This window comes from Phasianus colchicus, chromosome 3 (assembly GCF_987193195.1).
Source record: "Phasianus colchicus chromosome 3, bPhaCol1.hap1.1, whole genome shotgun sequence".
NCBI classification, from domain to species: Eukaryota; Metazoa; Chordata; class Aves; order Galliformes; family Phasianidae; genus Phasianus; species Phasianus colchicus.
In genome coordinates, this window is record NC_143438.1 from 23,207,216 (window position 1) to 23,469,839 (window position 262,624).

The following is a 262,624-nucleotide window of genomic DNA, read 5'->3' on the forward strand; positions in this document are numbered from 1 at the left end:
GATGGCAGTAGATTTGGCAAACTGAACAGCCTGCATCTGTACATACACCTGTAGCTTTTGAAAGCTTTTTTTCCCCTTGTTTGTCTTGTTTTTGAATTAACTGAAACATTTCAAAAAAGCTGCTTAGGGCTAAAGGCTGAGAACAGCAAATGGACTCCAGCTATTTGCTGTACTTTGTATTTTCCTTCCCAGAGACTAGAACAGGAATTGGGTCTGGTCAGTCCCAGACATGTGCACAGACTGGGAGAACTCATTGAGTGCAGCTCTGCAGAGATGGATTTGGGTGTTCTTGAGGATGAAAAACTGGACATGAGTCAGCAGTGCATGCTTGCTGCCTGAGGGGCCAACAGTATCCTGGGCTGCATTGAAAGATGGTGGCCAGCAGGGAGAGGGAGGTGATTGTCCCTCTCTCCTCTGCCCTTACAAATCCCATCTGGAGTACTGCATCCAGGCTTGGGGCTCTCTACACAAAAAAGGAAACAGAGCTATTGTGGTGTGTCCAGAGGAGGCCACAAAGATGATCAAAAGGCTGCAGCACCTCTTCTATGAAGACAGGCTGAGGGATTTGGACTTGTTCAACTTGGAGAAGAAAATGCTCATTGCAGCATTCCAGTACTTGAAGGGAGCTGATAAGGAGGAGGGAGACTGATTTTTTACATAGTCTAATTGTGATAGAACAGAAGGGAATGGCTTTAAACAGGAATTACTATTTGCACCCCTTCTTTTGTTTTAAAACAAGTTTGTACATCCCCATATCCAGAACAGCTGGGAAAGACCACTTCAAGTGTTCAGTAGTTAACAAAGACCGTATTTTCCTTCTCTGCTACAGAGGGGTGTAGGAAGTTGATAATTACACACAGAGGAGAGAACCTGAAGAAATGTATGTGGACATTTTGGATGACCAGCTCCAACAGAGCCTGCCAGAACATTACAAAGAGAGCTCTGCTATTGCATCCTCTTGCAGAACGTTTAGAACAGCAATTCCTACCAAAGACAATGCGTTTCAGTGCCACAATTATCCAGAATAAAATCACATGTTTTTCAATTCCAGTGGCTGGAGAAACAAGGGATCAAGGGTGTCCAACCTTTTGGCTTGCCTGTGCCACACAGAGTGAAGAGGAATTATCTTGGGCTGCATATAAAACATATAATACTATGTACATAACGAAATTTTATACATATTCATTTATTAACAAATAAAAAAAGAGCAACAAAAAAAGAAAAAAAACATCTAGTTGGATATTTGTGAATATGTGAATTGTCACCTCTGCAATCCATACTTGAGTGATGCATAATCAACTCATGGAAAATATTGCTAAAAATGACATAATAATGTTAAAAGTTTACAATCTTATATAGCCACATCACTGACTGCCCAGAGCCACATGCGGCCCATGGGCCATGGATTGAACAGGCCTGGTTTAGCGGCAGGCTTGGAGCGCTAGGTTAACATTTGGACTTGATGTACTTTGAGGCCTTTCCAACCCCAAAGCGATGACCAAACAACAGCCTATGACATCACTGGGTGATGGATTGTGACTGGATGGCCCTCACTGCTTATACCACGGTTCTGGCAGAGCCTGGCTCAGTCTGGCTTGTTCCTGGATCCTGCTGAGTGACTTTGCGAGGCTTGGAGGTCAAGCAAGGCTTTAGCTGTGCTGTGCTGGGCCGTGCCTGCGGCTGCTTGCAGCAGCTCCCAGAGTTCATCCCCACAGCACCTCTTATGTTTCCCTGGCCCTGCCCTGCACAGGCAGCTGGGGCCCAGGGAGACACACCCGGGGCAGCGGAGGTGAGTGGTGCAGGGACACATCCCTTGGGGGGCCATGTGGAGCACAGTGCTGTGTGGGTGGGGAGCAGGAGACGGCCCCCTTTGCAGGGCAGAAGAGCTTCCTACTGAGGGACTGGGGCATGAGTTTGGCACACTCAGAGACAGTGAGTGACTGTGACCTCCCTTCCTCTTGCAGTGCACAACACCACCGCTGCAGCACTGGTGAAGGAGAGCCGCTGTCATCCTCCACTCTCCTCACCCATAGCAGCAAGACGACCATGGCCACAACAGAGGCATGGACGTGTCCCATCTGCCGCGATGCACGACGAGACATCGCGTCTGTGATCCCATGCAGCCATCAGTTTTGTGTGGGCTGCATCCAGCGGTGGGCGAGGCTGAGAGACAGCTGCCCGCTCTGCAGGACGGCCATGAGGACCATGAAGGTCTCTGTGTGGGGAGGTGAGCATTATGTAGAGTGCGTCATCTCCCCGCCCGCAGTGCCGGTACCTGCTGACTTCCAGCCCAGCACCGCCACCCGCCCCAACGGCACTGTGGCACGTGCTCCATCCCCTCTGCCACAGCCATCCCAGCAGACGGCCTCAGAGTCAGAGGTGAGGGCGAGGCTGGGCGGCCTCCTGCCACAGGAGTGGGCGGCACTGTTCAGGGAGCGACGCAGCATCCTCAACCCCGTGCTGCCCTCCCTGCACCAGAAGCTCTCTGCCATCCATGGGATCCACTGGTGGCAGGTCCTGTCAGCAGAGAGCCTCTTCCTGTGCTGCCTGTGTTGGCTGGGGCCAGACAGGGCCGTCATGCTCCAGTGCACAGAGCCCAGCTTGGGACCCATGGCTGCACCGCTCACTGACTGGCTCGTGCAGACCATCATCAGTCGCTGTGGCCGGGAAGCCCGGAGGCTGCACGGCCTCGAGGATGAGGAGGACAGCCACGCAGCCACCTCCCCACAGAGGACCCTCACACCCAGCACCACGCCCTCCGGCAGCTCTGCGGGTCCGGATGTAGAGGAGCTCCCTGGCACGTCCAGTGAGCTCCTTCATGGGAGCACAGACGAGCTCCCCGCTGCACCCAGCTCTGGGGAGCAAGAGCAGCCCCAGGAAGAGTCAGGGCAGGAGGCAGCAGGGCCCAGTGCCCAGAGCGGCAGCCACAGCTGCTTCGCTCCTGGCCAGAGCAGGAAGCGCTGCTCTGTGAGGCCCCGGCGCCCCAAGAAGAGGAGGGCCGGCAGTGCCCAGGGTGCTCCACAGCCCTGCAAAAGGCTGCGCCCCTGGCGCCGCTAGCAGGGCTTCGGGAACTCTAGTTCTTCAACTTGGGTCAGCTATTGTTTTTTTTTCCCTTGGTTGTGTTAATTTCTCACTCATCAGTCCGTTTCAGATGAGAACTGATCCACTGACCCCCTCAGCAGCAAGATTCTAATGCTCTCTGACAATATCATGCCATACATTACATGCAAAGAATATCCCATTATATTTTCTAGCATCTACCAATCAGGTTTGCACAGGTACTGAAATCTTAGCAGGAAGCCAAATGCCTTTGCATTTGTTTTGTTCTGGAGGATGTTATGTCCTGTCTTGCCGTGAACATGCCTATGGATCTGGAGAAAGAAACAGCCATTCAACCACTGTCCTATTCATTAACTCATCAATTATCCCACTTGAGAAAGACGACAGCTTTACAGTAAGTGACATCTATAGTCACATGAAAGAAAACCTGGCTCTCTAACCCTACCCCTCATGAACACAGGCGGATATGTCACAGGCCTCTGTCCATTAGTAAGGCAATGCTGGCTACTTCCCTGACTGGAAATAATGTCTGGACAGCTTTTCTGCTTACTGTTTTTGCAGAATGGCTTTTGAGATAAACTGTGCTCCTCACATGTGCACAACCTGCACTCCCTATTCCTGTTTGAAAAGTACTGACAAATGGACTGACTTCAAAGCCTGGCGACTTCTTTTCTTCCTAAACTACTGACAATCAGTGATTGACAAGTTATTATTAAATAAAAAAAAAATTAGACATCCTTCTCTTGAACCTTTCTACTTTTCCCCTTGCAGGTATTGCATTGAGTGGTGTTCCCTTTGCTTTACAATGTTCTTGCACCAGAAAACACACCAGCTGCTCTCACCAAAGTTTTTGGTTTCCACTCTTTTCTATCATCCTTCATTGCTGTTTTGTTTCATGCAGGACCATCAATGAGAACTGTGCCCAAGTGGCATTTTCCATCCCAAACTAAACAGTTCAGCAATATATAAAGACACACATTGTCTCTTCAGAGCAAAATCCAATTTGAAGCACGGACTTTCTTCAGCTGGAAGCTGAAGCAAGCTTTAGTGCAACCCCCCACTTCGTTAAAAGATGTTAGCTTTCCTAAGTAATGGATTACAAATTGATGTCAGAAACAGTGCAAACTCATTAAGAAATGAGTAGAAGTTCCAAAATCTTGGAACCTCTCTCTGCTACTAGAAACACCTACAAGTGCATTATTTCTCTTTATACCATCTGGGTAACCTCTCCCGTTTAGTGTATTTTCAGTCAAGAAAGAAGGCAATTAGAGAACTGAAGATACAAACTCTTGAATAGAATGTGTTGTCATCTATTTTCCCAATGTGGAAAAAGCTGCCAGTGGCTCACCTGCTGCAGTACATCTTTCCTGAATGTTCTCTGTCTCAACATAAAATGTCTCTCTTAATTTTCTGTCTTGAAAGTAAATTGTGAGGCATAAAGGAACAGTTTCATCACTGACAGATTGCATCAGAAAAAATAATGTAAGAAAGTCATGTACATAATGCCGTGACAAGAAAAAAAAACAATCTGCATTGTTACTTGTCTTTCAGTGTCATTTCAAATTGAAAACTTGTTCAGTAACAGAAAAGTGCTAAATACACAAAATGAAAAACACTTTGGCTTCATCCCTTATAGGATGTGAACAGAGAATTCAAGTTTTTGTGGTTGAAAGCAATCTTTCCTCTGAGGCATTCTAGATTCATTATGAAGATGTGGGAAATCTGCTCCCCAGTTCAATATTAAATCAAAATATAATCCTTCAGTCTTTAACTGGCAACATCTGGAAGAAAACTCTGGTGATCAAAATTTACTAGCTAATAAAGACTGTAATGAATTCCCACAGTTAGAGAGTTACGCGTGTTTTATATAAAAACAATCAGGACACTACAAAGCACTCAGCACTTCGAGCAAAGACAAATATTATTTTGTAAAGCATGAAATAAAGATATATCATTGCAAATTAAAATGACTTTTATGACAGTAAAACAATGGTTCTTTTTTCTTAAATACAGAGCCGAATTAAAATATGACCAAACCTAACTTGAAAGTCCTTAAAGCAAGAGATCAGACAAATATGTCAAATATGTTTAATTTTTTTTTCAAAATAACTGATGGCAAAATAAAATATTTACATCACGTCATACTGTGTAAACATGTAACGTCACTGTACAAAGAAATATACATGCAAAATAAAGCAAAAATTTAACTAAAACAATAAAGGAAAATAATACACAAACATTATGATATGAGGTTGGTACGAATACACATCCAGTTTTGAAGTCAGTTGATTTCTTTTAAAAAGTTTCTGTACAACTTTACAAAAAACAAAAAAAGGAATAAATAGTATACAGTGGAAGCCGCAAAGCTCAAAACTAACCCAAGCTAGGTTATGGCTTAAGACCCATACATCTAACTATGGTGGCATGTCGGCTTGGTTTCTTTAAACGTGGCATCTCACACAAACATAGATGACAACACACCCATATGAACTCAGTGATGCACAGAAAACCATCTCTGCCTTTTTAAATAGTTTACGTCAATATTACTTCAACCTTAAAAACAGTTAATAAGACAATTACATTACGTGCCAGATTCTCATCATCTGACCACTACTTTTTGAATGTATTCTTCACCAAAGAGCACAAAATTCATTTGTTCATTTCACAGAAAGAAGTAAGCACAGTTCTGAAAATTCTAAAAAGTAGTAAGCATTGAGATTGATTTTGGGAAAGTCATACTTTGGCATTTTGAATATAATAATAAATTTTAAAAAGTGTCACCTTATTTCTTAACCAGTTTGAGATTTGGGATACGAATCTCTCTCTCTCTTTCTCTCTCTCTCTCTCTTTTAAACAACCCTTAAAACTGACTAGCTTTGACTAAATTCTATGCTAACCCTCATCTTAAACTAATAAAGATGGTGTGGTACAACACACCCTCCCCTGCCCACCCAGAACCCCCAGACACACAAACAAAACCATAAAGCTCGCCGTACTAAGTATGTGCTTTTTCTATATATTTATTACAGTTACAACAGAGGTCCTCATAAATAGTTGCATAAAATGTTAAAGCCACGACATTGCACATGATATGAAATAAAACAAAAATCCCAAATGAGTGCATTTACAGTATTTCATCCTGCTGTATACTGCTTGACAATCGGGTCGGCAAGCTGGGCACCAACCGGACGTCCGTTTCTAATGGGCCAGCGTTACCGACCCAAACTGAAGACCCGCACAGTGGTATACCACCATTTAGGAGGGAGGGGAAAAAGGATAAGGAGGGAAAAAAATTACAGACTGAAGGCAGGTAACAGTCTATATACAAGTAAGGCCTACATTTTATCAGAGCAAAACGATTCATTCTATTTGTATGCAAAAACTTTGAGGTTGGATGCACTTAAAAGCAGAGTCTGATCTCAGTGCACTGCTACGTGAGATACATACAGGCGAGGCAACTGGAAAGCTCTAGGACCAAGTGAAAACCAGATGTTAGAAATGGAAGCCTTATCAATGGGCAGCCATTTTGGCGAGTCTTCTCCAGGCATGATTTCATTTTTAACACCAGTGCTTTGAACATAGGCATTTCTTCCTTGAATAAATCTTGAAAACGGTAGTTAAGTTCACTTGCAAAATTCAACTCTTGTTTATTAAAAAAACTATTTTTTTTTTTTGCAGAAACCTGAATAAAATACTGTTACTGTATCACTCGCGACTGCTTTTTGCAGAGTACAGTGCTATCGTCCTCCACCCCAGTGAAGTCTGCATTGCCAGGCCCACGCGTGACCTCGCGTGGTCCCCATGGAATGCACTTGCACACGAACATTCGCTAGCAGCTGGTTGGCTCGGGGTTTGCTTTCCTCAAAATTCAAGTCAACAGCTGATTGGCAGGAGGAGTCTTATCTCCAGTCTGATTGATTGGCAGGAGGAGTCTATCTCCAGTCTGATTGGCAGGTGAAAGAGAATGAGAGAGAACTTCAAGCAAGATCAAACTCTTGGCAAGAGCCTGCTCTGTAAGAAGTTTTTAATGCTACGGATAGGTCGAACATCATTCTGGTGTTTTCGCCGCTCAATGAACGAAGTCAGTCTGGATATGTCAATGCTGTCAGCGCCTTTGCTATTCCCCAGCTGCAGCCATTGCTCCTGGAGGGTCAGTGCAGCTGAGGGACGCTTAGCTGGGTCATCCTGAAGCAGGAAACATACAAAATCTTTGGCCTTCTGGCTAACTCCTTTGAAGTAGTCATCTGGGAAACTAAAGTCTAAGCGGCAAATATTCAGGCAAGTTTCCTCTACGCTTTCATCCAGGAAAGGAGAGACGCCACTAAGAAGGACATATGTGAGCACTCCAATGCTCCAAACATCTGAAGTGAGGGAAACAGGATTTCCGAGAATAATTTCAGGAGCTGCAAACTCTGGGTTTCCAAGTAACTGGTGGATATAATATGTGGTATTGAGCTGGACTGCATCTCCAAAGTCAGCCAGTTTTATTGTTGGCTTAGAGGAACTCTGGTCCACCAAAATATTTTCAGGCTAGAAAACATAAAGGCAAAAGAAAAAAATGTATTTTTTCAAGTTGTTCTAGCACACATCTAGTGCTCCAAAAATTACAGTTTCCCAACCTGTGCTGCCTGCACAGGAACGTAATAAACAGCTACAGATGATCATTACTGCTGAAGGCTCCTGAGCAAGCTCCAACTGGCAAGCACTTCCATGCCAACCATAGTGTGCAATTAATGTGTTTTAGCTGCTGGCAGTATAATTTTTGCAAGAAGTATAGCTCTGGCACATAAGACTGCATATGCTCACAATAACAGCTTTGCAAAATTTCACAGAAACCTGTGTTTGGGAATTTAATCTTAATGAAAAGCAATTATAAATGGAGAGTGAATAAAACAACTACTCTATTTGCTTTATGACAGAGAGAACCAAAAGCCTTGGATTTGCACTTCTGCTGCAAGTTTCTCAGGGAAAAGAACAACCACCCCAAACCCAAACACTGGCAGCAATTATTTCCAGCACAAAGGACCACATATGACCACAAAGCTTCAAGGGCAATGCAGAGGGAATTCAAACCTTCTGTTCTGATGTGAACTGAAGCACTTAGGGATGGATCTCCCACCATATACCCCTTCATAAAGTCTCAAAGGGATTCACAGTTCTGTACTCTCAGCTGCCAGTTTTCTGTAAGGAGATTTTCATGCATGGAATGGCACACACTGTTGGCAATTCCACTGACTTCTCACCTTTAGGTCCAAATGTGCTATTCTGCAGTTGTGAAGATACTGCACAGCTTCCAGAATCTCTCCCAGGTAGAGTCTGATCTTCCCTTCAGTGAGGTTTCCCCATCGCACAACGTAGTCTAGAAGGCGACCTTGGTCAGCCCTATTTGGAATTACAAGGGTTAAATTTTAATAATAAATAAATAATAAAACTGAATACAAGAATTGATAAAACCCCACCGAACAATGTGTTGAAAGGTATATAAAAAAAAAAAATTAAAAAATCAAGCCAAGTGTTTCTTAACAACTATAACTGCATGAAGTAATCATCAGTATTTCCACTGTTTGGCTAGTGTTGCTTGATCAACTATTTTTCTGCCTACAAGTGGTTCTACATCATTTTCAGCTGACTTGCACCTAAAATAAGTAGAAATAATTTTGGAATGGGAGCAGAAGGTGAAAGCAAAGAAGAAAAGACAGTATGTTAGCCAGACAGAAAGATCAGATGTGTACTACCACAGACTAGGGCATTACTACAACCTTCAAAATTTAGAAGACACGGCATAAGATGGGAAGAGAAGAGCTGTTACCAAGCAACCAGATCACAGCATTCCTAATTCACTTCTGTAACTGTTTGATATAAAATCATGCCTGGAACTCCCGACTAAGACAGTCACCTACATATCAGTTTAGCAACTATTTCCTTCCAAGTTTAACCTGGCATTTTAGTAACAGCATTAGAGAATTAGATTATTTTGCTTAGATGTTGTCAAACCTCCCAGAAATCTTCAAGTTTCTCATTCATAAGGCACAGTAAATGCCATGGAAAGTCAGGTGTATAGATTGCATTTTACACACATTTCTAATACTAGTATGTAGTTGGTGGCGGTCTCAAAGGTATCAATAAGGCCAATGAGCTGGGGATGCTGGAGATTCTGCATGACTCCAAGTTCATGGGTAACCTGGTCTCGCTTCATCAACTTCTTATTCACAAACTTAGTGGCTACTGCTCGCTTGGTTCCCTTCTGGTCACATTTCTTAACGACAGAAAATCTGCCCCTGGAATACAATGTTGAAAAGAAAGAATTAACCAAAAGTTGCCATAAAGAAAAATGTACTTATATCTTGAGAGAGATTTTGAAATAGCAGTTTAATACCTAGTAAGATATCCCTGTAGTATAGTTTCTAGCTATAAAAAGAGTTTAAAATGCATGCATCTTCTACAAAATGTGTCTATAGAAATAAGTAGCTCTAGATACAGATCTGTTTTATTGCATTTGCTGAGACTCACACCAGAGTGCTATCAAACTTTCACAGGTCCATACATTAAGGCAGAAAAATATATATTCTTCATGAGCTGCTTCATATTTTGCTTGTGTTCAGACCTTATCTGGCTTTGAATTTCATTCTCCAAGTAAAAAGTTTTGGAGTACTTCACTGTGGAAGACTCTGTAGCCTTCCAAAACACCTGAAGAACACTCATCCTTTTAATCTATGATACCACATCAGTTTAAGTATATTCTGTTTATGCAGTGCCACCTAGTGCTGGTAATATTCTGACCTCCCCATTTCTATATAATCCAACATAATTCTTGACTTTTAGGCTCATATGGTACATATTTTACCAAAAAAATTTCATTTTTTAAATGAAGTTAATATTTTGACATCTTTGAATGTCAGCATACAGAACACACCTGCCAAGCTCAGCCACTTCACTGTAAAGGGAATCAAAGTTGTCTTTCCAGATTACCATGATTCCATCACTTCCAGGACCTACAGAGAATTTAAAGAGAGAAAGGGTAATACAGACACTTACTATAGTCAGATTTTCCTCAGAACTAAATTTTTTGTTGTTACTGAATTGAGTAACAGGTGTTTAAGTATAACCAGATTTGAAAAGAAAGCAGAGATGGGCCTACCTAAAACTCGTAGACTGGCAGAAGATGAAACCGAACCCATATCGTTTGCAGCTATACATGTATAGATACCATCGTCTTCTGCAGTGACGCCAATGATTTTCAGTGAAGCCTCTCCTAAGTCACTGGGAAATACAATGGCATCCATAAACTTTATATTCAATTTACAGACCTTGAACTATGGAAATTAGAGAAAGAGTGATCACGTTAATACTTCTTATTGTTCAGGCTCTATGCTCTCTCTTGACAAATGTTAATTCTGTCACTGCTATTTCAGAAACGTCTACCAGAATCTGAGAAATTTGTGTGTACGAAATATATTGGAATGTCCTTCAAACCCTTAAAGAATATCCTCACTGACACTCTGTCTCAGGATGTCCCAGGCTCCTTTGTGTTTGAAAAATAAAATTCTTCCTGTTTCTTCCTGCTCCCTTTATTTCTTGCAAATTATTAGAAGCCATACTGAGGCAACTATCCATCATTACTCTCTGTTTCCACCTCTGACTTCTAGCATATAGAAGCTGGCCTAGGAGTCTGACCAACGGATTTGTCTTGGGACCTTCAATATCATCAGTGACGGGCTTGAGAGCACCCTCAGCAAGTTTGCTTGAAACCAAGCTGAGTGATGTGGTTGACGTATTTGAAAGAAGGGATGCCATCTAGAGAGACCTTGACAAACTCAAAAGGTGGGCCCATGTGAATCCAATGAAGTTCAACATAGCAAAATGCAAGGTTTTGCACTTGGGCTGGCGTAATCCCAGATATGCATACAGACTGGGAGAAGAATTCCTTCAGAGTAGCCCTGCAGAGAAGGACCTGGGATTCCTGTTGGATGAAAATCTGAACATGAGCCATCAGTGTGCTGGGACAGTGAGGCGATTGTTTCTCCCTACCCTGCTTTTGTGAGGCCCTATCTGGAGTACTGCATCCAGGTCTGGGGCCCCCAATACGGGAAAGATATGGAGCTGCTGGAGAGCATACAGAGGAGAGCCACAGAGATGATCAGAGGGCTGATCATCTTTGGAGCAACTCTCCTATGAAGACATGCTGAGGGAGATGGGCTTGCTCAGCCTGGAGAAGAGAAGAGAAGGCTGCAAGGAGACCTCATTGCAGCCTTGCCAGTATTTAAGTGGGGATTATAAAAACAAGAGGGGAATCAACTTTTTACAAGGGCAGTGATAGGACAAGGGGGAATGGTTTTAAGCTCAAGGAGGGAAGGTTTAGGTTGGATGTCAGGGGGAAGTTCTTTACAGGGGGAGTGGTGAAGTGCTGGAACAGGCTGCCCAGAAAGGTTCTGGATGCTCTGTCCCTGAAGGAGTTCAAGACCAGGTTGGATGGGGCCCTGGGGAACCAACCAACTTGTCAAAACAAATAAGCCACTGAGGTCACTGACAATGATTTTGCCTCTTAAGACAAGGAAATGTACTACACAAATTACTGTACCTGTACGAAATGCTGTGATGACCGTCATTGCTCAGTGTGTTATGATCAGGACCTTTCCAAGTAACTGAAGCCTTGGGACGACCACAGACTTTACACCTAAGCACGATGGTCTCTCCTGTCTCACATGTTACCTCACTCAATGGTATTATAAACTCTGGGGGAACTGGAAAAAAAGAATATTAATAGCATTAAGTCAATTAAAATTCATGAATTTGCACTTCTACTCCTTTCACCTCTTTTCTATTAGACAATCTCACATAGTACTTAAAATTTCCAGTTTATCTATCCCTCTACCCTTGGACCATGTCTATGGCTACACCACTTGCTGGGGTCAAGGTCTGTCTGACCTTGCAAGGTTCCTGTAAAATTAATAATTTTTCCTCTCCAAGAACTTAAACATGATGCTACCATAATGCCAGATAACCCTGAAATCTACAGTGATGACCCAAACACTCTGGGTCAAGTAAACTAAGTAAAGCCAGCAGTGAAAATATGTAAGGATGTGCTCAGCTAGGCAATCTGTATAGCCAGCTGTGTTTGCAGAAGGGAAGACAAAACATCTCATTTACTGAGGTACTACACTGTTTTCCCCTTTTGCTTACAGGTTAAACTCAAGAAGCTGACTCTTATTCCAGTGTCACTGTCTTTTTCCTGATTGGTCTCTGACCTGGAGAGACTGAGTGTTTGCTAGGGAACAAAGCACAAAATGAAGTGATAGGTCTCCAGCTCCTGACCTCCTTATTTTGCAAATTCATCAGTGCTCAACTTCCATATGTCTCAGTGCAGATGCAGTAAAGAATGTAAATCTTTCTGAACAGATGCATTAGCGAGTGTAAATCTTGCTGAACAATGTCATATGATTCTTGTATTTTATGTTGTTTTGGATATATGAACATATAAAGAATAAGATGACATTTCATTAATCACCTCCAAAATGAGCTTGCATACATTTTCACTGAAAATACTCAGTCTCTGATGTAATCCATGTCAAGTAAATTTAAAGTAAACGATGTTTTAATCACATTACATTTACTGTGACTTTTAAAGATTAAAACAACTTACCATCATAAATGTAATTGGGGTTGAGAAGCTGGAAAGGAGAAATTAAACAATTAATGTCCTTGCAAATGTGTAATAAAAAAATTGTAGAAAATAAAGCACAGCGATGGGCAATGGTTATCTGTACCCACAAATGTCCAATAAACAGAAGAATGCCAGAGTTCCTGTACCACTCTACTTTTTCTGCAGTATCCATATGCAGTGTCACACCTGTAGATTCAGATACCTTATAATCTTGTGGTAATATTTATAAAGACCATCCATTAAAACCATTGTTGCTTCTAACTTCTTCATGTGAAGTTCTAACAGAAGCTAGAAATAAAAGCAAGTTTTAAAGTAATTCTAACATGAATCCTCTTGAAAACTACTACATCTTTATAACATTTACCTTTACAGAAACCTTGTTGGCAAGTCCTTCTCGGGATTTGCGGTAACCATTTTCTAGCTTGCCTTCCCTTTTGCCGTCTTTATCTTTTTTCTCAGATTTCTTCCTTAAACGGAGTGCTGTGTGCCAAGACGTTGACTTCCTGAATGTAGAACAGTATGATTTGAAAAATATTATTAATTTTTTTTAACTCTCAACAATGTGTTATAATCTTTAGATTGAAATGGCATTGGAAAAGTAGGTCTGAGCATTATTTCATTGTACTGAAGCACACTAAAATGAAACACATTAAGTATTCCATAAGAAATATTGATTTTGTTTAAAACTGTAAGCTTCTAAGATTGGTCTGTAGTTATTCTGTGAAATCTTTGCTGCAATTGCTGTAAACATTCAGTATGAAAATACAAATTGTCAATCAAACTGAACTACCAGCATAAAATCTATCTCAAATACAACCTATAAGGGCTTTATATAAACCTGTTAAGAATGAGGATATTAATTCTCCTATTTGAGAGCTGAGGGAGATCTTAGCACAATCAATGATGGTAGATAGACTTGCAAATCAAAGCTGAGATTGGTGATTGCTGAAATTGTACCTCATTTGGCACAAACATAATGACAGTTTGCTAAACAAAGACACCTAGCCCAGCAACTCATCCTATTGAATAAGCCAGTAACTACTGTTTCTCTTAAATAAGGCATTATTTAATGTTTTCCCAAAAGACTGTACTGCTACAGCTTTTAAAAAATACATGCTTCTTTCTTACCACCTTGCTTTTATTATTTTATTTTAAGATGCTTGCAAAGAGACCTGCTCAAACTACTTGATACTGATTTCTCAAAGATCACATCAAACTTTAGCTTGAAAGGTTTAAAGCCTTCACTGAATTGAAGTTTTTCTTCCTCACCCTCTTCTAAACAAACACAGGCACTCACTTGATGGTTCCATCTGGGTTGTCCATGATGACTGCACTGGTATGCCCCAAGACATAGCCGGGAATCCAGCCCTCAGCTGCGGGGCACTGATCAGTGGCGGCTCTGAACACCAAAAACATGTTCTGTTGGTTGCTGGCTAGAATCTGCACAACCTCTCCTTGGTAGACATTTATCTCATCCTCCTTCACTGCCGTGTAATCGTGTGTCACCAGCATGGTGGAGATATTGCTACTGCTGCTACTTTCACTCTGCAAGTGTCAACCAAAAAGGAGGCAAAAAAAAAAAAAAAAAAAAAAAAAGTTTAAAGTTCATGAGGAAGGCAGTCTATTCTAGGCCTGCTACTTTTCAACCATGACCTACATAATTCACATAGTTTAAGATGCAGTTAAACAGAAGAGCTAAGGTTTTTCTCTTTTAGAGATGCTTGCATATATTTATTTTGTGCAAAATAGTTTGGTCTTTAAATATCCTTATTAGAACTGCTGCAGAAACTTATTCCTTTTCCTTTTATTCAAGATTACTTCATTTTAACAAAAGATTTCAACTAGTCTTTCTTTTAAGCTCTGACACTGAAGCTAATCAGGTAGCAAAGCTACGGTACAACATGTATAAAAATTTCCCACCAGGTCTTGTAGATGCACTTTTAAAATCAGAACAGATCAAGACTTCATCTCATAAACACTGGAAACTCCAATAATGAGGAATACATATAATCTTTCCTAGTGCCATTTGTCAGACGTCAGACACCAGCCTTCTGCACGCAAAACATGACAAAGTCCCAAAGAACAAAACATGCTTTTCAACAGTGTCTGTCTTAAAAATTCAAGGCTACTCCCTAGTTTCAAACTTTATGATCACATTCATTCCTTTTAAGTGCACAGAAGGAGGTAAATTACTGAAATACTAAGCTATTTATCTCTTGGAGAAAAATAGGCTCATCGATCTCTAAGAATAAAGCTGGAAATCTCACTTTTGAATGATTATTTTGATAGCTGTGTGTTAGCTGCTTCTCACACACTTTCGACTGGTGTTCATTAATGCTGTCTGTTTCCTCACAGATCTCTTGAAAGAAGCTACTTATTGCTGACAATGTGCACATTAAAGACACACTATTTTTTAAATGAAAAAGCCTTCTCCTGGCCATGGAATCCACTGGAAATTAGTATGTTTTAAAGTAAATCTCTTTATGCCCATATATATGCATTTCTTACATGAGGTCTGACAAACAGGAGTGTAAAATCTATTATCACACTATGCAAGCTATTCCCTGAAAGAAAATTATTTCTTGAAACACATTATAAATGAAGTGGATGGCCCATTAATGATATGGCACAGGGTGTGAAGTGCGTGCACCTGTCCTTTGTCTCTGCGTTCTTACTTCAGACTGTCTTAGTTTCTATCAGTGAGGGCTCAATATTGCCTAGTGGTAGCTGAGTTGAAGAAAGAAAGTCGGACCCAGCTGTAGCTGAATGCTACTGTGGTTTATATTGCATAACCATGCGTTAGCACCACATACATGCAGGCAGTGAGTGGAAAGCTTGGTACTCAGGATTAAAACAGTGTCACCTTTTTTTCTCTGAACTGTCAAGTATTTGTCTCCTTGTGCTAAGGAGAACCACTGAGGGTCAGCTGACAGCACGGTGCACTGGGAGCCCCTTAAGCCTCATTCTCATCCTATCTGTTAATGGCCTTGAACAAGTAACTCCATCTCTTGGCACCTGTGATTCTTTAGAAGTTGGCTGAATAACGTACTGAGAAACCAAGAAGTTTGGAATAAAATTCTTATTACTCATTCCTAGCATGTTCAGCACATTCACGTTTGGGTTTGCAGTTTCTGTATCATTTCCCCTGCTAGGATTATGAAACAAATGCTACCTGAGAGCTAAGTCTCATCCTGAATTGTACTTCTACTAGAGGATATTCATATTTAATTCCAGATGCTACACTTCCAGAGGGAAGAAACCAGTCTGCCTGTTTTAGAGAACTGTCAACATGGCCTCTGTAATACAAAAGACCCTTCCACACTTCTGGCAAATGAAGAGCAGCAGAACATAAAAAACCCAGAAGTGCTATTTTTAGTTGCTGCTTAAATTAATATTCATAAATTCTCCTAGCTAAATTAAAAACAACTCCATTCAGAGAAAGTTACTTTTATTAATTCCTTCTGTTAGACTTAGAAGGGAGTGGAAGGGAATACTGAATTACCAAGCCCAAGTCCAAATTTTGTCCTGTACTCTACTCCTGAAAATACAATTTTTTAGCATGCAGACTTATTTAAGTGCAGGATTGGCCTTCATGCAATGTGACATCTCTTTTTAATAGTTATGTCTTGAAGGGCTATTTTAAAGTCTGAAAGTTTCTTATTTTCAGGAAGGACAGATAAATCTGTTAAATAAATATCTGATAACTACAGAGTGACAAACTTCCTAACTTGTTCATGTGTTTATATCAGAATTTATTCTCATCACAGAAAGGTGGCTTTTCCTTTGCCTTGCAAAGAAGCAATTATTCTTGCACAGAAAATATTTTTCTACTGCAAGTTGTGGCCCTCACTGACCTCAATTACTGAATTACTGAAGTTAGGCAATCACACTATAAAAAATTGCTTCCATATTTCTGAAAAGATTAGCGATTACAACATAACTGTTTTTCCTTCTAATGGGTAACCTTTCTGTATCTAAGTAACCCTATGAAGTAACCTTAACCATACGCGCATGTAAATATACACACTCAAATAAGTATATCAAAATAAACCTTCATGACCCATCTTCTCTAGCCTGCTGAATACAATGTGAAATCCTGCTAAAATATGGTCTACAAGTGGAGTTATAAATGAATAATTATGACCCAGCTAAAAGAAATGGAGTAGTGAAGCAGAAGGCATGCATTCAGACATTGTTTCGCAGTGACAAAAAACAAAGGCATTTTTGGGAATAGTATCAAAATTCATATGTTCTAAAAAACTTAATGCCATCTTTTTTCTCTTTTTAAAAATGTAATGACATCAAGGCTATGCAAGTTGCAATAACTGTGAAACATGTTGATACCACAGCTAATATATTACCATCATACTTTGCTAGACTGAAGATAAACACAAGACTGAGCTATATCAAATGAAAAGATGAAATATCAGGATCAAAATATGATACATGCAAAGCATAATTTTTTCTTCTGAAGCTATTATAAAGGTAAGTGTAAGAACTAAGAAGAAAGCTCTCTGTGTTAAAACAGTTCTCTAAAGAAACGCATGCATTTAAAAAAAAGAATGCCAAGTTAGGCGATTTGCGAAATTGCTACTGCATACAATTTGTGAGAGTGGAAAAACAAACATTGAACACAATACTTAGTGAGAAAAGAATCAAACGTGACTTTTAACAAAAGGCACCATAGCCTGCCCTACCATGTCCACGGCAAGTGCCTGGACACTTTTGCTTATATTTGTACATGCCCTGTGATTGCTGAGTCTCATTTCCTGGTAGACATTACTATGAAGTCTGCGGATTCTGTTGATACCCCCCAGCTTTCTGCACAAACACACCAAGTACATACTAAAAGGTTGAATGTCCAGATGCACTAAAACAGTTCTTCTTACAAAGCAGAAAAGTGGAGCCGCTATTTGTTTTGATTGTAGCAGAAGAACAGTTGATTACTTTAGCTAGGCTTTGTTTGCCTGTTTTGAGTGGACCGTAGGAATCTTCCTTGACTGGACAAAAGATTTAAAAAGAGAATACTGTATATCAACTAACGCTGAAAGGAGGAGTGTGGGGGGGGAATAAACACAAAATAAAATCAAGCAGCCCAGGGACTGTTTGGTAGACTTCTCAACGAAGTTAAAACTCAATGGACGGCTGGTGGTGGATTTGTGCGTGACAGGGAAAAAAGCCCCAAGACAATCTGCCAAAATCTCAAAAGTCAGATGTAAATGCTGGCTGCAATGCATACCCCAAGGTGCTCTGGTTGCCACGCTTCAGCAAGTTAATTATGTGCCTTCAAATTAGAGAAGAAAAAGCAAGGACAGCAAGTTAGTAAGGTTCAGCCTAGTGATCTATGTTTTCAGCAGAGGCAGAAACTGTATCTAATGTTAGCAGCCGTTTGTGTGTCTGTATACATATCACCATCTACGTTTTTATGTATACACACACAAAGAAGTAGATACTTTTATTTTTTAATGTGCAGAAGACACCGGAGCAGTTGATTATTTCAGAGCAGTAGAGCGCTGGAGAGCCAGAAGTTAGTACGGAGAGTGATGGCAACGCACAGGAAAGGAGCATGGGAAGGTTTTAGAAGAGCTCGCAGGACAGAGGTGCTCCGCTCTTACCCCATTACTCTGGGTGGAGTGAACTGACTGCTCGCTGGTCGAGGAGCATGTGCTCATGCGGTCTGTGTCCTTGCTGTGTGAAGAGTGGCGGTGGACCTGCCGCTGGAGGGAGTCATTGTCCCCAGGGAAAGTGAAGGAGCCAGGGCGGCTGGCAGGGGATGCTGGGATGGAGCTCCAAAAGGAGCCCTTCTGCAGGGGGCTGCTGGGTGGAAAGGTTTCTTTGCCAAAAGGAGAAGGGAAAGTCGTGGAGAGAGGAGAGTTCATTGGTGAGATTGCTCCTGGCCTTGGCTTCCCCAGCGTCAGTGATCCTATGCTGTTTCTTGAGCGACTTTCCTCTGAGCTTCCACGTGAGTCTTTCTGGGCTCCGTCAGCTGAGCCAGAAATGTTTCCCGCTGTCTTCCTGGGACTCTCAATAACTTTCATCTTGGGAATCTGCTCAGCTTCTCTCTGAGGACCATCCGGTTCTGCACTGGGAGGGTGCCTGTCTGGCTGGCTCAGGCCAGTTTCTAAGGAGGTGTTGTAGTGTGGCAGGGAGAGATTGTGAATGGACATACCTGACATCTTGTCTGCCTCTGCTTGGGCCGAGGCTGCAGAGGAGACCAGGACTGGGGAATGGTGTCTGACAGGCTGGGGGATCCGGGATGGCCGGCTACGGCTGGAGCTGGGCATTCCACTACAGCTGCTGGGGCCGCTGCTGTTACCACTGCTGCTGCCGCTGCCACCTCCACCACTGCTGTGGTTCCTCTGGTACTCGATTGGAGACGTCAAGGCTGCAGTGGGGAAGGGAATGGAGGTGATCAGGGAAAGGAGATCAGGAAAGGAAGCAGAAATAGTTTAAACAGACATGTTTTGTGACAAAAGGAGAATATGTGTCTCAAATAAGAAATTCCCTTATCAGTGCCAGTCATGCTAGAGACCTCAGGTCACTTTTATATATTACACCTTCATGACTTGTTATATATCACCTGCTTTCTGTTAAAGACAGAAAAGTTAAATTCAGGCAGAAATGTCTTCCTCCAGATTGCACTGTTGGTCAGTAGTCAAGATAGGCAAAAAGAGATGCGACTCCAAATTCTCAGTGTACTGTTCTGTCCATTATAACTCTAGATCAGGGCAACAAGGTATGGATACAGAAATATAACAAGAACCTTCCAGTATCACAGAGGATATCATCATGGTCTCCTGCAGAACCTGAATGCTGTTGCCACAGTAAAGTGGGACAACAATGGCCAACAAAATAACAAATGGAAAAGAGATTCTGAACAGATACTTAAAACTGCACTGGTATTTAGCCTTTAAAGGCTTGCATTTGTTCAAAAGGGAACACAGACTCTTCGCATCAATGGATGGTGTCTCTCTTAATTCAATTCTTGGTGAAATCAAATTCACTCTTATAAGAATCTATCGCTCTTATCAGAAATGCTAGCATCTGTTCTGAAGCAAAAATGCAGCACAAATCACAGCTGTTCTGTATTGGTGCAGGAAAAAGGAAACTTGCAGAGCATTTCAAAGCCAAGAAACAATCAATGAGAGAGAATTCATCAATTATAAACTTTTGATGAGAGCTGATCATTTACCATTTAAAAAGTTGCGCTGGTTTTCCAAAATTTGGTTAATTTCATGGATCCACAGCTGGCGGACTCCTGGACTGGCAGAATGCAAAACAAAGGTCTCCGTGGCATCACCCGTTCTTGATGTTAGTGCAAATTTACATGGATCACTGTCCACATTTTCCTCCAGGGAAAGGCAACTCACCTTCACACAAAAGGAGAAACACACTGCTTTATGTATTTTCTGAGAAACACACTGCTCAAATCTTTTACATGGTAGCTCAGAGTCAAATCTCCAAACGTGATTAAGATAAACACGTTATTAAGATAACATCCATTTACTCAGTAAAATAATACTATGTCAAATTACAGTAAACTAAGGATTAACATAGGTTATTTTTGGTACAACCAAAACATCAACAATGAACAGTCTCGTTCTACAGCAGTCTTTGCTCTAGAGAGTGCAGTAACTGCTCACTGACAGATGTACTGCACTAATTCTCTATAAGTATAACTTAATGCTCTCCATCAATCCTCACTCTACCCTTGAGTTATTTAAAATGCTGAGTCCACTTTAGAGCTCTACCAATGGCCCATACCAAAGCCTTCTTCTGCAGAAACAGTAATGTTGTGAAACAGGCTGCCCCGCCAGCACAGAACACGATATGCAGCTGGTATGCAGAGCAGCAAGGCAAATAAGAGGAAGCAGGATCCACCCAAAATGCTTCATGAGGAATGCTGGCGAGCACCGCTAGCAACAGCTTTTGTCTCTAAGAATAGTTGAAGCAAGAATGAATGCCTTTTTTTGGGGGGGCTGGGGGGGAAGGGAAAGGATTTTCTTGTAGGGAGAGCTGACACAACCAAGAAGGTGGAACTACTACGTGCAAAAGTTACCTACCCATTTGGACTGACTGCAGCTGAAATGGATCAGAAGAGATACTTACCGAGTTTTCCTTATTTGCAATGATTTCATTTTGCAGTGCACACACAACACAAAGTAGAAGACTGAACTGTGGATGTCTGTCCAGTTTTGAACAAGAGCAATTGCTTTGAGATGCTTCACATGGGAAGCATCAAAGAGCTGGAATCTCAAGATTTCCATTTATCATCAGAGTTAGCACAAATCCAGTAGGAAGTAATTTCAGGAGATGACTGACACCTTCCTGTGCTTTAAGACTTCGCACCTAGATGACACTGGGATTCCACTCTGAATAAGAAACTGTTACCTTTGTGTCCCCCTGCACAAATGCTGCTACCACTCACACACAACAGTTACCTTGATACTGTTTTTAAACAAGAATCCGGGCATGGAGAAACCTTTCTTTTTATCTAGCGGCTCACTGAAAATGACAATCTGCTCAAACAGGAAGACTCGTCTCTCCTTGCAGCGTGGCAGAAGACCTGCGTCCTGGTCTGTAACCAAGAATGTGTCCTGGAGTAGCAGCTTACCCTGGGCTACAATTTTACCCTAAAAACAGAAGCAAGTGGAAACATTTAGCACAACTCTTCATTTTTTCTCCAATCAATCTTAGCAGTTGCCCATGCCAAAATTGCTTTGAATATCTCCCAGTCTCTTAGAGCATTCATTAATACACAAGAAATTCCTATGTCTTTTCTCCGAAAACAATGAAAATACACACCCACCCTGTCTTTTATTTTCATTTTGCAGTTGAAGGCTCATTAACAGTACTGGTTAACACTTAAGGGCAACAAGGCTTGTGAAGGGCTTGGAGAATATGCCCTAAGAGGAGCAACTGAAGCTGGGGCTGTTTAGTCTGGGGAAGAGGAAGCTGAGGGGAGACCTTATTGCTCTCTTCAAATAGGTGATTGCAGCGAGAGCAGGGCTGGTCTCTTCTCACTGGTGACAGGATGAGGGGAAATGGCCTCAAGTTGCACCAGGGTAAGTTTAGGTTGGATATCAGGAAACACTTCCTTACCAAAAGGGTTGTTAAGCACTGGAATAGGCTCCCCAAGGAGGTGGTTGAGTCACCATCCCTGAATGTGTTTAAAAACTGTTTGGATGTGGTGCTCAGGGACTTGATTTAGCAGAGGGTTGTTAGAGTTAGGGTAGTATGGTTAGGCTCTGGTTGGACTTGATGATCTTTAAGGTCTTTTCCAACCTGAGCAATTCTATGATTAAACGATTCTATGATTGAAACTACAAGACTTTCAACTCTCTGTTCTCAAAAAGCTTCTTCTCTACCACCTCTCATTTATTCTTCTAATGTTTTCTGGAGTGCTGAAAAGGGAAAGAATTAAGTTCATACCTATATTACAAAGCAGAAAGGACTTCACAGGAAGAGTATGTGACAATGATCGGGCTAATGCATATTGCATCAACAGTCAATTTTCATCTTTTCCAGCCTAGCTTAGTGACTATCCGCCTTCTCCCCATCAATGCTCTCCACAATGTTAGTGTTTAATTTCTAGAGCACCTGACAAAAACTCAGTGAAAAATGCCAACCAACTTACATCAAATCCTTGCAGACGGCCAACATTCATCATGTCATTACACCGTTTTGGTACTATACACATGACCTCTACAGCTCTCTGTTCAAGACAGATAAAAAGACGGAGCTTAATTTTCCAAATATATGTTAAGAGGATAAAATTTTGTTTCATTTGCTATAGTTACTTTAGAACAGAAAGTAATGTGAAAAGTAAACACTTATTATAAGCACGTCCTCAAGAAGATCAGAAAAGGAAAATAACGTCAAAACAAGTTCAGAATAAAGAGCATTGAAATCACTGAGAGAAAACATTTCAAGTACCTCTAGTTCTGTTGTATCAAGGTTAGCTTTTTTAGAATATTTGAGGAAATCCTGAAAAAGGAAAAAACAATAATATAAGTTTTGTGCTTATTAAATCACACAGAGAAATCTCCGAAGATCTTTATTTGCTATATTCTCTGTCAAAGACCGAGAGACTGCAGAACATGCATACAATTTTTTTTTCTTTTTAAAGCTTCTTCCTGTGGTGCTTTCCTCTACATACTTTTAAAGATTTATTAGTTCTTCTGTTTCAGATTATACAAGACATATATTAAGACAACAGTTCCAGGGTTGCTTTTCAGTAAACATTTAAGTGTAATTGCACGTATAGACAAAGAAGTTGGGATTAATCTTATCTAGAGATGAAGACAGCTGGGATATCCCCCTCCCCTTTGTATGACATGAGTGCTAATTCTAATTCTAAACATTTTCCACATCACTGACTTGAGTTCAGTTGAACTTTAACTGTTTAAACAAAAAAACCAACACAACATTCAATTGTCCAATCTATCTACTTCAATTTTTAAAGCTACCCAAATATGGTCAGAAAATAATCACATGATACGCTTACAGATCTGGGTTCTGTTATGTAAGAGAGAAGAAGAGCATAAGCAATTATTTAAAAAGGGAATACATAATTTACCATGTATTACATTATTCAACTCAGAGCTGCTTTACCTTTAGTAATAGCTGGTATTTCATAATTCTCTGCACAGGTTTTATTAACAAGTCCGTGAGCTGAAGTCTGTGGCCCAGGCGTTGCTTTAGATCCTGAGGGTTATAAAACAAAGATTTTTTTTGCTTCAGATATTGCTTAGTTCAGTTAGAAACATAGCAGCATACATTACTATTAATGGCTATCAGAGTAGAAACTGGCAAAGACAGTGCAGAATTTGATCTTCAATTAGCAAAAGATGGAGTCCTTTCCCTGTATCAGTTTTGCTTTAGAACTATTCTCTCCTCCTAGCATCTTCTGTCTTTTTGGAAAAGAATGTACACTGAAACATAATTCTTAACTCACAGACTGTACATTTTCTAAATGATGTTGGTCATCTAACATCAGAATTTCATTTATATACACTGCTAACCATCCTGGTTAAGGCTAGTAAAGATAGTATTATTGATTAATTAATATTTAAAGTTCAAGTATAAGGTTAATACATTGTTAGAAACCTGTATCATACTTGAGATATCAGAACAGAAATGGCAAGAAATTACAATTCAAAACAATAACATGCCCTGTCCTTTTTTAACCAACAGATCTGATAATGCTTATGGTTTGTTTGTGAACACACCTTCTCTCAAGAACTTACCTCAAAAAATGTGTCAATGTATTCTGAGACAATGTGCTCAGACTTTGGTTTGTTCTGGCAGTAAACTATGTACATGTGCAACCTTCTCTCCTAGAAAAACAAGGATGCAGAATGATATATTATCATCAGGAAAAAAGCATGCCAGACTGAAATAGAGTACATTTCACAAAATTACACATCTGAAAACCATTTATTTGGGGATACCATGATGATTTCAGAAATCAAACACAAGTCAAAACATTGTCACAGTTACATATACACTCTTGAACATCAGATGCATAGAGACAATAGCTTAGAAAGTCCCCTAATAAACAGAACTACAAAAACAGTTACATTTTTTATTTAGCAAGAAAAATGAAGAAAGCCTCTGAAATATTACAATTTAATTTAAATGCTTTTTATTTGAATTATCTAGTTATTAATATAGTATAACAATGTCCTCCTCCTATTTAGCTGTACAGAGTAATTAGGAGAAACCTGTCTATCTTCTGTGTAGCATTAGCTGTCCTATTCAAGTTTGAGTGCAGTAGCAGGTGATGTAGCCTGGGAGCAGTGGTGCTAGTATTTCTGAACTCTGAGTCTGTATTTTGTGTGTGCATGTGTTTTTAAACTGAGGCAACAAAGAAAAAAAAGGAGCATAGCTTTGATACTAAGATTCATTCTTGATTACCACCTTGATGGTTAAGAAACACAGACATATGATACATGTCTATAATCAGTTCCAAATTCTTCCTAATCATTTTGCCAGGACTGCTTTTCTGGTCAGAGAATTCAAGAGCAACGACCAGTATTGAGGAAAAAAAAAAAAAAAAAAGTAAAATGAAGCTTGAAATTGATACAAAGCATAGATTAAAATGATTAATATAATTTTTCACATTCTACACATTCTAGCTGGTAGAGTTGTCCTAGAAGATGTTATAATAGCATCACAACATGCCTTTCCATCTGCAGTGATAAGGGTGCCTTTCAAAGACAATTCAGTTCAAATAAATATACCAGGAGAAAGTAAAACAACAATGAGAAGAATTACTCCCTTGAGGTATCATCACATTACACCAGTATCAAGGTTCTCCCGTCTCCCTTCACTTTTTTTTTTTTTTAATAATCTCTTGGAAAACAAACAGCTCGCTCCTCATCATTAGTCAAGGAATTAAGCCTGACTTCCAGTTACTGTTCAATGAATGCTTGGCTCTCTGTTTTTTTGCTATCCTGGTACTGACTTCAAACACAAGATCACTGGGAAAATCTGAATTTTCTAAATTCTATTTCTATTTCTATTTCTAAACTAAACATGCTTAAGCCTAGTCTGTCCTTTGTCTTGTGCAAACAATCATGTTTAGCAGGCATGTTTCCTTTCATCTACCTTATGTGATTTGGAGCACTCTGAGATCTCATCTCAAATAGATACTCAATTGTTTTTTGACATAATAATATGCCCCAAAAAAGATGACAGGAGAGTGACTGACTACTGGTACATAATCTTTGATATTATCTAGTTTCTAGACAGCTAGTTTATCTTATTTCCTTCTGAAGTGTTACCATATCCAGCTGCATCACACAGGCACTCCTTTTAGTAAACAGATGAAAAGGGGGGGAAATTATAAAGAATTATAAAGGGTACAGTGTTGGACTAAAATTAAACACTGTGAACATCTGGCACTCAACTATTTCTTCCCCAGGTGAAAAGGGAGGAGTTCCAAACACTAGTGTGATTTTCAAAAAGGGAACAAATACAGAACTAGAACGCACAGAAACCTCTATGAAAAATAAGCTGCTTTACTATTCCTATTTCCTGTCTTCCAAGGTACTGCACCGATATCTAGGATTTGGTATCCAGGATTAGAAGACAGGTGTGTATCGTCATATGAAATGACAGTTCCCTCAACAGAACTGGAACTGAATTGACAAACGGAGCCCATACTCATATCTCTTCACAGAAGGATACTGCCAACAAAAAAAACAAGGTTATTTACTTAGTCCACTTACAAGTTCTTACAATCCCTCCTCCTCTTACAATGAGGAATATTTTATAGCACTTTCTTAACTTTGTTATATCATAGATATATTCTTAAAAAACATGTTTGTTGGTAGCAATACTAGAGCTTGGCGATAGAAGACATTTGCACTTACATGCTTAACAAACAGGGACCCCAGCTTTTCTGGATCTTCAAGGCACTTCTCCAACTCTCCTAAAAAGAAGCTGAACATAAACAGAGTTAAGCATTTTTTTCTGATAGCATATATTATGGCAACAGGTGATTACAAGATACATTTTGCATCCTGTCAACTGTGTTAGACATTAACATATTTCCAAAATGACAGTATTAACAGTGTAATATTTTAATACATCTTCCAAATGGACATACATGCCGACATGGGAAAATACTCGTATTCAATAAATTTTCATTCATGTATTGATTGAAATTTTTCTCCTACCTAGTTTAAAGTGGTTGAACTGTTCATACTGCCATGCTAATCTCTAAAAAATTCATTAACGATTATATTCTTAAACAGAGAAATCAAACAAACATATCAGTTCTGCACAACGCTATCCATACTAGAGATTCTTATCCGAAGCAGCTGTGATATATAAACAAATCTTCATACCAACATTTTTGAGCTGAATCTACTAAATAAATAAGTGAAAGCACATGACTAAGTGTATTTACCCTGTTTCTAAATATTTGAGGGAAAAAATATTTTAAGTCAATCTAGTATTTTTAGGTAGATTTGTTCACTAGCAGGCTTTCAAGTGAGATATACTTACTCTCTGTGCCAGTCGTAAATCTGGTGAATATTTCCAAACACAATCTTGTCTTTGCCTTTCATATCATCGGGAACACCATCTTCCTTCATAAGTGCCATGTAACCCTGCAACAATACAAAGAAGCTCACTGCGAATATCCCAACTTAAAAAAACTGAGGGTAACCTTGTAATCTCCCTTTCCTCAGAAGCCTTTCAAGCTGACCAGGGTAACAACTTGCTTGGGACAGAAAGCCAAAGAAATCATAAAACTTTTTTTTTATACATAACTTCACTTGAAGTATGGTTATAAAATATTGTACTAAAAAAAATTATATTCATGAATGATATATTAATGAATGATATTTCATAGGAATATTATCAAAAGGCCACCCTTTGCCTCAGAGATTAATATTTGTAGTTTCCCCATAGTGTGGAAGAGATGGATGTTTCTTTGGTGGAAGATTTAGAGCTAAAACCAAATTTTGGCCACACAAGAAGAAAATTTAATGCCTTTCTTCTCCTTCTTCTGTTAAGAGTTGAACATAGGTAGGCCGGAATTCACTGTTATGTACATTATCTCTGGTTTTCCATATGTGTTTCATTGGTAGCTCAACGTTATGCATCTCCCTTAAGTCTCATCTCTTTTACAGAATTCTAAGAGAAGCTTAGAGAAGGAGCAAGTCTTCCAAATTCAGGATAGCTCCTCTACCTGCTTAGCCTACAATGCTTTTTTGAATTTAGCAATGTTAAATTGACAAATAAGTTGAGTTGCACAGTTGGTTGATACCATATTAAAAAAAAATAAACTAATGAAAAACAACATACCTCAACTACGTAGCCCAGATCTCGTACGTAATCACGCTCTGTCTCAACTAATTCCTGCAAGACATAGCTACAGGGGAAAGGAAATGGTGAACACAAATGTCATTAAAAATGCTTCTAAAAAAGGATTAATGACATATAGCCTATTAGATATTTGCACAGCTGATAAGCATAGCTGAAAACGAAGCATTAATGCACATAGTTTTTAAGCAAAATGCTTCTTTCATTTTGGAACTGGAACATGCTAGCTTCTGTTTATCAAAAGTTAGATGTTTTCCTACATGTGTCATTTAAATTAAACATTTAACTACTGTTTAAAATAAAATGCTTGTATATCTCTGATCTAGACATTCTTAAGCATAATAACAAGCATGTTTTTCTTCTACCATGGTAACACTTTACTACTACAAAAGAAATAAAGAATCCCTGAGGAATGGCATGGTGGTACAGAAGAAGGGGAATGATCATTTTTTGAAGCCTAAAAGACCTCTGAATATTTAAAGATTTGCATATTTTTGCTTAACTGAGATTTATGTGTAACAAAAGTCAAACAAAAGTGTGACTGAAATTAAGTCACAGGAAATTTATACTGTGACTAGTGTTGGAGGAAATAATTTTTTCTTTACATATTGTAATTGCATGCTTGACACCTAACACAAGTCCTCTTCTTTCCAGATTAACAGCTTCTGCTGTCAGTTCAAAATGAACATTCTTTAAACAGGCCTTCTATCTTCAAAACATTATTAAGAACAGAGTGAAAATGAGGTCTTACTGTCGTCTTTTTAAGGAGCTGGATTTCCTTTCTTCCATCTCATCTATAGGTGATGATGAGGAGAGAAGAGAGTTATCTGAAGGGTTGAAGGATGGACTGCTGCTGTCACCTTGATCTACTAACAAGGAACTTGGACGGTCTTCCAAGGCCTAAAAATGTGTTCAAGACAATTATTTATTTCCCTTTTATTCTCCAGATGTTTTTACATACAGCTGTATATGAGAACCTATGGAATACCAATTACTGCAACTGTATCTTGGCAAAAAAGGTCTCAAGTTTTGAGGAAACCTATCAAAAACTTTGTTTTCCAGGACAGAAAATCTAACTTCATAAAAGCATAACACATTTAAATATATCAGTCTCTCCTTCACAGGAGAAGAACGCAGTTCAATTGGTTTGAGCAAGACAGGCTAAAAGTCAGAATATCCTGCTGAGGATGTAAGTACTTCTGTAGTAGTACACATGTGTACTTATTGACAGAGGTTAAATTATATTTATCATTGCTTAGTTCTCTCATATGTAAGGTATTTTCAAAAATAAATGGAACAACTTTAAAGAGAATTCTTTGGAAGTTATATTTTTAATCACAACATAAGTGGCATTTTTTGTCAAACATTTTATCTTATTAACTGGCCAACATACTGACTTGCTTTTGAGCTTGACAGCTCAAATCCTAGGAAATGATCTCTCTCTTCTGCCAGATAAATGGTTTCCAACGCACAGACTGCTCAGTCTTATAGTTTGTTTAGAAGATGGAGAAGCCATAGGAGAAATAATATGAACAAATTTCTTGAAATATTTATTGGACTTCTTTAATCTAAACCCATAATCTTGGATCAAGCTATTGTTATATATCACGTTTTCTTGCGTGTGATACAGTCTTTAACGCAAGACAGATTTACTTCACTAGGGTGGGGTTTAGCCATAATCTTTTTTTTTTTCTTCCTACAAAAATTAAAAACCCAATAATAACATGACAGGCCCAAAAAGTTGGAAAAACTGACCCTTGGCTACATGTGTGAAATGAGAACATCTCCAGCAGGGACTATATGCAAGGATCATTAATCTACATCCACTGCTAGGCTGTATGGAAGAGATGTGAACTATTAAATTTTCCATTTACAAAAGGCTGCTTTGAATTTTCCCACAGATGACTTCTTATTCACCCTTGCAGTGCAACAGAAGAAAAAACTGAAGTTAACATTCTTAAGCATGCAGAAATTATTTATGCAATAACGTAAGTGAAGTTTAAGTCTTTCTGAATGAGGAAATGGAAAATGGAAAAGCCAATTTATCATTCTGAAATTCAAAGCTGCTTAAATTTAGGAAGAATCTGGGAAATATCAACTGGTAACATGGGTTTGCCAAGCTGTGGCTCTCTGCAGAGTCTTCATAGTGGCACTTCTACTAAGTCCAAAGAGGTCTTCTGTGTGTTGCAAAAGCCAGACTTAAAATTATTAAGAGAATAGATTGGAAAGGACTATCTAGTCCAATGACCCAGCTCAAACAGAGTCAGCTAGAACGTGTTTTCCAGGACCACGTCTAGTTGAGTTCTGAACATAAAAACTTGAGAAATTACCTATACAATCTACTCTTTGCCAGTGAGAATCTTCAGCAACACAGAAACTTGGAAACAAAAACTTTAAAAATCTGACAAAATTATGCCTACTTAATTTGTTAGCAAATGGAGCCAGTAACATTCAAACCAATCCTCTCTTGCTCTTTATAGGTATTATTTGTATAAGTATTATCACATTGCCTAAAGAACAGCTAGATAGCACAAACTGTTTGACAAGTATCTGTTTTAGTCAGCAAGATTTACTTTTAGGATTTAGATTTAGAGATTCTTCTAATGCAGCTCTATAAGGCAAATTAGGGTAATTTGGTCTTAGCATTTGTTTTTCTATTCGGACATTTTCTTTTTTACTGGTAGGATACACATTTTCTTTGTTCACCTCTCCTTCACATTTATTGTATTTCACCACTCTACGGTGCCATTCACCTATTTTCTAAGTGATTCCACAGAAGAGGATGTATAAAGTGACCCATACTCCAACCCCAAAAGTGACTTTTGAAACAGACACGACATTTCACGCATTGAAGTTGTATGCTGAGGATGAACATGGAGCTTTTCTCTAGATAACATGTTAGCACTTGCTGTCTGCCAGTCAGTCTCACCATTTTGCTTTTGACGAGCTCTTCAATTGCACTGACTAGTTCTGCAGCACTGGGCGTCTCAGAGCTGGTAGGCCGCACCAATAATCGAGAAGAGGTCTGTGCAATGACATAAAGCAAGGAAAATCTAGTGTCAGCTTGGCATTTGCTCAAGAACAAAGGTACTCAATAATTGTCAGCATAACACTAATATCATCCCAAGTTAGCAATGGGAAATGGAAATTTTAAGTAAAGCCCACAAAAGCTAAATGTTGAAAGAACATTGTGCCTTCCATTATAATTACTGAAATAAAAACTCCTGTTCCTACATGCAATAGAAGTTAAGGAAATATCCTTCATCTTGCTGAATATAATAATGCCTGACAAACAGCTATAAAAATCACCTGAGCTGACCTAATGAACAACAGACAGTTTGTTAACATATTTTATTGCTGGTTAAACAAATCTACAACTGCAGAAAATTAACAAGAACCGAGAGGGCTTGAAATACAAGCTGTAACACCAGTTAAACTAAGAAAAAATACACCAGTAACTCAGGGGCATCTACTTTTCTAAAGGAGCTGGAGTACATTGCTCAGATTCAGAGGGGAAATTGAGCTCACCATTCCTTGTGCCATCCATTTTCCCCAATCGTATGTGTAGAGTACAGAAGATCTCTGGCCTCAAGCTATAAAATGCCAGTTTATAGATACAACTGAAGGCAAAAGGTGTTCACAGTAAAGGATTTTGGGGAGGGCCATTAAATTCAGTCTCAGTAATTTGCAAACAGAGTTGTTTGCACATTACATTTATCATTAAATAACTGGAAAATGGAAACAGTGCAATATGAACCTTACTTCATATTATGAACAGCACAGTGAACATTGTGTAACACAGGGTAAGCTGTTCTGCAAATGTTTCCAACAAATTGGACAAAGAACTGGCACATATAACAGCTTAACACAGGAGGTTCTTCTCAAATCAACTAGGGTGTGACAAGGCTTCCATAGGTCAATATAAAAAGCAATATACATATTTTAGGTAGTTTGCCTTGTATTCGCCTTATTTGGAAAGGAAAATAGGGGCTGGGTAAGCAAAGGAAATACAGACAACTTTAAATGGAAAGATATGGGAACTGAGCCAAAGCAGAGACAGAACACAAGTCAACATAATGCTGCATCAATTTACAAAAAAGAGAAAACAAAAAGCAAAAATAATTAGTTTCATATTAGCATAACTGATCTTGAAACTTAATACTGCTTATCCAAAAATTAAATGCAAACAACCTGTAAACTGCCATCAAATGTAAATCCATGAAGTGTGCAATGATTCTATTGAACAGAATACATACTATGCAGATGAGCTCTTATGGGAGAAAATGGCTGCATTATTTAGTGATATTAGACATATCAGCATTGCCTAGCACACAATATTTGCATGCATACCAAAAACTTGGCAAGCCCAGAGCTAGCATGTCTTTCAGGCAATTGTATACTCTTGACATCTAACTACCAATCAGTTTTTTACCAGCTGTGCTGGTATGCAGCTTTTGGATACGGAGCTTAGCTCAGCCTCACAAAATACTGCCAGTATTGTCATCAGTCTCTGGTCAAAGTCTGTTCTATCTGTTGCTCTGTTGGGAGTATATCATAGAATCATAGAATGGCTTGGGTTGGAAATGACCTCAAGAATCATGAATCTCCAACCCCCTGCCGCAGGCAGGGCCACCAATCTCCCCATTTAATACTAGACCAGGCTGCCCAGGGCCCCATCCAACCCAGCCTTAAACACCTCCATGGATGGGGCACCCATAGTCTCTCTGGGCAGCCTGTTCCAGCACCTCATCACTCTTCATTGTAAAGAACTCCCCCTGATATCCAACTTAACTCTTCCCTCCTTCAACTTAAAACCATTTCCTCTTGTCCTGCCATTATCAACCCTTGTAAAGAGTTGCCTCCCCTCCTGTTTGTAGGCTTCCTTTCGGTACTGAAAGGCTGCAGTGAGGTCACCCTGCAGCCTTCTCTTCTTCAGGCTGAACAAGCCCAGTTCCCTCAGCCTGTCTTCACAGGGGAGGTGCTCCAGCCCTCTGATCATCTTTGTGGACCCTCTCCAACAGTTCCCTGTCTTTCTTGTACTGGGGACCCCAGACATATGATGTGACTGTTGGTTAAACTTCAGCACTGGTTGTTTCCCAGCTCATGTAGTTAATTTATCTGAAAAAGAAGGAGCTGATGGACTGCACAGATGAAGTCTGCCAGTTGACCTTCTTCTTGATGATGTACTCTGGGAGCAGAAAGAAAGGTACAGGGAGCAAAGGAGCACATGCAAGTGTGAGATACTGCTGGAGACCACAGTAGGCTGAGCAGGGAGTTTCCAGCATGAGTAACGACCAGGAGCCACAGAGAGGAAGAAATGCTTGAAGTGAGGTGCAGACCAAAGCCAAGCCTCTGAGGTCATGAAAAGGAGGAAACATTCCTTGGGATCCAGAGGAAACCACCTAATGTGGCAGAAATGTGAAAGACTCTACCCAGAAGGCAGACAACAGGGGACTTGTTGCAAGCCTTTTATCAATCAGAGGCTCTGTCAGTAGATTCCTCTGAGTTCTGCTGGATAAAACTTCACTCTGGCTTCTCACTTCTGTGTACTAAAAGCATTTGCTTTAGGTACTGGAAATATGGTTGTAAGTCTTGGTGTGTGGAATTCAGGGTGGCACACAAGCTCCAAGACTACCACACAATGGGACTTCTTTGTCTCTTGCTGTGCAGTTTAAGTTACTTCAAAAATTGTCCCAATGTCTTTACAGTGCATGTAACCTTTAAAAAAGTTTACTGGTGACTAAATGCTACTCAAAGCTGCTTGACTTTGCAAGAGAAATGCAAAAGTGAAAGGACACTATCTTTCAAGTATATCCCTTCACGAAACAGTTCTTGTACTGTAAAAAAAAGAACAAATAATAAGCAAAAGCCACTTTTACCTGAACAACATTTTATAAGGCTTTCTTATCAGTTTTTTTTTTTTTTTTTTTTTTTTTTGGTATCACTGAAGGGACATACAAATAAGGCAGCTTATCAGCAGGAACTTTAATGTATTTTCACCAACATTATTTTTATACTATTTATAAACCGCAAAGTGAGATTATTTTCTAGCCCTAAAATATTATTTTGGGTCTGAAGATCAGCAAGATTTTAAAATGTCTGTTTTTGCCTTGTTTGTTCCAGGTCAAAATATTAACATCCCCCTGCCCCAACTCATTTATTACACTTTTCAAACTCAGAAAAGAGGTGGGAAATACATACAAATAAAACACAGAAGCCAGACAGTTTTATCCTACAAATGACAGCTTCAGGGATCCCCATTGAAAGACAGTGGGATAAAAGAAAATAAAAGATTAACAAGATCAGCCAAAGTTGCACCACTCAAAACAGTGATAATTCACCCACAATATTCATTAAGAGTGAATAAAACAGCTAAAAATTTTAAGCATCAAAGTGGTGAGACGATTGTAATGTGAATATTACTGCGCAAGTCCAGATAGTTTGCATTCTAAAACCCTCTATGTCCTGGTTTGACAGCTGTCCTCTAAAGATTTGATCAGTGTTAAAAATTGAAATAAACCCTCCCAATGTATGAACATCATGCCATTTAAGAAAAGGAGATTATATGCACGTAAGATTTCCTTTGTGCAATTACTACTGATACCCAGAAATTCCAACTGTTGACGCAAAATTATTTTGGCATATATTTTCTTTTTTCTTTTTTTTTAACAAACAAAAGCAAAATAACCCTGAGCTCTACTATTACCCTAACTTTTTAGTTATTAACTTTTTAGCACATCTGTAGAGGTATACATTAAAAATAATAAAAATAATTAAAAAAATTATACAGCTATTAAGAAAACATTAAAGTCAACGTGAACAGCTCTTTCTGCTAAGGTATGTTGATTTTTCCTTTTTCCCCAAGATATGAGGCTATTCAAAGTAATAGGGCTTGGTAAACAATCTATGATCTAAAAAGGTTTCTAATGTACAACTATTAATTTCTCCAGATAAACTCTATATGCACATAATATTTAAAATTGAGTACCCAAAAGGTACGATTATAAAGCAATTATTTTTTAACCACAAACATGGCAACTGTTAAATAGATGTAAGTAGGCCTACAAAGCCACCATGTTTCCCATTTCTGGATACAAAGGTCTAAAAGAAAAATTTCTGTTCTTACGTGTTTAAAACAAATATATTTTATTTACACACTTTCCCCAGTAAACCCTTTTAATGATGGCACAGTGATTATTTCTATCATAAAGGCATACAGTATACATTACAAGACTTCAGGAAACAGAAGAAAGATTTGGGCAGACAGAGGTTGTTTCAACATGCAAAGCCTTCCCTGTTTCCTCTTCCTACCTTGTCATCCTGTGAATCAGGCTGGAGAAGACTGTGTTGCTGAATTGCCATGGGAGGAGGAAGTGGTACAGCATCCGCTCCCTCTTCACCTTCTTCCTCTCCACAGCTCTGCATGCCTGAAGAGGATGACTTTGAGAGAGTGCCACTGCTCAGCCCCTCATTACGACCCCTCTGTAAATAAAATTAAGACATTCAAGCTCTGTTACCTCCTCAGCAGTATGAAACTTGTTAAACACAAGTTAGTCTTAAGGCTGTTCTGTAGATTCACCTGTTTCCCAACAAGTCAATATGACACTACACACACACAGTTTAAAAAAAAAAAAAAGACAATCCTACACACACAGGAAAAAAAAAATCAGATGCTGTAGATCATGTTTTCATTGGCTGGAAACTGGAAAAAGCAGACGGATTAATATACTGAGAAACAGACAGCTTGAAATTTATTACAGGAAGGTGCTGTCAAAGTAATGCTTCACAAATTCAGTTCTGCAAAGTATGAGTCCCATTCTTCTAACTTACTAATTCAAGGACTTTGTACAGGAAGCACTGAGCTTCATATCAAGATGTCTGAAGACTATAAGAATTGCTTATAACAAAGTATTCTGTCAATCATCTTTTCTCATATCCACCTCCACCTTAAAGTAGTGCAAGCAGAATGCTTGTATGATGTTTACAGTTGTGATCAAAGACAGTCCCTCAAACTACATAAGAAACTATGAATTAGCCAAAGTTTAGTGCAGCTGAGTTCACAAGATAATTTAAGCATGTTTAAAGGAACAAATGTAGATGACGACTGTCCATTCCTCACTTTAAGGAGGAAACCTGGCTATCGGTTTTCTCTCATTCAAAGAACTGCAGAATAATAGATACTCTCGAAATAATGCTACAGCTGCATTAGACAGCCTCTTTCTACAGCATGACCTTCAAGGACAGATGCCAATATTCTTTTCCAAGCTACAATCATCACTTCACCATGCTACAGGTCTCTAGTCTTTTTTTCTCCCTCACTGTGTAACTCACAATGTTCCAAGTCTGAAGCCAAATACATCAGAAGCAAGAAAAATAATTAATCAGGCAGTATATGCAGTAGTTCACTATATCCTTTCCTTCAATGAAAATTGCCATGTTTATTATTTGGGTGACGGTAACAACACTTTGATTGGAGGGGCCATCCTCTGCTCTAAGGCACATGTATAGCTTTAAGCAGGTCTCACTCCGTAGATCTATCAGAGACACAGAAACACATTGCAGACAGCTGCCTGGAACACATACCTCTTCAATAGTCTCATCTTGTGGGGTTGCTGCACTGTCATCAGAGTCCTTCTGAGAACCTGCATCAGCACTTTTGCGCACCTCTCTACTCTTCTTGTGCTTGTGGGCCAGTTTTTTGACGTGCCCATCTGCTTTTCCACTGCTGAGACGCCTCACAGGACTGGTAAGCCATTTTCTCAAAGTGTTGCCAGGACGCTTGGGACCCGGGGAGCTCTGTGCCCCAATCATATGGGGTTGAAGCGATGTTACTGAAGCAGGAGGACTGGCATCATTGCTGGAGACTGAAAGGGAGTCTGAAAAAGAGGAGAGCATGTTAAAAGTGAGATATTGGTAAGTGAGAAACAAAGCGAACAGTAGTAATAGCCACTTGTTTAAACTCTCCACCAGTTTGACTTGGGAAAAAAAGAAAATGGTATTACTATCTTCTGCCAGTCAAAGACTAATGGTAACATAGCATTAACCATAAAATCATGTGTATGAAAACTAGTAAACTATTCCTGACAGCTGCTAACATCACTTGAAACTCCACAAGCATAAGCCCTGCTGGAAACCTGCATCAACCTCCCAAAGCTTACCTGCAACTTACTATGTTCAATAAAAGACATTCTATTGGGGAAGTTTTACAGGAACTGAGGACTATCTGAAATACTCAGATTGGATGTATGAAAGAATTGAACAAATTACTTCAAAACTTGGCCTTTAAAGACACCATAGCTATCTGTTTTCATGCTATTCGAGACCATACGCAGTTTCTTTACAGCAGTCAAGCTTTCAATAAGTAGTTGTGAGTGGCTCAATTGTTATAGCATTGCTGATGCACATCTGACAGTAGCACACTACTTTGAGCATGGACATAAAAAACAGAAAACACTACCTCGATGAAATAAGCAAATTTTTGAAAATCCCAAATTTTATTACACTATTTGTTTAAGTATTTTCTGCCCTCCTACCCTGGAAAATGTGAGAAGAAGAATAAAGAAATCAAGAGAACCATTAAATATCTATGTTATATTATATACCTATGTTATGTTATATCATAAATATCATATGTTTATTTTGTTTAAATAATCTTGGAGTCTTAAAAAAAAAAAAAAAAAAGGTAGAGAATAGCTATGTTGAAAAGCTTATTTGTTCAAATCTAAGGATCAGCAGTTTTTCTTAGCATGACAATGCCTGAAGTTCTATAGTCAAAGGATACACTTTTCTTAAACCACAGCTATATGGCATATGAGGTCAGTATTAGTTTCCCACTGAGGCTCCTGTCACTTGAACCATAGAGTATATGTATGGTAAGCATCCACCGGGTTAGCTGTTGTGTGACTACATTTATTCTTCCCATGAAGCATATCGTTTCTTCTCCCAACAGTTCTCTTTTTCCTAAAAACATACTTCCTTTTTTAAAGATGCAATTTTGTAATATCAGTCCTATGACTACTATCTACCATCAACATATTAACAAGACTCAGCTAGACTGTCAAGTATGGTTTCTTTTCCTCTGTGTGCACTTTTGTGGATAGATAGTTTATATAAGGATGACATAAATAATGTTTTGTTGAATGTTTCTACTGCTAGGAATTAAATGCAGTGTTTGCATTCCTTCTTGAAGTTTGACACAGATGTTCAGGTCACCTCTTCTGGCAGCTTTTCCTTAAGAATCATACTGTCAGTCTTACCAGAAGTAGTCTGAATTTTGTAGGATAATATGGTCACTGTTGTAGCAATACACTTTACTGGAAACACAAATGCCTTGGATCTACACACTAGTATGTGAACCTGCTCTGTTTCCACAGAGTATTATGGGCAAATTCTAGCTTAAAAAGCCACAACTAACACGCTGAATGAGACACAGAATGTGAATATAACAACATCTTTTTCCATTATTGTTCATGGTGTTTCAAAGAAGATTATCTTAAAAACTGTAGAATGCCGGGGAAAAAAATAAAAGAAGAAACATTACCATGGAATCCAAAATTTTCATCAGGCTAATTTTCTTTTTTCTTTGTTCCAATATGACCAAATCTGCTTCCATTAGTTGGCAAGTGACTGTTAAAATACATCAACTGTGATGCCAAGATCTGCACTAAGCTATTCTGTATTAACACATCCAGAACAATAACTGATGTTAGACACCACTTTTGTTTTCCCATAAAGTAGAAAATAAAGCATAATTTCAGTCCATCAAAGTGGCTATTAACACTTTCAACCCAGGAATCAGTATGTGCCTGCAGAATTACCTTCTAGCTGCAGCTGTAAGTGTGCTGCACAAGGGTAAGCAAACTTCCTATGGTGCCATCAGTGTGGTTTCAAGGTCTCAAGTAATGCATACTACCAAAAAGCAGATGCAGAGTTCTGCTAGCCAGTTCTGTCTCTAAATATCTTGAGATATCAGTGCTACAGAATTACCACATGCTTTTTGTGTGTGCGTGTGTGTGAAGCAGGAAACATAAGGAAAAAATTAATTACCTCTAACAGTTTTTGACTTGCAGTCTGAAGATCCCTGAAGGCCTGTGAGTTACTGCTTAAGGGTCCTCAGCACATATGTTCAAAAAGCAGGCCTACTGGCCATCAGCATCCACAGCATGACAGATTTTTCCTTTTTTAAATAAATTGGTCTGCTTATTAAAAAAATTCCAAACAAAACTCCCAACCATCTGCAAGCCCTCCACAGGAATCCAAACAATCCCCTAGTAAACCTCTGTAAGAACTTAGTTTGACTGCTCTTTCACCAAATGTAACTTTACCATCACAGTATCATGTGTCTTTTAACTTTCATCAGATTCCTCATTTCAGAAATCATAGCAAATTCCAACTGATGGGTATTCAATACCCTTCTGCCGTTCTGCTAATGGAACACAGAAGAGCAGAGAACAGGAGTGTTCTTGTAAACAAGTTTCTGAAAGCATAAACTAAATGTTTTGCTTTTAAGACTCTTGAAAATGTTATAACCACTAAACCGATTTTTTTCTTTCGCTTGTAGAGATTTTTCAAGTCCCTCAAATGATCCACACAAGTTCTATCCTCAAATAGAGCACATTCATTTATGTATTAACAAAAGAAAAAGTCAATTAGGCTTTAACATTAAAGTTCATCATGCACCAACTGTTTTGTGTTTTTGTGTCATTTTACATTTCCTTCCTTTACAATTACTCCCTGCTAAGAAAAAGGCAGCGTGGTGGTGCAGTAACTGATGGTGGAAGATTTATTTTTTCCATTAACATGCCTATCTCTAGGCATCTAACAGGCCTGCAGTTAATAAAACCTTCTAAAAAGCTGTGTTCCCTTCCCAGATTTTTGCACATCTTTTTGACGGTCAGCACGTACCAACTATTCCATTTCTTGTAAAACCAAACTGTATGATGCAGTGCCCCTAAAACTGTGGGAAAGTAGTATTTTTATCTGATTGCACTTTTCCTGTACCACTCCTGCTCTAAAGTCAGCCAACAGATTGTGGGCAGGAAGAAGGAAGAGAAAAGGAAGAAATGCATACACTCCACTCTAGTGGGGAGGATCTAAGAGACAAAACAATGCTAGCCAGACATGTTTCACAGCACATACTTTGGCCATATCCTCCCACACAGCATTAGTTTTCATTTGGCGTGCAGCATGCAACTGCTTCTCCTCTTCTGCAAGGTTTTATATGAAGTACTTACTAAAGCATTATTAGGGCTTCAGGGAATCATAAAAGTGGACAAAGTATAAGTAGTACACCAAAATGATAGCATTGTTCCATTTTCTAAAGCGTGAAAGCGCTGAGGAAAAGGAAAAGGCTTAATATGAACAAAAATACTGCCTTGCCATGAAAGCATCAGCTTAAATATCAAATTATATCTAAAAAGTGTTGGGGAAAAAAAAGAAAGTTAGCATCACCTGTGTTAACCCAAATGGCGTGTCAACTCATTAGTCTCTTCAGAGACCAGATCTGATTTCCCTCCCCCCACCTTAAACCTGCAGAAAACATCCCTGTAGTCCCACAGATCAGTGTTAATACTCAGTAAAAATAAAACATTACGAAATTTTTCCTGGGAGACCTCTTAACATCCATTTTCCCATCCCAGCCCAGCTCACAGGAGTCCAGACTCTGTAAATCTTACTCCTATGTGTTTCCTCAGTTGAATGGTATTTCTAGCCAAGGGCTACAATACTAGGACACAGTCGTTAATTAAAAAAAAAAAAAAAGAAACAAAACTAACAACAAACAAACAAAAACACCAACAAATGCTTGTTCAAGTTCATACATTTAGGTAGATATGTTCTTAGATCCAAATGTTAGGAAATCTCAGTATCCATATAGGAGGTTTTCAAGATCACTGAAAGAAAGACTTCAGCCTTTACTATGAGAAAAGCTGCTCCGGTGTCTTATTTCCCCCTGGTCAACCACTATCTATCTATATAATCAGGGATACACTCTTTGATTGATAACTATGCTTGGGAATGTTTACACTAGAATTGGCTTTGCTTCCTTTATGACTACATAACGAATTGTTTTTCTAGGGTTGCTCAAGAATATTTTATCACTAAAACATGCTAAGAGGAAAAAGGAGTATTCAAAATTAAACCAAGAACAACATGGACTTTTAAAAACAAAACAGATGGAATAAATTTGGGGTATGTAACCCCAACTGCGTTTCAAGTACACTAAACTTTCTAGTTAGTGTCACATTCCCTTATAGAAAAAGATAAATGCAACAGATGGCCATCTTGGGAAAGAAAAAAAAAAATCCAATACACAGAAAACAATCACACACAGCAATACCAATCCAGCAATAAACTATCAAACTTAATAAGGCCATTTGCTCAAGTAAAAACAGCTTCACAATTATTAAAAAACAAAACACAACAACCTAAAAAGCCCCTAAGAGATGGGCTTCATTTTATAATGCATAGGCAAACTATGAAAAGAGAGCATTTAACTTCTATTTCTCTCAAAGTAAAATCACATATGTTGCTCTGTTGGTAAGGTCAGAGAGTTCACTTAGAGTCCATAAATTTATTTGTAAGTAAAAGAAAAAGGGCAGGCAGCGTGAGTTCTTACCCCCTTCAAATCAGAAGATAAAGTTACCTCCAATGAACAGACAAATTTTTGAAACTTTAAGGGAAATGGGAATTCTCGTTCTAGTCCCAGCTTTCTTAACACAAGAAACATGCACATCTGCGATTAATGAAGTAGGTATTTTTTCTAAAAAATAAATCAGCCATATTGAGCTAGTTGATGACTTGAAAGACTCTGCTTCACATTAACTATTTCCATATTGCCATTTTTAGAGTTTTAGTTTTTACAAAGAGAGTAACGGGCTACAAAACCCTGACTTCCTTACCTAGGGAATCAAATCTGCTCTGTTCTGCGCTAAAATCAAATGCAATACTGTAAGTACAAACAATTTGCCTTCTCTGAACTATTGGGATGCATCAAGAAGTAAAACAATAATAATAATAATGGAGCAAAGCAACCTCGGTGCCCCTGAGTGGAATGTCACATTGCCACTGCAGCCCTGCCTCTCCCTACAGCCATATGGATCAGTGAGCCAACAATGGAAGGCTATCACATAGGGCAACTAGCCAGCTCTTCAGTAAGTCCTGATGCAGGTACATTACAAGTACTTGGGAAAGTGTCATCAGTTCTAAAGGACAATCTGAGATATCAACTGGAAGTGGCTACAGTTCAGTGATATCCCAAGCCCATATATAATAATGTCCCAATCTCAGTAGAGTCAATTTTTGCTTCTAATGACAAAAAACCATAAAGCTGCAGCTCAGTAAACAATTATTTTTTGTTATCAGATGAGATGGGGAGAGCTTAGGAAAGAAAAAAAAGACTTAATTTACTCATGGATACACACATACACAGTTTCTGTCTGAGAACCACTTCTGAAATGAGGCAGTCAACCTGCCACGTATAAGTCCATTCCTGTACTTGGCAGGAATTTTTATTCTCTCCTAATGCATATCCTCCTCTTCAGACTACCCTTTCAGCAATTTAACATTTTTGTAAACGAACAGTGCCATATACTTCAAAAGACATTAGATACATTTCAGCTTTAACAAGTCACCATAAAAGTAGTTGCCATTTAAAGAAAATACAGCTTTAGCTTCATTAGGCTTGCAAGCATGGAATTTCCCTCATGCTCTTTTGGAAGCATGAGCTTCACTTACAATACAGAGATTATTTTCAGTGCTTTTTAAAAGTGAAACTAGTTTATTTAAAAAATCATAAATAAAAAGCAGAAAACTAGTATCCAAATACATAAAAGAAAATCCTTCAATGTCATTTGTATTTGGAATGGAACAAACATGTTCACAATTCACCTCTGGTCAGCGAATTCTTTCTGCCATTATTTCACATTTCAGCGTAGTGCATAACTTATTCTGTAAAATTTTTACCATGTGTGGCTAGATGAAGATAGCTCAATACCTTGGTATAGCTTCCCAGCTACCTGCATGACTGTTTGAATTTAAATGCATTACACTAAATATCAGATTGATTGCAATCATAAGCCAGATACTAGTCAGCTTTTTAAGGAAGATCCATAGCTGTCCACAAAGCAGGTCTGCAATTAAAAACACACACAAACCCTACTCCCCCCCTTGAGACAGTCTTTGTTGCATCTTAATAACTTCCAAAGGCCTTCCTGAAATTGAGAGAAGTCATCCAACAAACATATTTGCAATATCACTTGAGGAAAAAATGAAGAAAATCTCTGGGTAACTGCAAAAGGAATATACTGTGCATTAGAGCTAGAAAATCAGTGGCAGATGCCTGAAGGGTTTAATATGATTTTATGTTGTTACTGTTCTGTCATCTGATATTCCTCTCCCCCCCCCCCCCCCAAATATCCTCTCCTACCTTTCTACTCTGTTCAGAAAAATCAAGGTTTTAATTTTTAACATTTAACAATCTCACATTCACTACAGACTGCACACAGAGAGAACTGAAAATGCATCACTGCTGGCTGTGAGCTAAACACCAACAAAATGTATACTGTAAAAAATCTTCCTCTTACAACTGCTGGATTGTTTTGCATCCACACTTTTTTTTTTTTTTTTTTAAAGCAGGAAGAAGGCGATATTATGCCAGAAAAAAACTTTCTTGAGTGAACAGCAGTAGTTCTGTTTGTGCTGCCTGGAATTCAGACCTCAAGGATAAAAAAAAAAAAAAAAACAACTCTGAACCTATATCTTGTATATTCCTGCAAGGCAGCACTACAGAAGGGGAGAGAAGACTTTGTGAGGTATTTGCAATAAGCTGTTATTCTTTCCTACTTTAGATGGTTTTTTTTTTGTGTGTGTGTGTCATGAAGTAAGCACTAGAAGTTACTTTAGGTTCACAGTTTGTGAAAACCATAAGCATGTAATAAATTAATCAAAGCTTCCCTGTTAAAATATAAGTTACATACAATGCTTTGACCTAAACTCTATTCTTCTGGCCACCTGACTGGTTACATTTAAAGACAGCTACATCCATAGGCCTGGTAAAACACGTCAGTTATAGATTTATGTCTGTGTTTTGTCAGTTAAGTTCTCAATCCTATGCCAGTCCAAAAACGTCCATTATGTGCAAAAAGCAAGTCAATCTCCAGTCTATCTCTACAAGTCAAAGTGCCCTGATCATTTCAATATAATTATGCCTCCCCTAGATTGGGGTGTGTTTCTACTAATTAAAATTGCACAGGGTTTGCACATTTTTACATATGAGCTGATGAACAGAAGCCCATGCTCTAATTTCCAAAGTTCTGTTTTTTTTTTCAAGCACAATCTTCAGTGAGTTTCTTTGGGTCAGTTTGGGCCATCAGTTGGTTGTCTGGTTCTTGTACCTCACTTGTGCTTCCTGAAGATGACATCATTTCACATCACTATGAAGGAGTCCTTAACACACTTCCTCTGCAGAGCCAGAATGGACAAGATATTAATTGGTACATTTAATAGTTACACACACACTCCCTCATAGGGGCTGACATAAACCCTGTAATTAAAAATATTAAGGTACCACCCTTCTTTCATTGAATAGCTGTGAAAGGTCTCAGGAGTAATCTCCAGCTTACTTCAGGATGATCAAATTGGAAGATGAGACAAAGGCACAGCCTGCCCACTCCCTCCTCCAGCAGAATGGATGCTGCAGGAACGGTGACTGCCAGGGGATGCTCTGGTACAGGCCCAGGGCTACAGCCTACAACTCAGCTTGGCATGGAGAAGCTGTACACAACCCTCACCTCCAGCCTGCACCCCACTTCTGTCACTGCCTATTAGTTTCAGACACCAGCACAAGAGGCTGGCAGAGGGTACAGCACAGCTCCTGAAGCACTGGGAGCAGGCAGCACTGGCTTCCTTCCCACTGCTCCCAGCCTTTGACAAAACCAAACAGCTAGCTGGGAGTGGGGGAGAAGTGAGCTCTGAGCCAATGAAAGGAAAAGAATGATGTAAGAAGCTCTGGTCCTGGGCCCTGTAGGCAGTGCTGGTGCCTAAGACACTAAGCAGAAAGTTTGCCCGGCTGCTGACAAGCCATTCATCTCCTGCATGCTGCATGCAACCTCCTTGTGAAGGACCATGCAGTCTGACATTAGTGGCGGAGATGCGGCTCTGCTCTTAGTGGAGAGTTTTATGTTGCTACAAATTGAAGCCAAAGTTTACATAAGATCTGTGATGAACAGTTTCCATTTTTAATTAGGGCAACTGTGCAATTCCTTTTTACTCATTTGTTACTGACTTGCAGTACAATCTGCTCCTTTGATTTTTGCTGCAAAGTAATGTTACCCTCTGAAATGGATAGAGACAGCTGCCAGTCCAAGACATACCGCTAGGAAGTAGCAAAGAAACTTATCTGATATGGTGTGTACAAAAGGAAGATATGAACAGATAGAAAAAGGTCATAGCAATATAAATAACAGCAAACTAAAAGGAAAGAAAAAAAAAAAGATGCATCATGAAGTCCTTAGCTCTACTGAAAAGTAGAGGAAAGTGGGAGAGAAGCAAGCCTGCAGAAATTGCTTTAAGAAGAACCAGCCTCAGATGTTATTTAAAGCAACACATCACACTTCCCTGTGGAAAGCTCAACAATGCAAAGCATCCAAATAGAAGGAATTTATCCTCTGCAGACTTTAAAACAACCTCCACTACTCCAGCAAAAAGGCTGTACATCAGCAAAACAATGTCATTGCAAGCAAGTTCAAGCAAGGAAGTAGGGGATGAACAGCTCAGTTGGTGTCATTTTGAAACTGAGTGTGCATGCATAGGTAGAGAGGAAATTTGGTTCCACCAGCCCAGAATAAGCAATAGAAAACAAGCTTCACAATTCTGAAGACAAAAAACTACATATAAAATCAGTATACATTGCTGCAGAGCCAACATCTTTATTTTTTCTTTTGCTCAGAAAATTTAAACAAAATTGAGCAAGAATATCCTCTGCCAGATATTTACAAATGAATGGCTTCTAGGAAAAAATGAAAGCAGACGTATTTTATTCCCTTACTCTTCAAAATGTCTTTAAAAATGTGATAAAACCTCAAACTATTCCCTATTAAAATTGAGAAAATATATGGTAAGAGTCAACGAATAGATACTTCAAAACAAAGTGTAGATATCAATCATAATTGCTAATGATATTTTCAAGGCTATTAATAAGCTCATAAATATTAAGTAAAAAGACAATACACAGTGATAGTATTAAGTTAGGAGAACAATACAGAAGAAATAAATTCTTTTAAAATCAAATTTTGTTTAAAGAAAAAACAACAACAAGTGATCAGACAATTCATACTAAAAAAAAAGCTTGTTTCCTCTGCTCTTCACCTATTGCAGTTCCCTGTTAGTCTAATTACACATAATAATCCAGCACCAACTTTAGTAGTCATCTTTTTTTTTCCCTCCATCCTCTTGATTCAAAGCAGAAGAGTTCATTAGAACAACCAGCGATTGTTTGGAGCCACAGCTTTAGCAACAGCTGTGCAAACACATCAATCTCAAGTTAGGAACTCTGCCATACGCTTAATAATAATATACTCATATCATTTAGCTTTGGGGCCATTACAATAACTGTGGTCATTTTCTTGCTAAATGCTTTGCTGCTGTAGCCTTCAAAAACAAATTAAGAAGGTAATTAAAAAAATTGGGAGGGAAAATGGAATAGCTGAGACAGTGACAAAACGTGTCCCCCAGAACTACTAGACATAAAAGATGCTCCCATATCCAACTCATTTAGAACAGGGACATAAATTAATTTTACTAACACTGCTACGTATTGTAAAACCTTGACCTTTTTAATGCACAGACTACTTGAAATATTCATGAGCCATTTCAGTCCCCTACAGTCACACTGCTGCTATCACCCTGCACAACTAGATGGCTGTAGGTGCTGACAGAGTTTCCTCCGGGCTCAGTCCCTGCTCAATAACGCCATTATCAAGAACAGACTTAGATGACAGTGATTGGAAACTGAACTGTTTTCAGACTTTTTATCTACAGATGAAAATGTAACCTGAGCAAAGCAGCAAGAGAACATATGATTTTAATAAAGGTTTGTCACACTGGAAATGTATTTTTCTTTTAAAGAGACTCTCAGTCAAGGTTGAGTATCTTATAGCTATTAAAACCATACTGGAAATCGCTGCACAGATACCTTTTCAGGGTGAAGCATCTTAAGATATTAGGTAAGGAGAAGATACTGTTCCACAACTTCATTAAACTTGATTTAAAAATAAGCTGAACAAGTTAAATGGGCAAAGATAATTCCTTGGTATAAATGGTTTTTTTTTGTGGTTTTTTTTGTGTGTGTTTTTTTTTTTTTTTTTTTTTTTTTAAAGCAAGTGAACTATAAATTAACAGAAGATGTGACATTTTATCTTAAGTGTAATTAAAATGTATGGAATCATGCAGTACACTGAATACTAAAAACAGAATCCATCATTGCCACTTTCATTAATTTGATTAGAGCCTCTTCAGGAATAACATATGCACTGCTGAGTTTTCTCTGGCATGATCAAGCCCACGCTGTGTACAAAAAAAAAAAAAGTTACATTTTGCCATGCAAGTTTTCTGCTGTGTTTATTTCCTTCGCAATTATTTCCAATAAAAGCTCAGAAGAAAGATGTTTTGAACTCTGTGCCATCTAAATCTCAATTCCTAGAATCATTCCTCAGCTCCCACCCATCCAGTATTACCTAACTGGTCACAGAGGAGAATGATGCAATACGATCATGGAAGAACTATCCAAAACTGGTTTGTGTGTAGAAATCAAAAAGAGAGAAAAATAAGAGAAATAAACCCACATCATTAGAAAGGCAATCAAGCAGAATTTTTATTCTTCTTTTTAATTAACTACAAAGCCTTGGTGGGGGGGAGGGAGGGAGAGGGAAGGAGGGGACTGAGGAGATCAGTGCCAATAATAGCTTCTACACAACAATAACTGTTGTTAAAAGTAAATCACCTTTTTAAGTTATAAACTCAGCTGCAAGTCTAGTTTTAAGGATAAAAATAAGGTGTTTGAAGGAAACAAGATAAAGAATTTAATTAGTTTTCTTCATTTGCTCCACAGAAAAAACACATTTTCTTTTAATGAGATCCCCAGCATTTAATACAATGCATCTCAACAGTTGACCTCTATGAAGGTCTCTTCTAGCTACCTCATCAAAAGGGAAAAATTCTACTTTTTTAACCATTTATTAAAAAAAAATGGACTGAAGGTGCACAATCTCATCCTTAAAAGCAATAGAAAGAAGAAAAAAAGTGGTCTAAAAACATTCTTTCCTGTCCTCTATGAAGAAAACAAATCCTCACAGGGAAAGGCCTGTTACATAACTGATATAGTCTTTTCAAAGTAGGATGGAGTATACGGATACCACCTAAGCTCTGCTCTCATTCTCACTTCCACTAAAGGACAGAGTTGGATCAAGCCTTGATGGACAAATTCAGTGGATTGTTACAGCTGGTTGTAACCACATTCAAAGGAATATTATGAACACATTGTTCCTTACTTGTCTAGCATTGAGCACCTAGAGGAAACTTTGATTATGCAGAGTGATAGCTCGTTCTTATACTGCTGCCACACTGAAGTAATTTGTTTAAAATAGAGACAAATTAAGTTGAAATGTGACTCGAGGCATTTCTGCTTTGCTCAGAATAAGTCTACACAATACATACTTCTGACTACGATACAGAAACTATATGCACCAAATGTTTATTTATAGATGCTCTCAGGAAGAACAGATTTGACAAGGATGTGAAGAGACAGCTGCAATTTTCCTAGTGTGGAATTAACTTCTACCTTTCTTTTCAAAATGCATCAATATACTTTCTGGGGTCTGTCTTTTTCTGTATTTGGAATGTCTTCTTCACATTAACTCCTCTGCTTTCCCATCAGCTTTTTGTAGTTAAACCTGAAAGTTCTTTACTACTTAAGATTTTGAGTATTCTTCATTACTGATATGCTGGAATATAGTTATCTTAGTAAAATCAAAAGATGTTCAGATATAAACAACATATTTTTCATATTAAATGGAGCTACAGTTTGTTTTATACCAAGTTTGCATGGCAAACCTAACAGCATCTCCTTCAGAACAGCGAATGTTTCCCCTTCTCATCTTTAAAAATAGGAGCTGAGTATCTGCTTTGAAAATGAAATGGGATAAGAAACCCATTTTAAATTGCTATATTTTAATGGAATAGTTACAAGATAGCAGAGCAAAAAAAGTATGTATTTAAGTAGAGGGAACAGACTTCAGAGGCAGACGGCTGCCTGGGGCTAACTCCATATTCACATCTGATCCACAATGCTGCTCAGTCTTAGCTCATTTCACAAAGCATGTAACCCACCTGACAGTTACATGAATCAAAGTATGGCAAATTTGACCAAAGAGATACATCTAAGCCACAGGGGACAGAAATGTGTAGTAGTTCAGATCAGAATATGATGTTGCTCAGATGAAAATATGAAGGTCATTTCAGGGCAACAAAACCAAGTTCTTGTGGATGGACACCAGTCCTCCTGCATACGCTTCTACTTACTTTTAAGAGGTGAGATGTGGGTGTGGAGGGTAGTGAGAGAATGGTACAGTGTTTTCTGCCAGATCAACTCTAGAAAGCAACTGGGTCACATGTACAAGCTCAAGGTATACACGTTGGCAGCATCTGACAAGTACTTCAGTTTTTACTAATCAAGAAACAGCACCTTCAGATAAACCTCCTGCAAGTCCTGCAGCCTGAGAGTTCAAAAAAGCCCCGTTTCAAGAATGGCGAGGCAGGACATACAGGTCAAGAAAGCAGCACCTCTTCTGACACGTGAGTTCAGCTTCAGGAGGATTTCTGTTGCATGCTCTCTTGGTGGAGATGGAAAAGCACACACAGCACATACTTAACAGCTTCCATCTGTATTCTAAAAGAATAGGTTTTCAAAGTGCAGAGGTGGATCTATGCCAAGAATTACACCAACCTATTAGTAATGCTGGACTCTCCCACTGCATCCTCTGAGTCCAGTCCTCAGAGACCTCTTATCCTCTCTTGGACAACGTTTGCTAACAATTACTCTATAGTAAAAGCATCCTCCTGTTTTATGGATGAATGATTTCTGAAGTTTGATATACCATAAAATATTACGAAAGAGAAAAAGGAAAACTAGTTTGATTCATACAGATTCTTTCAAACCATCTACTGTGAATTTAATAAATATGCTTCTTCAAAGCCCAGTGAGAACTCCCCCTATTCCTGTAACCACTTTTCCTCCTCCAAACCAGCCCCCACATGGTTAATAACTTCAGGATAAATTCTGTTTCTGTAGATTTATTCCCTGGATTTCATCCATGAGATTGGCTTCTCAAATTTCCCAAGTGAAATATAGACTCGCATGACCCACTTAGGGACTGAAACACATACATCCTATTGTTTCCTCTAGCTCATAAGGTAACTGAAAAAAGATGTCATGATTTCTAACAGCCAGTTCCAGACAAACACTCTATCTGAGCCAAATAACCATAAACAACTTTGATATTTATCCACGCTTGTCTCAAATGCAGAGCATTTTTGAGTTACAGGAATGGGTGGAATTACCATGAGAATTGTGCTTTCTCCAACTGATGTCAGATAAAGGCAAAGATACAATACTTATTTATTGATGACAGTAATTTCTTGCCAGTTCATTACTTAAGGCCTTCTTTTCTTCCTCCCTCAATCTGATTGCACTATTTCCTCCCCAGACTTCAGGAAAAATCAGGGGAAAAAAAATATTGAATCCTTCAGTTAAACAAATATACAAAGTTATCAGTTGCACAAGTATTTTAACATACTGATTAAAAATAAACCAATTTATTGCATTCCTTAATTATTTTTTAAGCAAAATAGAAATATTCTATTAATGAAATAATGCAATAGAGTACATTGTGAATATTCAGTCTAAAACCAGATGGTCAGTTTTAATTTTGCAGTGGCCAGAAATAACCAAAGATAAATTTTACTCTTTCCAGTTCAAGCAATAACATAACCACAGTTATATGGAGGCATACAATTAAGTTTGTTCCCCTATTATGAAAGGCTATTGAGCCTTCTTGCAACATGACTTGTATACATGGACATCTGTTTTTAGGAAACAGAAGACAATGAAAAATGTTTTTGAAATCGTGTATGCTTATCCAAGAAGTCTTTGTACATATCTATGATCTTAATTAATGGAAAGGGACTGACTACACCCAATACTCTACAATGCATGTTTTCTACAAAATCTTTGGAATTAAAAGATAGATAGATTTGAGCCTGACTACTCACTGTAGCAACAAGAACTTAAAAAATGAAGCAAAAAAATGAAGACAGAAAAATGAAAAACAACAGTAAAGGGGAAAACACTCTTGCCATTAACAGACTTCCAGCTGAGGCACATGCAGCTCTGGGTAAGCTATTGCTGCAAAGTATTTTTGCTGCCAAATACTCTTGTGTATCAGTTATGATTTGTAATCGACTCCTTTCATCCCCCACCTCCAAGACACTCTGTACTTGTTTACATTTGAAAACTGGAATAATCACTGTTTTAGAAAGCTATTATACAGCTCTGGGGACTATAGAGCAGTTATCTCTATTACTGGGATCAAAGATGATAGCCTGATAACATTAAGTCCCTACAGCTGGTACCCTGATGCCCCATTGTCTTTTGAGGAAGTACTGAGACTTATACACAGCCCTATCCCTTTAGATAAATGAGATTACTTTCCATTATACCCTTAATTCCACGCTTGCAACCTTACTACTATTTTCCCTCTTCTTTTGGTCCATCTGTAAAAGCAGTTTCACTACTAATAAATGACATATATTGTAACTGGCCTTTTGCTGCTTGTTTTACTTACATGCTCACAGCACACAGCAACAGATACATACGATTTGAACTTAGTTGCAAACAACCTGCAAGTGAAAGCATGCATCCTAACAAATACACAGCTCCAGACACTGATGTTGTCCTGCAGACATTTCAGCTGTTATGCATCAGAATCAAACTTGTTCCGCGGTGATAGTCAAAGTGGCAAGGACAAATAACATTTCTTGCTAATAACACAGTGGAGAAGGAGAAGCAGACCTAGCAACAAATGCTTTTAACGTGCACACTCCTCATCTCACCTGAGCTTCTGCAGACAAGGCAGAAACAGCATTGCTTTCCTCCACAATACTCATTTTAGCAGCAATGATGTCTCTAAACAAGTTACATACAGACTAGTTTATTCCCAACCACCCTTTCCTTTCAAGCTCTATTCCCCAAAATATTGCTTCTTAACAGTAATGTAGTAGAAGTAACTGGCAAATATTAAACATGAGTTTTCAATTCAGTAGCAAAATTCTAAGAAAATTTTAAAAACAGTTACTACCAGTAGCAATATCTTTCAGAGCAAGAGTTACCACTTCTCATTTCCGCAGTTCAGCTATAAATAATAAAGCAGTACATGCATTTTGCATTCTTTTTCTGAAGGAGCTTACTGTACAGCACTGCGGCAGTTTATACAGCAGACCCATTCCATAGCTGCTGCCTTTCCCATCCAGGTTCTGTTATACTCTGCACTTATTGTCTGGGGTCAAGAGGGAGGAGAGAATAGAGGCAGACAGAGAAGGAGAAAACATTCGACTAGACTCCTATGATTGGAAAACATCCCCTGGACAAGCAGCAAACCCTCACACCCCAGCCCCTTATCCCTGTTGTACACGTTTGTACCTAAATCCAGGATCCAGTATTTACAGCCACTCGGCTGCCCGTTGCTGCAGCAGGTAGGATTTAGTGAATGAAGTGATCCCAGAGTGTCAGTCTGTTGAATCCTGTTTGGCATGGCGAGGAGTCAGCTGTTCCGATAGCCCAGCTTACAAACACCTACTTGCTTGCACCCCAGGGATTTGCTGCAGCTTCTGCGGGAGGTGATCACACAGATAACATTGCAGGCGATGCCAGCAGGCTGAAGAGGCTGCTATTATCTTTGCAGCCTGTTGTAGCCTACTGCCCTGCAGTCAGAGCAGCTCCTCTCTTCTAGGATGCTCTCCTCTGACTCACTGAGCTCAGTTCCAGTCTTTAAATTCACATGTGGGAATAGCCAGATGCAGCAGATTACACTCTACCGTAACTACCCTAACTGAGGCTCAAGTTAATCTTAAAGAAGCAGCAAAGCAGATATTTCCCCCCCCAGTCTTCAGAAAAGATATAGCCTGGCACCTCTGTAAAGCTTACAAACAAACAAAGCCACCTTTAGCACCTCTTATTTTCCAGTGCATAGATAGGTTTTTAATGCTTTAGCTAAAGCAATGAGAAATTCAAACAAGACAGACATTTTCCGGTCAGAGAAAGCATGCAACACTTTGTATGTAATTTCCATTTTTCTTGACAAAGTACCAAACAACAAATTGCCATTACCTTCATCTTTTCTTGAACCTAGTTTGTGGGGGAAAAAAACCTCCACACAAGTTCAAATACAAAAAAGGAAACACTTTTTGGTCAGTTCATTTAAAATTTTGCCATGGATTAAAGCACATTTCAGATCTATTCAGTACTAAGCTCTTCTTCTGCAAGATACATTTCTAGTTTATCATCTTGTCTTCCTATTCAGTAAACTGAAACAGCAGCAGGTTTTTGGTTGTAGGTTTTTTTTTTTTTCCCTAACCTAATTTTTTACTTAGTATATCACACAAACATTTGTCCATGTTCTTTTTAAAATTCTTTTAATGAATCACTTTACAAATCCAACAAAGATGTTTGGTATCTTCTTCTGAACATCATCTAATTTTAGAGGACATGCAAGAAGTTAACACTGCTAGATAGAGAAACAGCTCTGAGGCCAAAGCAAGGATTCAAATTTCTGTAAAAACAAGTAATGAAATGCTTTCATCACACTGTCAGGAAAAAAAAAAAGAGCCTTAAGAAGAGATTAAATAAACAGCACTGCAAAATACACAAACGTGTTTTGGGAAAGAAGAAAATAAAGCAGCAAGGAAGTTGCCAATTATAATTGCGCAGACAACTGCACGTAATGCCAGAACAGGTAGGAATTTTATGTGGGGCTGAGAGCATCAGGGGACCCAAAGCCAAAGAAGGCTTGCCATCAGCGCTTTACACAAGCTGGATACACATATGTTAACCTGATTTCAATACTGAGCCATGGGCACACTCCAATTAAGACTAAAATTTTACTTTTTTTTTTTGTATTTCTAAAAGAAAATCATCTTAAACTCTGAATAATTTCTCCTTCATAGCTTCCTGCACTGAAATCATCAATTCTGACACCTCAACATTATTCTTCTGACCCAAGATGTATTTCAAATGACACTGAATTCCTGAGGGGGTGGAGGGGAAAAAGAAAAATCTTTTTTTTCCCAAGAAAAGTGTTTGAGTTATTTTTATAGTGTGCCACCTACAGTGAAACTTCCACTAAGGCTAGTTTATTCTTCATGAAAGCACAGAACATCTGAAAGGGATTCTGGTTTCTAGTTGTTGAGTAAGAAAAATAATAAATGAAACAATCCTTTTCCTCTGCTTCCCAACGGTTCTCACACACATCAAACAGGCTGAAGAACATCCAGCCACTCTTATTTTAGTTAAATCCACAAATCTTTAACTAACATTTAGAAAAATATAATGAAGTTATCCACATAGCTTTAAAATAGTGATTTTCATTTGTAAGAAAGCTCCCAACTAAAACTCAGCAAAATTTCAATAAACAGCTTTTTTCTTTTTTTTGGTGTAAATCTACATAAGATGACCTTATAGCAGCAATAAAATGCAGGAAGATATTTCAAATGCTGTGGGAACCACAGCACTTGCAGCTTGCTATTGCAGAAAGTCCTTCCTTTACTTTTTGCATCAAACACTATCATTTTCAAGTTTTCCTTTGGCCCTCTCTCTTCTCAGAAAACAAATTTAAAACCTAAAATGTGGTGGTGGAGAGAGAATGAATGCATGTACTACCACCAAATGCATATTTCATAGGTTACTTAACTAAAAAGAGGTTGATCAAGGATACGCAGTTGACATCAATATACACAACTGCAGATAAAAGCTTCACAGAAGCTTTGGAGTGGAGACACGAACATGCTGTAAGGTTAATGTGGATATTTGTAAAGAACTGATTAGAAAGCATCTCAATGTGCATACTGAAACAATAGCTGCAGCTTTCCTATGGGCCAAGTCAAACCTAGGACCTGTAATTTGCTGAAATATAAGCAAAAGAGATGCAACATCACAAAACCTCCAGTCTCAGGTACTATTATTTAGTATCATTACCTATCTTCTTAGATTAGCCCAAAATACCCCAAAATGTACCATAAATATCAATTTCCATCTCAGGCAGTGACCTGCATCAACACATTTAATATTAAGCTCAGACAAGAAGACTATCAATATTTTTTTATGGTTTACTTCAGGCTCTACTACAATGCTCTGTTTGTCTTTTAGCTCAATCAGCTTTTCTGTATTCCAGTGCCTTAATCTGCCTTAGCTCTACTGGTCTACATTAAGAGCTTGTTCTAAGATTTCTCACATAAGGCGTTTTTTGTAGGAACCCATCTCCAGCAATAATGAACCAGTCAGGTAAAACACCTCTAGGCAAAAACAAGGCTTGGGCACAGAATAGCTCTGATTGCATGACACACTTTGCATGGGGGCACTGAGATGTCCTCACCTCCATCCTCTGCTTTAATGTTTCTAGAATTTTGCCTGATAGAAGGACAAACTTTGAATAGATTCACAAAGAAAAACTACTTAACAATGCCACTTGATAGCATCAAAAAATGTACAAATTAAAGGGAAATGTTAACTATTTCTTTATTCACCTTAGCTCTGTAAAGCTGAAATGCATTTTCTTGGCTACATGTTTTATACTATTTCCTTTAAAAAAGAAGTAAACAGTTAACAACTCTGTACATAACTGATGAAAGGCCTGTCAGATCCTAATCCTAGCAGTTTAAGGCTTATCTCAACATATATTTCAAGAAGATTTTTTAAAATTTCAGTTAAAACAGTCCTCTCACTTTCAAGACAGCATAATGAAAGAGATTATACACCAAACAATAAACAAAGAAATGAAAATGCCCAACAGTTGCTAGAAGAGCGCTGTATATTCTCAGTAGATTGAGTAGAACATACAACACATGATGTATGTAAGCAAAGCATCACATCCCTGTTTATAATGACAGTGAAGGAATAGGATCAACTTTCTGCAGCTACTCTTGGGACTCACTGGTAGCCAACATGAGATGGGCAAAAATAATTTAAGGTATTTACTTTTTGTCTGCTCATCCCAGAAGAGAAAGAACAGCTTATCAGTCTCTGCCACTGATGGTCAACAAATCAGCTTGCTACAACTTCAGCATCCCACAAGTACCAGCTGTGATCTGCAGGGTCTGAAACCACCATTTGCCATGGTATGAGCCTCCTTGTGGAAGTGTTATGCCACCTGTGAGTGCTATGAGCCTCGTGTATAAGAATGGAAACATTCACCTCTCATGTTTAAGACGACAACTAGAGTTAAATTGACTGCATCTCTCTGAAGCATTTACATGGTAATAGAATCAATATACTAAAAAAGGATAAACAGCATTCCAGTCTAATCCTTTGAAGTTCATACCACATTTTGCCCCATCCACAGGAAAGCAAGCAGAACAAGAAAACGAAGTTAATAAGGTGCAGAATTTTCATTTTGAAACAATTATTTCAGTTGCTTCAGAGCTTAAAAAAGAAGTCAAAAGAGCCAATAAAAAAAAAAAAAAAAGAAGGAAAACAGCTTCACAATTCAGTGTTGTTCTCAAGCAAAACTACATCTGTCTTCCTCTGGAATCTTCTCTATCATAATCAAGACATTCCACTTACAAAAAACAACTCCTATATTTTGTAATCTGCACTATTTGAAAAGATCTTGTTCATATTAAAAGCACACAAGATATTTGAAATTAATAGAAACATGAATTCTTTTTTCAGTTCTGCCAACATCTAAATTTCACATTTTCAAAACCATTTCTCAAAGAGATCTATAAAGCAAATTATTTCATCATTTAGAAGAGCATCATTCTTAAAATTTTGAGTCATGCTTCCGCATACAGTTGAGAGAAGACTCAGACATCTCCAAAACTGTGAAGGATCACCCAGACCTAGAAAACCAAAGGCACAAATTCATAACTACTAAAACTCTTGCATTAAATTAACACTGCATAAACCAGTAGGAATTTTATTTACAAGATGAATTTCCCATTTGAAAAATAAACAGGTAGAGTTTGCACACAAATCCTATCTTTGGCGAGTTAATATCTCTACCTCACCCCAGAATGCTCTAACACAAGCAAAAATGTATCAATAAACAAATCTGAGGTCAAGCTTTCAAAAGATGAGTTCCCACACCATGATTAAAATTCTGAAAGGCTGCTAACTTTGCCTTTCCCTCAGCATACAATGTGCCCACAGTTTAAATGCTTGGAGCACAGCTGTGCCACTAGGATCTTGTTTCTTCAGCTCCACACACAAAGATCATCCTGTTCCCAAACCCAGTCTTGTTCCTCCTCAGTCTCACAGATAACAGTGCTGATCTGCACGGAGCGGAATCGTCTCACAGCGGCTCTCTGCACTTGCATTCAGCACGTTGTTTCCTGTTCTTTCCTACCAGAGCTGCCAGCTGCCAAAAACACTCTAAACTGAATCAGAAATTGTACTCTACAATGAATTATGTGAACATCCCTAATGTGAGACTTCCAAGAAGTCTTTTCAACCTAATGAGGTGCTTCAATTAAAATAAATAAACAAGTAAGCAATAATAATTTTTTAAAAAAGGGGGGGGGGAGGGGGAGAGGGGGCATGCTTTTAAGTTAGAACTACCTCCTTAGTTGGTTAACCTCAGGAAAGTATTTTGTGATTCATGGCAAAGAGATTTTCTCAGCTGAGTTGCAAATATTCCTCCTTTCTACATCTTGGATAAGGCATTTGTCAAGAGCAACTGTTATCAAGACACTGAAGTACTCAGGTTTTAATTAAAACTATTGGGAAATGAACCATTTACCCAACTATTCAGTTCTCTAAGCCAGGATCTAAACAAGTCCTTCCTGTCTCCAGCTCAGCAGAACATGCCCTAGCTGTTGCTCATGTCTGCAGTAAGAAAGAATATAAAAAAGCACTTGACATTAGAAAACTCTCCTTACTCATTAGGGTGTTATTTTCTTGATTTTAAGTCTGTTCTGTGCTGTAGCCAAGGAATTGGAGTACATATACCACTTGCTTTTCAAAGAAATGGTGAGACATTCAATGTCCCCAGCCTTCTGTTTATCTGGAAAGCCTTTGGGAAAATTCTGACTCCTCAACACAGTCACTACTGCACAACGCCAAATCAGCTTGAAGGATCCCAGCCACTGTCAGCAAAACCACAACAAACCAGATTCAGATAATTCAAACAAAATCTTCTGGATGAGTCCAAGGAATGCAGCTCCACATACATGCACTATTTAGCAGTGGGTGGGAGGGGAGAAGAAATATGCCACTGCCTTGCAGAGAACAGTTTTCTGCAGAAAATAGAATAAGTGTTGTAAGTGAGAAATACTTGCTGTCCTAATGAGAAACACGGAAGAAACACTAGGTTTTAAACATTAATGTTATTATCCAAGTTGCCCTTAATCATCCTTTTCACTGTTCTGTTTATTTCCTTTTTCTGAAGTAGTCTCCTCTGCCACTCTTTCAAGACCCTTTCTCTTTCCTCCCCACTTCAAAAAATAAAAGGAATCAGCTGGTTGGCAAGAAAAAAAATATCTAGTCAAAACAAGGTTCACTTTTCCAAACCAGTTGTAACTGCACATACAGGAACTGGATGCTTCTTAACATAAATCTCTGCTGATTATCTTAACTGGAAATACATAAAGACAAAAGGAAAGGATTAGAATATATTTATCCAAAGTCTTCAAAATATTGAAATACATTCCTGATTTAAAATTCATTTCTTTTAAGTCACTTCAAAGGAAAGTGAATATTTCTAGAAAGCAGGCCAGGTCATTCAAAAAAATAAGTGGTACTTCTGCTGAAGTTACATACATATGCATGTGGAGGAATTGCTTCTGCCATCTATCTGGGCTGGTCAATGTTACTGACCAAAATACATTTCTTATGTATTGTACAAATACATTGTCATTATTCACACAGAGTTTTCATCAAGACCTTTCTGCTTTTTATTTCTGCTGAGCACCACATAAGAGAAGATATGTCCCTGTAGTAATTCTGCTTAAGTCATGGAGCACTCATAGTTACGGCAGATGGATCCCAGCTACAACCCAACACCTTGCTGTTCCTGGAAGCAGGGAAGGCACATGGGAGCTGAATGCACCTGAAGGATTTTGAACATTAGCCTTTAACACAGAAAACTTGCAAACTTTCACAAATTCTTTTATTATGTATTAAAAAAATACTCCAGAAAAATGAAGCAACTGCCCCAGTACCTCCTGTTAGTACATCTAATAGAAGAACAAAATCAGAAACGGGCATTTTTTTCCCTCACTCTGTGAAGCTTATACATGCCGAATTCTTGACAATTACAATCAGAGATTTGTTACTAAATGTATTTAAGCATATTTAGATGCTAGGTTTACCACAATGAGAATAAGGGAGCAAAAAGCCCACAGCACAGGGGTTCATTATTCTTCAATGCTTAACAGATGTTAAAAACAGAAACACTACAGGAAATATACTGCCAAACAATTCCCCAAATGTGTGATTGTTGCTATGTTGTAATTAACATTTTTTCTAGCTACTCTGAATTTTAGATGTAGAACAATTCAGTTCTGGAAAAGTAAAACCATTTTGTTTGCAATATCAACTACATGTTTACATCCATTAAAAAAAAAAAAAAAAGGTTTGAATCAAAATATGAACACAGTTCACAAAACTGAAAATTTCTTCAACTTACACAATCACCATTCACCGGAGTTGTGAAATGTAGTTAAGAAACGGCTAGTTTGTTTCCATTCTTCAGATATTTCAGAAAGCAATCACAGGCAATTGAGACAATAATGCTTCTTTAGCACAGCAATTAGAATTTAGGTGTAAGAAAATGTTGTTAATTGCCAGAGTTTCTGTATGTTTTCCTTTCTGAGTTAGTTCCTCCTGAACAATGCATGTCTGCATCGTAAAAGTTTTATGCTGGTTTTATATTTTAACTGAGTTATAAAAAAAGATCAAAACAGACTCTATATCCTTATACATATTCCTATTACTGACAAAAATATGAGCTTAATATTCGTAAGAACTTAAACTTTATAAAAGGTATTACTGTCCTTTAAAAGCTCACAAAATTGTATGATCTCCTGCAATTTTGTTTCATAAAAATAATAAAATGCTTCTTCCTACAAGATGAAATTGTAAAAAAATCAATAAAATAATACTTCTCAAATAAAAATCAATACAGAAATGTAAAAGCATCTCATCATGGCTACAGCTTCAATAACAAATAAGGCTGCATTATTCCACAAACAGTAAAAGATGATAAAGTACTACTCAGTTTACTCTAGTTCTGAGGATTGTTAATCTCAGCAGTCTTACAAAGATGATGTGAGGGAACACAGGATACCACAGTTTCATACCACTTTATGAAAGCATCCAGTATACAAAAAGAACACAGCATCATCCTGCAGGGCACAGCCTCTTCTTTAGATGTTAATCTGTACTGGTACCCACATCTTTCAATCAGCTGTTGATCAGACTGATTCTGGTACAACTGCATTTAGTTCTACCATATTTTTTAGGATGAAAGGATAAACACATCTAAGCCTGTCCTACTAAATCAACCAGCAATTAGAGTGCACGTATTTTGTTATCTGAGACAATGAGAAAAATCAGCACAAAACATGCCATAATGAACCAACCCAGTCAGGCCATGATGAATATCCTCCTCAAAATATTAGCAACCAACATAAAAACAAAAAAATCTAAGACACCAATCAAACATTTCTGTCTAATACGTTTAATACTGTTGAATCAATTCACTTAACCCGTTTATTATTTTTTAAAACTTTTCCTTAACATACTTTTCTGCTAGTGAGCCCAGCTTTTATTTCCTCACTCTTCACTAAAAATTCCCCCCATTTAAGATTTTTAAGCCTTCCTATTATTCATCAGGAGAACTGACTACTTTCTAAGAGCTCTGAGGTCCCATCATAACACAGTCCAATGTAACATGGCTGCTGCTGAGAGTGAAAATAATCTCAAGAGGGAGCCAAGGGAATTAAAAAACAAAACCAGAAAACAATAACAATGAAAAACCACTCAAGGAGAAAAGTTTTTCTTTGACTTTCCCTATTGATTTTGCTGCACCTTAGACAGTTCTGCTCGATTACTCTTTCAGCAAGAAAAGGAGCTGCATGGAATATGTTGTATTTTAGCATGGACGTTTTTCAATCAGTTGCTAGAGAGAGCCATATCCAATAGTTTCCTGGAAGTGCAGGAACTTGAATTTAGACTCTATAATTCCATGTCCCTTAAGTGTTTCTGTAGAAAGTAAAATATGACCAATCAGCTTTACTAGTTCTTTCCAGATGGCTGCCTTAGAAGCTTTCCATCAGCATATTTGCAGGTTCTGACATGCAACTAGACTCCCCTACTCTGTTGTCTAAGCAATCTCCACATCACTGATCCCTTAAAGCTTACATTAAGGAATGAACATATGCCTAACAAGGCTATCATTACACTCAACAAAAATAACGAATGCTTTTCATGAGGAGAAATATTTTTTAAGATTTCAATTTCTTACATAGAATTGATATATATATTCTGGGACAAAACCTGAAGCATTTTTAAGATTTCCACAGACAATAAGGGTAGTCCAAGACTTGAAAATACACTTTGAACATAAAAAGTCCATACTAGCATTTCTGAATTTTAAACGTAGCATCATGGGATGACCTAGGTTGAAACAGACCTCCCAAATTCATCTAGTCCAACCTTCTGATTAAAAGGATGCAACTATGAGACCAGACCAGATTAATCATGGCTTTGTCCAGTCTGTCCTTAAGAACTTGATGTTCTTTTAAAACCTTCTTTTAACTGGGACTTTATTTCTGCTACATCACTAAAAAATTGAAACACAGCTGCATTAAAAGTGATGCAGAATTTCTGGTTTGGCACACGTAACAGAGACCAGTAATTTACTACTTGATTGCAGGAGAAGCAAAATGAAGTCAACAAGGTATATACTTTCAGAATGACCTCACAAAACAAGAAATGGATGAAGTCACTGGCCTAACAAATCCTACCGTTTTTACCTGTATGCAGTGATGACAAAAGGTGATTATGTGAAAAGTATGCAAGAACATCCACTTAAACCTGTTCCTCAACCATTTCCTCTTCTCTGCTAAACACAAACACTCTTCCCAATACCAAGGTTAAGAATATCTGTCACAGTAGTGAAAGTAGCAGCACACTAGAGTCAGGAAAGGAACAGGAGACCTCATGGGCAGCCATATTACATAGTTTACAGAATCACAGAATGGTTTGGGTTGGAAGGGACCCTAGAGATCATCTAGTTCCAACCCCTCTGCAATAGGAAAGGACACTTCCCTTTCAGACCAGGCTGCTCAAAGCCCCATCCATCCTGACCTTGAATGCTTCCTGGGAGGGGGCATCCACAACCTCTCTGGGCAATCTGTTCCAGTGTCTCACCACCCTCACAGTAAAGAATTTCTTCCTAATACCTTGTCTAAATCTACCCTCCTCTAGTTTAAAGCCATTCTCTCTTGTTCTGTCATTACATGCCCTTACAAGAAGTCCCTCCCCAGCTTTCTTGTAGGGCCCCTTCAGGTACTGGAAGGCTGCTACAAAGTCTCCCCAGAGCATTTTCCAGGCTGAAGAGCCCCTTCAGAGGGTTCAGAGTTCTGTGGAAGAAGAAAAACTGGGTGAAATTACCCAGATGGTCCTTGGAAATGAAAAACCACCCCAGGTGCATAAAAACATACACTGATGGCGGCCCATTGGGAACAAGGCAACCAGCACACAGCTGTGATGCTCCCCCACCCTCACGCCTAAGAGCTCTCTCCAGCCCCATGGCTCCATCAGGCTGCTCACTGCAGGAAGGGGAATCTGTGGTTCCTCTCCGTAGGCCAGCACCAGATGTTACAAAACAAAACATGGGTAAAAAGACAGCTCAACAAGTAACTTCTCATACCAAAGCAACTTCTTTCAGAATTTGCTGCACCTAGGACAGTTACAGTAAATAAATGCTCCAGAATGCTTTCCTTAAATGACAACATTCTATCAACATTCGTAGCACACAATTTCAGCATGATCTGCCTGAAAACCATACTCCAGAGAAGAAACTGGTGTCAGAGAAAGGCTAATTTGCAAGCAAAATAACCCCCTTGGGAAACCTACAGCCATCAGAATTGCTGGTTTATATCCACCTACTACCTCCCAAAGATCAGCTGTACAAATCCAGCTGTTCTGAAGCAGACACTTTTTACACACAGATTTCCTTTCCAACTGCAATTTATAAGAGATTTGGCAGCTCTCTGTAACCAACTGTACATTCAAGATATTACTATAATGTTTCTTCATTTTCTCAGATAGAGCGAACTCCTCAACAGTGCAAAGAGATTTCACCATGTACAAAAATGCCAGAGAAAAATTAATCATGTACTTATGTTTATAATTAGAGTTAGCATGGAAAATACAGAGGTATCTATCACATCTTCCTGGACTTGGTTTTGCTATAAGGCCACTGCATAAGTTAGAAGCAGAAATCAGAGCACATATAAACTTGATGTATAGAAAACACAAAATCAAAACGTGAGATTCAGTGAATCTTCAAAACCCATGGCAAAACCATGCTTAGGAGTGAACAACCCCAGGGAAATAATTCACATCAACTTTAACGTTTATTCAAGGCTGAGTTAGAATTTGGCCGTCGCTAAACTCTGACCATCTGATACAGTAAGGCTATAAAGCAATGATTATGATCTAACAGACCACAGCCAATTGCTGACATTTTATTCAAGTTTACTTATGCTCAAAACATGTTTTTAGCTGGAAACTGTTAGGTGAGAAAGTCAGGATAGAGAATTCTTGTTTTACTTTCATACTGTAGCTCTTTTATTTATCTGGCCCAGAGCACAAGAACACACTTAAAAAAAACAACGTATATATACATGGACACATAGACATGGACACACTATTCAAGTCATCTTTATAGCACTTAGATTCGTAATGCTTCTTGGAAAAAATATTTGTGATTACATGGAAATGTATGATTTATTAAGCTTTCAAAGCAGCTGATAATTGTGAAATTGAACTTCAGCTAATAAAATGCCTGCGCTTCTGTTCAAGCTCAAATTTGCTTGGTAACTAAGTTGAACTGACACTGCTGCATGGCATTTACAATCTTTTACTAATTTACACCAGCAGAGTGTGAAATCCAACTGACTGCTCAGCTCTGTACCCTCTGAGCTGCTCATAAGGCTTTCCATCAAATGATTATCTGGATGGGCAGCCCACAATATGGAAATATTATCAGGAGGTAATTGATTCATCAAGAAACAGAATTCTTAAATTAACATTTAGTGTCTGGTACACCACACCACATTCCCCAGTATCACTTTCTGCATGTGATCACATCTGGTTATGCAGCCGAAGCTGATCCCTTGCTGTTTTGTGTCTTGGAAACTACAGCCAGCACCTTTTGCCCTGTGGCCCCAGTGCAACAAAGCAAAGCAAGCAACATACCTAGTCATTGTTATGAGCTGCTTTCCCTGTGGGCCTGGGTTGTAACTTTTTCATTTCCTGCAGCTGCAGAGGTTGTCAGACAGTCTCACAGGCAGTGCTTTGGCTCTGAGCCATGGGTGGGGAGATCTCTGTCCTTACTCATAGTCCACATTTTACTTGCTCGTAGTCTTAAAACAGCAAATCTTCCCCTTCTGCAGCCTTCCTCTGCTTTTAAGCAAACGTTTGCTGTTTATATATTTTTTCCTTCTTTACTTTCACAGCAAACAGTGAAAATATCCACTCAAGAGCTTTGTCATCTCAAACTCAGCTCTTTAATCAAATTTGTCAACCATCTTGTTAGATGGTGTCAGTTATTTGATGCTCCTTACTGTACCATAAATCATTCGAGAGATACTCAAGTTGTGGGAAAAAAAGAAACAAAACAGAACAAAAGAACTGCTGAACAGACATTTTTCTGTTTATGGCACCGGTAAAAACTGCATCCTCAGTGTAAAATCAAAAGCCAGCATTTGGTATTGCAGTATAACAGGTAAAAAAAATTACAAACAATTTTCAATATGTGCCAATTTTTTTTCTGAACTTACAAGCTATTTTGCTATACTGAATTCTGTCCCTTGCCTTTTAAACAGCACAAAGCTTTGGGTAAATGTCCTGCAAGCAAAGGAAAGAAAACTGCATATATAAAAAAGAACGTTCAACAGAATGAAAAGAAACCTTGGTAAAGAAGAAAAGCTCCAAATAAAGCAATGGGAACATTCTTTCTCACCCATAACCAAGAACATGTGGGGAATCATTGAAAATAAAAATGTTGCCGTATGCATTACTTGTGAAAAACATGTTCTTCTAAAGCTAGTAATTTATTTTTTGTAGAGTGCACCAACTGTTACCCAGCCTCTTCACTACCCACTTGTTTGTCTTTTTCCCCATTATAAAAGGGATTTTTTTTTAAATGTACTTATCTGCAAAAATGCATATTAAATTGATTAAATGACCTAAAAACTTATAAAAATAGACCTGATATCCAGCAGAGCAAGCAAGAGGTCTGGAATCTGCAATTAACATTATCTACCTAATGGATGTCTTTTTTTCTATGTAATCCTTTTCTGTATGCTTAACAAAACATTTGTTTGCCGAATTATTATACAATTCTGAAGACTGAAGATCTTGAAGATACAAAATTGTTTCTTTTTTTTTTTTTTTTTTTTTTTTTTACCCCTTGATACTAAGTAGATATTTTAAACAATACATCTTCCTAGAATCATAGGATGGCCTGGGTTGAAAAGGACCACAACGATCACCTCGTTTCAACCCCCCCGCTAAGTTGCTATGTGCAGGGTTGCCAACCAGCAGACCAGGCTGCCCAGAGCCACATCCAGCCTGGCCTTGAATGCCTCCAGGGATGGGGCATCCATAACCTCCTTGGGCAACCTGTTCCAGTGTGTCACCACCCTCTGTGTAGAAAAACTTCCTCCTAATATCTAACCTAAGCCTCCCCTGTCTCAATTTAAAACCATTCCCCCTTGTCCTATCACTATCCGCCCTCGTAAACAGCCGTTCCCCCTCCAGTTTACACGCTCCCTTCAAGAACTGGAAGGTGACAATGAGGTCTCCCCAGAGCCTTCTCTTCTCCAAGCTAAGCAAGCCCAGTTTCCTCAACCTTTCTTCATAAGAGAGGTGCTCCAGACCTCTGATTGTTTTAGTGGCCCTCCTCTGGACCCTCTTTAAGAGCTCCTCGTCTTTCCTCTACTGGGGGTGCCAGGCCTGCATGCAATAGAAGACAAGTAACAACTACAAAATTATGTAGGCAAGTGAAGAGATTTGCTTTCTGGGTTGTCATCTCTTGTCTTTTAGCATCAGAATAAAACAATATTGTCACCTTTTGTGACTGACAAGCTTTGGACAGACACAGAATGACCAAGATCAGCTGTCAGAACAAGGCACTTCATGGAACACACTTTCTGCTTTCATAATCTTTCTTATCACCCTGTTTTGGATGATCACGATTTCAGGCAGTTAAGACATTAAATATCACCTAATGCATTCTTATTCAGCGATGAATTATGATTTTCCTGTAAATTAGAAAAGGCGTGCTGTTTCAAAACTTCAAAGCTCACTTCACCTCTGAGATGCCTCTCTAGCTCTAGTTGTCAATCAGACAGGACTGTTAAACACTGTTGAAAAGATCAGAATTGTAGGATCTCTAGAATCTGAACTATGGGTTGCCAGGAAAACTTTGAAAGCTGTTTCATGGGAACAACTAAAATGAGCAGATATTACTAAAGACCTACAGAGTCCAAATGATACTGAAAAGACTTCAAAAACTCTTCAATTAATCCATTTCTATAAGCTAAGGAGTCAACATTCAAGCAGCTATCCCTGCCACTTCTCTGATGGTGGGTCATCTCTTCTTCTTTAGGACTGCGTAAAACCTGTCTCTCTCTAAGTCTTGTAAGCAGCTTGTGATGCGAGACGTGCACAAATGCCAGACTCATGTCTGCTGCACGTGTCTTAACCCATGAAGCGTACAGAATTAATCGTACCTGATGCTCACACAGTTCATGTGACACATTGCATATATTTGCAGACCTTAAAAACTCCACAGGGCAATATCCTAGCTTGTTAAATCATTCAAATAATCTGGAAGTTGTATTACATTGTAGATAAAAATACATAAATAAAAGGATTTTTATTAAAAAGCCTGAGTTGCAAAAATCACTAGAAATTAAGAAATCTAACAGTGGTGAACCCAAGTGCACAAAGGCCTACCTTTATTTATCTAAGTCATTCACATGTTCTTTCTTATAAGAGTGTTTTGTTTTTTGGTGCTGTTGTTTTAGGGTTCTTTTGTTGATGTGGTTTTTAAGAATTCATACCTCAATCAATGCCCACAATGAACAATACTTACAAACTGAGATCATCATCTACTTTTTCCCCTCGCTATTCTGATTAGCATATCCCCCAGTGCCTTGTTTGCAGATCTTTAATCAAATCCAGTACTTGAGAAATAATAACTTCTGGTTGGAATTGTCAGAGAAATGTTTCTCTATGCTGTGGAAAAAAATAACAACAAAGCACCCCACCAACTTTCCCTAATTTTTTGTAACCCCTCTGTAGCGAACACTACCACAGCTTCTTTCAAGTAATAGAAAGTTGAGTTACAGATTGAAGACAAAAGCATCCTGTAGTTTCAAGTGCACAATCTAAAGCTTATTTTCTCTCTTTTTTTAGCTTCCAGATTACTTGGCATTATATAATAGGTCGCATATTCAATACAGTTCACGCTGACTTCAGTCACATGCACAGGAAACTTTACGAATCAGACACACAAGTCCTGAAGCTTGACACCCACTAAAGTGGGAATAAACAAGTAGCAGCTGCTTCTTATCAGCTGGGGTTCAGATGATGTGCAATAACATCACAAGGGAAGTCTATAGAAGAGGCAAGAACAGAAGAAACTTCTGAGTCTGCATTCAATCCTGCAAGTCATATTAATTCTAGCCCTCGCCTTCTCTTTTCTTCAGTTTCCATGATCAACATAATTAATTAATGCTTTTTTTTTAAAGCAATATGTCAAACACAAACTCTATTAATTTTACAATGCTCTGCTCCTTCTTCTCTGCAAACAAATGCTGAAGGAAAAATATCAATACAGATTATGTCCACTGGTTTGATTAATAAATGTAACCTCTCTCCCTCAGGAGTCTGACAGGCCCGGTGCTCTTCACGTAACATAAATTGTTCAGTACAATCTACTTCGTAATAAAATTCTCTGCTTTCAAAGGCCAAGTACCCAAGCTGCAAAGGGAATTGGAATTATCAATTTTGTATTTAGATAAAATACATCTGTTAAGATTTGCATGATTTCAACCCCTCAATCAAGGAAGAAATGCTTCAGTGAAACTTAACTGCATTTTTATTATCAAAAAACCCTGCAAAATTTATCTTCCCAAATGGTCAGAGGATAGAAGTAGTCAAAAATGTTTTGCAATTAAATCCTTTGAATGTTTTTAATCACACTGTATTCAGAAAGTTCCTCCTGTGCATGCTCCTGACATAAATAATATAAACTCTCCCTATTTTAGTCAAGCATGTTAATACAGGGTCAATATTAAATGAGAAAATGTGTGATGTTCTAGCTGAGATGGATGGAAAATTTCGAAAAAAAAAAGAGCATATTTATAAAAAACTCTCCAAAGACAATTTTGTTCTGGGAAAAAAAGTCTTCCCCATCACCGTTTTCTCATTAAATTTGTTTCTAGTAATAAGAAGCTTTTTGAAAGGCATCTTTTCCTCCAGCATGTGCTTAAAGACCTAATGAACTAGTTATTATTTATTTTAATTCGTATTGCTTTCTGCTAAAAGACTTCAAACAGCTTCAAGTGAAGCAAGCAAACATCTTTTCTAATAACTAACTATTCTGGGAGCCTGGAAAATTTGTTGAGCCAAAGGACAAACTGCAGTACAGCAAAACCTTAAAAACTATCAAAAAAAAGTTATCAGATTTTTATTACACCCTTCAGGGGCTCATTCTTTCATTCAAAACAAAAGCAAAGTAAGATTTCAGAATCCAGCTGCACTGGATAATAAAAATAATAAATTAATTTTGTCTCTGCTAGCCCGGAAAACTCAGTTAAGTAAAACACAGCAGTTCTAACAGCTCATTCCAATGCCAGGGCACATGGATGTGCGTATTTAGCTCTTCTGTAACTGAGCCTAATTTTATCATGACTTCTTAATGCAGGGTTTCTCAGGAAATACTGATATTACATGCAGGAGGTTTTCATCACACTTTCAACACATGATAGGTATAGATTTCCTTATCATTGAAGCTTGATCTAATATGATATGCAACTTTGTTTACCAAAACATAATTTACCTAAATCTCTTCCATCTTCTGCCACGTTTCCACTTAACAAAGACAAATGCTATTTATTACAGAATCAATAGCATGGCTGTAGGATCCTAAAAACACTATGCTTTCTCTAAATAAAAATTAGAAACCAAGGCAGAATAAGAACAATGAAGTGCCCATTTATCAAGTACTCGCTATTACCCAAAACTCGTGCTGTTGACAGCTAGACTTCGCTTCCATCATTTCTTACCTTTGTGGTTAAAGATCCCCTCCATCTCCATACTACTGCGAGAGTGAGCAATGCAGAGGGACCCACAGGGCACCAGGCCTTCTGCAGCTGGGGACCGATCTGTAGTTCGAACCAGACACCAGTCGGGTTTGTCATGGGGTCGCTCCAGGACCTCCACAGTCTGCCCACGGCGGATTGTCAGCTCATTACTGTTGCAGGCGGTGAAATCATGGATTACCACTGTCAGCTCGCACCCACCAGACAACTGTGAGGGAAAACAAGAGCAAGAAGCCAGATGAACGCTCGTTATCAAACCAATCGTCACGCACCATTACCTATTTAGGATTCCTGGCAGGGTTCGTATTTTGGATGAGATAGCAAGCTTCTGGGGCTTTCCACATCAAGAACGGCTCACTTCAAAATCAAGCAGTTATGATGCTTCTAGTACAGATTTTTAACTCTGCTTGTATCTGCTTATGTTCCAAACACACTGGTTGTGACAGGGTTGGGTGGAGAATTTAAGCAGTTTTTCTTGCTAGACTGCTCCTTACCATCAAAGTTGAAGAAGCAGCCACTTAAAAATGTCTTATGGCTGATAACTCACAGCAAAAAGCCAGATATTAGTAAATGCAATCGCTGTGAGATTTATCATCTTGCAAACCCAAGGCAGAAAGAGGTCTGTTTCAAATGAACTTACTAACCCATTCCCATGCCATTTACAGTTCTTTCTCAGGTCACAAAATAACATGGTATCCTCCATACATGAATGCAAAGATCAGCACAAACTTCTTCACATAATATTCCCAAATACCTAACTACGTGACACAACTTCCGCCTTCTTGCTGATTCCCCAATTAAACCACACAAACTTGATTTAAAAGCATTCAAGGGTTTCCCCCCTACTTCCAAAACACTTCATTAGAACTTTTTCCCTAAGGTTATGTTTCCTCTTTGTTTCATCTGCTTTGATCAGAAATGAAAATTATTATATAAACTTTGCAAAGTTCCCAAGATTGCTCAGTGCCAGAACACTCATCCAACTTAACTAAACAGCCTGGGAATGCCTTCTCCTTCCACGTAGCAACAGTGTTCCAGGCTACTTCAGACTTTAGTGTCTGAATACTTCGATAGCCCAGGGTGCTTCAGTGCCACATTCCCATTACAACCCAGCTGGTATGTCTTTCTGCAGATTCAGTAGTTCAGATCAAGCTAGTCAACTCCTCCAGCTCACGGAGGTAATCCTGAAATGCTTAACTTGGACAAGGGAGGACAAACACTCTCTGAGAGTTACAGTCACAGCTAATATAGAAGCATGTGCTCTACCCACAAACTGAATGATTCCTGCCATTTTATTGTTGCCTTAAGTTGTTGACACTTAGGTTCTTAAATGCCTGCTGGCTACATCTCGCAAGCTTTAGGAGAAGAAGATAAGTCTACATTGTTATTTATTAGTTTTCATTACTGAAGTTTTCATTGCCTTGCACCAAAACATCAGACAGAATCTTTGCTAGGATAACACTATTTCCTATCAAGAAAGAATTTTAAAGCAGAGGACAAAACCAGAAAAAGTCCAATAAAACTAAAAGGCTAACTCCAGCCTCCTCCCTAGTGGATCCTACAACAACAGCATATAACTCCTAGCAGACAGTCTAACTCCAGAGGTTTCCCATGGTCCATGATTACTAACCTTAATGGCTATCCTTACTTGCACCCACACACCCAGAAAAAAGTTTTCTTTGGGGGAATGCAGAGGCTAACAAGGACAAAAACAAACAAACAAACAAACACATCCTTATACAACCACTGTTTAGAGATGGTAAATCAAGTTCCACCCATTTTGATCCAGGCTAAAAGTTAATCACATTGTTATTACTACATCTCTTCAGATAGTCCCAACACCCAAATTATGACTGCTATATTTTCAAAGCATGCTACCTTCTCCTTCATTAAAAACTTCCTTTTTCCCTTCTCTCTCATTCTCCGTATTGTGTGAGTTTTTAGTCCATGCAAAACTATGCCAAAGGGGAAAAAGTAAGAGCTTTCCCTTGTTTTCTGGTATTGATTTATGTTACAGCCTTCTTCAGACAAACTAAGAAACAATTGAAACCATCTGGATGGCTGATGGGGACTAAGAAAAAGCTGACAGAATATGACTTCAGAGATCAAATTTTTCCCAGGGAATTTCATATGTGTCCCCCCACCAGTGCAATCATCAAGACAGTAACAAGTAGACACTCTTCAGAAATTCCACCTAGACATTGTGTTTTCTCCTAAATATCTACAAGAACATAGCTTTGGTTCTCTGCTTCCTTGTCTGACCCTTTCACTTCCCTGCAAATAGAAATATACTTTGTCTGCAGTGCAAAGGTCACGTGCTTTTGGCATTAGTACAGATATTATTTCTTCTCCTTCTCTGAATTGGGAGGGAAAAAGCAAAAAACAAAAACAAACAAACAAAAAAACAACAACAACAAAGATCTGCTCATTAGCTACATTTTTTAGTTTTAAGCTAAAGAAAAAAGATTGCTTAAAAAAAAAAAAAAATTGATAGTAGCTATATCAGAAACTACTAAGTTACTCCAAAAAAGTCTCTAAGACTGTGCAGGAATTAGATGTCCTGGCTGATCAGTACTCCACTTAAAACTCCTCATTCCATCACACTTGATAAGCAGTATACAAGACATTTCCAAAATCCTAGTGTTAGTTCATCCCTGTTTTCAAAGACTTTAACATTGTTCAATGCAATTTAACACCGGACTTCTTGCTGCTGCCTAGAACACCTATACAATGGGGTGTTCTACTCAGACTATGTTTAAAGTTATTACCGTGAAGAACAAACCTAAAAAAGGTGTGTATCAACTTTACCCTCTCTTGGGAGAGTGACCATTCTTCACCTCCCCAGCTGTAATGGCCAGGAAACAGTGCTTCTCCCTTCATTTCTTTGTTCATTTTCTTTCCATAACATGCTTTCTGAAAGCAGTTTCCTCCTCTGACTGATTAAATGCAGTTGGACAGCAAGGAGTGTCTGGGATTATGTACATTGCTCAACAGCTGTTGTTGGACAGCTTTGGCAAGGCTCTCTACGTTAGCTGGAGGGAAGAGAAAGAGGCACAGCAGAACTAGGAGACTGATTTGCACTGAAGAGAAAGGAGTTGCAAACCACCTAAATAAAAATTTAGGCTGCAGAACTAGGAGACTGATTTGCACTGAAGAGAAAGGAGTTGCAAACCACCTAAATAAAAATTTAGGCTGCACAAGGGCTCTATCCGTCATTCTCAAGAAACTCTTTATGTAAACTGAATTAATCATGCATGATAAAAATAAATGAGGCTATGTCTGAAACATGGAAACTGGAGAGACAGAGTCTAGATGAGAAACAAAAGCCAGACAGAAATAGAACAGCAGATTAAAAAAGGCGTAAGGTTTAATTAAACAGCTTATCATAGGACACAGTGTCTTGCTGTTGCTGAAATTAATGTTAACCATCTATGTTCATCTCAGTGGGGCTTTTTAATCACTGTTGATTGTAGAGAGGAAAAAAAAAAAAGGCATAACCCCATGACTTATATACACAGACTCTTAGTGCAGGTTTGCAGAAGTCAGAGACACCACATCATCACTACTGACTGACTTCTGTCAAATACAATTTATATATTGCCTCACTTAAGGACTGCTTATTAAGTTTACTACCGCATGGTACTTTTACAGGAAGGAGAAGTGGGAAGAAAGAGAGCAGCTAATAAGCTTTCTTAATTATTTCAAGTGTGAAAAATCTATAACTTCTTTTTAAAATAGAACTTGGGTGTCTTTTCTCCCTCATTGCACTTCTTTCTCAGGGAATTTCTCTTTGACCAGACCCAAACTTGGTCTCTGATGCTGAGGAGAGGTGTACGCTCAGAACCAAGTTTTTTTTGTTTTGCTTTTTAAACTTAAGTAAAAAACTAGTTTGTTTTTATTTTTCTCCTGGCAGGAGATTTTTCTGCATTTTCAGCTGGTAGAACTCGTCTCCTACTGTTTCAGTTATTTTTCTATGCCCAAGTTTTAAGAAGCATGTAAATGAAATACAAATTCACATAGAAAGCAGTAGAAAGTGTTATCAAGCAGGCACAAAAGACAATTCATTAAAAATAAAATACTGCTCCACTGACCACACAGAGCAGCTGGCATGATTCCTGCTACTTAAGATAACATCATATGATGGCTCTACTTAGAAAAGCCTATCATTTTCTCAGCTATCAAAATAGTCTGTATTATTTAACGTTTCTGCCAGCTCAGTTAACCAAGCACAAAGAGATCTATCAGACCTACACTGCCTCCTTCAGCTTCCTCAGTTCATTTCTTATTCACTGGATCAAGTTCAAAAGAAGATGCTAAAACCAAATCAAGATCTGAAGCTAGGTAACAGGTGAAAGGTGGAACAAAAGGCCAAGTGTCATCTCTTTTATTTATTAGCCACCTAAAATGGTGTCTACAGAGCTAAGGAACATGAATGGGAAGAACGCTGTAAACAGTGAAGGGCAAAATACCTACTGAGAAGGGAACAGTAAGAGCATTCATTTGGAAAACCAAGGTACATTGATGGAGTAGGAATCTCCCTTTCAAAAAGCTTACATTTTAGCTTGGGTTGTGTTGTACCTTCTAATACTTCAGGATAGGTTGGTGCTACTGGTGTATTTAACTTGATTTGCAACATGGAGATACATCACAATATTAAAATGTAGGTGGAAAGGGATCGTAGAACATCTAGTCCACTCCTTTTAGCTCCTCCAGAGCACGAGCAGTTGCAGCTGAATGAATTATGATTAACATTTATCCAAAGTTTTTGCATTATTTCCAATTATGGACATTCTCTAGCCTTCAAAACTAGGCTGCTCTAGAGCTTCACACTTCAATAGACACACACAAAAAAGCCACTGCAATTAAAATGAAGTCCTTTAACCTCATCTCATCCACTGAAAATATGTGTAAAAGACTGCTCTGTAATTCTGCTTTTCATGCAATTCAGAACCAAGCTCTTCCTTCTACCTTTTTACTTTATACTTATCAGCCCCAATTCTCTATCTCACCATGTAAGTTACGTTTGGTAGATCTCTAATCAGACTTTCAGCTTTCCTGGAACTTCTCCATCAGCTCAGTAATTTAAGAAAATTCTGTATTCAAAACTGGATGCAGCGCCTAATATAACCTTTACAGGTGCTCAGTAAAGAATGAGAACTTTCCGCCCATCACTATAGGACTGTTTCCTCTCTTCATATTTGTATCAGACTGAAAATTATACACAGTTTGAAAGCCTTTCACCTTTTCAAAATCTGTTCAATAATCTCACAATTCACATTAATAGTTAATCAATTTCACCTGTTCACTGTAGCTCAAATGAGTCCCTATTAAACTGCATGGTATTTTGCCAGTTCATTTCTCCCTTTACAAAGATGATTCTGATTGCTAATTTCATCTTTCAATATAGTTTTCATATGACATGAAGCTGGGATGGATGTTAACTTTATAAGTGGTCTATTGGATCATAGAGTCAACAACCAAAACTTACAATTCAATTCAACGAACAAACAAACAAACAGGGTGGAGAAGAAAAAAGCTAATTGGAGATATTTTCTGCTGTCAAAGCATTTCCAATTAAATCACAAAATGGGAAGTAAAGAAAAAAGTTGATCTGCACAATATTCAACCACTCCCAAGGCTAAGTAATTTTATTTTTTTCTAAGCAAACGTCTGAAGAGGAAAGAAAATATATTTTGTTTTGTATATAAGATTTCACTCTTTATATTCTTCCAATCAAATTTTTTTTTTTTTTAAATAGAGTAACTAGTTTGTATATATGATTGGATAAAACAGAAAGGTTTTACCTGGTTAGTGATAAGTATCAGGTGTTTGATATTGTGTTTTCTTTTGCACAATAGCGGACATTGGAACAGAAGAATGTTCAGCAACAGCTTAAATGATTCAGTGCTAAATATTTTTATGACTTGCCTAATGCTATACTAGCTGATATTTTAAATGCTTCTAAGTGTGGAAAACCAGCTCAGCTTGAGATCTGCTCCAACTAACAAACCACATCAACAGTACCTAACAATCACTAAAACTGTTTTGTTTAATCTCTGCAAGGCTTTCCAACATAATTTAAGCTTTTGGACTGAAAAAACTACAGCAAATTTTAACTCCCAAAGAGACTACAGATAATGAATTCTCAATGTATGAAGTGAAAGGCTACCTGAAGTTCAGCCCACATATCCCACTTATTTTGTGGTCTTCTGCTTCTTGTTGTTCCTTAACATTTTTAAAAATTCTCTTAATGTGTTTAACAACAAAAAAAACCCCTTACACTAGAAAAACTAATCAAAGCTATTCTAATTCACACACTTAAAAAGAATGCACAGACAGTAAATTTCTTCCTTGGACACATATAAAACATAGCACAAGTGATAGATAGCCCAGAGCCAGTATGACTTGGTCTGTTCTTGTCAAAGAAAAGTCTAACAAGAATTTTACACACTACTGTGAAAACTCAAATATACTTTAAAAACAAAACTAATCATACTAACCAACTTTAAAACTTAATTTGTCAGGAAAATATTTAAAAACGTTCTCCATTCTTTCTTCCTTCTATTCCTCTTCCTTTTAACTTATAAATCCTGTTGAACAGGTTGTTGGTAAGTCTCTTCCTCGTGCCAGACTGGAAGATAATTCTCAAGGCATTTCACTTTGCCACCTTTCTTAGTTATTCTTGTATTGTGCCTGAGATACGGCTGTGAAGGGCCATAGGAGACAATCCACGCTATTTCCCTCTAAATAGTACAAAATAAACAATTGAGGAGTGGCAATGGTTGTGAATGATAGGGATGGACTCCACCACCTCAGTTGGAATTGAAGCACAATCCAGCCAAATCTTTCACACAGCTTGACCTCTTAGTCAGCGGTTGAGGAAATAAGAGACAGCACATCTTGGCTTTGAGTGTGATAGATCAGCTCAAATCTACACTAGTCAGGGACTGTTCAAAGGAGTAAACTAAACAAATCTAAAAACACATTAAACTGTTTCTCAATGGATAGTGTTATTGTAAATCACTAAATAGATAAGCAAGAACACAAGGATTAAAACAGCAAGAGTCACTGAAAGACTTTTGTTGCTCACAGGAACAATTTTTCCAACAGATGTCCACAGAAGAAACAACCACCAAAACTACAGAATGACTTCAGTACAAACATACCAGGTCAGTACAGAAGATATTTTTGACAAATACAAGAGGAACTCTAAGCACTTATGACGTCTTTTTTTTTCTGTCATTTTCTTTACAAGCAAATATTAAAACACAGAATTTAAGTGACTTGCAAAAATATGGGAAACAAACACTCTTTCAGATGACTGTGGGAACTGTGAAAATATTTCTCTGTATCTGTGTAGTATAAAGGACTTATTAGAATCATTTTACTGATGAGGTAATAGGCCAAGTATCTGAAAATGTGTTTTCAAGCAATTTACTAAGCAGTTTCTATCTTTTTGTTCACTCCCCTATTCAATTAGCTATCTCTATTTCCATGCAAGGTCTTAACATTTCTCATTTGCCAGAAATCTTTCAATTCCAAAGTAATAAGCACACATTTCATATATGAATTTTTACTCTTCTGATGCCTATCTTTCTTCTATCCATGAGAAGCTCTATCTGTGCTATCATTATGAGACAACCCATCCAGAATCTACAGACAAAGATGGAGTAAAGGAAACACTAGTACTGTTATCATATGACTCTTGGACTGGTGGGTTACTCCTCTTTAATATATTGATTTTCATCAGCAGAAAGTGAAAATTCTCTAATGCGTGAACACTGGATGATATTTTTGCTTCACAAAAGTAACCACATGAAAATCACCAGCCTCAAGTTCATCAAAAGACAGATGGTAGGCTTTCAGAGAGTCACAGAATCATAAAGCTTGGAAAAGACCTCCAAGATCTAGTCCAACTGTCCACCTACCACCAGTATTTCCCCACTAAACCACATCCCTGAATAGCACATCTAAACTTGAGGAGTTGTTCAAGAAACAGCCTCAACCACGTCCCTGGGCAGCCTGTTCCAGCATCTGACCACTCTTTCAGGGAAGAAATCTTTCCTGATACCAATCTGAATCTCTCCTTGTCTAACCTGAGGCCATTCCCTCTAGTCCTACCGTTCAGAAAGGTTAAGACAGATATTGTGAAAAATTCTATGCACAGCATTAAATTTTATGTAAAAATATAACTTTATGTCAAAATATAACTTTATGTCAATGCTGGCATCTTCTGACAACTGGCAGAAGAAAGAGAACAAAACAGTTTCAGTTTTGAATTTCTTTTATGACTTACTGGATGCAGACAACCATTTGTGCACACCCACGACGTTCAGAACATTTTCTTTATTGTATACAGCTATTTGTAAAAGATGGAATGCTTCCATACTGCTATTACTGATTTCAGATGCTAATTCGCAGTAAGGAATGAATCATTAGCTGTCACAACAGAGCAGCATCTGAGAAGCTTACCTTATCGCTGTCAAGCGTGTTCTGTGAAGTTCGTGAAGCAATTGAAATAGTATCAGGTTGGCTGCTACCATCTCCCTGACTGTCCAGGTCCTCGCCATCTCTGCAAATAATTCAGTTTTCATTACAACACTAGCACTGCGTTTTTAATCCTACTCTATACAAGGGGTACCTCAATATTGTGGCAAGAGATACAAGCTAGACAAAATAACTGATGCAAAGATGAAGCATTCAACACTGAATTCTTTTTTCTACATGCATTCTATTGTTCAGGGACAACATCGTACTGAATTTAATACAACCAACCAGTCAGGACTATGGCACGCAGTCATAAGAAACAAATCCAAAGGTAGCAAGCAGACTGCTCAGCCACACATTTTAAACTCTGTCAGAGGATACCAAGGATGTGAGTATGAGAAATACACACAGAATTGTAAAAATCTGAAATGTACAGTTATCCTGTACTGCTGTTTCAAATCCCTTCTGTAATGGCTAACCTACACTATTCAGGAACTGTTCAGAACAGAAATCTCAACACATTTAGCAATGGAAACTAGAAATCAATTATATGACAAAACTGGCCACAATGACTCTTGGTTTTGTCCAATTTACTGAAAGATATTAGAAATTCAACACTACAGAGGAAATAGTGCTGTTGAAATGGCATACTCAGATATCTCTCACTATTTAAATATTAATCACCTTCTTCCTTTCTGTTTTGTTGTTGGTGCTGTTTTCGGGATGTGGATTGGCTCTTTCAATGCTCCTTTCAGATGAATGGTCCTTTCTTGTATCACTTCCCGGATGTGTTTAATCCAGTCCTGTTTATTCTCTATACTGGACGCCTTTGATATGTAAAAGAAACAAAAACATCAGAACGGACTATTGTAGCTGAGAAAAATCCACATATATATTCAATGAATGAATACCAAATGAAAGGCTTAAAGAGAGATTATGTGAATCATTTTTGAAAAATAGAAATTCAAGATAGTTGTCATTATTTTGAACTATCAGTACTACTTTATGCTTGTCATCATTGCTAAGATTGTTAGAAACTATTTTACTTAAGATTCAGATTCTTTTATAACTTAATCCAAAAAGGCTGAAGCCTTTATGCACCATGTGATAGACAAGGTGAATTGACTTACTTCAGGAATTCCAGTAATACCATCCTGAGTTCTCTGGGGCTTTTTTGTTTATTTGTTGGTTATTGTTTTATTTTTTTAAAATTCATGCCATGTAGTAGGCCTAACTTAATATAATAACCTGCTATCACTTGAAAGATCAATTAATTTACATTGTGACACATACACTTCCACAACACTATTTATGCAGCATTCTTCCCACTTTTGAAATGTTCAAGGAAGCAGAAAGTTTATTTAGGGATTGCATTTCAATAACTTTCTGCAATATACTCTCTGTATTTTGGAGATAACACTAGAAAAGATTTGATATCCAGCTGCCCAATATGTAACATGATTACTGAATGCAATTTCATTACCCTACAACTGAAGCATTATTAAATATAAGCATTGGTGCAGATCTAAATAAACAATTATATGTAAGCTCTTACTTCTTTTAATTGTTATCTTTTGAAAGAATTGGCTTCTAGTATACTGTAAACATTCAATAAATGGGGAAATGAAAATATGATTGTAAAAGGTGCAAAAAAAATTGAAGGAGCAATGAATAGCTAGGAAAAAGATCTTCTATAAACAAAAGTATTTAGGAAAAGAAACCAAATACAGTGGTTAATCTTTTATCTAGTATTTTCATGACATTTACTTATATTATTCATGTGCTGCACTCTACCTTCAAACATGAACAAAAAATCAAGAAAACCACTGAAAAACTTGACATACCATAAAGATTATCTAAGTACTCTGTACTCAAAGTAGAGAAGAGAAGAGAACAGGAACAATTTAAGGTGACTGTATGTAGAGCATCTTTGAAAACAAAATCCGTTTTACCATTCTATTGTGGAAGATCACTTCAGATAGCAAAGCACATTCTGTGAAATTATACTGTATTATTCAGTGATGTTAAATCCTATCTTCCTGCACTCATCGAGTGCTTGTATACAGAAGCTAATGTGAGCTTCTCTTTAGTCTGGAATTCACTAGGAAAATGTATAAATTTGAGTGGTCATTTTAAAGTGACATAAAATATATCTAAAAACAAACAGGTTTATTTGTAGGTGCATTAATTGGTAAATGGGAGGATAAACTTTTTACTCATCTCAACAGAACTAAGAGATAAAACTGAAAAGTTTCAGTTGATACAGTCCTCAAAATATGTCAAATTAGCCATTAAAAATGAAACAGTAGGCTCCAGGTTATGCAACAGCCAAACGAAAAATGGTGTTAGTGATTATCCTAACTAGGCAAGGAATTCTACTAATGTCTCTAACTTCCCCAGATTCAGGATTTAAAGGTATTGCACAAACTCCCATTCACAGGCAAAAACCTTTATAAAAAGTTGCAGACTACATAAACACATTAAAATCTTTCATACTATTTCTATTTCTCCATAAAAACACGGGCCATAAAACAAACCATCACCAACGAGCAGCAGCTTCTTGAGAGTAAAAGATATCATCTGCCCTGTCCTAGTGGATTTGAGCTCCAAAATTCAAGGCTGTGGATCAAAATATTTATTTCTCTTTGCAAAAACAAGTTTGTTTAATTCTTCATTATGCCAACACAGATTCCTCTCTGCTGTCAAGTCTCGTTAGTTAGATGTACATCACAGCCAATTCTATACAAAGGAAGATTATCTGTCAGCAACTGTCCCTCTCAAAGTAGCAGAAATCATCACTTGTTGCCTTCCTAAAAAGCAAGGACAACTACAAGACTGAGTATATCTATATATATTCACTAAGCACATATGCTAAAATTACCTTGAGAACAATTTTGTTGTCTGACGTTGGTGTTCTTCCAACCCACAGAGCAAACTTGCAGGGATCTCCTTCAACATGTTCTGTGACACCCAATTCAGAAGTCTGGAATTAAAAAAAAAAATATGAGGACTCCATGGTAATTTCTTTTGTTAGGAGACACAAAGGTATGCTAATATTCTTAATAGTTGAGCTCTGCTATTTAAAGAGAGTTTTAGAAGCTTCAGTCTAACTTCTGAGCTTCAGAGAGAATTCTTTATTCTGCGGGAGGTGGTGAGGCCTCTTCAAAAGCAATGACTGCAAGCTAAGCACTTTTCCAGTAAAGTAGCTATATACCATAGTACTTATATTCTTAAATACTGAATTGCTTGTTTTACTTTTCTGACTTGACCAAAAAAAGAAGTCTTATAACTCTAAATAAAATAAATAGAAATGCTTGGTTAAAGTTAAATGTTGGTACTTCTCTTTGCTAATTTTTATCCAGGACATTCATTAACTATTGATTTTTATGTTTTTCTTTTTCATAGCATTTCATTCTCTCTGAAATAGATGAAAAAAATAAAAAATGTAGTTCCCCTGGGGACAACTACACTAACAACCAGTTTCTGGGAATGTTTGGATGCCAGAACTTTACAGTCAGTTATCATTCAAAATGTTGTTGCTTTCCAACTGGAATAACAATCGTGAATTTGTTTCTAGTTAAACAATCCATACAGGCTCTGCTCATAAATAAATAAATGGACAGATAGATAGATCTATACAGCTCAAACTACAAGAATCCTCAGTCCAAAAGATAGTTGCTAAACATTCTTACATCATTAGCAGCTGCATTTTTCCCTCATGTGCATCATCACTAGCAAGTACACAGATCAATTACAGGAGATATTAGATACACAGTAACTGAGCAAGGGTAGTTATTGTTTCATTTGGATGTCAACTTGTTTTTTGTTGCTGCTTTTGTTTGTTTTGCTGTTTACTTGTTTCAGTCTAGAAAACAGATGGCTTCAGGGAGACCTGAGAGCGGCCTTTCAGTATCTAAAGGGGGGCTGTAAGAAAGAAGGAGACAGACTCTATAGACTGTTGTGACATGACAAGGGAAAATGGTTTCAAACTAAAAGAGGGGAGATTTGCATTGGATATAAGAAAAGAGTTCTGTGTGAGTTTTTTGTTTTGTTATGTTTTTTCTTTACAATAAGGGTGGTGAGGCGCTGGAATAGGTTGCACAGAGCGATGTCCCACACTTGGAGACATTCAAGTCAGGCTACACCAAGTTCTGAACTACCTGATCTAGCTTTAAATGTCTCTGTTCATTGCAGGGAAGTTAGACTACATGTCCTTTAAGTGTCCCTTCCAATACAAATGATTCTAAATTCTATTTGTTTAAGAACTAGTAAACTTAGAAGCTTTGTAGACTTGTGAATGTTATTAATTCGGGGACAACAGAGAGCCCATGCAGTAGAGGTCTATACAAGAACAAGTGGGAAAGATTGTTCATTGTTCCTTTCAGTGCTTGTGGACATTGAAACTTGTCAAAAGGAGTAAAGTTTGAATGCAGTGTACAGGTTCTCTTGCATTTAATGCATAATTGAGCAAAACATCTCTGCCAAAGGGCACTGGAAACACTACAAGTCTGTATGAAGTCCATAGACAAAGTCATGAAAGAGAAACCCATTTGTCGTTAATGAGTGCACAGAAACCACATCCAGGTCAGGAAGTTCCTAAACTGCCAATTATTGGTGACTGGGAGAGAATTCTGGCAAATTATCAATTGCTTGCCTTTATTCCATAGACCTCCAAAGGTGCTTGCTATTGGCCGCTCTACCTTTCCAGAAGAGTTCATTAGCACATAGTTCAACTAACAGAAATCATGGCATTGAATGTTCTGTACAGGGGAAACCACGACAGTAATCACAACCAAAATACAAGAGTAAGTCTCAGTTTCTTAAAACTACCTTCCAGAAGTGGGAGATAATATAATTTGCAAGAAGGATCTTTGGCTAAAAATAATAGGCATGCTTTTTACATCCGTATGAATGCCTTTTCTACAGATTAAACTAAAAGAATTGCTATAGTAAGTTATCTGCACCACAGGATATTTTACCAATTAGGATAAAAAAGAAAAAAGATAAGTCTGTATTTTAAAAATGAGGTACAACATCAGTTTTCAATATTTCCAGCAACTTCTCTAGACTCTAGAAAATTATTTGTTCTTTCCAAATGAACTGGCATCACAACCTTGTGGGACTGACTTTGCAGCTCTGCCTCCTCTCCCATACAATGCCTTGGCAGCTGATGCTACCTGGAAGTTTCTTTTGTATTTCAAGTTCTTCAGGGAACCAAAGAGAGGCATGATAACAAAAGCTGCTGCAGCTTTGTTACCTACTAACTACCTTGTATCAAGAAGGACAACAGGTGTTTGAAATGAAATAACAGAACATACAAAGCATGATAGAGAAAAAAGAGGTTTTTGAACCTGTGTGCTTTACCAGTGTGGACATGGAAGTGGGAAAGGGAAAAGAAAGAGGGAGAAGCAGTTGAAGCAGACAGAAAAGGCTCGGTATTTATATCACCTAAGCTTGGTCACATAACCCAACAGATCATTAGAAGAACAAAGTCCTTTAGAGTGAGAGGTTAAGTAATTGTTCTTAATAGTCTATCATAAAAACTAGTCTTGTCTCCAATCAATGCAGAGCAAATTGATGGAGACTGTTGCTTGAGAAATTCACTTGACTGTTGCTAAATTTACAGAGTGAGAATACTGCTCTCACCCAGTGTCATCCAGTAAAATATGTGGATTACATTTGTAAAGGATACACATAATGAATGCAAGAGAGGATTTTTTTTTCATATTTTTAAAGGGAATGCACAAATTCTCATCTTTACATTCATTAGACCATAAGAGCTATCACTTATTCTGTAAAAGAAAAAAAAAATTACCATAAAGATAACTACCTGGGGTCTGCTGATGGGTCTCACCTGTCTCGAAGGGGGAAACGGATCCTTGCCCAAGAGCTGGCAGGACTTGTAGAGAGGGCTTTAAACTAGATATGAAGGGGGTAGGGGATAAAACCAGGCCTGCTAGAGATGAGCCTGGGGGAGCGGCAATGGGATTAGGGATGAGGCGAGGGGCTCAGCTGAAGTGCATCTACACCAATGCACGCAGCATGGGCAACAAACAAGAAGAGTTGGAAGCCATGGTGCGGCAGGCAAACTATGACCTAGTCGCCATTACGGAAACATGGTGGGACTGCTCCCATGACTGGAGTGCTGCAATGGATGGCTACAAGCTCTTCAGGAAGGATAGGCAAGAAAGAAGGGGTGGTGGTGTGGCTCTGTATGTTAGGGAGTGTTTTGATGTTACTGAGCTTGTGGCTGGGGATGATAAGGTTGAATCCCTATGGGTAAAGATCAGGGGAAGGGCTGACAAGGCAGATGTATTGGTGGGTGTCTGCTATAGACCGCCGAACCAGGATGAGGAGACAGATGAGGTGTTCTATGAGCAGCTGGCAGAAGCTGCGAGGTCGCCAGCCCTTGTCCTCATGGGGGACTTCAACTTCCCTGACATATGCTGGGAATTCAACGCAGCGCAGAAGAAGCAGTCTAGGAGGTTTCTGGAGTGTATAGAGGATAACTTTCTGATGCAGCTGGTGAGAGAGCCTACGAGAGGAGCTGCCCCGCTAGACCTGCTGTTCACAAACAGAGAAGGTCTGGTGGAAGATGTGGAGGTTGGGGGCTGTCTTGGACAGAGTGACCATGAGATGGTAGAGTTCTCAATTCTTGGTGGAGCCAGGAGGAAGAACAGCAAAACTGTTACCTTGGACTTCCGGAGGGCGGACTTTGAACTGTTTAGAAGACTAGTAGGGGGAGTCCCCTGGGATTCAGTCTTAGAGGGTAAAGGGGTCCAAGACAACTGGTTGCTCTTCAAGAAGGTAGTCTTACAGGCGCAGGAGCGGGCTGTCCCCCTGAGCTGCAAAATGAGCCGGCGGGGAAGGAGACCGGCGTGGATGAATAAGCAACTATTCTTGAAGCTCCGGGAGAAAAAGAGAATCTACCTCCTGTGGAAGAAGGGACGGGCAACTCAGAAAGAATACAGAGAAGTTGTTAAGATATGCAGGGAGAAAATCAGAAAGGCGAAAGCCCAGCTCGAGCTCGACCTGGCCACTGGAATAAAAAGAAACAAGAAATCCTTTTACAAATATATCAACAGTAAGAGGAGGACTAAGGAGAATCTCCATTCTTTACTGGATGAAGCCGGGAATGTGACTACTGAGGATAAAGAAAAGGCAGAGGTCCTGAATGCCTTCTTTACGTCTGTCTTTAAAGGTCAGACCAGTTATCCTCAGGATATTCCACTTTTCGACCAGGTGGTCTCGGCTGGAGACCAGACTAAACCACCCATGATTCAGAAGGAAACGGTCAGAGACCTTCTACTCCAACTGGACTGTCACAAGTCCATGGGGCCGGATGAGATTCACCCGAGAGTGCTGAGGGAACTGGCGGAGGTGATAGCCGAGCCGCTTTCCATCATCTATCAGCGCTCCTTGTTGACTGGTGAGGTACCAGAAGACTGGAGGCTTGCCAATGTGACTCCCATCTACAAGAAGGGCTGTAAGGAGGACCCGGGGAACTACAGGCCTGTTAGCCTGACCTCGGTGCCAGGGAAGGTTATGGAGCAGATTGTCTTGAGGGAGATCACGCGGCAAGTGCGGGACAACTGGAGCATCAGGTCTAGCCAGCATGGGTTCACGAAGGGTAGGTCCTGCTTGACCAACCTGATCTCCTTCTATGATCTAGTGACCCGCCTGGTGGATGAGGGAAAGGCTGTTGATGTAGTCTACCTAGACTTCAGCAAGGCCTTTGACACTGTCTCCCACAGTATTCTCCTGCAGAAGCTGGCAGCCCGTGGCTTGGACAGGTACACTCTTGGCTGGGTAAGGAACTGGCTGGAGGGTCGAGCCCAGAGAGTGGTGGTCAATGGAGCTAAATCCAGCTGGCGACCGGTCACGAGTGGTGTTCCCCAGGGGTCGGTGCTGGGGCCTGTCCTTTTCAATATTTTTATTGATGACCTGGATGAGGGCATTGAGTGCACCCTCAGTAAGTTTGCAGATGACACCAAGTTGGCTGGAAGTGTCGATCTGCCTGGGGGTAGCGAGGCCCTACAGAGAGATCTGGACAGGCTGGAGAGCTGGGCTGAAGCCAATGGGATGAGGTTTAATAAGACCAAATGCCGGGTTCTACACTTTGGCCACAGCAACCCCAAGCAACGCTACAGGCTTGGGGTGGAATGGCTTGAAGACTGTGTAGAGGAAATGGACCTGGGGGTGTTGGTTGACGCTCGGCTAAACATGAGCCAGCAGTGTGCCCGGGTGGCCAAGAAGGCCAATGGCATTCTGGCTTGTATCAGAAGCAGTGTGACCAGCAGGAGTAGGGAAGTAATTGTTCCCCTGTACTCAGCTCTGGTGAGGCCGCACCTTGAGTATTGTGTCCAGTTCTGGGCCCCTCACTGCAAGAAAGACATTGAGGCCCTGGAGCGTGTTCAAAGAAGGGCAACAAAGCTGGTGAGGGGTCTGGAGCACAGGCCTTATGAGGAGCGGCTGAGGGAGCTGGGATTGTTCAGTCTGGAGAAGAGGAGGCTCAGGGGAGACCTTATTGCTCTCTATAACTACCTGAAGGGAGGTTGTAACGAGCTGGGGGTCGGCCTCTTCTCTCGTGTAACTGGTGATAGGACTAGAGGGAATGGTTTCAAGCTTCGCCAGGGAAGATTCAGGCTGGATATTAGGAAATACTACTTCTCTGAAAGGGTGGTCAGGCACTGGAATGGGCTGCCCAGGGAGGTGGTGGAGTCACCGACCCTGGAGGTGTTCAAAGAACGTTTGGATGTTGTGTTGAGGGATATGGTTTAATGAGAACCATTGGTGACAGGTGGATGGTTGGACTGGATGATCTTATAGGTCTTTTCCAACCTTAGTGATTCTGTGATTCTGTGATTCTACCTCAGTAGACTACCTAGAATTAACTTCCATAACAAAGAGTTCTTGCCTTTACAGACCAGCATGTGTAGAATATCCACTGGAATAAAAGTAGTGCTATTACTGTAACATGACTAGTAAATTAGTAAGATAAAAGCTTTCTGTAAATTCCTTCCACCCTTCTGCTTTCTATAGCACACCAATATTAATATAAAGCCTTCAGCAGGTGCTTTTGGCTTACTCTTTTGTCCTGAAGAGCATGAGAAAACAGAAAAGTTTGAATATTCAGTTTACACAGTGTACGACAATTGTTCCAGTTTGTCAAGCAAGTTTAAATGATCTGAACATAATCATAATCATCTTGCCAGTTTTCTAAATATGGTTACTTGGTCTCCCATACTTACAAACAGTTTACTCTTGTAAATGTACTTGCTCCTTCCACTTGAGTCCTTTACTTCTTTACTAAAAACCAAGGACATCTCAAAAAGGAAAAGGTGCCTCTCTCTTCCCTTTCGAATTAGAGTTTTGGGGTCCCACACTTGGAAGGATTCTTGAAGGATGAGCTCTCCCTGAGATTCTATATTTTCATCAAAGCCTAAAAACCCAGGGAGAAGAAAGTATCAGTGTGAAAAGTTGATAATATAAGAAGTTTAAAAAGCACAGCTTCTGTTCATTAAGCAATTAATCTATTTTTTCCAAATACAGATTGCAAAAGATAGAATTCCTGGGAAGGAATGCTAAAAAAAAAAAAAAGCTTCAACATTGTAATAAACTAAATGAAACTGTAGCTCAAGCCTATGCCTAAATTTAGAAATCTAATCGTTAAGAATTTTATCAACTATTTCACTGACAAATGGAAACCCTGTTGGCTTCTTGAAACTTCCTCTGCAAAGAAAATTATTTTTCTTGTGAGGTTTTTGCTACTGTAAGAAGTGAGCAGCTCGCAAAGACACAACAGATAACGTTCTGACAACAATGGCTCCCAAATGCCAACTCTTTTGCTGATACAGCTTCCGTATTGTGCACGCAACAAGCATGCAAACATATTCCAATAGGGAATGAAAAAAGATGGCAGCCTGGAGCTGTTGCCACGTGGATCTGCCATCTGCCTGCCACTGATCCACTCTGCAATAAAGAAATAGGAGCTGGATTATTTATCTTTACACGTAACAAAGATGAAGATTGAGAATACCAATGAATTCTAGCAACAGTGTTCTCCAGGTTAAAACGGAGTTTTAGGATAACAGAAGTTAGTCTTCCATACTCTTCTGTGAAGTATAAAACTGCATTTTGAAAAGATACTGTTTGCCAATAGTCTCAACAGAAAAACACCATCCTTCTCAACAGTTCTTACAGTTCTAAAGAGGGAAAAGTATGGAGAGCATCAGATGTAAGTTGCTTCAGCATGTTCATTCAAAAACCTCCAGAGACACAAAGAGGAAATGTGCTCACTCACTGTATTTGTTTAACATGGAATGACTCAACTACACACGCATGATTTGTTATAAAACCAACTTATGTAAAAGATTAGGATATTCTCCAGAGTCACATTCCCTGCGTTAGAAGATCATTACCAATGCTGGTCAGCATTTCTACTAACATCATCTGCACAAAGCATGTTGTTTAAAATCAGGGAAGAGAGATGACCTAGGGCATTCACATGACTGAAAATCATCTGCCAAACCAAGGTGCACTTTATACTAACTTGCATGGTACTGCAAATTCTATGACAAGCTCTTAGAAGGCATAGAGTAGGAAAAGCAATTTTGACTGAAAGCACAGTAAGTTTTTATTCTGCAACAGCAGGCTAAAGTTGCTCTGCTTTTAACTTTAAAGAAATCTACTTTGCAAAAAAATACCCAGCTTTATTATTATATGTATGATGGCACCGTCATACATGATAATGTGCCAACAGCAAAATGGATTTTGGCAGAAAGTTGTTCTCAGCACACAGAAGCAATTACTTCCAATATCAACTGTCTGCCATGAACATGATTATGCTGTACTGGCTAAGACTCGTACTAAATTGGCTTACACTGACTTTTTACTGCCAGAAAATACATTTCACTTCAACCAGAAGTCTGTAAGAAACAGGCAGCAACCAGATGTGAAAAGTACAAATTTCTTGGAGGCCATTATTTGATACATAAATCAGAAAAATCAACTCTAATACACTTATGTTCCTCTTATAAAGAAGTTAAGGACACTGCTTGGAAAATTTAGCCAAAGTTATTATATCTGACCATTAACTTAGTAGGCTAGTAGAAAACTTTTGTTAGTCTACATATTTTTCAATTCTGCAGTGGCAGAGATGTTGAGTAGGATGAAAGAACATTTTAAAAAAACTAACAAACTCCATCCATTGTCCAACAATTTATTTTCTTCAGTAAGTCTGCATTTTATTTACCTCCAAATAAAAGGTATATAAAATACAAACACAGAGACGAAAAGTCTTCATGTTCTTCAGATTTCCTCAGTGTACAGTAATATAAGAAGTTATTAAATATGACTGAGTTAGAAGATTTGAATCCTACCTTCCAACATACTGAGGTGCATGGCATCATTGGCTCGCTTTGGCACGCTAAGCATCACCTCCAGGCCATCCTTAATCTCACCTTTACCTTCTTCACAGCATGTGAGCAACTCCTGTAAAAGATAAGCAGACATGAGCATCCTCTCTCTATGTTAATATGACAGACAATTAAATGCTACTTCTAACAATCAAAGAAACATTCTTGGCATGTAAAATCTATTTTAAACTTATTCCTCCAATGACGTGATAGCATATTTTGTACTTATCAGTATCTGTTCTTCATAGAACAGCCTGAACTTCTGCCTAAACACCTCTAATTTAAATAATCTGATTAATAATAAATCTTTAGAAAACGCATTAAGGACTTTTTATTCTTGTAAGCACAGACGCAGCTATTGGATGTAGCACTACGTCAAGAACCAGAACAATGCAGGTCTTAACTCATGAAGCTGGTGGAAAATGGGACAGAATAAAAGTTTCTGTATGTAACCTTCACTCCACTGCACCAAATACCTGATCTGTACTACTGCTGATTAAAGGATTTACTTTGTTTCATTCCCAGTATTCAAAGATGTACTCTACTCTGTCTTCAAACAGCTAAAAGCCTCTTAGAGACAAAAAAAAAAATTTCTGTACAAACAACCATTAAATGATGGACAGAAGTTAGAGAAGGGAATGTGTTGAAATGTTACAATGGAATTTAAGGCGATGCAGTTCAGTGCTCATTCATGATACAAGAGCTAATATTCAAATTTCCTCACATTCTTCGAGTTTTTGAATTGGTATCAAGATAAAATGTAGCTTGCATGACTAAAAGAACGTATTATGTTTCTTCTGCTATTGTTAATTCACTCAAGTTTAAATTCCTTTTTAATGAGAAAGCCAAGTGATTCCTACCATTATCATAATTGCCTATTTCCATTTAACTACCAATACCATCCATCATTGCAGCAAAACAGAACAATGCTGCACTTAAATTTTGGGTGACAAAATAGCAGAGAAGTGCTCTTTGAGAGGCAGAAGATTGGTAGCTTCAATATTATGTGGACATATAAACAGAACTTCTGAAACTAGAAATGTTCTGCCATCATTCAGGATTTGAGCTCTTCATCCTTTCATGTTTCACACCTCTTATCTTGTAGAAGAAAAGAAAATCCAACATTCATCAGATTTATATCCATTTTACTATGCAGAAAAGCCATCTGGCTCTGAAAAGACTGGTGAAATCAGTCTATCCTATCCCTTCAATACTGCATCGCCTAAGACATATCTAGGTTCAGCAACTGTTGAAATCGGTCCCCAAAACTTCTAAAACATGACAGTCTATCTCAGTAAGTTCTAACTTAATCAAGCTGCATTTTTTTTTTTTTTTGCAAGGTGAGAACAGACAATAATTTCAACTAAAACAGTCGATTCATTTCCAACATCACTAGGAACATTAGAAGTAACAAATGTTGTGCGAGTATTTGATAGACATACATACCAGTATTTTACAGTAGTTTGTATCATAAACACAGCTAATGGTTTGTAGAAAATTTGTTGCAGAAACCATTAAAAAAATACACCTGTTTATGCAGCTATTAATTACTTGTTTGCTCCAGAAATGCTAAAGATATTTTCTAGGTATACATTAATAGAGAGTTATCTTTTTGATTTACAGAAATCTGGACTAGAAGTTTCTTATTTATGCTTTCTTTCATTTTCAGTGATTTTTAAAAGTACGTCTGCTCAGGATGCTGTAGTCTCTGATTGAAGAGTAAAAAAGCCTTTCTGATTTCAGGAGCTTTGCTTGCTTATGAGCAGCAGAATCTCAGAAAGAAGTTTGAATTAGTACTGACCTTTAACAGAAGCTGATACTTTGTTATCCTCTGGACAGGTTTGATAAGGTAAGAAGAGATAGAGTTGGCCAGTCCATGTCGCTGTTGTATCTCCTACATAAAAAGCAAACATTGGAGGACTTGTGAGTACCAACAAGCAGATTCAAGCCTGTTTTGATGGCTACGTGGTAGACATCAGCCAACATTTCTATTTTAGAAAGAAGTAAATAAATAAACAAGAAGATGACAATGCATTCCAGCCACAGCAAGTGATTTGACTGTGCATTTGCCTGCTCACTTTGTACAAACATATCCAAGAGTATACCTGTAAAATGTTTCAACAAACCTAAATTCAAATAGCAGTGATGAGGGACATCGAACAAGTGGCAACAATTTTATTAAGTAAGATCTATAATTCTTGTTACTTTACCTTCAAGAGAGAAAGGAAAAAAAAAATATCTCAGTGTTCCAGGGAAAAGCAAGGACTATTTCATAAAAGCTGAGGAATAAGTTTCTTGGCATCATCTGCTAAATCAACTGATAGTTATGGAGTGTATTTCCCCAAGAGCTGTTACAGAGACACAAGGGGGAGCAAGAAGTAACATTTTCTAACCAAAGGAAAGAGGTTACACAGGTGACTGAAAAGAAAGCGGAGCCACTTAAAAACAAACAAACAAGTCCTCCCAAGGCTAAAGGAGGAAAATATAATCATGATAATTACAGGAAGGAATTACAGATTTCAAATACCAATCATGGTTGAATTTCAAGGCCAGCATTTGCCATTTATTACAGTACTGTATGTATTTTAACCACACAATTTCGAACAGCAGGTTGATGCACCGTAGCTATCTGCTTTTAAAACAAGATTACAACATCAGAAATTCCCAAGATGGGAATTTCAATGCAACTCCTTGAATTTACCTGTATACAGCCAGGCCTCCACTTTTCTACTCTACCTAAAGTAGATTAGGAAATTAGAGCCCTGGATACAGTAATAAAATACAGGGATCAAAGGACATTGCATCAAAAATGGTAGCAAGAATAAACTTCTAATACAAATTAATCAGAGCCCTTTATTGATTCTTAAAGTAGCATTTACTAAGTTTTTCCTTTGAAATTTTTTTATCATATCTGCCTGTTTTCCTGTAGCCCATCTGCTCTTGTACAATGACTGAAAACTAAACAGAGGCTTCACAGAAGGACTTCACCTTTAGAATCTTTATTGCCTAGTCTAAACTAGTCTATCTAGTGATAGACTTTTTAGAAATTAACAGAAAGAGCTTCAGTGATATTATTACTCAAATGCTCCCCTCTCTGCTTTTATAAACAATCCTAAAAAAATGTTGTTGTCACTACTAGTAGCTCAGCACAGGAAAGGTGGAAACAAAAAGGAGTAAAGAGCAACATAACTGAATCACCTACAGAAGTGTGTTCAACCATACCAACATGTCCTTCAAGGCAGCCAAAATTCTCTAAAAACTCTAACAGATGCTACATTTTGGTCTTCTCCTAAGTGGAATGTTATGTGTAGACCAAATAACTTCAGGGATTGAAGGAGCAATGCTTGGTTTAGCAGCTACGAACAGTGCAAGTCAATTGAATTACCACTGCAATCAATTACAAGTTAAAGCTGCCCCAAGAAATTTAACAAAGACTGTCATTTTTATTTTGTACAATGCAACCTAAGCAAATTAAAATGCTAAGATTTACAGAATGTGCTTGAGAGAACTGGAGATTTATGTTTTGGCTGTTGCTGTCCAAACCTGCTGCACTTCTGAACTGTTGTGATATAACAGTGACTTCTAACACTGATTTGACAGATTTAAGAGACCATTTGAGGAATATAAATTAATGGAGTAAGAGATATGATCGATTTTCTGAAGCTGACAGTAAATTGCATTATTAGTAACAGGAAACTTGCATATTCTTAAGAAATAAGGCACTTGACATAAATATAGGTACATTATTCAAAATAGCAAGACATATTTTTAAGATGGACATAAAGTACTTACATCAAAGTATGCTCCTGCATGTTCTAATATTAGCTGGGTAGAATCTGGCTTATTTTTGCAGTAAGTAACATACATTTGGAACTTGTCTGCCTGCAGGTCAAAATGAAAATTTATACAGGTTATCTGAGAGCAAAACTTCTGTCTCAAAAATGTTTTTGGCAGTTGTCAAAGAACGTATCTTCTGTCTCAAGAAACTAAGTGACATAGAATTATTTTTCAAGTCTGGCAGCACAATAAAATGTATCAGAAAAATGAGACTAAAAGCAACAGTAACATATGTGAAAGTAGATAATACATAGCAAATAAAAAGATACTGAACTAAACAAAAACCCATATGCAAGTTTTTAAACATGCAACACACGTAAACTTTCAAAGCAGCAAAGCACTGGCATTGGAGAACCATACCTTAATTTTTCAGTTAAAGATACACAGAATTTTACTCAAATTTCAAATAGTTACTTTTACAGAGACTGAAAATACAAAGGTATTTGAGATCTTTTATCCACCCATCCCTTCTTCCTATCTCCTTTATTATTTCTAAATGCAAGTCTGAGTACATTACCCATGTCACAAAACAGTGTCCAACATCTTCTGGTAACTGTTCATATTTTTCTAGCTCCTTGAGGAATATACTATGGGTAGAAAAAAAAAAAAAAACAGTGTAAGGCACATGAAATATTTTCATTAGAGCAGCTGATATTGATCTATTGTCTGTGAATGAAGACACAAAACTTACTCTAATTCATACTAACAGTATGAGCTAACATAGGAAGAAAGGAATCGGTGACAATGTGTAATATAAGAACTAATATAAAGCAATTTAATACAAGTTCTGATGCAAAGATCAGAAATTGCTTCAGCACATACTTGCATTACACAAAATTGAACATTGATCCCCATCTAGAAGGTTTCCTACTTTTTGAGTTTCAGGAAAAGCTTAGTCTTCATGCCAAAAGAAATAAAAGGTTGAATTATTCTTGAGCGCTCACATTAACTAAAGATATTGATGTTTGTGCAATATCTGTATTCTGTTGAGTCTAGTGATTTCCATCTCTTCATGACAACTGAAAAACCTACAGCAGTATTTTAATGCATCCAAATAATTTCTTAAAAGCTCAAAAATGTCTGAGATTGAAAAAGAGAGTTTCTGATGGTGTATGCCAAGTTGCAAAAAGGAATAACTGAAACAATTTAACAATGTGAGGAGAAATCTTTTATATTTTTGATGGCAAAGAGTCCATTATTCATATGCACAATATTTTCATTAGGAAATCCCTTAGGTCATCATGTGGATTTACTAGTAAAATGTAAATGAGAGATAAGCCACTCACTTATTGTGGAACTCATAGATTTCCTGCATGTTTCCGAAGATAATATGCTCTTTGTTTACAATACCAGGTGGGATCTCTTCAACTCCACTTGTCATTTCCCATAGATATGTCTGCCCAGAACAAAAAAGATGCATGAAAGGTCATTAGAACGCTGAGCAGAAGCACTCAGGTATCCGTAAGCATGCATTCACAGAGAGAAATTGGTAAAGATCATGCAGCAGCATCAACACCAGTTGTGACACTGTCTGTTGTGTCACACAGACCTTGTGATTTTGACAGGAAAACTTAAGTTCTAAAACTGACAGTTTAATACAGTCTTGAAACTCCATCATTTAAAATGCACAGTGCTCTTGACAACGTCTAGTGCTTCAGGATATTAATTATTAAGGTCACGTCTCCAGTCTAGAAGTTCATTTTGTGTGTAATAGCTAACACTGAACATTACTAGCTTGAACATAACAATTATTGGGCACCTTTCCAAGGAATCTCCCTGAATTTCTATTCAAAAAAGTCAGTGAGTAGCAGAACATGTGATACACATAATAAGAGAATTAACACAAGCTCTCCTCTCTTGCAAGCAAAGCACATAAATTAAACCACTCCCTTTTCCCTCCCTCTCCAAAAAAAAAAAAAAAAAAAAGAGAGAAACAGTATTGATGAAAGCAAAACATATAGAATGAATTCTGAAGTGGCTGATATCAAGCTGTAATTTTAGTTTTCTTCATAATAGCTGAAAAAATAGTTAATTGAATCTTATGACAACAAACTAAGCATTTATTTTTAAAAATCAGAAAGAAGTAGAAAGCAACAGATTGAATCTTGTCTTCAAAGATCATTGAAAAAGAAAACTTACATCCATGCATTCTCGGAGGTCTCTTACGTAAGCCTTTTCTGTCTGAATCAGCTCAGCCATAATAAACCTTAGGTGACAACAGAAAGACTAATCAAATCTCAATCTGTATAATCATTTTGAATACATAATAACCAGAATACACATTTCTCGTCAGCTTTTGCTTTTTCCACTAAGAAAGTCTGAGATCTGAAATGCTATGAGAAAAAAGACATGAAGGAAACATGAGAGATAGCACTCTTGCATTAGTAACCAGTGCAAAAAGAAATGAGGAAAGAGATGGAAATTTTTTTCAAATGCTTATCCTCTTTCTTCCCCTTACACATTTATTTCACATTATTTCTAAAAAAGAAAAAAAGCAGGTTAACACAAGCCTAGGATGGCTTTGAAAGTCTGAGATTCAGACATGCTAGAATTTCCTGTAAGAATGAGCATGTGAATGAAAGGCAGGGGAGCTACTGAATAGTATTACACTCTTTTACTTTTTATCCAATTTCTAAGCTTCCAGACAAGCCATGACAGTTGCTTCATTATCAGGATTGATTTATGCACTCTCCGTTATTAAAAATAAATAAATTCATTACTCTTTCCTGCGGGCAGATTTTCGTTTTTCTTCATTAAGCTCATGAGCAGCATCACGCAGTTTCACTTCTGACCCAGGGACACTGGCTGGGATTATATCCAGCTGCAAGCTTTTGCTCTTCATGAAAGAAAGGAAGAATTGATTAAGGAAGGAGACAGGAGAAAGCTACAGATACATCAAAAGGAAGCAAATATATATATATTTTTTGTATGTGTCAATCATCACACTCCAATTTCACTTACCGATTTATTGGAATCAGAGGAAATACCCAGAGCTTTCTCTAAAGAGGTCCTGTATTTCTCCATGCGCAGGGAAAAGTCTCTGTACCTTTTATCCACTGCCGTGACACATTTTTTAATCTCTGTTGCATGAGCATGCCCTTTTTCACAAAAGCCATCAGCCAGCTGTATCAACAACTTCACCCTCTCTTTGGTTTGCTATGAAAACAGGAAAATATCAAACAGTTACTAACTCTACCTGTCATTTTGCTTAACCTGCTACTAGGTACAGGTGGAGAAGTCATGGAAGGAGCAAGCTTCTACTTCTTGTTCCTTTAAATAGATACCTTTTTCTTTAAAGAAATGTCACAGAATCTCTTTGAATCTCTTTGGTGGTGCTCAGTGAAAGGACAAGGGGCAATGGGCACAAACCAGAAGACAGGATGTTCCATATGAACACAAGGAAAAACTTTACTGCAAGGATGGCAGAGTACTGTAACAGCCTGCCCAGAGAAAGGTTGTGTTGTGAAGTCTCCTCTGGAGATACTCAAAACCCACTTGGATGCTTTCCTGTGTAACCTTCCTAAAACAACTCTTGCTTTAGCAGGGGTTGAACAATATGGTCTCCAAAGGTCCCTTCTAACCTCTATGACTCTTTAATATAGGTTTCTTGGGTTTCATGTGACTAGAAGTAAAAACATGCTCCATATCTAATCCAGAGACTAAACTCTCCTGGGCAAGCTTTTCAGAACATAGTCATTTTCCTTGCACTAATACAAACGAATTTTGATCCCATCAGAGGTATTTTGTTCATTACACCAAAGCACTAACATTGGTCCTGACCCACAAAGTCTCAGGAGTCTTCCTCCCTTTATACATGGACTTAACTGAGGTGCTGTGACAGATACGATTTTTGTTATGTACTTCACACTTTAATGGATTAAGAATATATTCTTTAATAAGCCTCCAGAGACACAGAAGATTGTAACTCTCTGCAATAACTCAAAAACATACAGTAGAATTGCAGACTTTAATAAGAAGACTAATCTAAGGAGTAATTATTTTTTATACTTTTCTATTATTTTTTAATTAAATATCAGATGAATAATTTGTCTTCTTGTATTTTCTATCCTAAATGATCATGGAGCAATTCACGAACATGAGGGTATAAAAATAAAAATCAAAGACCTTCAAGGTTTCTGGATGTTTTTTTGTTGTGTTTTGGTTTTTTTCAACCATTTTTAAAATCAATTCTTTCATGAGAAATTAATTGCACATCAGGCTGATGAAACTGAAGCAACACAGTGATTATCTTCTGATTCTCTTTTGTTCTATTATTTTCTAAGTAGAAATACAGAAATAAAGCCAACACAAGAAAACAAAGCTTACCAGACATCCTTGTTGTCTTGCTTGTTTGTTTTTTTAATAGTATGTAATTTTATTTATCTCACCTTTGCTGTGATCTGAAATTCCTCATGTTCTTTTAACAGCTCTTGAGTATGCTGGATACTGGAACCAGTGGAAGTATGTGTGGATAAGTAAAACTCCCCATTGTCATGAATCCATTCCAGAGCCTAAAATAAATATCAAGAACAAAATAAGAGAAAGAGTGAAGGCAACATACTTTTGTCAATAAATATCAACTGTAATAAGCTTTTCATGAACAGAAGTTGGTGACAGTTACACTATTCCACTTCTGGCATTTGTGGTTTCATTAATATACTCCCAAAGTGAGCAAAAAACACATTTTAGTTGCAACACAGGCCTGCTGAACTTAAACTTAAATATGCATTTTCCAACCTTAAAAATTATTACATTAGACTGACAAATGTATATGCTAAACTCCCCCTGCACTTCAGATTTAATAATCACTTCACACTTAAGTTGATATATATTCCAGTCTCATAAAGTATGGTATGTAGTTACATGTACACACAGAAATTAAACATAAAACAAAGGAGGAATGGTGACATTTATCAGTTAAATTAATGTATGGATATTGGTAAAAGTCAATAGTATTTTGTTATTGAAACTGAATTACTAAACAACCACATACTAAAATTATTTCCCTTCCATGTCCTAGCACCTTACTTTCTTACCATTATAAATCACGCTGCCTCATGTTATGATCCATGTTCTGCCCACATTAATATGCACTGTCCTTTAAAACATACTGACTGTGATGAACTTTACTGTCCTTCTTCTAGGAAAAAAATAGAGTCCTCGCAAACTGCTGCTTAACACAAAAAATTAAATCTGTGACTGAAGACTCGCATTGCCAAGTTGTTTACAGCTCTTAATACAGCCAGCTAGAGCAGCGTGCAGAGGCACATGAACTTAATAGCTTCTTGGTTCTGACAAGGCCAGTATTAAATGTTCAAAGAGTTCAACGCAGTTTGGTTAGAATACTGAATGTGAATGTCTGAATTTTAAAGACTGTAAAGGCATACAACAATGCCATTTACTTAGTTGCATACTAGTGTGGATGCAAGCCTGATGAGACAGTCATGTGCCCCTGATGGAAACAAACCAAGAACTCTTGGACTAGAGTAAAGAAGAGAGGCACATCAAGTGGTCGTCTGTATGACGTTTCCTGTCATTCTTATATCAAACTTTGACAGTGAAGAATGATATGGACAAGGAGCATGAGTATTGTTGATATCATAAATAACAATTATTTTGATACTTCTTGTTTTCAACTTTTTTAATCCCCCCCCCCCCTCTTTTTTTTTCATGGCTTTATTACACAGTGCTGGTATAAGTGACAAACAAAACTTGCCTTCAGCAAATGTCACCCTTTCACTACTTCTTGGCAGCTCTACAGAGTCACAACATGACCGAAATTTAACTCGATGTTGATTCCTACAGTTTAGACCAGCTCACTTCATTCAAAGATCAGAACTGTATGCTGGAAACACACATCACCATACAGAAACTAGTGAAACTTAGAGCCTAGGTGAGTCCTTAATTCTGGAATGGTTTGTCATTCTATCACTGTTCTTGCAAACTACTATGTTATCTTTTTCTACAGCATGGCATAGCGTTCTGAAAGTACAAAGAATGGGTTCTTCCTAATTCCCAACAAAAATTTATATGAAGATAACAGTAATTTCATTTTCTGGTTAATCAGTGTAGTCTCCCAATAAAGTTGTCAGTGACTAAATGGGAGGGAGTTGTATAATGGGATATACAATGAAAATGCTGACAGATCTTTATCTCTAGTGTTTGACCATTAGTCGGCGACCTCTGTACAAAAGCAAGTAGGTCACATGCTTGGCAGAAGCTGAAGTTAAGGTTATTAGAAAGTGGTGAAGGGGGCCAGAGGGGGGATGCTGTTGCTTTTGTTTTAAAGATATATTCATATTTAACTCTATTCTGGGATTTAACTTGCACTATTTTCTTCATGGAATCACAAAAGACAGATTTCAGAAATATTTCAAGAGATCAAAACAGACCCCCAGTCATTAAGTCTCTGTCTACTGGTTGTCAGAAAGAAATAAAAGATTAGATTTTTGAGGGCTGTAAAGTACATCTAACCATGTTTCACTATGGATGTGATGTTGTTTTCTGAAAACAGGAGCTTTCTTCTTTGTCTTGCATCCAGTTTAAAACAAAACAAAACAAAACAAAAAAGTATCTGTAGATCATTCCAGTTACTAATTCCATCTTGGAACCCCATGCTTAATTTTAGGGTTAGTATTATGATTAGTAAAGGAGATTATTTCAGCTGTAGTTATTTAATTACTTAATGGCTATTTCCAGACTGCTAAACTTTAAAAAAACAAACAAACAAAAAAAAAAACAACAAAAAAACCAACAACGTAAGAATGAACTACAACCTAAGAAACCATGAAAACAAGTAGACAGAAACTGCAAAACCTTTCTCAGCCATTCAGTTATATTGTTCATTGAATTATCCAACTTCTCTGCTTTCTTGAACTGCCAATCAGTTTAATGAGATCCTCTCCCAGTGCAGCATGTGAGAAAAATGTTGCCATTATGACTCTGGTCCCATTAAGTGTGTGTGTGAAAATTAACAAGTGTAACAACTTTTCAAACACAAACTTGCAGAAATGAGACTAGCCAACAGGAGACATAGCCGGGAGAAGCAATTAGATATTCTGTATTGAAAGACAATAATTCCTCTTACTTTTTAACTTAATTATTGATCTTTCAGATATTTGAAGTTCTGAAGTCAGCAACAAGTTTCTAACAGTGGAACAAGCCAGTCAATGTCAAACCTTGATTATACTGAAGAGAATTTTTAAATAAAGCTCTCACCTGTTTGGCACTTCTTTCAAACACCACGTACTGTTGGCATTGATCAAGACGTCTTTTACGCATGGTCCAATAATGTAGCACACGGTTCTCCCGCTGGAAGAGTTCATTCAGGATATCTGAAGGAATAAAAACAGTTTCACCAGAGGTTGTGACAACCAGCTTTGAAATAACATATCAAAATCAGTGGTAGAAAGTAGTTTACGCTGTACAATGTGTAATGCACTGTTTCTGATACTCTGTTTTGCTCTTTGTCATGATGCTTTCCTTTGTCAACACACTTACAGAAATGTTGGTTAAAGAAACTAGAGATGTAATTAAAACCTTAATAATGCCTTTTCTTCTTTCAGATGCTTTTCATGCAGAGACTGCTACTTATACAGGACTTCAAAATGTATTATGATAAAGATAGTTCTTGAAGGATTTTCTCAGAGCAAGCATAAACAAGTAGTGACAACCTGCCTGAGGTTCCAAATTAACCATAGAAAAGAAACAATTTTTCTTAACATACCAGTTTCTTACGAAGTATTTAATACATACGGGTAAATATGTAACCATAAGGCACTACAACAACAAACACGACATAATCACATCACAATAAAAATACATAAAATCACTAGATTTGTAATTCCTCTTGAAAAGAAAAACAAAAAAACCTCAATAACAGTGTAATTGAGTATGCTGACTTGCTCAAATATTAGCATTCATTGGGCCTTGGTAGAATCTCCATGTAATCAAATAATTGTATCCACTCTTTGCTATTCCATTCCTGTGTGTCAGAAACCATGCAGCTTTGAGGAATTAATTACTGTTATCCTGCAATTCCCTGTATCTGACTTACAAGGTCTTTGATGGCAAAGGGTTTTTGCTTACAATATGCTTAAGATTTTATCTGCATTCTGCTTCTTTCATGATTATTGTTTTTCATTTCAAACAAAGCAGTTTCTTGTGAAGCTCACTTTACTCACTGCTTCTTTCAGAACAGCAGCCCTAGTGGATTTGGTAGCTACTGCAAACTCAGATAGCAAGCTGGAATACAGGGAATGGGTAAACGTAAGATCTCTGCCAGGTGATTCTGTCAGAAGTACAAAAAACCCAAGGGAAAGTCTCTAACATTTGAAAGAAACAGAAAAGACTTAAAAAAACAAAAACAAAAACAAAACAAAAAACGGAAAAAAGAAAAGAAAGGAAAAAAAAAGAGAGACAAAAAAGAAAAAAAAGAAAAAGGAAAAAAAGAAAAGAAATAGGCTCATTCTTCACAATGCTTTACTTGTTTTTCTACTGACATCCACAATTGAATATTTTCCAGAACTGAATGAAGAGTCTCATGTGCCAGGTATCACACAATCTCTGTATCTCTCTGCCCCAAGGTTCTAGTCCACCATACCTTACTTGCAAACAAATCAGAGACCAACTGTTTGACAGTTAAGCTCAGAGAAAGGGAGCCTAAGGGGAAAGGGAGCCTATGGGTAACCTGGGACCAGTTACAATTACCTCCCACTGCCTCCCCAAAGATTATGAAACCTGACTGCACTGCTGCCAATACCTCCCCTCTTGGAAATACCATGGTCCCATTTGACACAGAGCACCGAGATCACCCAGAGTTTGCCTCTGGTTGGAATCTGGTACCTGCAGCCAATGTCTTCTTCTTGCTGGGCAGGCAACCCTCAAACATGCCTCAACTGATCTGTCCCTTTGCCAAATCATGCGCTGATCTGCAATGAGCAACACTGCCTCACCTGTTTTCTCTGTTTCACTTCTGCCTTAGGCCACATCTGAAATGCTTGCACAAAATATATGCCAGATTTCTGGGGGACTGTCATTATATAACATAATATCCCCAACTCGACGCCATACAAAAAGAAACATCTTGATAATGACGCAAGTGAAGTAGTTCTGACACTCAGCAAGAAAGGTGAATTTAACTAATTGGAACAGCATTTGCTCTGTCAGGACATGATACAGATGGCAAGCCAGTGAGAGACATTTGGCTGAGTCCCACTAGTGTTACTACCATTAATTTCTTGGACTGACAAGGAACAGAAAAAATATTCTATAAAATACTCATAGGAAGTTACAGAACATAGACGTTTAATATCAGATTTAGATGAGCAGCTCTATTTCAAGGCTTCTGAAGTACTGTTGTTATTTTCTACAATTCCAACATTTGTTACAAAACTAAATTAGTTCCTAAGTTTTCAGCTTATTCTTCAGGTTCTTACCAGCTGAAATCTCTCAGAGCCTGTCTCTACACATCCTGCACTCTCTATCTAAAAAATATGATCATCTCTAGACAAAAATTCCCTCATCAACCATGAATGTTCAGCTGCAGCCTATGAAGCAGAGGTAAGAAAGAAGCATATAAAATTAGCAGCAGCAGTAAAGATGAAGATGATCCGTTCCTGAGCTTCCAGCAATTGTCACAGAATTCACCTGCCATAACAAAGTTTCAGGCTATAACTGCTTCCTAAAAATTGGCTTTGGCAGGGTGTCTGATACAGAATCTGAATAGCTATAACTACATGTCAAGAAAATTATTTACACTGGTATGAAGGGACAGAATGACAACTTTCAGAGTTCAGTATCCATTGTGATTAGTTTCCTATGAAGAATGCGTTTAGATAAACTTTGTTTAGATTAAAAGATTTCTTTTCTAAGATATCTTAGTCTGCATCTGGGAATAAAGATCAAGTGTGCCACTGAAAAAGATATGTGATGTTTTGTAACCTTTTTCTTTTTCTGCTCAGCAGTTTTGCAGAAATTCAAAGGTTACTCCACTTTATTAACTGTTCTTTCTAACGCCTGAATGTACTGACCACAGTCTATACGCTATTTCAAGAATACATCTGAGTACAAGAGCATGCAATGATCCTGCAGAACAGATGTGCGATATATTTTTCCAAGATGAAACAAATGTTTAATTCTTTTTAACTCCATCTGTTTAGAAAATAGATTAAAAAAGACTTTTTTGTTTACTTACTTACCTGGCTGAACAGGAACAGCAGAGTGAACTTTCAAATCACTTGATCAGCTACCACTATACCATTAAGATCCAAAACAAAGAAGTTTTAACTCAACTCCTAGAAGTTTTAGTTCTCAGAATTTTATTACATGGTTTTTTGGGGGTAAAAAAGAGTGGAAGAACACATAACTTATTTTTTTCTTACTTGGGGACTTTTTTTTGCTTTTCTATTTTTCTAAAAGTTCATTGCAGACATTTTAAACACATATCATTCATCTAGGATTGTAAATGTGTACAGAACATACAAAACACTGTCATTCTGAAATATATTTTTAAGGACGTTAGCAAAGACTTTCCTACCTTTTTCTCATTTGAACACATTTATCTCTAACAGAATGACTATTTCTGCACAAACCGCTTTTGGAACTGAATCCTATAGAAGTTTGTCTACAAATCCTAAGATTTTTTTCTTACTCTCAAAAAACACTGTAGCTACAACTTACTGCTTCCTTTTTGCTTCAGTTTTGTTTATTACTACCAGAAGAACTAAGTGACACGTCTGCAACAATTTTCTGTTTTTTAATATAGTCTGCATCTCTGTAGAGGTTTTGTCTTACAGAGTTCTCTAAATGGTGGTATCTTGGGGATGGGGTAATCCTTTGCCTTATCTGCACATGGTGAAAGCTTCAACTCTCATAATCCGATTATTTCCTTAGAATTATCCAATATACTATTATCTCTCTAAAAGGAAAAATGCAACAGTGGGGGATTTTCAATTTGAGCACCATTAGATACATGGATAAGCTTAACACAAACTGTTTTCCTGTTTTAGGAAAAAGAAGAAGTGACTACGTAGAATTTCTAGTAGTATAACAAAACAATTTAGCATGGAAGTGACATCTGGAAATCACCTACTCCAATCTCATCTTCAAAGCAATTAAAAATTTGCAAAGACAAAGATTCCACTACCTCTCCAGACTACCTGTTCTACTCAGTGCTTTCTCACTATTGTTGTAACATTTTTTCCTTACAGACATTCCAATATTTCCTTTCTGCAACTGTTTCTTCTGAGTTTGGCTCCATCTTCTGCACAACTCCCCTTTGGGTAGCTGCAAACAGCAATTAGACAACTAGATTTCTCTGTTTCTGAGTCTATGATATGGCCTGAGCATTCAGCCATTGTTTCAAAATGCATCAAGCAGAACATGACTAGCAAATAAGTGATTAAAATGTAGCATTTATTTCTGAGTATCCCTCTCCAATCTCTGTTCTCCCTACCTCATCCATCATTTATGCATACCCTATTAATTTCTGCACTTTCGCCATTTTCATCCTTGAAGATTTCTCAACTCCTTTCCCCACAACACAAGTTACACCTCAATGTTACACTACACTGAATTACCCCTAACAAAAGCCAGGCTCCACGTAATGGTTCTTTCCTTCATCACCACTGCTACTACTTGCCTGCACAAGAAATTTGAACATGATGCTAATAGGACAAATTGCAAGAAGATTACATGTAAGAAGGGATAAATTCAGAGCAAATTAATGTGAGTATAAGACAATTTGATGACTGGCAACTCCTTGCAAGTGTGAGAACAATTTTAGTTACTTCATGCAAAGCCTGACAGAACCATTTCTACTTGTGCAGGCATCAGTCCTCTCCCATCAAACACACCACAGTGATCAGACTCCTTGGAGAGGAAAAAAAAGAAACCCCTTACTTTTGACTTGCTGTTCAGGTGCTTTGATGTGCGTCACCATCCCCGGCATGTTTACGCTATTCCTGTGCAGGTATTTCAGGAAGACATCAGCATTCCTCCGGGCCAGCGTGCAAGCCTAGAGAGTCAGCAGTATTACTTTCTTTGAAGATGCACATGTAGAAAACCAGAAAGATATGAAGGACCTTCCTCTCTCCCTTTTTGTGCATATCTCACTCTCTACACTTTTAAAAAGTGCTGCTTATTAAGTTCTCCTACAAGTAAGTCAAGCTAACCAGTAAAACCATTTCCCCAACAAACAGCAGTTAATCCTTACTTACAAACAAAATAAACAATTTTTATCTGAAGAACCTAAAAGCAATTACCTCTAGAGCTTTCAGCATGACTCAGATGTCACAGAGAAGTTTGTTTTGTGTATCTGCCACTTGAAATGATTTATTGCATAAACAGAGTGCACGTGCTTCTGACATTACCTGGATATGCTTAACTTCCACCAATGTTTTAGACAATAAACAATAGCTCTGCTGAAGTGAAACCAAAAGTGCTCAGTTATGAAGACATGCCCTTTAAAGGCCTTGAGAACTTTCAGTCCTCACTCAGCTCAGCTGCCTTCTTCATTTTAATATACACCAAGTACTACATGTGGCCTGACTGTCTTATTTCTAAAAAGCAGAACATGAAACACAGTTTTAAAAGGTTAGATAAAGATTGCCTAGTCATCCAGTAATGAAGATATTAAGTCACTTCTTAAATTATTTTAACACAATACTGGAAAAATCACATGCCAGCAGCTAAAAGATATATTTGGCAGCATACTCGGAGGCTAAGTTAGTGTATTTTTTAATGTTATCATCCATTCATTGGAACAAAAAGACTTTCGATAAAACTAAGTTATATACTGTGAAATCTTTCAAGATGACACTGGGAAAAAGACTGGTTATAGGCTTAGTTATGCTGCTTTGCAAGCATCCATTAGTCTTTTACTCACCATGATTAGTAGCCCCTTCACTAGGATGTTAGATAGACTGAAAACCTTTCACTTATCTGTAGGCTATTAGAAAAGCCAACTATTCCCAGATGCCTGTCTAACAATTCTCTCCTTCTGTACTAGTAGCCCAAGTACATCTAAGAGTTGCAGAGGCAGCTGTAACATTATATAACTGTGACTTCTTTTCTAACGTATAAATAAGAATAAATACTTAAAGTTTTTAAGCTTTTTTTTTTTTTTTTTGGAATAACAGTTGCTCAAAGCAGCGATTCCCAATTCCACTTCAGTCACAGTGGGAGACCTGACATCTAATGAAGTTCAGCAGGAAATACTTTTATAAAACTGGCTACAATTTTATGAACTTGGCTATGTTCTCCTAATCACTATCAGAAACAGTTATCATGCCACTTCTGACATCTTTGCAGCTCCGGACACATACCTAGCTTTTAACTGGGCACTGCACTGTTGCTTACCACACACATTTCAGCACCACAATTGTGAGTTTTTTAAGACACAGAAGACAATGAAAAATGAAAAAAACAAACCTTTAGGAATGCCTCCTTCTGTTCCAAGTGTTTGCTTATCATGGGGGTAACATGATCTGTTTCAGAGTTGGGACCCAGCTTGTCTGCTCCCCCACACCAGTCTTCTTCCCGCTTATACTCTTGCTCCAGGCTTTCCAATACACTGCACACCTATCAGGCAGAAGGAGTTCAACTCGCACATAATTCAGCACAACAAAAATTTCTAATTCATTCCCAATACAAGAAAAAAGAATCTGAAAACCAATCTACGCTATACACATTACTTAGATTCAAACATGTTTTGACTGGGACTTAAAGGGAGGCAACAAACTTAGGCTTTACTTTTACAAGCATTGGCCTTCTTAAGTGCATTTGCTGAAGAGGCTCTTTCTAATGAAGCTCATCTTCCCCTATCTCTGTAACTGTGCAGTTCAGGATGAGCATCAGACACGATTACAGAGGAAGCAGCCCTACCAACCTCCTCACTAACTGATCTGCTGACTAATCAAATTAAATTGATTCTTCTCTAACTTTCATACAAAAGACTGCAATAATCATCTGAAGTACTTCCTTTAAACCTCTGTGCAACTTGCTTATGGTTTAAGCAAAATATCTTGATACAAATAGAAACTCAATTAAACACCCGTATGGTGTATTCCTAGAGGTATTCTTCCTGTACAAATTCCTGTACACCTGGAGGTGTTCAAGACCAGACTGGATGGGGCCCTGGGCAGCCTGGTCTAGTATTGAATGTGGAGGCCCTGCATGTGGCAAGGGGGTTGGAGATTCATGATCCTTGAGGCCCCTTCCAACCCTGGCCATTCTGTGATTCTAGAAATGTTTTACAAGCCTTTTTTTAATTAAGAACCTGAAGAATGTTAAAGGGGAGAGAGATAGGTGAGGTTGACAGAGATTTGAATCTTCACTAATAACCACTGCACTTTGCACCTGGTTATGTACCTTCTTCAAATTTTGCTAACTCAAGCGAACATACCCTGACCAAATACACTGTAGTCCATTAATAGTTAGCACAACTTGTGTACTGTTTATTTAGAAACACATGGTCCGTGTTTCTAAGGCAGCTGGGAAAATAATTTGCTTTTTTGCATTTTTTGTGATAAATAAGTAAATAAAAGTGAATATAACCAAATCTAGTTAACAAGTCTTCTAGATAGTGCTGCTTTATGCCACAGTGAAGAATTAACCAAAGCTGACAGATCAAATAGCATTTCTGTACCTGTTCAGAAGTTTTATAGAAGGCAACAGAGGCATTCACAAGCTTGAGACGGTCTTCCATCTTGAGCATCAGCTGTTGCCAATGGGAAGCAACCTTCTCTGCACACTCCCTGATCATATCCATGTCATAGTGATTAGCCTGCAGCATTGCCTCTGCTTTCTGCTGAACCTGAAGGGCACTTTGATGTGTTTTCTGAAAAGAGGTGGAATTCAGGAGTTCAGTAGGGCAGTTGAGTTCATTTTCATGAAGACTGCAAAGGCTCACATTTCCACTCTGTCAGTGACACTTCTATACACATACACTCATAAACTAAACAGAACTGTTTAATATTAGTCATTGTACAGCTTCACTATGCCAACAGAAAGAAAATAAATCCTATGGAGATTAATCAGCAAATCAACAGTGATTAGCAGCCTATAATGAAAACTACTGCATAGTATTTAGTCACACACCTCATATTTATGTCACAGTAAATTTCTTTATAATCATGAATTCCAAGTTGATTTTCTTTTCCTTCAATATGAGGATGAGGAAAAAAAAGACGGAAACGATTTATCTTATTTTGACTTGATTGCTATTTCTATTCTCAGAGCTTTAAGGCAGTCTACTGTGCATTAGTATTAAACAAACAAAGGTGCAAGCATGTAAGGCTTCATTATGAGCAAAGTTTTTATTTTAGTTCTCTGTGTAAACATATACTTGCCTAAATTCTTCAGCATTAAACTATACTAAGTATGATTATATCTGAATCCAGAGCGACCCAAAAACCACATAATTTAGCCTTTCTCATCACCTACCCTTAAATTGGCAAAAACCTAAAGGTCACATGATTTTTATACTTAAAAGTTACCAAAGCTCTCAAAATGAGGGTACACGTAGCTCAAACTGTAAAAAACAGAGGGTGAAACACAGAACTTCATAAAAATTGCAGAAAATGAAACAATTACTACAAGACTACAAGAATAGTTTTACAAACAACCAGAACATTACATTTTCAGCTAAACTTCTTTAAAAAGAACATTATATCCAATCAGTGTCACCACAAGTCCTTCAACAGCACATATAAATTACTAAAACCATGTTCCAATGAATCTTAAGAGCTCTGCATAATTTTTGTTCAGATGACCAGTCCAACATATTTGGTTTGAAATCAAGGCAGGAGGAAGGACACATGGCCATACAATTTTCAGTAAAATCTGAACAAAAATGGAAACATTAAAAGACCATATCAGAATACACACACATTTTGATTTTTTAAAATCAGAATACATAACACTGATGTGCAACTTCGTTTATTCTCAACATTAATAATTAGCATTATATTATTGCAATAAAAAGGGGAAACATCCCTTACATCTCCTTAGTGCAATGATATGCAACATAGGAATTCTTGGTGATGGTCACCAAAACAGTGCTTTTACCTCTATTGCATGTTGAAACTGCTCGTGTTCCCTCTGTAACTGTTCTGCCTCTTGCAAAGAGCTAGCAGTGATAAGGCCAGCGTTTAACATTGATTCCCCATTGCGGATCCAGCCCAAGACCTGTAACAAAGGAAAAGATCTTGAAATACGCACTTCTGCTGCCAGTTAGCAAGAAAAGCATCACTGACAAAAACATTTATGGACAAACATGGTTCTGAAATTGTTGACTAAATCATTTATTAATTATATTCTCACAATCAGTTATACATTCAATGCAACACGATGACATTCATAATAAAACGCCTGTTTCACTTAGCTGACAACTTGTGTCTTTCAGTCAACTATAACACATTTGTGATTTCAGTTTTTACCGAAGCAAGGTTGTGTTTTCTGCATGGCCTCTGGAAAACCGGATTGAATTACAAACAATACATGCTGAAGAGCCAGTGTCAGTAACAAAAATCGAGGGCATGCAGCTTAGTGAAAAGAAAGAAAATAATTCCGAATACTATTGAGAAAAATGTGGCTGTTGTGTGTTTTCTTACTGCTTAAAGACATTTGCTTTTCAGCATATGCCTTCCTGACTCATCTATTAAATACAGAAGAATTCCATTGTGGAGAGAAACCTCAGAAAACCATCTAGTGCATTCCTTGTTGGCAGCAGGGATGTGTAACCTTAAGGCCCCTCTGTGCCTTTTCATTATTTGGAATTTCAGTAACAGGCATCTCACACTTTCACCAGACGTTTTTATCACAAATCTTCTTCCTAATGTCTAACTTTCAAACCTCTCCTGCTTAAATTTTAGCTCACCTGGTTTATCCTGTCCACAAAAAAACAATAATACAATTACATTTTATCGCCTTCAGCATCATTTTTTTTTCACTCCGTCTCCTTTCTCTCAAGAAAGTTATCCTACTCTTTTCTCCACACACCACTCCTCATTGAGCCCAGAGTCTTCAACCACTCCCGTATGAGCTTAGCTTCCTAACTTTTCTCACTAATCTTTTATGAGGTCTCTCCAGCTGATAACCATCACTCCAGTCAAAAACTTTCAATTACTGAGTAAAGCTGGGCATAATTCAGGTTATTCACTGTTGTCTGTGAACACTTCTGCAAAATTGTTGCCCTGTGCTATGTTTGTTCAGCTGATTATTCCTGCCAGTACACCATGCTCTGTATTTGTCTCTAATAAAATGCATATCCACTGTGCAGAACAATTCTGCATCAAGTGCATCAAGACCATCTTATGCTGCAATTTGATGTCCTCTAATAAATTCAAGTATCTTTTCCAGTTTCATTTGCCTTTATCTTCAAAAGCAAAAGCACAATCTCTGCTCCAACACCAGATTTTCTATCTACAAACATAAGCTTCTGGCCTTCTGCAAGGAAAGGCTTCCAGATCACAGCACAGGGCAGGCAAAGAAGGCCATGAAGAATACTGGGAGTCTAGTTAAGACACCGAGGAGTTGCTAGCACTCAAGGAAACAAGCCAAGGCAGGCATTAGGAGCAAGGAAAGGGGAAAATTCCTAGGAACTATATAGGTCCAACAGGCTGTAGTCAGAAACTAATCTCAGGGGAACAGACTTGTCTGGAAGAACGTAAAGGGCAGATTTTTAAAATCACTTCTTAATTTCTACTTTTTCTTATAAAAGCATTTCTAAGCTAAATTTCTATATTAAAAATTAATTCTTCCAGGTATAGTATGATAAAACGCACAGCTTTTGTGTTAAAATACATTTAGCCTTCTCTAGAGAATTTACAAAAAAGTAGAATGTTTAAACAGCACTAATTCAAAGATCTTCTTGACTTGGCATACTATCACACACAGCAGATAGCTAGCACAGAACCTGCTATTTCAAACACACTGATTAACACTCCTGCTTGCTGCAGATTAGGATGGAAATGCAGGTGGGATTTGCATGAAGAAAGTTATTGCCAGTACTTTCTCCTTTCCCTTCCTCTTCCCCTCTGCTTTGACTTAAAGGGCTAACATAAGCTCCAGTAAGCAGCGAGCCTGTTTTCTTTCCCAAGGCTGCTATCTTCTACTGTTTATTGGCATACTCCCATCACCTCACTGTTGGAGTGGACCACACAGTCCACGCATCTTTTCCTCTCCTACTTTTCAGCAGGTTAGGAAAGCATCAATAGAACAACAGCAAAATTGTGGAAATGAAACCCAGAATTTGGAACACTTGAAAGAGTGACTATATTAGTAAATGCTTGATTTAAGTTTAGTTTCTTAAAGTGATTTTTATTCTAACTGAACACGATTACACAACTGTTTCAGCATGCAGTCCAACTGAAGTTTCCATATCCATATGGCACTATATGGAGTGCCAGCATACTCATCCTGAACAGTATTCTTGGAGACTCAAACACTGTGGACTGTGTATGCACCAGTATATAACGTCTGAATGCGTGAATACAAGGCATCCTAAAGTATTCCTGAGGATTCAAGCTTGGACTATACTGCTCTAAACGTATAAACACACAGGTGTATCCAAGAACATACACTATAATCATAACAAAGAATCTGAGCCATGTAGATGCTGCATGTTAAGGCACTCGAAGCATTCATTCTACAAAGTGAGTATATGGGAGTATTTGCAGTAATAAATAATCCAGTAGCTATGTATCTCAGGCGATCAAACGTTTGGCTGGTAAATGCAAGTGATGCTCAGGCTGAGTAAGATGCTCTCAACTATTTCTCTGTTTTATTTTATGTCCCTATCCTGTATAAAGTGATCACATTTTCCTTTCCACATTGCTTCTTCTACATACAGCTGTCCTTCATTACTTTGGTGAGCATCCTTTCCTCCTCCTGTCTTTTAAGGTTTTTCTACACTGTAATTTTTTGTCTGTTTTTACCATTTCTGCACTTATCACATATCAGGTTGACAAGAAAATCCTTTGTAGGATTTCTTTAAATTTGTTTGTCTTCTGGCCATATTTTTCTTCCTTCTAGTCTTGAGGCTTGATGCGCAAAAAATTCGATGCCACAAAGCAGAACTGGTACTGTAGTTGAGGGAGAAGTATCACATCATGTTTTTATCTGCTTTTTTTGTGCTCACAGTAAACCTATGCATATTAGACAAGAATTAACTTGCCACAGAAATCAATCTGAACTGTAACATAACTACACTTAAAGTTCCTCTACTGAGTACTGAAAAGACTGCTTGCAAGTATGCAACCAAAAAACGAAGCCAGAAAGACAGTTTTCTGGTTTTACTACAATAATTTGAGGGATGAACTCTGTACAAAAATTCCTATAATATTCCAATCCAATAATCTGACATGACTACAAAGCTATATTTATGTAAAGTGTGATAATACAATAGCAGTAGTATCAGTTTTGGCAACAAAAAAACCCAAACCAAACCAAAATCAAAAGAAAAATCAAATGAAAACCTTGTCATAATAAACCTTTGTCTTTGATAAAAAGATAGTATCCCATCTACATAATAATAAGCTGAAATTAGCTTCAAATACATGACTTATATCCACATACAAATAGGGATTATTAATGCAAATTGAAAAAAATCACTTCAACATTAACACTGGATGAAATTTCTCTAGGTTCTCAAATCAAGGTCGTTCCTTCCTTTCTCCAAATGCAAGATTTTATATTTGTTATTTTTCATTTCTACTTATGGGACTACACTTCCAAGAGGTTTGAAAACACCTTTGCTCCCCCAGCTCAGGGCACAATGACTTCGTACCTGCTTGACCTCCGCCTGCAGATGGCGCAGCTGCACGCACTGCTCCAAGTGCTTGCGGTGCTGCTCAGCCGCTACATCCAGCTCCTGCTGCTTCTCATGGAGAAACTCCAGCAGATCCTGAACACGAGTTGCCATGTCTACGTCCCTGTCACAAAGCAGCTCAACACCTGTAAGCAGACAATCGTTTATAATAGAGTTAAGGCTTTCCAAGACATACAAGGCCATTTTCACTGTTGTAAACCTACTTTTCCAGTTTCCTCTCAAACCGTAACTTTGAGCATTTGCTTAAACAAGCATAGGTTTTTTTTGCACAGTTTTGAAAACACCAAATTATTATTACTACTTTTTAAATTTATTTTAAGAAGCCTGAGATTTAGCCTAGGTAACTGAATACAGGTAAAAAATATCAGTTGAAGGACTGTAACAAATCAGAAAGGAAGATTTGCTGAAAATTGTAACTTGGTGAAATTGCTCTGCTTAACTATAAAATTAACTCCTTTTAATTTATTCTAATTTTAACGACTTCCTGCATGGACTCTGTTTTTTAGAAAAGTAAAGATTTTCAGGTGTTGCCAACTCCTACTTAACAACTGCACAGCATAATGACAACATAAATTCACCAGTGCTATCAAATGATTTGAGTACAAAGAAAAAAAACAATATCTGCATCTGTTCAGTTTACATTTAACCAGCACATCTACCACTATTAGACATTCCATGGAAAGTCAACTAGGTAGTTCTTATAAAACCTTATGAAGGAGCCATCTTACCAGATGCCTGCACTTCGTTGACATACTGCAGCAAATCCTGTCCTTGGTGGATGACATCAAAGGTCAAATTATTCATGGTCAGAGCTTTGTCTGCATGATGCTGGAGCCTTTGTTCTGCGATTGTAAGATCTTCAGTGTCAAAGTCATTCATCTGTTGTGAGAGCTCATCATTCCAAGACTCGAGGTCTGAAATTATCTGAGAGAAAAGGAGGAAGACAATATTCACTAGTCCATTATGTAACGCATGTTTATTTCCAATGTTGCATTTAAGATGGCAGTTGGGAACGCGTCACTTGTTGATTCAATTCACTGATCGGATTTGATACAGTTCAGACATGGCTCGTTTCCATACAGGTTTTCAGTTTTGGCAAACAATCCAAAAGAATGTATTTGATAAACACAACAGCTCTCCTTCAACCAATCTGTGCCTTCTCAAAGTCCCCAACACCGTGGGTATCCCAGCACTGTTTGAAGTATCTGCTCATCAACACATCACTTGTGAAACAGATTTAAAATGTTATCTCCACTTCTAAATGAAACTGTTGACTTAAAATATCCTTTCTGTTCTTCAGACTAAACCAAGCAATAATTCATACATCAAGTGCCAGCTTAGACTCTGTGAGCACCATCAACTTCTAACAAACAATTGAGAAGCACTGCCTGACACAAAAGGCAGGATACTTAGTGAATGGAGCAAGAACGAAAAGTAATATATCACAGTCAAATTTGCAAGGATAAATCATTCAGCTACACTAATTCTGGAATTTACTCTCCACCATAAAAGAGTCCACAAAAGAGGATTAAGGTTTGTTGTTTTTTCTTATTGTTGTTGTGAATCTTCTTTACATATGTATCACAACAGGAAAGCCTTCCTTGCTCATCCACACAAGTGTGTTTACCAAAACCTGGCTGAAAACATAGAATACTCTTTTTAATTGAGATACAGAACAGTTTTTAGGTATAGCAGATAACGCTTAACAATTTCTGTTGATTAGAATGGGTGGAATGAGTTCTTATGGCACAGGTTTGATGCACCCATTACATACCTCAAACAAGCCTGTCTAGTTACCATTAAGCCTTTGATCAAATATATTTTTCCAAAGTCTTCAACAGAATTTTGCCACAAGTTACTGCAGATCAGTGGGAAAGCAAAACTGTAGATATCAGCAAGAAAGACCATCTTAGTTCTTGAATTCTACAGTTTCAGGAGTAGGACAAATCAACATGAGCAGTGTTAATTGATGGGGAAGGGAAATACCCACTCCTATAGCAAGACACAGAAAAAAAAAAAAAAAAAAAAGTCTGGTGCCAAATTGGCATTAGTGGACAAATTGCTATCTGCATAAATATCTGTTGTAAGCAGGAGTCTGTCACTACACTTTCCAAGCAGTTCATGACAGTTGTGTAGTTTAAATGTCTCAGTAACTTCAGCAGAAACCCTGGAAAAATAAACCTTGTAGAAAAATCCAGAATTTAAAAGAAAACAAAGTCAAATAAACTCTACAAAGTTTCTGCAGCCAGCTACAATCTTTCTTGATGGCTTGTTTCCATTCCACTTAAATGGCACTACAAAAAAATGCACCCAACAATTAGGATAGTTACTTACAAACTCTAACCCCAGTCAGCCTGCTCTACCCAAGCACAAACAGGCAGAAAAGCTCACATTTCAGAGGTAACAGTGAAAACACAAAAGCTGAAGGACAATGGATAAAAGAAGATATACAAGACAAAGCCTTTAGCTACTGCTTAAAGCTTCTTTCATCTCTCCTTTGTATACTTAAAACAACACACACAATTTACTTAGAAGTTATGAGTAGCTTCCTCTCCACATGCACACAGGTTTCCCCTCTCACAAAGTCCTACACAACTCCCTCATTTGTTTCCCTTTTACTTGATCCACATCCAACCTGTCTCATCATCACCTCCCTCCGATCTTCATCTGCTTTTGACTGACTTGAAATATTTCACAAACTTCCAGTCTTGTTAACAGTCCAGCCTTACTTCCAGGTAATCTCCTTTTCTGCTCTCATGCACGTAGGCCTCTCCTTCCAGCTAATCTTCAGGAGTTCCAAAATCCTCCTTGTAGCACACATACCAGAAAATGCCTTTTCAAAATTAACAATGCTGAGCAATGAAAAACTACATCAATTACCCTTTGCAATACGAGAGGGTAAAGAGTAGTGAGATGTTTTTTTTTTTTTTGTAAAAACATGTTGCCATAGTTTTCTTGTCTGTAAAATTGATTAATATAATACTTTTTCTAACACTGATAAAGCTCAATGAGTGTGATGCAGTTTCTATGCTCCATTACAGAGCAGAATACCCCAAGCTTCATAACAAGGTTCCAACTGGTAGCAGTGCTACTCTTCACTGGGGACCTCATAGTCACCATGAAGATCAACAAGAGCACACTTTCCAGCAGCTCTCCATTTAAGATAATGCTATGTTCATGGTTCACTAAAAGCGGTGGAAACCATCTAAAAGTTGCTTCCTCAAACTATCCTCTGCATTATGAAAATCCTCAGAAATCAGATTTACCATCTCATTTTCATCTAGGTCAGCTAAAAATATTCATAAATTACCTTCAAGAAATGTAGTTAGACTTGGTGAAACAGAAAACTGTGTGTTGAAGAAGATTGCAAAACTCCAGTGTCTTTCAGACGCTGACTTCCTAAACATAACTGAAAAACGGATTTGATCTAATGGGGTTCATTTGTGTCACTGTTTTAAAAATAAATCCAATCTACCACCCCTCAGGTCCAAGCCCAGCAACTTGCCTACCTTAACTATTAATTTGGGTGAAAATACAGCAATCAACATTGTAAACTGACATACCACAGGAGATTGCTGTGATTAAGCTTCAGTTTTTTATATTAATAAAATGTTTTATTTTAAGTAGATTAGAGCCATCAGATCCCCTCACACTATCCTCGGATTCATCTGATAAAAATGACAGTTTTAAGAGATCAACACTGCGTGCAACTTCAGCTAAGAGATTTCATTGATACTGTATGCAAAGAACAACAATAACAAAGAACAATAGCAAAAATGGTAACTTGTTCCCATATTATTTTGTGGGATTAAGATCATGGCCTATACTTCATTTGAAGTAGTTTAAAAGACCCTGTACAAGAACATGACATTCCCCATCCCCTTTAAAAGACGAGGAAACCTATGATTCAAATAAATGTCAGCATGGTCCCGCATCCATTCAGAAGATAAGGAGTCATAGTGCACATCACAGCTGGGGTTCCTAACAAAAGCAGAAGACCTTGTATTCTTTCACCAATGATTAGGTGGCTCAAGATTTTAGCCATTAGGAACGCACTGTGCAAATCTGAAACTTACTGAGTGCCAAGTTAAGGACAAAAATAAAATGTTAAGCCCCGCCTGCATTCTTCAAGGTTCTCCTGTAAGTTCTGCTTTACAAGTGACATTTTGTTTTTCAGTAGGAGCCTGCTCTGAAATTTTTATCAAGATATTTAGCATTAATTAAACAGAAAAAAAGTGAATGACTAATAGACAACTAGAGAAACAATCATAAATTAATACTGCTCTCAGGAAATGGACAACCCACAAAAACACAGAGCAACTACTTACCACAGAATTTGTTCAAGGAGTTCCTAGTGCAGAGTCTGAGATGTCTGACAAGCATTTTTACTTGCTAAGACTTAGGAAGCATGGGCAGGAAATAAGGCAGAGTATAACATAGAAGAGATGCAGACTCTTTTGTACTGAATGGGAAAACAATAAAGAACCACAGGTCTCTTCTCAAAAGAGTCTAACTGCATTCCTTGTAGCAACTAAATGCTAACTAGGACCTAGAAAATATTATGCGCTGAGGAGAAAGAAAAAGGGTGAACTGAAAGGAAGAAGAGTTAAGTCTCTGTGATCCAGCACTCTGCATCCTTGCCTTTTCAGCTGGATGACTTCACAAACATCTTGTAAGTACCGTCCAAAAATAGAGCAGAGATAAAACTGTGAGTTGGAAAGTGTGCAACATGCTTTCTGTGAAGTCCTGACATATGTACAGAGGTATTTAAGAGATGGACAAGTGAAAAATGCACACAGAAGAGAAACAAACATGTTTTAGACTGCATTCATTGCCACCAGAGCTACTCCGTGGCTGACTAGGCCCAAACACAGACTTCTTATGCTACAAATACTTCTTCACTCTTAACACCAGACTCTCTACATACATTATTTTGCTCCTTCCTGCCTGTAATCAATACAGGCATTCAAAACAGAGTCCTTCAAGGACCTCATGACCAACAGCAAGGATAGAGAAGGTTAAGTCCATGTGCTAAGAGCAGGAGCAAAATGGAGATGTTGCTGTAGTTACACCAGTATCAGAAAAGCAGGAGAACCCGGGAAGTTACAGGATAAAAGACAATAACTAAAAGAAAGAATATTTCCCTACTGAAGGAAAGAAAAGGGACAAAAAGAGGATGAGTAACCTTGGCAGCAAATTTCACCACTGTCCCCAGGAGCACAGCTGCATAGTATGAACCTGTAGTGTCTAAGGGAGCCCTTTGTTCCATTTTAGCTTGCGTCATTCTGCAAACAGTAAGACAAGCTAGAAACACCACTTGCCTTCCAGAAAAACTCAGAAATCCTCTTAGGATGCACCCGAGTGAGTTGTCACAACAGCCAAGAGTTAACTGACTGGGCAGAGGAGGTCAAAACAATGTCTGAAAGCTCATAGGTGGTATCTGGCTCCTTCTCATTATTGTATTACTTCAGGTGAACTTCTGCTTTCACACAATTGACCTGGAACTAGTCCTTGCATTCCTTCCCGGAAGTTTTCAAACAGATGTTTGCCTTCAGGGAGAGGAAAAAGAGAAACATGCTTTGCTGAGGAAGCAGAGACAGCAAAGCAATCAACATTGTGCTGAAGATGCTTGGCAGCCAGGATTATCACAACCTAGTTTCTTCCTGGGAGGGCTCCTTGGCAATCCTAAGTGACATTTTTTTGTTTCCAAGCCATATAAACAAAACACGCTAACTCTTTTAATGCAGTAAGTGGTGGTTAGCTTTATACTGCATAGGCCAAAATGTGAAGCATGCCAAGTGTCAGGTTTAGAAAAAGCAAGACCTGTGAAGTTAAGATATACAGCTTTCCACTGTAGAATCTCATGGACATCACCAAACAATATAGACAGAAGTACTACTATCTACATGATGCCTGTCTGCACTGAAGAACTAGGACACATCTGCAATGCAAGGCTTCAGCATCTAGCTTTCTGCATTGTAGGTATTATGTAATTCTGGCTTAGGCAACCTACAACACAGAGCCATCTCCTTAATTATCAACTTCACCAAAACTCTGAACATAGCTCTTTCTTCAATTTTCTTAGTATGCCTTGCACCCCACATAGGAATTGTCACTTCCTCAATATAGGTATTCTGAGAGTATCATACCAACCCCATCAAACACTGAATCAAAGAATCACACAACAGAATCACAAGCGGGGTTAGATTGGAAGGGACCCTGAAGACGGTCAATCTCCAACCCCGTGCTGTGGGCTGCCACCCACAGCACCAGGCTGCCCAGGGACCCATCCAACCTGGCCCTGAACACCACCAGGGATGGGGCATCCACAGTTTCTCTGGGCAGCCTGTGTCAGTGCCTCACCACCCACTGGAGATCACTTTTGCATTGGTTGTAAAAATGCTGATGATCTTATAAAAGGGAATGGCTTTAGCGTCCCTCCACACACATCAGTCAGCCAATTAATTACTACAATCACAGTTCTGCCAAGCCTTTCCCTTCCATACTCAAGACAGCAACTCCCAATCTAAGTAGTGAAGTCTCTGCAGACTAGTTTCACCTCCGCAATGTGAATACTAAAATAGAGAAGCTTCTTAGTCTTCCTTTACACTGAAGTTATTATTGCTGTGGAGTGTACAGTCTCACTTCCTCCAAGGACACAAATCAAGGAACTGTGTCTGTCTGTGCCTGGCCTGCACCTGACAATTTGTTCAACTAAACTAGATTCCAGTGAAGGTATTTAATTCCGATTTTAAGGAACAAACAAACAAAAAAAACCTTAAAAGCTATCACTTCTGATAATTGTCTCTTTGCCCTTACACCATCTGCATGTAATCACCAGTCGTAGCTTTTACTTACATACAAGGGAAGAGGTAAATTTAGTAGCTCCTATAACATTATAATTCCTGGTTTCCAGAATGTGAAGGTAGGCCATCATATAGCCAAACAAGATCACATTCCAGAGGATAACCATTAACCTTTAGAAGTACCAACTCAATTTCAGTCACTGTGTACAGCATTCGTGGTCAACTTAGCTGAATTATAAAGTAATTATATAACATAAGCTCCATGTGGATTTTGACGTTTGTTTCCATGCATACCCATGCATGCAAACAGAACCTTTCCAGTTCATATAGCTGCAACTCTCCTCCAAAATCTGTACAATCCAAAAACTGCCTGAAGTTTTGCAGGGGTGCGGCACCAGTTTTTTGATATTTTCAGAGATGGAAAAGATTCTTATTTGAGAGGTGGAGAGAAGGTGAGAATAAGGGAGATTTCATACAACATCTCCAAAGAATTCTGAATACCACTTACAGTTGTCAACTGAAAAACATGCTGCTGATTTCAAAAAGAAAGAGTGATATTACTACAAAGCAACAGTTTAGAGTTTTTGTATTTTTTGTATCTTTTGTATGTCTTATAAGCCATATTAAGTGTAGTCATATTAGTTGCAGCAAGGCACCTTGGTATTCAAACCACATTTGGCAGATGACGCTCATGGTACGTTACAATTTTACAATTTTACACAAGACACAACAGTTGCTTAAATGTGCACTGGGAGGCAATCAGAGCTGGAATTAATATCAAAGAGCCCAGCTCCAATTTCTTCTGAGACTTTCACATACAAGCCAGAAGTCTTAGTTCACTAAGAAAAAAGGTTTATCATTCACTTGTATCACGTGCCAAAGCAACTACAGAATCATCTCAGCACAAATTCCTCAGCAACAAAAGAACTGCTGTACAGCTTCAAGAGCAGACACTTACATCTATTGCATCTCTTTCAAATATGCGGAGCTGCAGAAACAGCTCAAGCTTGATCTTGCGTTCTTGAAACAGCTCCTCCATCTGAGATTGGGCCTCATCCAGCTGCTGCAGGACTGTCTCTATGTGGTTGATTGAGCTGTTATGGGGAGTCTTGTTACTAGAAATGGCCGAATCCCTGTTGAAAGCAGAGATGGGAGAGGGGAGGGAAGACAGTTATTAAAAAGAGAAAACTGCACAGTTTGGAATGATACATGTGACCATGAAATATAGGGCTTTTTAAAGAAAAAGTTAGTGCTGATCATATTACAAGCACGTTAAGCCTTTATATTTTGTTAATAGGAGTCCAAATTATGTTTTAATACTTGAAAAAGCAACAGAAAATACGACTACTTTCATTTTTTGACCACTTCAACATTTAAGGACATTCTGCTTACAGGAAGAGTGAAGTTTAAAAGAAAAAATCTCTTTCTCTGTGAAAAGGAAGTGGCATATGATAACTATTTACTCCACTGGATCTTCCTGGCAGTGAAAAATCAATATGAGATATTAAAAAATAATTAACAAATATTTCACCGTAGTAGAAAAACTTCTACAAATTCAGGTATATTAATATCAAATCCTATAGCAAATGGGAGATGTACCAGTGCAGATGTGTCCCAAGTTTATTTAGATTACTGCTTAACGAATAGACTGCAAACTGATGGTCATCACTACAAAAATGTGATATATTAGACTGCAAAACAATTTCAAGGGTCTCTTTATGAGAAGTCCTCTGCTCAGAACTCAAAAAACTAGAGCCCTGCATCTCCCAGACTACAAAGGCATACAATTGCTCCTATTACAAAGGTAGCTTATGTAAACAAAGTCTCCCTCTTATGAAGGTAGTGTTTATAAGCTGAGCTTCCTGCAAACAGAGTTACAGACTATCAGAACAGAATGAAACATAATAGCAGTCTTAATATTTACAAATTTTATTTATAGGTCAGAGCGTGTAGTCATTATCTCTGCTCTCAAAATAGAAACTAAGCCTTGCAGAATACCAGACGTATGCCAGAAGAGATTTAAATTAAAACTTGCTTTACCTTAGTTGCTGTATGAGATCTTCACCTTCTTTTATGACATTGACTGTAACCTGCAGAGTGGTCTGCTGTTGCTGACCAAAACGTTTAATCAGGTCTTGGACGGCCTCCACAGACTCTGCATAGACATCATCAAGCAGTTCTTTCTGCAACTCCTCAAGCCATGTCCAAAGCTAAAGAAGGAAAAAAAAAAAAAAAAAAAAGAAAAAGAAGCAAAATAAGCACCAGGATCAGGCAGTCACTGTTGCAAATCAATTTGCTTGGACAGGAGAAAATGGAGGAGAAGAAACAGTATTTGTTTCTTTTCATAGAAAAATCCCATCTTCACTTTAATAAAAATGAGCCTTTGCTTCAAATAAGGTTTTCATGTCCTGGAAATACCAGGAAAGCTTTATCCGTGTTGCTAAGTCACCCTTTCTTTCTCATTTTCCTTCTACAGTACTGAGTGTATCCGACTGAGCAGCAGAGAGCTCATAGCGAGAATCCCATCTGCAGCTCTGCGAGAAAGTCACCGGGAGGGAAATGCTATGGTAACACTCCCTGAGAGAAGGAAGGAAGGAAGGAAGGAAGGGAGATGTATTGTAGCCACCATCAAATTTACACTGCCAGGCTGACACACGCACACAGATAACATGACACTTTTCAATGGCCTTCAGAAAAAGGAAAAAGCATTTCAGAAAACAATACAGAGAGAAATCTGCCGTGAGAAGTTATTTTTCTATCATGATCTCTACAGCTATGGTGCTTACCCCGTTGTTTTCAATTTCATGCTATTACAACAAAAAAAAACATTGCAAGTAATTACACCAAATTTTTGGCTTTGTTTTCCCCACTTAACATACCCTCATATCCCTGTTCAGAACTGCTCATCCACTGCAGTTTATGGAAAAATCTCTAGATATAGGCAAGCAATGTATCAGTACCAAACACCTGAATTCCACTGTGTTCTTTCCACAGTTTTACAAAAAAAACTGTTGCATCCTAAGCTCTGTGTGGAAATTATTCACCAACAAACCATCAGACACCTATAGTGCAAGTGATAATAACACAGTGCTCAAAGAGGGCACACGCCTGCCCCCCACAACACCCCCGTGTGCACTCACAGCACAATGCGACAGCTACTCTCACAGGAAGCTGCCAAATCAGGCCTCTCCTCCCCATTTTATCATCACATCTCAAGCCCTGACTTCCAAGAACAAGGATTGAAATCTCCTTTTTATCTTGAAAATAGAATTCTGTTCTGACTGACAGATCTTTTGTCTTCATTTGAATTTGTCTTTAAACAATTTAGAGATATAAACAGGCTTCGTTAATCTTGAAACTAATTAGAAGTTAACAATTAAAATGCAGCCAATAAGCAATCCACATGGCTTAACTTCAAAGAGAGTAAGACAAATGCTTTATTTCTTTGCTTAACATTCTCTAGGAAATACTCATTTCATGCTTTTGTATAATGTTTGGATCATAAAGGCAGCTACCAGTGGTGTTACAATAAAATACAAAATTCAGTGAAGAACTCTAAGCTTTGATTAATAAGTTCCGTTGCAACTTTATTTTCAAATCAAATGCTAGGTTTTTGTTGGTGGTGGTTTTGGTATTTTCTTTATTCATTTTGCTTGCTTCTTTTTAATATCTTAAAGCCTTACTCTTCAGTTAGGTTTTTAGTGTAGCTCTGGTTATATTTTCAAACATCAGGAAAATTTCATGATTTTTAACCAAATTCTTCTCTACAAATGTACTAAAAAGAAACACCCCAAACCCTCCAAAAACCCAGAACTCTGATCTTCTGACTACTTATATCCTTCACAGAGAGTGCCTCTCACACATCTGAATGCAATTTCATAGTCATAAACACCATGAACTCAAGTCACCGCAGTTCTTCTTAGTAAAAGAAGCAAAGATGAAAGGAACTTAACAAGTGTGTAAAAAGCACGAGACAACACTCATTCCAGCACAACTCACTGCAACATCCAAAAAAAAATTTTCAAATGCATACTTAGAAATGCAAATTTCACTTCAAGACAAATGAAACTTAAGATCGAGAAGCCTGACAGTACAACTTGCAAACTGTACTCAGATTTCTATGGCCAGAAGACATGTTTTTATTTTTCTCTTAGTTTCTAAAATGTGTGAACCATGGAAACAGGACACTGTGTTAGAGATCTTCCAAAGGAGATGCTGTGTGCATACAGTTCTTGCAACTGTGTAAATACACACTTCAGAGAGTGTAACACTTGTTGTTGACTATGGACCTAAGGCATTTGGTGCTAGCTAGAAGAGCTTACCCCATGCTTACTGCACTGTCTATAAAAGGCCAAATTTACAGAGATGTTTATGAAAGACAGATTAGAACTGAAGTCATTTTGGGTTTCCTGAACTGTATCAAGTTTGCTCCTTACAAGTACCTGTGCTGCAGCTCGAAGTAGGTCCAAGAATGTCTTTTCTGCTGAGTGTTGGGTCTCATCTGTACAGGGGAAAACTTACCTCTGTGATTCTTATTCTTCACAAAGGCGTCAGTCACCTCTGTGACTAGAGGGAGAAGACCTGGCAGGATCAGTTTACACTGGTGATGTGCTTTGCTTGGGAATATTTCCCTTAAAGCTCACCCTGGATACTGGAGACCAAACCAGCACAGAACAAGCAAACTTTTCATTCTACATAGCCAATTGAAAGCATGACCACCTACCTGTGTGGTCATGGGTGCTAGCACAACAAATGTCATGCTGGCTGGCTTGGAGCCTGTTACCAGGAACAGAGGAACAGTTTCTCAGTGCAGAAGCTGCACAGCACAACTGTAAACATGGTATCCTGGCCCCACAAAGCCAAGGAGCTCAGAAATACACTGCGTTTGCCTATTTAATTAGCCAGATCACCCGCTGCTTGTGCAGAAAAGGCAATTTATAAATGCACAGAAAGAGTGTGATAGTAATTAGCATGCATTACTTGTCTAGCTGTGATTCATACACTGTTGAAAGAGGAACAATTTAAGCCATTTCTGAAGTGAACAGTTTTCTGAAACTGAACAGTTTTGTGACAATTTTATAGCAAAAGTTATTCTTTCTAATACATTACCAGGTAAGCTTTTAACACTTTTCCATAAGCAAGTTTCTGACAAATAGTTTCCCTTGAAAATGATCTTGATCTGATGCAGTTCATCCACAAAAGTTAGAATAAAACCAGCACAGATGAACAGAACTGTCAGGTTATCAAAGCTGGATATAAATTCCTGCCATTTATTAAGATGACTTTAGTTCACAATGAGTGGCAAGTCAGCTGGCTTGTATACAGCTTTAAAACCAAAATGAGCACTAGGAATACTGCAAATTACATAAACTACCTTGTTTTCAGATACAAACCTAAGGGTGGAGCCAGAATGAGCTTGCACAGTAAACCCCAAAGAAGCCAAACAGTTTACTGAGAGAATAACAAAGACTGGAGCTTAACCATGCATGTTTAGCAGAGCAGAACAACAGATTTTATACTGCAATGATTTTCTGAGGTAATGAATTATTCCATCCAGTAGTGAAAGCAACAATAATCTGACAGAAGAAAAACTCCTCATCATTAAAAAACCACTGACTTTCTCTCAGTGTGAATTTTTTTGCAATCTCTGATCGCACTTTTCTGTTTAATTTAAAAATAAAACTAAAAAAAAAAAGCAGAAAGATCCCCAAACCACTAAGTCCTGTGACCTTTCTAAGAACTTTATCCAGTGGCAAAACAGCTTTAATGTACAGGGAGAAAACTACGTAAATGACTAAATCCAGCCATAGAATGAGTTTCTTCTGCTCTCTTTATCTGCTCTTCAGATCTTATCAGAATTAAAATTGGAGAGGGAAATCAAATTCTGAATCCCTGACAAGCAAATGTTTCACCCAGCACTTTTTTTCTTGATCTATACATAGCACAGACTAAGAAACATCTGCTTGAATGAGCCTGCATCCTGTGCTACCTCTTTCCTAAGTTCTTGGGAGCATGCCATTAGTCACTGAGATCGTATTACTTTAATTGTCTGCAACATCCTGGAAGTTTCAGCATTTCCATCATGGGCCTCCATCTCTTTAAATCCCATCCCTGCAATCTCCTGAAGGACTGGTGCTAAATAAGACCAAACAGTATTTTGCTGAATATAATCAGAGAGCAATTATTCGTAAGTGAATATCTTCCCGAGTTCAGAGTTGATTTATGAAGTCTCTGTCACTTTTGTTTTTACATAAGATAATTTTTCTTTATTTTTCATTCTATAATAGCTTTTGACTATTATAGTAGGCTAAGACAAAGTAAAGGTCACAGTTTCTGCATTTCAAAGCTCAGTTCCTCATTTTGCCCATGCCCCTCAGCACAGTGTTGCAGTCTGTGCATCACCTCAGACGGACTTCTTTAAGAAGCTGTTACCCATACAGGGCCAAATGTAATTAATAAGCATGTTGGAGCATAGAAGAGTTTTGAGATCTGTATGCTTTGCCTTTCAGTACATGCACTGGACAAAAACTGCATCTTCTTAAGAATAAATAAGCTGAGATGTTAAAACCTCAGGAGTTGATCTTCCATGAACTTTAAGAGACATTTAAGACATTAAATGTACTCATATATTTGAAAATTAGATTTAATCATAAGTTCCAATCTATTCTACAATTACAATCCATTTCCCACTCAGATCAAGTTCATCCTTGAAGCAACTTCAAGTTTCTTACATCTTTTTAAAATTACATTGACTATCAGTATCCTGTCACCACTTGCCCCATTCCTTATCTGAAGAAGAAAAAAAAAAGCCCACATCACAGCTTTAGAAGTCTATTTCTGCTTCACATTTCCAAAGCATTTAGTGTTATTTCAGTAACACCTGGACTGCAACCCATCAACTTGGTCCATTTTAAAGCCAAAGTAGCTACCAGTGTTGACAAACTCAGGAGAGGAAGTTTGTGCTGTTTAACTGGAACACAGTCCTATCAAGTCAGAAAAACAACACACATCAATGTACTGCTGCTGAATGCTCCTCTTAAGAGTGAGAAGCATTTCTCCCCCAACTCTCAAATTCAGAAAAACCAGCACATCAACGTAGTGAGCAGAGACTTCACAGACATTGCCAGATCAGCTAAAAAGCTGGTCTGCTGCCTGGAAAGGGCATGCTCCAGTTCTCGGCACAGAAGACAGCAGCTTTATTATGACATCCAAATTTAAGCCACAGATCACCAGCTCAGCAGAATCAAACACTCAGGAGCAGCTGGCAACCAGAACAGCAGATCTGTCACCTCAAGGTTCACTCTGGGATAAAATTAATGAAAAGCTGTGCTTATCTACACTGGATAATGCAGTAAGGGCATATTTCTGGCACTGAGTCATGAGACAAAGCAAGACCATACCAACAAGCTTCTCTGAATCAAATGCACTCCACAGTTAGATGTGAGTGAACCAGCCGTGTTACAGCCAGAGCAAGGCCTCCTCATCCTTCCCATGTACTGGCACCTTTCTTCGGCAGCTTGCACAGGCTTCTGTATCATTAGTTTTGTTCAGGAACTGTGGGTTTCTGTATTTGAAATCTCTGCCAATTCCACTTCCCTTGTCTTCGTTTCAGCCTCAGTATATTCTGTTGTAAAATTTAGTTTGAGTAAGATGAAAGAGATGTATTCTAGTAACACCCTTAACCATATTGTGTGTACACAGAAAGTGCTCTGAGCTATTTTACAATCAACTAGTCAGAATATACACAAAAAGCCAACAGACCATTCTCTTCCATGAACATTCAGCCCTGGTCTGTATTCCCACACTTCACTCCAGTTAGGAAAATATCTGTTGCTCTACTTTGGCACTACTACAAACACCTGGTTTGGCCATGATTTCAGTCTTCTCACTCATAAATGTTGTGGGAGTTGAGAGAGAGTGAGAAAGAATGTAAGAATTTGAATTCACACCAAAATTCTGCTCATCTCTACTCGATGGCAGATTTCAAAACAAAGACTACTGTGGCTTTTGCTCCTATGATTTGCAGACAAGCTTTTATGATAACTATTTACTTAGGAAATGTATTTTTTGCCTATGTGATTTTTCATGCACAACATCTCATTTGAGCTTGTCAACAGCACTGGGTGATCAGTTGTATTTTATCCACCCCCAAGCTAGGAATCAGCCTGAACACAGTATGTTCAATACAATGACTCTCATAGGAATATTTATGATCTCCCACACCTTAAATACACCTTAACTACATCACTTCACTTGCTGAAATGTTTTGCAAAGACTGAAATTTCTCATTGTTTGACTGGGAACTAAAATATCAACATTCACAAGTGTACAAAGCTAGAATCAAAATTTATGTATAGGAAACAACAGATTTGCTTGGATCACCAATAAGCAAAATGAGTAACGGCAATAACATCACCTAACACTACTTCAGGCTTCCTTGAATCCATCCTTTTTCGATCTCAGTGAGAAATATGATCTATTGAGGTTGGTTCATGAGGAATCTGAGAGCTTGTACGCTGCTTTTTGATGTTTCTAAGACACGGGAAGGTCTACCACCTTGTAAGAACCTGGCCACAGAAAGCCAGCATTTCCGAAGTGCATCATAACAGGCTGCTGCATATGCACTATACAGCTGTTCTGGGCAAAGGTAGAGCAAAAGTCTGTTATTTCTGGAATGTGTCAAACAGATCTTGCCACTGCTGTGGTAAGCAGAAACTGCAGAAATTGATTTAATGAATGTGAACAGAGTAAAAAAACTGAGCGGACACAGTAGCAGTGGTAAGTTGCAGTCGAATTCGACATAAAATGTCAAGGTTACACAAAGCTACAGGGGGAAAGGAATATCGGTATTCCCTAACACAGATAAGGAACATACATTCAGTGTAAAGTATTTCCAGTAAAAAGAATAAAATACAACAAAACATCCTACTTCAACAATCAAGAGACTGGATGTCTTTCAGTGCCAGACTTCAAAGCCTCAAAGTAATCCAAGACCCTGACAACCAGCTTCCTTTGGTTTTGCATCTCTTTCCAAGCAGTCACACACAAGAAGGGTTTTTTTTTCCTTCGTGTCCATTTCTCAGTTCAGATAAACACAAAGACAACACTCACAAGACACCCATTTTTTTTTTTTTAAAAAACAACTTATCATCTCTCTTCAGTTCAACAAATAGCGTATCATCCTACTACTTGAATACCTCTCTTCATCAGTTCAACACACGCATTAATTTCTTAACTCAATCACACAGCATACATTCCTGCAGGTATGCACTAATTTATGCTGCAATCTCCCATATCCTGCAAGAGAAATGTTATTCTCCTGCCAACAAAGCATGGATACCTTTCAGGTTTAGGCCATTTTTATCTTCCATCTGCTTTATGATGCCTTCTCAGCACTCCACACACGTGTTTGGTAACAAACAACATGCTCTTGAAAACAAAACAGAATACAGAAGGCACAGGGCATCTTTGAGCTTTGTTTCTTTGCACCTTAAGCAAATGACTGGCCTACTAAATATGAACCACCTGCCTCACTCTTTCATCTGTATTTTTACGTAGAATGCAAATAAATAAACAAGATAGTCTTGCTTACATAATAAATGCTGTTTTTAATTTTTCCTGCTTCGTTAAGTATAGTAGTCAGCCACATGACCAAAAAAAAAAAAAAAAAAAAAAAGCCACCAAAACAAACCCAAGGTTTAGACATCAGCTATAATGCCTTTCCTCATATTCCAGGCTGAAAAGAGGCTGCCATAGCAACAGCTGTGTGCTGTGCTTACAGGGTCACAGTAATATCCATTCTACAAAAGAAATAAATCAAGATACAGATGATCTTTTTCCAATAAAATATTATTATCTAGGGGAATAGTGGCAACATTCCAGCACATCTGGATAGCCACCCAGAGTTACTCAACACTGACTCACAGAACAACTTTTTTTTTTTTTTTTTTAAAAAAAAAAAGGGGGCCCTTCCTTGCAACTCCTTTTATGGTCTCTGTCCTTCATCACTACAATCAATGGTGTCCATTAAAATAGCATTCCAGCTGTTCTCTCTAATGCTTAGAAAAACAAGTAATGAAAGCATCTACAGAAATGGTGAGCATGTCTCAGCAGCTGACTGCTCCCCTGCTTTACGACAGGTAATGGAGCAGCACCAAGTGCTTGAGAAAAATGAAGCAGAAATGTTCACCTGTAAGAATAGTTCAAGATACAAAATTTATCCTTTGTTTAAACACGCAGAGCGGTGGGAGAGCTCTGGCAAGGAAGCACCTAACAGAAAACTGATGAGGGAGCTATGTCCTCATGTCTAGAGCTAACAAGGAATTCAATTCCGACCTGCTTCAAAGACCAATTGCTTTGTGCATTTGTTTCAAGAGCAAAGTTGATGATTCACATACAAAAAATTCTCACCTTGATCCTCCAAAAGGTTTTGCTGAAGAAACTGCTTTAGGACAATATACTTCCTCACTAAACAGACTATTTCTCTATTTAGGATGAAGGGGGTAAAGACATATGCTCTAATATGCTGTGCTCCACAAGCCTTTCAAAATTTTCACCTAATCTAAGCAGTAAAAGGATTTAACATAAAAACGAAATAGAAAGCAAACAATCTACAATTATCAAGATTTGTCACAGTCTATAACCAAAATCTCCTACTGAAATCTTTATCTTTGCTCTAGCTTATTCTAACCTTTCCCATGAGATTGTAAAAACATATGATCGTGTCCTGAATCATATGAGCAAAACAGATTTGGCTGAAAATGAAGCATCTTAGCCTATTTTTTCCTCCCCCCTCATGTATAAGCTCCCCAGTCCAGCTCACTGTTGAAATACAATAACATTTACACCAATTATTAGGAAAAGTAATGGGTTGTGGGTTTTTTTGTTTTTTTGTTTTTAAGCAACAGGTCAGATACTGCATGCTAACGTAACAACTCATTACATAGTACCTAGCATCACAAGAAATACAACTTCTAAAGGAGGCTAAAACATGAGGCAAACTATGGTCAATATCAGAGATACTCTTTAGGTTATGAAGAACTGTCAAGTTCTTCAAGAACTGCATTTTACACAAGAGTAAAATGCAATGTTTAAAACAGAAAAAAATCTCTCTAAACAGCAGGGTTGATTTAAGTAGTCTGATGTTTTATCCACACACAGCAGTCTTCTGAACTGTGTCAGTCTAACCACGTGTCTGACAATTCAGTTGCTGCATGAAAAACAAAAGTGCACAGCACATCTGACTCTTCAGTGTTATCCTTCAGTTGTATCAGTTCCCTATTCTAACCATTTCCCCTTCTCCATGACAGAATAAGTAAGTGTATTTGCACAAGAAGGCAGAAACTGCTTGTAGGAAAAAAAAATAAATTAAAAAAGTCCTAGTAAGAAAAATAATACAGAAATACATCTACAAAACCTCCAACAGCCCTGTTCCTTGTCCCCAGTCTACAACAAATTACAAAACTCATTGTACAACAGAGGGTCATTATTCTGCATGCCGAAGTTTTAACAATGAAGGTAACATTGGACAGTAATGCTTTTAAGGCTTAAAGTCACGACATGACTTATCAGTGGCTTTACCTCCTTGACATGTGTGTGAAAGGAAACGGACATGTCCAGCAGGATCTTGCGCTGCTCCACACGTCTGACAAAATCCTGTATCCTGTCTTCGAGCTGATGGGCTGCTTGATATATTTCCTCTGGATCACACTCTCCGGTCTGAGCAAGCTGTTCAGCTGCTTCTAGAAGTTTATCTGCGTTGGTGTATGTGTTCTGCAGATAAACAAGTTAGTTTCATAGAGTTAAATAAAAGAAAACTCAGCTATTATGTTTTAAAAGCCATTTCATGAGTGAAAATCAAAAGGATAAAAAGGCCCCTGGAATGTACTTTTCTTATTCTTTTTAAAAGTAGCAGAATATAATCTTACTGAACATGTTATTGTATTTCTAGGTTCATTCTCATTTAACTGTTAATAAATTCATTTTTTAGCTCCTTTTTATGTCTATTTAAATATCTCCTTCATCCAGAACATAGAAGTCTATTCTTCAGAATTATTATTTTATATTCGCAGCTAGAATAAATGTCTAATAACTTGTGAACTGGCCTGTCTCAGTACTGGAAAAAAATCACAACAGTCATGGCCAGAAGACTTTTCAAATGTGCATCATCAGTGTTGAGAAAGTCCTAGATGCTGATAGAGACACCTAGCATCAAATTGATACATCCAAGCAGAAGGCAGAAAGTGACCAGCCACAGAAACTCCCTCTTTTAATATACATTCCCTTTCAGAAAAGAGATATCCAAAATTCATGTGTCTAGTGGATCACCATTTGTGAAAGCGGCAACAAAGTTGTCCCAGTATGTCACAGGAATAAAAAAAGCTGATCGCAGCAGAAAACAGAATGCAAGACATTTGCTATCTGATGTGCTGAGCATGTTATGGTCCAGAAAAGAGGAGGATGTTTAACAACTTTTAAAGCTTAGAAATTGCACCCTGCGTGTTTACAGTTCTCATTAATTCAAAACAGGACTGATTCTAAACGTGCTACAATTTGAGCGTCCTCTTCTTTGAGGCTAACTTGGGCACTAGAATGGTTCTCTATGTGACAGAACAGAGGGCTTAAACTCTGGTGAAAACAAGTTCAAATCTACAGTACAAAAGCTTTGCTGATATCACTGTGTTAAGTCTCCTGACAAGGTTGTACCACAGACTAAGAAAAAAATTCCTTGACAATGTAAGCTGCACCTTTCTCCTTTCCCTATCTCAGTTGTCAGGTAAAAACACTGCATGCCAGGATAAATTAAGCCTATGAAAATGTGCTTTTCTTTGCCATTGTCACAGCTCTTATTAATAACATAAACCCCAGAAAAGATAAATCCAAATCTGGACCTTAAACTCAACTAAATGGGTTCTCCTCTGGGGAGAACTTATGTAAGGAAGCTAAGGCAGCTACACGACCCAGTGTTGCTTTCAGACACTTGAGGGGGGTTCTCCATTTATTATTTAAGTAAGGAATTTAGTCCATGCTGCTTCTTGATTCTGACTAAGTGCATCTTAGTCTTTCCTCAACCTTCAGCTTTTTAATTGCATTTAGAGGCAGAGAACTCCTCCCAGTTTCCCCAGGAAAGCCAGCAGAGACGAACACAAACCCGCCCTTTTCAGCAGGGAGAGCATTACTCAGTGCTGAACATCTCAGCTCAGGCTCGCTGGCCCAGAATACACTCTGAACTGAGATCCATGTTTTGTGTTTCCCAGTCACTGATCACAGTTCAGGAGAAAAGCCGAAGATCCTCCAGGCACTCCTCAAACAACAAATACTTCATCAGCCCCGAGAACCGCACCCAGCTACAGATGGCTGAAGCAAAAGCTTCCCATTTTAATGAAAACTTTATCTCGTTTATGAAGCATTGTTTATGAATTCCAAAAGTACCTTCCGCATAACAGGCCCAGGCACAGCAAGCTTCTTTTTCTGTAAACTAGATGGTGATCTACCTGAGCTTCAAATTTAACACAACCTACATTGTGCTTCGCAGCAGGCTGCAAGTCTCAAACCTCAGCAGCAGACACATGCCTTATCACTAAAATTTGTCATTCCAGTAGAGCTAGAATACAACTCAAATTCTTATCTTGGCAGATTAGTAACTACCCTTCAGAATGGAAATCATAGCAAATACAGGAACTCTACTAACTCCTGCTGTTCCCATTTCTTTGCCTACTTCTAACCAATGCTTGGAGGAAAAAACAGCAATGAGAAAATTCTGGAAGTGTTGGTAGCAAAGGGCAGTCACCAGTTGGAAGGTTAGGTAAAAGGGGCACGAGTTTTCCTTCAAACCTGCTTATGCCTCTTTCCTAAACTGATAAAGGAGCCTTCATGGTGACAACTTCAACATAGAGTTTTGAAATCAATTAACACTTCCTCAGAATTTCTCCAACGGTATACAATTCCTGAATCCTAGAGAAAAATAATCAGCCCAGTAAGCCCTTTAGTTCATCTATCTGTGCCCCAAGGCATAACTGACTGCACTCAAGCCTTTAATAAGCATTCTGCTCCAAGAGATTGGGAGAATTTCTAGAATGGAGACACCATCACTTTCCCAAATAATGCATCCTATTGTTTTCCTAGTCTTCTTGAGAAGCCTTCTCTGCATATTCTTCAGCAAAAACAGGCCTTGTATTTTTAGAAAGCATAGAAAGTGACACAATACAGAAAAGTCCAAAGTTAAAATTAAGAGATTAGTGCAGAAATCAGTGTGAATCAGTAGAGGTTAGTGCACTGCGGAGGGGAGGAAGAGAGATGAATGCATATATGGACAGAGAAAGATTAATAGAGGTATACAAAGCATCTAAGGCAGAGACAATTAAAACTGATTACTCATTAAATTCAGCTCATAATATCAAATTTAAGCATCAGAAAACATATTTGCAGTGAAAAAAACAAACAAACAAAAACCAGAAGTCCTTTTCATCTAAGGAGCAATTAAACTGCTGAACTCATTGGCATGGGAACTGGTGTATATTCCAAAAATATAAATGGGTTCAAAAGGTAGTTAGCCTACTCAAGAGAAGTCCATCAATGTCTAAACAATGGTTCTGATGCATCTTACAGCTTCAGACATCAGACAAACCCAAACAACTGGGAGGATAAAGGTGACTTTTTTACACAGACTTTCTTTTTTTTTCTGCATATGGCGATGGCCATGAGACACAAACATTTAGTTTGATATCTTACAGTCATTCTTGGGTACAGGAAAGTAAGAATTGGTTCAAGTACAGAAGCTTTTGGAGTTAGCCTTCAATCAGTAACATTTTAACACTTCTATTGGCTCCCTGCATTTTATAAAATTTTGCTATGCTGCTGACAGTTCACTGCTTCCTCTCAACTTCTGATTGGAGATGACTGAAAACCCCAGATATCAAGAGTCCTATTTAAAACAAAACAAAACAAACAAGCTAAAAGAAAAAAGAATAACAACAAAAACACACACAAAAAACCAAAATCACAAAACTTGGGCCAACTAGAAATGAAGGCAGAGAATAAATTATCTGAAAGTTATGAAAAGAAATTTCAAATTGCTTGCTCTCTTACACTTGAACATAACCTTCCTTAAAATACCAATAACAGGAATGTGTTCTGCAGCTTGCTTATATCCAGATTTAAAGCAAAGAGAAACAATTCAGAGGGTGTGCCTCTCTTGGCAGTCACTATAAATTCAAGAAGTTAAAGATGAAAAAAATTAAAAATGATTGCTTATTAGATCATTTTGTCCGTTATTCTGTCAGGAGAGGATGGTTCCCCATAGCATACTTAAGGTCTTTGACAAGTCCAGTTTTCAGTGTTGCCAAAAATAGAAAATCCACTCATCCCCTCAAGAGATCATTTCAGATTCTAGTAGCATTCAGCTTTAGAAAATTTTTACAAAGTATTTGTTGTAAAAACATTCTAGCTTAAATATAATGAAAATTAATGTTATTTTTTTTACAACAGTTTATATCCCACCAATAGTTCTACATACTTCATACCCTTTGGTCAACTCAAACATTATCTTTGCTCAAATAACACAGTATTAAGTATGAGATCATTCACGTTTTCTAAAGTGTCTTACACAAATAAATTCTTGCTTCTCTGACTCAGGAAAGTAAGTACATCCACATGGAAAACATTACAGATTTTATTTGAAATGAAGTAATAGATCTGATATGGAAAATCCAGCATATGAATATCTAAAACTAGCAAAGCATATTATTTTGCGAAAGTTTATAGGAAATTAATATTGAGAAGATTTCTGAAGCTATTTCAGCTTCTCAGACATTAGAGTGCTGTAAGATCATGGTTACAGTATGATTTTATTCAGAGGTTTATCAGCTGTTTAACAGGAAAACTGTACACATGCCTCTGATGCTTCCACTATACCAGGAGTCACTGCTAAGCTCCTGCAAGTCACTTCAAATTTTCTAGTAATTTACCCTCTGTTTTGAGTGAAGGATTATATAAATTCTACCTTAAAGAAATCTTTCTTGATGAATATTAGGCATGTTTATTATTATTAATCAATAATTTTGAATGGACAATGAATGTTACTAATGGGAAAGATTCAAGTCTTCCAATTCTCGTGGGTTTTGTTCACCTCATGTCTCTTTTCAACGCTACTATCCAAACCAATTTCCTCTTGTTCTTCTCTGTGAGTTCTTTATTCTCTCTTTTTCATTCAGCTTGACATTTTAGAAGTGCTACAGAAAAGTGTGTTTTGAGGTTCAATCATCATTTCTATCTAAGGCAAAAACTAGAGTCTTCCTCTGGAAAAAAGAACTGGTATGAGAGATTCAGAACAGGAAGGCATTTACAAACTCATCTGCATTTAAAGGAAAAACATAAAGCCAGTTCGCTGGCTTCTTAGAAGCCTTTAATTCTTTTTAAAAATTGTTTTGAAAGCATTTTTTTTCAAACAAACAAACAAATAAATAGAAGCGGCTCTGTTGGGCTTCAATGCTCCCATTCTGTAAGACTGTAGAAAGTTTGTCTTTTTCTTACTTGAATCAGGAACACAGAAGAGAAATAAATAAAAGCTTGTGACACACAAAATAGGCCATTATTAGAAGTGATTTCTTTTTTCACTTTTTTTTTTTTTGGTTGTTGTTAGTGGAGCTCTCTATGCCTAGCCCTTTAGTTTCAAGCAGAAAGTTTTCATATATTTCCATGACAAATGCACAGTCCTGCATGTGACTGCTTTTCACCTGTGCAACTTCTTCGAAGTCTTCATGGCGTTTCTGTAATGCTCTAGCCCGATGCAGGGATTTTCCCACTCCAGTATGTTTGCTAAGAAAGGCTTCTCCATGGTTTTCAATCCAATCCAACACCTGCAGTGAAAAAGAAAAACACAAGAGATAATGGGTACAGTGAGTAACACCTTGTTCTAATACAAGTTCAACTGCTGTGATAAAAAAACAACTATCCAAGAAACTAAGCATATAAGGTATGTATTAATGGATTAAAATGCATTATTGCTATTGAAGCCTGTTAGTTACATCCTCTTATTAGCAACAACATGAACTTAGATCAAGACAATAACTAATTCAAGCCAGCTAAATTCTATGAATAAAAATATATTTATTTTGAAGCCTACTAAAGACAGCATAATTTCTATGCATTTATCAGTATGACAGCAAATTTGATTCAAGTGGCTGGACCCCTGGTGATGGTCTCTCCATGATTTGTGCCTTCAGCACACATTCTTCTGTCACAAAACCCAATGTTTGCACATTCTCAAATAACACTTCTGAATAACAGTCAGGTTTTATATTAGAAGAAGAGAATTTTCCCTTACTTCATGTTGTGAAGCCAAAAAGAAAGATTTGTTAGAAAAATATTATTTTTAAAACACAATATAATTGAAATCCTTATGAAAAGAATGACATCTGCATTCAGAACCTACGAAGAATTGTCCCCCAGTTCCATAGAAGTATCTTCCGAAAGCATCAAATAGACATCATTGTGTACCGTAAACTTTATAGCTGAAAATATGAGGAACTAAAGGAATTTTAAGGATGTTAAAGCTTCTATCACAATGACTGGCTTGATATATTTATAAATAGTAAGTTGTACATGCAATTAGTTCCTGCCAGTTAACACAAAGAATTACTGCACATATACCAATTTTCTGATGAGTGAACAAACAAAACCATCTGGTCTCTCTCCAAAGTAATACATCTTAACAGTATTTTAATTCCTTCATTATCTAGCATGCATATGGTATTTAATTTTTTCAATTTTTGTTCAATACTCCAAGATTCAAGAATGTTATTCCAAATTAAAAAACAACTCCACATGAGTATTTTTTTTTCCTAAGTCAGCTTATCATTTTTACACAGTATTTATGAAGAGGTGTGGAATGCTTTACTTAACATTTATCTCCAGCATTCTTTTTAACATATCATAGCATCTCAGAATAGTTGAGGTTGGCAAAGACCTCTGAAGGCCATCTGCTCCAATCATGCTCAAGCAGGGACACCCAGAACTACTTGCCAAGCACCATGTCTAGGCAGCTTTTGAATACCTCCTGTGTTCCAGTTTGTGCCCATTTCCTCTTGTGCCACTAGGTATCACTGAAGAGTTTGGCTCCATATTCTTTCCACTCCCCCTTCAGGTATTTGTACATAAAGATCAGATCCTCCCCAGATCTGCTCTTCTATATGCCTTATAGTACCAGGTCTTCCATCCTCTCTTCATAGGAGAGATGCTTCAGTTCTTTTCCTATTTCCATGGCCCTCTGTTGTACTCTCTTCATTGTGTCCAAATCTCTCTCATAGTAGAGAGCACAGATCTGGATCAGCACTCATGGTGAGACCTCAGTGCTGAGTAGAAAGGATCATCTCTCTCCACCTGTGCCATACTTTGCCTAAAGCATTTCTAGATACCATTAGTTATCCTTGCGGCAATGCCATTGTCGGTTCATGGTCAACTTCGTGTCCACCTGGACACTCAAGTCCTTTTCACACAACATGCTTCCAAGCTGGGCAGCTCCAGCATATACTGGTGTCTGGGCTCGTTCCTCCCCAGGTACAGGACTCTGCACTTCTTGCTGAACTCAGGAGTTTCCAATCAGCCCAATAGGAAGCCAAAGAAATTTAAAAATGCAGTATTTTGCTTCATTTTGAAACAGACCTGGCTAGAAACCCATACCTTCTCCCTCTCCATATCTGCTGGTGTCCTTGACTCTAATACAAGAAATTGGGTGGGGTTCCTCTCTCCCTTCTTCTTCCCACTGTACTTGTCCTGTACTGAAAGCATTTGACATTTAATGCAATGATGATTTTTCTTGCCTCCATATAATTAGACTTAAGAACTATTCCTGCAGCATCCTGGCTGTATTTGATAGATACATAACCATAGAATATCCTGAGTTGGAAGGGACCCTAATCCCATACACTATTCCCATACAAGATATCCAGGCCTCCCTTAGTACACAAAAGGGAATAATGCAGTGTGATTTTCTCATTTATCTTGACTGTTAGAATCTTTTTTGGTTTGCAAATCCACTTCCATATGACATCTTCTAAACAATACACAATCCCATAATGCTACATAATGTTGCCATCTCCAATCACCAGCACTTCACTAAATCTCTATGGTATGTACACGCTTGTTTTTCCTATTAACTATTGCCAAATGAATGGTTATTACTTTTTAGGTCAATATACATTTTCATTTGTTTCTTTCAAGGGTAACAATTGATGGGAGAAGGCAGAACGAGGAGATAAATCTGGATTCAGTTACATGCAAATTTTGTACTATCAATGCTTTTAACTAGTTTCAGTAGACCATTCTGTTTTTCTCACTATAAAAAGAGCTGAAGACTCTGGAGACTGCTGGCAACTATAAGCTAACAAAATCAACAGCAAAATCTGTCCCAGAAAACAGAGTAAGACGCTAAAAGCAGCACAGCAAGAAGGAACTCAGTAACTTCTCAAGAAGTTGTCATAGAAATCCAGTACACAGAGCATGACTTGAAACAGTCAACTCGAGAAGCACTGCTGTCTCTAAGCCAAACCACGTATTACAGCTTAGCCTTCTTACCCCAATACTTAACAAAACTGAGGTAACCCTTTATTTGAAAATTTCACAGCATGTAAAAGCAGAGTCAAAGTTAGAATTTTCACTTGCACATCAGTAAGAACTTTTACACAATACTTCAGCCAAAGGATAACATGACTAATTTACATCGATACTAGCCATTTGTATCTTAATGCATTTCCCCAGCTCCTCCTGGAAGAGTTGTTGAAGAGTTATCACACACATACCAACCCACTAAGGACTTTTCTAACACTAACACTGACAGTACATGGAATTCACTCTTATAGTGCAGTAATGCATAGTAATTTCGGAGACTCAACTCATTTCATCAAAAGGGTGAATAATATTTTTCTCCACTACAACAAGTTGCTTTAATAAGATGCAATTAAGCTGTAACTGCAGTCTCAGCAGAACCATTCTTATGCCCAATATAGGATCTAAAAAAATGCTTATCCTTAAAACACTGATACAGAATATACTGTAGACATAATTCCTATGGAAAGATGGCTTCATCTTCACAGAATCATCATTCATGGCTGCAAAATATGTTTTGTGTATGCTGTTTATATAAATAAACAATAGACAGCTGATATTTTGCAGATTCAACATGCTCCTTTTCACCATTTTTCCCCTACGTTATTATCCAGACCATTCCCCCCACTCCCTTTAGCTACTATGAACACTTACATTTTTCTGATTTACTTGTGCTACTTTCCAGACATTACGCTCAGAAGGGTGGAAATCTTTGAATTTCTAATCTTCCAGCAGTTAAACATAGAAATACTCTCTCTCCAAGAGAAGCATTTCACACTGGCACTGCCTCAAAACAGCACAGTAGAATCAGGCAGTGAAACAAGTAGTATTTTGATGCTGAGCAACTAGAAAGCATTCTCGATCCACCCTTCATTAGTCAAAACTAAAACAGTGACTGTTGCAACAAAAACTCGGGAGTCCTTGAGGTAGGCAGATCAAGGAAGGAGAAGCAGCAAATTTATCCAGAACAAATAAAGAAGCCATCCAAGGTTAGTGGACACCTAATAAACAGATGTTTTTTAATCAACTTCTACAAGGATGTTTTACTAATTTCTAATCTGCAAACTACTGATGCAGTTCTTCAGGCTCTAAAGCTTTCATTGTATGAGCATCAGCAAAATCGTTCTACCAAAATTGTTAATGTTCAATTTTGACTTTTTGTGGCTTAGTAATATAAAATTTCATATTTTATAACAGGACTGCTTTATTATTTTTCCTATCAGAATTGTAAGAGCCAGTTCCTTTCCTCTTCTTAGGTGGAAAGCTAATATCCATTTTGCTCTTGGTAAGCTTATGTCAAATCTTAAGCATAACATTATACTTTTATTAGCATGCTCTGTACTTAACAGTTATTTAGAACTACTGAATGCAGTCAGATCACTGATAGTTTTAAAATTTTCTGCATTAAGAAAATATCTCATTTTTTGAAGTTTATATACATTAACTAGAAACTAGACTTTCTGGCATGAATCTGCTACATAGGATGAAATTCAGAACTCTCTTCAATTTAAGACTTCATAGGTTTTCTCATTCCCACTTTCAGATCTGATGTAACTTATATCTTACCTACTACTTTTACATTTTTACCTACTCTTTTTATAATTTCAAGGCTACTTTCACTACTGTTTGTTCCAATAAATTATGAGACAATTCTTGGTGTATGTAGTTAACTAGAACAACAATGTTTCTGCTGATTTTGAAAGCTTCACTAGAAACTCCATCCGATACAGAACAGGAAAAAAAAAAATCAACAAAAAAACAGCAACTGTTTTTGAAGGTAGAGGTGGAGTAACAATGTGTTAAACAGCCAATTCCTTCCTCCAATCAGATCTGACTCAATTACTATTTTCATAAACTGACTTATTTCATTAATAATAATTAAGCCAGGAGTAGGAAGAGGAAGAAAGCACAAGCTCACGTTGAAGGACAGTTATAAACTCACTGAAAATATAAGTTGTTTGCTTGTCACCATGTCCTTTTCAACTATGGGCAGCTGAAGAGTTACATATAGTTCATTCTAACATGGAAGAAAATTACAGTTCACTGGCAATAATGAACAAGGATTTTCACACTAATTGCTAGACAATCTTAAATGAATTTATTAAGGTTTGAAAAAAAGCTAACAAGCTTGAAATAGTGCAAATGAAAATCAAGATATTTGAGAAAGTTCCTTTGAAGCTCTATACAAACCATACCAGAACTGTCTTGGATATAAATATTAGCAGAACCTCAAAACTAAGTAATTTCATGCACTGAATAGTGCCAGCAAACATTAAGCATAAAAGCTAACATTTCTCAGATAAATTAGATTATCTGGTTTAGGTTTGTTTTCTTTTTCTATTGCAAGAAAAAAAGAACCTTTGTTGTACAAGATCACTTTTTTATTTTCCCCTAGGATTTTCAAAGCTGATTGAGCTACAAATTACCAAGTAAGGAAAAGCCATTACATGCTTGCCATTTCCTTTAAGGCCTCTGCCACTGTTTGATGAATTTATCTGGCATGGATGCTGAATTATCATTGTCTTACAGCATGAAATGAGAAGCTGCATTTCAAAAGGGAACATTAACCACAATTCACATTGTGATCAACTAAAAGGCAGTGTCTAAAATGCATCAGTATCTAAAGCTAATTTAAAGTAACATAACAAAAAGTTAAACCATCACATGCAACTCTTCAGAAGCCTCCAAAGTTGGTGGCTAGTGGCCATTACACAAATAAAACAAAGGACAATCCAGTCTCTCACAGCTGACTGGCCTCAGACAGAAAAGGAACATTCAGCTCCCTGCTGAAGAAGCAGGTCGTGATTCTAAAATGACTTGAGAGATGTCACTGCAAAAAGAAACAAGCAGTTTCAGAGCTAATTCCACTCAGTCATGAATTGGGAAGTAAAGGAAAATGAGAATTTAACATTTTATGACTCCCAAGATAACAAATCAAAGAGTAGAATCAGCACAGTAAGACTCACTGTAGCATTTAATGATCACCTTCCCCTGGGAAATAAACTGCCTGCAGTCTGACCTATAGGCCTGAGACCTGAATTATGCATCTGGCAAACAACCTCAGGAGATCATTTGGCCTAGCTTGCCTAAGTAGGTCCTCCCTGGACTGAATTCAGACTAGAGGAACAAGTTTCAGGACCCAATCCTCACTTTTGGGACTAGGCTACAGCTGAGAGGACCTATTTAACCATATGAGAAACAAACCATCATTTTAATTGTTGACAATTTCTTATGAAGACTATGTATAGGTGATTCATTTGTGGATTCTGTCTCGTCAGTTTTGACAATCGTCCCTCATTGACTATTCATACAAGTACCTAACACAAGACCTTCATGACCAGCTACTACTAATGTTATAAACTTGGTGAGGAGCTGCTAGGATTTACACAGTGGCATAATATTGTTCTTGGTGTCGTTCTCTCTGCCTTTCCTGATTATTCATTGAATGTTAATGAATGAACATTCATTTGGCTTTTTCTTTTTCTTTTTTTTTTTTTTAATCAGCTGACATTTTTCACACATTTCCATATCCTTTGTCACAGCTGACTGCTGACAGTTTTGAAAACAGTTTGCCTCTTGAATATTTGCCTTTTTTTCCTTTTTTTTTTTTTTTTTTTTTTCTATTTTAACTGATTTTACTTTTAGCTCTTAGGCATTTTTTAAACTTTTTACTTTAACTTACAGGAAAAGATAGGCATTTTGTACAGAACTTTGTGATAACAAGATTGCTCACCCTTGCCCCTACAAGACTTAGACTTTTTTGTCAGTTATTTCAAACAATGAAAACCAGGTTACTTCACTCCCAACTGTCCACATCTAACATCTTCTTGCAACAAGTACGTGTACGAAATTTGACTTGAAGTGCAACAAATGTGGAAGACACAATACTATTTTAACAGAATGTGTGACTGGTTATCTAAAATCCACATTCAGAAATTCCTGAGCTGTAAAAATCTGTACACTGAAACTAAAGAACATCATCAGAAAGTACTGGTCTTTCTTACTTTTTATGAAATAGATATATAAAATAAATTACTAGTATCTCTATCAGCTGCAGACTAAAGTGAGCATTATACATTTAATAACTATCCATTTACAAAGGAGTTTTGTACAGTTTTACATTTTTAGGCTGAAACGAAGTCCAAAAGACATACTAATGTCTGTACTTAAGCTTCTATGAATGTCATCATCGTAATAAAAATATGGCAGCTGATAACTACTAACTCAGTAGTGATCCTTGAGGTTTAACCCAGCAGCTACCTTAAGCACCATGCAGCCATTTGCTCACTCCCTCCTGAAGTGGAATGAGAGAGAGAACAGGAAACAAAAGAGAACTCATGGGCTGAGATAAAAACAGTTTACTAAGACAGAAAAGGAAAACAGAAAGCGTGATGATAACGATATATGTATAGCCACAACACAATCACTCTCCACCTACCCGCTGACACACAGCACCGATACAACCAGCCCATGCCTACCAGCACCGCGAGCTCTCACCTCCATTGACTGATGCCCACAACCCCTGAGAAGCAGCCACCCCGGGTGGACTCCCTACAGTGCTATGGCCTTCCGCATGCTGTCACGTGGTATGGAATAACACTTGGCCCAATTCATGTGCCTGTCTTGGCTCCGCCTCGCTAACTGCTCCTGCACTATGAAGGCGGCAGCTAGTCCCAGTCCAGTCCCAGGCACACACCCATCATTCAGCAACAATCAAACATCCCTGTGTTAGTAACCCTGTTTCGGCTGAAAGTGGGACAGTGACATTGTCAGAAAGGAATCTTAACTGTATTTTTTTTCTACCTCTTTAGTATAATATGCACAAAACAACACAAGTATCAATGAGGATATGAAACTACAACTTTGTAAAAGGATAATGCTGCTCATTTTTTGCATGTTAATACTACTACTCTCTTTTCTGATACAAAGTCCAGAATTTTAACTAGAATGTGAGTATCAGTGAATATCGGCTTCTAGCACAAGCTGAGAACAGCTACAGTCTAGAATAAAAACCTGTCATCCTACCTGAATTCAAGCAGCAAGAGAACATAATTAAAAAAAACCTAAAGTTAAATAAAAGCTAACTTCTAAATACAGTTTCTACTCATGACATCTCTCCTAACATACTGAACTTGAAATTAGTCAATCAATTATATAACCACAGAATTGTATGAGGTGGAAGAGACCTTTAAAAGCCATCTAGTCCAATTCCCCAGCAATGAACAGAAACATCTACAGCGAGATCAGGCTGCTCAGAGCCCCGTTCAGCCTGACCTTGAGTGCCTCCAGGGATGAGGCACCCCACTAAGCGGTCTGTTGCAGTGCTTCACTACCCTTACTACAAAAAAAAGTATTATTTATATTCAATGTAAATCATAATCTTTTAGTATGAAAGCATTTCCCCTTGCTCTATCATGACAAATCCTGGTAAAGAGTCTGTTCCCTTCTTCCTGATTAAATCCCCTTCAGATATTTAAGAGTTGCTATCAGGTCTCCCCAGAGCCTTCTCTCCTTCAGGCTGAACCGCCCCAGCTCTCTCAGCCTCCCTCATAGGGAAGCTGTTTCATCGCCTGGATCCTTTCTTTGGCTCTTCTTTAGATGTGCTCCAGCAGGTCTGCATCTCCCCTGTACTGGGTTCCACATCTGGATGCAATACTTCAGGTGAGGTCTCACCAGCAGAGAGCAGAGGAACTTGATCACCTCCCTTGATCAGCTGATTCCATGGTACTATTCAATTGTTGAATAAGAGAACACGGGGTCTAGTAATCAAAACCCAGCTGGCACTGAAACCAGCATCAAAACAAAATCCAATAGAACAGAAAGGCATTCAGACAACACGAAATAAAACCTACCTGTTGAACATCCTGTTGAAAAACACACAGCTGAAGCCGCTGGTGCAAGCGAACCTTTCGATGCTGCCAAATATTTTCCAGTTGGCGCTGGTGGTGGAGTACTTCATGGATGACATCCAGAACGTGATGAACTGCTTTTGAGTAGTTGGCAGAAGCAGTGAGGGAATCGGAACTTCCAGGAGTCAAAGGTCTCTGAAGTTTGTCAAGCAATGACTTTCCGTCTTGGCTCACCTGGACACCAGAAAGAACAAAGAATTACTTGTCTTGCCAAAATCTTGTTCAGTCTGCTTTTTCAATCCCTCTGCTTCCTATTTTAGATTTCTTTAAGAACTTGGGGAGCAGTACTGAAAATTTTTATTATCTGAGGCATGATCATGTGCAGCTGTTATTAAAAAAAAAAAAAGACAACAACAACAAAAAACCACACAACTACTTTTTTATATCCTTACTCTACCGAAGACAATTTAAAGCAGCAGCACTTTTCTAAATAACAGCCTGTCTTTCTCTAAGTATGCTTTTCCTTAACAGTATTTTTTTTTTAAATTAAAATCTAACTTAGAAGCTCTTCTAAGTTTCACTTCTCTCTCTTGTCAGTTAAGCCCCTAAAATTATAAAATAGTCCAGAACTGGACCAGAACAGTGTTTTCATTTCTCTCTTCATTTGCTGTGAGGGGGAACAAGGAAGTTACTTATTACAGGTTAATATTAATCTAATAAGTGCATTTAGACCAACAGATGTGAACACGGGACATGCTTTGATCAGACCTGATTTACAACTTTTATATTATTACTGGTACTGGCAAGCCAAAGATAAACCAGTGTTATGACAAACTTATACCTGATTTGCTTTAAACCCTTCCAAGAAGCGCAAATACATTCATTACCAAAATGTGTTCAACGCTGATAAGAAAGAGCAGTCATTTATAATTGTCTTCTCTGATTCAAACCACAGCAAAAATATTTATTTTGCATGCTAATTAAAAAGCCATAGTCCTACCACATCCAGTCACAGATATTTAACTTTTGCCACAGCTGTTGAAAGCACTTCTCATTAATGTTAGCTATTCTGTCACTTTCAGCATGAAGCACAGAGAGCTAGCACAATTTGGTATCACTCAGCCACTAGCAAAGAACTGGTGGCACACCAGTCATCTATAATCGTAAGCATATATAATATCCTTTTTAGTAATACACAGTATTTATTTTCAATAAAATTATGTCCAAGTCTAGTCTTAAATGTATTTATTAAAATTAGCCTACTACTCTGCAATGAAATCATGTACTCAAGACATTGCAATCTATAACGAATAACAAAATGTGATAATTGCCACTGCTCTACTCTTATCACTGTCCATTTATAATAATATGAAAGGACCTCCATGCTGCAACAGAAATTAAGTCCTACACATAATAAGTAAGACTTCTATAATATCTTCACATAAAAAGATAACTCCATCAGCCTTTGAAAGGGAATGCATGTTTAATTAAGGGAAAATAAAACATTATAACCAGACAAGGAACATGACTTGTACATATATGTATGTGCATGGGAACTGCTGAATCACAGCCTGAACCTCTGACTGACCACCTGAGGTGAGCAATGAGTCAGCCCTGGGAGCACAGGTGAAGACAATACAGCCTGGCTCCACCTCTCCTAGACCCATTTAAGAGCTGACGACCACTAGGAAAGGATCATTTTTGGAGATTGCTCCTCTTGGAGTCTTCTCAGTGAGCCCAGGACAAGGGTAGGCTTTCCATCCTTTCTTCTTTAGCATGATAACCTGCTTAGCCTAACTTTCTTGTATATTTCTTAATTATAACATCTATATGTTCACTGATTATACGGTATGACTACTATTTCTGCATAAAATCTGGTTTCTAAAGAATAAGCTATTCCTTTACTAGATGGGGAAAAGCATAAATAAATTTTCAAGGTGTTTGTGAGAGCAAACCTATAATCTTCCCATCTAATTATTTTGATTATGCATCACCAGGAAGCAAGCAGTATTAACCATGGTAATTCTCAGTAGTTATTTACAGTTAATGGCAGACTCCAGTTCATTCATGTCCCTGTTAAAAAGTACACCAAAGAGAAAAGAAAAAAAAAAACAGCAAAAAAACCCAACAGGGAACTCCAGTGTTTCAACTTCTGAGCTGTGTAATTATTATTCCAGATAGCCCTAACCTTTATTCCTGGGTGCATTCTCATGAAGTATACACCCTAGATAGCCTTTCACATTCAGCTACTACAAACACATTTTATCTCTCCATTGTTTAAAAAAAGGTATCCTCTCAATGAAACAAGTTTTCAGTGAAAAAAAACAAATCTTCCCACAAAGCATGGTCTTAAGAATGAGTTAAGACATATAAATAAGATCACAAGTCTTATCAGATGATATGAGGAATAGAGATATCAGCATGAGTTTTGCACAACAACTCATGAACTCTGGACCTCTGACTAACAGTAATAAAGTTTATGCATGCCCCAAGATGGCAGGTATCCAAAAAATCCAGTTTTGATATACTATCAATACAGACTAATCATCAGCACTAACCTTACATTCCTGTACTGTAAATGAAATGTGACCATAATTACAATTCAGTTGCCCACCACAGAATTAGTTCATCGAAAAGCAGTTTAATTTTTTATGTAATATATAAATCACAGACATTGCTTCATTGCCACATAAGTACTTTTTAAAATATGAAAGTTGTAGTCCATTATTTAATCAAACATATTTTCATGTAAAGTTTCATGCTGTATTTAATTCAGAGTAATGTTAATCTATTTAATGCCAAAATAGTTTAATTCTGTGATGCTAACAACTTTGGAGAAAAAGTTAAAAAAACAAAACAAAACCTTCCACCCCAAAAAAACCCAAACCTGTGATCATGTAATATCCATGCAATTTCTCAGTTCAGTTAACTGAAGTAGTTCAGTTAACTGAAGTACATGAGAGAATTCAGAATTTGAAAGTTGGATACTTAGGTCACTACTTTTTAAGCCACCTTCAGAATAAGCATTTTATCTTACTCTGTATTTGCAAATATTAAGAATACTAAGAAGCACTGTCAAAAACATTTTATTGTGCTGTGAATCCAAGATTAGAGCAGCAACACAGGATGTGCTAATCTTATGAATGCTGAATACACAGACTTGCTGGTTCATATAAGTGCCTTCAAAACTGGTAGAACTAAGTATACAACTTCTGGGTTGTCAAATGACATCCTTAAGTTAAGGATCTCTTTTTTTGTTAGACAGTTTCAGAGACTGATTTTTCAAAACATATTTTAAGCAATTCATACCAGCTGAATACTTTCTTAAAGAACACCTAGTTAGTTTCTCAGTATTTTAACAAGAGCATCATACTGCTATAAAATGTGGTAATGTGTGAATGTAAACTATACATCCTTAATATCCTACATGGATTGTTTATACCACATATGCACTCATTTTTAAATTTCTTTGAGAGGATTAAGAAGACTTAAAACTCAAGTTTAAATATGAATAATAGTAGCAACATCCAGTACACTAAACCTAGGAAAAGAAAATGTCATTTGAGTTTTTAACTAAAACACTGCAAGAAGTGATGGCAGTTTACAAGCCAATCTTAATATCACATTGTATCATCTAGTCAGCAACTTGAGAAAACAAACAAGATATATACCTCAGAGTAAGCCAAGGTAATATGCTCATATATCCCCTGATGATGATGGATAGCATCTTCTAAATCTTGTAGTTCTGAGGGAAGCTCCACCTCACCACAGGCTTTACACCATGAATCCACATTGCTCATGTACTGCAACAGAAAAAAGGCATTCTACTTAATTTGGAGTTCCTTCAACAGGTAAATATACTTTGGAAATACATAAAAGAATGAGCATTTTTGTGACAGCCACTGAGAGGTTTTAACAGTGAAAACTGTTAAATGTATTTTTTTTCTGAACTGGCCAAAATGAACATATTAGAGCACAAATATTCAAGTCTAACTACACTCATGCTTTTAGCTACACGAAACTCTTTCAGCCCTTCACAGACAGACAGGCTTAATTAGATTCTGGCAGCCTTCCTGACCAATTAAACTGCTGGCAACACTGACAGTTCAAGTTTACTCTTGCTCCTTTTCTCAAATTTGCAGCTAAGAAAAAGTTTATTTCACTACACATCTACTATTTCAGATGCATGAAAGGCAACAAAAATCTTGTCTACGTAAAGAGGTAAAACTTTCAAGTCTAGACCCTCAGTTCTTTCCTGTCAGCTTCCTGTGTAGACAGATATTCACAGCACATCAATTAAGCCATCATCTCACCTATTTTAAATCTTTGTAGAAAAACAGATAATTTTGCATGCACACTCACATACATGGAATTAATAGTGAATTTATCACTAAAACACTTCCTAGCTGTCTTGTTGGAAAGTGACTTTCAAGGAGGCAAAGCAGTGTTAGAACACAAGAAATTCACACCTTCATCCCCACAGTACTAAGTTCTCCACACATAAGCATTAAATTCATTTGTCAAGCTACTACAGTAGCAAGCATGTAACGGATTTACAACTCAAGCAGGGGTCTCTTAGGACTAACACTGTACTTGAGCACACAGCTATGTCAGCATAGCTGTTCATGTCAAGTTTTTCAGGGGGAATTGAGGATACTGCAACAGAATCTCTTCTGCAGACAATTTATCTCTGAAGCTTAAGTTATCTTGACAGAAGAGAACCTGTCATCATAGCTGCGTGCATATCTGAAGTTCTGTCGACTTATTTTTGACAGCTAGGGGGCATGAATTTTATACCCTTGTAATGCTAGGAAAGTAAAGAGGAAAAAAATAATCTGCTTTTACAGAACTTTTCATAGCTGTTATATTTAGTATAGCCAAGCATACATGGTATCATGTAAAATAAATCTATCTTCTCTTTGTGTGAAGTTCAAAAATCCCAAAAGTTTCAAGAAGCCAAACCATTTCTCTCATCACATATTTTTTAATTCCTGGATCACATGTAGCCTTTTGAGGAAAAAGTAACCTGGTACTACATTATTGTTTGACAGCTGGAAGACAGAGTGATAAAATCTTACTTCTTACATAATTGCTTAATTCTCATTTCTTTGAGGGACAGTTCTAAAAATCACTAGCATTGAGTACTAAATGTCAAAAGAAGCTCTGTGTGGGACCACGGAGCTGAGTCTTTTGTTTCAGACAGCATGCACTGACAGGTGGGCACAGTCTTCACTTGTGTCTGAGGAGGCAACAACACATACCTGTTACTTGCAAGAGTAAATACGCGTTTGAAAAGGATGTGTTACTTCTCTTACTATTTGTATTTCAGCCATTTTGTGTTTCGTAAGGGGTTATCCCTGTCATTCCAGACTCACTCTCCACTGTTAACACAACTGCTAATACATCATGGCCAGGTAGCCTACAAAGCAACTATATAAATCCATCACAGTTAATCATCAAGTGAAAACTGTAGAAGGAGCAATTAGGGAGACTAAGTAAATTACTCCCTGCAGATGCTGCAATATTTTCTGTTTCCCCTTTTATATATGTGCTTTGTGCTGAAGAAGGTAACACCAACTCCTACCGCAGCTGGCCAGCATGCACACGAAAAGTCTACTCTCTAGACTTCTAATTAAGATCAATTATTTTTTATGCAAAAGGACACCACTTCAGTTAGAGTACAACCACCTCTTCATCTTTCTCCCAGTTACCTATCTTCCTCCCACTTGTAGGGCCAACAGTGCATAAACACTAAGCTAAATAACCCATGAATTAGAAAAGCATCAACACTGCTTAACTATCAGAATGTTTCTATCAAATATTTCAAGCCAGTTTCTTTTACAACAGAAAATCATTTCCTCTTTTTTTTTTTTAAAGTGAACTCTCTTTAAAATCTGCGAATATTTATTATAGTGACACTAGTTCGTATACTTTACCTTAAGCTTTCTAAGATTAAACCAATGTCATCACTACCAAGAGGCACTGTGTATTTGCACCTTATTATGTTCATTTTTCTAATCTTTGGAAAATTAAGCAGAATTTCTGTATAGTAGGAAATAGAAAAAAAAAAATTATTGAAGTAATAAGGTGTGCTGCCTCTTGATTTCTGTAGTTATCAGCTCCCAACTGGTCTGTTCAATTTTCCTACAGTTATATCAGACATGACACTTTTTCTTAGAGCCAACTTAGGATGGCAAATGGAAAGAAAATTATTTATGGCAGCTGTGCAGCATAGCAGAGCTTTAGTCAGCCATATCCATCTAAGAACCTCTGCTCTCCAAATTCACCAGAGATGTACATAGCAGTCTATAATATCAATGGATGACTCAACAGCAGACACACTGCAACTTCTTCAGAGCTGAATTCCCTTGAGGGGAATAACATGCTTTCACCATCAAGACTATTAACTTGGGGATATTTATTCCTATTTCTCCTACGTATACCTCCTCTCTTGCAGTTGCACACAGATAATGACTTAATTAAAATAATTGGTATAGGCCTACAGCTAAATTTTTTATTTAACTTAGGAGAAATCTCTTACACGATACTAAGTAAACATTTCCCACCACCATTTCAGATTCAGAAGACAGTTAATTACCTTCTTAACTTTCAGACCAGTTCAGATAGTTTTCTATAAACAATTACTAAGAGTTAAATACTGACAACTCAAGGACTGATTTGTGAATACTTCTCTCAGTGAGGTGGAGGGGTAGGGCAAACAGTACCAGTGAATGATTTCTGGATGTAGAAAAGGCATTATATTAACTCCATTTAAAACTAAATGCTTTTCTTTCTTTCTTCCAACTCAAAAGCTCCATACAGCTTAGCTCTTATGTCTCTTCTGTTTTAATTCATATATGTAATTCGGCTAAGATCGATCTTGTCTTGGTATGGGTAAGACAGTATGGAGAGAAAATAAAGGCAGTAAGCTATCCTATAGAGAACAAATTTTCATTTAAACATCAGCTGAAATAGGCAGAAATTAATGCTCTGGCATTCTTGCTTTTTAATCACTCTATTTACTTTCAATCTGGATTAAGTACAACAGCACAATTCACCATTCAAACATGGAAACTTCTTCTGACTCCCTCCATATTCACTAACCTGTTCAGCTTTCTGATGGAAGATGGAGGACATATCCAGTAACGTGCTACGTTCATCCAAGGCTGCAGCAAATGCTTTCCATTCTTGCTCCAACTGACTAGCAATCTGTTTTATTTGCTGTGAAGCGTAATGGCCAGACTCAACCAGACGATTTGCTACTGACATGATGCGATTTATGTTTACATACACATTCTGTGGAGAAGAAGAAGAGAAAGATTAACTGAAGTTTGTAGGTCTATAGCTAAACTTTTATAAAAACCATTTTTTATGACAGTCATGCTCAGTAGACTGGTTTTGCGTGACATATTTGTGCATGCCTGACTTTGAAATTTTGGGCGTATAATGTAGCAGCCTGTTGGTATTATTGGCAATGGACAGGGACAACTTGAAACAACAAGAGAGCTCAATGATCAGTTTAAACAGTTATGCTACGAATCCATTATTACAATAAAGAGGAAGAGCTGACCACAGAAATTCAGGCCAAAAACACCCATAGCACAGACAGTAAAGGAAAAAAAAGTATAATTAGGGCAATCAAATGCCTACTATTATATGAATAAGTGAAATACCACTCTACAAATCTTCACAAAGATTTCATACCGACTTCTGAAAACATTCCTACTTTTTAAGTATACAGAACTGTGTTCTAAGGTGTTCAATAGTTTAGATTTAATTTTCATGCCATTGTATTGGCTCAGAGCCTAATACTAAAAGCTAGACAAAAAAAAAAAAAAAGTCAGAGACGAGTAAAGATTCTCTAGCATACTGGAGCTACATAATGATGGCTCTCAGTCACTGCAATTTTCTTTCCATTTAACTCACATATGTATTTTAGCCTACAGCATCTAAAAGCTGCTCTTGATTCTGTATGAACAAACTGTTATTCAAAGGAATCAAACAAGTGTTTCCGATTCCTTCAAGAAACAAGAATAATTTAACTAGCAAGCTATATGTACACAGTTCTGAGTTGAGACTTCTTCTACCCAGGCTGATGCTCTGATTTCTGGAATAAAGTTCTCAGAATCACAGGATTGCTGAAGCTGGAGATCTGCTCTGAATGTTCAATGTGATGGATATAACTCAATGACAGAGGTGATACTCGAAAATTAATCAGCTCTCCTGGAACTCTCTTCTCTCCAGGACTGCATCCTAAAGGCTTCTTCCAAGCATACTGTGGAAATGGACAAGTCTACTCCCCCTCAAGTAAAAGTTGAGATCCTACTTAATGCCTTCCTCCCATTTATCAAGATTGTGAGCTCCATCATCTCATAGTTACTGGAATGAGTACAGTCTCTGACCTTCATATTCCCAGCCAGTTCTTCCTTGTTTGTGGGAATCATGTCCAGCAGACAAACTTCCTCCATTACCTCCTCAATCAATTATGTCAGAAGCCTCCTGAATAACTTGTGCACTGCAGTGCTCGCCCTCTAGGAGGTATTCAAGTAGACTAGGTCTCCCATGAAGATAAAGTCCAGTGAAAGGGAAGCATCTTCCACATTCTGAAAACCCAGTAAACGTTCCAATAGGTGTAGAAGCAAATACCCTAGTGCAAATACTAGCTGTGTAATCATTTGTTGACCTGCAGGATCTGTCTGCTTCTTCTCAAGTCCCACCTTCTCACCATCAGGACTGAGAACACCACCTGCCCTTCCCCAAGACCTTGGCCAAGGCTCCTGGAGCCAAGTAGTGATGTTTGATACTTTCCAGATCATCTTAGCAGTATCAATGGTATGCTCAACATGGAAGAATGGCAGGGTAATAGCTGAGTGCTGGACAAACTTTGGCAGTGTTTCTCCAGCATCCCAAATCCAAGGCCCCCAGTAAGCAGTAAACATCCATAGACAAGGAATCAGATCACCTCATCTGCAAACCTGTCCCCTTCAGAAGGGAGATTCCCAATATCACTTCCTGTTTCCTTTTTCTGATTCTGTGTGGCTCACACTCAGTAAACACAGATGCTTCAATTTGACATAGCTCCTGGCTCCTCAACAGTTATGAGGTCAGTGAACCTATTCTACAGCTGTGAATCTTGAGGTGGAGCAGAAACCATACTCTTTGTGCCAGAAGCCATTATCATCCAACCTTTAACATCATGGGAATCCTCACTTCCTGAACAGGCAGGCAGAGACTCTGCCTGACCCTCCCTTCAGTACAATTAGTAGCTTCATATCTTCAAGCTGGAAAAGATCCGGTCAATCTCTTTCTCATTATCTCTGATGCTGTGCAAGTCTGCTGACCTCCTCCTGCAGCTCTTTTACTTGGCAACAAAGCTCCTTAATAACTGCAAGCTTCCTTTGGGCAAGGAAACCACCTCCGGCTTCTCCAGTACTGGGAAGAGGCCTCTGGCACACCCCGCATCCTCAATGGAGAGCTGCATTTTCTTTCTGTCTTCTCCTTCATTATTTGCGCAGCACTTTCTGAAATTCCAGTACCTAAGAAACGCTGCAGAGCACCCAGGTACCTGTCAGCAGCAGCGGTAGCAGCAACACAGCCTTGCCCCTGGTCAAGGGCTGAGGGACACAGCATAATGAGCCAAGAAAAACAGAACGATGCATACAAGAATCACTTGCAACAGCCCCACTAAAGGCCACAATTATAACAAGAGACAGAAGAACAAAATCTGAAATTGCTAGGAAACTGGTTGTGCCAAAGTCTGTCTATTCTCCTACCAGCAAGAGAAGTTGGGGGGAACGCTGGCATGTGGGCATCCAACACAGCTTTGCCCCAGGTGAAACCACTACTCAGCAGCACTGAGCTGCTGTGGAGGCCTTTGACAAGCTGGCCGGAGTGAGTGCTGCAGTTTCCCCAGGCCTCACAGCACTGGCTCGTCTGAGTGGTAACTGGTACAGATCTGTATTAGTTATATGTGCATCGATTCAAGGGAGGACATAAAACTTTCCTGACAACTCATACCTCAGTTGCTTCACTTAAATTGAGCACAACGGTGCTAAGTTGCCTATTTTTCTCTCCTGCACAGTATCTTCTCTTTTTTGTTACCTCACATGCCTATGCCTTCCTCTTAAGCACATCTGAACAACTGTAAGAGAACAGACCTGTTATTTCAAAGAAATTTTTAAAACAATGGAGACTGCTTACACTCAAGTGTACAAAGCATAAATGCCAGAATGCTGAATGAATCCAGAAAACCAGTATGTGGTCAGTGGCAAAAAAATATGTGTGTTGAAATAAAAAAATAAAAAAGGCTACATTAGACTGCCACTTGAACCACCTACAGACCATAATATAAGAATTTTTGAAATTCTGAAATGTTGGTTAGACATGAAGGATAGAGCACCAGTAGCTAAGCAAATCAAAACTGAGCTGGAGTTAAAATGCATTAAGCTTCCCCTGGCAGTCTGGCTTCATAAACATGGAATGCCCACTGTAGTAGTATGAACATGAATAAATGTAGTGACAGTTGAACATTTTCCAAGCCATTCATACCACATTTCTTTTCTCAAAAAGACCTATAATAATCTCATCTAATTTTTTCCACTATCATAACCCTTATTTCCTGATACATCTACTAAAAGTTTAAATTTCAGTATTTTAGAATGCAATGATCCAAAAAAGACAGATTTAGTTAAGGAGATAAAGAATATCAAACACAAATTCACTACAATTAGGCCATGTTTAACTGATCAACAAATTTTCTTCCATATTCTGAAGGGATGAGCTGTCCTTACTATAATGACATATTGCATATTTTGTGCAGTGCTTATTTTCTGCAAGCACTGTTTCAAGCAAGCTGTGCTCACTCCCTTGGTTCCAGGAATAGACTTCTTATTCATTGTATGGATTTACATCCCAGTTTCAGTTAAAGAAATAACAGTGATTAGGTAATAATAATTAAATATTTTCTTAGGCACCTCACTTACATCATTTGAATCTGCATGAAGCAAATGCAGTTTCTAGGTATGCTCCAGCTGTTTAAAAGCTGAAATGCGGAAGTAATATTCATTTCTTACATCACGTTACACATAACTGTTGTAACAAAAGAAAGAACTCAACTTACTGCACTGCAGTATGTACAGAAAATATATTACTGTTTTTTGTAAAATTTCTTTCTTTCACAATACCCTCTAGTCAGAAGCTGAAAAGACACCTTACAATACCCAGAAAGTTCCTCATGGCAAAGTTATTCCCTGCAGAGAGTGTACATATAAAAACAAGAACAACAACAACAAAGATTGCTCAGCTTAGCAAGGCAACACGATTAGTGGCTTAACACAAGCAGCAGTGCACTGTGACATTCCCTGGTGTGTGCCTGAAAAGAGAGTACACGGGGGAAAACGGAAGCAACAACCTGCCAGCTTGACTGAACTTTTATCATACTTAATACAAAATATACAGCAGATGCCCTGAAGGCTCTGTTTTATTTCCTGATTTTCCCACACCCATTTACAAAATGTTTACTCTAAAATTCCAAGCAGAAATTTTCTGATACACAGATTATTTGGCACTTGATGTTAAAAACAACCACCTCAGTGGCATGATTCATAAAATACTGAATGGCACCTCTATAATATATTGCAGTTTGTTATAAACTAATTGCCTGTGATGAAAATATTTTAACAGTATTCTAGCAATAGAATTTCCAATTTGTCTGCCACTTCACCAAAGTGGCAACTAAGTTAAGGTACAGTATTAATGTATGAAGTAACAGCTGCTTTAATGATCTAAATGATTTAAAGCCCACTTATATTATCTCTCTTGCAGCAATAGTAAAGGGGGCTGCAGAACCACCAAAGATGTCACCTGGTCTCTTCCCCTGAGCAGGAATAAAATCAGCAATGTACAAAACACAATTACGGAAGGAGTTAAACTACACTTCAACTAGACAGATTCTCAAAATATTCTCAGTTAACTAACTATTGCTATCAGTACTGTAATAAGTTAAATATAATTTTACCCTACTCAATTTTCTCCACATTTTTCTTCTCACTCTCCTACACTCTTCATGGTAGACCTGGGAAAACTTAGTGCAAGACTCTTTAGGCCCAACACCATCACCACCATGTTTTCCTCCCTTCCTGTTCATTTACTTTCATTGTAAATGCCCATGCCTTCATCCCACCATTAAAGTTTTGACATTTTCACTTCAACATTCCTCATCATGACATTAAGAATGGTGACATAAACTGAGTCTAGTTCCCTAGAAGGACCAATTAAAAAAAAAAAATAATAATTTCTTTATAAATCTACGTTCAGCATCCACAATTATTATCAAAAGTGAAGTAAGGACTGCCCCCTTGCAGTAACACCACTGTTTTTCCAGTTCATGATCTGAACATGACATGAACATACTACTTACTGCATTAACTTCTCTCCAGTTGACTGCTTTTTACATTTTTTTAATTTATTTCTTCCTTAAATTCTGCAGATGTAGCTTATTCTTTGTTGATTTGAGAGTGCCTCTCAGAAGCTGGAAATAGTCTGAACTCAGCTTGCCTTTTCAGTTCCTTCTCAGATTGGTGGCCTTGAAGCTTTTGTCCAAGCATTAATTGCTCTAACACCAGAAAGAATACCTTATGGATGTGAACTCAAAACATCCTACCAGTCTGATCAATATCCATAATTGTGCATTCCTTGAATGGAGAACTTCAAGAACACCAGAAATCTATGGTTTGCTTCAATTAAAATTATTCAGAACTACTAAAAAGGTCACTGAATACATAATATCTGCTCTCCTGCCCCATTCCCATTTTGAAAGTTTTACCTTTTCTATTAGGGACGTTAGATTGGTTGGACAAGTGATAGATTTTATTGTTAAAGTTTTATCTATGTATTTTTACTGAAAGCCCTGCATGAGCAATCTGTTACTTAAAAGAGAAAAAATAAGACAGAAGAGCTAGCTTACACTATTTACCATTCTGAATAAAGTCTGCATTTCAGGGTGATCTGAGAAATGCACAATTCACAACTTATGGATTTGGTCTTGTTTCCTGAAGTCTCAGAGAACTCACTCAGGTGAATATAGAATTCATACTGAGCTTGAGTCTATCTCAAATGACAAATCTGCGTAGTTATAAAATGTATTTGAAATAGAAAAAGAACTCAGAGTGAAAAATGTCCACAGTACAACGTAGAAGAAAGAGTCACACTAACTGTCAGCTAAGCCAATTTTACCTCACCTGACCTTCTTAATGTTTTCCTTTGTACCAGTCCCTGTGTCTGGATTTGAGCAAGCCAAGCCAAGTACGTCATCCCTGCAACTTTAACTCTGTAATTCCAGTGAGATTCAAGTACTCTGTTCATACTTCTATTTTAGGTTCCCTAAACTCCCACCAATGTTCATCTTTCTTTTTTAGTGAAATAAATCAATTGCTATCTTGATAAAAAATGGTCTAGTATATGCCAACAGCTTGTTCTGCAAACAGTATGAATCAACTTAGAAACATGCTTACAATTGACACAGTAACAAGATTTCTCGGACTACAGCTAATAAACACAAATTCTACTGATGGCCCCAGTGAGCATCCTGAAACAAGAAGTAGTCATAACACACCCTTTAACAGTAGGCAGTCAACTTCCTCTATGGAAAGCTTCTTTTTTGACTAAACTGCTTTCCAATCATTCTGATTCTCACCTACATAGTAAGGGGTATAGTTGAGCTTAATGAAAGCAATGCCATTTGATCTTGCAAGAAAAGTAGAAGAAAATATTGAAATAGATAACATCATTCTACTGCTCACGCATATTTCATGGCTGCTTTAGTCTCTGTTAAATCCCAGAGGACTTGAAGAAAATAGCAGAAAAAAAAAGAGTGGACAGACACAGTAGCAGCCCCTCTGACTCTTCCATGCAAGACTAATGGTACAATCATGGCTTCTTATTTTTGCAGTTTAAAAACCAGAGAGATTTATATATATATATATTTACAACTCCTGTGATGCCTTATTTGCAAGTTTTTACCTTAAAAGGTCTAAAAACTTGTTTTGAGAAGTGAAGCATTCATCATCAAAGAGGAACGTGAAGCTAAAACAGAGTATTGCTTAGTTCTCATAAATCTCAGGACTTGACAACAGCAGTTTTTTGTTGCTGAGAGCAGGCCTTTTAAATGACAGTGAAAAACCACTCTCATCTTTAGAGGAAAGGATCTCTGAGATACTGCTCTTCCCCACAGTCAGGGAAGATGAAGATTACTTGCCCTGGAAAGAAATGGTCTTGCCACTAATCAGTGCTTGATTTCACTAATGGCAGACTATATTGAACATTTCAGAAAGCATTCCTAGCCACATCAACATATGTGTGTTAACAAATGGTAACAAAGCACATTTCCACCTTTGATGTATATCACTCCACCTATCCAGATTTTCTCTAGGACAGTTTCAATGAGAATCAGACTATGTATTAAGCTTAAGACTTCCATAAACTTACTTTTAGTACCTTGAAGGGCAACCACATCAGTCTATCACATACTTAATACATAAGATGCCTGCTGCTGAAAGTGCAGTTCTATTTCCTGCCCCAGTGTACTCATCTTTTTTGTTTTACCATATTTGGCTTATACTTTCAACCACTTTCTGCTGTAGTACTGATTCTAAAAATGGCAGAAAGCCATTATAGGGAAAAAGGAAATATTCAGTAAATCCTCTTTGCCCTTGATGTAACAAACTCTTGTTGATGACAGGAACTAAGTAGTTTTCACGATGGCTTACAACCAGGTGGTTCATTTCGAACTGGAAGATCAGATTAAATTTTTGGCATCTCACCCGAGCTCAGTAGAAGCAGCTGCAGGATCTGCCCTCCTGTGCCCTCTGGAAAGCCAAGCTTCCACTCGGGGAGGAAGGGAAGATGGGAGGGCCAGCTATTGATGGAGGATAGCACCTGCTGCGAAGGGACCATGTGCCCTGTGGCAATCACAGTGTGTTGAGAAAAGCAGCTGCAACATCAGTTATCAGGGTTAAGCTGTGACTAAGTGTAAGAGGTTGTATTTAGCTGCTTGGGCAGCATTTATGCTTTGAACAGGCCTCCCCTGCCTAAAGTGAGCCTAAAGACACTGCCTGAAAAGCGAGACCTATTAAGGTCTAATTAGGGTCATAAGGAAAAGCCTTCAAAATCTCCTGGATATAAGTGTTATGATACTTAGTTGTCACACCTCCTTCCTCTATGCCACATAAATTTGCATTTCTGTAGGTGGGTTAAAAGTTAAATACCATCTCTGGCGGTACAATATTCATGTAAGAAATCTTAAAACAACTCTGAAAAAAACAGCAACTTGATAAGCACTTGGTCAGGGAGAAGCTGAAGGACTTGGAGGAGTTAAAATTGCCTGACATTTTTTCTAGTAATAAACAAATGAAAAATAAGGCTTGCTGAATTTTAATCAATTTTGCTTGTTTTTCCTTGGTGCATTTAGTATAGTTCATCCCCCTACTATACATGTACAGTTTTTGTCGTTTAACCAAATAGAATTCCAAAAACCTGAAAGCTGGTCAAATCAAATCAGAACTAGAGACTCATAGTTTTCCCATTCTATGGGAAAGGACCATTTCATAGAAGCTACACTACAGAAATGCATTGAAAAAAAGCACACTTTTTTTTTTTTTTCTCCCATAGGTTTTGAGTTGTTTTATTTGCCCCAGATTTAAGCTGTTCATCACATGCTTCAAGAAATCACTGGGCAAAGTAAGAAAAACTCCTGTGTAACTAACATGCTTGATTACAGGCAAAACAGAGAGCAGCATAAAAAGGCAAAGAGTGGGAGGGATTATGCTACATCCACTGCTGAAGTGTATCCTGGCAGGGGATTAAAAAAAAAAAAAGAAAAGAAAAGAAAAGGAGAAGAAAAAAAGCCTCTGAGTTTTGAAGGGTCAACAGTAATTAATAGTTGGACAGACTGAGTAACTTTAACCTTTAGAGTACAAGACCAAGAACTTCATGGGAAGCTATCCAAAATTTAAAAGTTCCAAAAGTTATCTCATGTCAATGACACCTATGGTCCTTCTCTGAGTTTACTTCTGCTGTACTTCATGTGCAGAGCAATGAGCAACAAGCATCTGTTACTCCATGCAGGAGTAATTCTCTGTGCCCACTGAGAGGACTGCGCCTTCCAGACCTAAAGGTCAAAGTTACCTCCATCTATGATATTACATTACATAACTTTATTACAGTGTTCCACAATGTTTGTTTTATTCTTTTCAAAATTTCAGTGTTTTTTTTTTTTTTTTTAAACATTCACAAACATACTTGAGTTGCAGAAGAAAATGTACTCCCATCTGGCAATTCCAGACACAAGAGTTGCCTTACTGTCCCTTCTATAATTTCAGCAAGACAAATTACCTGGTGTACTTTGCCTTGCTTTCTTTCCACATTTACTAGTCTGTCCTACAAGAACACCCTCTTGCAAGAGTTGATTGTTTTAACAACACTTTAATTCAATTCCCATCCTTAAACTGCCAAAGATGTTAACTTCTAACAAGCGTGGTAGTGTTCTTCTTCCAGTCCCTGAAAGCCAGGAACTGGATTTAGGCCCAGACTCCCGAAGTTACTTATACACCTCCAGCCCTGCTTGTGAAAAAGTACCAAAGTACGCTTGAGAATTTAGTCCCCGTTTCCAAACAGGGCTTTCATAAAACTGATAATAAGCAGCTTTCACTCACAGCCAATTACAAATTTAATTCTTAATTGTAGCCTAATGATGATTCATCTCAAGATCATATTTGACAAGAAAAATGTTTGTTTTAGCTCCATTCCACTACATCAGAAATGAGAAGCATGTGTTCCAATCAAAAAGGGAAACTATTACACTGGGGTCAGTTATTGATCACTTCTCAGAACTTCTTGTACCTAAGATACAATCAATTTAGAAGATACTGAGAAGTTTTTTTCTTTTGGTGGTGGTGGTGGTAGTTTCTGTTTGTTTGTTTGTTTATAAATCATATTACATACAATTCCCAGAGATGTAACACTGTACTCAAGCACATATCCCAGGTTCTCTAAGTTTGGATTCACATACTTCAGAAATTCCAAGGTTGCACCAAATATTGCCAGTGGTCCAAACAATTTAATTGCTCGATCACAGTACCTCTGTACTTAGCTATCCTTTATTTTCTTCTTGTATCATATGATTTCACTGCTCAAATACAGCTTTATACTAGTTGTAACAAAAGAGATGACTTGTGTGTATGATTTCTGAGTTCTGCCTCTACGAAGAGCAAATACATGTGTCAGTGCTGTCAAGTAAGGTCTGTTCTTACCATACAGTTCATAGCAAAGTGATTGTGCTGTGTCTGAAGTTCCATAGCATGGGGATGACTGGTTCCTATTTCCGTGTAGCTGTTCAGAAACAGACCTTTGTTGTGTGTGATCCAGTCAAACATCTACAAGAAAATATTACAGAAAAAAAAATTACAAATTTGTTATGGAACAAATTAAATTATATTCAAGTAACATGAGAAATCTGTGAACAAAGACAACAGAAAGAATCAAAGGCCATTAAAATTCATACTGATACTCTTTCTCCTGTAAGGTGCTGTATATTTTAAACAAATGAATGCTGAAATCTGACTTCTTGGACCAACAGCTGAGGCTGCTGAACCTTTCATTTAGGTGTTTATCTCAAATTACAATAAAATCAATTTAATTAGTAGCAAGTCATAGTAAACAAAGACACTTGGAGCACAGCCCTGTGTTGCTAAACGTATACAGGTCTTTAGTGTCAGCATTTTGTTATGTCAGCAGTTTAGTAATTTAGAATGAAAATGGCAACTCATGGAAATCAATTATAAATTTGTTCCTGCTGATCAAGTCCATTAGCAAGTTTGATATTTTTAGTTCATAACTTTATGACAGATTGGAGAATAAATTTTGTACTGCATAGAAAATTAAAAAAAAAAATAGAAAATAAAAATAAAAAAAACAAACTTGAGCAGTGTTACAGATTAATTTTCTTCCAGAAAAAAAAATCTACAATAAACTTGAAATATGTCTATGTGAAAAGCATGTTAACATTCAAACAAAATTCAAGAAAGATCTTATCTAGCAATGGCCATCACTGGAAGTTCACAGGTATGTTAGCAGGAGCACTGAAAGACAGAGTTTTCACAGACATAGCAGCACAGTAAAAGGTGAGGTTTAACACATACAGGTCTTAAAATCCTTGCTATATTTCAGCTCATAAGACCTCCCTACCTACTCTCTGCGTTAGCTGAAAAAGATTGTTCTGAAAGAAATGGCAGCAATGAGTAGTAAGTACTCATTTGAACATCTGTTAAAGTATTCAGAACAGTGTGCAGAGTAATACTATCAATTATCAAAGGCTACGAGTACATTGAGACATGAGCCTTAGCCAAGAACTGGGCTAGGATACCACAAAAACCATCTTTTGAATCCTACTCTACTGGCTGATGTGGGAATAAAGTCCCAAGTACTCTAGCTGTTGTCAACTTCCTTTTCAGGTGCCTAACATTCCCCTCTATTTTGAAAGATGAATGCGTGAATCTAATATAGCATATATAATCACATGGCAGGACAGAGATCAATTTCCCAGGCTCAAGTATATGACAAAGAGCTTCTTAAAGCCCAAGTTAGGTATGCAATTTTTTGATGAGTATGTATAGAACATTTCTTTCAAAACCATTTGACCATCATCAAAATATATTTTGTTCATGCCATAAATAAATCACTGAACAGTTGCTAAAAAGTACTTGGGTCCTAAAAGAACAATAATACAGCACTGACTTATTCTTTTCTAACTTTGTGACTCTAAATTTACTTCACTGGATTTTTTCACTAGTCCTTACACATGCCCCTACTATTTTCAGCTACATCCATTCAGTAAACGCTTGCTTTATATGGTTCAGAAGTTTCTTTTTTAAACACAGTAGAAAACATTTGAAGTCCTGTTATGAAAGTCCCCGAGCAGAAATGATCAGGGAACAGGAAAGTACAGGGGAAGAAAACAGAGGAAGACAGAGGCAGAAGTACTGTATCTGCTTGCTCTGTGTTCACTCTTCCCTGGGCATCTGCTAATGACCACAACTGGAGAGAAGAACACTAGTTTAACACAGATCTTTGGTCTCACCTAGCTCTGGCATTCTTATGTCAAATATTTTAAAAAATATGACAAAGACCATACTTACCACTTGACTGCATAGCCTACTATTTCATCTCCCATAGAAAACCACCCCATCTTTCCTCAAAGCTATTTGTTCCACAGTAGCAAGTTAATAAGCGATTACAAAACCATTCCTTATGAAAACAGATCTTATTTGATCTCATCCTAACAGTGCACTGCCTGCTATAGTGGTTCTTAAAATTCCATGACAATCAAGGGCTTTATTATTCAATAGGTCTGGTTAACCCAAAACACTCTGAAATAGTCAGTCCTTTGTTAACAACATATGCATTGTCAAAAAAGATATATCGGTTTTTAGCTTGGGACCTTAAATCTGGCATCAATGAAGCGGTTTCCCAGTCAACCTCTTCAGACTTTGTTGACTGCCTGTCATTCAAATTCCAAGGGTCACTCAAAAAGAGACTGATGTAATCCTTAATCATCTGCATTTATGAAGTATGAAGCATTCATCTTTATTTGATACCTGCAAAAGCATCTGTCTGGAGCAAAAATGTACCAAAGCAAAAGCTTTAAAGTCATCACCACTTAAATTTACCTTCAGTAAAAGTTACCTGTGTTCTTCACAGCTTACAATTATACTCCATCCCCTCTACTATAGGAGACTAAGATTCACTATCAATAAAAGAAATCCCACCTTATTTCTTATTAAAGGACTAGTGCATAACACAAAGACAATAAGACAAAAATTAATATTTGTAATTATCCTTGTTACTCAAGTCAGTCTATCACTGTTCCTTTTAATGACAATGCCCACTTATCTCCCCTCCCCAACCTCTTACCTTTTCAGCATCCTGCTCAAACAGCCTGAGCTGAAAACATTGGTCCAATTTCAATTTCCGCACATGCCACATCTGATGCAGATGCTGCCGTGTTGAGTGCAGCCTGTCCAGCATGGTGGATACTTTGGGTAAAAGGTTCTGTAAGTCTGCATTCCCTGACCCAGAGTTCTTTTTGGGAAAGCTATCGCTGCTCTGTATTCGCTGGAGCAACTTTTGTCCTTCCACATCAAGGTCCTCAATAGGGGCCTTAATGACTTTCTTTTTTAGTTGTGAATGTTCCTCTATCATATTGCGAGCACCTTCCAAGTCCTGAGGCATTTCCTTTTTTGACAATATATCTTGCAGTTCCTCCAGTCTGGACAGCATATGGGTTGCATTGCTAATATAGTCCTCAAAGGCAACTCTGATTTCTATCCATTCCTCATGGTTGTACTCCAAACAGCCATCAAATTCTGGGGTTAGCTGAGAAGGATCAACTACTTTGGTAAGGCCTTCCAGAGACACCATATTTGTCTAAAAGAAAATAAAGATGAAAATTAAAAAATGCTGTTACTGAAACAAATTTGAATTTACCTTTCAAGTTTTTGGTTCTCTCTGTTTATAAGTTGATCGTTTTGCTTATGAAGTCCATGTGACTTCTTTTATAGACTTCTTCTCCAATGTCAATTCTGATCAGCCTGCCGTCTTGCTGGTATTGCCACCCAGTGAGAGAAATGTTGTTTCTTTATCTCACCACACTGAAGAAACCACCCTTCTGACTACTATTCTGATTAACTTTTGACTTGCATATTGTAAATCAGCAGCAGGATAATGGCAAGATTTATTTACATGGGTTTCTTCTATACATGATAGAACCATTACTATAATGCAGACAAAATATAGATGAAACCTAATGATTTCCTTTCAGGGATAAAACTCAAAGTCCATTTTTTTCATGCTCAGAGAAAGTACATATGATGATATGCACATCTAGTTTAAGTATGTAAAAGAAACTATATTCCCTCTAGAACAAGTGGCCTCATCTACCTCTCTTCTCATCCATATCATTTATCTGAGAATGCTCAAGATGTCAATCAGTAGTGAGTACACTTAAATCGTGAAACAAATTTAAATCCATATAGCATAGGGGAAATTACCTCAAACTCAAACTTAGAGCTGCCAAAGTTAGTCCTCTGTTTCTGCCAGAAATTGTCTGGCTTGATTATCAGTGCAACATGAATACAACACGGGAAGGATTCCTGTAAAATCTTCAGCAGAGGCTTTATAGAGTCCCATTTTGACCCACGCATATCTACAATGACAGTGAATCCTCTTTTACATACTTCCTCACTGCAGAAGAAAGAAGAAAAGGTTATCAAGCAAGTGTTACAAATTCAAACACAGACAGCACTTTTACAGCAACACACTCCCTAATTAAAGTGTGCTAACCTAATGAACAATCACACCCCTAGGGCCTCGCTCTTGACTATCTCATACATACAGCAACTCTCCTCAAGGCAGTGCAGAACTTCTCTGGAAGCCTGCTGTCACTCCACTGCCAAACTCCTGCTGGGAGATATTTTAAACTTGTTGGTGATTTGACAATCTGCCTTTACCTCCTCTTTCATTTTCCTTGTTTATATATGCATGATTCTTCTTCCAGTCTTGCGTCTTTTTTACCCAACACATATACTGAAGTCACCATTTACAGAAGCACCAATATGTAATTCATTTATAAATGACTCTGTAGAACATGCACTTTACTGATAATAAGGTTTGTGTTTTCCTAATCATTGAGGGGAATCTCTAAAAGACAGAAGTTGGTAAGCTGTTCTTACCTACCACTTCTGCAATGTTTGGTAAACCGTTTCGGATATCCCAGATTATCTGAGAGTTAAAAATTGTTAGACTGCAGATGAAAACCCTTACTAACAATCACTTTTGTAACAAGATCAGCTTCTGGATATATAATGAATAAAAAAGTATTTTACCATTGTGAAAAAAACCATATCAACATCTTTATACAAAATTTGAGCTCATTTTTGCTATCCAAAAGTTGGCAGACCTTATACTCAAATTTCCTGGCAACTCCTCTGAGAACAACAGATTTCATTTCTTTTGTGCACATAGTACACTTTGTACTGCTGATCAACAGCAAGAATCACCACTAACACCAGAAATTTTGATTTTGTTCCAGGATATACATACTACAGAGACAGGTTGACATGAAAGGAGAAGGTATTTCAAAATGGAGTCTTAACCCACAGACTATCAAAAGGGACCAAATGTCCACTGTGTGAGTACATGAGTCACCTCCAGGGATGTGACTAACATAAAGGCAATTCTGGAATTTGTGTGGTGAGACTTTTAGAGTATCTGGGAAGTAAGAACACTTCATTGGCATGCTTTATTCAGTTTCATTGGTCACACTATGAGATAGATGAATTATGCCTGACGCTGGAGAGCTGAAGTACTGCTGAAAGGAGTAGCAATATAACTTCCTTAGAAGAGGAGTTGTTTTAATGTTGACTTTGAAAAAACAGCTTATAAAGGACTTTACCATGATAACTGTTGGCTCTCCCAGCTGCCCCAAAATAGAAATGATAACTGAAGAATACATGCAGATTGTAACTTCAAATTTTTCTGACCACACTGTATATATTTTTTAAAAGCATCACAAAATTAAAAGGACAAATACAAATATTGTTTTGTAGTTGAGACACACCCACCTACTGAAAGGCTTCACATTATTTGAGTGCTGCTCAGCCCATCCCTATCCTACCATGCAAACTATCCATTCATGAGGAAGAGTGCTTGCCACTGATTCATGAGGCATGCACCTAGTCATCTACAAGGCTGCACAAAGCAGCCCCTCACCATGTGATGCAGATGGGCCCCCCAGACTCAATCACATAGCCCTTGTCATTTCACAAAAGATGAATTTATTTCAGCTAGGGATCACAAAAATTGTTTCCGCAGGTCTTGGTCAGACAAAATTATCTCTTTGGTAAACCTGACCTACACTCATACTTTGTTCAGTCAGTGCAGATGATTTAAATTTAGCAACATTTAAAAATCAGATAAATTTTAAATTAATGTAAATTTAAAATGGAATACTACCTAGATGTTTTGATCTGTTGCCAAAAACTTTCAACTATGTACAGTAACTGTACTGCAGAAATTAACTGACAGACAAACTGTGTGGGGCTATTTGCACCAATTACGACTTCTCAGTTAAGGAGTTGTAAGACCAGTCCCTAACTCATGACTTGTATAAAAATAAATCAAACTTTTAATAAAGCTGTTTTCATTATCAAATCTTTGCCATGCTTGCAGAGAGATAAAATCCTGAACCAAGCTTCTACTTTAAATCTATTTTGTTGCTAAATTAGCACACACCATTCACGAGAACACAGCTGTATTTTGCTAGATTGTCTCTAGAAAACTCTCTGGGGCCTATTTTGATGCATATTTGTCTACTAACTTCTCTAGTAACTTGAAGCTCTAGAGTGTCAGAATATACATCAAACATTCAAATGTGAAGTCCAGTGATTTCAGAGGTTAAAATCTCAAGACTTCTTCCTCTTTTCCTTCCTATATCTCTCCAAATCTCTTGATTAAAAAACAAACAAACAAACAAACAAAAAAAACAACCTCTACGCTTAAAAGTAAAATAAAAGCCAGAATAATTGAATTACCAAAAATTACTCCTTAGGAAGGCCACAGCCATGTTTAACTAGACTTTTAGAATGTTTTTTTCTTGGGGGAGTTGTCTTTCTTTGCTTAATGACAGTACTTACGCCAATCTGAAACTGACATCTGATACATCAGATGCAAAGAAAAATGACTACAAATTAGCAACTCACAGGAATATTATTTTATTGTACAAGAAATTTTATTGTTATGTAAGAAGTTGTACTGAGGTATGCTGCACCAGGGAGTTTTTTTCTATCTATAATGACAACTGCTAGGTCACGTGCAAACATATTCAAGCATTTCAGAGTTGCTTCACTCTGTACCAGACACTGGCAGAATCTCAGATAAACACAAAATCACGGTCTTAGGCTCACTTTTCTCCTGAGTTGTACCACTCAGAACAAAGCCCTGTCTGAACAATGTATATATAATGAAAAATATAAATATATATACGTTGAACAATGAGTGAATATATATATGTATATATAAATATGTACATAGACACATATATACACGCACTAGATTTGGTGATCTCTTTAAATAATGCATTGTAATCAATTGCTCAATTTTTTTTAATAATACACTAACATCAATACTTTCAAAGACATCTCTGCAGTTTTATCTGAGACCCGTACAAGAAATTCTACATATATTTCTCCTGGGTATTCCTATGTTGTATTAGGATATAATAACTTATCTGACATGAATAACAGACAGAAGCATTGTGATAACCTCAGTCCACACAAGATATTCTAGCTTGTGAGTGTACTGAAGTACATTACATTTGTCTTTCTGCAGAGCCTCAGAATCTATCAAGTGACCAGCACTTACCTTGGAATACAAGCTAGGTATGAAATTAGTCTCCTAAGATCTTCTTGCCGTATTCTATCATGATTACTACGTGCTGGAAACGTTAGAATGGGGCCTCCACGCTTATCTCTGCCACCTGAAAAATAAAACACATTAAAAAAACTCAGTGTAACATCATTCTGGCTTGCAAATGTAGTATTCATAATGCTTTCAGAAAACCTAATTTCTACTAATACTACTGAATGCATACCCACTTTAAAGAGATTTCATGTTAAATGCCAACATGGTCATTTAGATTCCATGTTGGAAATATCAGTGAGGAAACTGTCCCAATTCCTACAATGAGGAAGTATCTGTCAAAAATAAATTAAAAAAAAAAAAAAATTGAAACAAAGAATAACTGTAGTATTACATGTACATATTACAGAAGTATTTAAGTTTGATGGGTAGTCAGATACCTCTAGCAGTGATGCTTTATTATATACTTAACTTTTGAATCAGCAGTTATACAGATTAAATTTAATTGTAGAGTCAGCAAACATTTAGAGAATACTCAATGTTAATTTCTTTAACTAGAACTAAGTTTAGGTGTAGAATATACTAGATGAGTATATGGGTACTATTGAAGTATTTTGTTTGTATTTCTACCCTATTCTGATATGAAGATTCTGAATTGTTATTTAATAGTTTTTTATTTTGTTAACAATGTAAAACCAGGAAATTCTAAGTCCATTCAACACAAGAAGCCGGAAAATCTGACTTTGAGAGAAATGTATCCATCTTATTTGTTATGCTGCACACATTTACTGTAGTCAAAATGAAAATGCAATTTTACATCAAATGCCTTGCTTGTGAAAACAAAATGTTACCATTACTCAGTGTTACATTTAAGTCAGTAGCCACTCTCCGTGACACTCACACAACAGCATAAACCCATTTCTACAAACTAAATTTCACATACACATTCTCAACCACAGATGTGAGTGGGCTGTTTTCTCCTGTCCCAAAGAAACAGAGAAACACCATAAACACCATCCTGTGCTCCAAGTGTTTTCTCACTTGATCAACTCCTCACTGTAAAAGCAGGTTTGTTAACAGAATCTAAAGAGTTCCTTAAAAAGGCAGGCCAAGAGCAAATGAATAGAAACAGTCACTCAGACATCCACCAGTATCCTCCCCAGTACCGCTTCTGCATGCTTGCTGCAGACCCAAAGCCCAGGATTCATGAGTCACTAACTGAAACTCAGAAAAGGAAAAGCTGCTTCAGATTTCTGTCAAGCTGCAGTGGCAGAAACCTAAACATAAAAGGAAATTCAGCTTCTTGACTTCTATGACCGTCTTAAATAGGATAAGAGAGCAAAAACAACTAAACACTTCTACTGGAGAGGGTTAAGTTTGGCCTTGATGGGATTTTGTCTCGGAGGATGCTGAGGATTTTTGCATAGCAAGAGATGGGATGAAGATAGGCCAGAAGCCATAACAGAAAGGAAGTACAAAGAATCAGACTAGCAGCTCCAGAATGGCCAGCAGGCCTCAAAGCTACTGAACGTAGCTGAAAGGCTGCTGCAGCCCTAAACGGATCCCTCAGCTACACATCTACAAAATTTAGGTTTCAATTAGGAAACATTACTAATCTAAATGTAAAAATGCACTAAGAAAGTACTTGATTGCTCAAGGTAGAAATTTTTCTTTTGAAAGCAGAAGCTAACAGTGAAGAGGATACACTGAATTGTCTTTTTAAACAAATTCCTTGTTACATACAGACCTCTCAGAAAGCCTTCACGCTTTTCCTACAGATTGACTACTTTATCATGTTATTTTCCATCATGGAAGAGGAAAGAAATATAAACTCTTTTTAGGTTATTTTGGACACTGTCTCGCTTGGCTCCTAGCTCCAGGTACACCACAAAGGAAAATCATTCTTAAACTATGGTGTATAAACTCCTGTTAAATCACATCCTGAAATTTTCATTTGTTGGAGACAAAATTCATCACACAAATTTCAGGTCTAGATGACTAATGAAGAAATGAATACAATCTTGATATTTTGCAAAATTAGTTCCACTATCGAGTCTTAAACCAGATACTAAGATTGTTAAGTATTAAGCAAAAAAGTTCACAGGGCTTTGGAATACAACTTTTTTTTTTAATCTGCTAAAGCTTTTATCAGCTTTATGCCTAGAGAGCCAAACTTAGGCCTTTTCCAATAAATTACTCTCATTTCCTTTCTTCCTGATGCTCCTGTGTCATACACAAACTGGAACGTTAAAAGTAACAATGCATTAGGCACCAGGTGGGAATTTCCTGTCTCACAATAGTCTTTGTTCAAGTCAATACTCTTTTTGTCTTGGTTTTACAAAAACATATTAAGCTACTGCTTTCATCAGTCAGACTTCCATTTCTACCCTTTTTCTTTTATACAAAACCTCCATGGTATTGAGATATTCCCTCTGTTTATGCCAAGATTTGTCATACAAGTAGCTGATCAACTCACATGAGTCAGCTAACATGAATCACCTTGTCCAGTTTTACATCACTAACAGCAGCCTTGTCAATGGTCTCCAAATGGCACTAAAACCAATCATGTTGAGCAATATAGTTTTTTGTGGGTTTTTTTGTTTGGTTGGTTGGTTTTTTTTTTTAGAAAATGCCTTTTCACCTAGTCTCAAAATACTCAGGCAAAGCTAAGCATCAGGTTTTTATGGAGAGGGAGGTGACCATCTCTTATCCCTGCTCACTGATGGCAGAATGGGAATAGCATAGAGCTGCAATGGGGAGGCTCAAGACTGGACATGAGAAAAAATTTCTTTACTGTGAGCACACAGCCCACAGACTTTAAAAAGTACAGATGAATAAGTGCACTACAGCTCTCATTTGTCCATTCTACAGCATTTAGTTCGTATTTCTTTAAAACAAAACAAAAAAGTCTGCTACCCTGCTCTGTGCCACAGATAACAGAGACAAGGTAGTTGAATTCTCTTCTATTTAAATATATATTCAGATATACTAGACTATAAAAAACCCACTCATCTTTTTCATTTACAACAACACATTATTAACAGTTCACTAAAAGAGACTAGATTGTGACAATGGAGGAAAAACCCAAGAGTGAATCACATCATGGTTTGTGGCAGGGAAAAAGCAAAGACTGAAACAGCCTTTTCAAAAACAATCAGATTGTGCAAAAAAAAAAAATTATGTTGAGCAGACATGTAAAATGTGTACACATGCAAACAAATTGAAATGAAAGACAGAAACAAAGCAATATATAACTACAGCCTAATTCAGCCTAAAACAGATTGAAGAAGCACCTACTGGAGACAAAAAGGGAAGCTCATGTAGAGTTTAATTGCAATGCAGTACAGTCAGAGTGAAAGTAGTACCTCAGTAGAAGGTGTTTGATATCAAGTGCCTTAAATCTTAGTGTATTAAGATTTCTGATTGGATCAGAACATTACTTCAAGAATGGCTAGGAAACAGCTATCATTGAAACAGTCTGCTGCTCAAATGAGGAGTATTGTTTAGGTATAAAGATTGCAGTGAAATCCAAAAGCTCTTTCCTACTCTACAAACCTTAACTACTTACTGTACCTACAAATACTAATACCAAGCACAAAAGCAGAAGTTGTGCTTCTGAATGAAACAAAGCACGCACACTGAAAGCCTCTGTAAGCCAGTTGTCTAGTGGTCTCACATATCTGTATATTCCCAGATATAAGGCTTGACAGATCTTGTTCCAAAATGCTTAAGCCCCAGTGATGGTGTTAGTTTGGTTTGGTTTTTGGGGGAGCGTTGTTTGTTGAAATTGCTTGTATTACTGATATATCTCATTTCATTTCAGACCCACTTGCAATGGAAATGTGAAACACTGTGAAAGTATGGATTTTGGCAGATCATCTCCAGCCAAGCTCATTGCCCACAGCTGTTTGGTCTGCTCTTCTGTCACAAGTTAACTACCCTCACACAGGCACAGTGGCAACCATTTCTGCCTGCCTGCTCCTCGTCTCCTTTAGTTCATAATCTATCATCTCCATTTAAATTCATCTTCAGCTTACATTTAGCCCTCTTTACTTCCACAGAATTAGTGCCTTTTGAGAAGGCCAAATGGTCAAAAGCACACATTACAGAAAGCCTATCATCTTTCATCTCCCTCCTAAGGGGTCTAAACTAAGCTCTGGATAATCTGGAAATGTAGAAGTCTTGGAATGGAAACAGATTAGTTTTTTCATGAAGTGCCATAAAGCAAGGTCAAAACAAAAGAGCAATGAGTGATCAAAATTCTGTATTTAATTCCATTTACTTTTTTCCTTTCCTCTGAAAATATAGTTTTAAGCAAGACTTCACCAGCTTTACAATTCATAAGGAAAAGCATCAGGACATTCTAGATTATCAGGCAAATTGGTCTGTTATGTCAGTCATTTTACAAAACATTGTTTTTGTTTTAGAATGATACTTAGAAGCATAGAAAGGATGTAAACTCCAGACTGCACCTACAAGCATCATGATCCAGAGTAAATCTCTAGCAACTTCAGGGATTATTTTTTTATGCTTTAACAAATATAAATCTTATTTCTGCACTTCTAAATAAATAATGCCCTTTCCCATCCTCCTCCTCACAAAGAAAGAAAAAAAAAAAACACAACAAAAGAAACAAAAATAACCACCAACTGTCAAATATGAGGCTGTCCTCCAAATCATGTGCTACTACGATTATGGCAAAGAGAATGATGCTGACTCATCCCAACAGGTTTGGAAGTACTTACTTCAGAAAGTTCACAAGAATAAGCGCCTCGAACAGTCTTCTTTCCAACAAGTAAAGTTATTGAGTTATAGAGTGTGTTACACAGTGTCAAATCCTCTGCTACTTCTTGTTAGGTAAACAACTAACGTTCAAAGTGTATCCAAGAGATAGATTAAGTTAGATGCTAACTCATTTCACCATGAAGATATGCGTGCTTCGAAGGATACACTCTGAAATTTCACCTCTGCAACAAGGATATTTCTCCTATGCCTTGGACTGAACCTGTAACAATGCCAACTCTGTAAAACTATCTAGCAGAAGAATTGGAAATAGTACAAGGAATATGATTACAGCACAGGAAATTGTTTTAAGTAACACTACTGGATATGCAGAGGGTTGCAGGACAAGAAGTTTGCTCTCCATTTAACAAAACACATACCTTTATTATTATAGATCCTTTCCCATCAATGTTAATGTTACGGTTGGCCTCCTACATTTCTATGATTTTTACAATGGTAGTTGTAGTGTTTACAGTACTATTTTATATGCAACTGATATGACAGTTATGCACTATACAACAAAAGAAAATAACTGTACCTGAAAGGTATGCAACTTTTTCCTTTAAAATTGGCAAAACTTCCATAGCCTTCATTTCATCATTTTTGCGAAACCCTGAAAGACATCAATACAAGGTAATTAGTCAGAAATTCAAAGAGTAGCCATTACATTTAATGAAAGTACTGTATAACATTTACCTCTGAAAAACAATGTTAAAATGATAAGATTTAAGGTAATCTCATAATAAAAGGCTGCACAAATAAACATTTAACATTTATCAATAAACAAGTCATTGCTTTGACTAACTTAACACAAACATCATGGCATGCTAGTAAAAGACAGAACACTGCCATTAGCCATTTCCATCAGTAAGTTATAAGTATCAGTTGGCTCCTGTTATTTTAAATATTCCAACTTCAGCTTGAGCATGGGCGTAATATCAAGCTAATAAGAGTAGACACCTTTACAGCAAGCACCAACCATTTTCCATCCTCAAAAAAAAAAAAAAAAAAAAAAGCCTAATTCAACACCACTGTTTAGATTTTATTTTCCTTACATCACTTCCACAAGCAGAATCAGAGATCAAGCTGCACTCTTTCTGCTGTCTTACAAGAACAGTATCTTGTAACAGAAGGTACATTTTGCCTTGTTAATTTTACACACACACAGTTTTAAGTGATCCCTAGGGGGAGTGATTACAGACAATTTTGCAAAGCCATAGATTACCAACTAGCCCTCCTCCTCCATTACATTTCTGCGGCCAGAGTCTAAACTTTTCCTTTACACATCATCTTTGAAGACGGTATCTATTCTGGGATAAGATAAGCTTCTTAATTATTGATAGTTTCTGGCAGTTACTACAGGAGCAAGCTCAAGCATGTACACGCCAGACTCTTCTAAAAACTGTTCTTCCTTTCTAGAAAGGGTAGCAGAACCTGACAGTGACGCTCAGCAACTATCACCTCTCTTTAAAGGAGAGTGAAGCAGCATGATAGGTTTCCTGTGGAAGACTGCAGACTGGCAACCACCAGGCATTTTTTTCAAATGCATTACAGAAACGTCGGTCAGAAATATCACATATACAGGCCACAGTAGCATCCCCTCATTTCACTGCAAGTATTCAGCTGGGATACTGTCTCACCACCCACTGACAGCAAACAGAAAAATACTGAACAAATCTCACTGGCTAGTTCCCTGTTTGATTCCCTGTGAAAGCCACAACACAACTAAACCCAGACCCAGCAGCTCTCAGAGCAGCTGACCAGCAGCGCAGGGCTCCCTCAGGCAGCAGCAGCACCAGGCCCACCATGGCTGAGGAGTGCAGGGATCTGCCTCCTGCCAGCCCCAAGGCTCCCAAGGGCTGCACGTGGCCCAGAATGGACCTCTTGCCTTACTTACAGAGTACTGGTTACAGGTTAGCAGTTGTTCAACAGAAACTGCCTACTGTTTTATTCCTACTGTGTCTGAGTTCAGCAGGAACTAAAGCTATAACCAAAAGTTTAAGACAACCTTGGGCTTAAATAACTCAATCTAAAGAGACAGCAAATATCTTTTTCCATCCTGAAATACTTGGGCCTCAGCTGACTGCTAGGGCATGCAGGCACGCTTCCAGAGCTGCATGCTTGCTGTGCTGTGCTTTCAGCTGCCCACTGTAAGCTTAATGCTGATTTAGCCTGCACGGTTTTCTGATGAACTGTGGCAATTTCTTTTCTTTACAGCAAATTCAGAGGTAGAAAACACTTTCTCCTCACCCACAAAGCATGCAGCAACTAGTGCTGTGTTTGCTGCCCGTTTTAGCTCAGAATTATCCTGCCTGCTCCTTCCAACCCACAGCCTGCCTGCAGCACCTCGGAGTGCGCGCAGCCTGCTTTGCCTGGGGCACGTCAATTTCTGTGGGCACGAAGGGGTGGCTCTGGGTGAGCAGCCTTATCACTGCAGCAGTGCCTGGCTCCAAGTCTGTGCGTCCTTGCAGCTCCTCGGATTACCGCTCGTGCTGCTCCAAACAGATTATTTTTATTCCAGTTCTGCAGCATTAAAGCTCAAAAGAAAAGATTGTGGGGATTACAATTGATGATGGAACACAAGGAGCAAGGAGGATGAATGAGGCATTAAAGTACCGTGTTTTGAGTTCCCAGGACTCACCGCTACGGGAGGTGACGTCATCCAACACGGGAGATGACGTCATCCTCCCCATTCCCTGCGGCGGACAAAGGCTGCAGCAGTATGCACGCTGCTGTGCTTACAGGCAGAGTGTGAATGCATTTACTGTTCCCTTCACCACTCAGTAAATCCACTATTTTTATTCTTTTTTTTCCCCCAAAATGTGGATTGTAATAGTAAATCCTATCCTTGCATCTTTCACAGACACTTCTGTTCTCCAAATAGTAATACCCCCCTTTCAGCACCCACTGAAGGAACACTCGGTTAGGGCTCCACGCTCTGAATAGGCAGCGCCTGCCCTGCTGCTGCCCCACACATCGTACAGACTCTCCTCTAACTGCCTACTGGGAGGAGCGAGCTCAAATCATGCTAATTAATATGCAATGTGAGTAGATGGAGGAGCACATGAACAAGCAGCCCACTTCCATTTAGGAGATGCTTCTCCCCAGGAAGTGTTCAGAATCACAAATTCCCAGAGCTCCACGAGCACAGCCTCCCACTGGAGCAGTGCCACCACCCAGCACTTACTGAAGCATTGCATCACACAGCAGAGGTCCCCAAGCACTAGGGTACACCGAACAACTCAGATGTGCAGTAACAACAGCTCAATGCCCTGCTCAGTGATTCACACATCTGAGAGAAACGCTGCCCCAGCATATGGCAGAGGGCTCCTTCAAATACATTACTTCCGTTAATCATCTTGCACTGCAGGATTTGGTAATAGTCACACAAGTAAAAGCTACAGATGAAATAGTGGCACATGCATCTTTAAAGCTAATAGATCAACTTCAGAACAGAGATACAAAACACAATTACAGTTTCCCCAAAGTTGTGTTACTGCCGCTGGAATACTGAAGTCTCTGGCACTTTCAGGTGCCTTCACTGATGCTCTGTTGAGGCAAACTGAAATCACACAAACTCACTATGCAAGGACATAACCCAGTTTCACAAGAATTATCTTACTAAGACAGCAAAAAGAATTAGGAAATTGAGGCTAAGAGCAGCATCTCTTTGCAAAGAGGCTGAACAACTGCTCATCCATTGCTGCCTGTCTCACAAAACTGACTCAAAACTTGTTTGAAACATGGCAGAAAAAGCTTTCTGAAAAGACAGACAAGCTAAAAAGGAACACTCATCTTGAACTTGTACATTTACAAACACAACTACTTTTCACCTCGAAACGTAAAATCCAGATCTTTTTACAGCTACAAACGAAAAAGAAGCCAGAGACTCTTCATAGAACACACTGATCTTTCAGCTCTCTTCTGACTCCAGAGGAATTACTCTGTGTCATCTGACACATCATAGGATACACCAACAGCAAAAGTGCCCCCTCCATAGGCTGAGCCCTACAGCACCGCCCTTCTCACCCCTGCCTCTTTGTGACAGAAATCAAACCCTAAATCACAGAAACCTCATTCAGGAGTTAGATCCAGCACATCATTCCATTCGTTCCAACTCACAGTCCTGTTCCAATAGGCATCTCTTCAAAATCCATGAGCTATGCCAGCTTGCATGGGAAGGAAGCACCAAAGCCTTAGGGACACAGATGGTGGGCATGCAGACCTACTGCACTAACACCACAACTCCAGTGACCAGGGGACCTGGTGATAATAAGACTGATCTATGTTAGTTCTAAGTGAAGAGAACTATTTGCTAGAAAGAAAAATAAAACAACTTCCACAGAAAAAAAAGAGACCACTTCCTAACCAAGAAGTATCTTCCTACACCTAGGTAAGGTGCAGAGACACTGAGTTGTTCTGCACAGCTTCTTGCATTCGCTGCCCCTCTTTGTTAATGAACTTTTTCTTGGATTAGAGACAACAACAAATGTTGGCTCCACGCATTGCTACATTTCTTCTGTTTCACGGCATAAAGAATATTAACTACAAGATTCTGAAATCTGAGCTATTCCTCCCTGCAATTGTCAAGTCATCACAGCTACTTTTCAAAAGAAATTGCTTTCAAGCTCATTAAGAAAAAATGCAAATAAAACAAAAGACAGAATAAAGAAGCTGCAAATGTACTAAAATTAAATCATTATTAGACTGACGCGTTCAGGTTTCATTGTTTGCCTTTTTTCTTCCCTCATACCTCAAGTGATGACATTAATCTTAACACTCCAAAGCCTATCAGTTTATTCAGCTCTGAGTATCAGTTAACAACTGTATAAGATAAACGTCAGCTACAGGTTTGTTTATGCATTACCTCCAACGTTTTCCAAGTGTGCAGAAAGAAAGAGAGTACACAGCAGGTTCCTACTCTCTTATTTTGCTACGTAGAGATTTTTAAAATAGGGCAGTGGGCCAGTTTCTAAAGATTGCTATAGCCTATGGAAAATATAAAATCTGAATAGATTCACAGGCAGTACAGTGAAACCCTTCACATCTTTACGCTGAAGTTACTATATATGAAATGGCACTGAGCAAGTCAGTAGAACCATTCAATTCTTTCTTTTTGTCAGTAAGATCTAGAAAAACGCTTGCAGAGCTGCACCAGTTCCTGGGAATACAGCTGGACCCAGAGCGCTGAGGGACGCGTGAGAAAGAACTTTCAGAAAGCAGAAAATGGCAAAAACAGTGCTAGTGAAAGGGATACAAAAGGTAACTAATGCTAATGCATGTATGGCATTACTGACAGCTTTTTCTGATTTAAACTTGGAATTTTAAGTGCCAAATGCAATTTCATGAGTGGCTTAACTATTTTGTACTCAAGCACAGCATTCATAGAGCAGTCAGAGCTGTCAGTTCACCAACTGCACTGTTATCACTTCCTGATATAGACACTGCCTGTGTTCATTTCTGTTCAGCAATCTCACACCATCTCTTCCATTGCAACAAAACAACAAAATTTAGGGAAGTTATAGCAAAGAATGCAGCTCTGTTCTCCACCCTTCACGAGCTCCCAGATGAGCAGTTATAACAGGTACTATGGTAACTCAGCACTAAATTTTAAGAACGGCTGTAATTGCATCTTTAAGATCATATATTTCCTTTTGGGAAATAAATGAGGAACTCCATCAGTTTTGTTTTGTTTTGTTTTGTTTCCTAATGACATACAGTACTTCGAGCAACATTACTAACCTTGGCATTCACCTTTTGCTCATTCAGATATTCTCTTGGACTAGACTGTAATGGCATTTACAACAAGGATACCAAGAAGCCTGTCCTTAATTTGATGCAGTTCCAACTGTGTGACATGAGCATCCTTTGGACTTCTTCAGCCCTGATCAAGCTGAAGACTGAGCCTATCAGAATACCCTCAAACTTTTGGTATAATCCTAACAGCTCACAGAAACATTTCTCCTTTTTCTATGTTGCTCTGCAACCTCTGCGCCCTCCATACATGCTGCACAGGAGCGCACCATGTTGGTACAGTGCTGGTATATAGTGATGCCATGCTGCCAGCCAGGGCCTCACAGAAGCACACAGCTTAGAAACTGCCTTCAAGGAAGGAAATCTGACTTCGTAGACTGTAGTGCACTGCTTATACACTTATACTGCTGTGTACAGTTTTTGGCTAAAAGTAATCTCTCTTATTATTTGTAACTGATCAGTGCTTTGTCATCCATAACACCAAGACACCTCTCCTGGCTGTGAATTATTACTGAGAGAGTAATGGTTACAAAATTGCCATAATTGAACAGAGAGGTGGCAGATATCCTAAGGACACCCAAGGTTAGACTGGACAGGGCTCTGACCGAGCTGTAGGTGTTCTTGTTCACTGCAGTGGAGTTGGACTAGCCAGCCTTTAACAGTCCCTACCAACTCAAACGATTCTATGACTCTATATGGAAGTGGTGGAGTCACCGTCCCCGGAGGTGTTCAAGAAACATGGAGACGTGGCACAGAGGGACGTGATTTAATACGCACGGTGGGGGTGGGTTGGCAGTTGGACTAGACAACCTTAAAGGTCTTTTCCAGCCTTAACAATTCTGTGATTCTACAAAAACACATTTTTCAATCAAAACTAAACTGAGACCCAAAACCTGACCTGTTTTCCTTCTTTAAAGCAAAGGGACTTGTGCATTCAAATACTTCTGTATTACCTGCAGGCATTCATCCTGCTCCTGCTGTCCCACCAGTGTGGCTGGGAGCTCACCTGTTGTGGTGGGAGCACCATTCAGTGCTGCCATGCCCCAGCAGCACACTCTGTAGTGTTCCTGGTGCTTCTGCTGACAGCCACTACTGACACACAGCTTCACAGACCCACACCATCACAGTGCCCAGTCTCCTAGTCTAACTTACTGCTTTAACAGCAGTATTACCAACATTTTAGTTTGAAACGCAGCTCAAGTGAAAGGTGGTAGCTCCTACATTCTGCTCAGCAACAGCTGGAGCACAGCACGTTAGTTCATGTCCTTTGGCTCTTGTTCCAAACCACCATCTGGAGAAACTTTTTTTCCCCACTGCAATTGATGGAGGCTACAGCAAGGGCAGCACAAACCAGCAGGCTAAGAATCATCCTGAGAACCGACAGGAGGAACTGTTTCCATCAAGCCTAAGATCAGTCAAAGTCAGAGCCAGTCTGCGTCGTCTTCAGAATAAGAAATAACTTTTTATAGCAAAAAAAACCCACTGCTTTTATGCTTCCAACTTATCACGTGTAGGATTCATAGGTTTTAAGGCATTTGGAGGCTTCATTCACTTTTTCTTTTCTGCGCCCTTTTGCCTGTGAAAACGTGCGGATACTTAACGACAGCCATCGACTTGCAGAGGTTTGTTTGTAAAAACGGGAGTAAGTTACGTTCCTATTGGAGACGTTAGCGCTCACAGGACGGTTGGCGTGCTCGTGTTTGTTCGTTCCCGCACAGACGTTTCGCATTTCGTCGCCGCGCCGCGCAGCAGCCGGGAGCCGCTCAGCCCCGCATGGCGCCGCGGCCGCGCGGAGCTGCCACGTGACGCCGCAAAGCCGCTCCATCAGCGGCGGCGCAGCGCTGCGACAGCGCCGGGCGGGGGGATGCCCGCGCTGCAGCCCCGCCCCGGCCGCCCGCAGGTGGGCCCGGCCGACCCGGAACAAAGGGCCTCCGGAGCGAGGAGGAAGGCGGCCGCCGCTCCGGGCAGGAGCCTGCAGGGTCGGGAGCCGAAGGGTGACGGATGGGCCGTTGCTTCTTTCCATAACGTAACGTTCACGTGCGCATTGAAAGAAACCATATGCTTTATCCGGGAACTGCGGTTACATTAAGGAGGAATGCTGTAACCTCCCGTCTCCCAGAGCGCGGGCAGCGCAAGCGGTGACGGGCGCACGTTCCCAGCCGCCCATCCCAGCCACACCGGCAGCAGACGGCAGCGCACCGGCTCCGCTTCATTGCGGCAGAGGCTGCTCATCTCGCACCCGCTGCCTACTCCTCTGCAAAATAACAGAATGGTTTGGGTTGGAAGGGACCTTTAAAATCATCTAGTTCCAATCCACTACTATAGACAGGGACCCCTCCCTGTAGACCAGGTTGCTCAAAGCTCCATCCAGCCTGGCCTTGAGTGCTTCCGGGGACGGGGCATCCACAGCCCCTCTGAGCAGCCTGTTCCAGTGTCTCACCCCCCTCACAGTAAAGCATGTCTTCCTGGTATCTAGTCTGAATCTACCCTCTTCCAGTTTAAAGCCATTTTCCCTCATGCTATCACTAGGATGTAATACCTTTAATTAAAATCACAAAAGCCTACCTAACCTAATATGGATTAAAATGTTTTCTGGGGGGACTTTTACAATAAAGGTTCCCTCCTCACAAGACTCTACAAACATGATTCCCTGGATAAGTTCTGTGAGCCAACAGAAGGAGCTAGTACTTTGACTGCACTAAGAGGCAGCACTGCACGTTGGCACGCATAGGAACACGTTACTTCAGAAGCCTGCATGACTTCAGCAGCCAACAATGCATTTTAAAAGCAGAAGGTAAAGTTTTAACAATGTCTGTTTCCTCATGTGTTCAGTTTCTGACGCAATCAAATACACACATTCTCTCTGAAAATGTTCAACTCTAAAACCAGTTAGCAGTTCTAAGCCACCTAGAATGCATGGTTGGGAAAACTAACCTTTATAGGACAGGTCAGCAACACAATGGGAAATCCAACTTCTCCAGCTGCTTTTTTTCTTTTTTCTTTAGTGTTTTTATTTCTGACACCGTCTCATCATGTTAAAATGGGATTTTCTGATGCATTATAATTTTTTTTTTTAACACATTATTAAATGAGAAGCACTGTTCTAAAGTGCTTTTGGTATAGAGCCACTTTTGTTGCAGACAAGTCATGCAGCAGCATTCTTCTTCACTTCTGAGCTCTGGTACTCTGACATGAGAATTTGGCAACTTGAATGGAATATTCTACCATTACTTCAAAACCAAAAACAAAATCTGAGAAATCAAGGCTTACCTCACCTTTTGAGCCTTTTTAGCCATTGACTACTTGAACACTGCACAGCATCCAGCCCTAGTCACTTGGCTTTTTCAAAGCATTTGAACAGACAGGGGGTGGAACACAGAAAATGGCACTGAGTCCAACACTGTGTCATTGAGCACTCAGTTAAAAGACTGCAACTTCTCTATAAAAAACTTCCCTGAAAGCTTCAATAGCCGATACATCAAAGCCACCTCCCTTCATGCTTTCCTAACCAAGTGAACAGGGCCAGCAGCTCCTAGCTTATTTGATTACCAAGGGCACTGCTACTCAGTCCCAACACGCATCTCAAGCAAGGCCAATATTAGAAGATTAAACTGCCTACCAAAGCAGCCTGTAGTTGGCAGATGTGAGTTAATCCCATCCTTACACAAGGCCTGCTTTTGACCTCTTTGGGTAACTGAGTGCCATTAAAACTACTTTTCAAATGAATGTTCTTATACCCAGATTTGTTAAGCTGTCATTCTTCAAGCTCTTGGCTCAAAGTGTTACTACTATTGATATGAGTTCCCCAAACTAATCAGTTGTTAAGGTCTTTACAATCTTTCCAGTTTAAATTAATACTGACATTATGTCAGTATTTGCAAATTTCATTTCTCAAAATGACTTCCAATTAAATGAGAAAGTCAAGTTTATTGTGTTTGTTTTTTTTTTAATTGAAATAACTGATGATTCTGAGCAATAGCTCTTCATCTGCACTTGTTTTGCAGTATCTAAAATTGAATCAGTTAGATAAAAAGCACAATAAGAGTTGCTACAGAGCTTCTAGGTGGTAGAACTTACCAGTCTGCTTCCATTTTACCATGTCAGCCCAGTCTGCAGTGTCTACCAGCTGATTCAAAGAACTTAAAGACTTTATTATATCACACCCTTTAAATGCTTCTATCAAACATACTAATGCAAGATGATATAGGTAGGGTAGGTAGAAAGTAATTACTGGCAGCTAGTGAACTAACCACAGGGATGTAGTGGAAAGCTACTTGCAGCTTTCCAAAAAGGAACACTTCACTAAGACATTAAGCCTTAATCAAAGTGCTAGCTCAGAAGTCCACAACAAAGCTAGACTATTTTAACTTTTTGCTATAGAGCTCTGTGCAGTTACTGACAGCTCATGAAATGACTGTGGTGATTATGTGTGTGTGTGTGTGTGTGCACGCAAGTACTGACACACAGCAAAAGTGAAGGAATGGGTTCTGACAAGTTCGATGCAGCCACACTATCGAAGATGTGATTTGGTAAATAGTTCCTGTTGGTGGTGATGCCTGCTTAGGACAGAATTGCATGATATTTACCAGAAGTAGGCTAGGGATTCTTTCTTTAACCATCAAGCAGACTTCCAAATACACACGGCCGGATACATGGATGAGCTAACAAATGTATGGAGGAAGAAAACAACCTTCTGTTTAAGTCAAAAGTAAACCAACTTATCCATATTAAGTCACAGATGTAACCAATTTTGCACATTTTGTCTATTTAAAAACAAGGAACAGTAATTATTTGAAATATTAAACTCTGTCTTCATTAAGAGAAGGCTTATTGATTATTATTGGTCTACAACAAAGTATTGAATCCACATAGGTATTCACATCTCGAATATGAAGATACAAGGACATTAATGAACATTTCTTACTAGCACATCACTCCACCAAAGAGGATAAGGGCGTGAATCATAAAAAAAAAAAAAAACTACTTGGAGAGATACTTTAAAAAGGCAAAACAAAAAGACTTTGTGATGGCAGCCATGAAAATCTCCCAGACACACTGAATTTGCAGACACGACCAAATTAAGAACAAAAAAAAAATTCTGTAGCATGTTTACAGATTTTTAGAACTCCATCAGTCATGGAGGACCTTGAAGTTATCTGAAACCATATCTATATTTAATGAAATAAATGCAAGTTAGTGTTTAAACAAACACTTAGGCTTTGTCTTTAAGTACAAGTCTTGCCAATTCTTCTAAAAAAGAGTCAAAAACAAATTAAAAAAATATTTTAACTTCAGGGAAACAAGTTCAAGAATTTCAGTTGTGGGATAGTCTTGAAAACAGAAACTGTGTTTAGTAAAAAAAAAAAAAAAAAAAAAAAAACCAACATTTAACTTGCTGAATTACTTAAAGCGATTGACTATAGTTAACAGAAATCAACATACCATACACTAAAATAAATGTATAATCCTGATTAAAATAAACCCCTCATTCTATATATGCCTTGTATTTCTGCATATTTAACAAGTATTGTAGATTTGGAGGATATTACTAAAGAGTAAGAGCCAGCTCTTGTAGAGCCAGAGTAGGGAGCAGAGCTGATTCTAGAACTCCAGCCTACCAAAGAAGCAGAAGCTCACGGAATTAAACCAACCATACCTACACATTTCATTTCAAGGATACTGAACCTTAGAAGCTCAACTGTGAGTTTCAATTTTAACATACTATGGCAACTTCAACAAAAATTAACCATTCCTCATGCGTTGACTTGAGTCTTGAACTAGGAAAGATCTTTACAGATCCTTCTCATTTCCAAACAGAAATAAAGACATTTTTGAAGAGAAGGGTCACTGAAAACCTACAATAAAAATTTACCTAAAGTAGAAGACAGCATTTGTTTGAATGCCACCGGAGTTTATGGATCAAATCACAAAAGATGGAATTGCTGCATTATAGTAGTCAGCTACAATGCCATCCTCTGAATTTCCACTTTCCAGAATAGTAATTTTAGAGCAAGGAAATAACTGTGTTGTTACTGGCTCAATGATTATTCCTTAATGAATTGTTGCCAGATGAACAGCGCTGTACAGTAACATCCTTATCTCCAGAATCTTCTTCATTTACTTAGAAGTGCTATTTACCCTGAATACACCATAGACATTCCTTCTTCATAATGAGCTCAGTATCTGCATTTATGCTCCCTTCAGCAGATGACTAATATATTACAAGCGTGCTATTTTGATTGACACCTAATACCATAGCTGCCATTGTCACTTACATCATGCTAAAACATGAAGTGTTACCCACATCTATTTGGAGAGTAAAAGAATACAGAATTGCTTTGACACATTGTCAAGAAGCTCTGTCAAGCTTCACCCACCATAACTGTGTTTTCTGTTTCTCCATCTTACAAGGTCATTAACTAACACAGAAGTAGAAAAGATTCTACCATATCATAGCTACACATTCATTTTGATTTTGAATATTGTGCAGTAACATGCTATTACAAGACAAAGTACAAGGAACGTTCAATCAACTTACCATTCAGAAGTATCAGTACAGCACTTTTTTGGTTTGCATCCCATTTATAAGAGCACATTGTTCATACAGGGTTAATATGCCTGTGGCCAACAGAATAGATAAACTAAATGATATTTACAAACAGCAGCAAATTAAATCCTTACTCCTTTGTTAGGGGAAAAAAAAAAATTGATTTCAAAAATTCAGATTTGACTTCAAGACCAAAGTGAATTTGATATAATTTCCATAAGGGATAGATTTCTATCTCATCCCAGAAGCACTATTTCTAAGTCAAAACATTTTTCACCCAGTCATGTTTGAGCAATCAGATAAAAAAATGTGCAACGCATGTCCAAAATCCAAGCCATCTTTGTCGGTGTGTATCTTCTGCTTGTACAGTTTGCTTGACTGTCAGTTTGTTTAACAGTTGCTCCGCCTGGATTTACTACCAAATAGGCTTTGACAATGATTGCTATTTAATCCTATGTAATACCCAGATGCAACTGTTCCCAGATCAGAGGACAGTTTAAAAACACAGTCTCCCTGGCTGCATACAAGTCTGTAGTCATGTACCAGAAATCTTGTAGCTGTAAAACTCAACAATAAAACGGACATCTGCACTGCAAACAGAACTATTCACCCCTTTTATGTCTATAATTGATGAAAAGCAAATAATTACAAATGAGATTTATAATTCTTTGCTTAAAATTTTGGTTTATTAATCTGAAATGGATCATGTTTATACTAGGTAATGGCATTTTAATAAAGCAAAAAAAAAAGTTACTACCTAAGAGTTTGAACTTAAATTATGGTTCACACAGTGTCCCACAAATGGCAAAACCTGAAATACCCTCAATGCAATGTAATTTAAACTCAGGAGTTAACCTTCTCTCTGTCCACTCATCTATGAAAAGCCTACCATTTCAGCTACAGAAGTTATTACATAAAAAAGCTATGGCATGCACAAGAATTAAATAGCCAGGAGATGCCACAGAAATGCATAATGAAATCTAGAATTATTTCCCTCAACTGTTTAATCTCTGTTTACATTACGCTGAAACAGAATCCTTCAGTTATCCCTGAAACATCCACATCCCAGTTTCTGGAATGCTTATCTTCCTTAAGAAGATATTTCCACGATCTACACAAAAGTCTACATACAGACTGCCTTAGAAAATTAAAAGCTGAAGCAATATATTTAAAGTTTGTCTTAATCACTGTAACACTAGAAATTTCTTTCCAAAACAAAACCGAAAAACCCTAACACCTGCTCAATATTGTCAAATCAATATTATACAGATATAGACAAGTAACCTGAACAGTTATTAACTGCCTGATAAATGTATAATTTCAACATAACACATACCTAAGTATTAGATAACAATCTAAAACAACAATTAAATTAAAAACAAACATTAAGAATTTGTAGAGTGAGTAATAACTCCTGCCTACAGCATCAGCTGATAAACCTTAAGATAAATCAGAGTGGAAAAGAACAAAATAAAGTTTGATATTAAAGATATTGGATGATCCATTATATCACCATCTGGAAGAAAAAAGAAAACAAGAAGCTCATTTGAGTTGACAAAGGCAAGATACTAAAAACAATATAAGAATTTTTGTTTAATTGTCACTGTTTGAGACTGCATGTCACAGTAACACAGGGCATGCCATGTGCTAGCCAAAGAAATTCAGGCCACAGCTGGAGCGTTTCCAGACAAAGGTACTCAGCATCTCTGTTCTGTGACAGTTCTGGTGAAATACTACATCTTATCAGACAATAGCTTAAGCATTATTCACAGCCTGTGGTGGTAATACTTTAAGAAGAACTGAGCTCAAACTTGGCCCCCTCACTACCTAAATTATCCACTTTACACTAAAGATAAAGGAACGTGTTTATCTGCTTTAAATCAGACATGGCCACTTCTTAAACTATGCTTAAAGAACTCAGAGATACTTAAGAAGAAGACCCAGTAGTAAAACAGTCCTAACTCATTTCAACCTGCAATATTAGTTGCTGGTGCTCTGCAAGATAGAAGCATTTGGGAAGACAAAAATTCCAGCTACCTTGTCAGAACAACTCTTCCACAGACTTGTTTAATGACTTGCATAGCACAAGTAGGCACACCCAGTAACCCACATATTTTCCAGATTTTTGTGCATTTGCATGCAAAGTAGCATGATTTTCTTTAAAAAGAAAATAGCAGATTAGCTCATAAGAAAGTGATAAGACTAAGTTGTTTTTTTTGTTTGTTTGTTTTTAAGGAAATCATGAACAGGATACCAGAGTGCATCCTTGACACGTGTGCCAGAAATGCATGCTCCCACCTAATGAACTATGCGAGTGGAAAAACACTTGTTCTATGCCAAAACATGAGCATCAGTCTGCAGTAATGACAGCTTTCCTGAGAGACCCAAAACACAGTCCATCTCAGTTGAGGGCCAGCATGATTTCTCATCCATCTGCTATACAAAAATAGAATGACTAAAATCCCCTGTTCTTCAGGAAACGAGAGTACAAAGGAAATCACAAGGATGCTCTTCTGGCCATTTCCAGACAACGTGCCTGTAGCATGACTCAGGCACTTGAAAGAGTGTTTTACCAGGAAATACTATTCCATACATTGGCAATTATTTCAGTAGGAATGTGCCAACTATGTAAGCAATGCAACTTCCAACAGAATGTCAGGGCTCACTACAGAACATGAATGCAGCTGTGACAGACCAGTAAGTATCTATGTATCACTATGTTAGCCTTGCAAACAAATGTGGGTAAGCGTAACAAAAATGATCCCCCAAAAGAATTAAACAAGGAGGGTCCAAACACACAGCCTAACTTCCAGCTAAGCACAGGCTAGGTAAGCCATAATTTCAGGCCCATGTCAGCTGACTGCAGCTGCCCTGAAAGCTCCCTGCACTGCCAGGCTGAGCTGCCAGCTGCCCCCCTCTCCTCTGCTCAGCCCCACACTGCCTACACAGGATTCCAGCAGCTCTTCAACAACAAAGCTGTTGAAAAAAGTCAAGCTATAAACTGGATGCTGCCCTCATTTTCTGTATCCTTTTACATAATCTCATCCCCGCACTCATTTTGTATCTTTTCTTGAAGTACCTTAGAAGGATTAAGCTCACAGACCTAAAAGTACAGCTCTGTTTTTTCCTAATTAAAATTCTAAATCATTCTTTTTAGCTCACACGAGCACTTGAGAATGCAGATGTGGGGGTGAGAGGCAGACTTTTCACTAGTCAGATGCAATTCTCCTTCTTCAAGGCTTTGTAATATTAAATCTTAATTGATTTTAACTCACACTACATCCTTGCTCAAAAAAATTGTATCAGTTCATCGCTGCCTAATCTGAAAATCAGTTAGAACTCACAGTACCACACATCTCATGCTTCACCTGAGGAAAATTCCTCACTCTTAACATTCAGGCTGTTGATTCAGCTTTCTCTGCAGAGGCCTACATCTGCTAGTACAGCTGAAGTTCAGCAGAAGCGTGCTGCTGCCCGCACGTGGATACCCAGGACTCCTCCATCACAACAGTTTATGGCAGCTTTAGCACTCTGCCTTGAGCGTTCATGTTTACACACCAGGCTTTTGTTGCACAGAAAGGTGTATAGGGTAACACTGACTTGTAAACAATTGAAGTGGACGTTCTTAAGACGTTTGCTTTTAACACGACAAGATAAGTACTCCTGTAGATTCCATAACTACTCTGGTCAACCTGTGCCAGTAACTCAGTCACCTGCATAGTCAGGAACTGTTTCCTGATGTTCAGATAGAGCCTCTGTGTTTCACTTCATGCCCCTTGCCTTTTGGACTGCCACTGGGCACAACTGAAAAGAGTCAACTATAACCAGTATACTTTAAAGTCATAAAATAGTAGCGGATATTCAGATTCTCTCTCTACCCTTTATGTGATAGAAAGCCTATAACATGAAATAAGTAATACAAAAATTCCCAGGGAAGTACTACAAGGGCACCTGAAACATTTTAAGACCTTAAGAGACAAAGCAGCTTCTGATGGCTATGTAACTAAGATGGATGCTGGCTCCAAATACAGAACAGCTCAGAGTGGAAGGAAACTTAGTACAACCTCCAGCATGATCAAGCTGAGGTCAAATCAGGTGGCTCAGAATTTAATCCAGTTTAGTCTTGAAACCTCCAAGGGTGAAATTCTGCAGCCTCTCTGGGCAACTTTTTCCCACGCTTAATTATCCTCACAGTGAAAGCCTCCCAAGTTTCAGTTTATAATGCTGTCTCTTGTTCCTCCCATCATGCACTGGCTCCACCACCTCTGTTTCCTTCCTATAGGTATCAGAAAGCTACTGTTAGATCCCCTGAATCTTTCTTGCGCCCAAATGCAAGAGGCCTAATTACCTTGGCATCTCCTCGCACCAACACTGGTGACATTCCAGCTGGATCTGATCAAGTTTACCAACTTGAACTGTCCCAAATCTGGATACAGTATTCCAGATGCTGAATACAGGGTAAAACAGTCATTTCAGTCTACTTCAGGATGCTGTTACTCTTCATTGCTGCCAGAGCACACAGTTAGCTCATGCTTAGCCCACCATTTACTGGAACAACCATGACCTTTGACCTTCTAAGTAGAGCTGCCATCTACTGCTCAGTCCCCAGACTCTATCAATCCACAGAAGCTGATTCATCCTACATGCCAGACCTTGTATTTGCCCTTGTTGGATTGCTTGAGGTCAGCACATTCCTCTGCCCCATCTAGGTCCCTCTCAATTGTAGCCTGCCTTCAGTCACGGACTATAGCCCCAGTCATGGACTATAGCCCCACTTTTTAGAAGGGCATGTAGTGACAGGACAAGGGAAAATGGTTTTAAACTGGAAGAGGGTAGATTTAGACTAAATAATAGGAAGAAATTATTTACTGTGAGGGCAGTGAGTCATTGCAACAGGTTGCCCAGTGAGGCTGTGGTGGCTCCCTCCCTGGAAGCATTCAAGGCCAGGCTGGATGGGGCTTTGAGCAGCTCCGTCTAGGGGGAGGTGTCCCTGCCTATAGCAGGGACGTTGGAACTAGATGATCTTAAATCATTTAAGATCACCCAAATCACACTACAATTCTCTGATCTCAAGTCTGGGGGCGCCCACAAACTTAATGAGGGTACAGTCTTATCCTCTTCCAGGACACCACAAAGATAATAGATCATACAGGGTTCAGAATAAAGACAGAGAGTGAATCAGCCACCACCACCGTTTGAGCTTGATAATATAGGCAGTCTTTCTCCCAACAGACAGTCCAGCCATCTAGTTCAAAATCTCCCAACTTGAATACAAGGCTGATAACATGAGAAGAGCATGTCAAAAGGTTTGCTAAAACTTTAAACAGAGGACATCCACTGCTTTCTACCTTATCAAAAGACTGGTCAGATTGGACATGATTTGTTAAATTGACACTGGCTATATCCAAGCAGCAGCATCACCTTCATGTACCTACAACTGCACTTGGTCCATGACTTTCCTATGGACCAATGTGAAACTGACCAACGTGTAGTTCCCTAAATAATGATTCTCACCCTTCTCTAGATGGGTAGAGCATTTGTCTTTCACCAGTCATTGAGAAACTCAAGAAACTCATACCATCTCCATGATCTTCCAAAGAGTACAAGTCGTCAATCCTAGTGCCATTTATCCCATCTCATTCCATGTATTCTGGGTCAAGATTTCAAGTGTTCCTGGACTTAAACCTCTTCCACTACTGGTTGTTGTTCTCCCTAAAAGTAAGAAAATCTTGTACGTCTCCTGATGGATTAGAAGTCATTGAGTACCTCGGCCTTATCTACATCAGCGGTCATTAAATCATCTGCCTCATTCACAAGCAGGTACACTTTTTCTTCTATATTTTTATACTGATAATGTATTGGGAGTAACTCTTCTTGTTGCTTTCAATGTCCATCTTGTTTCAACTCTCGCTGAACTTCTGCTTCCCTTTCAATTACCACTTGGTGTTGTTTCCTGCAGATGCACTGATATCATGACCTATCTTGGACTTCACCTAATTCAATGCCTCAAGAGATTTCCCCTTGAACTGGTTTCTCCTAAAGTCTAATTTATCATCTAACCTGGCAAGGAAGATGCATAGAGGACAGTCATCTCAATAGTGCACCGACACATTTCTTGTTATCATTTAGTTTTCACAATCTGTTTCAAAAATCCATTCTACAGATCAACTTTCTGCAGTTATTGCTGAGTGTCAGAAAAATACATTTCCTAGAGCTATCTCATATTCTTATTTGGTCAGTAAAGTACAACTATAATGCAGTTTGTCCTTAAAATGGTGAAAAATTACAGGAAATGGTGGGATAACAAGTATCACTGTATTTACAGCATGATGGAAAAACTCTATCCCAATTCTGCTTGAATAACCTTTGATTGGACCATTTTAAATCAAGTTTCAATCTCTTTTATGTAAATAAAAATCAAATGAACACATTAACAAAGTCACTATTAGTATAGCAAACCAGCATCCAAAGTTCTGAGTTATTTTCTTCCTCAAGTAATAATCTTAGAAATCATGCTATTAACCTTCCTATTACAAATCCAGAATAATGCAGCAAGTTAAGGAAAAGATGTCAACAAAATCGTAGGCCTGCAATTTAATCACTGAAAAAAGAGTGAGAGGAAGCACTAAATTGAAAATATAGAGAAAAGATTCAAATATTATTTTATTGACCACTACAATCGTAGCAATATTTTTAATAACTGATCTTGAGTTTAAAATAAGTGATTGACCTATCATGCATAAGACTGTAATGAAACATTGTAAATTGTCATAAGATTATTCACTTCTGCTGAAGCAAACCCAACAATTTAGCCATTTGCATCCACCTCCCGTCAGTAATCTTCTGGCAAAGGTTCAATGAGCAAACAGCAGCACTCTGTAATTTCAAACATTCTGACAAGAAAACTGGAAACTGTGGTGAGTGAAATGTTTTGGTTTTTTTTCCTTCCTGTATATTTAAGTCTAACAAGCCAAAAATCCAATAGATACAATCATAGTCTGTTGGAGGAACTGCAGGGAATTTTTATACAAATAAGGCATTCTATTTGAGAAGGGAAGGAACACAATAAATGTAATGAATATTTAGGTCAGAAATGCTACACTTGTAAATGTTGGTCCACAATAAATCATCTTTGCAGGAATAATCTACTTTCCTAGACTGGAAGAAAAGCTAAAGTCACATGCAAGATGTGGAGGTGACCTGAGACAGCCAGCATGGCTTCACTACGAAAAGTTTGTACTTGACTAATCTGGTGGCCTAATATGATGGAGCAATGGTAAGAGTGGACAAAAGAAGTGCAACTGATATCTACTTGAACTTGTGGAAGGCCTGGTCTCATACCACATCCTTATCTCTAAATTAAAGAGACATGGATTTCACAGCTGGACTGTTAGGTGAATAAAGAATTGGATGGTTGTAGCCAGAAGATTGTTGTCAATGGCTCTACATCCATATGGAGATCAGTCATGAGTGGTGTTCACCAGGGGTTTCTTTTGAGGCCAATGCTCTTCAACATCTTTATCAATGACATAGAATCTGGAAACGAGTGTACCCTCAGCAAGTTTGCTGATGACACCAAGCTGAGTGGTGTGGTAGATAAGAAAGGACAGACATCATCCAGAGACCTGGACACACTCAAAAAGTGGGCAAAGACGACCCTAGTGAGGTTTAACTAGAACAAGTGCAAGGCAATCCCAGATATGTGTACAGAATGAGAGGAGAACTTGAGAGCAACTCTGAAAAGAAGGCCTTACGGGTCTTGACAGATGAAAGGCTGGACATGAGCCACCAGCGTACTCTTGCAGACTGATGCAGTCTGGAAGGCTGCATCAAAAGAAGGCTGGCCACCAGCTTCTCTCTCTCTCTCTCTACTCTGCCTTTACGAGGGTGGATAGTGATGGGACAAGGGGGAATGGTCTTAAACTCAGACAAGGGAGGTTTAGGTTAGATATCAGAAGGAATTTTTTCACACAGAAGGTGGTGACACACTGGAACAGGTTGCCCAAGGAGGTTATGGATGCCCCATCCCTGAAGGCATTCAAGGCCAGGCTGGATGTGGCTCTGGGCAGCCTGGTCTGCTGGTTGGTGACCCTGCACATAGCAGGAGGGTTGAAACTAGATGATCACTGTGGTCCTTTTCAACCCAGGCCATTCTATGATTCTATGATCTCGACACTGATTAAGCAGAAGGCTTAAACTCTCAGTGTCAGGCCAGAGAAGAAAATCTTTCTCTTGAAACATGATAATGCCAGGCCCCATACCAGTTTGAAGTCTGTGGAACACAGTGCCAATCCTGGTTGGATTGCCCTACCACACCCACTGTATAGTCTGGATTGGCACCTTCCGACTTTCATCTCTGTGAGCTGATGAACGATGGATTTCATGGGCAACATTTTCTGAACAACGATGCCAACACAGTAGCTGCAAAACCATATGTCATCTCCACTAATACAGATTTTTACATGGGCATCATGCAGTCTCTTGTTCGTTACTGGGAAAAATATGTAGGTAATGGTAGTGACTGCTGAAAAATAGTATTTTCTACCTGAGAATTTGCTGTATCACACTGTTACTGTGTTCTTTGTAGCTGTTGTAATTTCCACGGAAAGAAATAGGAGGCATTACTTTTGGAGCAACTCACGTAGATTTAAATGTCTTTCACACTGCAATGTGTCCTGAATTGTTACCTTCTTCTGTAGCATCAGTTTAAACCTTAACATTATACCCACCTTTATACAAGTTCTCCAGACTGGACTATACAACAGTGGCTACTCCTTTCTATTTCAACTTCAGATTTTTTTTTTTTTTAAATACTTGACAGGTCCTATAACTGCTGCTTTTTATTGCTCCACTGAAGATACAGCCACACAAGGACCTGAGCAATTAGGCTAGCTACCTAGATTCATCCTTTATCTACTCAAGACAGGTTGAAATGCTGTAAGTGAAATAAGGTTTAGCCTTCTAAACAATATATTGACAATTAAGTGACCAAAGTGACACTTAAGTACTCAAACAATTAGGCTGAGACTTGGTTTTCTTTGGAAGGCTTCCTTATTATTGTTGGTCTGCCTGTCTGAAGACACAAGCTTCTGTTACCAGTTTAAAAAAGTCATGGCATTTGTTTCTGTGACTTCTGTCAAATTCTCTGAACCCGTTTAGATCATTACTGCATTAAATAAAATTGATTTACTCTTTTAAGATAATCTAAGCTCCCTTCACAATAACAGCCTCAAGCTTAAGGTTAGATAAGCTTCCAAATACACTAAAATTCTGAAGATTTTTATTTAGGAGACAGATAACACACGTTTAGCAATAAAGAATAGGAAAAATTGCCAAACCAGTATTTTAGTCTGGAAATTTAACACTACATCCCACACGTTAATTTCAGCTTTTCAGTTTGCCTCTCTAACTAAACACCTGTGTACAAGGAGTAAATCTTGATATATGGATTCTATTTCTTCAGTTCTCTGCATTGCTGCTGCAGAGTTTAAAGAACTTCAATGTCAAAAACACTGGGCAATCAAATGGGTAGCTATGAGCCTATTCTCATTCCAAGAAACAAATTGAAGACAAAAACTGCAAGCATGATAAACAGATAGGAAAAGTAAGAACACACAGCCCTTTCTGACTCCAAATGCAGTAAAAACATTAATTTTTTTTTTTAATCAATATACAACTGCTGGATACATCATCTTCTCTGTAACCAGTCTCATCATTTTGAGCAGCTATTATCTAATTCTGTCTGATTCAAAACAGCTTACTCATTATGACTGATTTTTAAGCTGTATTTAACACAAAAATGAAATGGTTAGGACATGAAAATATCTGATCAGAGAGAACAAAGTTGTCACAGTTCTCCATTTCATTAACAAAGAGGACATGGTTCTGGGTCAGTACACACACCACCAATACCTTTACCATTCTCCACCCTGATGAGGCTTCCTAGTTGAAAGAACAGCCCATGAACCAGACACTGGATATGAAATGAAGTCAAAGCCACAAAATCCTTCCACAGAATCCTCACAAACACATCTCCATGGATATAGGAGCTACATATTGCTTCAGCTCAGAGCTCAAGGGAGGTATTCTCAGATCATAGAAACAAAAGTATTAGTTATGCTTCCTACTTTAATACTGTACAAAAAATAAAATTGTCCTTCATTTCCATTTCAGGCTGGCAGAAATAAAAGGAATAAAATCTGAGCTAGATTTCAAAATTTAGCTTGACTGAGATAGCTTCTCTTTCATTTTCTGACTCAAGTAGCTTTTCAGAAACACTAAGGAGTTCTATCTTCTCATTTGCATGTGGTGTTGCAGTTGGGTCTTGTCACTTACCTTCCCTGGCAGCTTCCTGTAGCTGCTGGAAGAGCTTTTGTATGAGTTTACATCTGTAACTCTTCAGTCTGCTTAGACTGCATTTACAGATAGGATTCTTCAAACATGTTTTCCTTACTTTTTCAGTTACAAATTCCTTTCAAAAAGCATTTTTTAAAAATGGGGGGAAAAAAAAAAAACACAGCCATATACTTGAAAAATATGCTCAACTTCTTTCACAATGCCAAATGCATTGGTAGATGGAGTTTCATCCTGAGAAAACACACTATTCATTTGAGATATCTAATAGGGAAAAAAAAATATTTGCTATTAACTGTTCCAATAGACATATTTTCTGACTGATAATATTCAGATATTCCTTTTTGTAGAATGTCGGCACTATTTCAAAAGTGACTCAGTCTCTTAAAATATGTATCACATCACTTCAGGGATACCATTCAAGAGGCTACTTAAAATTTACATGGAACATTCTTTCTAAAATCTATTTCCAGAAAGTTAATGCACATTGAGAGCAAGGCAAGTAGAGAAGTGTTTCCACTACTGGTTCTGAAGGAGTTCCTAAGCATCAACTGAAGTGATGCATCAATTCAGCCATCAATGCATCAATAGGCAATTCAGTGAGCCATTCATGTTCTGAAGATCAGAGATCCTTTTTCAATGCACATATCCTCACTGGATATCTGACTGGCCATATTCCTGCCAATTACATATTCAATTAGATATTATGTATTATGTATTACTTCCACTTGACCTAGTGATACTAAGCTACCAGTTTTCTTATGTGAGTGTTCATATCTGAGTGTTGATCTCCCATGCTGTCTTCTCTATATCAGACCACTGACAAACCAAGTTGCTCCAACTTGAGCTTTACCCCTTGATGCGTCTCAACTCCTCAGCTACTGCAAAAAGCAAAAATACACTGAGAGAAATAGTCCACAAACAAGAAACCATTCCTGAATCATTATTTGATAGAAATAACTTATTTTGCTGATCTCAGTCAGAAGGACTTCAGCCTTGTAGAGATGGCATACAAGAAATTTTAAAGGAAAAAAGAATGAGATGCCTCTGTCTGCTCCCCTCAACAGCACTCTGGTCCTGTGCTGTTTCCATTCCCCAATGCTCAGACAAGCAAAACTGCTCACACGACAAAACAATTCAGCTTTCACTTTGATTCCCAAAAGGAAAGCATTTAAAGAAAGCAGACAGAACTGACCACTAGCAAAGGAACTAGGAGCATTTGTGGACATTTTGCAGCAGATGATCAAGACTGAATTAACATTACCATCTGCACGCCACAAATAGTTTGAAGGCTGCAGCAACCTTTACAGGGTGCATCTCAACCCCTAAATCAAGGCACAATAAAGCCACTGACATGGTACAGCATTCTCAGATGTCCAGCCTCCTTCAGCTAAAATGAGATTCAGTGAGATAAATCAATATTTTAAGAAGTCTGTACAAGACTGATCCCCAGACTACTCATACAACCTGCTAGGGTCGGGATTCAAACATTCAGACCAGTCCAATCATAATGCATTTTTTTCCCCCCTTCAGCTGAGGCAGATCATGGATAGTGGATCCTTAAACTAAAGAGCCCGTGTCCCCAGCTGCTCATACCTGCCCCCTACACAGATCCCACTGTTGTGCCAACAGAAGTATTTGAGCAGCTGCATGATGAAAAGCAGCAGGGAACTGATCCAGCCAAAGAGTAATCTGCTGAAAAGACTTGGAGGAGGAAGGTCTTAAACTGACTCAGTTTTGTTCAAATCCGGTGTGCATAGGAACCAACACGAGCAGCCAGGAAGCTCAATCTGGCACAGTTTTGAAATTGTGAACTGTGTGAACTGAATTATAGCCTAAGGTGAGAGTTCTTTTTATTCTCTTCTCAACAGGCTCTTTCTGCTGAGTGCCGAATCAGCTTGAAGACTTCTTACCAACCTAAACTCTGAGAGCTAGTTTTGTTGAGGCCTTATATTCTTGCCTCTGATGCTAATCAAATTGTGCAACAGCTTCCCTGCTCCTACTGCAAAAGGAAGCTTTCAGAATGTTTTTCCCCAAAGGCAACTTCAGTTAGGATAAATAAGCAACTAAACACACAAAAAAAGGTTCACAGCGCACTTGCACTTTGGACATAATTCCTAAGCACTCTGATAAAAAAAATTAAAACTACAAAACTAAAATATGATTCTTTCAAGACCTACAGGTAGAGTTGAAAAGTACAACATACTGGGGCAAACTATTTTTTTTATTTCTTTATAGAACTAAATCAAGCCTGTACATCTCAAGACCATCCTCTTGCAGTTCCCTTGCCTTCTCTCATGGCCCTCAAACTATAACACAATGAGCAAATAATAAAAGGTTCTTTTACCTACTTATGTATCTGCTGTACTGTAATAAGTCAACTAATCATGGACTGGCCTGTCAAGCTACGACTAAAGCCATAGAAGAGGTTATCTTTATCCAGCATGGAAAGAGAACCAGGAGTAAGAGCTGAGAGTAAAAGAATGCAGCATTGGATGATGGCTCATCCCTGCAACCAGCTGGTCCAGTTGGTATGCTGCTGTCCATCACCAGCAAAACAACTGGCAGCTCTCTAGGCAAGATCTGTCAGGACACATGAGGCAGAAGGGGACAAGCATAAAGAGATTAAACAAGAGGTGTTGGGATGAGTGCAGAAGGTAACTACAGGGTGAAATCTTATCACCATTCCAAGTACTTGGCAATATACTAAGAACAAAAAAAGTTTAATTGTGATGTGGTGGCTGTTCTGCTTCTTGTTGGTTTTGTGTTTGTGTTTTTTGTTTGTTTTTTAAATTTTGTTTTGCCTAGTTCTATAGGCTACACAAACTAGTGATTTTCAACATACTATTGTATTTCTTTCCTTTTCCTGAATTTCCAAGTTGCTGTACAAGCTGATACTTGGCCTCAGGCCTACATTTTCCTGTTTTGCATGAAAATATTAGTATTTCTAAAAGGCTATCTAAAAAAATTCCACATTATCTTATTATTTACATCAACCCTAAAATCCTTCACACACACATTTAAACACATACTTCATATTAGGACTGCAAAAAGATCTTTCTTTTGAAAGAAAGGAGAAATTTTAGCAGTATTTTCTTCTGCCACACCAAGAGGAGCAATAATTTGACAACACTCAACAACAACACTCCAGGTTGCTATACAAAACAAAACACACTATTTCCCTCTTTTGACTAAAATAATCTTCAGGTAGAAAAGCTGCCAGCTCTTCAGGGTCAACCAATACTAAAGATATATTTTACAAAACATATTCAGAATTTCCCTCCATTATAACAAATTATAGGTCCAATCTTAATTTTATTCATAAATTTCAATTTAAGTTGTACATTCAAGGAATGTAATGTGACACCAGAAATTGAAGTGGCATCATGTTTTTTTCATGGCAATTTAAAATTTACCTTGTTTGTTTACCTCTCGTACCACAAAGAACAAGATGATCCCATGCTGAAATTTATCAAATTTCATTTTGTCCTTGCAAGTGAGTCTATTCACTACCCCAGCCTACACAAGCCAACAAAAGGCTAATTTGTCCCAGTTAAAATTGCTTTGCTCACTCAGTTATAAGGCTAAAAGCTTAACATCTATCCAAATGGCAAGGGATAAAGGGGGAACCCATCCCCAAACTAAACATCTTCAGCCAAAAAAAGCAGAAAGATACCCAATTGGAATACCAATATAAACAATTAGGCATTAAAATCAAGAGCTGCAGCAATTTACTCAAGAAAGCATGCCTTCAAGAAGAGACATTTTGAACAATAACAAGCAAATAAACCTAAGAAAACACTCAGCATTATGCTCCCACTAGCCAAAAGTATGTTAAAAAGTTAATTTAGCAATGGGAAACTGCTAGCAGTTTTTCCTGACCTCTTACAATTTCAACTGCAGGATTAGAAAAGCTGATTTACTAATTGTCACTGAGCCACTGCAAGTGATTTCCCACACGCTAGCACTGCTCTGGAGTTTGTAAACTGCTGAAAGATCAGACACTTCCATATCTCCAAATACTGTCCTTCCAGCTATTGCAGCTCTCAGCTGGTTTCCAGGTTTAACTACACAATGGACTGGGACAAGAGATGCTATCAGCAGCCAACAGCTGCTCCGTAGAGAAGAGCTGTGCTTATTGCTGACATCTAGGTCTCAAATGGAGAACTCTATTGTAGCTAAAAAATTAGCAACCTTCCTCTCCCCACTGTCTAAGTTACATTTTCATCGACTAATAAAATTCAGTACGCTTGTTGCTGCTTTCACTTTGGATTTAGAAAAGCATTTTGTGCAGTTCTAACATACAGCTTGCCAGTAACCCATCGCCTGATGCGATGTTCATTCATCCAGCAACATTCCAAAGTTTGACGTGACAACACTTGCATGACATGCCATATGCCTCAACTCTACTCAGTAAAAGTGATTTTTTTAAAGTAGCTTTTGATTTGTACTGAATCTTCATGATCAAAATTACAGTCATTTTAAGACACAAGACTAAGGATTTAGATTTCTTTCCATGAACTGAACCATCACACATCTCATGGCTTTTGCCTCTCAAACTGTATGCAATTTTTACCTACAGGATGCATTCTAGATTATCATTTCAGAGTCTTCTTTACCCTCCAGGAGACCTTCACAGGCTTTGATAACAGCAAATCATCCTAAAGACAAAGGAAGACAGCTCTATTTCCCTTATTTACTCTCACACTTACAGTTTTTGTGCCAACTAGCAGTTTCAAAATAATAGCAATTCATATAACAGCATGAGTTTCTGGGCACTACAAGTGAACCATGTCAAAGATAATGGAACCACCTCTGTATGAACCATCATGGCTTAACTGAGTCCAGAACGAACCAAACACAGACGAAAGAATCAAGTATAATATTTACTGAAATAGTATTGATCAAAACTGAATGTCTAATGGTATGAGTCCACTTACCTATCTAAAGCAATCAAGCAATTGAGGGTACCTTAAATTGTTTATGTATTTCATTACACAAGTCATATAGAATTCTCTTCCTCTGAAACCACTAGCTGTGATTCCACTGCTCAGCATTTTCAGCTCTGATGCATCTTCTTGCAGACAGAATTTGGGTGCACCATCATTGCTTCCAGCAGCCTGTCTGTACCATGATACAACTGGAACAACTTTAACAACAATCCACAAGATAACAACCACTGCAGTAATATCAGAAAAAATCCCCTTTGAAAAGGCACCTAAGTGCTTCATTAATACTTGCAACTACTCCAAGTACAACTTATCCCAAATACCAGCAACTATTTGACCAGTCAGCTTTGATACATGATCAAGTTTACTAGATTTTTCTAGTAACAAAGTTCAAGCTTTTGTTAACAAAATCAAAAGCAAAAAGAAATGAGGGGTAGGCAAGAGACTTTCTCGTGGCAAGAAATAGGGAGAACTATACCCTGTAAACCAGAATGCTAATTATCTGGTACAGCTACAACTGAAAATAATCCCTTCCAAGTTTTCTACTTTTTCTACGAAACGATACACCTCTTTTCCACTGCTTAACATCCAGTTATTGACATTCAGATAAGATAAATCTCTCCAATGATAATTTGTACCATTTCTATCCTTATCCCACAGGGCTTCTGCTGCACCATTAAGTCCAACTTGAAAAAAACATTAACTCATCCAAGAGACTAAATATTAACTCATCCAAGAGACTTTGTTACCAACATGCAAAATCGCTCCAAATAACATCCTTAGCAAGACTCGCTTGTCTTGTACGAGGCCAACCCATGCAGTCTTCTCTATCCAGAGTCTCACAATTTCTACACATTCCTCGCATAAAGTGAGGAAAAAAGCATGGCTTAAATCACATTGTATTCAAAATAAATTCTTGCCTTCAATTTTTGGTTGAGTCAAATTGTTTAAGACATCCTCTTGTTCTAACATTCTCCTGTCAGATCTATACTCCCATTCCTCCACATGCCAAACAAAGAGTTATCTACGCATAAATTCTCTTCCTTTATTTTTTATTAAACTTAAGAAATAAGGAAAAGCTTATTAAATAGTAAGAATTCATCAATCCAAGTGAAAAATTGTAATCAAGTTATCAGGAAAAAAAGTCTGCAAGGCTCCATTTCTTCCTCAGCTCTTGAGAGTCTGAAGCCATCTCCCCGTGCCTGGACAGATAACATCTCCCTTCTCCGCAGCACGGGCAGTGACTGTATGCAAAGAGTATCTAAACAGGAATGTTAACATGAAGCAATTCCAGATGTGTCCGACCTACCAGAAGGTCATCTGTGTACACACAAAGTACTGCTCAGTTTCAAAGCTTCTGTATTTTAAATACTGAGGGAATAAGACAGGTGATTCAAATCGGCATAATCTTATCAGTACTTTCACGTTCAGTATACCACAGTTCTGCATGTTTGAACTACAAAATTGAAAATTCAAGCAAAATAGGTACTACTGAGATTGGACATAAAACACGTATGCTTTATACCTATGAGTTGCAAGAAAAACAATTCACATTATATAGTTCTAAATTTCTTTTTCAAATTTAACCCTCTCTTATTTGCTCCCTTCCCCTGTTCTCTCTAGCTCAACAATATTCAAGCTGTACTATCCTGATCTATCCAGCAGTTCAGGTGCTTCCTAGAAACTACTGACTCCAGAGTGTAACAAACCACCATCAAGCATCACTGCCGTGCTGTAAGGTCTTGAAGTGAACAGTGCTGTGTGGATGCCTGGCAATGAAACTGCAGTCTTTCCAAATGATATCTGATAGAAAACAGGAGCTTTTCTTGACTTGAAAGTAGTATGTCACTGAGGATGTACTTGCTTCAAAAATTTCATTAGCTTTGAGATATGGAATTACTGAGAAGAAAGTGAAGTTAGCAAAATCTTCCTAAATGTACTAGTAACTATTCCCTTTGAAGCATCTCATCTCTGCTTTCTGTAGTCCATAGATTCCAGAAAACTGTCTCAGCTCAGCCTCAGCAGTCCAGCAACTCTGACATAACTAGCACTTTCAGTTCATAGGCAATGCTGTGATAACAGACCATGACCAAGAAAGTCAGACAAATTATTAATGAACTGTAGTAACACCACTTTATTTTTTTTAAAACACATATTGATTCTTCTCTGGTTAATAACTACCAAAGACTGCTATGTATTTTCTTACTAAATAGCTGCCAGTATTTGACAATTAAGAGACATATATTACACATTCTAGCACCATGAAGCTTGGGTGGGTCAGTTTGAGAATGGGCAAGGCTCTCTTTCCAAAGTACTCATCAGAATGTCACAGAATGGCCAGGGTTGGAAGGGACCTCAAGGATCATGAAACTCCAACCCCCCTGCCACATGCAGGGCCATCAACCTCCTCATTTAATGCTACACCAGGCTGCCCAGGGCCCCATCCAATCTGGCCTTAAACATTTCCAGGGACAGGGCATCCACAACCTCTCTGGGCAGCCTGTTCCTCATTTCACTTAAAGAAACTTAACAATTTCTAGCAGCAACAAAAATCTTTTTCATGTATCTCTTATTCTTTGGTCACAGACTGGTCAAAGCTCTTGCACTTAATTTCCTGACTCTTCTTTCTCAACATCATTGGGAGCTTCTCAAACTGACACTTAGCACCATAATCCCTAAGCAGTAATAATCAGTCTTGTTTTCAGCTTAATGTTACTTCAACATACTGACAGTTCTGACACTAATAGATGTTTGCACATACACATCAACAACAACAAGAACGCACCACGATCAGATGTTTTACAATCCTGCAACTGAAAGAGTCTTTTCCTGAGGCAGGAAGAACTATAAGAACAACACACAAATCCAAATTTGGTAATCAAAATACCCCTCCAGTTATTTTGACCAATTTTGGTTATGAAAATACAATTGATGACCTCCGCTTTCTTCTACCTTTCCCTTTTAACCAGAGAGGATTTAACGTTCAAGAACAGCTCTACTCATACCCTCCTATTTTCATCATACCACTTTGCTTACTCTTATACGTGCACACAATCACAGCAAATTAGCTAATTATTTTTATTCCACTGTGTTTTCACAGAAGCATTAATTCTTCAGTTAAGCAGGAAATCCGCTATGAACTGAACCATTTTTCTGATCCAAATTATTTCATAGCTTTTCCAGAGCATCTCCAGTTATTTCTACCCTTTGCATGCTCCTGCTTTACTCTTTTACAGTTAACCAGGTCTAGAGTTTTGCATTGATGCTCCTGAGATGAGTAACTCTAACACTATACAACAAATGTGAAGAACAAGACAAGACAGTTGAAGCTTTCTGTGAACCACTACTGGTTATGATCTGATGTCCTCCAATTCCTATGTTATGGAATGCCTATCATGCTCACAAGGATCAACTTAGAAGCCAACAAGATTCTAACAACTAGTTAATACTGAATAAAGGCTATTTCCCAATCAAGTTCAGTCACTTGAAAATTTCAATAATCTATTTTAAAAGTAAAAATTATTACTGATTATCACCTATTCTATCCACATTCCATTAGTGGTACAGCTCTGCATTTTCCCCCAAACCTCTTTTCAATAAATTTTTCTCTCCTAGTATTAGAAATGGGGTTTATGCTCGATCAATTATAAGGAAAAAAAATAGATTTTAAAATACATGTTGGAAATGTAAGAAATCTGTGTTAATCAACATTTGAGCACATAAATAACATTGCCATATTAGTGTTAAATGAATCCACCATGCTTTCATCACCTACAAATGAATCACACACTTGTAGCAGCTCCTAAAAACATTTAGAAATTTCTTCAGCCCTATCATGTATGAGCCTCACCTCTAAACTTCAGCCATTCCAACAACTCTCACTTTATATCAATAAAATAATAATAAAAAATTAGCCTTCCAGGTTTAATTAGCCCAAGCTGAGCAAACACCACCTTAGCACATTACAGTAGGTTCTTCAAGGACAGCGTTCAGTAAGTCTCCAGGATACCTTTCTACAACTTTACAGCTAACGCCTCTCATTTAAATGTTCTTCTATCACATCACTGCTTGCCAGCTGCTCACAAGGATCAACTTAGAAGCATAGTCTACCATTAAAGGTGAAACATAATGGAGGGAAATGGTTAATACTTTTCTCAAAATTTAAGTTATAATCAAAGCTCATCATGTCTCCAAATTCTTGAGCTCATAATTCATTAGCTGATGAATTTCTTAGACTAACAAAAACAAAATACACACCAGGACATACTTAAGTGCTTCTTTCAACATCTGCTGCTTAACATCAAACCAATAATTTTTGTCTTAGATGATTCAGATATTCCTAAACACCTTAGCGCATCTTCATTATTTTTTTCCCCTTCTTTTTAATCAAGTCATGCTTCAAACATAACACGACACTTGCACTTCATTTGGTTGTTGAACTTAACAAATTAAACCTTTTCTATATGCTTTTAAACATTTAAATATTTAAGTGAATCAAGTTTCAAGGCTCACCACATCTTCACAATCTGTTTCCTGGATAAGAGTGCCCTGTAACTAGGCATCCCCCTTCACCACTTCGTATGTATATCCCACCTCTCACTTTGTCCTCCAGTTCACCTTCTTCAACACTGGGCTTTGAAAAGATTCCATTTGAAATGGATTTCTGAGTACCCCACCACTCCCCCCTCCTCCCCTGCAACAAAAACAAAAAACATACACACATCATGAAGTTATCACAGTTCACATTATTGAATTACCTCCTCCACATCTAGATGATTTTCAAAGCACTGTTCCACATTAAGTGGCTCAAAGTTAATTGTTCCATGCCAGTTGCTATACCTCTCTCTATTCAGGGAACAACTGCAAAAGCTAAGGAGAAAAGGGATAAATTTAGTAACCTCCCAGTAACTGAGCCTAACCTAAGTAAAAGTGACTTCTTGAAGCTTACCACTAGACTTGCATCTGAAAAATATTAAAAAACAGTTTTCTAAAAAAGGGCTAAAATCATTTTAATTATACCCACCTACACTAAAAGTAAAACTAATATATGGAATGTTTTCTACAAAAGTTCTGCAGACTTTTATTTTTTCGGAGCCATTAGATTGAAGCACTTATAGACAAATGTTTTAAGACTTCACTCAGCAGTATTTCAGTAGTGATCATTAAGCTTGCCAATGGAAAACTCATACGTTTTTCAGTGATGCAAATAGGCTCTCATTTCATGCTTTAATTACCTATTTTCAGTAAGTCTGAGTTTTGAGTCTTAATTACAACTCACAAGATTCTAACTTCGCCATTTTCTAGAGAACATCACAAACTGGTATCCCTGGTGCAGTATTTAATCCTAATTCTGTTTCAAAATTATTCACTGCTTCAAAAGTAAAGCACACTGTGGTATTTTCTAGTTTTTGAGCCAACTCTCAAGTGCCCCAAATCAGCAGTAAACTCTAAAAATAATGAATAGTAATTCCTACTTGTTTTTATTTAATCCCAAAGGCAGCTGGGGAACAGATCAGGACTGAAACAATGGAGATACAATTTCTTTTAAAATTTGCCCGTTACATTTTAACACTGAGCCAGGAAACTTTTGTATCTCTCTGCTCATGTCAGCATTCACTTTTTTCTGCTCCCAACTGGAAGGAAATGCTTCTTCACACAGCTACAGCACTCCCTCAACCAAAGAGCATTCAAAGCACCAAAGAATTGCTACCTGTGTTCATCCTCTGGTATTTCTTCCTTTATTTCCTTACTTCAGATGTATTCCAAACAACACAGTGAAATAGCAGGTACTTAAAGAGAACTACTAATACTGCTTGGAAATTGAATTACACAGGCATATGCATTATTTGTTTCCACTCTTACTTATGAAATCACTAGGGATTAATCTAGCCCACAATCCAAAATATCTAGGTGGGTGCTTTTACATAATTTTCATTTCTTTCTACAGCGCCTTAAAGCTGAATCTTTAGATAAGTAATTAAGAACACATACTTCTTTACATTCACTTTACTAGATTCTTAAAGACCATTTGTTTTTGTGTTAAGCATATGTAAACTTCTTTGTAGAATATATAGTATAGCCAGGCCAACACAGAATTTCTTGAACGAGAAGAAATAATGAGAAAATAAAATTCTTTTTTGGACTTAAATGCAATTAATCTTACGTGCTTCGAAAATATTTTCAGTGTTTTCAATCTTCATATTCAGGACAATAATTTTATTACTAGTATCAGAAACTACTTGTAATGTTTAAAAACATTTAAGTTATTCAATGCTTTAGACTGTCATTACCACACAATTTTTGAGCACACTGTTAGTAAGATCCTCACATGTTCCAACTACAAATGTTTGAAGAAGCTACCGTTTTTACTGTAAACTCAAGTCCTAGAGTAAACAGGGAGAGGAGGGTTAAGCCACTGGCACTGAATGAGAACTTACTTAGAGTTACTTACATTCTGTCCAAAGCATAGCTATTGCCAGACAGGCTGCATTAAACCACTGTGCAATTAACACTGTGAATTATGACATCCACCGTTAACATCCAAACCAGTAGATCAAGGACAAGTACTAAGGATGCCCCAATTTTCAACATCTGGGAACAAAAAAAAAAAAAAAAAAAAAAGGCAAAACATGCCAGACTTGGTGGGATACCAATGATACCAGAGTTCTGGGAAAGGACAAAAGCTTACAGTTCATCCCCTTCCTTCCTCACACTTTGTGTGTTGGTATAGAAGTATTTCCGATGTGCTCCTGAACCTGTAGCACTCCCTGAAGTGGCACAGAGACTCCTATTAGCCCTGCCACCCTTTAATAAGGGCAGGGTTACCCTTTAATAGACAATGCTTTAAAGACTGTACAGATGTTGCATTGATTGAATAGCATGCAAATTGGTCTACATATATTGCATTTGATCAATAACAACTTGATTTCAACAACTACGACAAAAAATATTTAATTAAAGGATTACCTATTGTAGCTGGAGCACCCAACCAGGTTAACATATTACTAATCTCATTTGTTATTTAAAACTTAAACAAAGATGCTTACGTTTTTATAAAGTACAGTGAGGGGCAACTAACAAGTTTAATTAAAGTTTGAGATTACTTCCGTATGCTGTAAAGATAGACTTAACCAGTAGTTCTGTTACTGAAACATCCAGAATAACAGTTTAGGTTAAACTACACACAAATCAAGTTTTGTTCATCACTTATGCTCCCTGAGTCCTTTGTAACACAACTTTAGTCTGAGGAGAAACATTCTTCCCTCTACCTCTTACTGTAAATAGAAACAAGAAAGTTACCAACTTCTCATCCCAAGCAATACGTCTAGCTGGAAGGAAAAACAAAGAAAAAAGACTAGATATTATTTATGTACTGCTATGACTTATATGAGCCATTGCAATACTGCTCAAAAAGCACTTTCAGAGTGGGAGGGCTGGAAACCACTCATTCTTTAAAGCATTTAATCAGAACGCTTGCTACTATTTGTTCTAACCAGGTACTTCCCTGCTTGCACTATATTTTGAGCTGTTTGGCATATAAAATTAGTCATATTAGTCAAACCCCCTTCTTATAAAAACTTATAAGAAAAGGTTATGTGAAACAAAACAATACAGACGTCAGCCTTGCTAATTCTGAACTAGCTATAAATATTATTACAAGTTTGAGGTTTAAAACAAATAAATAAAACAGACCCCTTTACAACAGTGATAACTAAATACTTAACATTTATCTTCTTAGTATTCAGGATCTAAGCATTTTTCACTAAGATGGAAGTCTTCTTACTGTTCAGGTACACAAACATTTCAGCAGGGGACATAAACAAGTGTTTCAAGAATGCTAGGAGGAACAGCTGGTATCAACAAGCAGTTCTTCAGAAAATTTACATCAAAAGAATTAAACTATAACCTCAGTAAGAGCTAACCAAGACTAGGACTTAACTTTTATGCGATCAGCAGCTTTCCAAATTTCTGCAGACCAAAGAGATGGCATTTATTTCTATAATTACATGCATTCAGAGTCAAACTTAATCCAAAAATATTCCTTAGCAGCCAGAACAGTTGCTCTGGTATTAAGCCTATTTTATGAGAAACACAGTATGATTAAGGATAATAATGGACTTTTCAAACTTCTTTGTGAACAAGTATTTAAAAGTAGAAAGAACACATTATTTGCAGATGAAGCGCAAATAATTTTGTTCTACAGCCAGGAAATATCTAAGTATGAACCAGTGGGAATAATTTTATGCATGCATTCTGAATTTTTTACCTTTATAATATAGGAATATTATATATCCTGTCAACTGAATATCCTGTGAAAAGGAATCCCCCCAAAAAAAGAACCTTAAATATAAATTATTTCTATTTTGCAAGTGCTTTTTCCTCATTCATTTGCTTTGCGTTGTACAATTAAAGATGGCATTTTCCAAAGTTGGTGCCATACTTGACTAAAAATAGACAGCAAACCTGAATTTTAAGTATTAGCAGCTAATCAAGCAACATCATTTTGTCACCAAATAGAAATGGTGTAAAGTTAAAAAAAAAAAAAAAGATTTATATAAGAATTTGTATTAGATTTCTTAGCTTCTCTATATAATAAAGACAGCCTACAGATTATTAAAGTTCAACTCATTGCTATTCTCATTCATCATTAGGCTCCACAATTAATTTGGCAGAACTAAAATGAACGTAGGTTACACTGCCTAGAGGATATGGTAATCTGAGCAGACTGAAGATTATACTTGCCTTTTCCTCCATTATCGCTTTTTGTATTTTAAGGGCATTTAGGCTAAAGTTTATCTTCACAAGTTTATTATATTTAATGCTTATCTTCACAAATGATATGATTATAATCATCATGATTACAAAATAATGATAAACTGCATTTAATATATAAGGAACTTGGTATTTAAAACAAACAGTAACTAGTTAATTCAGCTGTTGTAGAAGTACTCTCTATGGTGAATAATACACACAGTGTAAGGCCTAATATTATTATAAGATACTCTTATTTGAACTCTGCAGAAGAAATCTATTTTTACAACTGCACCACCCAAGTTCCTCTTGTTCATAATGCTTTGTGTGAAACATCGACTCCTTGGAATTCTTTCACAACTGGATGAACTATCAGAGAGTGGCCAGCACTGCTCTCCAAGACTCTGCTAACGTTGCCTTCCTCAGCAGGGACCAGTTTGCAGGAAACACTCCCAACCATTTCATTTGATGTGCTTCACCAGAAAACAACCCTCCAAACTCAAATGGAGAAAAATAAAATGAAATGTAAAAGACCTTGCAAGTTCACAGTGTGCCCTTTATCAAGTCAACCATCCCTACTTTCTTCCATTTCTCAAAATGAATCATGTATTTACAAATACATATGCCCGTACTCTTAAGAAAACTCCATTCATTCCCAGCCATCAACTTACCTGATGCAAGATCACGAATATATACAGTAAGATTTTGCAGTACATCCTTCTGAAAGCTGAAGCCATTTCCAAGATCTTTGGAATTGAATACTAGCATCAAAGCTTAAATATCAAGTTCAGTTGCATGAACCATTTTAATGCCACTATTAATGGCACTAACACATTTATAAACCATCAGGCATGAACGTTTCACCTGAACTTGTGTCCAAATAGAAGACTGTGATAGCACTGGTCCAAATTAACTTAAACCATAAAAGCTGTCTCTGTATATTAAGATTTTATCATTTTCCTTGCAATTATTTTACAAGCAAATATCACCTTAGAATATTGACAGCATTTTGTTTCTATATTCTCTAACAGTGCATTACTGTCGTGATCACAAATCCCAGCAGCAGATGCAAAAGTGTGCAGACATTTCAAAGATGTATTAAACAAGGCAATCTGTACTACAGCTATCGTGCAAAAGAAATGAGAAAAAAAAAACATACTTGAGCTCAAAAATTTTCCAAGGTCAGTTACTTCAAACTGGAGTTATTGACAACTGAGAGACAGGATTTGAAGAGACTAGAAATAAACCACCTTACTTTTAAAGATTAAAAACTAATTTTAAGAATTTCTTAGACCCAAGGCTTATTTCCTGCAGTCAGGAAATACAAGGTCACTAACACTTTCTCTTATATCCATGACAATTGACTTCTAATTACCAAACTTTTCTCACACTGGGATATTGCTTAATTCAGATCTAATGCCCAAACTATATTGGCTCTGATTTGGAGACCGTCTCAGTTTAATTTACAAGTTTGCCAAGTATTTTAATCACATTATCTTCAAGGATATGCTCAATGTAGACAAAAACAACAGCAGTCACAAAGGAAAGAACTAAAAAAATTGAAAAGCAACAAATCTGAACAAATGCTTAATATTAGTAGCAAAGAGAAAATTAATAACGCTAAGAAGCTGTGTAAAGTTGCTTGTGTGCTCGCATCTTCAACACAATCTAGTTCCACCTTCTCAAACAAGATACAAACAGTAGTTAGGCAAAAACCACCAGAATAATTAGGATGAGTCCTACACAAAACATATGGCTAGGTCTCCTTGGCATGGAAAAGCTGGGCAACATAAGAAAGTTTTATGAAACCACAAGTGATGCAGACAAGGAAAATTGTTGGCCAACTCTTCTAACACAAGAGATAGAATAGTAGAAGAAAACTAGGAGGTAGGATGTTTAAAAACAACATGAGGAAGTGGCCTCTCTCACAACATACAGTAAAAGCTATGAAACTCTCTACTGCTGGATTTCCAAGACACAAAAGTGTATGCAATACTGAAGGTTGCGTACTGGAGATATTGAAAATTTAATGGACAATAAATTCTGCAGGTTACTGAAAATACATAAATACCATTTGGCTTTGGAAGACCCAGTTCAATGCTGACCACTACAGAGCTTCACACCAACCTTGTGGAGACTTTCCTGAGCATGAGTTTTGGCCATCAGCGTACAAGTAGAATTCATCGTAACAGAAGGTGACATTCCCGTACAGTCCTGCATGCTAAAATAAAACCTCTGCTGAGATCTATTTCTTGGTATCAACACATATCCGCAGAACACAGTAGCTCTGTCACCAAGGCATTTCTGCCCTTGTAGGGCTGGCTGCAAAATGGAATGGCAGTGAGAAAGAGGCTGTACGACAAGGCAAGAAAATCATCCCATAAATGATACTTTTTTTCTCTTCTTTCTAGGCAACTCCAAACATGGCAATTCTGACTCTGTAGAGAGTGTTTTCAATCATGCCTGACAATTTTGATTTTACAAATGATCTATTAAGAGCGCCATGCAAATGAGCACAAAAAGCTTATTCACCAGAAGACAGAAAAATGCACTGAAATTTAGAATACTGGGAGCCACACAAGTCAAAATATACTGCAGTTTGAGGTACCCTTTTCAGTCTACAGATTTCTCTGATGTTAAGTAAACCCAAAAATTTGTTGCAGCATCTTTGAATGAGGAGGTATGATTAGAGAATGGGAGAGTCTCTATTCTCTTCTGGAAGAGATTTAGGTATGTTTATCCATAGAAGCCCTTTTCAATGAGAGGTTACAGGCTGGCTTCCAGTCACATCACTTTCTTTTCCCTGAGAATGAAAAGGCTAAGACATGCCTGAAGTTCCCTGTCATTCCATATTGTAAATATGCCCTTAGATAATACAAGTTCAAACTAAGTTCTACAAACAAGTTTATGAAACCAACAGCAATTTAGAAAGGCAAGCAAAGAAAGCAAAGGTAGATTGAATTATTTCTAAAGACAAGACTTCTTCCCTCTATTCATATATGTCCCTTCACACCTCTAATTCTAGGATGAAAAAAAACAAACACTGTGCAGCGCTACAGAAGATCAGTCAGCACAACCTTGGTGCTAAGGATTGATGTTTTGCAGGAGATTTTACATTGAACCAGCTGTTTCCTGGTTGTGTGATCTTAGTATTTATTTGTAAAGAGAGTGGATCTTCTACTTTAATAGTACCTGAAATAAATTCTATTTTTGCATCTCTGATGCTCCACAGAGCAAAGAGCTATAAAGTGGGTCAATCAACAGATGCGCTTCAAAAACACACTCTGAGCTGAATTAAAATGCCAATGGGAAATAGCCACTGAAGGCTCTAGACACTCAATCAGACTGTATGCAGTGACAGGCCTACAGAATGCAAGAAAAGGTAATCCTTCCTTAATTTCTGCTCACCGAAGACTTCTTTTCCTTTAAATCACACCATTGAAACATAAACAAACTGCCTATACTTTAAGGTTTGGGCAGGTACAGGTATTGTATCTATAGCATATCTGGACTTACGGAACAATGCAGTTTGAGGCTTTAGTTTTGTTATCACCCATTTAGTATAAGTTATAGTACTAAAAAGTAATTTTTCCATGGACCAAGAAGTCAAATACTGGAGTGAAGCAAGCTGCCCAGTAACAGTAAGCCCTACTGATTTGGAACAGCACAAACAGCTGCAATCTACCTTGCAGTCCTTCTGTGCAGTAAGATGCTACTGATTTGAGTATCAAACCAAGACAGACTCAAACGCTTGTCTTTGCATTACAGAAACACAAACCTAAAAAAGCAAACATATTGTACATTAAAATAACTTGTTTTGTCTTCTTTTCACCACACTGCATAAGCACTTTGTGCACGTACTACTACAGTTATTTTTGGCAAAGGTCACATCAAGATGGCAATCTGATTCAGGGACTTCCTCAAATTGCAGGCACCTGGAAGTTGTTTATAACTTCCATGGTTGACATCTAGAATTTTCTTAACTTTAGAAACAGGCTACACAGATCTGAATTTTCATGCCACAAAAATAGAAAGGAAGCCACCATCTCTCTTATGAGAAAGCCACAATTGAAACTGTTCCCAAGGGAAAACTATAATCATGAAAGCATTTTTCCCTCATTTTAATTTTCAATTTCAGTCAGCAAACAAAATGGACATGTTAGGCTACGCCATTAAAAAGTCAGTCTCCTCTTTATGAAAACAAAACAGGTCAAATTATACAGTGTTAACAGCCTTCACTTAGTTTACTTACTCTTTTTATGATGTATAGGGCTCCAGACACTTCAGCAGCATGGTAAACCAGTGAATAACTTTAACAAAAACAATTATCAAGTTTTTCTAACTGCATATAAGCTCTTTCAATTTTACTGCAATCCTTGCCACTGCTGACAAAAGATCAGGTATGAAAACAAGAGCAGTTTCAGGAATGCATGTACTTGCAGGATGACTTTGCAAAGGAAGGCCCCAAAGTTATCTATTCCTGTTAATTATCATTTGGGGACAGACATTGATTATCTGTACAAATACAAAAAGGACAGTGCAGCTTTTGAATAGCAGCAGTGAAGAAAATAAGCCATTATTGATTTGTGTGTTTGCCAAACATTTTCACCCACTCATAACAAGGAGACTTTAAGAGGACTTTCACTACATAGTTAGGAATAACACAGCAAGCCTCTCCAGCTCATAAAAGGAAAGTCAGAACACAAGCCAGACACAGAATTCTCACAAACACTGATTCACAGCTCCAGTCACACTCAAAGTCAAGTATGAAATGAGCAATTCAGTCATCCAATAAGCCAAGAAAGGGAAAGAGAGGGCAATTATGTCTCTGTTTAACAGAGTACCATTTAAAGTATTCCTTCTGATTCAGCACCAACGCTTGTGATCACTATTCTTGGCCTACCATCAATGAATTTAATTATACAATTATTGAAAAAACATAGTGCTCTCCCTTCCTTGCTTGCCCACAATGAGTCCAGTACAAGTCACAGAAATTAGTCAGAAAGAAAGCGTACACTAGATACCTCAGATTTTACTTTTGAAGTTCAAGTTAAACAAGTGCACGGATATTAGCTCCAGAACTACTGAAAATTAGGTGTTTCCCTTAAATGAGCAAGTAAAGCCTAACCTTTATACTGACCGATTTTATGCAAGAGGCTGTGAAAGATGACACCAAGTTTCTTAGCAGCCCTTGTTTACTTGGCTGAGATTCATCTTGATTAACTGGCAGCAGTATGCATGTATCCGAGTCACCCAGCACAGTCAGGCCTGGTCACTGGTCCTTCCTCTACCCCTGAGATCCCACAGGGGAACTGAGCTTCAGCCCCTCCCAAGTCCTGCCTTCTTTTAATTATTGTGCACCTAATCTGCTTTAATGGCTCTGCTACCCCACAGCCAATGCCTACTTAGCTCTTCTTTTTGTTGTTAACTGAAACAGCTGCACCAATCACTCAATATAGATGCTATGGTAATAAGCACAACGTTCCTACAACTCAAGCTGATTAGCTGTATTTTAAAGATCATGTTCTTAAAACAGGAAGGAATTCAGTACAGAGCAAAGAACAGGACGTTGAAACCATGTTGTACTACCACTGACACATTTGTTAGTGGTTGTGGAATGAGATGCCCTCTTCCCTTGGTGCCAGCTTCAGGCTTTCCCTTCTGCACTTGGGAGCTACTGGAGGACAGAGACCAAGACATCAGCAAGTTAGAAGTCTATAGCTGTCCTCTCTCAACTTGGGTCATCTTCAACAAAGTATTTCCTCATATTGTTACAAAGTGAATGTTGCTTCTCATTTTCAATACTAACAATACTTTCTCTAATGCGATAAGGATATGCCTCATTTTCTAAGCTGATCGTTTCAGAAAGCTTTTGAGAGAGACAATTTTCTTTTCAATGCCTCAGCGTCACTACCAGTCCCAAGTGGCAATTAATTTTGGATCCTGACACCCTCATGTTCTAACTATAACAACTACACATTAGTAAAGGACTTCCTTCATCAAAGGACATGAATTTAATTGAGGCTATAATCAGACAAGTCTATGAAAGCTTAAGGGAAAGACAGAGATGCGGTGACTAAAAAGGTTTTAAGAACACACATATGACCTCTTTTTCCTCAGGAATTCAAGTTGTGTGGCTTATTTTTAATTCTTTCTTCAACATCTAGGAGCCAATGAAACCATAAGATCCTTGTATTACATACTGTGCAGTCCAGCATACCACCCCTTCTTCAGGAAAAAAAGAAAAAAAACTTTCACACCAGCTTTAAAAAGTAGGGCAACAGGTAAATAACGCCATATATTTGAAGAAGACAAAAAAGGAGAACGTACAGTATCACCAACAGCACAAAGGGAACAACAGTATTTATTTCAAGTTTTACAGTTAAGGTAGGCTTGAGAATGGGATGCTGTTTAGAATGTGCATTGTTTGCTGTAAATTACTGCTCTTACAGATTTGTTCCGTTTTATCTGTGTGGCTCTACAGGTACAGCATTTTTCAGTCCTTTTTTTTTTTTTTTTCCAGGTATGAACACAACTCTATTGTCCTTCCATTAGCCATTTTTTTCCACTTCTACCATTACAGGATACCATCAAAAAGCATCCCTTTCACAATGCCAATTTTAAAGGTTTAAACAAAAAAAAAAATTTAGCTCACTAATACACAGCTAACCCCATGAAATCTATGTTGTTAATTAAGAGCCATTTTCAAGCTATCAGTCCATTAGTAATTCTATACATTTGGCTGTCAAGTTCCTCCATCAGCTGAAAATAAAAATCAGCACTGTGATATTTCATCTTTAAGATATGGACCAAAATAACTTGAATGGACTCAGAAGTCTGTCCAAATTATACACAAAAGCAGGACACCCAATAGTAACATCATGTATGCCTTCTTAAATTAAAGGCAGTGAACAAAACACATGGACTGAAATTTGATTGTTTCTTCATGGCGACGTATTTGCCATTTCAGAAATGTGAATGCTGTTTGTGTGAGATAATCTTCACAGATAACATCTTCTTCAGTAGTTGCTATCCGGAAAAAAATAGCTCAGCCACATTCAGCTGCTGTGCTAACCTGAAGCCAGTTATAAGCATTTTAAATATCACATGGAATGACAATTCTAATTGCATACTGCACGATTAGATCCAAGACTGCTGTCAAAGCAACTTTTCAGAATGTTAACTTTGAAATTACTGCTAGCCCAAGGAGTAAACTCAAGTTAATTCTTTTTTCTTCACTCAGCTTCAGTTTTTCAGCTATTTGAACTGCCCTTCTTAGAAACCAGTTTTTGTATTAACAAAGTCAGCTGTTCCTTTAATGTTCTGTACTAGAAGGCAATAGTCAAAATCAAGGAGACTTAGCTGACTCTTCACAGGTTCAATTCAAGGTAGTATATGCTTCCTATGTCACACTTCTTCACCAAGAGTTTTTGACACTTTTTTTTTTTATTAGAGACCATACTTTTTTGATGCAGGAGGGTTTGATTAGCTTGCTTAAGCAGGCTGACTGAGGACCTTGTCAGCAAAACATTTAGTTACTGCCCACGCTTTCAAGCATTTCTCTAATTAAAAGATGTGATTAATAATCTCACCTGAGCACAACAAGATGATTACTTAGAGATAAGGCTCAACTTATCTTTTGAGATAAGCATATCCTTTTAACACATCCGCTGTAGCGCTCTTGGCAAATCAGAGTCCACACAAGGGAACTGACTACAAAGATGTTTATATGCCTGGGTTCTTTCTGGATCTCAGACTGTGCTACCAATGTATTCCTGGAACAGCTGTGCTGCTCTTTCCACAAAGGCCCAATAGCACATTTCTATTGTTGAGCAACTGAAATTTGAGGAATAATGATATGGAAAAAGGCTTTTTTTCTTTTTTTTTTTTTAACGTTACGCAAGTTAACCATAACTAATTCTTGTGTTAAATTACAAGACTGTACTATACAGTACAAAATTAAGGCTTTCTATCAAAGTTTTCCTTCCCTTTACTTGCTTTTGTCTTCAGGGTATGAAGAAATGTTAGGCCTATCTAGGCCATGGCCTATTAACAGCTTTTCTTTCTTATTTTAGCACATTATCACTGTAATAAAAACACGTGAGCAGCACAGTAGATACACAAGGCCTTATTCCTTTCAAGCATCAATCCTCCCAGTGACCACACAGTACTAGAAATCACAAGTTTTCTGCTCTAGGTACCCATTAAATCTCTCCCATTCTTCTGCTTAGGCTTGTATTTCTCACAATCATTTTTTTAAAGCAAAAAAAGTGAACAAAAAAAAACCAACTACCTTTTGGCCTTGAAATTACTATTTGCTTCAGAGAAACAGCACGCTTTCTTTCAAATGGCCTGCAAAAACTCAGGCTCCCTTGAGTCTGTTACTCTGAATACATCAGTAGACCATTTAGCTGTGTTCTAGTAATTCTACAAGATCTTAACCACAAGAGACAGATGCTCTAGGAGCACGTAGGTAGTGTGGTGATTTCCAATATTTCTATAAGCCAACTGATCCTCTCTCAGAATTCCACTGGTTTTCTCTCTACCTTTCTAGATTTCTCATCTCTCTCTTATCTCAGATACACTAAATCAAGTACTGCTGCATTTTGAAAGATCAATTCTCACATCAGTGCCAGTCTTAGCATATTTTGGCAGAATCAAGATAAGGATACCAGTGCTTATTCTCTAAACCTCAACCACTGGATGCTCAACAATCTGTACCAAAGACCTGCTCAATGATTAGAAACTGATCCATTAATTCCCAGTGTTAGCAATTGTTTTGCTCATTTCTCCCTCTTCTACTCTACAGTATCAACAGTGTAATGGAAATCTGAACTTTGTCTTGGATTCTGACATAGTTCTTCAAACATGCTTCAAAAGGAGTGAATGTTTGGATGAGAAACACACCACATAAACAATGTTTAGGTTAGAAAAGACTTTCAGTATTATTAAAGCCAACCATCAACCATATCCTATCAAGTTCTACCAATGAACTGTCGCTTAGTGCCACATCCACATTCTTTTTAATGTGGGTAATAATATTGCCCTTATGTTATGTGTTGTTCAAATGCTAAGAGAACCAGTCTCCAAAACAAAGACTTTGAAGTCAATGAATTCTGAAGTTATGACTAACATTTCCAGATACCTTGGTATCCAACTTTGCTATGGAGATATAGTGTCATATCGCTGATAAAAATCTTCCTAGTCCTTTTTAAATAAAAGAAGCCATTTCAGTGCACTAATAAATGTAGCTTACTATGAATAAGCATTAAATATATATATAAAATAAATTTTTGTTTCACCATATTATTCAGCCAATTTTTGTTTCACCATACAGTAGGAACACAGCTTTTACATAGCAACATAATGCTTGTCTATCCGAAGGGAAGGCATCCCTTCATCTGCATTGGTTCCTTCTTCAGAGGTTACATGACAGTTCAGAAAGTTTCTTAATTAAAGAAGCAATTTTGCTGCATGTATTTGGACAAACAAAGCAGCAAAAACCCACAAGTGTAGTAACTTAGGTAGCTCATCAGTATGTATATCCACTTAAGGCCTTCACCATCATCTGCTCTTTCAGAGAGGGTTTTACACATGAAGCTTAGTCTATCATGCTGTGAAAAACCAAATGCAGTTTATGTCTTTTAGGTCTAATTATATGCAAGGTTAAGAAAGCATAATTGTCATTTGGTTCCTTTTTTCTTGACATTTGACAGTTTAGCTCTTCCCTCATTTAGTTTTAACAAACATAGCAGAATCTAATGCTCAAGGAAGAAAATCAGACCCAATTTTTTTTTTTAAATAAGCTAGCAAGCTTAATAGTTTTGTGTATTTGGATTGTTGTCCCAAACAAAACAAAACTAAAAAACCCACAACCCCCCCACCTCCTAGTGAAGTACTAACATCCATAATGTGCTTTCCTGTAATCAACATCTGTTTAATAAACCAGCTTACACATCCACTCTGTTTAATACTGTATAGTCAATTAATGCACTTCTGTTCCCAAAATAACTCTGATTAACAAGATAATACTGTGTATTCTGCTAAAATCAGTGTCATCTACTGTCATCCGCTAAGGCATATAATGAAAACTTTACATAAACCCTAAACAATGACTTAATTGAGCTAGGACCAGGGTTCATAGAAGCAGTCACAAAAAGCATTCAAAACCTAGGCAATACAGCACAAAGGCTGCCTGTGCAACCTTTATTAAGTGTAGCACACATGCTTTAACACTCAAAGTACGCAACACTTTTCCATATGACCTCCTACTTATTTCGGTACACATAATGGACCTCCTATGGACATGAACACTGATGCCTACAGATTGAGCTTATTATCTGCCAGACTTCTGTCTTATTTATTGACCAAAAGTGACAAAAAAGTGATAGTATACATAAGGACAACAATTAAGTCAGTAAAAGGCCACTCTGGAAAAGGATGGCTATCCTTTGTCAAATCTCTCCCACAGTTAGGCAAGTCTTACTAAAACAGGAGAACTCAAACCAGTCAGTTCTGTCCCCACCTCTGAAGGTCAGTAGCTAGAACACAAGCCAGAACACAAAGTATTAGTAAAGGAAATAAGTGGGTGTGAAGTTCCTATGCCAAGTACTGGAAAACATTGGATGAGGAAACAAATCCTAAGAAGGATATTATGCTGCTTGCTTGTGAGAAAAAAAAAAAAAAAACCACAGATTTTTTTCCTCTGTTGTATCTACACAAAAGCTACATCACATGCATAAAGGGTAAGTGCCCAGACAACTAGAAAGCTGTCCACTAAGCAATCTGCCTTAATATTGAGGTACGTTCATCCTTAACCTTCTCATGATCAAACATAAGACTTCTACAACTTCCTTTTCTCTTCTAAATACCACCTTCAACATTATCAAGAGCAGTATCTTCTTGTTCTTTGATTTCCTTCTTGTTGCTTCAGTGGACATGAATTGCAAGGTAAGCCCTGGCTCAGATTCCAAGTCATAAATTTGCCTACAAGCAGAAACACTGCTCATTAAGTTTGCAACTCAGCTAACCAACTCATCTTTCAAACAAGTTTTCACGGCTTTAATTTCAGAACAGTGGGTTAGCACGATGAGAACAGAAACATGGACAAATCCATTTCAAAACCACATTACAAAAATGAGTATTTGTAATACTTTGCTATATCACAATGTATTTCATAAACACAAAGTTTAAATTGACATACTGTAGCTCTACTGTAAGTAGTCAGGTCATTTTTCTACAAACTGTTTACTTCTTTAACAGATAAACTGCTACGTGGAACAGATACTATTTTAGTTATCAAAGACAGAAAATTCATCCAAAACAACCCTGAGAAAACATTCCTAAGCTTCTCTGGAACACCAAACAAAAAAAAAAAAGCCAAACAAGATTGCAACTATGAATACATCTGTCAAGTAAACATTCTTTCCTAGGCAGTACCTTAAAAAAAAAAAAAAAAAAAGGAAGATAAATAAATAAATGATAACTAAAAATCTAACCTGCCATACCTGGGGGGACATTGAGGAGTGAAGACAGTTGCTGCTTTAAGTTATACGTCATGATGCTATCATTTTTATCCATAAATTCCCATTACCTTCACTGTATTAGTAAACTATTTTCATGTAACACTTCTTGTCCTGCAAAGTATCAGCACCCCCAAAAACATAGCATTTCTCCACAGAGAAATCAAGTTTATCTTGATTTCGACGGCACTACTATGATCAACTAAGGAAAGTAATTTGGATGGTTCTTTGCATATGAAGAGTTTTTACAATATCCTCTTCCATTACAAAAATTTTAAACACCCTGAACTGGTATGCTTTTCCTTAACCACAAAGGAGACTCGATGGCTTTTTTATTATTTTTATTTTATTGTTTTGTAACATCAGGGTCAGAGGCAAATTTACTTCCTTTGTAGAAGCTGGTGTAAAAACATCATTCCCTTTTCTTTAACCTCACTCACAGACACTTAGTCCTATTTAACCACTAGCTTAAGCCTTTTGTCCAGTGAAGCCCAGAGATATCATCTCCAGCACAGAGCTCATAAAAAAAAGCTTAATCCACTTTTCTGGAAAGTTAGTTGAGTTATTACAATAATCAAGAGGAGATCAAACTCTCAGCATTGTCTCCCATTTAAGCCACTTAAAAACCACCTCACAAGGCTTGACGCAAGTTTTTACCTGAGGTTGTCCACTATAATGTTTAACATAAGAAAAAACAGGAAAGGGTTATACTACTCAGTTATGTAAGTCCCAAAGGTACAAATTTAGATTTATATTTAGTTCAACAATTCCCATCCAGAGTTCAGCTCAGTAAACTGATCTATTTTTATCTTTTGACTCTTTTGGACATTTCCTTCCTTCATCTGTGTAAATGCGTCACAGCTTCTCAAATGTTTCCCCTTGGCTAGGGAAGGATGCATTTGATTCCAAGCTCAAAAAAAAAGTTAGCACACACACTGAGTGGTTATTGTTATCTGAGTTGTACCTTTATTCTGAGTTAAGGACAAGCAAATTTGACTGCAACCTTTGCAAACCCCATACCATCCAACAAAATACACCATTCTTTCTGCACCAGCAGGTAACAGAATGTAACGGCTATCTTCACCACTATCCAAACTGTATTTTATATTTTTATGACTTTCTTATAAGCAGGTTTGACTTAGCTCTGCTGACATGGTAATTCAACAGACAACCAGTAGAATTTTCCCATAATGGAAACAGAAATGAAGTTCAGGTTTGCAACTTTTTGCTCAGCTACTGAGACAAGTAAATCAGTCAAGCAAGTGTTCTTATTTACCTTCCAAAGCAATCTTCTACTTTGGAGAAACAAGCTTTTTAATATACATACATACATTTGGATGCCCCGTCCCTGGAGGTGTTCAAGGCCAGGTTGGATGGGGCCCTGGGCATCCTGGTCTAGTATTAAATGTGGAGGTTGGTGGCCCTGCATGTGGCGGGGGGTTGGAGATTCATGATCCTTGAGGTCCTTTCCAACCCGGTCCCCATCATACGTTTTTTAATAAACCATTAAGAAACCAATCATCAAGTTACTAGATAAGTTATCATGGCTCAGTTAGTCATTCCATCTGAACATTTGTCAGTTCTCCATAAATTTGCGTTTGGCTTGCCTTTGTTGTCATCCTTACGGAAGCCCACCTCACAAAATCCCCTGACAAAGTTCAACAATGCACAGCACTGATTTCCTTTCTGAACTTTGCAGGCCAGGAGAAGTTCAAGTCCAACTGTCCCTACCTGTGGAAAACATCTACCTGAGGCACACAAAACGTGATGTTAAGAGATGAAAAGCAAGAGCGTAAGTTAAAGCTATTGCTGCAACCACCCCACTTCCACTGTTTAAGGACCAATGTGACATGCAAAACGCAACCAAAAATGGACTTACTGTCTGATTTGACATCAGTTGAAGAAGAAAAAAGTTAGGGACAAATGCTCAAATAACAAGGCCTGCAGCTAACACTGTTCCCCAGGGATCAGTACTCAGCCTGGTCCTATTCAACATCTTCATCAATGACCTGAATGAGGAGATGGAATGCACCCTCAGCAAGTGTGCTAATGACACAAAGCTGGGAGGAGTGGCTGATAGACCAGAAATCTGTGCTGCCCCTCAGCAAGACCTGAACAGGTTGGAGAATTGGACAGGAAAAAAAAAAAAACCCGATGAGGTTCAACAAGAGCAACTGTAGAGTCCTACACTTGGGAAGGAATAATCACATGCATCAGTACAGTTAGGGGCTGACCTGCTGGAGAGGACCTCTGCAGAGAAGGACCTGGGTGTCCTGCTGGACAACAGGTTGACCATGAGCCAGCAGTGCATTCTTGTGGCCAAGAAGGCCAACGGTATCCTGGGATGCACTAAAAAGAACATGGCCAGCAGGCTGAGGGAGGTTATTTCTCCCTTCTACTCTGCCCTGATGAGGCCACATCTTGAGTACTGCGTCCAGTTCCAGGCTTCCCATTTCAAAAATGACAGAGATCTTGTAGAGAGAGTCCAGTGGAGTGGATGATGAGGGGTCTGGAGCATATCACTTACAAGGAAAGACTAAAGACGCAGGGCTATTCAGCCTGGAGAAGACCAAGATGGGATCAGGAAACATTAACAATGCTTATAAATATCTAAAGGGTGTGAGCCAAGTGGTTGGGGCCAGGCTCTTCTCAGCAGTGCCCAATAACAGAACAAGGAGTAATGAGCACAATCTGGAACACTGAAAGTTCCACACTGACATGAGGAAAAAACTCCTTACTGTGAAAGGATGGAGCAGTAGAACAGGCTGCCCAAAGAGGCTGAGGAGACTCCTCCTCCAGAGATATCAAAAACCTAACTGGATGCCTCCCTCTGCAACCTACCTTAGGGAATCTTGCTTTAGAAGGGGGTCGGACTAGACGATCTCCAAAGGTCTCTTCCAATCCTTATGATTCTGTGATATTAAAGCTTTATTTTTTCAAAACCAAAACTAATGGCTGTTCAGGTTTTGTCTTGCAGAGAAATCATACTCCATTTTATTTCTGTATTGTAACCACAGGAGGCTTCATAAACATAGGGTTTGACATCATCTTAAGTTTGACCTTCACCGCACCATAAACTATCAGCTTTCACATAGAATAGGACCATCCACAGTCAACTCACATTTTGATTTGTGCAGCTTTCTACATTTTTTCCTGTGTTTTCAACTGCATATATTCATTTCTCTAATTCCAGAATTACAAAAGGCCATGACATTGTAAACCTCAGCCTAAATTTTAAGAGGGTGGAGCATTCTAATATTCTCGGAAAATGATATAATCGTTGCCTTCAACACATTCAGGAGTTGGTAGCATGAAAAACATTCGGAAAGCAAAAACCTCACTACCTTAATGCTCCTCTAGAAAATTCTGCCCAATAGTACAGAGCCAAATCTACACAATGGCTACAGCACAGCACAGCTCATTGTATAGTTTAAGAGGTTAGCTAAGTAATGTTTAGTATTTAAACAGTCCATTTATTCTAATTCAACTCTTGTGATGTTCCTTATGTATTCTCCTATCATTCTTGATGTATCCTTCCTTTATTGTCTTGGCCAAATTTTAAGACATGTCACTTCATTTCATCCAAACATTTAACATCTGTTTTGGCTTTGGAAACAAGCAGTCTCTAAGACTACAATGTCAGATAGTTTTCTTTTTTCAGGAAATCTCTGCAATAGCAACTCTTGATTAGTCAAAGAAATTTACCAGCTACATGACAATCACAAAGCTCAGGGAAAACCTTTGACTGAGTATCTTGACAAAGTACCTCATAAGGCTTCACGTTTTACTGACACACAGAAATTTGGAAATTTCTTATAAATAAATAAAAAGTTTTAAATTTTAATTTGCTCTTCTAAACAAGAAGTGAGGTATGAACTACACAGTAGGTATGTAACATTTCCTTAAGAGCCATACTTGCTACAGTGCACTCCCTGTTCATTTTCAGCACTTATGAAGTCTCACTACAATTCCAGACCCTCAGTTTTCAACTGCTAAACAGTTATGTACAAATCTAACTACAAAAAGCATTGTTGGCTGTTCACACAGTCTGCAGACACTTCAATGTTAACTATTATTGCCCACATACATACTAGGACAACAAAGAAACAAGAGTAATTAAGCTCTGGACATCTTCATGGCAGAACAGAACTAGTGCACCATTAATCACAATAGCAGTGTTAGGTGCCTACTGCCCAGAATACTTCCCCCAACTTCTTGTTAAAAGATTAAGCCACACAGAACACTATTTGCCAGCATACACACAGGCATACATTCATCTATATATTCCCGTGAAATATCAGAAAACAAACCTTCCCAAGTCTGAACCTCACATTCTGACCATTGTATAAAGTGGTAAATATTAACCTGACTCCTACACAGAATTGTAGGAATTATTTGTGAACTCTGTTGAAATATTTCCACAGAAAACATACCAGACAAAGCAATCCACTTGCATATTTTGAGTGTTGAAAACCTACAGCTAGCTTTCTATCATTTCCATCTTGCTTTCTGAACATCTTTGGTCTTGAAAGACACGATACTTCTTCAGGAATTTTCTTACCTCCTTGCAGAGGACTCTTTTTCCTCCTTAGGAGGGAGAGAAAAAACAAGACAGAAAGAGAACAAGCACCACAAAGCAGTAATACTGATCTCAGTTGTTCAGTAAAGTCTAGGTTAGAAACATCACATTCAAAGTACCAGCAAGACACACAAGTCAGCATTGCTCACTAGGAAAACCTGTTTGATATTTGCAGTGCCTTTTTTAAAAACAACCAGGGCTACTGCCACTTATGTGTGGCATTAATAATGACATAAGTTGAAGAAACAAATCTGACCAAATGTTTTTAGAAGACTCCATTCGACAACCACGGAAACCAGCCCTATTTTTTAAACAAATGCCCAAAGACAATTAAGTCATCTTGCCCTCCTCCATGCAACCACAAGCAGCTGGGATCCACTACTGCAGTTTCAGAAGAAGAGCCATCAGAAAAGGCTCTGCATCCTTACAGCTATAGGCTCTTGCCACGCAGCCTGTTTGGTGAGACCCTGTGGATACAACTCATTAATGACCCTCCTCTTTGAGTAACAATACACCAATCTATTCTAGAGACTCAAACTGAGGCTCTCACCTACTGTAGTGTCTACTGCTAAAAGCACTTGAGTTGTTCCTTGTCATTTCAATTCCTCCTCCTCACTACTTGGTAAGTGATCTGTTTTCTCAAAGCAGCAGTATCCTTCCTGAAGGAACATGACTCAGCTTTGCAGATCATGCCTATTACTTCACCAGTAATCTACTTTTTGATTTCACTGCACCAAGAAAAAATGTGGAATTTCTTCTCCAAATCAAACATACTCCCTTAGGAGGAGAAGCAATTAGATGTAATTATTTTAGTGAATAGTTTGAAAATAGCTTATTGTGACCTTCATTTTTATTTTGACCAGTAGCCCTTTTGTTAAGTAATTAATTAATATTAAGCTTGTTTCTCACAAGATCAGGAAGGAAAATCAGTTTGCTTTGTTCCCGTTAAAATCATCACTCAATTTCAAAATAATCCCACCTCATCCCCCCCCAGTGCATTTCCAAAGTTTGCGTCTTTCCTATTTTAACACTTCTGCTGACCACAGACAGCTATTTCACAGTGATCTCATCTCCTTCCTCAAGCTGCAGGGAAAAACCAGTGCGTTTTAATCCCGACTGAAGTCTGCATCTAAACAGGCCTATTTGTTGGCTTTAGAATTCTTTTCTTAATTGAAAAACAGTAGATCAATAGTAATATCCTTACATTGGAGTAGAAAAAATTTCCTTACCCTTGTTTAGATTTTATTTATTTACATGAGCATTTTACATTGAAAAGCCTTTGGAAGCCATTTGAAATTTCAGTTGGAAGTTTCGTACTTGTTTCTGTAGAACATTTAGCTAGGGAGAAGGCATTTCTTTAATAAAAGTTTACAGCCACCTTGCATACACAGCAATGGAGCTCTGCAATTAGAGAAAGTCTTAGCACCAACTGTCTTTCTAATTCTGCCAGCTCCTTTCTAAGCATGTGTATCTGAGCACACCAGTGCTTTATGACTGCTCAAATGTACACCTCTCAAGAATAGGTCTGGCTTTTCTCTAGCTCCCATTTACCTTCCACCTCAAACATGTATTTAGTTCATCATCTGCCAGCTATCACAGATGTTACGAGTAATTCCATTCCCGCTTAGAAATGTTCATGACTCCTGACTCTTTCACACAAAATCTACTAACCCTCAGTATCCCAATAAGTTTGACTGTTCCATACCAAACAAAGCTGCACAAGAGCTGCTGCATTTCACACAGAAATGCTCTGTCCTCCTTTCCAGGAAATGTCAACCCAACACCACCACTCCCAGGCTAACATCTCCACTGCACTGTTTCTGTGGTTATTTCAGTCTTGCATACAATGGATCAGCAACTATGGAATTGCAACATTTCTATTTCTCTTCCTCAAAACAACCCTCCCACCATCTTATTAAAATGGATGCTGCTGGAATTGGACTCAAAACTTCACAAGACAGCCCACTTCATTTTCAGCTTGGATCAGCCAGGACTAATGGCAGCAACACTGCTTTCCTTTAACCTTCTCAATGGCTGAAATTCAGAGGACAAAATAACAGATTCTTGAAAAGCAACAGCTGACTTGCTTCTTAGCTTATACTGTCTGCATTCCTCACCACTTCATAAAACCCCTAAATATACCTCCAGCACCTCAAAGCCACATGGCCATGAATGAATATTTGCAGAGGACAGCATGGAGATACCATGTGGAGTACCACCAGGGTTGCCTGCCAATGCCTGGCTTTTAGTTTTGCTATTAGATATTCTTATTAGATGTTTGTTGCTACTCTGTAGCTAGTGCAGGTGCCATGCCAAGTAACCCACACAACCACAATGATTACATTCACTGTAAGTTAGCTACTACATATCAGCAGGAGATGGATGAATCTTCTTAGAAAGGCACTACCTGAACTTCATACATTGCATCTTTTGCTCCATGGATTTAAGCTGAAAACTGGACTTGCTTTTTCCATTTGATGCCTAGCATAAAAACCATTTTGCCCATGATCTAAAAGGTAGCATACTTTTGATTAGTAGTACTCATGAAGAAGTTTGTTGCCTTTCAATAGCACATACGCTTTTTCTTCTCCATAAAAATCCTGCTTTTTTCTCTCTGTCTCCCTAGAACACTTTCCCTGCTTTAGTAGCACTTTTAACAGTATCTACTACAGACAGTCAACATTCCCAGCCACTATCACAACCATTGTAAAGCAAACAAGACAAGAATGTATAAAGCAAGGCGACCAGAAAGAAACTGAACACAGTTCCTGCCTTTAATTTGAAATCCTAAACTTCTGAATAAATGGTTTAGGTTTTATCTTAACTTCACCATTTAAGCACTGTTCAGGAAAACTAAGAAAGTCACAAAATTATTATTTAAGAGGAAAAAAAAATCAATTATATTTTTATGATAGTCATTAACACCTCCTATATGGTTTCACCTAATCAAGCAATTATCTGCCTAGACTGCAGTATGCAGACTTGGTTGAACTCGAACTTGAAGCAGGTTACTCAAAGCCTCTCAAGCCACTAGTACTTGCAGAAGTCTTCAGCTCCATGTCCATAATCACCCAAGATTTCTGCATCCCATTTTCCTAAGATATTCACATAAGCATTTTAGTATCTGCATATACTTCAACACTTAGTTTAAAAGTGAACCTTACATCAAAAAGCACATGAAGGAAGCATGAAGTGTACAAAGTTCTAAATGATTCTGACAACTACCTTCATCCTTGGCTTCCCTTCAGGGAGAGGTGGCCCACGGATGCTGTATTTGGGATGCTATTTCCCAGACCCACTCCACTTCCATCTTAGACACATACTCCCCCTCCTGATAAAGGATTGCTGCCAGCTGTGGAGATTCATTTCTACACAGAAAGTCTTCCACCATTGTGTTTTCTCTGATCAAATTTGAATTATGTTTGACAGTTATATTTGGATGTTATCCGGCTAAGTTTGAGTAGTCAATCATCCTACTGCCAAGACTTTCAGTGTCTTATTTTTCCTTTGTTTTTCAGACATTTCTGTCTTTGCTCAAAGTTCCTTGTCCCATACTCAAAATGTAAATTTTGCTGCTCCTGGAAACATGTACAGGAAATAATTAATCCACTTTCATTGCAAAACAGCAATGAGTTATCAGTCAGTAACTTGTTTGTGATTCCACTGAGACTTATCACGGTCATTTATAAAGGTACTTGCTATATCACCCAGTCAAGAGTTGTCTGAGATGTTTGTAAGCCTTGCATCCCTTGGTATTCAGAGATCTCTTCACCATTCCACAAAGATAAACTTAACTGTAAATGTACAATCAATATCTCATTTACTTAGCCAAGACAGTAGGTAAAAAAAAAAAGAAACTTTCATTCTTTATGCTTAACAGCAGGATTCATTAACGTCAACTAGCAAAAACTAGTTTGGAGGATGATGTTACAATAGCATGATTAATGGGCAGCCCTAATTTGTACATTCCAAAGGTGCTGGTTGATGGGGGCACCACCTTCCCAAAGCATTAAGGACTTGAAGCCGTAAAGATGCAATGATTTAAAAACAGCAATGAAAAAGAACCCAGACTTTCTGTATGCTCACTGCCTTGTAAGCCATACCTTGATGACAGACTGCCAATTCTGCTTTGTACACACATTTCCTGGAAGCATGCTCATGTGCTAGCTGTTTTCAGCCCTTCAGAATGTACATGATTTTAAGTTGAATATTAGAATACATTCTGAAATACATTTTACCTTTATACTTTGATGCGGAATAGATCTTGTATACCTAATAGATGAATCAACAACCTGCTACAGACCCTTAGTCTGCACTACCCATTTTATAAAAAAAATAAAAATAAAGTTTTACTGTAAGATATTTTATTAATCATTTCAAGTCACACAAATGTACTTTTTAATAAGATGCTTGTCTACACATCCTCAGCTCAAAAATCCTCCTGTCAGTTTACACTGTTATCTCTGATCTCTAGCTTTCTCCAGCTTACCCATAGGACAGAAAGGCACTTCCTACAGTGTTTTCTCAGTCAGGACGTAATCACTTTGCTCGGTACCAACTCTGTTTCTTAGCAGTTTTACTCTCAATCCTTCTACAAAGAAGATGACAGATCTAAAAAGGTGTTCTTGTCTTTTCAACTTCAATTAATAAGATTTAGATAACAGACAACAGAAAGTAAGCTGCCTCTAGTTTTTCCAACTCCAACATATTCAACTTCAAATTTAAATTCAAGACATTATGTTTTCATACTACTGCCTCACTCAGCTTCTTCCTTCTGTAATCTTTCTTTATGTTTCAATCACAACCAATTTCTACAACTCAGAGTGAGTTTGCACTTGCATAACCAAAGCAAAAACTGGAAATGTATACATTTCAAGTGAACACAGACACTGTTCAATGTATCCTAATGAAACACCTTTCGCATACTGAAACTTCATTCCTTAAGCTCTTTTAATTCTACTTCACGCTTAGTCTTACGAAAGGAAAGGAGGGAAACCAGCCATCCCCCTGGCTGTACAACTGAGCAGTGTACTGACCTGAGATTACAGCTGATTGTTCAGGCATTGTGTGTTTTTTCATCTTGGAGAACACAGTAACATTTTTACTCATTTTTTCTTTTAAATAACTGCTACAGCTTTGCTGACATTCTCTTACAAGTGACAGGAAAAGGAAGCATTTGTCATTGTAAATGCTGTCAAGAGAAAAATATTTTGTATGCTCCCACGTACAGCAAACTAAGCCTTATGCTTGTTCATTGATTGCTGCATCCATTGTGTTGCACTGAAATAAAAAAAAATTGCACCTCCTGCCCAAACAAAAGGGACTACCCAGATCTCATAACGGGCCGTTTTCTTACAGAAGAGCAGATCATACAGGGATGCAGAGTTTAACAAGCTCTTCCCAATACCAAACACCCACAGAAATGCCAGAACATTTCTCAGTGTATGTCACAGCCCAACTCAACCAGATCAGCTCCACTTGTACTTACAAAAATGAGAATCCCGGTTGTTACATACGCCCTAAGAGTTCTTCACTAAACATCTGACACGACTTTTTCTACCGCTTTAAGACTTTCTGCTGCTGCAAGACCAAGCTCAGTGCAACTTCCCTACGATCAGAAACCATCAGCATCAGAAGCCATCGCCGCACCACCGACGAGCTCACCGAGTCTGTGTCATCCCCCTGCCCACACACAGACGCCTATTAATACAGCCGGCAGGGTCGCCCAGAACTGCAGGATTACTACACAACACGTACCCATCTGTAACTATACACACGTCTACTACGGGGGCCCATCGTTCTGCTTTCAACGTCATTTTTCCGAGAACGACAAAGCTCGGTCCTTCCCCGCACGACCAAAGCGCCGGGGCCAACAATGAGCTCCCTTCCCTCCGCACTCGACGCTGCCGTGCCGAACGGGCCTCCGGGGAAGCGCGGAGCCTTCTGAGGGCGCTCAGCCCTCCGCTCCGACCTCTGCCCGAGCCCCGAGTCCCGTTCGGGGATCCCTGCCGCGATCGCACCTCCTTCTCCATCCTCCTTCAAGCAAACGGCGCTGATTGCGCATCCCACTTCCGTCACGGACTTCCCTTAAAAACCACATTAACGCGGCTTTTATTATTCTCATTACTATTACAGCCGTCATCTTTATTTTCACACGCCGAGGCGGCGACCCCCCATCCCTCGGTCGGTGAGTCTGCATTTTCCCCGCACGCCGCTCCTTTTTAGGCAGCCGAAGGCAGCGAGCGCCCGGCCCGGCCCTCCCGCCCCGCCCGAGGGGTGCCCGGGGGGCGCGGAGCCGCCATTACCGGGGACGCCGTGCGGGCAGCCCCCTCCTTCCGTCCGTCCCTCCCTCCCTCCGGACGGCTGCGTGCCGGGCCGAGCACGGAGCGAGGCAGCGGCCTCCATGTTTGATCCCGGCGGCCTGTCAACGGCTCGGCGCAGCGGGAGGGCCTCCCCAGGGCGCGGGCAGCGAGCCCCGGAGCGGCTCGTTCCCCCCTCCCGCCGCCTTTCAAAGCCGCGTCACCTCCCTCTCGCCCGGAGCCCGCAGCCCTGCGGCACGCCGCCCTCTCGTCGTTCCCCCCCCCCCCCCTCCCCCGCGTTTTCCTTTCCCCCCCTCGGGAGCCAGGGCTGCCCGGGCCGCGGCCCCGGCTCCCGTTGCGGGCCGGCCGCCGTGCGCAGCCCCCCGCCCGGAGCCGCACCTGTCACCGGCGGCACCGCCTCGGGGCAGCACCCGGCTCCGCGGAGCGCCCGCGACACGCGGGGCCCCACGCGGCCGCCACCTGGGCGCCGCGGGCCACCTGACAAAGCCGCTCCCCGGCCGCCGCCGCCCCGCTCACCAGATCGGAAGAACGCCGCGATGTCCGCCGAGTCCTTGGCCGCCTCCTCGGCCCCTTCTCCCCCGCCGCTGCCGGCCGTGCTGGCCGCGGCGGTGGAGGCGGTGGTGGCGGCGCTGCTCATGGCTGCGGCGTGCGGCGGCGCTTCCTCCGGCTGAGACCCGCCGCCGCCGCCACCTCCGCCGCCCCGCTCCCCTGCGCGGCCGCCGCCGCCTTCACCTCGGCGCGGGCGCGGCTCTCAGGGCGGCAGCCGGAGCGGAGCGGGCGAGCGATGCGCGGCGGGGGCGGCTGCCGCCGGCCGCAGGGACATGAAGGTATGCGCGGAATGGCAGCGCCGGGAGCGCCCACCCCCCGCAGCCACCTAGGAGGCGGCGTGTGCATGCAGCGAGCCGGGGCGGGCGGGCGGGCGGCAGCCGGAGCGCAGACAATTGCGGGAGGAGGAGGAGGTGGAGGAGGAGGACGGCATGGGGAGGGCCAGCAGTCAGCGCAGCGCGGAGTCGGGGGGAGGAGAAAGGGATGCTCCCAGCCTCTTTTTTTTTTTTTTTTTTTTCTCTTCCTCCGAGCGGCTGCGCTAACCACGGCGGTGCCGGTGGCCGCAGCAGCTGCCGGCCTCCATCTTGCCTGGGAGGGGAACCGGGAGAGGAAGCGCGACCCCGCCCGAGAAACAAGGGCGGCGGGGAGGGGGGGCAAAGCTCGGGAATCTCCGGCTCCGTCCGGCAATGGTCGGGAGGGGGCGGCACCACGGCTGTGCTGCTGCCGAAAACGCTCCCTATTGGCTGCGGCCGGGTGGGGGGGTGCGGGGTCCATCCCGGCGGTCACCGAGAGCCAGGCGGGGTCTGCGGGTTGGATTATGTCATTCTTTTATTTTTAGCCGCTTTCGGCTTCCCCCTCCTTTCGCAGCGGGCTTGTGGTTGTGGGCAGATCGAGCTGAGGGTCGTAGGGAGACGGCTGTTAGGAGTCGGACCCACGCGAGAAGCGGGCGCGGGACACAACGCAGCGCCGGCGGGAGGGAGAGCTGTGTTCCTCCGCTGTGTGTGCGGCTCTCACGGCTCGGACACGAATGGAGGACACGGATGGGATGGGGCCCCGGGCAGCCTGGTCCGGTGGGAGGCATCCCTGTCCACAGCAGGGGGTTGGAGATGATCATCTTTGTGGTCCACTCTTACCTGAGTCATCCTTTGATTCTATGAAGTCGTTTTCAAATAACACATTTATTGTGACTATTTGTTTTTTTCAGTTATGTCAAGGAAACGTCAAAGTATCTTCTATCGTGGACAAGTCAAATGAACATAAAGTAAGCAAACAGCTCGTGATAGAAAGTGCGATTGAGTGCCTGGTTAAAGCATGTCCTAGTGCAGCAGTGGTCCTCATGTTGCACTACCACAGTAAAGTTATCTGAAGGAGAGGTTGGAGGAAGAGTGTTGAAGAAGGCTGCTGAGCACCTTCAAGAACTGATGAAACTGAAGAACAGTTCTCAAATTCTCGTAGTAAATCATAAGAAACATTGCTATGTCCAATTGAAAATCATATGGCTTCAAGAATTAGATTTCTGAACCTTTGATAAGTGTTAAAGCAAAAGTAACTTAAGAGAAAATGTGGCTTTGTTAGTTTATCACAGACAGGTGATGTGGACGATGTTTTTCCAAGGTTTGTGTTAAGTTGAGGTTGTACAGCTTGCTGAAAAAGCTTTTGTGCAACCATCCTTAGCCTAATTTCTCCTACAGAGATGAGATTAGTTTGACTGAAAATAATTTTTTTAATGTTTCCCTTTCAGGCTGTGGGCACAGGAAAATGTTTCGAATTAGCATCCCGCTGGCAGAAGCAGTTGCAACGTGAATTCCTTTCTAGCTGGCCTAGCAGCAGCCACCAAGCAGAAACCCAATTGGAATAAATGCTTCTGCTCCTGAGTGAGCCAGAAGCAGACCTGGGAGTAGGAATTAGATGATATTCTACACCAGCACAGAATAAACTGCATGAGAACTAGAGACAGTGGGATCAGTGAATGAAAAGGGTTAACATAATGAGTAAAGAAAAAACGGATCTCTTGGAAATTCCATAATTCAAGCTCTTAGTTTCTTCAGAGCAAGGTGGTACTCACAATTATTTGTTTTCAGAATTTAAATTGACTGTTATTATGTGCTACAGTGGAAATTAATTAATTATGTTGTAGATGTTGTAGATTGTCATTTGAGGTCAGTTATGCCATTGGTGGCTTTGAAAGACTGTTCTGTCCATCAGCTATTTGAAAAGGGGATGCTGCCCTTTTTTTTTTTTTTTTTTTTTCCCACCTTGTTGCTCATCCAGCAAACTGCACAATTGATTGCCAGTGGCTGCTGAAAAGCCAAGGCCTGTTGGAAAAATTTTGAAGGCTGTGTGACTGAAGTTTGTCCTTCCACTATCATCTCTACCTACTGAATAGCAGAAGATGTTTCTGTTGTTTACTACATGGGTACCTGAGCCATGCCTCCCTCTAGAAGAGCCTCTCATCTATACAAAACTGTGGGAATCTGGAACAGTTCCCAGCTTCGAGAATTTTGTTTCATGCATTGATTGATATCAAGTGGTTGCACTTTACATTCTTTACCTGCACCAGAGGCGGTCCTCTCAGAGATACCTTCAACAGCCAAATGCATTCATAACCTTTGCAATGTTCAAAAGGACTGTAGCAGTAGTTATGTTCGTGCTTACATCCATGATACAACATTTACTGAAGAATAAATTAAATTGATAAAGATAGGAAAATGATATTCTGGTTGAGTTACTAAACACTTTTAATTAAGTATGGATATCATGCACAAGGTATTAATATTGTGACTTTAGGGAATCAAGTTTCTTAGTCCAGTTTTTCTTGATAATTTTAGGCTTGAAACTTCCCAGGAAGATGAGGGGAGAGTATGAATTGTCTATGTGGAGAACATTGCATATGGAAAAGTTGTGTGAGTTTGCATACACTGGAAACTTGGCATTAGAGAATAGCCTTGTTCTTCACCCTCAGCTCCAACTTTGCTTCTCTCACTTTTTCTCAGTTGACAATTGTTTTTGCATTAATTACAGTGACAAACTCAGTAGAAGAAAAATACTCTTATTAAATAAAAGATTTAAAGGGTACTGTGACCGATATTGCTAAGACTGAGAGATTTTTTTTTTTTTTAATTACTTACCAGGATTTTTTAAATAAGTTGAAATAATCTCTGTTTTGTGAATGTACACACACACATATATATAAAGGCATTTTATTTTATGGAAGTGAATTGTTTCAAAATATTTACACCTGAGAAAGATAAAAGTTGTAAAATATGTATTGTTTCATTTGTATGTCCTTTATTTTTCATGTGTGTTGAACAGTCATTCTAAAACCATTATATCAATGCACAAAGGTCTTTATTCCAGGCAAAGAGATCTCCTGTGAAGAAAGAAGCATGTATAGTATCCAGACCAAGAAGTACCATGTCACCTCATGTTTCATCCCTAAAGGAATATGGAAGCTGGATATTGCACAAGTTCTTTTCCTTCACCATTTGCTGTCCACTTAATGAAGACAAAGATTACCTCGTTTTTGTAAGACAATAAATAAAGAAGAGTGACAGCTTGATTTTAAGTCACTGATATTTTCAAGCTTTCAGAAGTAAACTAGGAACTCCTTCATTTGGATGAGCATCAGACAGGAGATAACACTGATCTGTCTGCGTGGTCAGTCAGAATTGTCTCATTGTTCAGAATCAAAAAAAGCCTTCAATTATGGGAAGGAAAAAAGAGTCAACAGTCAGTTTTTTACAGTATAGTTCACTTCTCACAGTCATTCTCAAGTTTTACTACCCACTTTTATTTTACAAACTAAAACATAGACTGTGACAGTGTGAGGACGAGATTTCCACTTGGGCATTTTAAAGGAAAATATATGTGAACTTCCCTTCAACCTAGTCAGCCCCTATGAACTGCTTCTTACTAATATTTTTCTGTAGCAGGCTTTTGGCAGGTTCCAAATGAATCTATAATGCAGAAGTGCTTGTGAAAAGTAGTAGAGAATGCCATACCAATTGTTATTGTGTTTTTGTAATAATAAGGCTTCTTTCAAGTTTGTAGCAGTTAAGGAAAGCAACCAAAGTTATTAATGTGTAGCACCTCCAAGTTGCTATCTGGATTCTTATCTACATTGTGCTTGAGTTATAGAAACATTTGTCAACTTCATATTTTTCTCCAAGCATGGGATGCATCTTTGTTATCTGCAGATTTGCTCTGAGCCATTTTCTAACAGTTACAATTATTATCTCCACATTTTCTGCAGTACCTTCCATGTCTTTTTGAAAACACACTGCAGTTGTCTTGAGTACATGTGTCTCCTTGAGTCTATGTGGCCCCCTTATAGTATGTTTATGAGGGTAGATGGAGATAGGACAAGGGGGAATGGTCTTAAACTGAAACAGGGGAGGTTTAGGTTAGATATTAGGAGGAAGTTTTTCACACAGAGGGTGGTGACGCACTGGAACAGGTTGCCCAAGGAGGTTATGGATGCCCCATCCCTGGAGGCATTCAAGGCCAGGCTGGATGTGGCTCTGGGCAGCCTGGTCTGCTGGTTGGGGGGTTGAAACTAGATGATCGTTGTGGTCCTTTTCAACCCAGGCCATTCTATGATTCTATGAATTTCATTCTATAAGTTTTTGAAACTTCAGCTTTTGACTCTTCACCAGTTTTTCTACTTTTCTAAAAAACAGACTTTTTTTGGTATCTGATAATAGATGAACTATCTACCGTCTGTGCAGTATGTTGCCAGTGTACTTGAAAATATCTTTCATGTATTTGCACTGATAAGACTTTAACATTCCTACATTTCTTATAAACTTAGAGCAGTACTGCCAGCATCTACCGGAGTGTTACATTTCATAGGTACTCTTAATACCTAAAAGGATAGGTTTAGTACAATTAAGTTGAAGACTTTATCTGGCCAGAGTTTGATGGCCACTACAACTGAAGTATGCCTGCTCATGTGCTCATGACTGTCAAATCTTCAGCAGGGAATGAAGCAAGTTTTTAATAACCTACAGACCAATTTGTGTGTTTTTGCATGTCTTTTACCAAAAAAGTTAACCATCCTGATTTTATTTATAGCCAAACCACAGTTGTTTTTTTTTTTGTTGTTGTTGCTTTTATTTTTGACTTTTTTTTAATTCTCATCACTTCAGTGATGTGATATCTCTATAAAAATCCAGCTCTCAGTACTGCTACATGGCATGTACTGACTTGTCAATGTCAAGGATATTTCTGTTATGTGTAGAGATTATACCACCCGTCTGATGTTTTAATGACTATTGGTGGTCTATCTGCCATCTGTTGACTAACCTCAGCCTAATGAAGTGTTGGTTTTGCTTTTTACACTTAGGCGCTCAGAATTCTACGTTATTGTACAATTATTGGCAGCTGAGCCATTTGGCTCCATCTCAGACAAGACATTCCATTGCCTTTGCTGTATACATCTTAAAAAATGCTTGTTCTTACCCTAAGGAAGTATTCATATATGTAAATGGACACACATGTGCACTCTAATTTCAGATTTTCAATCATTAGCATTAACATTTAGGCTACCCTGCTCTTTCAAATTGTACTTTCCTACATATCCAAGATTTCTTGGGTAGAAATGTGTGTACTGCTTCAGAGTCTTGCTGAAAGAATTAAACTTACTTGCTGAAAAAAAAACATGTAGATTCATTGTAAGATCACTTTCTGGCTGGATCATGTCCACAAATCCTATCAGTAGGACAGTGCATGCTAATGAGTCTACAGGTGTTTTGCTCTCCCTTTTTCATAGTTACACTCAAGGTGGCATGGGTTCCTGTTCTGTTTGTAAAGAAGTTTTCATTTGAACATCCTGCAGCGTGCTTCTCACTTCACTATAGAGCAACATGTAAATTTGCATTTTCTTGATCACTTAACGTTTTGTATACTAGTGTGTTTATCCCTGAATTTTTAAAGTCTAAGTTTTGATTAGGGTATGCCTTCAGGTAATTAAATAAGAGAGATGTGGTTGAGGTTTGGTTTGGTTTGTTGGTTTCTTGGTTTCTTTTTTTTTTTTTTCTGGATAAAGAGACTGGCAACAGTACACATGTTTCTCTTAGTTGATGTTAAATACGTCTACTCAGTCTTTCTTCAGCTTTAACTGCATTTCATGAAAAAAAGCTCAGAGAAAAATTCAACATTGTCCTCTTCTTGCTGAATTCCGCCTTCTACCAACTCACATGTTAATCCTTACAAGGAAAACCATTCTATTGTATGTCTTCATAAGTTTTAAGTTAAGAAATCAGGCTCCAGCAATTTGGATGGACTGAAACAGTTGAAGAGTTATGACTATGACTGGCTTCAGAGAAGACTGGCTTTGTATCATGATGATGATGAAGGCTCAAAAATAGCTCACCGATTAATCTAAGCTACTATGTTGGTGGTTGCCAACAGGTTAGCAGGCAGTCTTACGGTATGTCCCTTTCTTAAACCAAGCTTGTAGACATACCCTATTACTACACCTGTGAGAAAACTGTTCCCTCGGTATCAAAGCAATCTGAAGTCCAGAAGACAGTTATCCTTCTTCTTAAACAGTAATAGTTAATTTTACGTGCTTGCTTACAATCAGCTGTCAAAATAGTGTGCAAGGACAGGCATAAAGTAGCACAGAAAAAGCTATACATGAAATAGAATTGTGAACTATGAATGCAGACAAATTGAAGAGTCAATCAAAAGTGAAGAATAAAACAAATGATATCCTGCTTCAGGAATTATCTTACAGAAGAGATCATTTAAATCAGTTCTTCGCTTGTGTACTTGTATTCATGTAGCTTCATCAGCATGCTGGTTTAGAGCTGCCCAGATTGGAAAGCATCTTGGATGCCTAAGTCTGTATCACTTCTGTCAATCAGTATCTTCTAACAGGGACTGAAGAAATGTGAGTAACTCCTTTTGCAACAAGCAAACCAAATTATTTTCTGTGCACAGAACTGAGTTGCAGTTTGAGCCATTTAAAAAACTTCCAATTTAAAAAATATGTATGTATATTTACAATACTTTTGCACATGGTCCTAGTGAATTAGTTTTCATAGGAACCTATGAGCCTACTGCATTTGTTGGTTTTGTAGGACTGGAGTCTTCATAGGTTGATGGTTCCCCAAATGCATTCAGTGCCTGCTGACTTCACTGCTTTGAATTTCAAAGAGTGTAAGTTAGGTAAGATTTACAGCTGGACCTGAAGATTTTCCAGGTTCACTTGAGAGTTCAACAAAGAGCCACTTTCAAAACACAGGATTTTCAGTCAAGGTACAGTAAAGGCTCTTCTGCTGCAGTGAGGCAAGTGTTTTTAACTAGACTGTATGAGTATACAGAGATCCTTAGGATTTGTTTCATTCAGAGATAATGGATTTGCTCAGAAAAAGGATTTCAAACACCTGAAGAGGCCTGTTGAGATCCACAGATGGCTCCCCATCACCACCAGCTGTTGTCCCAGGTGATTTCTGGTATGAAAGCCGCAGTTTACAGTTTGATTTATTTATTCTTAAATACATACCTGTATAATGATTTCTCTGTTCCTTTGTTTTTATCAGTTCCTTGTCTCCAGATTGGCTATTTTTGTATAGTCCTCTCTTCCTACAACAGTTATTTCACTAGTGCTAGTGATCTCTATGCATAAAATGTGATGTGCTCAGATCAGTAAGAGAATGGTTTTATTTAGGGAGGTCAGCTTCTAGGTGAGAATTTATTATTCCTTCATATCAACCAACCAAAATTGTCATCCTAGTTGGTTATACTGTTCACTAGGCAGTAGCAACAGATGTTATTCCTGACATTGATTTATCTTAGTGAATTTTGTGAGAGTGTATGATCATTAATTGCCATCTTCTAGGAGCTTGCCTTTTTCCAGGAGCTGCTGCAGTGGGAAAGAACTGACCAATGTGGAACAAAGTTTCCTAGTGTTTCCTTTATTCATGCTGAGAAGGTCGAATTCCTTGCCATGCCTGGGCAGCCACTTGGCTTTCAGCAGCAGAAAAGCAGCAGCTGCAGCAATGTTCAGTAGGCAGAGAACAGTAAATAAATTGTTTTTATTTTTTATGTCCTCTCCAATCTTTCAATCAGAAGACAAACCCTCTCTTCTTTTCCTTCCTGCTTGGTGTATTTCTTTTTCTCCAATATATCACAGTAAGCTAATTGAGCAAAATGCAACTGCTTGCCAGCATTTTGCTCCTCACGTGCTCCCTTTCTTCTCTTTTCTATTTAGCAGCTATCTAATTGGTAGACTCAGTTTCCTATTTTCAATTTAACTGGCTAATTAGAGTGGAACCCTTGGGCACAACAGTGACAAGTTTTTGATATTCGCCCTGAAAGGTGTCCAGCACATACTGCTATTGGCATGTTAACTCCAATTACAGCCAGTTGCTTCTAAAGATGTTCAGCAACTGGCAGACCATTCAGAACCTGAAAAAGTTGTTTGGTGCTTCACATTCCCTCCGGAAGCTCAGCTGCTGTTTCTGAAGATAGAAATGCAGATGGGCTTCGGCTCCCATGTCCTTCCAGTTCTTAGCCCCTTTATCAGTACACAAGACCAAAGATGTTATCTGTGTATGCTCTCATTCTGGAATAGATACCTGGAAGATAAAGGGCTTCTTGATTTGTGCATGTGGCATGTTTACTGATCAGATGCTCAGTACGGCTTACAGTATATCACTGCCTCCCAGCTCTCGGAGATGAGGAGCAGATTATGTGGACAAGAGCTGTATTCAGTTGGCAGCACTCCCAGGAAATGCCCACAAACTTCTGGGCCTTGGCATACTTGTAAAACACATACTATTCTTACATTTTGCTAAAATGATTGGTGCAGATTAACAACACAAAATAATCCTTTAGCAGGTAAAAGACTACATCTAGTCACTCCTGTCGTCATTGCTATTAGTGTATAGCCCCAAGGTTTCACCAGATGTTTCCTTCGTATTGATAAGAGTTGCAAAATGACTTTTTGACAGGGAATTTAGTAGCTAGATCAGGAACAAGTAACATGCCATACAGATATCTATCTCAGTTCATTTATTAACAATTTATTTTCATCTAAACACTAAAATTAAAATTATCAATACTTCTTAATGAACGACGAGGAAGCAATTACTTGAAATTTTGCTACTTAAATTATATCCTTGAATTTCTTTTCTATTTACTACTTCACCTAACACAGGTATTTCCTGTGTGAGACCTACCAACCATATAGGCCCAGTTTCCTCTGAACTTAGATGCTTGTTCAATAGGTTTGGAAATGTGCACAGTTTCAGGAGGTTTTGATTTGTCATGTCTGCAAGGGCTTAACAAAAGTATCTCCTTAACAAAAGAGATACAGCAGCTCATGTGAATACTTGTCATTGCAGTGTGCAGTGAAGTGTTAGACCAATTTATGTCCTCTAGCCAAATATGAAATTTGAGCATCTTCATCAGACTATGGAGGTTGTGTGACAAGCAAAAATTTCTTTATAAAAGCAACTTTTCCATTCTTGGGTATTTCAGGTAACATGTTGATTCAAGTTTCACATGCTCATTTAAAACATTCTTCATAGACTTTGATTGCTGGGTTGAGCAGTGAATCGATACCACTGCTGTTAGAACCTGCAAAACCCTCAAATTTTGTAAAAAAAAACAAAAAAACAAAAAATAATCTCCTGCTCTGGGCTGAGTAAACACAGGGATCTCAGCTGTTCCTCATACATCTTTTCCTCAGACACTTCCCCATCCTCACAGCCCTCCTTTGGACACTCTCTACAGCTCGATGTCCTTCCTGTACTGTGGCACCCAACCCGCACACAGTGCTGGAGGTGAGGCTGCACAGCACATTGCAGAGGGGACAGCCGCTCCCTCCGTCCTGCTGGCAGTGCTGGGCCTGCTGCACCCCAGGGTATGGTTGGCCTTTGGGCTGCCAGGGCACGCTGCTGCCTCACATTCAGCTTGCCATCAGCCAGAAACCCCAGATCTCTTTCCACAGGGCTGCTCTCCAGCCTCTCATCCCCCAGTCTGTACATATAGCCAGGGCTGCCCCATCCCACTTAGTGTGGTTGGTGATTGCCCAGCCCTCTAGTTTGTCAAGACCTCTCTGCAAGGATTCTCTACCCTGGAGGTGTCAACAGTTCCTCCCTGTTTAGTGTTGTCTGCACTTACTCAACACACTATCAAGTTTTTCACTTAAGCAATTTAAAGAAGAGAACTGGCCCAAAATTACAGCCCTGTGGAACCCCACTGGTGGCTGGTCACCAGGCTGATATTACTGCATTTACTGTAAATCTTTGAGCCTGACCCATCAGCAAATTTTTCACCCACTGCATTGTTTTTGTCTAGCTATATGCTGGGTATCTTGTCCAGAAGGACTCCATTAAAAACATGGCTTCTCATGGTTAACTATGGTTAACCATAAAAGGAAATTAAATTAGTTAAATGGCACTTTCCTCCAGTGTAGTCTATCACCAATGACTACATTCTCTTCCAAGTACTTTTTTTGAAAACCTCTGACAAATCTTGTCCATAATGTTTTCAGGCACTGAAATAAGACTGACAAGCCTCTAATTAGCAAGGTCTTCTTTCTTATTTTTGAAAGCTGGAACCCTATTTTCCAGCTTCCAGTTGACTGGGATTTCCCCAGATTCCCTACAACTGGATTTTATCCCTAGATAAAACTGCAATATCAAGCCTTTACTTACTTTATTCTTTAATTCCTGTGTTTTTGTTTGTTTGTTTGTTTGTTTGTTTGAATTCACTGGTTTACCGTTGTCATATTTCATAGCATGCAAGGGACAAAACATGTACTTTATCCTTTTGATGTGAAAAAAATAGTATTTCTGATCATTTCACTGCATACTAGCATTTATTACAAAGATTACAGTTACTCACAAGCCCTCAAATTCTGCGCATCATCATGGATTTCATTTTCCACTTTTATATCTTGTCATGCATTTGATGAATGTTAACTACTACTTAACACAACAATTCTGTTTAAAATTTATTATATATATCATCAAAAGATGGAAATACTTACACTGACTTTTCAAAACATCAGGTGGACTTTTTAAAGGTTTTCCATAAGAATGGTATCAGCAATTAAATATTCAAAGTAATTTTCTGCGTTTGCTAACAAAGATTTCTATGCACGAATTTTCCAGAAAAACATTCCTTGTTTTTTTTTACTACAGTGGGAGTAATCTAGCATTTTTTCCTTTTATGCCACTTCTTCTGTACTAGCTTTAAGCCATCAGTTCTCTCCAACTGTAATTGCTTTGGCAGGATTCAACTCTAGTTTTCTTTTTTGTACATAATGAAATGAATTAGCTCCTTCATCATTCATTCATGAGGCACACTTATTCCTTGCAATAAATTTAGAAGCATTATTGTTTCCCATCAAATGGTCAACATTATTTTTATTTCAGAAAATATTTATATCCCCTAGATATTTTCATGTATTTAAAAGTATTAATATTTTCATATGTCTAAGATTTTTAGATTATTGTAAATTAGGTAATAAACTGAATATTGAAAACATTCCAAAGAGTGATATGTTGCTTCAGTTAATACTAAGGTTTTGTGAACAAGGCCAGTCGTAACACTGTAAATAAACAATACAAAACCACTCACCAGAGTGAGTGATACTCGTGGAGGAGTAAGGTGATAGCTGAGGCTGGATAGTGGTCATGGAGATGCAGAATTGCTTCAAAAGGCTGCCAGCAGGCTTTTCATAATAGACTTACTGAATGAGTTGAACAAGTGTACAGGAAAGAAGGTGAGGAGAAAAAGAAGAGTGCAGTGCTGGGATAAGCATGAAACAAACTGGTATTTTCCTTTTCCATAAAATGAGCTGTTATAAGTGACAGAATTGTCTGGGTTTATTTTTTTTTTCCAATGTCTGCTGTCTTTGGAAGTGTTAGAGGTATGATTACAAGGAAAGGTTTCTTCTCTATTCACTAAATACAATGTGCCATAAAAAGTGAAAAGGATGATCTGTAACGTCATCTTCTGTCTTGTTTCAGAGAGCAATACCAAATGCAGAGAAATAGCTTTATCAATTGCCCTATGCTGTTAACCTTTAAACGCCAGTGTCACTATCCTGTAAGAAATACTCAAACTGACTATTGTACCTGTAGGTGATAGGAAGCTGATTGGAAAGCACAGTAAGAAAGGTGGTATCTTTGATCAGATGAACTGGTATAACAGGAAAAGCCAGACAGGCTTTTAGGCACACATATTCTTCAAACAGCTGGAATAGTCCTATGTGCCTTAATGTTATCTATTTGTTTATTTAGTTTGTTAATTAGTTAGTTAGCATTGACTTCAAAAGACTTTCTTCCTACTGTAAATTTAGTTTCTCCTACAGCCATAGAACATCATGGCCACAAAATACTATGTTAAAATGATTTGGGATCCATAAATGATCCATAAATGAAAGGGATCCCCTTTCACATTAAAGAAAACAGGAGAGATACGAGTCCTTAGTCTCTCCATTCTCTCCATTTATCAAATTAAACTTTGATCACATTTGCAGTTAATAATTCTCTGCATATTATATGAATTTAGTTATTTCTATACATTCCTATATCTGTCTTCTGTGCTTCTAAACAATTTTGTTAGTCTTTTATGGACTCCATTGCCTCTCTGCCTTTTGTAGCAAATAATGTAGTAGAATCTGAGTAGATTTCAAAGTTCCTCTTGAGCTGGTGGTTTCCTGTGTTCAATAATTTCTAGCATTAACAGCAAATACATTGCTGGCATGATTTTACTTTAGTCTGAATTGTGAGTTGTGGTCAATCCATCTAAAAAGATCATCTCATTTCACTTTTATAATATCCTTACCGTATACTTAAACAAAAATGGGGATTTATTACATTAAGCTTGATGGGGGATTAAAGTTTTACATTCTCATATTTTCTTTTTATTTTATTATTATTATTATTATTTTACTTCTGGTATGATAATTACAGATAAAAAAGGTGTAGAATTAAATTAAAAAAAAAAAAAAAAAAAAAAAAGTATGGACATAAATCTGTAAACTACCTTTAGGAAAATGGTAGGCAAATAAATATAAGCAGTGAAATAGACGTACGTCTGCCTGCCTTGGGGTAACAGTCTGAACTGGACAACCTCCGAAGATACTTTTAGACCTATAATTTTGCAGAATGAAATGCATAATTAAGATGTTTACAGCTCCCTGTACGCGCATTAATCTAAGTCATTTATGAACATTTACATTTTACTAGTCACTCTCTTTCACACCACTAATAAATCAAGAAAAAATGGTGGTTCTTGGATATAGTCTTGTCCATATCAAATACCAGCACAAAAACATTCAACAGTGACTTCTTTTCTCTTCCTCAGCTTACCTATTTCTCTTTGCCCTTTATTGTGTGTAATTTATTTCATTTCTCCTTCAGGAATTTATGTAGAAACTTTTCATGTGGAAAATAAAACTGTGTGCTGACATGTCAATTTATACAATGATTTTTATACCAACATGATACATTTTGTAAAGCTGGAGTGTTTTCACAGAATCACAGAATCACAGAATGGCCAGGGTTGGAAGGGGCCTCAAGAATCATGACTCTCCAATCCCCGTGCCACAGGCAGGGCCACCAACCTCCTCATTTAATACTAGACCAGGCTGCCCAGGGCCCCATCCAACCTGGCCTTGAACACTTCCAGGGACGGGGCATCCACAACCTCTCTGGGCAGCCTGTTCCAGTACCTCACCACTCTTTCTGTAACAAACTTCTCCCTAAATCTAATCAACCTAAATCTTCCCTCCCTCAACTTAAAACCATTTCCCCTTGTCCTGCTGTTGCTCTTTCAAAGAGTTGATTCCCCTCTTGTTTGTAGGATCCCTTTCAGTACTGAAATGCTGCAATGAGGTCACCCCACAGCCTTCTTTCCTCCAGGTTGAACAAGCCCAGCTCTCTCAGCCTGTCTTCATAGCAGAGGTGCTCCAGTCCCCTGATCATCTTCATGGCTCTCCTCTGGACCCCCTCCAACAGCTCCTGTCTTTCTTGTACTAGGGTTTCGAGACCTGGATGCAGTACTCCAGATGGGGCCTCTCAAGGGCAGAGCAGAGAGGGACAATCACCTCCCTGTCCTTGCTGGCCACCCCTCTTTGATGGAGCCCAGGATACCATTTGCTTTCCAAGCTGCAAGAGCACACTGCTGGCTCATGTTAAGCTTTTTGTCCACCAGGACCCCCAGATCCTTTTCTGCAGGACTGCTCTCAAGGACTGCTCCTTCCAGTCTGTATAGATACCTGGGATTCCTCTGGCAAAACCTTGCACTTTGCTGTGTTGAACCTTATTAGGTTCACCCAGGCCCATCTTTCAAGCCTGTTGATGTCCCTCTGAATGGCATCCCTTCCTTCCACAGTGTCAACCTCACAGCTCTCCACACCACTTTCTTTGGTTAAATGAATATTGCTTTAGAAGTTTTAACTAACATGAAAAGTCTTATTTTTATCTAGAGAAATCAGGGCTATGCAAAGATTGATACCCTTTTAACACTGCATATTGATTTAACAATATCACTATAAAATATAGTGGTATAACTGTTCCTATAGAAACAGACAAATATCCCAATGCAGAAGAACCTTTCTCTGTGATAATTTGGGCTAGTGACCTTCATCAAGTTAGACATACCTGTAAGCTAAAGCATGTAGTTCTAATCTTCTGGTATATGGCTCTTTGTTAGAAATAATCATAAAAAAAGACTGTGAATTTGTTATGACAAATATTAAGACCTTTAGAAGAGGTTAATTTGAATCTTTGAAAAGTCAAGGCAAATCCTTGTTTGTCTGTAGGCAAATCCAGCCCGCACATGCTTAGGTGCTGTCAATTACTAATTTTGATGTTCTTCTAGATCTCTTTCACAGTGAGCCATGCTGCTTGTTTTCCTGTCTTAATGATTGAATGACTGGGGAGAGGCTGCTTTCTACCAATTGTACCTGTGCTAAATCCTTTGCCTAAATCCTATGATTCAAGAGCCTTCTAAAATGGATGCCTGCCTCTGCACCAAAAATCAGTCTGTTCGAATCACGAATCTATATCCTTTAGCCCATGGCTCTTTAACATTTGCAAAGTGAAGATTTATCTTTTCTTTTTGCAAGAAGTTCATGTTCAATTAAAGATATTGTACTGATTGTCAAGTACAACCAAATTGAATTAGTTTGAACTTCAGATGTCATTTTAGTATTTTTCATTTGTCTCATTTTCTTGCCTGCCTGCCCGTGAATATATGTGTTTTGTCTGTTCCGTTTGTTTTACTATTCTACAATTTTTTTAGATGATTTCCTGATACCCTGTGATTTGCTTGCTACAATCTGAGAGTCACTGCTCTGCAAGCGCAAGTAGCAAGCTAGGCTGAGCAAAGTTCAGTGAGTGGTCTGCTGTCAAAACACTGAGGAGACAGTGGGTTGGTTTATGGTCATGCTAGTCTTTTTCTGGTGAACTTCCATATCTGAGAGCAGGCCCAAAGAACGTTGCTAAACATGTCCAGAAATAATCTATCCTGAAGTGTGTGCAAAGATTTCCTCTATTTGCTGCTCATTCTTCTGGGGCACCATGGAGAGAGGTGTTCTTGCTCATCCTTTACAGTTAATACTTGAACAAGTTTCTCATAGCTGCTAGGAGTTGTCTGAATCCACTCCTTGGTGAGTTTTTAACAAATGACTATGAATTATAGTAGAGCTAGATGACATTTGATAATAGATCAAATGTAGTCAATGTTCCAGGCAGAGGCAATTTCTGCCTTTAATAAAAGATCCCAGAGATGAATCTTGCACTTTTAGCTGTTTTTTTTTTTTTTTTTTGGCACTATTGAGACTTTGCTCCCTAACATGTAAGTCAGTAGTTCCTCTCATGACCAAAAGAGAAGCAGTGACAACATAAGCATAAAGACTTCCTTACATTAGTCTCATGTGGGTGCGATGACACCAAGCAGGGGATGACAACAGGCGAGAGCTCAGCCCTGCCAGTATGGATTGTTAAGAATTAATAGTAGGATGCTCCAATGTTTCTTAAGTTTAATGGTGGAGATGTAACTAATGATCTGAATTGCAGATAGTAATGGTTCCTTCCTCTCTGATTTGGCTTTGCAAGTTCCTTTGATGTAGAACTGTGAGCCTAATTTGCATAACATTACTCCTACTCCTATCGGTCTGTTGATGAGCTATCTTTATTAAATTTTCCACCATTTTGGGATTATTTACATACTTCCTGATTTTATAATGAGATCCTGTTTCACTACATGGGGAGACTTCTGATGAACATCTGGTACCTTATGAGTTTTGATACTTCTAGTATGGTATTTAAGATTTTGCTGCTGTTACAAATTATTTCTCTCCATCAAAAATGACTGCCATTCTTAATTGACATGCAATGTCAGGGAAGTGTAGATGATAAAACAAGTAGTAGGATAATTAAGAACAAGTTCAATTGTTGGTTTTGCCCTTTATTAATATGAACATATGGAATATTTCCAAAATTAAAGCATGAAAATAATTTGCTGTTTCACAAATTATCTTCTAAATTACAATATTCACTTTTATTCTGACTTCAGCTTCCTTCTCACTTTATTCTCTATAGCAGAACATCATCTGAAAACAAGTTTTACTGCTGAGCGCATGAGTGAAGTTCTCTATTCACAGATCCCTTGAATATAAAGAAGATCCAATTTTTGGCCAGGAAGTATACAGGTTGCTCCAAAAGTAATGCTTCCTATTCATTTCCATGGAAACTACAATAGACACAGAGAGCACGGTAACACTATTACATAGAGCAAATTCTCAGCTACAAAACACAATTTTTCTACATAGTCACTATCATTAGCTGATTCACATGCATGAACTGATTGAGACTCTTCATTTTGTGATGGGACAGCTGTGTATGGCTTTCTGGAACATGGCTTGGCTTTCACATCACTGTTGCCACTGCTGAAAGACATCACTCACTGCCTCACGGTGCTCACATCCACTATGTGGTCCCCATCAGTATTCAGCACGCATCAGTAAATGTCAATGGGCACCATTATTTCCACATAGAGGAATTCAGTGACACACCTTTGCTTCACACACACTCCATTTTGCCAGACTCCTTGTCTGCTGCCATCTGTCACATGGCAGCAAAATATAAAGGAAAAATGGTGGGAAGGTTCAACTTCTACTGCTGTATCACCAACATCTGCCTCTGAAGTGGTGGACCAGCATAATAAAATAGGAGTCGTTACTTTTGGAGCAGCCCTTGTAGGTTAATATTTTTGACATTTCATTGAACTTCATGAAATGAACATTTACCATTTTTCATGAATTGATATGGTTGCAATATTTAATGTTTTTCTTGAAATCACTATGGGGCATCACTCACTTTCCAGCTTCTGTGAGACGTTTTCCTCTTATTCTCTAGCATTTTTTCTTCTTTGTTTTTGGCAGCAAAGTGAAAGAAGAGAAAAAAAATTGCAAAAATAAAAGATTTCCTTCTTTATTCCTTAGAATTAGTTCAAGAGATAGAGACTTCTTTATTGCCCAAAAGAAATGAAAATTCCTTGGAGCTATTCCGTTCTCATCCCATAGGTGAGATATCTTTGGGACTGAAAAAGGGAAGATACCACTGCATCTAAGACTAAGATCTAATACTTGCTAAATTTTGAGACATCAACTGTGAGAACTTCACTTGTGCAATCGGTCATCTATTCAAAATACACACCCAAGAGAAAGATTTTATTCAGTTGCAGCATGTACATTTAAAGCATACACATGCTTTAAAACAAAGATTCTGGACAACTGCATCAAAGAACTGCAAGCTTTCATTTCATAAGTATATATATACTTATCTTAGCAAGGACAAAATTACAGACCACTCTCTAGCTGGCAAAGAACCATTTTTCTACTTGACAACTTCTGTAATTTCATATTTTATAGCTTTCCTATTTGCTCATTTTTTAACTCAGAGTATCCTGATGCCTGTGAATGTCTGAAAGTGCCTGTTAGCAATGAAGTTTTTCTTGCTGGAAATCATATTCTGGGTTTACTGTGAAATTTAAAGAATCTGCTTTTTTTTTTTTTTTTTTTTTTTTTTTTTTTTTTTTTTCCTGTCTTAAATAGCAGTCTCTTAAACTAGAGTTAACTGAATAATGAAAGCTATTTGAGGAATTAGGTATGCAGGCTTAAATCAGACATCAAAGAATTACATCAATTACTTGTTCCTAACATGTCTGCTTTGTAATGTGTAGAACATGTCCATGTACATGAATAAAATGAAATGTAAAAAAAGAAGGGTTTTTATTTGACTCTCTAAAAGATATGACCATTTGGCCCATGTGATTCATTTTGGTTGGGAATATTTTCTCATTTACCTCTTGCGACACGACTAGTAATTTACAATTTGAGTGGTAAATCATTACTATCTCAAAACATATTTGCATATCTGAAAAGTCTATAATAGACAGTATGTTCTCTAATTAAAAATTAAGCACTATACAAAATTCTGAAATGTATTTCAAAAAGCAAAGCCTTTTCAATTGTGCTTTAAATTCTTCCAAAAGAATGTGAAGAGTTTTGAAGGGTACATGGAGAGGATCACTTTTTATTTGATGAGTCAAATTTATAATAAAATGCCTCCAAAGACCAAATAAAAAAATATTTGAGATGGCAGAAGGCAGGATATTAACACATTGATATAATCTGGGTAATAATACAGTATGTTCCTGAGCTTGGAGTTTTTAAGAAACTTTGAGAACTGAAGTGACTGTGTTTATTCAGGTATCAAGAAGTTACAAAGTACATTTTATGGCTTAAAAGGTATATTTAAATATAGGTGAAACGTGGATGTATGTGGTTGTTACTGCATTGTCCTGGTGAGGCTGCAGAGTAAATACACAGACACTGACACTGCCCCTGAGTAAATGTCCCCTACGTAGAGCACCAGAGCATGAAGGGCTCACGCAGCAGCTCCATATCCAACAATGCAGGAGGCAATGGCACACAGAAAAGTGGAAGACTGCACTGTATCAATGTCTCAGCTGTCCTCAGATGACATAACAGCCTTTATAGCAGCAGGTAACTTATTTGGTGGCTATGTTTCTGCAACAGATAGGAAGGTATAAAACTCCTTAAAGCCATCTGTGTGCCATTCTTACACTCACAGGCCAAGCACAAGTCAGCCACATTGTGGCTCAGTTCTTTAATGCAAGTTATGTTCTAAAACCCTCCCTGTTTTCACTGTTCTCAAGGGTTAATTCAATAAACAAAACACAATAAAAGCTACTGAAAAGTCTGGAGCAGGAAGGAAGCTGGCTTGCTGCTCCTTAGTTTCCCATGCTGCCACTGTTATAAATCACCATTTTCAACAAGGTGCCTACAGCTGACCTAGAATTTCACTTTCTTTTTTTCTAAGTATAATTAAGAATCAGTCCTAAAAGCATGAGGCTTGTCATTGGAGGAGGAAGGGACTGAATAGTTTCATTGCTGGTGGGGAGATGCTCATGTGAAACCATCATCCATCTTGAGTAATCACTAAAAGATGGAGTGAGAAGATCATTCTTGGAAACCTTGTTACAAAGTTTCCTTTAATGTCTATAAGAACAGGAATCTGACTTTCTAGTTTGCAAGAAAACCTGATGGGCATTTTAAGAACTGCTAACACTCTCTTATATCAACTTTTAAAATTCTTCTTGGCTTTCTTGCTCTACCTGCAACTTGATCTTGTGTATAGGAAGGACTGACATTGCTTCCCGTACCTCCACATTGCTATGCTTTGCCTCTGTGGTTTTTGTTCAGTTGATTTGCTGAACAGCTAAGTGCTTCAAAGACATGTATATTGTATTGAAATATATTTTTCCATCATCTAATTGCACTGGTCACTCCATGTATGGTGCTAACTCTTGGATTATGGCTTGCACTTAAATAAAAATTGATTCAAGACAATAGTTGAAGCACCTCGATTTGTTTTAGATGGCTTACTTCATTTTTATGTAAATTTTTCTGAGTTTGAGTATGACTGAAATGTGTGATAATGAAGAAAATGACACCGATTGGCTCAAACCTTTCAGAGCAGTGAATTATTACAGCTTGTACAATGTTTCTCTTCACCTTGGTGTGAATACACGCAGTTCTGACCTAAGGATGTATGTTCTATATGGAGATAATTTTTGAAACTCCTCGTCATTGTTTGCAGGACATTTTGGATTGTATTTTAAAAGACATGAGCAATTCATGCTCTCTGTACAAAAAAAAGGGCTAGTTCCTTTATTCGGCAGATTTTCATACCATCCAGAAAAACAGGGGCTGCATGGCATTTGAGAGTTAGGCTTTTGTTCCGCAGAATCTGATGTGCCTCTGGGACAAGAAGAGAGCCTGTGCAACAGGTTTCTGCACCCTGGCCGACCTGTTCAGACAAATTAACTTGTTCTGACCAGTTTTGCTCCGTCTGACTGAGGGGAGGCAGAGGGGTGTGGAGTGTCATGACGCTGCCTCACTTTTCTCGGTGAATGTTGTTGATTTGTAGCTACTTAATTTTATTTTGCACTCGCGATGCTCCTCCTCCCATCTCTGCGGCCGCAGAGGCCTCGTGTGCTGTAAGCCTTGTTCTTGGGGTAGGTGCAGGCAAAAAGAACAGCTGCTTCCATCTTCCTTGTAAAGAACCAGGTTGGTCTCACCAACGCTGGATGCATATCTGTGGTCTCCTGGCTGTCAGCTGTTGTAGTGCCAATCCTCGGCCTTGCTATGAGCACTCATTGCAGATGTGCAGGTACAGAGAAGCTGTGAGCTTAGGGCAGGTGCTCCTTACAGCACAGCTAATAGTGCCTGTCGTGCAGGAAACAACACCTGGGGCTATGAGTAGCTCTGTATGTTTATTTCAAGCACATATGCTACGTGGATACATGTCATGGGATATGCGGATACAGGAGACACAAGTCAAAATATTTGTACCTGGAAGCAGGAAATTAGACTCCGCAGTCTGTGTGTCCGTATATATATACACACACAGATGTCTAGATCTTGTTTTTCAAAGACAGAATACACTGCAGTTCCCTGTGTAGACACAGATATTCACTCTGTACATCTGAAAATCAAACCACTTGAAAACATGGACTGAAAAGACCTCTGGCAGGCATGGCAATCATTTTGCATGCAGCTCTCATTTAAACTCACATTTCTGTAAGTCTTGGTTATTTCTGATCCCACCCAGGGTGAGACTGTGCCACCTGGAACTGAAGCACAGAAGAAACAAACTCAGCCTCTCGCACGCATAGCTTAGGCAAGACATGGAGGTGTACACAGAAGCAGACATTTACTCGCAGCTGTGCGCAGCGCTGCCTCTAGCTCACCGCTCCACTAGTGAGCAGGCAGATTCATGTTATCTGTTCCCAGAGCTGGACTGTGGGCCTGCAGCAAACTTACCCTTCAGAGCCTTGTTCCTCTCTGCATGCTCAGTGTGAGGTCTCCTAGCTTCTTACTGTGTGTGAGGGTGGGTTAACGCTCTCTGAAATGTGGGCTCAGTGATCACGGTGTGCTGGCAGCAGAGCAGCAGGAAGCCTTGCTTGCGTCCACAAAGGTCTCTTTGTAGGGCCCACGGCCGTGGGCGTACAGCAGCTCAGGAATACACAGCCTGTCATTAGCAATTATCCAGGTGTCGTAACCAAAGATCTGCTACAACACCTACAGTCCCAAAATACAGTGTGCTTCTGTTGTGCAGATCATTCTCATCTATTCATTACTATACTGAGTGTCCTTTGCAACAATGTGACTGATTAGAGGTCCTATACACACCACTATGTATAACAGACATACAAAGTTCTCTAAATGTTATTAAATGCTGGAAGGAGGTGAAAGAGCACTAGAATAAATGAAAACTAATCAGACATATACAGTGTATTCATGGAAAACTGTGTACATTCCCTATTGTTTAAAGAATTCTTTTGGAATCACAGAGAGGTCCATTTAGAGTCTCGGAGCTCTTCACAGACTACTTTTGAATAGAGTGCTGGACAGCCACTGGTACTATTTTCAGTTTTTTCTCTCTTTCAGCAGTTGTTTAAAAGAAGAGATTTATTCATTTATTCAGTTAAATTCACCGGGGATGGCTGTGCTGGAGAAAGAACTGAAAGCTCCAATTCACTTTAATTTGTCTGTTTGCTTACACTCTGTGTTGGAATGCAGCAGCAAACAGCCAGAAGTTTTTTATTCATGAACACACTCTTTAAACAAGGACATTTGAAAATAGACATTTAGTTCTGTAACCACGAATGTAAGTTTTGATTCCAGCAAAAAATGAAGCAATGAACAACACAGAATTAAGTTCTTTGTGAGACTTGGTGTGGCAGAAAGTGGAAGTGTAAAGTCCCGTAGCCCATGCCACTGAAGCATTGGTTTCTCTTTCACACCAGGGCTCTGCTTAGAGCTTGCTTTTGAGCTAAACTATCACGACAGGCCCAACAGTAAGCAAGTACCAAATGTCACTGAACTCATGCAGGGCTGGTGCTTAAATGTAGTGTTGATTCAGGCCATGAGAGGATGGGTAAATCAAAGAAACAAACAAGAGAAGTAAGAAAAGGTGAGATTAAACACTCAGCACATAGCTTCAGTAGTTAACACACATAATGACACAGGCTCTGACTGTAGGCAGAGATGATGAAAATACTTTCCTGATTCAGCAAGCAAAACTTTACGAACAAACACAATGCATAAACAAAACCCAGATAAACTCCAGAGTCCAGCGCATAGGTCTGGGGTACCACCAGTCCTCTCCACCTATAAGTCCCCAGATGGTCCTGGTGACACATTGCCTGTTGTCTCTGCTTGCGAGGCTCAAGGTGCTGTAGCTGCCATACAAATCTTATCAGCTCCAGCCCAACCCTAAAGCCAAGGCTTTGCTGTGTGGCAGGCCAGTTACTGCAGCTTTGGGGCAAAATTGCTTATTCTCAGCTGAGTCAATCACTGCAATGTTCAGTGCATAACAAGCTAGCTAAGCCCTACATGGTAGGTGTTCAGGGGGCTCCTTCTGGCCCTGGAAACAATGGTCACAGATTGCCCCAGCTGCACATAGAGTTGCATATGTTCATGGGTTAGCAACCATAACTACATGTTTTTCTCCCTTTTTTTCCTACATGCATGATCTACAAAGCAATGACAACTTACTAAAGGGATTTAAGAATGTGGCTTTTTTAGTCAGCATGTGTTGTATGTTAGATATCAAGTTGTATCTATCTGTCTATGTCTCTCTATCTATCTAACCATTTATCTATTGTAAAGTTCTAGTTTTGTTTTGTTCTCTTCTTGTGAGCAGAGAAAATGAGTGATATGTGCTATATGATATACAAGTATGTGGTCATTATATTTGATACATAATTCTCTGAATAATGGCATGAGATATCCTGTTAACACCAGTAATTAGGAACTGAAGTATAATTACATAAACAAGATACCTGTTTAAGTAAATACATGTTGTTGCAATTACATTTTTATTTCATTTCCATGTTCTCCTTCAGCCTAGGAAGCTTTTCAAAAATTAAAATTTGTTGCTATGTAAAGCCAGTTCTCCAGTTCTCCTTTTTTTCCTCAAACTACTTCACGTGACAGATATGATGTGATATGTGTCTGTCTAATTTAACAGTTTAAAGAAATAAGAGTTTTCTGATTCATGCTTAATCATGCTAACAATATTCTGCTGTCTGTGGAATTACTGTCCCACAGGCCTTTTTCTCTGGATGTTGAAATAAAAGCCTCCTTGTACATGTATTAAATATTTGTTGTTGCATGAGGGCATAATCATTTCCTAAACATGCAAATTAAATAACCACTTTAGCCTCAACTAAGGTACAGAGAAGGTGGGACACAAAGTGCCTTTGTACCTACATGTCCCCTCTAATGTGACAGAATCTCCATACAGCATTGCTACTATTAAAAAAGATCCGCTGTGTTTCTCTGCATCCTGGATGTCAGCAAAGCCAAATGAATGAGCTACGTCATTCCGAAAGCAACTCTTTATCAGAAACATCACTTGTATTTTTGAGCGTGTGAATAAACAACAAGGGTTTAATTACTTAATTCAAACTTATTTGAGTAAAACTTTTTTTCTTCGTATTTTTCTGTGGGTATTCACAACAGATATTTTTGTTCCCTTACTGTTGAGCTGATATATATCTAAGCCTATGTAGTGAGGACATTTATTCCAAGCCGTTTTTTTTCCTCTTGGCACCAAGAGGGCTTACAGCCCTCAGCCACAACCTCTGCTCCCCATTCTGCTCCCGGGATGTGCCAGCCTCCTGTGGAGCCATGTGCTGCACTGGATGAATGTCCTTCTTGATGCTACAAGCAGCCTTGTCCGCACTTAATGTGGTCCTCAGGAGCAAACAGAGAGAACAGTAGAAGCATACACTTTGGAAACCAGTTCCACAGAGAAACAGCCATCTCAGTATAGCTATATTTTTCACTCATTATTTATATTTTTCCCAAAACTCTTGACCAGTCATAGCATAGCATATGTTACTGCATAAATATTTGTGTATCATATCAAGCTATTATGAGAAGTTCAGGGCTTTATTTTATAAAATCATGTAGAATCATAGAATGGCTTAGGCTGGAAGAAATCTTAAAGACTGTTGAGCTCCAACTCCATGCCGTGGGCAGGGCTGCCAACCACAAGGTCAGGCTGCTCAGAGCCCCATCCAACCTGTCTTTGAGCACCTCCAGGGATGGGGCACCACAGCTTCTATGGGCAGCTTGCCAGCACTTCATCAAATGAATGTTTCACTCAATTACTGCCTTATCTCCCAACAACTATGGTAAATTTGTGCTTATATAAAACTAGGTTCCAAATATAAAATGAGTATAAAATCCTAATTCAATGAAACAAAAATATAACCAATAACTCAAATATTCAGTAATTAAATCCTCCTAGCATTAAAAATGCTGTTCATATCTTCTCAGAAATCATCTTTTAGTCTTAGCGTCAATTTGAGAGGTCGCTATCTGCAAGATGCCCAGTAGCGTAATTTGAAAATGCAGCATTTTCTGAGTGCCTGCTTCCAAGCCCATGAAGAATCGCAAAAGGATGAGAGTGAGGTTACTCAGCCACTCACAGACTGACATACCCACTTCATGATTTGCCACAGGCCAGACTGAGTTAATTACATCTATGGACAGGTGTACCACTCCTGATATATGAGGGCAGAACACAAACATTTAAATCATGATTAATATGGGTGCAAAGGCAGCATTTCTTGAAGGCAGAGTGTGACCAAGCAGATGGTATGAATTCCTTCAGAATTAGCTTATTCACCTTCATATGATGATACACTGAATTTTAACAGAATAAATTATTGAGGATTGCTATATGGTCATACAGGCATGAAAGATACTTGAAGACAGCAGAAGAAAGAAAATACGGCACAGAAAATCAGTTTTCTCATTTTTACTCTACCTTGGTAATTTAGTGAGAAATAAGCTCAGTAAAATGTCTATTCTTTTGAACAGTGGGACAACACATTTGGTGGTAAAAAAGGGTAATCAGTTATGTCACTGACATAAATGAATTAAAGAAGTCATCATCAAGTGCAAAGTGTAATTTATGACTACTCGGAATTCTGCAGTGCTGTTAAATAGGTAACAGCAGGTACTGGCAGACAGACAGCATCAGGGGGGGCAGAGAGTAAGAATATGGCTGCAAGTGGAAAGGGAGGTGTGGTTGTCCAGAAGTCTTAAATAAAAGCAGCTTGCCAAGGAAAAGTGAAAATGGAGGTGACTTTCACATTTTATGGTCCTTAGAGAAATGAGCTGAAGTATGGCAGTTCCTTGGTACCAGGAGTATTTTAACTTGACAAAAATGCTGCAACTTTATGAAGCTGAAAGATGAAATATTTTATACAGGTGGGATTCTCCTTGCTTGTTGTTGTTTTTAAGAATATATCATACAAGTTGCTAAAACTACCATTGTGACACAACAGATAAGGATGTGACCCAGCTCTGAAGATAATCTTCCTTTTCTTCAGAAACTTGGAGTCCCCCTCCTGGGACATACCACTTGAGTTCAGGAAGGTCATACACTCACCAAGGCCTCAGAATATCTGAAGCAGCCTAAGCTGACAAAAGTCAGTCTCAGTGTGAATCACTGGCCTTTAGATGAATCATGTAAAATGTGTGGCTTAAAAATTCCATTGGAAAAAAGTGTAACTTCCAGGGTCTAGGCCACTGTGTTTTCTAAGCTTTATTTTGCTACTTAACATCTTTTGCAACAAGTCACAATATAATATCCATTGGTAGCTTAAATTGTCTTGTACATGAGCCTGAGACAAAATTCATGGTCCAATATTCTTGTTAGGCAAATGTTTCCAAAGCAGTAGTAAGTGCTGATGTGAATGGCAGGTGTGGTTTTCTCAGTATTTCACTGCACTGTTTTGCTCTCTGAACTCGAAATACACGTATTTTTCTCTTCCTTTTTTATGTATTTCTTCTCAGTGACCAGTGATCAGAAATTGCAGATTGACTGTAAGAAAATCTAACTACAGCTATTTCAGACAACTTTCTTTTCCCTTACTTTCTCATACCATTAGTCTTCTTCTAAAGAAATCAGTCTACTGCCAGAGCATGTATCTGGAATCAAAGTGACCACTGACTCTGTTTTGTGGCACCTTATATACTTCAAAACAAGTATTGAAAATAGTCTTTTTTCTTTCGTTGTGAAGGAATTTCTTTCTGTTTGTAATTTCCTGCCATGAAAGATTTCACGCAGATAATGGTTTTCAAAGAATGCAATCACTTGCGCAATTTGAGACAATAGCTTAGTACTTCTGTTTCCTGTCTCAGCCAAAGAAAAATAAGGAAAGCTCAACAGAAGTCTAGAAAATTTTGGACCGCTTTATCCTTCTGCTGCTATGAAACAGAAGTAATCAGATATGCTAAAATAAAATCATATTAATACTGTCAAAGTATCATTATTATTTACTGAGCTACTCAATCTATCATGCTGCAGATTTTCATATTTTAAGTGGAAACTCAGAATACTTTATGAGTTGATGAGGCTTTATTATGTGGTAGGATTTTTGAGAATGGTGCTTCTGGTCAGAGTAACACAGAGAACTACATTACAGGCTTCAAAATAATGCTATTTTGTTGTATTTTTCTGTATGTTACAAACATGAAAATCAGGTTTATAATTGTATTGTCAAAGTAAGGATTGTCAGCTTAATAAATGTACTATGTAACATTATGAAAATAACAAAATTTTCATAATATTTTATACAGTGAAATATAACATTAAAAATGATTTTCGGTATGAAAATACAGCAATATTTATATGCCCAAGGTGGTTTGGTATACAAAGCCCATGTAAACCTCACTTCAAGATTTTGCTGCCCAGTGAGTAATTTTGTACGTGTATTGAGAGGGCAGGTCTATACCTGGAAAATCAAAGAGAATTATGAAATGTAATTGTCCATGGAATTCCAGTTCTGCATCAGTGTTTCATGTGAGTTGCTCATCAATTCTGCAGCCTTCAACACTTCAATAGTATTCAAGAACTTCAGGCAGCAAACTGTGACGTGCAAACACTTTGTATAAAATGTTAATACAATAAAACATCTACAGTTTATCCTATGGTTCTGTTCTGTGAACATTGAACACTATTTAATTGAGTGGAGTGTTTCATTGTGATGATAGTCATTTACTAAATATGTGCTGACATTATAATGTACATATGTATTTTGAACAAACAATAGGATCTTAGTTGGTTAAAAATAAGGAACAAATATACTTACCACGACTCAGTTTGACTTGAAATTCATCACCATCAAGGTGATCCTCAATGATCATGACTCTCCAACCCCCCTGCCACCTGCAGGGCCACCAACCTCCCCACTTAATACTAGATCAGGCTGCCCAGGGCCCCATCCAATCTGGCCTTGAACACCTCCAGGGACGGGGCATCCACAACCTCTCTGGGCAGCCTGTTCCAGTACCTCACCACTCTCATAGTAAAGAATTTCACTCAGAGAACTGTGGGTGCCCCATTCTTGGAGGCGTTCAAAGCCAGGCTGGATGGAGCCCTGAGCAGCCTGATCTAGTGGGTGGCAGCCCTGAACCCAGCAGGAGAACTGGGACTGAATGGTGTCTAAGGAGCCTCCCAACCCAACTTACTATGATTCTATGATTCAGATTTTGAATCTTAGTCGAAGGAATAACAAATTATTCAAGTAGAAAATTATAAAATGATAAAAGGAACAACTACAAAGAGAGGTACAAATTAACAGATAAAAGAAAGAACTGACAATTATTTATATAAGATTAGTTTGTTTATGGTTATGTACTTTGTATCAGCAATTCTGAATACCAAAAACTGGTGAAATGTTCACATTAACAACAGGGTTTCTGAAAATAAAAATCCTAGACATATAAAGTGTAAACAGAATTATATACAATTTTATCATTTGACATAGTGTCTCTATGTTCACAGAATCACAGAATCACAGAATCGTAGGGGTTGGAAGGGACCTCCAGAGATCATCGAGTCCAACCCCCCTGCCAAAGCAGGCTCCCTACACCAGCTCGCACAGGTAGGCGTCCAGGCGGGTCTTGAATATCTCCAGAGAAGGAGACTCCACAACCTCCCTGGGCAGCCTGTTCCAGTGCTCCGTCACCTCACCGTAAAGAAGTTCTTGCGCACATTGGTGCGGAACTTCCTGTGCTCCAGCTTCTGGCCATTTCCCCTTGTCCTGTCTCTGCACACTGCTGAAAAGAGTCTGGCCTCGCCACTTTGCCCCCCACACCTCAGATATTTATAGACCTGGATCAGGTCCCCT

General features: G+C 38.4%; 2 protein-coding genes and 1 long non-coding RNA gene across 6 annotated transcripts; 2 read left to right on the forward strand and 1 right to left on the reverse strand.

Moving 5' to 3' along the window:
• Positions 1-1,569: 1,569 nt before the first annotated feature.
• LOC116226361 (uncharacterized) lies at positions 1,570-5,041 on the forward strand. Its single transcript, XM_031589223.2, has 2 exons — positions 1,570-1,789; positions 1,965-5,041. The coding sequence occupies exon 2, from the start codon at positions 2,047-2,049 to the stop codon at positions 3,055-3,057; it is 1,011 nt and encodes a 336-aa protein (XP_031445083.1). The 5' UTR covers positions 1,570-1,789; positions 1,965-2,046; the 3' UTR covers positions 3,058-5,041.
• Positions 5,042-5,134: 93 nt separating this feature from the next.
• On the reverse strand, positions 5,135-234,298 carry TRIO (trio Rho guanine nucleotide exchange factor). Of its 3 annotated transcripts, none has more exons than XM_031589221.2 (57): positions 233,816-234,298; positions 175,063-175,137; positions 169,746-169,860; positions 166,376-166,568; positions 165,240-165,752; positions 162,581-162,703; positions 152,379-152,570; positions 148,946-149,077; positions 145,278-145,508; positions 136,557-136,679; positions 131,404-131,595; positions 121,864-122,033; positions 120,782-120,956; positions 113,746-113,941; positions 112,976-113,142; positions 109,255-109,374; positions 107,834-108,025; positions 106,618-106,767; positions 105,088-105,202; positions 100,405-100,520; positions 97,575-97,697; positions 96,148-96,342; positions 95,907-96,022; positions 95,326-95,392; positions 94,473-94,582; positions 93,704-93,773; positions 93,142-93,231; positions 91,151-91,243; positions 89,314-89,425; positions 87,184-87,374; positions 80,814-80,915; positions 78,617-78,759; positions 77,918-78,017; positions 69,410-69,653; positions 36,143-36,435; positions 34,871-35,041; positions 30,489-30,584; positions 28,311-28,459; positions 27,542-27,608; positions 26,738-26,841; positions 26,101-26,170; positions 23,971-24,060; positions 23,336-23,428; positions 22,658-22,708; positions 22,359-22,436; positions 21,163-21,354; positions 19,914-20,091; positions 18,337-19,106; positions 14,019-14,266; positions 13,086-13,224; positions 12,701-12,728; positions 11,639-11,801; positions 10,199-10,320; positions 9,974-10,052; positions 9,138-9,338; positions 8,304-8,442; positions 5,135-7,590 (listed from the first exon to the last, which is right to left on the reverse strand). In XM_031589221.2, exons 1-57 carry the CDS (start codon positions 233,934-233,936, stop codon positions 7,048-7,050), a joined length of 9,231 nt encoding a protein of 3,076 aa, XP_031445081.2. In that variant the 5' UTR covers positions 233,937-234,298; the 3' UTR covers positions 5,135-7,047. The 3 variants fall into 3 exon arrangements, with proteins under 3 accessions (XP_031445081.2, XP_089993213.1, XP_089993214.1); XM_090137087.1 differs by lacking the exon at positions 233,816-234,298 and adding an exon at positions 233,285-233,500; XM_090137088.1 differs by lacking the exons at positions 145,278-145,508; positions 148,946-149,077; positions 152,379-152,570; ... (4 more) ...; positions 175,063-175,137; positions 233,816-234,298 and adding an exon at positions 143,923-144,467.
• On the forward strand, positions 232,834-236,089 carry LOC149918460 (uncharacterized). Of its 2 annotated transcripts, none has more exons than XR_016465048.1 (3): positions 232,834-233,166; positions 235,050-235,106; positions 235,587-236,089. It is a non-coding gene; the product is annotated as an uncharacterized LOC149918460 (long non-coding RNA). The 2 variants fall into 2 exon arrangements; XR_016465047.1 differs by lacking the exon at positions 232,834-233,166 and adding an exon at positions 234,340-234,654.
• The last annotated feature ends 26,535 nt before the right edge of the window (positions 236,090-262,624 follow it).

What these genes read in the sequence shown, in the direction of transcription:
- LOC116226361 (XM_031589223.2), top strand. Translation starts at nt 2,047, where the DNA reads ATGGCCACAACAGAGGCATGGACGTGTCCCATCTGCCGCGATGCACGA.
- TRIO (XM_031589221.2), bottom strand. Translation starts at nt 233,936, where the DNA reads ATGAGCAGCGCCGCCACCACCGCCTCCACCGCCGCGGCCAGCACGGCC. An exon ending in AGAAGGAGGCATTCCTAAAG is followed by an intron (nt 105,203 to 106,617) that starts GTTTGTTTTTTT and finishes CTGACTCTCTAG; the next exon opens with GCTTGCACGCTGGCCCGGAG. An exon ending in CATCACAGCATTTCGTACAG is followed by an intron (nt 10,321 to 11,638) that starts GTACAGTAATTT and finishes TGTATTTCCCAG; the next exon opens with TGACTTAGGAGAGGCTTCAC.